Source organism: Corylus avellana, chromosome 7 (genome assembly GCF_965113065.1).
Source record: "Corylus avellana chromosome 7, dhCorAvel1.hap1.2, whole genome shotgun sequence".
In the NCBI taxonomy this organism is placed as follows: Eukaryota; Viridiplantae; Streptophyta; class Magnoliopsida; order Fagales; family Betulaceae; genus Corylus; species Corylus avellana.
In genome coordinates this window covers 22,996,946-23,273,806 of record NC_142496.1, presented here as the reverse complement: position 1 = coordinate 23,273,806, position 276,861 = coordinate 22,996,946, and the positions used below count along the sequence as shown (strand labels likewise).

General features: G+C 36.5%; 29 protein-coding genes, 2 long non-coding RNA genes, 4 other non-coding genes and 1 pseudogene across 59 annotated transcripts; 23 read left to right on the top strand and 13 right to left on the bottom strand.

The window, feature by feature from the left end:
• The first annotated feature begins 7,124 nt into the window (after positions 1 to 7,124).
• Positions 7,125 to 13,395, top strand: LOC132183774 (putative LRR receptor-like serine/threonine-protein kinase At2g16250). The gene is made up of 4 exons (XM_059597188.2): positions 7,125 to 9,756; positions 11,183 to 11,311; positions 11,882 to 11,904; positions 12,394 to 13,395. Exons 1-4 carry the CDS (start codon positions 7,841 to 7,843, stop codon positions 12,981 to 12,983), a joined length of 2,658 nt encoding a protein of 885 aa, XP_059453171.2. The 5' UTR covers positions 7,125 to 7,840; the 3' UTR covers positions 12,984 to 13,395.
• A 5,890-nt stretch (positions 13,396 to 19,285) lies between these two features.
• Positions 19,286 to 21,522, top strand: LOC132184368 (rRNA processing protein-like protein). Its single transcript, XM_059597982.2, has 2 exons — positions 19,286 to 19,387; positions 20,438 to 21,522. Exon 2 carries the CDS (start codon positions 20,448 to 20,450, stop codon positions 21,336 to 21,338), a length of 891 nt encoding a protein of 296 aa, XP_059453965.2. The 5' UTR covers positions 19,286 to 19,387; positions 20,438 to 20,447; the 3' UTR covers positions 21,339 to 21,522.
• Positions 21,523 to 23,948: 2,426 nt separating this feature from the next.
• LOC132184860 (uncharacterized) lies at positions 23,949 to 24,955 on the top strand. Its single transcript, XM_059598640.2, has one exon. The coding sequence runs from the start codon at positions 24,157 to 24,159 to the stop codon at positions 24,559 to 24,561; it is 405 nt and encodes a 134-aa protein (XP_059454623.1). The 5' UTR covers positions 23,949 to 24,156; the 3' UTR covers positions 24,562 to 24,955.
• A 316-nt stretch (positions 24,956 to 25,271) lies between these two features.
• On the bottom strand, positions 25,272 to 32,323 carry LOC132184042 (HAD-superfamily hydrolase, subfamily IG, 5'-nucleotidase). Of its 2 annotated transcripts, none has more exons than XM_059597520.2 (17): positions 31,931 to 32,323; positions 30,316 to 30,635; positions 29,981 to 30,058; positions 29,673 to 29,884; positions 29,327 to 29,419; positions 29,115 to 29,198; positions 28,660 to 28,776; positions 27,546 to 27,651; positions 27,379 to 27,441; positions 27,175 to 27,228; positions 26,869 to 26,926; positions 26,584 to 26,660; positions 26,302 to 26,372; positions 26,165 to 26,225; positions 26,003 to 26,062; positions 25,817 to 25,879; positions 25,272 to 25,692 (listed from the first exon to the last, which is right to left on the bottom strand). In XM_059597520.2, exons 1-17 carry the CDS (start codon positions 32,079 to 32,081, stop codon positions 25,570 to 25,572), a joined length of 1,791 nt encoding a protein of 596 aa, XP_059453503.2. In that variant the 5' UTR covers positions 32,082 to 32,323; the 3' UTR covers positions 25,272 to 25,569. The 2 variants fall into 2 exon arrangements, with proteins under 2 accessions (XP_059453503.2, XP_059453504.2); XM_059597521.2 differs by lacking the exon at positions 31,931 to 32,323 and adding an exon at positions 31,356 to 31,438.
• A 3,597-nt stretch (positions 32,324 to 35,920) lies between these two features.
• On the top strand, positions 35,921 to 40,215 carry LOC132184472 (plasma membrane fusion protein). 2 transcript variants are annotated; one of them, XR_015912832.1, is made up of 7 exons: positions 35,921 to 36,174; positions 36,258 to 36,365; positions 36,468 to 36,598; positions 36,989 to 37,089; positions 37,211 to 37,297; positions 37,516 to 37,575; positions 39,836 to 39,863. XR_015912832.1 is itself a non-coding variant. In XM_059598116.2 (6 exons), the coding sequence occupies exons 1-6, from the start codon at positions 35,955 to 35,957 to the stop codon at positions 39,918 to 39,920; spliced, it is 705 nt and encodes a 234-aa protein (XP_059454099.2). In that variant the 5' UTR covers positions 35,921 to 35,954; the 3' UTR covers positions 39,921 to 40,215. The 2 variants fall into 2 exon arrangements, 1 of the variants encoding a protein (XP_059454099.2); XM_059598116.2 differs by lacking the exon at positions 37,211 to 37,297 and having other exon boundaries at positions 39,836 to 40,215.
• A 207-nt stretch (positions 40,216 to 40,422) lies between these two features.
• On the bottom strand, positions 40,423 to 44,820 carry LOC132184470 (Leucine carboxyl methyltransferase). 2 transcript variants are annotated; one of them, XM_059598111.2, is made up of 3 exons: positions 43,467 to 44,820; positions 42,976 to 43,368; positions 40,423 to 41,715 (listed from the first exon to the last, which is right to left on the bottom strand). In XM_059598111.2, the coding sequence occupies exons 2-3, from the start codon at positions 43,364 to 43,366 to the stop codon at positions 41,087 to 41,089; spliced, it is 1,020 nt and encodes a 339-aa protein (XP_059454094.1). In that variant the 5' UTR covers positions 43,367 to 43,368; positions 43,467 to 44,820; the 3' UTR covers positions 40,423 to 41,086. The 2 variants fall into 2 exon arrangements, with proteins under 2 accessions (XP_059454094.1, XP_059454093.2); XM_059598110.2 differs by having other exon boundaries at positions 42,976 to 44,820.
• A 7,136-nt stretch (positions 44,821 to 51,956) lies between these two features.
• Positions 51,957 to 65,702, top strand: LOC132183808 (methyltransferase, putative (DUF21)). The gene is made up of 12 exons (XM_059597240.2): positions 51,957 to 52,188; positions 52,691 to 52,767; positions 52,875 to 52,958; positions 53,056 to 53,169; positions 53,348 to 53,434; positions 53,611 to 53,750; positions 53,841 to 53,928; positions 55,555 to 55,628; positions 55,816 to 56,003; positions 56,636 to 56,898; positions 57,279 to 57,325; positions 65,340 to 65,702. Exons 1-12 carry the CDS (start codon positions 52,011 to 52,013, stop codon positions 65,491 to 65,493), a joined length of 1,494 nt encoding a protein of 497 aa, XP_059453223.2. The 5' UTR covers positions 51,957 to 52,010; the 3' UTR covers positions 65,494 to 65,702.
• Positions 65,703 to 66,425: 723 nt separating this feature from the next.
• Positions 66,426 to 73,626, top strand: LOC132184061 (S-adenosyl-L-methionine-dependent methyltransferases superfamily protein). The gene is made up of 8 exons (XM_059597544.2): positions 66,426 to 68,124; positions 68,235 to 68,384; positions 68,957 to 69,227; positions 69,365 to 69,457; positions 70,585 to 70,759; positions 71,571 to 71,813; positions 72,015 to 72,209; positions 73,053 to 73,626. The coding sequence occupies exons 1-8, from the start codon at positions 67,258 to 67,260 to the stop codon at positions 73,249 to 73,251; spliced, it is 2,193 nt and encodes a 730-aa protein (XP_059453527.2). The 5' UTR covers positions 66,426 to 67,257; the 3' UTR covers positions 73,252 to 73,626.
• Positions 73,627 to 74,205: 579 nt separating this feature from the next.
• LOC132184913 (flavodoxin family protein / radical SAM domain-containing protein) lies at positions 74,206 to 80,379 on the top strand. The gene is made up of 9 exons (XM_088518388.1): positions 74,206 to 75,211; positions 76,722 to 76,837; positions 77,155 to 77,330; positions 77,955 to 78,145; positions 78,256 to 78,342; positions 78,824 to 78,981; positions 79,072 to 79,282; positions 79,369 to 79,517; positions 79,911 to 80,379. The coding sequence occupies exons 1-8, from the start codon at positions 74,360 to 74,362 to the stop codon at positions 79,507 to 79,509; spliced, it is 1,932 nt and encodes a 643-aa protein (XP_088374514.1). The 5' UTR covers positions 74,206 to 74,359; the 3' UTR covers positions 79,510 to 79,517; positions 79,911 to 80,379.
• A 2,975-nt stretch (positions 80,380 to 83,354) lies between these two features.
• LOC132184625 (uncharacterized) lies at positions 83,355 to 84,523 on the bottom strand. Of its 2 annotated transcripts, none has more exons than XM_059598325.2 (2): positions 83,988 to 84,523; positions 83,355 to 83,911 (listed from the first exon to the last, which is right to left on the bottom strand). In XM_059598325.2, exon 2 carries the CDS (start codon positions 83,899 to 83,901, stop codon positions 83,545 to 83,547), a length of 357 nt encoding a protein of 118 aa, XP_059454308.2. In that variant the 5' UTR covers positions 83,902 to 83,911; positions 83,988 to 84,523; the 3' UTR covers positions 83,355 to 83,544. The 2 variants fall into 2 exon arrangements, with proteins under 2 accessions (XP_059454308.2, XP_059454309.2); XM_059598326.2 differs by having other exon boundaries at positions 84,032 to 84,523.
• A 5,971-nt stretch (positions 84,524 to 90,494) lies between these two features.
• LOC132184471 (Erythronate-4-phosphate dehydrogenase family protein) lies at positions 90,495 to 95,541 on the top strand. Of its 3 annotated transcripts, XM_059598113.2 has the most exons (4): positions 90,495 to 90,730; positions 90,878 to 90,998; positions 91,555 to 92,319; positions 94,917 to 95,541. In XM_059598113.2, the coding sequence occupies exons 3-4, from the start codon at positions 91,618 to 91,620 to the stop codon at positions 95,163 to 95,165; spliced, it is 951 nt and encodes a 316-aa protein (XP_059454096.2). In that variant the 5' UTR covers positions 90,495 to 90,730; positions 90,878 to 90,998; positions 91,555 to 91,617; the 3' UTR covers positions 95,166 to 95,541. The 3 variants fall into 3 exon arrangements, with proteins under 3 accessions (XP_059454096.2, XP_059454095.2, XP_059454098.2); XM_059598112.2 differs by having other exon boundaries at positions 90,495 to 90,998; positions 91,551 to 92,319; XM_059598115.2 differs by having other exon boundaries at positions 90,497 to 90,998; positions 94,932 to 95,541.
• A 718-nt stretch (positions 95,542 to 96,259) lies between these two features.
• On the bottom strand, positions 96,260 to 99,615 carry LOC132184109 (Sec14p-like phosphatidylinositol transfer family protein). Of its 4 annotated transcripts, none has more exons than XM_059597609.2 (7): positions 99,510 to 99,615; positions 98,860 to 98,905; positions 98,631 to 98,740; positions 97,797 to 97,973; positions 97,614 to 97,712; positions 97,283 to 97,528; positions 96,260 to 96,799 (listed from the first exon to the last, which is right to left on the bottom strand). In XM_059597609.2, the coding sequence occupies exons 3-7, from the start codon at positions 98,694 to 98,696 to the stop codon at positions 96,521 to 96,523; spliced, it is 867 nt and encodes a 288-aa protein (XP_059453592.1). In that variant the 5' UTR covers positions 98,697 to 98,740; positions 98,860 to 98,905; positions 99,510 to 99,615; the 3' UTR covers positions 96,260 to 96,520. The 4 variants fall into 4 exon arrangements, with proteins under 4 accessions (XP_059453592.1, XP_059453594.1, XP_059453593.1 ...); XM_059597611.2 differs by having other exon boundaries at positions 98,860 to 98,929; positions 99,488 to 99,600; XM_059597610.2 differs by having other exon boundaries at positions 99,488 to 99,600.
• A 5,594-nt stretch (positions 99,616 to 105,209) lies between these two features.
• On the bottom strand, positions 105,210 to 108,714 carry LOC132183827 (uncharacterized). 2 transcript variants are annotated; one of them, XR_015912837.1, is made up of 5 exons: positions 108,315 to 108,714; positions 108,018 to 108,232; positions 106,205 to 107,755; positions 105,963 to 106,099; positions 105,210 to 105,432 (listed from the first exon to the last, which is right to left on the bottom strand). It is a non-coding gene; the product is annotated as an uncharacterized LOC132183827 (long non-coding RNA). The 2 variants fall into 2 exon arrangements; XR_009440519.2 differs by having other exon boundaries at positions 106,205 to 108,232.
• Positions 108,715 to 114,047: 5,333 nt separating this feature from the next.
• Positions 114,048 to 114,999, top strand: LOC148584685 (uncharacterized). Its single transcript, XR_015912823.1, has 2 exons — positions 114,048 to 114,243; positions 114,760 to 114,999. It is a non-coding gene; the product is annotated as an uncharacterized LOC148584685 (long non-coding RNA).
• Positions 115,000 to 122,768: 7,769 nt separating this feature from the next.
• LOC132185062 (aspartic proteinase CDR1-like) lies at positions 122,769 to 129,773 on the bottom strand (annotated as a pseudogene).
• A 2,611-nt stretch (positions 129,774 to 132,384) lies between these two features.
• Positions 132,385 to 137,024, top strand: LOC132184663 (uncharacterized). Its single transcript, XM_059598380.2, has 5 exons — positions 132,385 to 132,544; positions 133,497 to 133,558; positions 133,656 to 135,869; positions 136,132 to 136,225; positions 136,400 to 137,024. Exons 1-5 carry the CDS (start codon positions 132,436 to 132,438, stop codon positions 137,002 to 137,004), a joined length of 3,084 nt encoding a protein of 1,027 aa, XP_059454363.2. The 5' UTR covers positions 132,385 to 132,435; the 3' UTR covers positions 137,005 to 137,024.
• A 5,019-nt stretch (positions 137,025 to 142,043) lies between these two features.
• On the top strand, positions 142,044 to 145,561 carry LOC132184378 (Glycosyl hydrolase family 17 protein). Its single transcript, XM_059597997.2, has 4 exons — positions 142,044 to 142,370; positions 142,709 to 143,697; positions 143,782 to 144,124; positions 145,265 to 145,561. Exons 1-4 carry the CDS (start codon positions 142,277 to 142,279, stop codon positions 145,300 to 145,302), a joined length of 1,464 nt encoding a protein of 487 aa, XP_059453980.2. The 5' UTR covers positions 142,044 to 142,276; the 3' UTR covers positions 145,303 to 145,561.
• Positions 145,562 to 146,014: 453 nt separating this feature from the next.
• Positions 146,015 to 148,990, top strand: LOC132184379 (protein LIKE COV 1). The gene is made up of 7 exons (XM_088518569.1): positions 146,015 to 146,221; positions 146,560 to 146,612; positions 147,396 to 147,505; positions 147,822 to 147,989; positions 148,073 to 148,297; positions 148,403 to 148,525; positions 148,624 to 148,990. Exons 1-6 carry the CDS (start codon positions 146,015 to 146,017, stop codon positions 148,507 to 148,509), a joined length of 870 nt encoding a protein of 289 aa, XP_088374695.1. The 3' UTR covers positions 148,510 to 148,525; positions 148,624 to 148,990.
• A 1,608-nt stretch (positions 148,991 to 150,598) lies between these two features.
• TRNAE-UUC (transfer RNA glutamic acid (anticodon UUC)) lies at positions 150,599 to 150,670 on the top strand. The gene has a single exon. It is a non-coding gene; the product is annotated as a tRNA-Glu (tRNA).
• Positions 150,646 to 159,594, top strand: LOC132184377 (Sugar isomerase (SIS) family protein). Of its 2 annotated transcripts, none has more exons than XM_059597995.2 (24): positions 150,646 to 150,859; positions 151,497 to 151,584; positions 151,692 to 151,768; positions 151,935 to 152,016; positions 152,095 to 152,142; positions 152,252 to 152,407; positions 152,486 to 152,582; positions 152,735 to 152,771; positions 153,186 to 153,253; positions 153,400 to 153,484; positions 153,671 to 153,719; positions 154,695 to 154,767; positions 154,843 to 154,903; positions 155,361 to 155,427; positions 155,644 to 155,700; positions 155,813 to 155,866; positions 155,955 to 156,083; positions 156,913 to 156,976; positions 157,282 to 157,355; positions 157,872 to 157,925; positions 158,008 to 158,076; positions 158,894 to 158,983; positions 159,165 to 159,272; positions 159,356 to 159,594. In XM_059597995.2, the coding sequence occupies exons 2-24, from the start codon at positions 151,534 to 151,536 to the stop codon at positions 159,404 to 159,406; spliced, it is 1,701 nt and encodes a 566-aa protein (XP_059453978.1). In that variant the 5' UTR covers positions 150,646 to 150,859; positions 151,497 to 151,533; the 3' UTR covers positions 159,407 to 159,594. The 2 variants fall into 2 exon arrangements, with proteins under 2 accessions (XP_059453978.1, XP_059453979.1); XM_059597996.1 differs by lacking the exon at positions 150,646 to 150,859 and adding an exon at positions 150,888 to 150,971.
• Positions 159,595 to 160,479: 885 nt separating this feature from the next.
• Positions 160,480 to 163,119, bottom strand: DUT1 (DUTP-PYROPHOSPHATASE-LIKE 1). 3 transcript variants are annotated; one of them, XM_059597637.2, is made up of 4 exons: positions 162,826 to 163,119; positions 161,194 to 161,429; positions 161,015 to 161,106; positions 160,480 to 160,910 (listed from the first exon to the last, which is right to left on the bottom strand). In XM_059597637.2, exons 2-4 carry the CDS (start codon positions 161,382 to 161,384, stop codon positions 160,666 to 160,668), a joined length of 528 nt encoding a protein of 175 aa, XP_059453620.1. In that variant the 5' UTR covers positions 161,385 to 161,429; positions 162,826 to 163,119; the 3' UTR covers positions 160,480 to 160,665. The 3 variants fall into 3 exon arrangements, with proteins under 3 accessions (XP_059453620.1, XP_059453619.1, XP_059453618.1); XM_059597636.2 differs by having other exon boundaries at positions 162,838 to 163,119; XM_059597635.2 differs by lacking the exon at positions 162,826 to 163,119 and having other exon boundaries at positions 161,194 to 161,714.
• A 3,291-nt stretch (positions 163,120 to 166,410) lies between these two features.
• LOC132183577 (GYF domain-containing protein) lies at positions 166,411 to 177,989 on the top strand. The gene is made up of 10 exons (XM_059596904.2): positions 166,411 to 166,613; positions 169,723 to 169,811; positions 170,005 to 170,913; positions 170,993 to 171,104; positions 171,196 to 171,387; positions 171,707 to 172,489; positions 172,647 to 175,398; positions 176,706 to 176,899; positions 176,984 to 177,043; positions 177,401 to 177,989. The coding sequence occupies exons 1-10, from the start codon at positions 166,541 to 166,543 to the stop codon at positions 177,775 to 177,777; spliced, it is 5,541 nt and encodes a 1,846-aa protein (XP_059452887.2). The 5' UTR covers positions 166,411 to 166,540; the 3' UTR covers positions 177,778 to 177,989.
• A 767-nt stretch (positions 177,990 to 178,756) lies between these two features.
• On the bottom strand, positions 178,757 to 182,756 carry LOC132184184 (uncharacterized). Its single transcript, XR_015912836.1, has 3 exons — positions 182,372 to 182,756; positions 182,068 to 182,283; positions 178,757 to 179,268 (listed from the first exon to the last, which is right to left on the bottom strand). It is a non-coding gene; the product is annotated as an uncharacterized LOC132184184 (transcript).
• A 1,775-nt stretch (positions 182,757 to 184,531) lies between these two features.
• LOC132185978 (small nucleolar RNA R16) lies at positions 184,532 to 184,612 on the bottom strand. Its single transcript, XR_009440664.1, has one exon. It is a non-coding gene; the product is annotated as a small nucleolar RNA R16 (small nucleolar RNA).
• Positions 184,613 to 185,614: 1,002 nt separating this feature from the next.
• LOC132185977 (small nucleolar RNA R16) lies at positions 185,615 to 185,695 on the bottom strand. The gene has a single exon (XR_009440663.2). It is a non-coding gene; the product is annotated as a small nucleolar RNA R16 (small nucleolar RNA).
• Positions 185,696 to 187,910: 2,215 nt separating this feature from the next.
• LOC132185063 (DUF620 family protein (DUF620)) lies at positions 187,911 to 190,333 on the bottom strand. The gene is made up of 3 exons (XM_059598892.2): positions 190,049 to 190,333; positions 189,452 to 189,790; positions 187,911 to 188,420 (listed from the first exon to the last, which is right to left on the bottom strand). Exons 1-3 carry the CDS (start codon positions 190,331 to 190,333, stop codon positions 187,911 to 187,913), a joined length of 1,134 nt encoding a protein of 377 aa, XP_059454875.1.
• A 3,062-nt stretch (positions 190,334 to 193,395) lies between these two features.
• On the top strand, positions 193,396 to 194,427 carry LOC148584684 (uncharacterized). Its single transcript, XM_088518620.1, has one exon. It carries the CDS (start codon positions 193,548 to 193,550, stop codon positions 194,412 to 194,414), a length of 867 nt encoding a protein of 288 aa, XP_088374746.1. The 5' UTR covers positions 193,396 to 193,547; the 3' UTR covers positions 194,415 to 194,427.
• Positions 194,428 to 195,737: 1,310 nt separating this feature from the next.
• Positions 195,738 to 201,959, bottom strand: LOC132185732 (uncharacterized). 6 transcript variants are annotated; one of them, XM_059599503.2, is made up of 7 exons: positions 201,726 to 201,959; positions 200,335 to 200,469; positions 198,659 to 200,219; positions 198,501 to 198,576; positions 197,398 to 197,768; positions 196,438 to 196,536; positions 195,738 to 196,294 (listed from the first exon to the last, which is right to left on the bottom strand). In XM_059599503.2, exons 3-7 carry the CDS (start codon positions 200,144 to 200,146, stop codon positions 196,010 to 196,012), a joined length of 2,319 nt encoding a protein of 772 aa, XP_059455486.2. In that variant the 5' UTR covers positions 200,147 to 200,219; positions 200,335 to 200,469; positions 201,726 to 201,959; the 3' UTR covers positions 195,738 to 196,009. The 6 variants fall into 6 exon arrangements, with proteins under 6 accessions (XP_059455486.2, XP_059455489.2, XP_059455487.2 ...); XM_059599506.2 differs by having other exon boundaries at positions 198,659 to 200,214; XM_059599504.2 differs by having other exon boundaries at positions 201,736 to 201,959.
• A 4,910-nt stretch (positions 201,960 to 206,869) lies between these two features.
• On the top strand, positions 206,870 to 210,273 carry LOC132185828 (outer envelope pore protein 24, chloroplastic). Its single transcript, XM_059599624.2, has 3 exons — positions 206,870 to 207,172; positions 207,532 to 207,891; positions 209,898 to 210,273. The coding sequence occupies exons 1-3, from the start codon at positions 206,966 to 206,968 to the stop codon at positions 209,976 to 209,978; spliced, it is 648 nt and encodes a 215-aa protein (XP_059455607.2). The 5' UTR covers positions 206,870 to 206,965; the 3' UTR covers positions 209,979 to 210,273.
• Positions 210,274 to 212,545: 2,272 nt separating this feature from the next.
• Positions 212,546 to 217,635, top strand: LOC132184587 (DNA ligase-like protein). Of its 2 annotated transcripts, none has more exons than XM_059598276.2 (11): positions 212,546 to 213,447; positions 213,540 to 213,594; positions 213,708 to 213,807; positions 213,903 to 214,158; positions 214,914 to 214,967; positions 215,073 to 215,212; positions 215,541 to 216,108; positions 216,297 to 216,408; positions 216,542 to 216,591; positions 216,957 to 217,100; positions 217,217 to 217,635. In XM_059598276.2, exons 1-11 carry the CDS (start codon positions 212,653 to 212,655, stop codon positions 217,463 to 217,465), a joined length of 2,523 nt encoding a protein of 840 aa, XP_059454259.2. In that variant the 5' UTR covers positions 212,546 to 212,652; the 3' UTR covers positions 217,466 to 217,635. The 2 variants fall into 2 exon arrangements, with proteins under 2 accessions (XP_059454259.2, XP_059454258.2); XM_059598275.2 differs by having other exon boundaries at positions 217,208 to 217,635.
• Positions 217,636 to 218,707: 1,072 nt separating this feature from the next.
• Positions 218,708 to 221,151, top strand: LOC132185060 (putative membrane protein At1g75140). Its single transcript, XM_059598890.2, has one exon. The coding sequence runs from the start codon at positions 218,998 to 219,000 to the stop codon at positions 220,987 to 220,989; it is 1,992 nt and encodes a 663-aa protein (XP_059454873.2). The 5' UTR covers positions 218,708 to 218,997; the 3' UTR covers positions 220,990 to 221,151.
• A 2,133-nt stretch (positions 221,152 to 223,284) lies between these two features.
• On the top strand, positions 223,285 to 239,289 carry LOC132183667 (Protein kinase superfamily protein). Of its 4 annotated transcripts, none has more exons than XM_059597032.2 (18): positions 223,287 to 224,031; positions 225,303 to 225,397; positions 225,529 to 225,598; positions 225,686 to 225,744; positions 226,784 to 228,031; positions 229,958 to 230,130; positions 230,221 to 230,473; positions 230,887 to 230,979; positions 231,082 to 231,222; positions 231,385 to 231,477; positions 232,229 to 232,421; positions 232,495 to 232,580; positions 235,299 to 235,387; positions 236,265 to 236,316; positions 236,452 to 236,508; positions 237,024 to 237,173; positions 238,073 to 238,147; positions 238,667 to 239,289. In XM_059597032.2, exons 1-18 carry the CDS (start codon positions 223,812 to 223,814, stop codon positions 238,760 to 238,762), a joined length of 3,243 nt encoding a protein of 1,080 aa, XP_059453015.2. In that variant the 5' UTR covers positions 223,287 to 223,811; the 3' UTR covers positions 238,763 to 239,289. The 4 variants fall into 4 exon arrangements, with proteins under 4 accessions (XP_088374529.1, XP_059453015.2, XP_059453014.2 ...); XM_059597033.2 differs by having other exon boundaries at positions 223,941 to 224,031; positions 226,810 to 228,031; XM_059597031.2 differs by having other exon boundaries at positions 225,529 to 225,744.
• A 2,333-nt stretch (positions 239,290 to 241,622) lies between these two features.
• Positions 241,623 to 244,869, top strand: LOC132185618 (GDSL esterase/lipase EXL3). Of its 2 annotated transcripts, none has more exons than XM_059599377.2 (5): positions 241,623 to 241,955; positions 243,240 to 243,277; positions 243,581 to 243,814; positions 244,140 to 244,395; positions 244,522 to 244,869. In XM_059599377.2, the coding sequence occupies exons 1-5, from the start codon at positions 241,691 to 241,693 to the stop codon at positions 244,713 to 244,715; spliced, it is 987 nt and encodes a 328-aa protein (XP_059455360.2). In that variant the 5' UTR covers positions 241,623 to 241,690; the 3' UTR covers positions 244,716 to 244,869. The 2 variants fall into 2 exon arrangements, with proteins under 2 accessions (XP_059455360.2, XP_059455359.2); XM_059599376.2 differs by having other exon boundaries at positions 243,147 to 243,277.
• Positions 244,870 to 245,258: 389 nt separating this feature from the next.
• On the bottom strand, positions 245,259 to 250,246 carry COP8 (Proteasome component (PCI) domain protein). Its single transcript, XM_059599519.2, has 14 exons — positions 250,012 to 250,246; positions 249,767 to 249,918; positions 249,495 to 249,598; positions 249,306 to 249,366; positions 248,476 to 248,568; positions 248,281 to 248,381; positions 247,792 to 247,900; positions 247,663 to 247,707; positions 247,488 to 247,556; positions 247,289 to 247,380; positions 247,144 to 247,186; positions 246,340 to 246,399; positions 245,782 to 245,841; positions 245,259 to 245,511 (listed from the first exon to the last, which is right to left on the bottom strand). The coding sequence occupies exons 1-14, from the start codon at positions 250,139 to 250,141 to the stop codon at positions 245,437 to 245,439; spliced, it is 1,194 nt and encodes a 397-aa protein (XP_059455502.1). The 5' UTR covers positions 250,142 to 250,246; the 3' UTR covers positions 245,259 to 245,436.
• Positions 250,247 to 252,926: 2,680 nt separating this feature from the next.
• LOC132185733 (alpha-1,6-mannosyl-glycoprotein 2-beta-N-acetylglucosaminyltransferase) lies at positions 252,927 to 265,404 on the top strand. Of its 2 annotated transcripts, XM_059599508.1 has the most exons (16): positions 252,927 to 253,049; positions 253,784 to 253,995; positions 256,400 to 256,536; positions 256,624 to 256,734; positions 256,846 to 256,947; positions 257,096 to 257,204; positions 257,287 to 257,487; positions 258,061 to 258,229; positions 258,373 to 258,454; positions 258,540 to 258,633; positions 258,960 to 259,056; positions 261,162 to 261,255; positions 262,207 to 262,279; positions 264,015 to 264,188; positions 264,295 to 264,417; positions 264,701 to 265,404. In XM_059599508.1, exons 1-16 carry the CDS (start codon positions 253,037 to 253,039, stop codon positions 264,860 to 264,862), a joined length of 1,953 nt encoding a protein of 650 aa, XP_059455491.1. In that variant the 5' UTR covers positions 252,927 to 253,036; the 3' UTR covers positions 264,863 to 265,404. The 2 variants fall into 2 exon arrangements, with proteins under 2 accessions (XP_059455491.1, XP_059455492.1); XM_059599509.1 differs by lacking the exon at positions 264,701 to 265,404 and having other exon boundaries at positions 262,207 to 262,274; positions 264,295 to 264,382.
• A 7,514-nt stretch (positions 265,405 to 272,918) lies between these two features.
• LOC132185734 (zinc finger protein GAI-ASSOCIATED FACTOR 1) lies at positions 272,919 to 275,855 on the top strand. The gene is made up of 4 exons (XM_059599510.2): positions 272,919 to 273,545; positions 273,658 to 274,054; positions 274,151 to 274,341; positions 274,887 to 275,855. Exons 1-4 carry the CDS (start codon positions 273,407 to 273,409, stop codon positions 275,588 to 275,590), a joined length of 1,431 nt encoding a protein of 476 aa, XP_059455493.1. The 5' UTR covers positions 272,919 to 273,406; the 3' UTR covers positions 275,591 to 275,855.
• The last annotated feature ends 1,006 nt before the right edge of the window (positions 275,856 to 276,861 follow it).

Sequence of the window (276,861 nt, the reverse complement as noted above, 5' to 3'; positions counted from 1 at the left end):
CCAACGGGATCCTGATCCCCTGAAATCCTCAGGGGATTCCAAATTCTGAAATTAGGGGATCATGGCCGTCCATTTTAATCCAAAGGCCAGGATTCCGCCACGTGTTTCACTAAATTAAAAAACCTTTAAAATAATAAAATAATAATTAAATGTTAAAAAGTAATTATAAAAGAAAATAATATAATAATGAAATTTAAAAACAAAAAATAATAATAAACTTGGGGTGGCTATAAAAGAAAATAATATAATAATGAAATTTAAAAACAAAAAATAATAATAAACTTGGGGTGGCCGGCCACCCCAAGTTTATTATTATTTTTTGTTTTTAAATTTCATTATTATATTATTTTCTTTTATAATTATTTTTTAAATTTTAAATGTTATTTTATTATTTTAAAGGTTTTTTAATTTAGTGAGACACGTGGCGGGATACTGGCCTTTGGATTAAAATGGACAGCCAAGATCCCCTAATTCCAGAATCTGGAATCCACCGAGGATTTCAGGGGATCCGGATCCCCTCCAACGTTCTTGAAGGGACCTTATTACAATCAATTTTCTTTGAGATCTTCATCACACATATCCCGATTCAAATCCTCTCCAGAATATGGATAGCATGGTATTCAGTTTATAGTTGTGATTTTTTTAAAGAAATCTTAGTGTCACAAATGTGCCACGTATCTTCGCAATAAAAAATATTAATTAATATTTAAAAAATAAATAAAAACAAAAAAAAAAAAAACGATGGGTGGCCGGCCACCCCTAAGGGCCAAACTAAAAAAGAAAATAAAAGAAAAAATTAATGGGTTGTCACATGGGGATGGTCCGGCCACCCTTGACCAGCCATTGGGAGTGGCTCTCAAGCGACCATTAGCTAAAATGGGGAGGTCTGGCCACCCCCTATGGCCAAGATGGGGTGGCCAGCCACTCCTTATTTTTGTATTATTATTTTTTAATCGTAAATAATATTTTATTCTTTTTTTTTTTGGTTAGTGAGACGTGTCTCATTTGTAGTTCTAAAATTTTTGAGAAAAAATTCTAACTATGAACTGAATGTTTTCCCATCTACTTTGAACCGGAGATGATAAATTCCCCCGTATCCTCACTAGTCTACCGCCATTAATTGTGGGTTTCTATCATCTAGAAGGGAGGAGAAGAAAGAGTGCAGAAAACAAAGAAATGTGGAGGAAAGTAACAAAAGTCTCTTGGGTTTGTGGAATAAGTTATAACGGGGCTGTTGAGGAAACAGGTCTGAGTTGGGCTTCCAGCTATATAACGCTGTTGCAAGAATAACAAACTAGGCCTATTGACTATTTCTACGCAATGAGGCTGCATGGCCTTAATTTTTTGATCCATGCAGAGTCTGGTGGGAAATTATTGTACTGAGATGCAGGGACGAGTCAGCCCCGGTCGGAAAACTCGTACATACTTTTGGGCCTTCTGACAATTTGTCCACCAGCAGTGGCTACTGCATACTGTCGATGTGTTCTCTAGATCTATTGGTAGTGAGTTTTGGACTGAAATCTCTTGCAGTATTTGTTTTTAAGATATTGCACATTATGTATTATGTAATTAGTTTAATTTGGACTGTTCATTTTAGATGAATAGTTCAAATTCTATCATGTTCTTTTTTTCTTTTGTCTTTTTCAGCTGCTAGCTTCTTAGTTTGTTGTGACTGGCTAACAGGGACGGAGCCAGCTTTTAATTTGAGAAATGCTCAATTGACAAAAAGTACCTTTATTTAAAATTTTTTTTTCTTGTAATTTTGGGGGTACTAGGGCCCTCCAAATCCCTCCCTAAATCCGTCCCTGCTGGCCAACCTCTTCATCACTCTTACCACTATGCGTCGCTGAGGGGTTGGCGATTACTAAAAAGAGAGAAAGTTCTAGATTTTGAACAAAAATTTCCTTCAAATTGAAATCTCTTCAACCCAATTTTTTAGCGCGCATATATATATATATTAATAATATGAATAAAAAAGAAGAAGGTGTTTTTCATATGCTTTATGATTTTCACCGGCCCAAAGTGTAATCCAATCCTAATGCACATCTTTTTTTTTTCTTTTTCCTTTTTTGACAAGAGCGTTCGATGCTTCGTCTCAACTACAGTTTACAAGAATAAACCATTAGATGTAGGCTCCTTATTTGGGTATTGACCTTTTCAACTCTCAGACATAATGATCACATCTCACTACTTTTGAAAGAAAGTTGGTAAACATAAAGAGGGGAGAGGTTCCAAGATACTTCCACTTTGTTTCCAGAATTTGGATGATAAAAAAGTAGGATGGATAATGGATTAATAAAAGGCATTGAATCTAACCTTCTTTTTTTTTTTTTTCTCTTTTTTTCTTTGACAATGATTTTTTACACTGCCCAACCTTTTATTTTCTTTGGGCATTGTCTAACTTTAAGCTGCATTTGTTTCGACGTAAAATATTGCTCAAAAAATGCTTTCGTGCATAAGGATAACATATTGTTCAACAACAATTCATAGAGGAAAAATATGGTTTACATTTTTACACCTGTTAAGAGGCGTAAGCCATTTTTCGGAGCTTGTCTCCCTTGATTTCCCAAAACCGCAACACCATTTACTTCCATAGAAGAACTCAGCTTTTACCCGTTAGAGCACTAGCAGCAAATGATATGTCATTCATTTTTGTATGTTTAATTAGAAAAAGAATTTAAACAAAATAACTACAAAAATCCACTTACATTAGATTCCCTACATTTAACTAACCATCAATGGGTGTTACAGCTTTTCCCAATGTGTAGGGAATCAAAAATGATTCTTTATACATTATTTTAATATAAACATTTTATTTTTTATTTTTACTCTTTCATCTTTTTGTCTTTAATTGGAGATTGTGTTGGAATTTTGTGAAAAAAAGTTAAGATAGGTAAAAAACTTGTATTTTATAAATAAATAATATTTTAATGGTATAGAAAAAAGGTAAAGAAAAATATTATGAAATATATTTTTATAGAAAAACAAAAAATAGTTTTATACCTTAAACTTAAGGAAAATAAAAAAGAAGTTACCGCTAGTGCTCTTTTACACATCTCGCTCGTCACCCCCCTATGTCATCTCGACCCCACTTACGGTAACTCTCAACTGTATGGAGGAACCCGGCCACTCCTCTACCCAACACCACATTCCTCTGCCTGCCGCTCGCCATTTCCTTGCGGCATTGTAACCTCTCAGCCTCCTCCCATCCAAACAATTGACCCATTCCTTGCATTGCAGCTTCTCGACAACTTCCTCCTCCCTCCAAAGAAAAAAAAAATGGTCTCTTCGCGTTGTCAGTTTTCTGGAGCCTTTTTATCTTAATTGTGGGGTCTCTTTTTTGAATTGTTAGCGACTGCATGTGACTGACATTGTCAATATATATATATATATATAATTTTTTTTTTAGCAAATAATCACCGAAAACATTTTTTTCCCCAAAAAATTAATTTATTGAGACAAGAGTTATAATAACTGTTCTTAAAAAGTAACTCAATCGGTTGGGACCATAATTAATAAAGTGGAGGTCACTAGTTCGAATCTTTCTCTTTCCTCTTCTGTGGACATATAAAAAAATAAAAAATAAAAAATTACAATAACTCAAAGACAAAGAATTTTCTTGTATCAATCTGCTGGAATTACACCTAATGAAGTGAAAATTATTAGTTTAAATCTCCTATTTCTCTTATGTAGACATGCTAAAAAAAAAAAAAAATTATAACTCTTAACTCTTAAGTTCATTATCTCTTAATTTATTGTAACTTTTAACTATTAAATTCTTTATTTTTTGAATTATTGTAAACCTTATCTCAATACACTTTACCAAATCCAAATTATGATGATATGGACGCAAGATAATTGGATGATATAACTTTATAAGACCCCCTCAGAAAGGAAAAGAAAAGAAAAGAAAAGAAAAAAAGATAAGATCCGAATCCGAGATTCCCCACCGATAATTGAAGAAGCCTACGATGCTTTAGACCGAGTCAATTGGCGTTCCACGTCGTGGCTGCTACAAAAAGCCACGGTTCAAACGTTTCAATCAAGCTTGGCTGGCGACAAATTCCCGACGAAGCAGCCGACATGACAAGTAGAGAGAGACCAAGTTGGACACGTATTTAAGCTGTGTTTGTTTAATCGGAAAAGTAATAATCATCTTCAGCTTTGTTCCGAGCTGTTTCCTTCAACTCTTGCTTCTCCAATAAAAACTCCGATTTGTGGTTTGCTTTTGGTTTTTGTCACTTGTCTGCATCAAAATAATTTCTTTTTTTTTTTTTTTGGTGTGAATTAAAAAAAAATCATTATTTTTATTCTCATTTCAATCAACTAATAGTATTAGAATTTTAATATGACTATATAACTATTCTTCTCTATCACCCATAATACATTAACCAATTAAGTTCAAATCATTTTTTTTATATAATATAATGTGTAGACCATATTAAATCCAGTAATAAAACTTATTTCACACTAGATATTTAAGAAAATTTCTTTTACTTGATTTATTAAAACACGAACCCATTTGATATTATATGTCCAAGTGCACGAATCTCTTATTAATTTGAGATTTGTGCACTTATTGTTGGCATATTGTGATCAAATCTATTAGAGAAAACAAGTATAAATATGATAAAAAGTATATTTGCTACAGGGGTGAAGCTAAACACAACCATGCACGTCGGCAAATTTTTTTTTTTTTTTTTTTTTTCTAATATTAAAAAATTAAAAAATATATATATATAGCCTGACTGCTGTGAATCACGGCCTTTGTACAAAGCACCAAGATGAACAAACCCATCAAAGCTACAGATTTTTGAATTTTCCTTGCATCTCTTATGGTGAATAAGAGGCGAGAAATGAAAGATGAGACAGATAGAGTCACCATTATACCGACCCGAAGGTTGTCGGGTCCACGTCGGACTCCGCGTTGGAAAAAGCCACGTCAGTCGCAATCCCCAGTACGTCCGGTCACTGTTTTGGGCTGCCCGCACTTTTGATATTTAGTGTAAAGGTTTGACCGGAGTTTAATGCTTCAAACAGAGTGGTCGTCTTCCGCCACAATACGACGGGATGCTTTTCTGTTTTACGTTTTGGCGCGTACATGATCCACGTACCGCAATTTCATACGAAAAGATTTGGCTCCTCAAGAAAGAAAAATACAAGAGGAAAAGCTCAACCACGCTTTTACATGGTTCAATTTCAAAAGGACCATTAAGTGAAAAGTCAAAACTAAATATAGATAAAACTTTGATTAGTCCATGTTTTCCCTCAAGTTGGTGTCTCGAGAAAATTTTGAGTACAAAATTGTGTTCCAGTATTGTTGGTACAGTGGCAGCACGCACAAGGTTTTCAGTGCACTTGATTATTTTTTTTGTTTTTTTGGACATGTTCCTACAAAATTGAAAGATAAATTCAAACTAGTGACATTCACTTTATTAGGTGTGGTTCTAGTCAATTAAGTTACCTCTTGAGGACGGTGCGCCTAGTATTTGAAGAAAATTAAAGGTCAAAATAGTACACCGATCGCAGCATAACCATTTTCAATGCTTAAGATAGTGAGACGTGAGAAAGGGAATAAAAAGAATTTGAATATGAGCAAAATAACTACTTTCCTTTGGGGAAGGATGGCCAATGGTTACTTTTATTTTTGGTTTTTGGTTTTTGTTTTTAATTATTATTATTATTATTGTATTATTCACTTATTTTCTTTTTTAGTTTATTTTTCGTTTGGAAACTAAGCCAAGGGAGATTTTCCTATGTGCATAATTCTATGTGAGCTCGGGCACGGAGTTGGGGTCGAGCATGCCTTGTAAGTTGTTGGGCCTTTGGTCAGGCCCATTAAGTTTTGTTACATCTTGGGCACTCTAAGTAGGTGTTGCAATTCGTGTTCGCATGTCGGGTTTAAGTCGTTTTGAAGAATTTGTATATGACTTTATAAGTTAACCCTAACTCGACTAATTTAATTTAATTAAATAGGTCAAACCTCTCAACTATAACTCTTTAATTTTGTATTAAGTTCGTGTCGGGTTCATGGGTTATATTAAAAATTGCCGTCCAGTATGTCACGTGTTGGATTCGGGTTGCGTTGAAGTATAGATATAAGACTATATAAATCAACCATAACCCAACCCATTAAATGAAACAGGTCAGACTTCTCAACCCTAACCCTTTAATTTTATATCGGGTTCACAAGTCGTGTAAAAAATTGTCAGTTCTAACTCTAAATATACACGTGTAATTAAACGGTTAAGACTTTCAACCCTAACCAGTTAATTTCGTGTATAGATTTTCAACCCTTTAGTAAGGGTGTCAACCCAGTCCCGGTTACCGGCCGGTTCCAGTTTGTACCGAGTAACCAATTTTTTAAGAAAATTGTTTTTTTTTTTTTATTGTTTTTTTTAACCGGTTTAATCTATATATATATATATATATATACACACCCGGTTCCAGGTGCCAAAAACCGGGACTGGAACTGGGGTTTCCAGTTTTTTGTTTTTTGCCACTGGAAGCGGCTCCCTGGTTTCCCGGTTTTTCAGTTTCAGTTCTAGTTCTTCAATAATTTTTGACACCCCTACATGTAAGTGTAAAATGAATAAGCCACGTATTAAAAAAAATTACAAGTGTGATTGATTAATACAACGTATGTAGACTCAAATTCAATAGAAGCTCTTTGATTAAATGGTATTCCAACCTATTATATTCCGGTCAAACTGAAAAATTTGCCAAAATATCAAATTATTCACATAGCACTGTAAAAATCAGTGTATTTCTATTGTATAAAGGGAAGAGTATAAATGTGGGATATCATTTGGGCATCTTTGGCTTGTGCAACTTTTCCATACCTCCTTTTTGGGCGATGGAAAATGATCATTTTTAGGAATTATCTAGATTAAATGCCCTAGCATTTGTATGCCACACAACAATTCTCAAAAGGTGATATATATAAGCAAATTAAAAAAGAAGAAGAAGAAGACAATTTATCATTAATTAATAGTTAGATATGATTGGAATCCACATATAAAAGTTAAGAGTAGCGTTATCATGATAGAATGAACACCAATTATACACCTCTTTTTTTAAAAGAAGAAAAGCAAGGCTTAACTAGAAATTGAGGCGAACGACTAAAACCCAAGCACAGTCAAGCCAATCATTCACCTCTTCATATCACTTTCATCAACCCCTTGGGAAAACACTACCATCCTTCCTTTCCAATCAAAGGAAAAGAAAAATCAAAGCACCATACTCTAAGAGAAACCCCTTTGAATCGTCTAATATCAACGACACTTCTGTCACCATCACATGCTGCTGCTTCTTCCAATCCTCAATAATATAACCTACACCCAGTGTGACCCTCCAGGCTTCATTCATATTTGAAGACCTTTCCCCTGCCCCTGACCAATGCCTTAGCCGGAACTCCCAGATTCCATTGTTTTGCTCCGGTGAGTCTGAAAGTTGCACAGTATTTGTCTTGTGTTGGGTTTGTTGCAGTGCCAGAGCCAGAGCCAGGGCCAGAGCCAGAGTCCTGGCGGTTGGGGCACTGTGCTTTTCTCATTAATGTATTGTGTCTTTTTTACTCTTCAACGCCTGTGCGCCATTTATGGTGTAGTTAGAGTCCTGTAAATCAACGTAGAATTAGGACTAGCTTTAGCTTGATTCGGACACACTCACAAAAGAACAAAAGAAAAATCAAAACAGAGAGAGAGAGAGAGAAAGAGAGAGTGTTGGTCATTAATTTTACGTGGGATAGTTAAGATTTCTGTTGGGTGGTTTGGACAGAGGAACAGCATAGAATGCGAAATCAAAGCTCGTGATAAGAGGTTAGAGAATTTTGCAGAGCGCAATGAATAAACGCTCTTCTATTATTGTTCACAAGAGAGTCCAGGATGAAACTCCATGGACCCTGATGAACATTAACTTCCCATTATCGCAAACGGCCATGGGACGAGCTCGGGGAGGTCTGCTTAAGGTAGCGATATTCATGTTCGTGTTGATTCAGTGTGGCGTAGCTCAGCAACAACCGCCGCTGAACTCGAGCAATGACCGGTCAGCGTTACTCGACCTCCGGTCGTCGCTGGGGCTCAGAGGCAAAGACTGGCCGATAAAGTTCGACCCGTGCACGAACTGGACCGGTGTCTATTGCCAGAACGGGCGGGTCATTGGGATCAATGTGTCCGGGCTGAGACGAACCCGGGTAGGGCGGGAAAACCCGGAGTTCGCCGTGGATTCGCTGGCCAATTTGACCCTCTTGCAATTTTTCAACGCTTCTGGGTTTTATCTTCCCGGGTCTACACCCGGCTTGTTCGGCCAAAGCCTTAATGCACTCCAAATGCTCGATCTCCGGTCTTGCTCGGTGAACGGTCCGATTCCTTCGTCGCTTGGTAATTTGAGTACACTTAGTCGTTTGTATCTGTCTAATAATAGTCTTACTGGTATTATATCTCCTGCATTGGGACTGTTATCGGAACTGTCAGTTCTTGATCTTTCGCAGAACACACTTACTGGGTCAATTTCTTCTGGTTTTGAGTCTCTTGCCAATCTTACCAGGCTTGACCTTTCTTCTAATTTCTTATCTGGGCCGATTCCACCCGGTCTGGGTAACCTTTCTAGGCTCGAGTACTTGAATCTTTCTGATAATAGTTTCACTTCTTCAATACCTAGTCAATTGGGTGGCCTTTCTCTATTGAAAGAACTCGATCTCAGCAAGAATTCTTTATCCGGGTCATTGCCTGTGGAGTTGAGTGGGTTGAAGAGTTTGCGGGGGATGAATATTGGAGTGAATGTTCTGGAGGGTCCATTTCCTGATGGTTTGTTTATGAGTCTTAGTTCAAATGGTAATGCCACTGTTGTTGTGTTCAATCTCTCAAACAATCGGTTATATGGAGCTCTGAATTTGTCGTCTCTTGGGAAGTTTAGTTTACTTGATTTGTCCAATAACTATTTCCAAGGCAAGATACTTGATGCTAGTCAAAGCAATGTTACTGTTTATAAAAATTGTCTACAGATGGAGCCGGAGCAGAGGAGTTTGGAGGATTGTAGAAAGTTTTATGCCGAGGAGGGCTTGACTTTTGATAATTTTGGAGCCCCAGAGCCTACTCAGCCACCATCGCCAGTACCTGATTCAAAGACCAACAGAAGATTGATATACATAATGGCCGGTCTATTTGGTGGGATTGGTTTCATTGTGCTTTTAGTGTTTGTCATTCTACTGCTCCTGAGAATGTGTAACAAGGGCATTGCAGATCAAACAGGGACTGCAAATGTGGGGTCTGTGCCAGAAGGAGACAGTCCGTTACCCAAGGATCCTGTTTATATGACAGGTCTGGGAGAAACATATGCCTATGAGCAGATGCTTCACTTCACTGGTGATTTCAGCGAAGCAAATCTTATCAAACATGGCCACTCTGGAGACCTTTTCCGGGGATTTTTGGAGGGTGGGGTCCCTGTAGTAATCAAAAAGATAGATTTGCGTTCCTTCAAGAAAGAATCATACATGATGGAGTTGGAATTTTTTGGCAAAGTTTCACATACCAGGTTGGTTCCACTATTGGGGCACTGCTTGGAGCATGAGAACGAGAAGTTTTTGGTTTACAAAGATTTGCCAAACAGAGACTTGGCTAATTCCTTGCACAGAGTTACCAATTCCGAGGATGGCAATTTACAGTCTCTGGATTGGATTACAAGGTTGAAAATTGCAACAGGAGCTGCCGAAGGCCTAGCTTACCTACATCATGAGTGCACCCCTCCCCTTGTTCACAGGTATTATTGAACGGGATTATGTCTAAGATGTTTTCTCTTCATTCATACAAGTTAAATTGCTGGTTTCTTGAATTCCCACTTTTGATAGCAATATATGTGGTTTGCCTGTTGCCCGCTTAGAGTGCAATTCTTTGTTCTGAACAAGAATTTGCTTGTCCAGTAATGTTTGGTCTCTGATATGATATCCCTATTTAACTTGCTTTGACTGCTAGCGAAATAGGTGTTTAACTGGCTATTAAATTATTCCTAGGGAAAGGGCATTATGGCTGGTGCCTTCTTGGGCAGTTTAAGATTGCTTGATTTTTGTTTGGTATCATTGTTTTCAATAGACAGCAACCATTAAACTACAATTAGAGTTTCTGGGTTAAAGTATGTACTTAGGACTCTTGAGTCTTGACTTTTGATTTCAGACTTTAGTTTCCATCCTTTCTGGAGTTTTGCTTCAGATTTAACTCAGTTTTGACTGCAAATTTAGAGTTGATTTGTTTAAATGATGAAAGAAGGCAAAGAAAACCTAAATCTGTATTTGGAATTTTTTACTCGTTGAACTCTATTGCTGAATACTTTTTCAGGACCTAAAAGCTTTGTGACTTCCTATGATGAGGATCATACTCCAAGCATTGGATGTGGATGTTTTGATTGTAGTAGATTTATTTGATGTGGAATTTTGACCCTAAGCATCTAAGACATTAGACATACCTTAATGTTAAGAAGTGCTGTTGCAACCTAGTCTCTGATATAAGGTCCTGGGGAGTAATTAAACTGAAAGAACCTTTATTTCATGAAAAAACCCATGAGCGTTGCACGAATGCTGAAATCAAGAACCTGACAGTAAATACCGTCTTCTTCTTCTGGAGATTATCATGCCAAGATCATCTTATGGGGAAAGTTTTGAAAATTTTGAGCTATTTTCTGCAAATTTAGTAGGGACATTATCATCTAAATGATCTACTCAAATCAAAGATTTGGTTCATTAATTACTGTTTTCCAATTTTTTATTTTTTTTATTTTTTTAGCGTTAAGGAATTGGTACGTGTTTCCTACAACTGGGGATGACCCCTCATGAGACTTATTGTATGTAACTGCTGTTTTTCCACATGTAGTCATAGAACAAGGTTTCAACTTGGACCTTCAGTTCCTTTTAATGGAAAGAATCAGCAATATATGCTGTTGAAAAGAGATGTCTCTACTCCATGAGTTTGCTAACAAGATTATATGGTGATCCTTTCGCTTTCATTTAAGTCAATTTCAATTAGCAGTATTATATAATATGACTTTTCACATGCTTTTATTTCGGTTAATTCCATTTTTAGTTAAATATCAATTCCTTTGTAAACAGACTGCATAATCTTTTACTAGCTATATTTAGAAGTATTATGTCCAGTGGTGCAAATATTAAATGCATTCATATTTTTCGTGTTTGAAGAGATGTTCAAGCGAGCAGTATCCTTCTTGATGATAAGTTTGAAGTGCGACTTGGAAGCTTGAGCGAGGTTCATGCCCAGGAAGGGGATTCTCACCAAAATGCGCTCACAAGGTTTTTGCGGAAGCCACAGTAAGTACTTTATCAATTATACAATTTGCTTTGCATTTTGCATTCCCCAACCCCACAAAAAAATAAATAAATAAAAGCAAAAAAAGAATTTTCTTTTGCTTCAACATTTGTTGAGCTTTAACCTAGTATATATGTGCTCTTGGAGAGCATCATTGACAGCACAAGTTGGCATGTCTTGAGAGTTGGTTGATAAAAAAAAAAAGTAGTCTTAAAACAGATCATAATATAATAGAAATATTTGATAAAATATTGGGGGCCATAAAATGGGTCAAATTTTCAGATTACTGTGACCGAGTCTGTTCATCTTCTCACTTTGTTATAGGGAGTTTGACAGCTGCATGAATTGTAACTCCATATCAATGTAAATACTAGACGCATGTATGGTTTTCATCGTTTGGTCCCATGAAATCAATTACTTAAAAAGAATGTTTAATTCAATTGACTTACAAATTAATATGGAATCAAATTAAATGTCTTTTTCCTTGCCTATTCATTTTTTTTCCATGGTTAGATATGTTTATTGTGTTCTGTTTTCAAGTGTGACATTATTTTCCTATTGTTCTTGTGCAGAATCTCTGAACAAGGCCCTTCTGGTACGTATATTCACGTACATTTTCTGAATATTCTTTATTTCATTTATCTATTTGTCAACATACCAAGACAATTTAGATATGCATCCTCTTCATTTGATCATCCTTGACCTTCTTCTACTCCTTAGTGTGGGAATGGACTATATAATCCTGTGTGTATCAGTTTAATGCCCAAATTATTCTACACGTCCAGGAGAATAAGTGGATAATCTTGTGTAGGATTGATATGCTGAAGTTTAGACATAGATGAATATATATGCTACTATCTTCACAGATAATGCGTATTACTTCCCCTACAACTTGAAATTTTAGGTTGGTTCATACTTTGCTGAAGCAAGTCTGTTATTCAAAGAAAGTTGTTCAGCTTGGTAGAGTGGTGAGGAGAGTGGGCTATGTAGAATTTTTTTTAATGTATTTGGCATTTCAGAGATTCTATTCTCTTTGGAGAAGAAACTTAATAGCGCTTTGTTTAATTTCTTTGGTAATGGACAGGCTTATCATCAGCAACTTGCGCTTACGATGTATACTGTTTTGGGAAGGTCTTGCTTGAGCTTGTAACGGGCAAGCTTGGCATCAGCCAGTTAGATGATGCTAGTACAAGAGACTGGTTGGAACAAACGCTGCCTTGCATCAGCATATACGACAAGGAATTGGTAACTAAAATTGTTGACCCATCTCTAATAGTAGATGAGGATCTATTGGAAGAGGTATGGGCCATGGCAATCGTGGCCAGGTCGTGCCTTAACCCGAAGTCTTCCAGACGTCCCCCGATGAAATATATCCTCAAAGCTTTGGAAAACCCTTTAAAGGTAGTTAGGGAGGAGAGTTCCAGCTCTGCAAGGTTGCGAACAACGTCATCTAGGAGATCTTGGAGTGCTGCATACTTTGGTAGCTGGCGGCAAAGCTCCTCAGAAGGTGCCACCATTCCAGGCCATAGTGTCAGTGGCTTAAAACAGTCAGGGAGAGTAAACTCTCATGGAAGTGGTGGAAATGAATATTCATCTTCAAATAAAAGGTTATCCAGTGAAATTTTCCCTGAACCGGTTGAAATCCAAGACCTGGAGAGGCAAGATGAGCATTAGTTGTGAGGGTATTTGTTCTTCTTTATTGATGATATTGTGAGCTGCCTAGTCAGAGTCTTTCTGGAAAGGAACCTTTTTCCAATAGCCTCTCATGAGGGTCCAAAGCCATTTGATCGATGAAGATATTGTGGTACGTTGACCCATCTGATGAAGATTATCCGGTGGGGCAAGCATTGTTGAGGCCAATGAAATGGCTAAAGAAGTGTGTGTAAATTGAGCCAGATTCTTATAGGTTTTGAAAGCTTGTTTTTTGTCACAAGCTGCAATTTTTTCTCAGTAATGGATGCTTTCTCATAGATCCCATACGGGGGGGAATATAAGTTTGTAATAGGTTAGAAATATCTTCATGCAGGATTGTTGAATTTTAGTCGCCCTTAAAAAAAATTACTTGCCCAAAAAAGGCATTGTTGTACTTCCAATTTGTGTTAAGTATGACTTGAATTAAAAGTCATGGTGGGACCCAATGTTTTGTCTCCTTCTTCAAGTAGGAGAGGTTTTTTGGTTCAACCGGTTTACTCCTTTTGGGTTTAGGAGACTTTTGTTCAAGTTTGATTTGGAGTCCTTCTCCTATGTGTAATTGGACTCCTTGTTTGATTTATAGTAGGAGTCCTAGACCAACATGTAAAAGGAGAGTTAAAGCTTCTATATAAGGAACAAAGCACAAGGTGAATTTGTGTGTGCCAAAAACGTGAAGCACCAAAGAGAGGAGAAAAAAGAGAGAATTTGAGAGAAGGAGGTACAAGGGCAGCAAGGGTGTTTTCTTCTTGGTGGTTTTTGGAGGAGCCAAAAACAAGTGATTAGAAGAAAAAGGGTGTTGCAGAGTGAGAGAAGAAAATAGAGATCAGCCGACATCCGTTCCAGCAAAAGAAGAGTTTGTACATCTGTCTTTTGTATTCTATTTTGGGAATAATCTTTCTTGTGTGATAGTGAGATTTTGAGTGTATTGGGGCTTTGGGATCTAAGTGATTTTCTCTCTACTACTTTTGTACTCCATCTTTTGATAGTGGATTTTCTCCGGGTCGTCTTCGCCAGTGGATGTAGGCTTGTTAAGCCGAACCACTTAAATCTTTGTGTCGTGTGTGATTTGATTGCCTAATCTTTGTTATTCCGCATTCTTCTTATTTTTTCGCATCTCACGGGTCTTGGGAAATAGGATTAATTTCCTAACAACTGGTATCAGAGCTGTTGGTTCGAGTGGGAGCGATGGCAAGTGAAGAAGGAAAGATGGGAATCGAGAAGTTCGACGGCAAAGATTTTGGGTTTTGGAAGGTACAGATTGAAGATATTCTTTATGGGAAGGATCTTCATCAACCTCTTTTGGAAGAACAACCCGACGACATGGATGATAGCGAGTGGGCTCTTCTTGATCGTAAAGCCCTGGCAGTTATCAGGTTATCATTGTCAAAATCAGTTGCGCAAAACGTTGTAAAGGAGAAGACCACAGCAGGTCTAATGGCGGCCTTGTCAAGCATGTATGAGAAGCCGTCGGCTAACAACAAGGTGCATCTGATGAAGAAATTGTTCAACCTAAAGATGGCGGAAGGAGCTTCGGTGGCACATCATCTCAATGAGTTCAACACCATCACAAATCAATTGTCCTCGGTGGAAATTAATTTTGATGATGAGGTTCGCGTGTTGATCGTCTTGGCATCTTTGCCCAATAGCTGGGAAGCAGTGAGGATGGCTGTGAGTAACTCTGTAGGAAAGAGTAAACTAAGCTATGAAGACGTCAGGGATTTGATTCTCAGTGAAGAGGTTCGCAGAAGAGATGCGGGTGAAGCCTTTTGTTTTGGTGCTGCTTTAAACCTCGAGACTCGGGGCAGAGGACAAGACAGAAACTCTGGTCAAGGCAGATCAAATTCCAGAAAAGGGAGAAGCAAATCTAGATTCAGACAACAACCTGAGTGTTGGAACTGTGGCAAGACTGGCCACTACAAGAAGAATTGCAGGGAACTGCGGAAGGAGGCTGAGAACGATTATGCAAATGTAGTGACAGAAGAAGTATATGATGCCCTACTTCTTTCTGTTGACAGTCCCCTTGATTCTTGGGTCTTAGACTCAGGAGTATCTTGTCATACGACAGCGATCCGTGAAATTCTCGAGAACTATGTTGCTGGAGATTTCGGGAAGGTGTATTTGGCTGACGGAACGGCACTGGATGTTGTGGGCCTAGGCGATGTTCGCATTAGAGTTCACAGTGACTCGGTATGGAAGCTGCAAAAGGTCAGGCATGTTCCGGAGCTGAAAAAGAATCTGATTTCAGTGGGACAGCTTGATGAGGAAGGGCATTCTATTTATTTCCACGGTGGAAAGTGGAAGGTCAGCAAGGGAGCCATGATTTTGGCTACTGGTCATAAAACAAATACTCTCTATATGACCACGAACAGCAAGGATACAGATGCTGTTGTAGATACGACTGCTGACTCAAAACTATGGCACCTAAGGCTTGGGCACATGAGCGGGAAAGAGATGAAGGTACTTATGTCAAAAGGGAAACTACCGGGGTTAAAGTCAGTTGAGTCTGATTTGTGTGAAGGCTGCATCATAGGGAAGCAGAAGAAGGTGAGTTTCGTGGAAGTTGGCAAAGCACCTAAGCTTGGAAAGCTGGAGCTGGTACACACGGATTTGTGGGGTCCAGCACCAGTGGCATCTCTTGGAGGCTCGCGGTATTACATCACATTTATTGATGACTCAAGCAGGAAGGTATGGGTTTATTTCTTGAAAAGTAAATCTGATGTATTTGAGACTTTTAAGAAATGGAAGGCCATGGTTGAGACTGAAACGGGCCTGAAGCTCAAGCATTTAAGATCAAACAATGGAGGAGAATACGAAGACAGAGGGTTTAAACAGTTTTGTGCAGTGAATGGGATTAGAATGGAGAAAGCTATCCCGGGAATGCCGCAGCAGAATGGCGTGGCTGAGTGCATGAACAAGACTCTCAATGAGCGTGCCAGGAGTATGAGATTGCATGCTGGGTTACCAAAGACTTTTTGGGCTGATGCAGTAAGCACTGCTGCATACCTGATAAATAGGGGGTCTTCCGTTCCCCTGAGCTATAGACTACCGGAAGAAGTCTGGAATGGAAAAGAGGTAAATCTTTCACATCTGAAAGTTTTTGGTTGTGCTTCGTATGTCTATGTTGAGTCTGATGCTATGAGTAAACTAGATGGTAAATCTAGTAAGTGTTTCTTCATTGGATATGGAGATAAGGCCTTCGGTTCTCGATTTTGGGATGATCAAAATCGGAAGATCATTAGAAGTCGGAATGTGACTTTTAATGAGTGTGCTATGTACAAGGATGGGTCAAGTGCAGAACCTGAAGTTACAGAACAGGAACCGAAGAAGTCTGAGTTTGTTAACTTAGATGATATTTCTGAAAGTACAGTACAGAAAGAGAAACAATTCGTGGAGGTGGAGCTTAATGAACAGTGTTCACTCACGGATGAATGTGATGACAGAAAATCTTCAAGAAACTTACAGCACCGGGAAGAGTCTTATTCTTTAGCAAGAGGCAAAGAGAAATGTGATCGAAAAGCAACAAAGAGGTATGGCTTTGAAGATATGGTTTCTTTTGCTCTGACAACTAGTAGTGGAGATTCATCGTCTGTTCAGGATGGTATGCTGAAAGAGGTGGAGTTACTACGGAAAGGTAAAGCTTGGGAATCAGCAGGATTACCCAAGGGAAAGAAGGCTAAAGGGTGCAGATGGGTCTACAGGAAAAAAGAGTCATCGGATAAAGCTGTATGGTCGACGGGGCTGATAGGGAGGCATGGTGTTATGTCTAAACCAAGTCCTATGCTCAAGTTCAAGAGGCACTTGGACTTGAGTGACACTTGTGGAGTGTGATTGCCCTTAGGGGTTGAGGCGGAGACAATCGGACGAGACACGTTTTGGTAGACTTGATGGGATTCAAGTCAAGGTGGAGATTGTTAAGTATGACTTGAATTAAAAGTCATGGTGGGACCCAATGTTTTGTCTCCTTCTTCAAGTAGGAGAGGTTTTTTGGTTCAACCGGTTTACTCCTTTTGGGTTTAGGAGACTTTTGTTCAAGTTTGATTTGGAGTCCTTCTCCTATGTGTAATTGGACTCCTTGTTTGATTTATAGTAGGAGTCCTAGACCAACATGTAAAAGGAGAGTTAAAGCTTCTATATAAGGAACAAAGCACAAGGTGAATTTGTGTGTGCCAAAAACGTGAAGCACCAAAGAGAGGAGAAAAAAGAGAGAATTTGAGAGAAGGAGGTACAAGGGCAGCAAGGGTGTTTTCTTCTTGGTGGTTTTTGGAGGAGCCAAAAACAAGTGATTAGAAGAAAAAGGGTGTTGCAGAGTGAGAGAAGAAAATAGAGATCAGCCGACATCCGTTCCAGCAAAAGAAGAGTTTGTACATCTGTCTTTTGTATTCTATTTTGGGAATAATCTTTCTTGTGTGATAGTGAGATTTTGAGTGTATTGGGGCTTTGGGATCTAAGTGATTTTCTCTCTACTACTTTTGTACTCCATCTTTTGATAGTGGATTTTCTCCGGGTCGTCTTCGCCAGTGGATGTAGGCTTGTTAAGCCGAACCACTTAAATCTTTGTGTCGTGTGTGATTTGATTGCCTAATCTTTGTTATTCCGCATTCTTCTTATTTTTTCGCATCTCACGGGTCTTGGGAAATAGGATTAATTTCCTAACAATTTGCTCCTACATATTGATGTTATCGAGGGAGAAATAAAAACTTCCTGTGTAAAACAAGACATACTTTTTTCCATTGTACATACAGAGGGCTTATTAGAGATTGCGTTTGAGAAATAGAGTTTTTAAGTCAAAAAGTGTTGACAAAAATTTCATTTTTAAACTTTTACTAAAAGTGTGTTTTGACAATTTTTAGGCTTTTTAGACTCTTAAAAGCGCTTTTAATTTTTTTACCAAACGACTACTTTTTTCTTCAAACGAAATTTTTAAGTGTTAAGTGCACTTTTGAATTCTTCAAACACAATCCCAAATAAACCCTAAGGAAGACAACAAATAGGCTAAAACAAAATTTACAAAAGAAGAAGAAGAAGAAGTAGTAGGTGCAAAAATACGTTTCACCTAGACTTGTTCAAAATAAACCATCAAATATTTTAAGGAAAAAAGAAACAATTAGGTAACTCCTGTGGACGACACCGGGCTAACTACTACAAAGACACATCGGTGCTTGTCCTCCTAAATTGGGAATGTCTTTTGGAGGAACCTCTGATTCTAGTTCCATAGGAGTTGCCGGTTAGAAATAATCGGTAATTTGCATTTTAAAATACTCGATTATAACCTGTAACTGGGTATATATATATACAATGTTTTTTAAAATACTTGTTTTTACTTTTTATTATTTTCTTTGGGTTTAGAGTTGTCGTACGAGGTATCTCTTTTGGTGGTTGGTTTGTTTAAATAATTGTTTTCTTTGGGTTTATAGTTGTTGTAAGGAGGTATCTATTTTGGTTGTTGGTTTGTTCACATACTTGTTTTTATTGTTTACTTTGGATTTGTAGTAGTAAATATTTAGTGTTTAATCTCATAAGAATGAGATTTGTAGTTGATATATGTAGAAGTATTTGTTTAATTTCATGTATTATGAAAAGTTTTAAAATGAATTTTTAGGGCATTTTTAAACATTGGATTTTCAGGCCCAAAAAGACCAAACCACTTATAAACTGATATAGCTTTTTTCTTAGGTTTTTATTTTTTTTAACAACCACAACGAAGCCTAGCTTTTTAGGCCAAAAAAGTCATAATTATTTTTTTAAAAGGGCCAAAAAAGCTAAATTGAGCCCCAAAGGTAGGCCAATACTAAAAAATGCTCAAAATATTCAATTGTTTAAAAACTCAATTATTGGTCTGGATAACCGACTACGACAGTTATTACATAATCAAGTAACCAGTAGTTGGTTACTGGTTTCGGTTTTCTAAATTGACTAACCAGCTACCCGGTTCAGGTTAGCGGTTTTAACCAATAACCGCTAACGGGAACCAAGTTGAAATCCCTAATAAAAATACAGAAAAATGTTCACGTACCCTTTAAATTATAATTTAATTGACAATGTCTCTTCAAACTTTTAATTGCGACAATATTTCAGGCCAGCAAAAAAACAAAAATGACCATAAATTTTTTTTTTCAGTAACACAAAAATAGTCCAAAATTCTTTAAGAAAAAAAAAAAGTAATAATTTCTCAATTTTCTCTTTAATTATTATTCTCTTGGGCCCATTGGTGACAATATGAACCATCCCACTAAAAAAGCCCAAAGTTTACATTGGAACTCATACGCAGGACATTGAAGACAAGCCCTTCAAACAGGAATATAATCAAAACCCTAAACCTTAAACCTCTTTCTGTGCTGTGCCTCTTTCCACGGTTACACGAAGAGAGGTTGCCATAGTCACTTAAGGTACTCTCTCTAATTAGTTTTCCTTTGTGATTTCTCTGGGAGTACGTTAATAACCTTAATTCTGTCTTCCCTTTTCCTCCGTTTGTTTTCTCAGAAATTTCTTAAGAAAAGGTATGTTTTTAAGTGTTAAGGTTTGGTCTGTCATGAATCTATTCAGGTTCCCCTTTTTTTCATGTATAAATGTTTCTGGGTTTTCCTGTTTTTCATTTGGGATGTATGTTTCGGTCGTTGTTGGTGCCAAATATGCTCAGGAAAATAATTCTTTTCAAACGCATCCGGGAAATATTTTCATTTTTCCCGCGAAGCAAACAAAGCGTATGGGAATGTGATGGGTTGATTGGAATTTTCAGTTCAATACGATAGATATTAACTCGACATGATTTGTGCGATGTCTTTTTCTTTCATAGTTAGTAATTTCGTGGTGTTAGTGAATTTTTTTTTTTTTTTTTGGAACAGTAATTATTCGATTTTTTTTTAGAAGGAACTATATGATTTTGCAAAATTATATTTCATTGTGAGGTTAATAACATTGAGATACTTGCACTCGCTTTAACAATAATATCAGTATTTTTCTCATTTGTTTACTCTGAATTCTCAGAATTGTCGTTATTTTTCAGCTCCTACTTTATTTGGTTGCTGAGTAAATATGGGAAAAGAAGAAAAGAAAATGAGGCAATTGTGTATAAGCTTAATTGTGAAATTGGAACCCACATGAAAAAGGGGGTTTGTCTTAATTGCTGGTTCTTTTTTTTTTAAGCAGGCAAAACATAGAGAAATTTAGGTTAATTTGATAACTTTTGAGATTTTGAGCTGTGAGATTTTCTCAGCAAGCAACTAGAGGAACAAGCTCAAAATTGGGTACAAAGTACTGTGAAAATTTATGGAGGATTTGTAGAGAGTTTCTGCATAACTTAATTCTTTTTTAATGCTTTTGTAGAATCTTGTTTAAATATGGATTTACTGTGGATCTGCAAGCTATCTGATGAGTTTATTCAGTTTCTGTTATGGTCTAATGGTACAAAATATTTTTTTATCTTTAATTTATGATAGGTTTTGTTGAATGGGGGTGCCCGATAAAGAACTGGTTTTGTCTGATGAGGGTAGGATGGAAGACGAGGAAATAGAAGATTTCAATGGGGATGCTTCTGAATCTGAATCAGATTCAGATGAAGCTGGAGATGTGAAATCGAGTGAACCATCGAAGAATTCAATATTCAACCGTAATGGTCTCCTTGATAAACTAGGAGATATTAGCTGGCCTGAAAATGTGGGATGGATACATAAGCTCACTGTTGATATTAAACAAGAGCAAGAGGTGGATGTGAATGATGACCTGGCACGAGAGGTTGCTTTCTATACACAAGCATTGGAGGGAACTAGGCAAGCCTTTGAGAAGCTTCAGTCGATGGGGCTTCCTTTTCTCAGGCCTTCTGACTATTATGCAGAGATGGTGAAGACAGATTCCCACATGGGGAAAGTGAAAGGCCGGCTTTTGGCAGAGAAGAAGAAGATTGAGGAGGCTGAGGAGAGGAGGAAGGCTAGGGAGTCCAAGAGACTGTCTAAAGAGATTCAGGCCCAGAAGCTGAAAGAGAGAGCTAAGCAGAAAAAGGAGGATATAGAGTCTGTTAAGAAGTGGAGGAAGCAGAGGCAGCAGAGCGGGTTTGCAGGGGGCGAAAAAGACACTGAGATGAGTTTGCCCTTTGAAGATGGGAAAGTATTTGAGAGGTCAAATAAGAAGAGACCAGGCGTGTCTCCAGGAGATCGTTCTGGAGGGAAGGCAAGACAAGGTGTTGGAAACAAGATGAAACAGAAGAAAAGGGAATCTAGAAATTCAAAGTTTGGTGCTGGAGGGAGGAAAGGTTTGAAGAAGCAGAACACGGCGGAGACCACTAATGATTTTAGAGCATATAACAAAGGCGGTGATACTGGAAATAAGAAGAGGAAGAGGTAATAGACATCCTTGACTCTTGTCTTTTTTGTACGAAAGGACTGTTTGCTGTGCTAACCGTGGTATAAGGATTTCTTCTGTAATTTCAATTTTATTTTATTTTTCAGAGGGGCTTGTTGTAGCCTATTGAGCTTTATCGATTCTAATATATATGTAAAAACTTTAAGTTTGCGACCCTTTGTTCTCATGGTGTTTCTTCTTCAAGTAGCAGTTTCCTTCCTGTTGTTCTAGTTATCATAGTTTGAAATCATTTTGGTCAATCTTGGTGTTGCATCACAGACATCTAGTTCCTTTTTTTTGGTGAAGCCTGACAATCTGACCTATCATTTAGCATTCTTCGTTCAGAATCTATTATTATGGATGCATAGTGATTGTATATTCATGTCAACAGACAAATGAGATTCTTTCTATGGAGCAATATGGGTGTTGGGATATGTTATGATTGGCCTTTTTTCTTCAATCTATAATTTTCTGATCTGTCTAGCTGGATGTGCATGGCTTCTTCACCAATTCTAAGGTGTGTGGAATACTCTGCTCCATCACTTAGATTATCAACAACCAAAGTCAACTATAATGTAGATGGGCAATCATTGCTGAATTTGCTTCAATCATTATCATTATATAAAGGGCATGATTCTATATCATTAGCAGATACATAGTTCATTGTTGTGCTGGCTAGGCGCCACTCCAGGTGGTCCTTGATAGGGATTGAGATCCCCTAAAATTTCATTTAAATTTGATATTCTCAAATTTATAAATCTCAATCGTTCGTCTCATCTAAGCGTTTAAAATAAGTCATGTTTCATCATTTAATGAGGAAATTTAATAAGGAAGCTACCCTCAAAGAAGAGAATTGGAAAATGATCCTCTCCATTTCAAATTTCTTTCGTTTCTTCCATTTAGTGCATTTTGAAGGGTAGTGTTATCCAAAACCCAAAGAATTATTAATTTAATAAGGAAGCTACCCTCAAAGAAGAGAATTGGAAAATGATCCTCTCCATTTCAAATTTCCTTCGTTTCTTCCATTTAGTGCTTTTTGAAGGGTAGTGTTATCCAAAACCCAAAGAATTTAATAAGCCATATTTCCTCATTAAATCTTGAAACATGGCTTATTGTAGACGCTTAGATGAAATGAACGATTGATATTTATGAATTTGAAAATCTCAAATTTAGAGAGAATTTTAGGAGATCTCAATCTGACGTCGATGGCAAAAGGGATCTCAATCCGACGACCTCCAGCATTGGTAACCCAGCCACTAATTTGTGTTCAATTTTATGCCATCCATTCTCAGCTTTGATGTCTATGTAAGGACCCGACCTTATATGGAGTCACATAGCCTTTAATGCTTATGTTGGTTGTGAGTTTGCCATGGATCATTGTCCTCCGGAGCTGCTTGGCTGTCCCTATGAATCTTCCTAACTTGGGCTACCAGTTTGGAAAACCACCGGCCTCTATGGCTCTAGGTTTGAAGTTTGCGAAGTTGGAAATCTAATGATCTCCCACACCTAAATCTACCCTCATTGAGCCTTTTTCTAAGAGATTTTTAAATTTAATATGGTATTAGAGTAAAGTTTCAAATGTTCGAACCTTGATTTCATAATTTATTTTCATTTAAATTAAAAATTTCATGTGTTGGCCTTACTTGTTGAGGTGAAATTTGGGCTCACATGCTAATGAATAAATGAAGATTCAGTGTATCATTAATTTTTTTAACAAGACAATATTATTGATAATATGTGAGGAAAAGAAAAGAATTCATGGAACATATTTTAAGGTTGGATGATCTATTTCAGTTTTTTACTTTTTTCGAAGAAAAAAAAAAAGAAAAAGAAAAGGTATTAATGAACAATTTAAAACACAAAACACTTACAAAAGACTTACGTTCCGTTTGACAAACGGTTCATGGCAAACAGTGTTGGCTTATTACTGTTTAGGCGATAGACGTGTCTGCTAAACGTATACCGAATATCAATGATTGTTCAGTAATCTTCATTTGAAACTATTTTCACCTTTATATTAAAGCAAAACACTTTTTAAACAAAAAAACAAAAAGTATCATCTAAAAAGTTTTTCCAAACCAACTCTTTTAGTTTTTTTTTTTTTTTTTTCTTTTAAAAAAAGACTTTTCAAATGGATATTCGTTATCCTTTTAAGAAAAGAAAATTAGGAGGTGTTTGGCAAATGGGATGGCCTAAACACTGTAGTTGATGTAGATTGATGTGAAAAAAAGTAAGAATGTTTGGTATAAAAAAAATGAAAAAATGGTATGGAAAAGTGAAGAAGTTTTGTTTTGTAGTGATTTTTTTATTTGAATAATAATAAAAAGTGAATGATTTGATATTAAAAGTGAAAAAGTTAGAATGTTTTTATGTTGATTTTTTTGAGAAATGGTGATGAACAGTATTTGGGCCAACCCCATCCCCATTACCAAACAAAGCCTATATAAAGATGGGATTGGGTTGGTGATGTCAACCTGATAAGGGGTATGACTCACGACTCATGCTCAAGAAAGTTCCATGTGAGTTCTTAGGTGGGTACCATGAACTTTTTCTAGTAAATTTAATAGAATAGAAGCCCCACAATGCATTGGGTAAAGTCAGAAGCTTCCTAATTCCATTGACTCATCAATAATTAAAAGCAAAGCTTTCACACTACACCTCACCATCTACTCATCTCCTCAACCTCTGCTTGACAAAAATTTCCTCCCAACACTTCTCTTCTATTCTATTAAGTAGGCTCCAAGCTTGCAAATACAGTGACCTCTCTCTCTCTCTCTCTCTCTCTCTCTCTCAGCTTTTGTTTGAATAAATTTTCACAAACATGTTGGATTACATGTTCGAGTTGATCACCCAGGCTGCTTCCAACCACCTCTTCATCTTCTGTTTCTGTAATCTGATCATTGCCATTGTTCTTGTGGGCTCAAAACCCACCTCCAAAATTGGCCATGCAGCTGAAATCCCTCTTTCTCTGGTCATCAACACACGCACAAATCGCAATCCAGGAGCAGACAGTAAGCAGCTTTTTTATGACACAGAAACGTTGAGAAATGTCAATCAAGTGTCGTGCTCCCAGGAAGCACCTGTTGATGATGGCAGGGAGGAAAATGGCAACGGCAGTAACAAGAAAGAAGACGAGGATGAGGATCGTGATGATGATCTGAGGAAAAAAGTAGAAGAATTTATAGAAAAGGTTAACAAGGGATGGAAGGCTGAAATTTTGAGGTGAATTTGTACAAGTTACTTTGTGTAATAATGCTGAAACCTTTTGTATATTTGTTACTCTGATGAGACTGTACTGAGGAAATTTTGATTGTACTCTCAAGAGCAATGTGCTTAGGATTGGTGCTCTTGGGTATAAAGAATTTCCTCGGGCCTGTCCAAACTTCGAAACTTTGGTTTGTATCATGTACCTACATGCGTGCATACCGAAGATAGAGATGTTACACATCTCAATTTATTGATGTAACATATTTACCCAAGATAGAGATGTTACACATCTCAATTTATTGATGTAACATATTCACCTTGCGTCCTTTGCACACCGAACACCAGACGCAAACTTTGTCCAAATACTACTTTAGGGCATGGAGAAAGTATAAAATGTGATTAAAGTTCTTAGAGATGGATGGCTTTAATTTTCTAATTAGAGTTTGATTATCCCCCACATGGAAGTGGGGTAAAGCAAGATAAAGGTGATAAAATTAGTTTTTCCCATCTGATTTTTTCTTTTCTTTCCCTAATTTGTTTCTTTTTATATATACTTTGTATCAATATAAGGACATGAGGATCAGGAAATGGTTTTTCAGGATATCCGTCATTTTTTTACCAGAAAGGAGTAAGAACAAAAGAAAGAATATTAAACATGCTTTAAAACTTCTTGCATCATACGCCATCCATTAACATCTATAGAGAACCCAGCAAGTTGTACAATTACAGTTCTGCCAACGACTAAATCTGTACAAATTACAATGATTCACAACAACATATTTTCGTACTGAGTAATGTTTGCACTATAACGGGAAAGATTTTGCTTGGAGCTAAATCACAACATAATTTATTAGTGAAAGATGTTGACTTAAGTCACCGGATTGTAATGGCCAATGCATTTACAGTTTAACATGGAAGTGAATCATCAAAGGGAAACAAGGGCGGAAAAAGAGGATACTAAAAGGATCTATGTTGAGGCACCTACATGAAAACGCTACACAACCAAATGTAAGGGTCCGAACATGCTTCAAAAGGGAATAATATGAAACTCATGGGGCATGAAATCTTCACTTGGTCTGTAGTATTTGTCTGGGGAGTACAGGCTTAAGTTTGACACTTGGCTAGTGTAAAGGCAGGCAAATCTCTCAACCTGCACCGTGAAAAACGCAGGAGATTACACGTCCCGTCAGCTTTAAGTCACGGCCCAGCAAGTATTAAGAAAGGTTTTGCAAAATAATTGTCCATACACCTGCCAAAAAATGGTATAAACTTACCTGATGCGCAAAGCGTGAATTCTGATAACCGGTCTTCATGAGTTGTCCCCAGACTTTATGAAACTGTAATTTTGGCAAACAAAAGATGTCACCATCATTGATACAAAACATAATTAAAATACTCCATACCATCATACTAAAACATTAAGTAATTGAAAATACTATAACATGATAAAAGTTCTCCACCTTTTGGTGGCATTCCCGTTGGGCCTGTTGATGTGTTGATCGGACATGCTCCCTTTGAGACTATCAAACGATACCATTATAGAAAAGAACTATATCAATAAAGTTTACACAATGGTATTCAGACTGGCTATGACACTTAGCATTATAGATAAATGGCCTAACCTCCAACTCATCTAATGCAGAAAATATTTTCTGTTTTACATCAACTTTGACATCTTCAAACCTGAAAAGGAAAGCCACTACTTTGTCAAACTGCTATAAAATTAGTATGCATGAGATATGGCTATGCAGATAGTTACTTGAGAGACCACTTCAGACGATGAATTTTGTCTTCAATGAGGTCTCGTTGTTCCCGCAACAATCGTAGTTCCTGCACAAAAATAACATCAATTACAACATAATTCCGATAATACTAGCATGCTAAGCAGTTTATATGACAGAACCTTCAGTCCCCAACCCTGTAAGAATCATTTTGGAAGCTTACTCAATTAACCATTTTACTTGACCAGTTAAAGTTTGTTAAAGAATTAGACTTCCATTAAACCACTGAAGAGAAAGATATAATTAAGTTGTATAAATACCTTGCGGGTATCCCTTAATTCCCAGAGAAGTTCAACCTCCCTCTCAAGCTCTGGAACAACAAGCATTGTTCTCCACCCTGCTCACAAGGACATAAATCAAGAACCAAACCATTATACATGATATTCTAAATATTGTACTTTTCATTACAAAAACTTCACACATATTCTATGAAGACCTTGATATAGTAGTTAGTGTAAGTTATGAGGTGATGATACAAATAAGAGGAAACTTTAAAAAAAAAAAAGTAAAAAAAAAAATGAGAAGGAAATGACAACATATTATACCAAGAACCTTTTTGCTGCGTAAAATATCTCCATAGATATGATCCCCAACATATAGAACCTGCAAAAAGTAAAACATAATCAAACTAAGCACCTAAACTTGCAAGAATCAAAAGTTAGTAGGAACCAACAGTTCGGCAACTGCCCATGAGGATCATAACTCTTTGGAATGAAATCTATTAAAAGTTCAAAGCTAACCAAGGATCGCAATGATTAAATTTGAAAATTTCAAAAAACAGGAACCAGTTTACTATGTAAGTTTAGCATAATTTCTTCTTGCTGCCTACATACAACATGAGGACAGTTCACCTGTTGACTTGACTCAATTGAGAGTAGTTTATGAAGATGACCAACACTGCCTCCCTGAAAAATTATCAGCTATTATTCAATCTCTATTCAAATTGAAAGTATACCACCAATTACAAAAATAAAGCTGGTTGTAAAGTCACATTATTATATCATAAATAGTTGTCAAAGTATATTGTATTATGTACAACATCTCCATAAAAATACCTGGAAAACTCTGCACATCTTATTCAAGCCATTAACTGATAATCTTGGTGAAGTACTTCCCACCTTATTAATAAATATAAACTGAATTAATATGAGGACAAAAAAACACAGACCATATAGTGGTAGATATGCTAGACAAGAAATGATAACATTATTATTATATTGACCTGAGGCATAGGAGAGCCATTATCAGTATTAAGTAGCATCCCAGACTTAGGTTCAACTTCAAATAAATTTGCTCGATTGTCCTCATGGAAGAAGCCTGGCTTCGCACTATATGGATAACCACCTCTTGAAGGTTAGAAGTGAAAATACTAAGCAATAAACAAAGCTTTATATGCTAATGTAAAATTTTAACAAATCAAAACCAACCTTGATTAACTCTCCTCAAATGAGCAACTTCTATTATGTTAATATATGTTCTTTCACCTACGCATATTGGCTTGACGAACAGTAATTGTCCAAGTACTAATGTTGATGTAGGACGATATTTATCTTTATTTTCGGTAAAAACGAAAATAAAGAAAATATCAAAAATAATATTGGAGCAGCGCCGCTTGATCAGAATTTTAGCTATTCTCAAACAATGGAAGTACAAAAGGAAAGATTGCCACGATTCCCGCTGATTGTCAATTTTATATTAGGATTTTATTTTATTTTATTAGGACTTTATTTCCTTTCCTTATTAGGATTAGGTTTACTACTACTATAGGATTATGTTTACTTTCCTACTAGGATTAGATTTACTTTCTCTACTAGGATTAGATTTACTTTCTCTACTAGAAGTAGGTTTACTTTCTCTACAAGTATTTCTCTTCTATAAATAGGCTTGCCTATTATGTAAAACTCAATCAATTGAATTATAATCAAATCAGAGAATTCTCTCTCAAATACTCTGTGGAGTTTTATTTTTTCTTAGCCTGCGGGCTTGTTTTATCTTTTGGGTAGAAGACGAAGACGCTTCTCCTTGCAGAATCAAAGACGCTGCTCTTTGATTAGTTACCTTAGTCTTCCGCTACATCAAATGTCTCTTTACATCTCACTATATGGCTGTAAACACTAAATTCTAATTCAAGGGCTGGTGGGACCTTAATCAGCCTCAATCTTATAACTTAAATTAACAACCTTAAGATCAATTCCAAACTAACCACAACTCCTTTGGTGATTCCTCAACATCAGTTGGTTAGACATGTTTAAGGAATGCAGAAAAGAAATTTAATGAAGAGATCTTGAGGCCTCTCAAAAGAAAAGGTGCACAATATATCACAGTTTATAATATACCTGCCAGTGATTACAACATCAAAGAATCGAAGCCAGTCAAAATTGCATTTGTTACTACCATTCACTGTACGGGATTCACAGAGGAAATTCATCACAATGTTTGTATAGTCCCATAAACTGCAAGAGATATCATAGAGGTTCCTCATCATGTCAGTTAATACAATAAATGAAAACTCCTATTCTTCATATATATTTCGTAATTTATACACGAGGAAGAAAGGATAAAGCATACAAATAGATAGCACTGTAAAAGCAAATTCTACGTGTATTTTAATGTCACTATAGTCTAATAAATTCTTTTTTCTTGTTTCCATTTCTAAATTCTAGTGCTTTTTTGCTTCGTTAAGTTCAAGCATACTTCCATTAAAAATGTTAAAATTACAAATACATCTTGATTGATAAGTTTTAAATGTAACCATGTTATTTGACAAAAGAATTAAGAGAAGCAGTAATACCTATTTGTCACCAAGAATGTAGACCGACCAGAATCTCTGAGCATTTTGAGCATGGGCACAATTGCAGTATCTTCATTAATATATCTAGTCGGGAATCAACAAATGAATGAGATTATATTCATTAACAATAAGCATTAGCTTACTATAATTAAACTAACCGAGAACTCATGAACAACCATTACCATGATATTTACTATAGTTTACATCCCTACCTTTTAGGATCTTTTGCAACCATTTGCTTTAAAGTTCCATCACGGTGGCACAAATCAACTGCAGCTCGAACATCTTTGTACATACGGGAGTAACTGGAAAAACAGTTTATAGATCATTAATATAGCCATATAAATATAAATACATGATAGTGAACGTAACTAACTAAGCAGTATTCTAAGGAGTGTCCGTTCATATTAGCGACCACCATATATTTTTGGGAATTCAACAAGCTACTCTATTCCGCCTACGCAACTAGTTGCTTGCTGGGTCATCTTCCTTTTATCACTTACAGCATTAAGAATCCAAAAGAAAAACAGGACAAAAAAAAAGCAGCAATATTCTTACTCTGGAACTTTTCCCAGATTTCTGTCATGGAAGTCAACCAGTTGAGCAAACAAATAGGCTTCAGCTAGTGAAAAAAGGGTGTCAATGAGAGCATAGTCAGGCTCATCAAAAGCATCCCGTACCAAAGTATTCCCATAGGTCCCAACTTTTTCTTCCTTTGACAACTCCTTGAATCCATGGTAGGCTACTTTCACATACTTATGCCGATCCATCTGTATAATGCACACGACAAATAATTCAAGTAGGTTATCCATGAGATTCAAGCAAGAAAGAGTGCAAAAGCAAAAAAACAAATGAACAGAATTAACCTTCAAGATATTGCCCCTCTTTTTATCAAGTACCAAGCCTCTGACCATGTACTTCCAATCAAATGACCAATTCAGCAACTGCATAGGATCATTTTTCTTAATAAACCAACCATATAGTGCAATTTAAGAATAAGAATAAATATAAACTAATAAAATACGTAGACCGAGATCACAGGGTGTGAGAGTAAAGAAGAGACAAATAACATATCAACCTAAGAAAGATATGCTAGATCAATTGAAACACGTATTACAAAGGTATCATTAAGTTATTATAATGCAAAACAATATCACGTTTCTTCTTGGAACCATAAGCACAGATGAGAAATTAGACAAACCTCATGAGGGTAACCCAAATCGAACACCAATTTCCTAATTGTGCCTTCATAAGCAAGAGATTCGAAAGTCTCAGGCTTGTATTGTGCCAAAGTGTAATCCATATCAAACCCGACAGCAACAATGCTTTTCATGTTCAATGATCTGTTGCAAAATATACGCTTTCCTATATCAATCCTACGTCCTCCCTCTGGAGATGACCATATACATGGTTTATGACCACCATCACTGCTTGCCATATGAAGAAAATTTGATGATTTGCCACCTACAACAGTCCCATGACTCTCGTCCATTGGATAACTGGCACAAAATTGACTTGCTCCTGATAGTTTTTAGCCAAGGGAGGGGAGGAGGCAAAACATTAGCTTCTGATAGTGATTCAGAATGATAGTACACTATACAACACAAGTCAAGGCTGCATAATGCATTAATATATTTTATTACTTATTTTGCTTGTGTACATAAATTTACGAATTCTATGCCTCAAAATTCCTAAAATGTGTTTAGAAATGAAAATGTTTCCCCACAACATTTGTCCGAAAGTACACATCTACTTTACAGTATCACACTCTTAATCAGCATGGTTCTAAATTTGATATTGACTCCATTCCACGTGATAATTTCTCACATCAAGGGTTATAAAGACATAGTTCAGTGATTTCAATTGAATCAAATGCCCTAAACACTTAGGAACCAATAGACACTTAAACTTTTTATTCTTATTAATTAATGCATAGTGCATGCTTTATTTGGATACAGCCATAGACAAACAAATCCGATCACATTTGTTTAATTCCATTATACATCATACAACAGAACACATTAATTTAGTTCACACTTACTCTTCAAGCAAGTGGGCAGGTTTACCTAACTCAATCTAAAGGCTTGAAATGAACAACTCTAATTCCTCATTTCCCATCACTCCTCGTCCAACCCGTATGACAAAACCCACAAAACATTTTCTTTCTTATATGAAAATGATGAACAACAAACCAAAAAAATAAGATCTTTTATCCCACAAAATAAAACCTTAACATCTTACCTGATTTGTCCAATCAAAAGAGCACAAAGTGCACCAAGCTAAGTTCCAACTCTAGGAATCATCCAAGCTACGCTCCAAGAAACACCTAGAAATCCAATTTCTCAATTAAAAAACAGACAATCTTTTGCTCCCAAAACAACCAACTAACTAATATAATACTACTACCAGTTCCAATCTTAAACCCTACCCAACGGCGTCTTCTAAACCATCCCACCACATAACTTCAAAACTTTCACCAAATTGCCGACAAAACATTAATTTTACCAAAGAAACACTTGCAAAATAATAAAAAATTTACTAACACACATTCTTAGAACCATAAACCTATCAAAATTTCGGATTAAGATTAATTCTGCAGTGAACTATCAAAATTCTAACCATTTATTTTTAAAATAAATGCGTCATGCAATAAGACGCAATGAAATTAAGAAAAAAAAAATGAGAATCTTGTGAAGGTGGGACATGTCGAAGTGGAAAAATCTTAACCTCTTGATTTAAATAAAAAATAAAAAGGTTGAAAAAATAGAAGCAAAATTTACAATCCAGTGGAGCAAAAGACAAGTACGGAAACGAACCTGCGGCGTGAATTCGTTTTCGTTTACCGGGAGAGTGATGGGGTTTGCAGAGAATTCCGAAGCTAAGCTGAATCCGGGAAGAGAAAGTGAAGGAGAATTCGGGAGAGAAATGGGAGAGGCAAAAGGAAACGGGCTTTCTGGGAATTCGCATGGTGGAATTAAATAGGCATTTCGGGAATGATATGGAAGATGAATCGGATACTGGAAGCTAGTGCGATTAGGGGTGCGATTACAAGTTGGCCGTGAACGAATCTAATCGCAGCAGGCAATGGGATTATGAATTGGATAATCAATGTTGCGGGGGAAGGAATTAATTCCCGGACAAAATGCGAATGTGCGATTCCTTTTCGTTTCTCTCAGCGGGAACGTTTGCAGAGAACGTGCGAAATTCCCGTTGGGATTCCAACTCTTAACTTGTAATTTTTGGTAATCACTCATATTCACTACTATCCCAATCCACTGACGTGGCACTGATGCTACTCCAGTAAATTTTTTGCAGAAATGGTTTGACAGTAAAAGTTAATCATTAAATTAACACTCATTAAATGGTTTATTTTTAACTTACCGAAAATGCTAAATGTTTTTTTGGTGTCCTTCTAATATTTCTGGTGTCTTCTAATACTAAGCGGATATTATTTTTTAAAGATTAAGTGAGTAAAATAAGGGCCACTTATTTATTTTTTACTTTTTAAAAAATTAATATTCACTTAAGACTAAAAAGATTAGGGGTGTACAAACGGAATGGTCTGCAACTACTAACTGTTTATAACTGCTAACCGTATAATTGCTAGCCGCCTAGGGTAGGGCGGTTAGTGGTATTAGAGGTAGGGAAGTTAATAACCACTAAACGCCTACCCTTATATATAATAATATAAATATACATTATATATTTTGTATTAAAAATATAAATTAAAACGACATGGTTTTGGTGTTAAAAAATACGAATTAGGGAGAGTTTCATCATATTCATCATTTTTTGAAACACTTTGACCCCAAACTATTTAAAATAAGTCCAAAAAATATGTAAAAATACATCAAAAAGCCTAAAAGCTCATATAAAAAAACGGTTATAAAACAGTCGGTTATTGGTTTTAATAACTACTAACCACCTAAGCGGAGTGGTTGCAGTTATTAAAATTAAATAATCGCCTTAAGCGGTTGCGGTTAGCGATTTTAACCACTTGTACACCTCATAAAAAAAGACACCGGGATAACACCTAGCATTCTTCCAACAAATAGTATGATTTATTTTTTAAACCAATTTGAAGGCTACTACGTCATGCTATGTCTGAATAATAAAATAAATAAAAAAAGTAATGTTATTTAGTGAATTGCTATATACTATCATATAATTAGAACCAGCATTTTAATCAATTATATAGTAATATAGTATTTTACTCTGAAATAAACTTGTGGTGTATAACATTTCTTAATAAAAAAAACACACATGTGAACTGTGCTCATAATTTATTAAAAAAGAAAAGAAGAAGCTGTTTATACGTTCTTAAAATGCACATCGGGTCGCGATTGTACAGCTAGAATGCAATTTTATAATAAGTTTAAATTTCTAATTGCATTTTTAAAAATTATAATGCTATTATTTTTCGAAATTCACGCTTTAAAAAATATGCCATGTGATGCGTCGCATATGCAGCACGTTGATTCTGTATATTTAAATCAAGACAACAAGAGAGAAAGCAAAAGAAGTGTAGGATAAAACGTGCACACTTCCTTTTAAGAAGCATTCTATTGGTGGTGGGTCATGCATGTTGTCGAATCTCAAGCAACTTATCCTATCACTTTCCAAGCCACTCGTTGGATGAGGTTTACATGATTCATATTTTCTAGAAAAGGTTCGTGTTAAATTGTTTTACTAGATAATAAATAATTGGTTTAATTATTTAATTAAATTTTTAATAGTTTAAAGAAAGGTACGATGCTTCGTTGCTAGAACATAATTAATGAAAAAAAAAATTGTAAGATAAGCTTTGCAGCGATGAAGTAGAGGTATTTGGATTTTCTCATACAAGAGCCAAGATATTTTATAAATATAAGAATGGCATAAATCTAGGTATGATGCTTATAGAAAAATGTAGGATGCTTCGTTGCTAGAACATGATTAATGAAAAAAAGAAATGTAAAAAAAGCTTTGCAGCTGTGAATTAGAGGTATTTGGATTCTCTTAGAGAAGAGCCGCCAAGCCGGTCCCTTTTATATGGAAGGTAAAATTGGCCAAAAAAAAAAGGAGTAGAATAATAATTTTACCCTCCACTTAAAGAGGACCAGCTCTCCTCCCGTTGAAATTAACTTGAGAGGATCAGTTTCCAAACTAGAACACCCTAAAGTCTCAATGCATTATGGAAACAATATTACCTGAGGAATTATTCTGATCTATTGGTGTCTGAAGGGTCCATTGAACGATAATTTGCAATACCTAAGGAAAGTTATGACCTTATCCGGACCAAAAGGAAAGGAAAGTCCCTTTCCTCGTCATAAACCACACAAAATAAAAATTAAAAAAAAAAAAAAAAAGATGGATAGGAAATAGTGGCCTGCTGAGTCCAATTAGCCATGTTGTTGGGTTACTTTCTCATGCATCGCGAACCTGAGTCCCAGGTGTGCAAGCCCAAATTGCATAATTGGTTTGGGGCTCCCGGCCCAACCTCAGTATAAGCGGAATCACGTTAAAATGGATATAAGTTATTTTATGGTTTGAATTAAATTTTACGGATATAGTATATGTTTTTATATGGTGATTATGTTGTTATATTGTTTAAATTGTTAAATGATCTAGCATTATATATATTATTAGATGCAATAAAACAAAATCTAAATGGTTGATGGATCTTCTCCACTTCACTTAAAATTAATAAGATAATATAATTGCTTAGGGAAATGTTTCTAATAAAAATTGTTTGTTCTTGCGTATCTCTGCTGTTTTTCCAAATTAATCCCGTGGATACGTATAATTTAACTTATTGGTCTTATGGTATATCTTATTAGTATAGAGGATGATATCAAAGATTTGTATTTGATTATAAACTTGCCCGGAGGGTGGGTAATACCCGAAGTAGCTATTTATGGGGCAAGCAGCCTTTATTTATATTTTTAATATAATGGTAGGACTTGTTTTAGGTCATAAAGGGAATAGTACTTTTAACTCGTTCATCTAATTTTGCTGGTCTAGGAGTGGCTCCATGCTTTGGGAGTCGCTTACCCAAAATACGACGACATGATCAAGAGAACCAGAAGTTGGGGCGCCCATGATTGATGTGAAGAAGTGACGATGATGATGCGAAGTAAATTCCTAATAGGGCTCCCAACAAGCGAATTAAAACAAAATGTGGGCTGTCACTAAATTAATTATACGGCCTCTTAAAAATTTACTCATTGTAATGTGTGTAGCATTACTTCGATAAGAAATCCTAGCTTTGTTTAGGCCATGGCCCATGGGGTGTTAATGCAAAGCTTATGATTTCATTTAGTAACACAGTGAAGTAAAGGTCACTTACTTTTTGAAATTTAAATATTTTTTTTATTTTAACTAGTGACCTCCATTTTATAAGGCGTAGTTTTCAGCCGATTGAGTTACCTCTTCAGGACTATTTTTGATAAATTTAAGATTTTAGGATAACTGAAAATTGAATATAATATTAAAACAAATGTATTAAGTTTGATACTTCCAAAAAAAAAAAAAAAGTATTAAGTTTGGACTTTTTCTCTATAACTCTCTTTTATTTTAATTAATTATTTAATGTATTAGATCTCACATAAAAATGGAATATTAATTAAGTAATTAAATTCGTTTCTAAAATTATATAATAAAGCATATAAGAAGGGATCAAAATGGAAAACTATTTTATGGTGAGATTAAAAGTTTAAAAATAATATATATGTTAATAGATAATAAGATATGACAAAAGAAAATCTAGAAATGGTAAGTGAAATGGAGAGGAGACGTGACACCAGCCGTTAAATCATCCCGTAAACGTGGTTACGCGTAACACGAGAGCATCAACCAACCATGACGCCACTGCCTCAAAGCCACTCCACCACTCTCAACGGCCTCCTATCCTTCCCTCCAAATCCACCAAAATCCAAACAAAATCTCATTCCTCCCAAACACCAAGTTCTTCAACACCGAATCACGGTTTCTCGCAGAGATTTCGCATCGCTCTCGTTCCTCGCTCTCCTGCCCTCCCTCTCTCCGGTCGCCCCTGCCTCTGCTTTCTCCATCGGCATTTGTACGCATCGCTCTTTCGCACTCACCAATTTCGGTTTTCTTCTACTTCTTAACGAAATTCTGATTTCTTGATTGATTACACAGCAGGACCGAAGGATTGGTTGAAAGGGCAAAAGAAGAATGCCTCCAAGTTCGTTTTAGCCCCAATCGACGCCTCGCGAGAAATCCTTCGCTCTGCCTATGTCTTACTCAGTACGACTCTCTCTCTCTCTCTCTCTCTCTCTCTCTCTCTTAAATTCAATGGTTTCGAGTTTTTTTTGAATTTGTTGTTCAATTTGGTTTGGTTTTGAACAGCGGCTAGGGATTCTGAATATTCGGCTAAGGACTTGGAGGAAGTGCAAGGGCTATTGAGGTCGGCCGCTAGGGACTGCGTTCCCGAGGATAGGAATTCTTTTGTTAGCTTTCAAGCCAGCACGGGAGTTGAGGTTCGATCTCTTCATCTTCGGTCTCGTTTTTTAGTGCGTATTCTCCTTTTTTTCTTTTCAATGTTGAGGTTTAGATCGCACTAGTTTAGACAATGCGTATTTTTATAATCGTTTTCCTCATTTTTAATTAGGGTGTAAACATATTTTGATTAATTCTTAGGGACTAAGAAGTTTTGAGCATCTAATTACATTAGCTTCATTCAAATAACTTTCAGGTGCGTTTTGAAACGTGAAGTTTTTAAGATCTTGATGAATTTTAATGTCCTTTTTGAAAAAGGTTGAACAGTGATCGAGTAAGTTCTCTGGTTATAAACCAAAGAATGGGGAAGGTATAAGAATATGCCACCTTAAACGAATTAAACTTATAGTTAAGATTTGTATGATGAGCAGGTTTGCACCTTCCGATTGGTTGTGAAGAATGCGTCCTCATTGCTTGATAACAAGGATCCTGTGAAGTTGGAAGCCGAAGCTATGTTGAATGATCTTATAAGGTAGGCACTATTCTATTGCTTTGTGCTTATGCTGCGAGCTAGTACACCGATAAATCTGTATCTTGTTGTCCTGAAAATGATTACTGAAAACATTTGGAAACATCTCTATGTACTTTTGAAGTTCTCAAGCCTGCTGCTACGACTATGTAAGGTCTAGCAAATCAGATTGTTCAATCTAGTAGCCTTCATCTACACCTAGAAAAGGAGGGTAGGTCAACAATAACGACCAAATTGTTTGATGAAAGAATCTAGCTTTAAGCATTGTAAAACATGTCTCTCTCCTTTTCATCAATCTCCTCAATATGCAAGGGAAGTGTAATAGCTGAAATTATCACACAAATCAGTGTCTTGACACTGAATCGTTTGTACATTTGCTAAAAGAATATATTGTTTATTTCCTTAGTTTCTTATGATTTTGTATTGCAGATCTTTCACTTCTCTTAATGGTCTAGCCAGCGAAACTGACATTCAACTTGCTTCCAGTAGGTATGACTTTCATGTCAAGCTTACAAGAAACATGGAGATTAGATAACTTTTTGCCTAAATTATTTGATATCTTCTTGAACATATGGTATAAGATGCGTTGGCATAAAATCTATTCATTAGGATGTTAAATTATGTTCCTCTAAATGACTGTTGTGACAGAAGGTGCTGAGTTGCTATTGACGAGAGGAAGTTACATGCCCAGATCAGTTAACTGTTTAAGCATGTGACTTGAGATGCCTTCATCATGGACCCACATTGGTAAAGGTGTCTAGTGTTGCACAGGCATCTAAATGCCATGTGGAGACCATCCTAGATGGACATGCCTTTGGAACACCAGGGTAAGCTGCCATGGCATGAGTTATTTGTGTCTGTCTGGCTGAAGGCAGAGCTCAAGATGCCCATTGGGAATTTGGGGTGTGGCAGTCACGAACCTCTTGGGGAAAGCTTTGAGGGTCGTGGCTTGGATGGATTAAACAAGGGAAACGATGCAAAGATAGCGTTTAGGGCTAATGCGTTGGTTGTGACCTTTCCTACTCTTTTGAATTAGTATGTTCTCACTTTGAGTAACATGTGACCTCATCCACTAAAGATGTTAGATTGTGACATTTTTCACAATCACTCAAAACACTTGTCACATAAGGAAAAAAGGGCTCCCCCTAGGAAGTCATAATCCTTCTATTCAAGGGAAGCAGAAGAACAAGGTGAACCAGTTGGTTGAACAAGTTTATTTGAAAGCTCATTACAATTAAAGGTCACATACCGTACTGAAAGGTTCCAAGATCCTTTTCTAAGAGTCTTTAGACTCTTTACAATGCCTTGTCACATATCCCTAGACAATCTCGAAAACCTTACCTTCACTGGTCCACAAAAACCTTACCTTCTTCAGAGACAATCTCGAACCCAACTACAGTTGTTTCATATCCCTAGGTGTGATTGCATTGCTTCTTCCCTCCTTGCCACAATCCTCACAGTTGTTCATCTTTGCAGTTCATGCCCCTCTCCTGACTATTAAGTCTGATTTCACTGAGGTTAATCATAATCCCCGAACGAATTGCCAAGCTGGCAAGTTTCTTTTCAACCCAAGTCTCTTACAAAACATTAAACTTGGTGATGCATATGGTGAAAGGACTCCGTTCAATTCCTAACTTTCTCCTTAGTGCCTTGTTTAAAATTATCCAATATCATCATGTCTGGCACTATGTTTTAGATTTTAAGCTGGTGATACTGATTTATATCACTCTCTACTGATGCTCATAAGATGATATGTTACTATATTCCATATTTCTACTCTTCTTTTATTCATTGTGATGGTGCCTCTTTACTTTCAACTTTCAAGCATTGTCCACAAAGCCCGCTAGTCCAAGAAAAAAATGAGTGGTGAGTCTGTTTGGGTTAATCTGGTGCCAGATTTATTTTTGAGCAAATTCATGAAGGGAATAAATATTAGTTAAATACATATTATTTGGCAATGAAATTGTGGAGAAATATCTAATTTTTTGTACAAAATCCCATATAGGTTCTTTACTAGGTAAGGCATGGCTTTATAAGCGACTTTAGAGAATTCCAAGTGTAATATTTAACTAATCCATTTGGGGTATAGTGTAAATGTGGCTAGCACTTCTCTAGGTCGTAACAAATGGTATCAGAACAACCTAATAATACCATGTGACACTGAGGCATTGTAGCGTGGCATGTTCCCTAACGAGGATGCCAAGAATTTGAGTGAGGGAGATTGTAACACCCCGGAAAGGTAAGTCCCACATTGGGTGTACAAATTGTGAAGGTGTTGCATGAATACTAAGTACCACATAGGTTCCTTTGTAGGTGAAATGGGCTTTATAAGTGACTTTAGAGAATTCCAATTGTAATATTGATTAGTCATTTTGGGATATAATACGCATGTGGTTAGCGCTTCTCTGGGCTGTGCGAGTAAACGTGTAATCGTCTTTTATATTCATGAAGAAAGTGTCACAAGGGGGAGTGGCCCATAAAGGTCCCATAAAGCAGTTGAGACTGTTGATTCTATAATGCAACTGTGGAATGTACGTGTTCATTTGGTGATTTTGTGTCAATAATCAATTCCACTTTTATTGTTATATATTGTTGTTAACTGATCTAAGGTTGAACTCTTTTTAACTTTATTTTGTTTGTCAAACCCTGTTAAATTGTTGCCATACCCATCTGACTGTTGCCTAATTTACCTTTTTTTTTTTCTCTTTTTCTTTTTTCAATTTAAAAAAAAAAAAAAAAAAAACTGCAGACAGAAGGTAGCAGTTGCACTCATGGATACCATATCTTTCCTTGACAAGTTTGAGCAGGGAATTAAAGAATGCCTTGAAGCTTGACCATTATGATATGACTAAAATATTCTGGTGTATATTGTACTCAAAGGTTTTGCAGCTTGTCTGTTGAACTTGGAAGATAGTGGACGTATGTCCATATTGACTTGATCTTTGCTGTCCTGTTGTTTTTCACCTTCCTATGTCTTCTTTCCCCTTGATCTCATTATTTGTTTTCCCACGACTCCATTTTTCTGTAGAGGCAAGATACTTGTAATGAAGTATTATTATTGGAAGGAAGTTGGTGTTAGTTTCCCTTGCTTCACCTGTTGAAGTAAATTTCTCTGGAATGATTATTGTGGATGCACTCACTAATCCCCCACCCCTGCGTTCTGACCAAAGAAAAAGAAATATTGATGCTTCTTTCTGTTGGAGTTGGGACTTAGAAAATAGTGAAATTCTGGAAGTTTGTCGATTTTGACATGTTCTTTGCTGTACTTTAATGCTTTCTCTTCCATCACTTCTCCTTTTCCCTTGAGCTTGTTTTTTGTTCTTTAGTAGTGCCTAGATATCTGTAACCTGTTATTATTATCTAAAGGATTTTGATGTTGGTCATTGTTGGTATCTCTGGCCTGGTTTGCCTGTTGCACTTAATATCTCTGGAATGACTTTGTTGAGAAAACATTTTGTTTTTTTCTCCTGGCGGGTTATACATTATATTGGCTTGACATTATATACGAAAATGCCTGTCATGGTTGATATATGTTGCATGTGTAGAACTGAAGTATAGCTGAAACTATAAATTAAAGGGACTTCTTAGAATCTTTGTGCTTGAACACTTTTCTCTTGGAGAAAAAGAGTAATGTTATTTAGTTGATTGCTATATAGCTGTTACATAATTGAAATGACATGATAGTAAAAACAGCATTTGGATCAGTAAGGGCTTGTAAAAAAAAGTCAAAGGTTGATTTTTACTGTAATATCATCTCAATTGTATGAAAGTCATATAGTAGTCTACTAAATAACATTTCTTGAAGAAAAAATTAGAACTAGTGATGTATGGTAGTTCATATACCTGTGATTGCAAGAAAACCAACTTAATGGCTATCATATTTTTCTTCTGATTATCTGTCAAAAATCAGTACATACATTTAGGTAATACTACAAACAATGATGCCTACATTTATGCTATAATTGCTAGCTGTCTATATTAACTCTGATCTGTTGGCTTTCTATGGAATGGTTTGGTTGGGTGAACCAGAAGCCTGCACCAAATATAAGCGACAGCATGGCGTTCCATCATCTGGATGCTGTTGTACGGATCTAGGCAAGCTGCGAAGCTTGTTAAACAGATTTAGTGGATCGTGCATTAGCCCGAAATGAGCGTCGGGATCACCAATTTGAGAAAGCTTAACATGAGGAAACCCCAGAGATGGCAGGAGATGATCAGGCCAATCACTGTAGAAGTGGAAGATGGACTCTGAAAGCGTGGTTGATGGTTTGTTCATGAAATCAGCTAATAGGACTGTATGGGTTAGGGCACACTTCTCAGCTATGATCTTCAGCACCTGCGTGGCATGGGAGTGGGACAGGTAATAAAGGATTCCTTCAAGAACCCATATTGTGTTCTTCTCTGGCACAAACCCTGATGTTTGAAGCTTTTCAAGCCAGTCATTATCTCTAATATCTGCTGCCACTCTGGTCAGGGATTTTGCCGTCTCCTTTAGATGCTGGTGTTCATCTTTGGATTCCATTGCTGTCTGTAGAAGAGATGCTTTCACTTGCAAGACTTTGGGAAAATCGACTTCAAAAACATCGCTATCCTTCAAGCAGTTTAAACGGTATGCCCTTGCATCCATCCCTGAAAGAAAACAGACAGAAGAAAAAAAAATTATATATATATATATTTTGTTTCATTTCATGCCAACCTGGGAAAAATAAAAATAAAACATTTAATGTTTATAGTAAGTACTTTCTAGATAGGCCATAGTCCGCTTTCTATGGTGTGCGTAAGCGTCTGCTATTTGTCATTAAAGATATGTAAAACATGGCTCTGCACTAAAGTTTGGTACTCAAACAATTTGCCATAACAGAGTGTTCCAACCCATTATTTTCATGAGAGCAGGGGAGCGTTTTTAATCACCTGGTTTGCTTCAGACTTAGCAGGATTGATTGAGCAACAAGGCGGTAAAAATAAATCACTCGTGTGAAGTAATGCATTGTTAAAAATAAGGGGAAAATACATTTACTCATAAACAAATGGACATCTCATTTGCACTCATCTCTCAAATTACCATTTGTGACACATAGTCCCTGTCAACTATAAATCGGTTTCAAAAAGACCCTCCCATTAGCTGATCGCATTAAAATGGATGGAATTTGTAGCACGTGCCATACAAGTGCATATTAGGGCTTGAAATGCTCAGATTGCCCTAAACCATCATTTGCAAAAACACCCTTAAACTGTCATTTGTATGCTTTAAGTGATGTACATGACTTATATGTACATATTTTAGACTCAAAGCCCAAATTATCTTGATTTTGGAGAAATAAATGCAAAATATTACGAGTTGAGAGGTAGTCGACTACCCTTTGAAGGCTTTTGGGGTGTCCAAAATGCGCACGTAAGTCATGTATGTCACTTTCTGGCCATTTTAATGTCAATATCTGCATGAGCCAAATTATAAAGAAATAGTCGTTCGAGGGGGTTAAGTGTCACAAAATTGTAGTTTGATGTTGTTTTTGCAAATTATAGTTTAGGGTAATCTGGGTATTTCAAGTCCAAAATATACAGGGGCAAGTGTTACAAATTCCATCTATTTTAACTTCAACAACTAACAGAGGAGCTATTTTGTAACGAAATAGTAGTTTAAAGGGTCCAATATTATAAATGGTAGTTCGAGAGTAAGTGCGAATGAGGTGGGTGTTGATGGGATTGAGTATAATTTTTTTGTCTTCCTAAAAATAACTCGAGGGCCCGTTAGTCACCCGAACAAACTCCTCACATTACAAAATCATGATTTTTGGATTTCTTTGATTTCTCCTGTATTCATTGATGTATAATGCAATAAAACATGCTGGTCAACCAAATGCAACAATTGTGGAAAGGCAAATTACCAACCTGCTCCGAGGAAAACAACTTGGGCCTCCTTCATGGTGAATGAATTAAGAAGGGCTTCAATTTTGGAATCAAACCAAAGGGTTCGAACAGCGAGAATCACGCCGGAGACTTCTCGTGCATTGCTGATGCGGTCTTTCTTTATCTTCTCATACAGGCTTGTAAGGTACGTCTCGCCTGCAAGCAAATCTGCAAGTGGGTCGTGGATCAAATGCTTCCACAGGGCTCTTCCCGCCGCCGTTTGACACGCCGACCGTTGCAGAGGATCCCATTCGTTCTCAATCGTAGCATGGACTTCCCTAACGGCGTTAGTAAACAGCAAGCCTGGAAGCTTCAGCTCGGGCGGCCACGTCGGGTCTTCAGGTAAGGCATTTTCATGATCTTGATCTGACATGCCTGCAAATTGGAAATTATTACAAGGGAGTGAAGGACATAATGCATGCATATATAAGAAAAATGAGAAGAATGGTAGGGATAAGAAAAGAGAGCCACACACAAAACCAACGCTTGAGAAAAATAGCTCTATCGTATCCAGCCTCTTTGCCTTTCTGAAAGGGAAGGTGTCAGCGTAGTCCACGACTACCACAATTTTGTAGTGTCTTTCTTTCCTAAATAAGTAAACCAGAGTAGCTCCACCAAAAACGACATGTTATTAGATGTGTGGCTCCCAACTTGAACAACACACAAAATAGTTCTATGTTTGTTGATATTTTTATTTTTGCTTTTGTTTTATGTTTTCGAAACACAAAATACTCAAAATTGTTTCTACATTTATGTTATATCTGAATATAAACTTTTTCAAACAAAAAGCAAAGAGTAACACTAGAAGAGAAATGCTATTTAGTATTCTCTTAGCATTTTCAACTAACATGACATGTTCAATCTATCCTTTATGCTTTTTAGAGAATGCTAAATAGCATATCTATGCTAGAAACTATATTTGTATTTCACCAATATCTCGTAATGGTGACGTACCAATTTCAACTAATCTTTGAATTAATTATTGTTATAAATAAAATAGGGGTAGCTTTATTGAAGATTCCTGAACTTTCACCTGATTTGATAAACCTTTTTTCAAACTTCAAAATCTCTCAATTTAGTCCCCTAAACTTTCAATTGCAATCAATTTGGATCCCTCCGTCAGATTTTAAACGTCACATGACTTTTATACCCCTGATTTTTTTTATAAAATTCTAACTTTATCCCTAATTCCAAAACGTTTTTTTATTAAAAAAAAAGAAAAAAAGAAAATTAGGGATATTTTGGTCTTTTTCAGTATTTTTAAACCCTAAATTTGACAGATATGTTTAAATTGAGAGCAATTGAAAGTTCAGTGAACCAAATTGAGAGATTTTAAAAATTGAAGGGTTTTGCCAAATTTGATGAAAGTTATGAAGTTTTTTGTAAAATTACCCCAATAAAATATCTAAAAAAAACTGTCGGTATTGTAAAATAAAAAAAAGTAGTATTTACACGCAAAACACGTTAATAAAGATACCAGGTGATTACTTGGTTGCCAGTGACAGGCGTGTCTCTATCTCCCATGCTTAGAGCTCCACATGTCATCCATCTGGACAACTGGTGGGAGAGGTTTTCATGGGGGGTGGTTGGTTGTCTTAAATGTGGTGCTTAGTGGCGGTATGTATAGGAGCAATAAAAGGGGAGGATGTTGGAATGTTTACAACTTACATGGAATTTAGCTCTTTTTTTTAAAAAAAAAAATTTTATGGGCTTTGGAATTTTAGCTCCTCTTCTTGTGTGGTACTGGACCACTGGTGCATCAACTGTTGGTCACTTGGTCCTGCTTGTAAGTGAGTTGTACTCCGAAATGCTTGATGGAGTTTTATTTTTTTCCAGCCTAAAGATGCGGTCGAGGACAACTCTTCTAATCACGTTGAAATCATTTTTGTTTTGTAGTTTTTTGGTCCCCATTTCTTCCTACTCTCTTGTCTTGTACTTCTGATCACTCAGAAGTTTGAAATTTCTATATTTTCCCCACACCCTTTCTTTCTTCCCCCGCCCCCCCTTTTTTTTTGTATTTTTTAAACAATAATTCAAACACGTGACTGAGGGTCACTTGTTTGAATTGCAAGTAACTCAAAACCTGGGACTGATGATGAAGAATTGAAGATGCAGAGGAGTTTATTCAAAGCAGTAATTGCATTGATTAGAACATGGACAGAGACAGTTGCCTTCAAATTTAATCAAGACTGGTTTTTTCCCCTTCTTAACGATGCATATAAGAATACAACCCACTTGGTGACCCAATGGACGAAGGCAACCCTTTTCTGCGCCATTTACATGAGTTTTGGTTGCGTTTAGTAACACTTTCCTCCTTACTATAGTTTTCACAATAGCATTTTGTAATAAAGCGACATTTTATGTTACATTGTTATATCATTTACAATTAAATTTTATCGTTTAATATAAACTGACGTGGCTATTCACACCGCACTACCACTTTAACAAAAATCAAATTTAAAATATTTAGTTGTTCAAGTGATAAATGTCATGTGAAAAACTATTTTGGTTTGTAAGAAATGTATAGTGAAATTTATAGAATAATGTTAAGAACCACACTTTTGTCTCACAAATATCACACAATATTAACATGGCAGAGCAATGAATGATCAGAACTGTGATAATTATGAGATAAAATGTGGTTTATAGCATTCATGAAAATTATAACACAATAATACTAGAATTGGCATAGTCCAACCAATACATGTCAATTCTAACTAACCCTTGAATTCAATAGTTAATTGAGATTGATTTCCAAGGGGTAGCTCAATCTACTGTAAGACTATATCTCATAAAACGAAGGTCATTAGATCGAATCCTCCTCTTTTTTTCTCTCCTCTTGTACGGACATATAAAAAATAAAATAAAAAAGAAACTCTTACATTAACATTGTGAGACAAATTTAAAATAAAAATTGTGTTCTTTCTTATTTCTTGAATGGATTATTTATCTACAGTGGCCATAACACCATGACATATATCTCTCATGATAGAATTCATAATGAAATAGAAATAGAAATAAATTGCGGAAGTAAAATAAATGAGAGACAAAGATTTTAACGTAGTTCGGTCAACGACCTACATTCACATATAAAGCCCAAAGGGCTACGATTAGTGCTAAGCCTTGTGAAACCCTAAGCCCCCCTCCAGAGTGCCGCCGCCTCAGGGGAGGAGGGATGCTCGTTGCCTACATCCCTCCTCCCTTCCTTGCTTCCCGATTTTTGTTTTAGGTTTGTTTCTGTCTTTGGTGTTTTCTGTTTTGTTGTGTTTGTGTTCTCTCTAGGTGGGTACTGCTTTTGGGGGTTTTCACTCAAACTCTCCCCCTCCCTGTTTGTTTGTGTGTGCCGCCGATCTCCTCCGCGCTCGCTTCGCTGCTCACCGCTCACTGTCGGGTCTTTTTCACGCGCCCCTCCAGCGCCAAGCTTTTTGTGCCACCTTCCGCGGCGGTTTCCGGCCAGCTCGCGATCGGCCTCCTCCGGCTGCTGTGACCCGCTTTGAGTGTTTTTCGCATTTATTTTCCTGTTTTGTTATTTTTCTGTTTTGTATTTCCTTTGAGTTCCCATGTATTTGGTTTTATTTGCTGTAATTTCTTTTTTCTGCATTAGTTTTATTGTTCCCTTTATTTCCCTGTATGGTTTTATTTATGCTTGTAATAAGGCTTTCTTCTTCTGTTTTGTTGCGCCCGGTTGCTGCCCGATATTACTGGTCCAAACCTTTGGGTTGTGGATGTGAAATTTATCTTGGCTTTCGAGTCGAGGAGGATGAGTATCGGCTTGTGGGTTTTGCTCTCAAGGCCAAGGAATAAGTATTGGCTTGGGGTTTTGCTCTCAAGGCCGAGGAATAAGTATCGGCTTGGGAGTTTTGCTCTCAAGGCCGAGGAATAAGTGCTACATATGCATTAGATGGTGTCTGTTTGATGCAGATCTGAGTTTTCAACCTGATTTTTAGTCATAGGTTAGCGGATGCTCTGTTTTGGTTGATTTGGTCTGTTATTGATGACTGTATCTTTAGCTTCGGCTATGATTTACTTCAGAGCTTTTTGCTCTGTTTGTAAGAGCTTTAGGCTCGCAACTTTTATCAATGAATGAGTATGATATGTTTCAAAAAAAAAAACCCAAAGGGCTACATTAAGCTCTTGATTTGTTTACAATACATAATATTCTATTTATAGAACTTACACATAAATGTAATCTTAATCAAATTCCATAATTTAGGGTGACCAAATCATAATCAAATTCCTAAATTAGGCTAATCTAATCTTCATCAATCATAATCAAATCTCTAACTTTAGGGTCATTCAAATATACTCTAACATCCTCCCTCGAACTCAAGGTAGAAGATCCTGAAACCTTGAGTTTGACTCTTTTTTTTTTTTTTTATTATTTTGAGATAGCAAAACAATACAAAAGAATGCCATCTATGGGCCAAAAAAGAGAGCTAACTTTGGGTTAAAATGAGAGCCAACTGTGGGTTAAAGTGAGCTTGGGTTTTAAACAATATCACATAGCCAAATAAAAAGAGAGCCAACTTTGGGTTGAAGTTAGAGCTAACTATGGGCTGCAATGACCTGGGTTTTAAATAATACCACAGAGCCGAGCAAAAATTAGGCCAACTATGGGCCAATGGATGGGCAACTTGGCCTATTTTGAATTTTTTTTTTTTTTTTTTTTTTATTGGCAACTTGGCCTCTTTTGAATTTTGATGGGCAACTTGGCCTCTTTTGATTTTTTTTTTTTTTTTTTTTTTTTTTTTCATGAAAATCCTGTTATAAATTACATTAAACTGGGATAAGGATTACTTAATCCCATAACCAAGCAGAACCAGGTACAACACATTCCTAAACTAGAATAGGAACATCTACGAGATTAAATCAAACCTCTAACTAAACTCACTTCATCTTCTCAATGAACCGCAAAAGAAAGCTTGTTGTTTTTTTTACTGTTGTGAGATGAAATGTCTGCGACTAGGAACCTGGGAGAGGCAAAGATCGGGGCGGATGAGCAGCGCGGTTTGGACGGTGGCTGTAAGGAGCAAACCGGAGTTGGTATTGGGATGCTGACAGAGAGCGGCGGCTAAGGGCCGTAGATTTGCAGTGAAGGACTTGGAAACAGCCATGGAAGACGACGGGGAAGCTTCAGTGAAAGGTTAGAGGAGGTGCGGCGGCGCTAGACTGGGCTGGAAGGCCAGAAGAGGCATGCCGGGCCTGGGCCGTGAGCGGGAACGGAAGTTGGTGGCTGACGGCATTCTCTGGGAAGCAGCCATGTGCGCTGCAAAGCTGTTTTTTTTTTTTTTTTTTTTTAACAAAAAAAACAATTCTCTTCTTTTAAACCAACCATGAAGAAATGCAGAGATGTCTTCTTTCATAAGAATGAATCTTCACATCTCACAGTAAAGGAAACAACGGCGGATGCACTGAGACTGGCGTGCGATGAAGGTGGCGAACAACTGGTACTTGCGTGAGATGAAGGCGGCACAAACTGGGGTTTGGAGAGAGACCCATTGGGCAGAGGTGCTAGAGGAGACGCCGGAGATCGTGCTTAAGGCACAACCATGTGCATGACCAAGGCTGTGAAAACACACGGAGGAAACCTCATGTATTTTTTTTTTTCGTCAAATATAATGCAAGATCTATGGCGAAGAGATTTGCAAAATATTGACCGTCAAGAACAAGACAATATAATAAACCAAAATAAAATCCACAGGACCATTTGGATCAACATTGGTGTAAGCCGGGTGGCTCTGATACAATGATAGAATTCATAATGAAATAGAAATAGAAATAAATTGCGGAAATAAAATAAATGAGAGACAAAGATTTTAACGTGGTTCGATCAACAACCTACATCCACATATAAAGCACAAAGGGCTACATTAAGCTCTTATTGAATGATTTGTTTACAATACAGAATGCTCTATTTATAGAGCTCACAAATAAATGTAATTTTAATCAAATCCCCTAATTTAGGGTGATCAAATCATAATCAAATTCCTAAATTAGAGGAATGCCCATCAGCCATGGAGGTGGAGATGAGTTTACATATTTTGTGGCAATGTCCATCAGCCATGGATGTATGGTCTATGGGCAATGCAAAATTTCAAAAATGTTCCTTCTCTGGATTTAATTTTTTGCAGCTACTGGAGTATATATTTGAAAGGTGCGGCCAGGACGATCTGCGGCAATTTTCTGGTATGGCCCGACGGCTTTGGCTGAGAAGAAATGATTTGCTGCATGGTGGTACCTTCCCTCATCCGAAGATAATTCTTGCCCAGACAAATCAGGCTATAGTAGACTTTGACTTGGCCCATGAGCGTGAGGCAACAACCATGCTTCCTTGTGCAGCGCAAACCAGGCCTAGTCCCAGAATTTGCTGGAAAGTTTCGATGATTGGGTGGGCTAAAGCGAACTGCGATGCGGCCATTGCAAGACAACATGAGTGTATAGGGCTCGGGGTGGTTGTAAGGGATTCTTGGGGGAACATGCTGGCAGCAAAATGTGTGACTCAAGATGGATGCTTGGCTCCGGTAGCAGTAGAGGCGTTGGCGTTTCTTGTAACCATACAATTATGTCATGACTTATGTCTCCCCCAAGTGCACTTTGAAGGGGATGCAAATGCCGTGATCGATTCTGTAAACTCGGGAGAGAAGGATAGCAGCTAGATGGGGCATATTATTGAGGGTATAAAATTGGAACTCCGGGTGTTTCAACGGTGGCAGCTTACTTTTACTAGGAGAGAAGGAAATCATGTGGCCCATTTATTAGCAAAATATGCGGTGGAACATGCCCATGAATCTTGTTGGAAATATATACCCCTGACTGTATTCGTGATGTTGTGTTACTAGAGCAAGCTTCTCTAGTTTCTTGAATTATAATGAGAAGTCCGTTTGTTATAAAAAAAAAAAAAAAAAAAAAAATCATAAATTAAGCTAATCTAATCTTCATCAATCATAATCAAATTCTTAACTTTAGAGTTATTCAAATATGCTCTAACGAAGCCTTGGAGAAAAAAACAAAAAAAGCCCAAAAAAAATTAAAAGCAAAGAGCCATGGGCGGAGGGAGGGGGGGTCGAGGGGGGCACACCCTCAACTCCTAAAAATCTTCCTACTTATGGTGGAATTTCTTTCTTATGACATGGTTATGCGACTTATGCCCCCCTCGAGTAGCTCAAGTCAAGCCATTTAGGACGGTACGGTTTGCTAATGCTTTAACTATCCAATAGTTGGAAACTCTCACTTTTCTAAAAAAGATTAATATATCTTGTCGTTGCTTTAAAGGTAAATATAAATGTTTACACCTTTAATACCACACAAGTCAAGCCATATTTAATGTTTTACACCATAAGTCCTGTAACTTTTTCACCTTTAACGTGAAACACCAATTTTAGAGACATCGAGCATTCTTTGTATCCTTACCAAACTATATATATTTTTTTTAGTTATTTTGGTATGCTAAATCATTAAAAATCACAAAAAATAATCCCCAACAGCCTCACCAAAACAACGATTTTGGTTTGATGAATGAATAGTTCTCACTAAAGATAGTGAGTACTATTCATTCACTAAATAAATAAGAAATAATATAAATTTTCTCTCGTTCCATATTTCTTTGAAAAAGAATATTTAAATAAAATAGTAAAAGTTGATAATTAAAATAATAAGGTTGTTGGAGTACTTTAAAAAAGTAGGTAATTAAAATAGATAAAAATGTACTTTTAATTATTTTGATGAGTAGAATTTGGCGAAGCCAAAAACTCCCCCCCCAAAAAAAAAAAAGAAAAAAAAAAAAAAAAGGAAAGAGCCATGGTCAGGGGGGGCGGGGGGTCGAGGGGGGCCCACCCTCAACTCCTAAAAAGAAGAAAAGAAAAGGAGAAGGAAAGAGCATTGGGCAGGGGGGGGGGTGTCGAGGGGGGCCCACCCTCAACTCCTAAAAATCTTCTTACCTATGGGGTAGAATTTTTACTTGTGTCATGGTTATGCGACTTATCCCCTCTTAGTAACTCAAGTCAAGCCGCTGTACATGGTTTTGCAGATTTTGAAGTCCAAAAAATTGTTGAAGAGGGTGATAGGTTTTATTCATACATTGAATTTAACAGAGGAGAAATTCCTGGCGAAGTTCATATTGACGTATGTAATTAATTTTTTTATATTTAGATTTAGATTGTTCTTTTAAATTTAATATTTATATTGCTATTCTTGATAATTATTTTTATATTTAATTATTTATGAATATATATAATTGTGGTTATCTAAGATTAAGGATAAAAATAACAATTTTATTGAGCTTCAATCAAATTATAAACGAATTTGTGTTGAAGTAGATTTAGCAAACTATGAAGAGATCCTTGCTTAAGAAAAAAAAATTGCGATTATCATTTTAGTGATAGAGACCAAATCACTTATTATGTTAATTATATATTTTTTTAATATTTTTAATTAATTTTTGTTTAACCTTTTTTTTTTATTCATAGAAAAAGTTGGGCCGTACACAGGGCATGTATATATTTCCATATTCGAATCTAAATATATTCCCATCCCCCAAACAATAATAACATTAACACAAGCAAAAACGATGACGTAGAACACTAAAACTACTACATAAAAATATGGGATAAAAGCAAAAACGATGACGTAGAACACTAAAACTACTACATAAAAATATGGGATAAAAGCAAAAACGACTAAAACTACTACATAAAAATATGGGATAAAAGCAAAAACGATGACGTAGAACACTAAAACTACTACATAAAAATATGGGATAAAGTGGGTCCAGGACACTCTTGCTGTAGGCTTGTGATTGGACCTGAGAAAAGAGCATTATGTTCGGTTGGTGTTACGGAATACACACAAGAAAAGAAAAAAACGCTTGGGCGCAGAACCGTTGGATTATTTTGATGATCAAACCGAGGATTGGGGAGTGGGAAAAGTGGAACATATAAAAATGACGAACCCGCACGTTTTGCAGATCCTCCTCTACAGCTCTACTGGCAGACAGAGAGACAAAAGAGAGAGAGAGAGAGATGGCAGCCGACTTGGTGTGCTGTGGGACGCAATTCTTCCTATACGTGCTGGTGATCATAGGGCTGGTGTGCTTTGCCGGGCTCATGGCTGGGCTCACCCTGGGGCTCATGTCTCTGGGACTCGTCGACCTGGAGGTCCTCATAAAATCCGGCCGGCCTAAGGATCGCTTGTACGCCGGTACTTCTCTCTCACACACTTCTTCCTCTTTTCTTTCCTTTCCTTTATTCGTTTTCTTTTGGTGGGTGAATTTTCGAGGTCAAAATGAAGAAACTTTTATGAAAGTTGTTGAAAAGAAAACTATGAATTTCTATATTAATCCCACAACCCAGTTGGCTCCTGATTTAATTAATCTCTATTTGCCTTTTCGGGCTTCTGAATTTTTAAGGATTAAGAGGGGTTATTTGTGGAGGTTTTAGTAGGATTAACTATGCTAGCAATGGGAGAACTTGGTGCTTTTCCATTGCTTTGAACGGCTTGTGTTATAATTTTATGTAATTCTTCATGTTTAGAATTAGGCAACTAGTGAATGGTAGTTTTTTCGGTAGGAAATGCCTTCCCAAAGAAAAGGTATAAGCTTAAGTTGCACATCTGAGCTAATCCTGTTGGTAGGAAAATCTCACATGGATTCGGCTGAAGAGATCTAAGTTTGAAGTGATGTGCTGTGATTTTTTTCTTTCAGCTAAAATATTTCCAGTGGTAAAGAATCAGCATCTTCTACTTTGTACACTATTGATTGGCAACGCTTTAGCGATGGAGGTAACTACATGGTTCTTGTGGAACCTAAAATATATCGTGTAAAGATTGGTTGATCTTACCAATTGTTTTCAAATGATCTTTCTCTCTCTCTCTCTCTCTCTGTGCAGACTCTTCCCATATTCTTGGACAAGCTTGTGCCTCCATGGGCAGCAATTCTGATATCAGTGACTCTCATCCTCATGTTTGGTGAGGTAGTTTATCATCAAATCCAAATGGGAATAGTTTGATTTGTAATGTCGTCTGCTCCCCAAAATTTTTCTAGTTTTATATGCGTATGTTTCATTACAGATAATGCCACAAGCGGTCTGTACTCGCTATGGCTTGAAAGTTGGAGCAACAATGGCCCCTCTAGTTCGTGTTCTTCTTTGGCTGTTTTTCCCTATTTCTTACCCAATTAGTAAGGTAGAATGAATGTAGAGATTATATGAAATTACATATTTTTATCCTGTGTTTTGTGCAAGTTGGGCTGCTTATTTTATTTACTTGTGTGGAGAATAACATCTACTATTCTTTTCTTATAACCAAGGTTTTCATGTTATTTTCTTTCCTTTCAATTAATGCGCTACAATATTAAGTGCAGGTGTTGGATTGGATGTTGGGTAAGGGACATGCTGTCCTTTTACGGAGAGCAGAGCTCCAAACTTTTGTGACTTTTCATGGAAATGAGGTATGGTAATGGAGCGCAGAGCATCAGGAATGTTGAAACTGTCTCCTTGGAATTTTGTGCAAGATGTTTATTCCCAGGGAGATGACAACCTAGTGGCTTATGTTTCAATGCTCTGGACTGTCTCCCATTCCCCTGGTTCTCTGATGTAAAATGGTATGCATATTTTTGTTGTTTAGGCCGGGAAAGGCGGGGATTTAACACATGATGAGACTACTATCATCACTGGGGCACTTGAATTGACAGCAAAGACTGCAAAAGATGCCATGACTCCCATATCAAATGCATTTTCCCTAGATCTGGATTCAAATCTTGATTTGTGGGTTTCTGGATTCATTTTTTGTTTTCTTCATCATGTTATTCTGTGTTCTAACCCCTCCTTCTCTCTTTCTCTCTTTCTGCTATACAGGGAGACATTGAATGAAATAATGACAAAGGGTCATAGTAGAGTTCCGGTTTATGCTGGAAACTCGAAGAACGTAGTTGGACTTATTCTGGTAATTTCATTTCTTTCTGTCAGTGTGATACAATTTATTTATTTATTTATTTTTTTTTTGGGTAAGTTGAATGGATTATTGTTTTCGATGATCTACATATATCTTACTTATCAAAAAAAAAAAAAAAAAAAAAAGTTTTTCATCTGCTTATATAATATACCTTGTTCACATGATCATATCTCCCATTTGTCTAAGGAAGTGACAAGAGGGTAGCCTTAGGTAAACAGCTGATGAGATAAACCGGTCTCTTTTGTCTAACTTAAAGGTAGATGTTGCTGTGTGATTATCCAAGTTGTGTATGTAGTGTGCTAAGCTAAGTGTGAGTTTTATTGTAGAATGCCTAGATCATTTTAATACCTTGTCATTTATGCAACCGCTGCTAAGCCTGGATCAAGGAGGACAGTTTTGAGGGTGGGATGCCAGCTTAAATCATTTGGTTGAACCCTTGGGACCATGTCCTGGAATCTTTTTCTTATTGAGGTTGTTGATTGACCAAAACGTGGTGGTTGGGATGGTGTAGTAGTATCTGCACCAGAATCCAAACTGTGATAAATTAACTTTAGTTGATTTGTTGCATGATGGTATGTCATGAAAAATTCCCCAAAAAAAAAAATCCATAAGATGGCTTGGTCCCCTAAAAGGAAAAAAAAAAGTTATATAGAATGGTCTCTCAAAACATGTCACGTTTTCACACTTTTTTCACCTACCCATTTCCGTTCTTCAAAGCTTTCTTCCCTCTTCAGCAGTTTGGCTCTTCCCATTCTTTTCAGTTTTCTCTCCTCGTGCCCCCATTTTCTTCCCTTTCTTTCTCTCTTCTCTGCAAGCAGAAAATCCAAAGCCCAAAAGATACAGATTTTAGAAGACTAAAGCTTGGTAGAGACTCGGTTTCTAGTCCTAATATTCTTCTCCTAGCTAATCTCATTGTGTTATTTTGGCCAAGTTATATATAGAAGTAACTGCTTTAGTTGTTAGTTTCTGGCTGTCAAGCTCCTATGCAGGCCACATCCACATTGATAGACAAAGCAAAATTTGCTAAATTATGATTTTACCAAGGCGTTTTATTGTTTGATTGTAAGCAGGCAATTAGGTGAAGCAAATACCAAGCTCCATTCAAGAAGTTGATTTTTTTTTTTTTTTTTCCCTAAGCACATTATCTGTCGATGCAATGGTTTTGCTGTGTCTCCTTTTGTTTCTCCAGTCACTTGTTTAGTTTTTTTTTTTTGGCAAAACAAAACAGAGAATCGGTTACTTATTCAATTCATTGTTAAAGAAAATAATCTGACGTCTAAGTAAGTTCGTATTTTTTTTCGCTTAATTTGTGCACATAATTCTGTCAACGTATAGGAAGAATAGAGTATCAGTTGCATAAGATAAAACAATTTAATTGACTAAAATATTATTTTATGAGTCCGGCCCCCCTTGAAATAAAATCCTTACTCCGCCACTGTTTGTAGTTAGAGTCATTATAATGTAAACCTCTTTTGCCCCAAACTTAATGACCTATAATTCTTTCGTAGTACTGTAGACTTAGTTCCTTTAAAGGATGCAAAAATCTGTAGTAATTCTTGTTTGATGCTTTCTCTTTCTTATGGTATCCACTTGAATATCCCATTCTATCATGTACAGGTTAAAAATCTCTTGGCAGTTGATCCAGATGATGTGGTTCCTGTGAGAAAAATGATCATAAGGAAAATTCCTCGGTAGGATGATACTTTCATTTTTTAATTTCTGTATAGAGGGGAGAAGACATGTATGCCTGGGATAAAGAAGGGGATATGACCCTGAAAGTATAATTTCATTAGTAGCTGTCTTGCATTTGTTAATTGGGTTATTTATCTTTTATATCTTCTTTTCTGATATCTTGTCTTGCATTACTACCTCATTTAGGGTTTCAGAAGACTTGCCTCTGTATGATATTCTAAATGAATTCCAGAAGGGTCACAGCCACATTGCTGTTGTCTATAAGGATAATGAGAAAAAAGAGGTCTCAAAGAAAGGTAAAGGGGGTGAACAGCTCGAGTTTAAGGACAGCTGTAAGAAGCATAGGGGCAAATCTGAGGCATCACCAAATAATGGTGAGAATGTAGGAAACACGAACAGAAGGACCCTGTTGATATTTTATCCTATTGCTGTATTAGCAACTAGCTTGCCTTGCAGGCTCGTAGTTTTGACTTCTGAGGTTGAATTTTTACACTTAATTTAATTTAGATCTTATCCTGCCAATGGTTGTGTAAGACCCGTATTTGTTAATGGGAGCGTGTCCCACCTATCACATGTGATTACACAATTCAAGAACGTTTTCTCCCTAAATTGTTCCTAATTTTTCATGCCCCAACATATTGCTTAACTTTTCTATGATCAGTGATGTCTCCACCTTATTTACAATTTCGATACCTGATTGGTTCCCAACATATTTGAATCCTCATTGGAAGTATGAGTGAATTTGTATTTCCTCTTATCTGTTTTGTCTTTTCTGAATATTTCCATTTCCATTCCAGAAGTCATTGTGTCCTTCTATGTGGTTAGTAAATATGTTTCTATTGATTTTGATTATGGCTGATTATGCCTCAACTAATGCTGCTTTAATCATTTTTAAAAATTATATTTTGATTGATATTTCATTATGGGTTTGTCATACCTCATATTTTAGGTTTAGCCATCTGTTTCTTTTGCAAAGTTTACAATTAATTTGCTCTATGTAAACCAGATAATCTTGATGTTGGCCCCACTTCTGGTACCAAAAATGTGGGGACTGAATCAAAATCAGATGATGGTCTGACAGCTATGGCTAAGATTGATGGGGGTCAACAAATGAAGAAGAATCCACAGGCTGCTGCCTATAAAAAACGACATAGAGGTTGTTCATTTTGCATTCTGGACATTGAAAGTGCAGCAATTCCAGAGTTCCCATCCAATGAAGAGGTTGTTGGTGTAATTACCATGGAGGATGTCATTGAAGAACTTCTTCAGGTAATGTTTTCTTCAGTATACATTACTTATCAAAAAGAAAAAAAAAGAAGGTTTTCTTCAGTATAAAATCATGGCCAGGCATACACAAGGAATGGATACACGGGCTTGGGAAACCATGTTGTGGTCCTGTTTACTCTTAGACACCTTTCCTGGATACACGGGATTGTGGTACAATTTACTCTACTAAAAAGTGAATAGGGGTACATGTTTGAGCTCAATTCTCGAGGCTGGTTTTAGTTAGTTACAATATTAATATTAGGTATGAGTAACTGAAACTGCTTCTATAGAACTGCCCCTCTTTTAAGTGTTTGAGCTTTCTATTTGAATTTTGTTTTATACGGTGATCTCGTGATCTCAGTTCAAATGTTTGCTTTTGTCAGGAGGAAATATTGGATGAAACCGATGAGTATGTCAACATCCATAACAGGTAAAAAGTTATCGTTTGGCGTTTGCTATGTTATTTAGCTCTGTTGCTTGTGTGCTCATGCTCGCACAGAATAATATATACATGCACCAACTACTTAATTTATCTTTTCACCAAGAAATACTGGAGGGCAAAGCCCTCTGACGAACCTGCCCCGAAAGTATGGATGTTGTGCTTTTAAAAATTGGAAACGGAATATGTTTTAAAAATTCCGACTGGGCTGGGTCGGAAATTAGTAACATGTTTTAATAATATCGGAAATCCCAATTCCGATGGCCACAGGACTAGGAACTACTTTGTCCCTTGCTTCTCGGCAAATCAAAGAATACCTTGGTTCCTTGATTAGCCATTTTTGTGGTTGTAACAATCACTTCAAGCGGTGGAAAGAACAAAAGATGTGCTCCAAGTCCTTGGGCTGTTGAATAGAATCCAACCACACAGGTGATCAATTGACAAGTGAGCAAAGGGAGTGTCACAAGCAACACACTAAAGCTCAATCCTTTGCTTGTTGGGGTCAGAAAATGACTAGACCTAGGTTGTCATATGGCGAGAAACCAATCATTGAATTTGTGGTGATTAGAGAGGGATTTTGAGTGAAACATGATGTATGTTTGTGAAGTGCTGTTTGCTGCCATGATGAGTTGAGCAGTGTTTGAACCAAATATATACAAAATTGTTAAGAGCATTTCCAACAGCGATCGCTGTTTTAGCCACTCAAAATCAACTTTTTCTAGTTTAGCTACTACATTTTCACAATGAACTCCAGTAGACTATCTATTTTACTATCTACTTTATTTAAATATTGTTTTTTAATCTATTTTTTATTATATTTTCCCACTTCTCTCTCTCTCTCTCACTCTCCCTCACCATGCACAACAAACCCTCCCACTGACCCATTTTCCAGCCCAAATCCCCTTCCCCTCTCTCACTCTCGCTCACCACCATAGAACCAAGATTGCAAAGATTATCCATTTACAACAAATCCATTTATGCTTTCAAACATCTCTCACTGGGGACGATTTGGTTTGATGGGTGTCAATTTTGGGTGTGATTTTTTGATGGGTGTCGATTTGGTTGGATGGGCAAGGATTTTGAGGTGTGCTTTTCAGATGGTTGGATGGGTGTCGATTTGGTTTGATGGGTAAGGATTTTGGGGTGTGATTTTCGGATTTAATTGAAGGAGAGTGAACCAGTGATTTCATGTGTGGTGGAGGAAGATGAGTGGGAGAGAAAGAGAAGGGAGAAGAATCCGTGATAAGAGAGAAGAAGAGAAAGTGGGAGAGAAAGAGAAGAAGAGGAAAAAAAAATGTTGGGTGCCGAGAATGTGTTTCGGGGAAGATGAACCAGAGAAAGAAAAAGAGGGAGAGAGAAAGAAGAATAAACTAAGAAAATGAGACCTTGGAAATCATATTATATTACTTAGAGCATTTACAGCAGAAAATGTAAACTAGTTTTTTTAGCTAAATGTAGCTATTATGCCTTATTTCTTTTTTTTTTGATAAGTAAAAGGCATTATAAAAAAAGCGCAAGGGGCGCAACCCATGTACACAGGAAGTATACAAAAGAGCCCACTACACGAGCTTCAAACTGAAAAAGACGCACATAGATCGATAAACTCCGTAAGCGTTGTAGCTTGCGAAGAAAACCCCATGACCCTCCAAGAGTAGAGTGTTTGGATCACCCTTTTCTTCAATTCTATAATTCCCATTTCACGATCCTCAAAGCTCCGCGCATTCCTTTCTCTCCATAATGACCACATTACACACAAAGGAGCCATCCTCCAAATGTACATGACTGTCCGCTTTCCCCTTTGCCCTCCCCAACTCCCCAAGCATTCCTTCAAACTCCCAGGCATCACCCACGTTATACCAAAGAGTTGGAGAATCATGTTCCATACCTCAACAGCAGTTTCGCAATGCACTAAAAGGTGATCAATAGATTCGCCACTCTTCTTGCACATACAACACCATTCCGTCACAATGATGTTCTTCTTCCGTAGGTTGTCCAATGTTAGAATTTTCCCCATAACTGCCGTCCATACGAAAAAAGCCACCCTCGGTGGAGCTTTACTCTTCCAAATAAGTTTCCATGGACCATCCACCGGGGCTGAATTTATTTTCACCTTGTAGAAAGACTTCACCTCAAAAATTTTCCTCTTTGAAGGCATCCAACAAATTTTATCTACCCCACCTTGCCTTACTTGTTGGGAATACAGCAATTCGAAGAATCTCGAAACCTCTTCCAATTCCCAATCATGGACATGTCGAATAAATCGAACATTCCAATAGATAGCTCCATTTACCCTCTCCATATTCTCCTCTACCCATGCCTCCTTTTCACATGCAATATTGAATAAAGCAGGAAACAAATTCTGTAGTGATGCCTCCCCACACCACACATCCTTCCAAAACAACACACGAGACCCGTTTCCTACCTCAAATCGCACATGTTGCTGAAACTCATCCCATCCCTTTCGGATACTTTTCCACAATCCCACCCCATATGACCCTCTTACCTCCTTGGTACACCAATCACCCCTCATCACCTCATATTTTGTCTCCACTAATTTCCTCCACCATGCATCTCTTTCAACTGCAAATCTCCACAACCATTTACCCAATAAGGCTCGATTAAATTGTGTCAAATTCTTTACCCCTAATCCCCCCGCCTCCACAGGCATACAAATGTTGGACCATCGGACCAAATGGAATTTGAACTCATCTCCGACACCTCCCCATAGAAAATCTCTTTGCATTTTTTCGAGCCGTTTCGCCACATTCACTGGGATTTGAAACAACGATAAATAGTATGTGGGTATACTAGATAGCGTACTTTTGATCAACGTTATTCGCCCCCCCTTGGATAAATACATTCGCTTCCACCCCGCCAATTTCGTCTCCATCTTCTCTATAACCTTATTCCATATAGCAGGGTCCTTACTATGAGCCCCCAAAGGCAATCCCAAATAGATAAATGGTATAGAATCCACACCACAACCAAGTATATTTGCCAATCCTTCTACATCTTCCACCATACCAATAGGCGCAATTACAGACTTGGATAAATTTATTTTCAACCCTGCAACCGCTTCAAAACACAACAACAAACATCGCAAATTCCGAAGTTGTTCCATCTTTGGCTCACAAAAAATAATAGTATCATCAGCAAAGAGTAAATGCGACACTTCCATTACCTCATTAAGCTGCGAACCCACTGAGAAGCCAGCCATAAGCTCTCTCTCCGCCATTGCCTTCATCATCCTACTGAACGCCTCCATCACCAACACAAATAACAAAGGGGACAAAGGATCCCCTTGTCTCACTCCCCGAGAACTACCAAAAAAATCTGTCGGTGTTCCATTAATGAGCACTGAAAATCTTACAGTAGAGACACAATGCCGGATCCACGCTCTCCACCGTTCCCCGAAACCACATTTCTCCAACATATACAATAAAAAATCCCAATTGACATGGTCATATGCCTTCTCCAAATCTAACTTGCAAATAATACCTGGTTCCCCAGATCGAATCCGACTATCCACACATTCATTTGCCATTAAAACAGAGTCTAAAATTTGCCTGCCAGGTATAAAAGCATTTTGGGTATGTGACACGAGCTTCCCCATGACAGAATTCAACCGACTAACCAACACCTTTGAGATTATCTTATACACCCCGCTTACCAGGCTAATAGGTCGAAAATCCCTTATGTCCACCGCTCCAGCTTTTTTTGGAATAAGTGCTACAAAAGTAGCATTAATGCTCTTTTCGAATTTACCACTTTCATGGAATTCCTTGAACACCGCCATCAAGTCCTCCTTAATAACCTCCCAACATTTCTGATAAAACGCCATGGTAAAGCCATCCGGTCCAGGTGCCTTATCACCCTGCAAATTCCTCACCACCGCCCAAATCTCCTCTTCCTCAAAATCTCTCTCCATCCACAACCGCTCCCCTTCCTCAATAGAGTTGATATGTTCTATCAGAGGATCTAATAATGTGGTTGGTCTCTCCTGGCACTGCTCAGAATACAACATTTTATAAAACTGCACAATATGATCTTGTATAGCTGCCGGATCCTCTGTCCTTCTCCCACCCACCATCATTGCTGCAACTGTGTTGTTTCTTTTGTGTGAGTTTGCCAACCTATGAAAGAACTTCGTATTCCGATCGCCCTCTTTTAGCCACAAAGCTCTAGATTTCTGCCTCCAACTCATTTCTTCTTGTAAGAGTGTCTTCTCTAAGTTTTGAGAGCATTCATCTCGCCGAAGTATCTCCTCCTCCGTCAATTCTCTGCTTTCTATTATTCTGTCCAGCCCACCCAAAACCTCCTCCAACTCCTTTTTACGTTTGCCTATGTCTCCAAAAACCTCCACATTCCACTTTTTGAGGTCCCCTTTCAAGGCTTTCAACTTTCGGGCCAGCACATAGCTAGGGTTACCATCAAAAAAATAGGAATTCCACCAATTCTTGACCTGCTCCACAAACCCCTCCGCTTGTAGCCACATGTTTTCGAACCTAAAAGGTAGACGACCCCTTCTTCCAATTCCACACTCCAACAACACTGGAAAATGATCGGATAAGACTCTAGGCAATCTTTTTTGACATACATCTGGATAGTGTTCCTCCCATTCTGTGGAGACCAGAAATCTGTCAAGTCTGGACCCTGCACGCCTATTAGACCATGTAATCCGCCCTCCTACCATTGGAAGATCAATAAGCCCATGCTCGAGGATAAAATCAGCAAATTCGGTCATTGCTTGGGTTTGTCTTGTAGCCCGCAATCGTTCCCCAATACTGCGCACGACATTAAAATCCCCTCCCACACACCAAGGTCGATCCCACACATTAATTACACCTCCCAGTTCATCCCAAAAGTTGCTTCGGATACTAGCGTCCGTTGGCCCATACACGCCCGCAAAAGCCCATTCATAATTTTCCGTGACACTTCGGAAAACACATGCTACTATAAACTGCCCTACACATTCCTCAACTTTCTCCACCACTCGTCTATCCCACATTAACAAAATACCTCCCGATGCACCGGTAGCTCTCAAATACAACCAACCAACATGACTACACCCCCATACACTCCGAATCACCTCAATATTAATGATCTCCATTTTTGTCTCCTGCAAGCACACAATATCCGCTTTCCACTCTCGTAGTCTCCGCCTAATCTTCACTCTTTTCTCCGGCTCATTCATGCCTCGTACATTCCAAGTAATTATTTTTGGCTTCATTGACAAGATTTTCCAGCCCTCCCTTTACCATTCTCTTTCCGCGATCCTTTCACATCATAGTTCACTGTGCTTTCCAATCGCTTTAATTCCCGACTACCTCGATTCCCCACTTTAGCAATCCCCGGGTGTCCACTGCCCTTTCGCCCATTTGCTCTATTGTTTTCAATGATAGTAAACAGAGCCAGCAGCTCCTCCTCATGCCCATTGCAATTGAGACCCAAATCTTGGCAAAATTTCAACACTCGTTCTAGGACCCAATTTGGGGACACAGATATGTTGTCTCCCACCCCCAATATGTTTAAGGGTGTAATATCCAATATCTCCTCCCCCCCCATTTCTTCCATTAAGCTGATCCTCTCTATTTCTGCTCCAGCCCCCTCATCCACTAACAAACCCTGCCCGGCGAGTTCCCCTCCTTCAGGCTGCTCCATAAATAGCTCCACGGCCAATCCTATCTCCCCAGGTATTTTCGCACCTTCAACTTCCTCATCTGTCTCCGGTATGTCTCCGGCAGGCTTCCCGGCGCTGTCAGAGAAATTCAGGCACTGAGCCACAGACTGACACAAGCCTTCAACATCTCCCAAAGAGTCTGTTTTCCCCTCTTCGGCCCTATCTGTGACGGTCTTCCCCTTTTCCGCCACCCCCGACGCCGCCATACCTCCCATCGCCGTCGCTGGCGCCATGACAGCGATGCCGGCAACGTCTGAGCCAGCTCTAGTCCCTTCTTCGTCCATCTCTGTCTTGTTTTCAGCCTGCCCAAGTGGTCCCTCCGTCTCGCCGGCGTGATCTGTGCCAATGGACTCCGTAGTTTGCTTCGGCGTTCCACTCCGATCAGACTCCAGCGCACCTGTACTGGCCAGTTGCTGGAAGTGGTCACTCGCGTCGGTGTGTTCTGTGGCACTATCCTTCACTTCTTGCTCCGACGTCCCGGTCTGGTCTTTCACCGGCGATATTGCAATCACCGGTTTTGGACGCCATAATCTGTTTCTGATGGGATGCCGGCGAACGTATATTTTCCGATATCTATTGATAATCTGTAACCTTGTGGGCTGATCCTTAAGCCTATTCTCATTCCCCCTATTTGAGGCCCATTCCTTCAGCCCATTTCCCATTTTACTCTGGCCCATCTGGATTTCCTTCCCCGTATTCCCCCAGCCCATCGCCATCTCCTTATTCCCCCAGCCCATCTCCAGCCCCTTCTTCCCACCTCCCTGCTCCAGCTTTTCTAGACAGCTGGATATCTGTTTTTGTAAGGAAAGTAAAATTTCCTTAATGCTCGTGAGATTCTCCAAATTGTGTGTCGCCAGACTTTCCTTTTGTTGCATGGCGTGATCTCCGTTCGTCAACTCCCGGATTTGCGCGCCTTCCTTACAAAGATTCAACCCCCCCTCGCCGGCTGGCTGTGTACCGGAGGTGCCGGTCGTGCTTTTTTCCCCAACCACCGCCTCGGCATACGAACGCCGGTTCTGAAACTCCTTCTGCTGGTTTTGTGGCCCTGCCGGTGGCATCACAATGGTCCCTCCGCTCGTCGGTTGCAGCTCTTTTGTCTCATTTGGAGCCCTACTGGGTTGTCTCTTTCCCTCCGCCTCCTCCCCATTGATCACCCCTTTGCTATTCTTCTCAAAATGCAACTTTAGTCTCTGCAGTTGCGACCGGCAATCTGTCCATCCCTTCCCTTCATGCCCCTCCGGTATGATCACAAAGCTCCTCCGTCCCTTCCCACCATATTCTGATAACTCCAAATAGTTACCATGAGAGTTCTTTTTTCGCTGCATCACGTATGAAAAGCTGCCAAAGCGAAAAGTCCTCCAATTGTCACGAACGATCTCGATATTCGTCAAATAGTCCCATGCACTCGCTAACCAGAAAATGGTTGGCCATGCCATAATCACGTCTCGTGTTTTCCCCCGACTCTTCTCCGCCAACTGGACTCCGCCTTGCACGTTCGATCTAATCTCAAAAGTTTTAGTTTCTACGTAAAAAAACCCCAGATAACCCATATCTCTAATCAAAATTCGATGATTCTCAACCTATACTACCGGAATACCGATCAAAATTCCCCCACGCTCCGTCCCTACGCCTCACCCGCCGCTGGGGCGAGAGAGAAAATCATGCTGACGTGTCGAGTGAAATTTAGAATATCTAATTATATGAAATAGCACATCGTCAGAAAGTAGAAGATAACTGATCAGAAGAATAAAACCCATACATTATTATGCCTTATTTCTTTGCTCCAGCAGGCAGCTTCTTGTAAAATAGAAGTTTTCCTTACAATCGCTACAGTAAACTTTCATATCATAAATAATATGAAAGTTTACTATAACAACTTATAAGTAATATTTTATAATATTTTATCTTTCTTTCTATTTTTTTAATTCTCTCCCCTTCTCTCTCTCTCTCTCTCTCTCTCTTTGGGGAAGACAAAGGAAATGATAAAAAATAATAAAATAATACTAAAAAACAATATTTAATTAGAGTAGATAGTTAAAATAGATGTTCTGTTAGAGTGTGTAGTGAAAAACTAGTAGTTAAAATAAAAAAAAGTTACATTTTGAGTAGTTAAAATGAAAACCCTTGTTAGAGATGCTCTTAGAATTGCTACTGTAAACTTTCATATTACCCTAGCAATTGTAGGGAAAACTTTCATTTTACAATGTTTGCTGGAGCAAGAAAATGGAACATAATAGCTAGATTTAGCTAAAAAGCTAATTTACAAACCTTGCCGGAGTGCTCTTATATGAACCCCTGAACTGACATTATTGCTTATGAATGCAGGATAAAGATCAACATGAATGCTTCTCAGGAAATGGCTCCCGACTCAAATTCACCACAACAGCCCTCCCCTGGCGCATCTATCACTCGCCCTCTAATCTCTGGACTCTCTCCTTCCATTGTATCTCCAGCTCCCACGCCATCACCATCTTATTAATAAGTCTTGTAAGCAGACTTATTAAGAGATTGGCTCATCATATGGCTATTAAAATTAGATTCAGTTACAACACAGAAGCTCTGTATAGTTAGTTACTTGGCAAGAACAGTGGCTTACACAACTTGGAAACTTGGGGTGACTGCCTGGAATCATGTTGTGTAATTTTATAGAAAGAGCCAAAGAGCTGCTCTCTCTTTGATTTGCTCTAATGTGTCAGTTAAACATACCGTTCAAGTTGTTGGTGGCTTTTTGTATGTAAAATCAAACTGAAGGTACAGGTTAATTTTCTTGAAATAAAAACAATAATTTTGACTGTCAAGAATTAGGTGTACACAAGAAAAATCTCATGCTATCTTTGATAGGATTAACAAGGCATGTCAATGTTCACAATTTTAAGCGATTAAAAGTTTGAAATAGGGATAATAGGAACACAAAGGATAACAATAATAATATGATAATAGTAATAATAGAATTAAAATAGTGAGAGTTAAGAAGAATTAAAGTAATAAATATTAAAAAATATTAAAAAAAAAAGAAAAAAAAAAAGAGGAGATTTGAGCAAAAAGGGTAGGTCGGAGAGACTAATTGTGGCTATTTTACTTGGACGTGATTATAGTAGCATTTACTTATTGAGAGCCGCACAGAATATAGAGTAGTCTATTACTCCTATGTGTGAGCCATTAATTGGCATGCGAACTGGGAGGAGAAATTCTAGTTAGCATTCTTCAATCATTTTGAGCTAAATTGGCATGCTTTATTCACTCTTAATTAAAATGAAAAAAAATAAATAATAGTGGATGAAGCATGTCTCTTAACTGTAAATATATTTCTTTAAAAACACATTTCAGTTTATTAAAGTGATTTGTATCGCATGTTACCGTATAAAATTAACTACAACCCTCCAGGCCACTGTGTTGGGTACAAGTCACGATTCGCATGCCAAAAAAAGTCTCATTTTTCGAAGGGAAAAGGAAAGCAGTTGGACTGAGATACCGGTGGTCCTTTTCCGTTAATAGCGGCCTCAAGTCCCGTGCCCGGTACTCCGAAGTGACACTGTCTCTGCCCAGACAATGTAATTCCAACCGTTCCTCAGCTCAATACGAAACATTTTCTTTGTTGTTTTCAGATTTGTATTCTCCCTCCCATTTTATATTCTTCAATCTCCATCACTTTCCCGTTTTGAAAAAGAGACTTCTCCAAACTTTGAGGGCTGAGTTCGGTTGGTGACGACACTAGAAGAAGAATACAGGTGACCTCATGATCTATAACCCGTGCCGATCTGGGGTAATTCTAATCTACTCATTCTTTCTCGGGAAAATCGTGATTGAGTTTTTTTGCTTTGATTCGGCCAATGGGCACCCTCAGCTACTCTTGCTCTAGTTGAAACCCAAGTGGAAGCTATCTCCCCACCTGTGATTTCTTGATTTCTCACAGGTTGTTTTACTAAAGAAATGGAATCTTGTACGTCTTTAGTATATATATATGTTGCACATGTATATTTTGGTGGGTGTTTTTTATTTGGAAGTTTCTTGGTTGATGCGGGACTAATCCATTTGAGCACTTAGTTTTTCTTGTTTTGGTTGAAAATCCCTGTAGAACTTGTCTCCTATATGTGATTCTTGAATCTGTTGCTTGTAATCGTACTTTTAGAATAGAATATTTCAATCTTTGCTCTCTTTTTTCGGAAGCTTTTTGATATTTGAGTGTAGATTTCCTCGTTTGATTTACTTACTTCAAAGTAGTATTTCTTGGGGGTAGAGAGAGATGGCAATATCTCGGTTGGGTCGCCAAGCAAAACGCCCATATGGGTTCTGCATAAAGATGGCTGCAGTGGCCATCTTGGGTCTCTGCTTCATCTTTGTGTGGTCTATGTTTTCTTCTTCCTCCTCTTCTGTAGTCACTCAAAGGGAAAGTTTTGATGACATTGCCGAACCCGTGTCAACAAATGCAAGGACAAGCAGTTCTGGTACTCAGTCCAACAAGAAGGGAGTGCAGAAGCATGGATTGAACAAAGAGGATAAGAAGGAGAAAGTTGAGTCTGATTTGGGTAGGAAGGATGAGAAAAAGGTTAATGGGTCTGCGGCTTTAGTTGTTAAGGAGCACAAGCCTACAAAAAAGGGTGGGAAAGAAGTAGCTAAGGAGAAAAAAGGGAAACATATAAAGGAAGTTGCTGAAGAGAATGATGGGTCAGAGGATTCTGAGGGTGAAAATTCACGTAAAGAAAAGGAGGAGCAAGACGAAGAGGAAGTAGTAGATGGTAAGGAAGAAGGGTTGGATATTGAAGGTGAAGAAAATGGGGAAAAAGAAGGAGACAACGACTTAGTAGAACCAGTGGATCAGGAATTTGAGGAGAAGTTGGAAGATGGAAGTGGTGAGTCAAGGAAGAGGGGAATGGAGAGAAAGATAAAAGGTCCTTTGTTTGATCCTAAATCGCATTATACATGGAAATTATGTAGCACAAGGAGCAAGCACAATTACATTCCTTGTATTGATATTGAAAGTGGCACGGGAAAGCTGCAGAGCTATCGGCATACAGAGAGGAGTTGCCCAAAAACACCTCTGATGTGTCTTGTTCCTCTAATCCATGGTGGTTATGCATCGCCAGTGCGCTGGCCTGAGAGCAAATTGAAGGTGTATCATATATGTGGGGTTTTAGTCTTTTATATTTTATGAATCTCATATATAGAGAGATAAGAGTTTGCTTGACGTTTTCTCATGGTAATGTTCTTCTGTTAGTGCAGATACTGTATAAGAATGTCGCACATCCAAAACTTGCTGCATTTGTTAAGAAACATAGTTGGATGGTTGAGTCTGGAGAATATCTTACTTTTCCTGAAGACCAGTCTGAGTTCAAGGGTGGAGTTGTTCATTACCTCGAGTCCATTGAAGAGGTGAGTTTTTCCTGTTCTAAAGGTCTTGAATATTTTGAATTAATTCTTAAGGATATTGATACGTTTTTTGATATATAAAACACAAGCAATAGATATCATCCCAACTACCCAATACCCACCACTGCTACCACTACTGTAATATACGATAACCCATGATCGTAGCTTATTCTTGCTCTTGCTGCCGCCATGCTCAAGCCCACCCCCATTACCCAACCACAGACCCCCACCGCCAGATATATGTAAGAACTATGATGTATTGCTTGAACAAATTGTGTGTGCCTAGTTTGTGAATAACTGAGAAAGGAAAGAATAATGTAAATTTCCCAAATTACGATCTTTCCTTGATAAAAACTTCAGTGTTTGTGAATTGTAATGGGCAAACTAAGAAATACTTTGCTGTTTGTTGCAATTATCTACTTATAGATGACATTATATTTGTGTCATCTGGCTGGAATCTGCAAGTCATGATTATTTGTCTTATCCATTGTTCTCTGCTCTTTATAAATAAATGGTAGAACCTTAATTTCATCATTAGCGTATTTAGCCCTTTGAAATTTGATTGGATATGATAGATGGTGCCAGACATTGAATGGGGAAAGAATATCCGTGTGGTGCTGGACATTGGATGTACAGATTCAAGCCTTTCGGCTTCTCTTCTTGATAAGGAGGTACTAACATTGTCACTAGGCTTGAAGGATGACCTGGTGGACCTAGCCCAGGTTGCCCTTGAGCGTGGTTTTCCTGCAGTAGTTAGCCCTTTAGGAACTAGAAGGCTTCCTTTTCCTAGTGATGTATTCGATGCTATTCATTGTGGTGGGTGTGGCTTGTCTTGGCATTCCAATGGTTTGTCTTATCCTTAACTTTTTCTCTTTCTTTTCTATTTTTTTCTTTCTTTATTTCCTACTGTTTCTATTAACTTTCATTACTTCTTAAATTACTAGATGAACATATTATTTGTTTTTATGTTTTTTCACTATCAGGGGGTAAGCTTCTTCTAGAGATGAATCGGATTTTAAGGCCCAGTGGATACTTTATTTTGTCAACTAAACATGAGAACATTGAAGAAGAAGAAGGTTGGCCTGTAAGATCTAAGAGTGGTTTCCTTGGTTGCTGAAACTCGTTTGTTTCCATGATATTGTGTTGTTGCTATGCAAATATGGTGAAATCAAAAAAAGAAAGAAAAACTGCACACACAAATTTATGTGGTTCAGTGTTATGCTTACGTTCGTTGGAGAGAGCGTTTTCACTATATTCAGAAAACAAAATAGGGTTACAACATATATTTCTAGCCACTAGTTACAACCTTAGCTCAATACATGGAAAATCTGCATTATACCCTTATCGTAATGTCACTAACGTGGGGGGTGAAACCCCCTGCATTCCCCGACCTATGGTTCGACCTGGCATAAAAAGTTCTTTGCCCAGAAGGGTCGTGAGGGGGGCCTCAAGGGCTCCGCTTCATTCCACCCCTAGCCCTCAGGTCCCTCTCCCTTTAGAGCTAGAGTATAGTGTAAATTATTCATTATAAATATGAGCCACTATCACTAACAAAGTCTTTCTTGAACATTTTAGTTCCATTTGTATAGACTTTATAGTTGATTTTAATCTTATGCTGTCACCCATTTGAGAGTATTAGTTGGATGACTGAATTTATAGGCAGTTGACGTGCTGGGTTTAAATGTAAGCTCAGAAAACTTTATCCTTCCTCACGAATTTATGGAGTACCTACGTCTATTGAGTTAAATCAGGACTAGTCTCATTTGAAATGATGCTGTCAACTAAGTCTGCCCGTGCCTTGAATTTTCCAAAATTTTACCATCCTCCTTTTCTGGTGGCAATTAAGTTTGCCATCTACAGCAGTGCATATCATTCACCACCTTAGCCTCTATCTTGCAGTAGGTTTTATATGCTAGTCAAGGAGGTTTGCTTCACAGGCTATGTGCTTAAAAGAACTGGCCAGATGCATGTACTTAAAAGAACTGGTTTTAACTTGTTAAGTGGGATATAGGATTGTGAACTTCTTGGAAGTCTTATCTGTTCTAGGGTCACCTAATGGATCCTATGCCACATCAATGCATACCAATCTGCAATGTGGTTTCTTCTTACCACATATGCAGAAGAACTGGTTTTGTTTATTTTGTCTGCATTATCTATTGAAGAAAACCCTTATTATATTTACTAACACTACTTGTATTTCCAGCCATGTCCAGATTAACAGCATCCATCTGTTGGAATATTCTGGCTCATAAAACTGATGAAGTCAGTGACGTTGGTGTTAAAATATATCAGAAGCCTGAATCGAATGATATTTATGAATTGAGAAGGAAGAAAAATCCACCTTTATGCAAGGAAAATGAAAATCCAGATGCAGCCTGGTATGCTAAGATGAGATTGCTTTTTTAAATTCATCTTCCTGTTTGGTTTTGTTAATTTGAATTTGAACCTAAAATAAGTGACATCGATTATCAGTGTGGAAAGCCTACTTTTCCATTCTAGACATAAAAAACTGAATTAACGTTCTGATTTGAACAAAGGATGGATGCAAAGTGACCGAGTCGATGATATTTGGGATTGGTCAGAGTTGGATGTCATTGTCGTCAAGTTACTGACTTAATCCAATAATAGAGCTGATCAGTTGTTTCTTCTTTTGAAGATCCTCAATGACGTAGCCATGCCCAATGACCTCTAACCTAGGGCTTTATACATACACTCTCAAATTCTCCAAATTAAATATTAACAAAGCAATTTTCTCCTAGTTCAACATTATTACCCAATTACTTACTAAAAAAAAAACATTATGATCCAACATACAAAATTTTCAAGTAACAAAAAACTGACTGTTTTTATTTATTTATTTATTTCTCATAAGTACTCCTACAGCTAACTGTCATTCACAGTCATGATTATCCATCCGCCATCTTCATTATCTATTGGTGTCATTGTCTAATGTTAGTTGAAACTGAAGAAATATTTATTGAGTAATGATAGTCCAAATCAAGTAGACATTTGTGTATGACTATAACCCTCACTAGCTTTGGTAATTCTAGCTTTTTTCTTTTCTTTTCTTCTTGCTTCTTTCCATTTTTTTCTCTTTTTTTTTTTTTTTTTTGCTCTTTTTCCTTTTTGTCTTCTCTATTTTAGTTTTATGCCCATTTACATGGTAGTTGAACCATTTTCTTTGAACAGGTATACTCATATAAGGACATGCCTGCACAGCATTCCATCTGCAATTGAACAACATGGGACAGAGTGGCCTGAGGAATGGCCCAAGAGGCTCGAAACTTATCCAGACTGGATGAATGATAAAGAAAAATTGATTGCAGACACCAACCACTGGAAAGCTATAGTTGACAAGTCCTATCTTACTGGAATTGGTATTGACTGGTCAAATATACGGAATGTGATGGACATGAAAGCCATCTATGGAGGGTATGCAACCAAAAGAACTGAAGAATCAATTTTCCTTTAATTGTTTTTTATATTTAATAAGGTGCTAGTGCCAAAATGTAAACATTTTCTCTTTGCTTAAACGCTAGTTCTGTCCCCTTCTGGTTCCATGGGCTTTTCTGATTACTTAAACTCCATAAAAATATGCTGGGAAGTAGAGTAATTGTGCACGTGGAAATACAGATTTGCAGCAGCTCTCTCTCAACAGAAGGTTTGGGTGATGAGTGTGGTCCCCGTCCATGCACCGGACACTCTTCCTTTCATTTATGAACGTGGGCTTGTGGGCGTCTACCATGATTGGTGTGAGTCTTTTGGTACTTACCCAAGATCGTATGATCTTTTGCATGCTGATCATCTCTTCTCACGGCTCAAGAACAGGTTAACATGAACTTTCTAGTTAGTGCCTTGTTAGTTAATTTATGTGACTAAATCTGTGGATTGCAACTTAATTTTGATTTATGTGTTTATTTTTTTGCTGGGCGAGGTTAGATTTTAGTGGGTTTTCATGAAGACAGGTTTTGCAACTTGATTTATTTTTTCCCATTAGGTTTACTGCAGTCTTAGTTACCTGTTAAAACCCGTGGTCAGTTATTTCCTTTATCAGAGATTACCATTTCCTCTGGTTAAGATCTGGGCAAAAAATGGAGCTGTTGAAGTATTCTCTATGGATAATGGGTTCTGTTATTTTCCAATTGCCCTATTTACAGAGACTGTTAAGAGGCTCGGCCACGGTATATCATGGACAGGTTCTGAATCTTGCGTTTATGGGAGCTGAGAATGAGATTTTAGAATTTTGCTTTTAGCAGGGTGCCTATTTGGCTGTCCAAACTACCCTATCCTAACAATGGCTCATCCCTTGGGTCATTGCTTGGATGTACAGATAATATTCATTTTGTGGGTTCAATTGATCAATCAAATTGATTGTTTCTTTTAGTGTCTTAGATCATGTTGGCAACTATTTTCTTGGTTTGTTACTTCCGTACTGGAATATCATTATTTGGTCTAATGGATTGAATTTTATTCTAGTAATCATCTAGCAAATAATAGATTTTATTTCACTTAAGTGTGATAGTCTTTTTGGTTCTATGGATGTCATAATTTTCCTTTGTACCCCTTTTCTTGTGGCTGCTTTTGCTGTTATTACAGATTCTCTATAAAACACAATGTGATAGACTATTTCAATTATACAAGCTAGCGTTTGATGGATAGATAACTTTCCAGGTGTAAGCAGCCGGTATCGATCGTGGTCGAGATGGATCGTATTCTACGGCCTGGAGGTTGGGCTATTATACGTGATAAGGTTGAGATATTGGATCCATTGGAGGGCATATTGAGAAGTCTACACTGGGAAATCCGAATGACTTATGCTCAGGATAAGGAGGGTATCATATGCGCAAAAAAGACCATGTGGAGGCCTTAAAATCTCTATTTATGCAGCAGCTTGTGACTGCATGATCTCAAATTCAAGTAGACATGGCTCCTCCTTTTACGAAAGTACAAGGTGAAAAGGTCTTCTCGGCTCCCTTTGTAGCAAAACAACAGATACTGATTCTTCATGTTTGTGTGAAGTGAAGAAGAGCTATACAGATTCTTGAATTTTTTTTTTTTTTTTTCTTTTTCTTATTATGGACACAATGAATGTTACCATGTTAGATTTTCCTGGCTGTTTCTATTTTTGGCCCTGCATGTAAAGAGGAACAATAGGAGGGGTTTTCAACCCATGGGTTATATTTTTGGATAGATCTCATGTATTAGAATATTAACTACGTGATAAAATTTGTCATTTTCTATTTGAGTTACTTGAATTCCAAAGCATTATATGCCGGACAAAGTGTTTCTTCAAACTAAATTGGAGAAAATTCCTCAAATCCAATCAATTAAATTGATATATGTTCTTAGAGCATGTGATTGTGTTCTGTTAATTTTTTTTTTAATAAAAAAAAAAAAAGGAGGCATGTGAAAATCACATATATTTTAAGGACAAGTGTCAATTTAATAGACTTAATTTAACGAATTTAGCCTTATTTACCCTATTACTGAACAATGACAAATTGACAAACTAGAAAGAAAAAAAAAGGTTTGAGCCAATATCTTTGTACCGAGATTTTCAATAATTTTGTTATTCGAATCGATAGCACGTGGCAATTTATACAGTATATTTTACCAACATAACCTAATGGGCTAAAGATACCTTAAAATAATATCAAAGGGCCATACCCCAGGAAGTTTGGAAGTCCAAATCCATATCTTTGGTGGCAAAATTGATTGGTTATCATGGGCCCGTAAATCACTCAGTCCAATTGAAAAATCAATCAAACACGGCCTCGGCCAAGCCTACCATCTTTGCGTACAAAAACGCCGTCGTCTCCTTCTACTTCTCAAATCTCAATTCTAAAACCTTCGCTACTGTAAGTCCCGCTTCTCAGTGATCACGAACATGAGCTTAGCGCTACTTCCCTTCCATTCCACAAGCAGACGATCTAGCAATTTTCCCTAGAAGGACAAGGCCGGAGAAAGAAATCTCCACCATGTCCTTTTCCTCCGTACCCGCTCGACTCACCCTTCTCGCCCTCCTCTCAGCCTCCACATTCTATTGCTTCTACAAGTCTCGCCGCCTCAGACACCTCAAGCTCTCCCTAAACCCTAACCCTAATCCCTCTATTTCCAAACCCAAGCTCTTCTTCGTTTCCCAAACAGGTACCTCCAGAGCCCTAGCTGACCGTCTCTTCGATCTTTTAGCGTCGAACGATCTCCCATTCGACCTGGTCGATCTCAAAGACTACGAGCCCGAGGACCTACCGAAAGAAACCCTAGTTTTGATTATCGCCTCGACCTGGGAAGATGGCAAGCCCCCGCAGAACGCTAAGTTTTTCTCGAATTGGCTTTCCGAGAGCGCCGAGGACTTCCGGGTGGGGTCTCTTTTGCTTTCGCGGTGTAAATTCGCGGTTTTCGGCGTCGGAAGCCAAGCTTACGGCGCGGCATTCAATGCGGTCGCGAGGGATTTCTCGAGGCGACTGAGAGCGTTGGGTGCCAAGGAGTTTTTGCCTGTTTGGGAGGGGGATGTGGATAGTGGTGATATTGATGAGGTCTTTGGTGCTTGGAGTGCTAAGGTGGTTGGGGTTTTGAAGGGTGGCGTGGTAGAAAATGGTGGGGCTTTGTGTTCAGAGGTTGGTGGTGAGAGTGATGCTGAGAGTGTTGGTGTATCGGATGAGGATGAGGGTAGCGAAGACGGAGGCACGGGATCAGAGATTGTCGATGTTGAGGATATTGCAGGGAAAGTGCCATCGAGGAAGACGGTCACAGTGGCTGAAACTAATGGGAGACTGAATGGGAAAAAAGAGATGGTGACTCCGGTAATTAGAGCTAGCTTAGAGAAGCAGGTGTGTTTGGTTGTCCTTGTGGCTTGAATGGTTTCATATTCAATTTGTATGGCATCTAATGCATATATCCATGACTGTAAATGTGGCATTTCGAAGTCCCGTAATAGTTCAAGTAGAGCATGCAGTTGTCATGGGACCTTTAAAAGCCACACCACTTACTTTGATACTTGACTTAGAGCTACTAGATTTGTCTAATTAATACTTCTTATAGAATTCCTAGACATTTTATGAATGTTTCCTCTGCACAAAGTATTGAAGATGTTTATTAGATACTTAGTTGTCTTCTATAGGTTGAACTGTAGCACCATTCACCATATTATATATGGCTATTTATAAAGTGTAGTTTTTGGTCCACTGAATTACAACGCTTTGTAATAGACAAACAAAAGTATTATAAGCTCTTACGTAGTAAATTCAACAATGAAGTTATTTTGCTTTCCATGTAGTTTCTGTACAACTCAGCCAGGCTATTGGTGTAAGTTCAAACATGTACCACTGTTAACACGATAGGTTAGCTCATACATTGAAGCTTGTGGAGGTTGTTAGTACATAGGTCAAAATTTCTGGTACTACTACAAGCCAAATTTTGTAAGTATGCTTTAAGCAAAGCTGCAAATTGTATGGAATTGTGAATCAACTTTTGAACTGCAACTACCTGCAATTAGAAGTTACATGGATGTTATGTGTCAAAATTGTATAATCTAGGGAAGCGCTAGTTTCATCTATGCTATACCTCAAAAGCACTAGTCAAAGCTTACTCACTTCTATAGCTAGTTTCGCCTAGTGTACAACCAATGTGAGACGTGGAAAATACAACCTTCATAATTTACCTGCCGTATGTGAGACTAGTGACTTGGGTGGGCCTCAACTTTTTTAATAATGCAACTTTGCAATATCTTCCACTCAAATTTCAGATGTTCTCTTTAGTGTCCATGTCGCGTTTTAGTGTCCAAACACCATGTGCTGTCAATTTGTTTGTCTCAAAAGTAGTAGTCAAATTACAATCAAATTCAGTAGAGTCACTTATATAAACTAGTCTCATCTAGCACACAAACAATGTAAAAGACTTGGTGCAGAAGCCTTCATAATCTATCCACCCAATATGAGACTTAGGTGATACTTTAACTTTTTCCACAATCCGGAGTATCACAAAAATTATGTTATTTTTTAATGCACTGAGGATTTGAAACTTAAAAATAAAAAATAAAAAATAAAAAAATTTAATGCACCGAGGATTTTAAACTTAAAAAAAAAAAAAACTTTGTATGGGTCTCAAGGTAGAGTGCAATTAAATACTTGATGATTATTTTACGGCATGACATTTTTTGTTTAATGATATAATTGCCAGCAGCAGTGTGCCGGTGTCCCTCTTTCAATCATAAGAACAAACTTAGTAGCCTCCCATCTTTTCCAATGTGGCATTCTATATGCTGCACTCTTTTAATTATTTTCTACATAGGATATACTTTCTTGTTCTACTAGATCTCCTAAAATGCCATTACATTTGCAGGGATATAAAATTATTGGTTCGCATAGTGGTGTGAAAATTTGTAGATGGACCAAGTCACAGCTTAGAGGCCGGGGAGGTTGCTACAAGCACTCATTTTATGGAATTGAGAGTCATAGGTAATTGGATTTTTATTATCAATTTTGGGCCTTCATATTAAGTTTTCAAGATTACTATCCCTTAATTTAATTGAATTATCAAATGATATGGTTGATTTCAAGGAAACTTTTGTCAGATCATTGAATTTGAACAAAAACTAATGGAAACTTCTATCTGATGACTAAGGATTCTGTAGTTTTCTGTGTTTGTATAGATGAAGTTCTCTGTTTCTACATGCATCTCTTTTCTTTAACTTATTGTTTTTCAATAAAAAGCCATACTCATCATAGTGTGTGAGCTAGCAATTTAAATTTGTCAAAACTTTGGTATGACACAGGTGCATGGAGGCAACCCCTAGTTTGGCATGTGCCAATAAATGCGTTTTCTGTTGGAGACATCACACAAATCCTGTTGGAAAGAGTTGGCAGTGGAAGATGGATGATCCATTACAGATTGTGAATTCTGCCATAGATCTGCATACAAATATGATTAAGCAAATGAAAGGAGTTCCGGGTAACTTATTTGTTTTTGAATTAGTTGGATAATCCTCTGGGGTAGTAATCCTGTCTACAAAAGATTTAAGTGAATGGAAGAAGTTCTGGGTATGGGGTCCTTTCTTCCTACAAATCACTAAGTTGCTCACAGCCAGGTGGTACAAGCTACCTAACTAACTATTTGTTAAAGTGGAACAATATATCTGATTGTATGTATAGATGTGAATTAAGCAAATCAGATGTTCTCATGTGATTCTGACCTTAAATTTTTTTTCGGAGGCTCGGGTCTTTGTCCGTGTTGGGATATTTATTTTAAGACAAAATATGTATTGTAAAAATTAGTGCATGTAGCTGTTATATGATTTAGTCGAATCATTGATTACTGATTCCTAGAGCTGAGTATTCAAGTCATATTTACAGAACTTTATTTTATTTTTTTGAAACTTCAAGTTCATTAACCATGGAATTTCTCCCATTAATGATGATATTTGATATCTTTATTGTGTGTGACAAGTCTGCAACTTTAATCAATGGTTTTGAATATTGTGGCTTATTGTAATTTGCGCATAGAATTAATTGGTAGTTCTTTGGTTATGTTACAAATAGTCTCATCTACCAATGATCCAAGAATCTGTTCATGCAGGCGTTACACTTGAGCGATTAATGGAAGGTCTCTCACCCAAGCATTGTGCTTTGTCCCTTGTTGGTGAACCCATTATGTACCCAGAGATCAATACACTTGTGGATGAGTTGCACCGCCGACGGATTTCTACTTTTCTTGTAACAAATGCACAGTTTCCTGAAAAGATTAAAACACTAAAGCCTGTCACCCAGGTTTGCATGGCTACTGTAATTCTTTGTTGAAAGAAGCTTGTATAGAAGATCCTAGGAGGCTTGGTATTTAATTGCAAACATATTTGACTTGACTTCTTTAACATGTACAGTTATATGTGAGTGTGGATGCTGCAACAAAGGAGAGCTTGAAGGCAATTGACAGGCCACTCTTTGGGGATTTTTGGGAGCGATTCATTGTATGTTAATTTTTACAGAATCTAGGATTATTGAGCTAAAACTATTTGGCACTAATTCTTTTCAAAACTAGTATTGATAATAAAGCACATCAAGGAGAAAGGAGAGTGAAGAAAAGAAGTTACTAGGGTGCAATGTTTGGCTTACTTCTTTACTGCCTTTTGTCTCTACCCTGAATAGATGTAGGTTATAATTTAGATTGCAGCACAGTAGTTGGTTCAAAATACTGAATAACATAAGTCTTGTATTTAGTAGTTTGTTCAAATAACTGAGCATCATACAGCTCTTATTTAAAGATGTTAATATCGCTGGGACCCATCTGATAATTTGTCCCACTTTTCCATGATGTAATGAAGGAAGAAACACGATTTGTAGTAGTTGTCACATTGCCACTCTATTTTCCTTTTCTCTGATCTTTTAACTTGATATAACTTAAGAGACGTTGGCATTACTTATTTGTGTACTGTGAAATATATATGGCAGGATTCTTTAAAAGCTCTCAGGGAGAAACAGCAACGAACTGTCTACCGCTTAACTCTGGTGAAAGGCTGGAATACAGAGGAAATAGATGCTTATTCTAATCTCTTTAGTCTTGGAAAACCTGATTTTGTTGAAATCAAAGGCGTTACATATTGTGGATCGTGAGTTCCCTCCTCACCCCCAACCCTCCTCCTTTTCCCTGGTCCTAGAAAGTCTTCTTGTGCTGGATAATCATTGTGATATGTTTACAGGTCTGCTACATCAAAATTGACAATGGAAAATGTGCCCTGGCATGCTGATGTGAAAGCTTTTTCTGAGGCCTTAGCTCTAAGAAGCCAAGGGGAATATGAGGTTGCATGTGAACATGTCCACTCCTGCTGTGTCCTCCTGGCAAACACTGAGAAGTTTAAGGTCAATGGCAAGTGGTTTACATGGATAGACTATGAAAAGTTCCATGACTTGGTTCGTAGCAGCTCTGTTTTTGTTCTTCTGGAATTCCTTTACATTGATGTTTTTTAGTTATTATTTTTTTGTCATTGATAATGCAGGTGGCTTCTGAAAAACCTTTTAACAGCATGGATTACATGGCTGCCTCACCATCCTGGGCTGTCTATGGAGCAGAGGAAGGTGGATTTGATCCGGGTCAGTCTCGGTATAGGAAGGAGCGACATCACAAATCAAGCCGCTGAATGATCAGGTTAGAAATTTGAATTAGATTGAGTTGACAGATTTTTTTTTTTTTTTCTTTTTCAATGATCAATCATTAGGTCATACTTTACTGCACACCATGGCCGATTGGTTATATGAGTCCAAATATACTGGTTGATGCGATAGCAAGTTGCCCTTGTATAATTTTTTTTTTCAGTTTGTCTTGAAGAAAAAGGTAATCTTATAGTGCTAGTGTTTCACCGAGGTCATATTTTGTAATTTCAGAGTTGGAGAGGTCGATCACCTCTGTGCTCCATATGTATCTGAATTTAATTCGAATAAATTCAGGGGGAAATATTCTTGGTGGTTTTATGTGATTGTATGATTTTTTTTTTCTTCTACATTGATTCCAATATTGTTGCCTGTTATGCATGTTATGCAGTTCCTCTCGAGTGTTAATGATTGGCTTGATAGTTTTGCTCTAAGAAAACTGGTTGATCCGAGAAAATTACTTCTGAAGGGTATTTGTCCTTCGTGGACATGGTTGATAAATTGCATAACTTCTACAGTAGGGCCAGGGGCCATTACTACCAAAGTCAACAAAGTGGACCCCTTTGCTGCGCATCGCTCTTTCGACCAGTTTTCTGTTTGCGGGTTGCAGCTTCTTAAGAGGTTAGAATGCTGAAACCAGATATTGGCTGTTATTATCCTAGTCTTGCAGTACAGATGAGTTTGTAACCTTCTACCGCTCATCAACTTTTTGTGGCCATTCAATAATTTATTTACTTATGATTTTACAACAGAAACATAGATTTAATACCTCAAGGAAATAGGTCCATAACAGACAACGAGCATGATGTGCCCTTTCTTGGACTCCACCTCTGTAGTTTATTCAGCATCTATCTTAATTTTCTCACTGTCATAATGATGATGATGGACTACTCAGCGCAATGTTATTTTAGGCAGTAGCCCATGTATCTCTTGACCTGTGAAAGCCCCTACCATATTTTAGGAAAGTCCCTCATAATTCGGCCACTATCTTTTGGCATTATTGTTTGCCTTTCTCATCCTATTATTCCTATCTGCAATCCGGTTGGTTGCCATGAAAGTTGTTAGGTGAAGAAAATTTGGATCACAATATATTCTTCCTGTCCAACCTATACTATTCCATTTCCCAACTTTCTATGTCGGATATTAACGGGATACTTTGATGTTGATTGGGATACCTAGCAAGTTTCTTCTTGTGCATGAATTATCATCGTAATAATTCTTTTGAAAAGGCGTCAACTAGTGAGTTGTGTAAGAATCAAATTATGATAAATGCCCTATCAATATTTCAGTAATGCTAGAAACTACATTTTTATTTATCAACTATTCTATTTTGCTAATGTAGTAGTTTCAGCCAAACGTTGTATTAATTATTATTATAAAAAAGAAAAATCCAAAGAATGGTTAGGATTACCACGTCAACATCGTTAAATAGTTGAATAAAAATGTGGTTTCTAGATTTACTCAAAATATTATCATGTCAATCACTAAATTATAGATTGCTAGCTATGTGGCACATGAGTTTTTAAGGAGGTTGTAAAAACTGTTTGTACCCCAAGCTTCCTTTCTCTATGAGATCTTTAAGGTAAAAGATCCTGCGTGAAATGAGATCTTTCATATGGGGTGGACTGGTAAAAATTGAATTTTGAAAACGAACTGAGCCAAATCTCTCTACTTGAGCTATAAAAGATGCAGCGAATGGCAGTACACTGTAAAAATGGTTTCAGGAAAATAATTGGTAGGGGGAGAATGGATTCGAACGGCTGTTTCCTCAGTTTTTAACTTTTTATGTTCTTCTCGTGCTGGGTATCCTCAGAATTTTAATGGGAAGCGTAGTCATAGTCAAATTAAACTAACTCTATTCACGTTTGTTGAAAAAAGAGTGCTTCTGCTGCTGCGTTCGATGAGGAAAACTTTTCCACGTTACTTCTGTAGAAAGTGTGACACATCCACATAACTCGCAATCATCCTCTCTCTCTCTCTCTCTCTCACTCGCTCTCTCTGTGTCAACAACTTGTTAATACAAATTAGGTCATTTGCCCCTATTGATTTGGTAGTCAATTAAAATCCATCATTTATAATACCCAAGGCTGCCAAAGCCCCAATTTAAGTTGTCCCAAAGATTCTTACCAAAAAAAAAAATGTTGTCCCAAAGATTAAAATAATAAAATTCCATCCTCATCTTTCACTTCTTTTCTTTTGGGGTCCCTTTTGTTCATTATTGCGGTTGAGATCGAACAAGACTACATGTGTCTCGTCACCGGTGGTTTGTTTTATTTGGGCTTCAATAAAGCAGCTGTAAGTTTTTATTATGACAATCTAATAAAAACATTAGTTATATCTACCCTATCAAAGGTCAAATTAATTAGTCAATTTACAAATTGAGCTCTTTATAATCACTTAAAAGTCCAATCTCATCTAATACAAAATCACTGTGAAACTTAACATTTATAAGCACCTATAAAATCTACTTACTCAATGTGAACAACCACTCACCCATATAGATTAACGGTTTCGAGACGTAAGATTTAAAAAATAACTTTCAAAACACGGTTAATAAAAACCCAATTTTTAAAAATACAATTAAATATTTGACATAAGCACAATTAGTTTTCTAATTTGTAGTTTGGTCCTTCAAATTGTGCATTTTAAAAAAGGAAATAATAAAAACTATTATTTTAAATATCTTTATCTTGTGAACCAATTGACCCATCATTCGTGTCCACAAATTCAATAATATATATATATATATATAAAAAGATGATCGAGAGAATTATATGTATCATGCATTTTTTTCAAAATTATTATCCTTTATGTACAATTTGAAAATGTGAATTCATTTTTCAAAGAAAACGCATTTCCAAAGGAGATATTTTTCACAATTTTATTTAAAAACGCACTTCTAACATGCAAAACGACGAACTTTTTAAGTGTCATGCTGACGTCGTACTTGTTAATGGAAAATCTTTTCAGTCAGCATGAAATGAATCACTATGCAATAAAGTTTGTACCAAACGGCTGGTCTGAGTTGAGTTCTGAGACTGTGAGTGGCTGCTGCTCAACTCCGTTACTTTTTGACTTCGTCCTCTCCCTCACTCGCACTATAAAGCCCCACCACCCCCATTTCGTACGAAACGTCCTCGTAGAGCTGTCTTTCTTCTGTGAGTCACTATAAAACACAGTCAGCGGTGGCCCCTGCTCCACGCGCCAGCGAGTGCGTCCAACAAAGAGCCTCTCATGCCCCTCGACCGTCCCCGCCGCTCATTGATTGATTGACGCGGCTACGCAGGACTTATATTATGGATAATTGCGATGTGACTCTCACGTGCGGTGCCACTGAGTTGGTATCAATTACCGTCTCTTCTTCCTTCGTTAAATATAATACAACACAAAGCCTGACACTGCCAGCAAGTAAAACCCATTTCTCAGAGTTTCCACGCCAGAAAGCAATGAAATGAAACCATTTTCTTCCCACTCCTTCGTTGCATATTTATTTTTTGTTTTTTTTGTTTTTTTTTTTTTTGGGTGTCAGTGAACAGAAGAAGCTCATTCATTCAATATCTTACAGCCCTGACAATTCACCAAACGAAATGGTCCTACTCTCAAAGGCTGCCATGTAAACGATAAGCCAGAACTTTATTCACCAGAAGAAATGATGGCGAGGCTAAGAATCTGATCACTCGATACAGAGAGCAATTGTGGAAAACAATATCTGATCACTCCATCATACTGTGATAAATTTCTTAAGCTTCTTTGTTACAAAGAAAATGATTTTTTTTTTTTTTTTTTTAAATTCAGACCAAAAGAAAAAAAAAAAAAAAAAAAAATACAGAGAGAATGATCATGATGATTGATAAGCAATATTAGCATCAGAGATTAATACAAAAGCTATCCCCTTTCTCTCTTAGTGATTGATACAAACAAGAGAGAAGCATATAAATTAACCAATGAATCCGGAAGCTGCAGCATGAAGATGAAGGAACAAAATTAAAGGAAGAATCTTTTTGATTGATATTATTACCTAAAGCTCAGCTGCTCTTTCTGGGTTTGCTTTTTCGCCTGGCTCGGCTTCTTGGAGGCACCTCCCTCTTCTCGGGCTGACCCTCTTCCTTTGAACCCTCTCCCTTCAGCTGCTGCTGCTGCTGCTGCTGTTGTTGTTCTTGTTGTTCTTCCTCCTCGCCCGTTTTAAGTTGCTTGGGTTGACTCTCTTCTGGCTCTTCTTCTTTGCCAGATTGGGTTTCGGGTTTCTCAATGATCTTGCGAGGTCTACCTCTCTTTCTGGGGGTCTGAGTCTGTGACTCTTGCTGGGTTTCATCTCCTGTCGATGATGCTTCTGCTATTGCTACTGAAAGCTCCTTCGTTTTTTGATGCTTCTTCTTGCCCATATCGATCTCTCTAGATCAATAATAAAAAAAAATAAAAAAAAATAAACTCTGATATTATATCCCCCCAAAACAAATCTTATTTATACCTGATAATATTACATATACTCTCAGAGACAAGAAAGCAGACCACCTAAATGAAGCTTGATGTTCAAATCCTTTTTGCCGCTGTATTGAATCCCAGAAACCATTCCAAAAGACACCCCCCTTCCCTTTTTAAATCACAACTCTCTCTCTCTAAACCAACTGGAATCATATCTTTGACCAACATCCTGATTCTGGAAACCCCATTAAAACCATCCCTTTCTGCCTTTCTCCCTCTCCCTCTCTCTCTCATCCAAAACCCAATAAAATTAGACATACTATTGACTATAATAAACAAAACCTTAAAAGCTCATCAGCCACTACTAACACCATCTTTCCCTTTTCCCCTTTTTTTTTTTTTTCTTTTTTTTCTTTTTGTTTTTGTCTATGTATCCAATCCATCCCTATATATAATATATATATATATCTCATTATTATTCTTTCGTTGCAGAAGAAAAAGACAAGGAGGAAATGTGGTCGTAAGGCTGCAGTAGTGAGAGGAGAGGAAAAATAAGGGAGGCGTTGGCTAAAGCCCTTAACCATGGTTAGGTTTGTTGTGAAAAAGGGCCTGTGGGGGTTTTTACGTGGGTAAGGTTAGGGTGCTGTACGACTCGGGACTCAGTAGTGTCTCAGTCTGACCACTTATGTCGCTTCCTGGGTTTTTCGCGTATTCTAGTTTTGATGGGGTACTCAGGAGGTGTACCTGTACCTGCTTTGTTCATGCTGCATCGAATCGTTGATGACCAATGAAAAACCCGCACTATTTTGAAGTGACTCGTAGCATCATGATTGATGTGGTGGAGCAAAGGTTCACAGAGAGATGCAATATAACGATACAACTACTACATGAATAACACCATAAACAAACCAAACCAAGAGCTGAGTTTGGCCTCCATGGTTTTCGCCAGTGGAATTAAAATACAAAACTCTCAGTTTTGGCTTGTCCATCTTACATTCTTTTGGGATTTATAGTACAATTCGTAACATACATAGGCTACAGTTATATATCTGCATTTGGCTTTGAATTCAGTCCAAGTTGGACCGAATTGGATGAGATTAATACATATGTGTTGAAGCATTGGCGATGGAGCTCTTGCAAAACAAGGGAGTAATCATCAGGAAAACCGTCGGTTCCGAAACGCCGGAGACATTCTGATGCACAAGTTAATGAAGGTTCTTTGAAAGAGGAAAACTAGTTTGAGTTTATAAGTATATTTTGTATGTTTAGTAAAGAGACTTAATTCCCTCCTTTTTGTAGATTTGTCGCTCTTGTTATTGCTCTTTAGAATTTTAGAGATTCTCGCTAGTAATTTGTTATTGACGTGGAGATCCCTTCTAGATAATATAGTGGATGACTGCTTGATGTGAGTCAGTGGTTGAATGAGCTGGCAATGAATGAATCGACTACATGCGGTACGTTTCACCTGAGCGGGGTATGCTCCAGTCCAAGACCGTCGATCTAGGCCGTCGGGTTTAGTTATGGCTTTGTTGGTATGAGCATCTTTTGAGAGCTTCCTAGTTGAACATACTTTGGGGGCTCCTATCGCCAATATGATCCTCTAACATGTATTTCTCATGTTCTAGTATATAACATGTCACAATCTCAACAGATCCAATTCTAAAGGAAACTAAACTGACATCATGAATTGCAAGCATCATTGGTAGATCCCAAATCATATGTTGATCAACTTAGTTTCTCAAAAACTGCAATCCTTACAAGCATAATATTGTGATCGAATGGTGCGCCTTGAATCATCAAATTTTGGGAACGCTCTCCAGCTAGCTTTGTTATTGAAATTAAATATTCTCCAAATCACACTAAGAGTGTATTTGGTATTGTAATTTTATAGATAAAAAATGCGATTTTAAATCAAATCGCAGAAAAATTGATTGTTTGGCATTGCATTTTTATCAGTGATAAGAACGTGCTTTTTAGAAACGCACACTTTTAAAAACTAAATTGCGATTTTAAAGGTCAAATTGTGATTTTGTCAAATGCTTTAACTGTATTTTTAAATCGTACATTTTAAAATCGCTATTTTTAATCGCACTTTTTAAAATCACAAACCCAAATAGATCTTAATTATTTATCCATGCACATATAGTTGGGTCTAATAGTCACGTGCCTTCAAACATCTTAGATCACCAAGTACTAATCAACTAAGGTCTGCTACCACCAAAGCATGCATGTTTGGATAATATTTTTGAGTGAGAAGTACAATTGATGGGATAGGGTTGGCTTGCATCGATGAAAATTCTCCTCAGAAAAAATAAACGGTGGAGATGGTCTCTAATAAAAAATAATAATTTGAGTTCTGTCTTAATTATTATCTTTTTACTGTTTAGTCATTCCAATTTTTAAGTCAAATTTGTCGTGGAAAATGAATAGAGCTAAAAGAAAATAAAATAAGGAGGGTGTTCTGCTAGAATTGAATATAACATTATAGTTATTCATTTTTTGACGCCTTATTGACTTAAGGGAGGGAGTTCACGTACTAAGAGCACTAGCAGCAGATACCTTATATATAGCTCATTATCTTTTTTATATTTAGAAAAAAAATTCAAAAAAATCACAAAAACTTACCTACATCAGTTTCTCTAAATTTAACCAATACCATTGGGTAAAAAAGTAGTTCCCTATATATTATTTTAATATAAACATTTATATTTTCTCTCTCCTCTTTCATATTTTTGTCTTTTATTAAGGATTGTGTCGAGATTTTGTAAAAAAAAGTGAAAGTAAATAGAAAACTTATATTTTGTAAATAAATAATATTTTAATGGTATCTAGAAAGGTAATGAAAGCTAATAGATTTGATTAGGGGACTCTCACTCTATTAGACACATTCTTTAAGCCTCCGAGAATAATGGGATGTCATAGTTCAAGTGATAATGGCTAAGATGTACAGTAGACACAACCTCTTTTTAATGCATGTACACCCACGCTTCTTGTTTAAGCTGGATCTGATCGGCCTTGCTTGGGCTAGCTGATAAGGCTCACTTCCTAGGAGCTTATTATATGGCAGACCAAGGGTTCTATGGTAGACCAACGGTTTGTTTGATAAACGATTTCGTTTTGGTTTTAGTTCGATATAAAATTGATTAATGTGAAGAAAAAAAAAAGGGGGGGTTAAGAATGTTTAGTTTGAAAAAATGAAAAAAATTTGTTTTGTAGTTATTTTTTTATTTGAATAGTAATAAAAAATAATTTATGTGATGTAAAAAGTAAGAAAATGTTGAAAAAATGAAAAATTGTGATGAATAGTATTGTGCCGAAATCATGTCAAAACCGTTTATCAAACGGAAATTGCTTATATGTGTGTTTCAATTTGAAACTATTATGCTAAAATTTGACCATTTAAAAAAATGTTGTGTCTAACATCATTGATTTTAAAACACGAGTTCTTAAAAATGATTAGGCCATTCATACTGATAGTAAGAGTACCTTGATTTTATATCCATTATTATTATTATTATTATTTTAAGACATTATTATTATTTATATAAGAGAAATGATAGAATTTACTCTTTTTCATTTTTTCATTTTTTAACCATTTCTATAGTGAAAAGAAGAATTCACCATTGAATTATAATTAGAAAAATGTTGGTATTTAATAATCAACACATGAATATTTTAATTGAAATAGGGTTCACAAGATCTTTTCATACCATATATGTTATATAATCTATTTTTCCTAAAACTTAATCTTATAAAAAATAATAAATTTAATTAATGCTCTAACAAATAAATATTAAATTTGAATATCTAATGATCCATAATCCAAATATCATTTAAGCTTAAGAATTTAAATCTTCAAACAATATAAGAAATATACCTAGCTGAAACAATAAACATCTCACAAGAGCATCTCATATCCACTAACAAAGTGAAAAACAAAGTCGAATCTTATGATGAACAGAATTTTTTTTTTTTAAAAAAAAGAATTTTTCCTACCTTTAATGACTAAACAACGTCAAAGAGTTGTTGTAGTAGTAGCAGTATAGGGCTTGGACAACATGCACGCGTACCGTGAAAAGTCGTGAAGACGTACGCGTCGGCATCACGGACGCCCGTCTCGTATTGAACTGACCGGCGACAAAAAAATCGTGGGCCCTCTGGAAGCGCAGTATAACATCATCGTCGAGTCGTGGGCCCGCTTCATCATGACCATTCAAATCCGAATCACAGAAAATCTTTCCTCCTCATTGTGGGTCCGAGGCACGTGCAGCTGAGAAGTCCCTTCGATCGATTTCTAAAGAGCCGCCACGGGCAAAGAAAAATAGGTTGGACTAGTTGATTTCTTACGGAGCCGCCACATGGTAGCATTCACGGGTTTCATTTTGTGGTTCGTCCTACCTTCGGTGACGCTCTCCCAAGCTACGTAACGTCAAATTGTGGTCAAGGTAGGGGTGAAGTCCCTACCACGTCAACGTCAGAGGTGGGACCCATGATCTATCTGAGTCATCTGACCGAAGCTCCATCGTAAAACGACGCCGTGCTGAAGACTGAAGACTGAAGACGCAAGTTTGTTGCTTTTGGAAATGCAATGGCTTTCGAATGATGAAAAAGGAGGAGATCAGAATCTAACAGATCATGATGTGTAGTTCTCAACGGCCTCAATTGGTTCTTTTGATTTTCTGTATCTTGGCTATCATTATGGATGGATTGTTTTCATAGTTTGGCATGTAGTGCTTTTATCATGGATGGTTTTAGAATATTTTCATATGCTACGAGCTTTTCAGTACCATCTTTGATTATTCATAATCTATTACAAACTTGTCTTTGGTTATGGTGCGGATGGGGTGACATGTAAAGGAATAGTCTTTGGATTGGTACTCTTTGGTACGTAGATATATGTTATTTAGTTTTTTTTTTTTTCCTTTCATTATTTCGCAAACACTTTTACTGAGGTGACATGTCCAGTCAGTCATTTTTTTTTTCTTTTCAATTAAGATTGATTTAAGAGTTGAATTGAGCATGACAAGTCGGCTAAAAATGCTGAGAAAATGATAAATAGTATGTCTTTTTTGGTATTAGTTTGTTTGAGAAATTTAGGTTGTCTAGGAGAGAGGATGCAAGATCCACCTACCCTAAGTAGCATATCTCTTCTTGAGTATTAGTTTGTTTGAGAAATTTAGACAACCTAAGAAAGAAGATGCAAGATTCACCTACCCTGAGTTTCGCATCTTAGACTATTTGGATCAAATGAGTCTCGCAACCCTCCTCTCTTGAACTGTCCGAATTTATATGAAATTCAAATAGCTTAATAATAATAGGGATCCTTATTCACAATGTTGCTTACTTGACCATCAATTTGTTACTCAAACAATAAAATGTCAAAAAATGCCTATAGTTCAAGAGTATTGTTAGGGTTATATATAGCATTACTCATTGTTAAAGACTCTAATACGACTGCTATACAATTATGCTGATGTGATAATTTAAATTAACATTTAATAATAAAAATTAGTAACAAATATTTACGGTCACATCATCATAATTGTATGACAGTTATATAAGAGTCTACTAATTATTATTTCTCACATGCGAGAGAGACGGTTACAAAATTTAATAAATAAGTATATTTTGGTAAGTAGTAATTTAATAAGAAGTGGAAGAGGTGTTCATGGTTCGGAAGGAATCAACTCCATGAAGGTGGTTTCTCGTCGCCCATGGTCTCGTTGATTATTTTATTATATACATTCATGCATGCGTATCCCAACCCAATGGGCTCGTATCGGCCCACTAATGATCAAAACAATAAACAACCTGCTGTTAGAGCCGTTACGTGCTCTATCAGCCTTCACAATCATATCCCTTTCAAAACGCACCGCCCTCGACCCTCGTGAATGCAAATTCTCACCCTACAATGGGATAAGATGGAAAATATTCGGGTCAGTGGAGCCCCACTGGCCCATTTCCTTCCAAGATAATAATATAACTATACCTCACGCAATTTCATACATACATTGGGTGACCAAAGTATCTTTTTATTTTTATTAAGAGAAATTTTATAAAGGACTCTTGAACTATAATAAATTGGAAAAAGACCTTTTAAATTTTAAAAACTTTCAATTTCACCTCTTAAGTCTTTATTTTGATGCAATTTTCTTTTCGTCAATTTTTTGCTATTAAACCCTAATAAAAATTTCTAAAAAGATCAAATTATCTTTAAGTTTTTTTTTTCTAAAAAAAAATAAATAAATAAAATGAAGAAAAAAAAATCTTTTTTATATAATAACTTTATTTTTTTAAATTTTTAATTTGAAAATAAGGATAAATTTAAAATTTTATAAAAAGTCAGGAATATAATAATCATTTTATCACTTTTAATATTAAAAAACTGACGTAAAAGTATATTGCATCAAATTATAAGTTCTGAAATAAAATTGATAGTTTTTAAAATTTGAAAAGGTTTTCTTAAAACACTTAAAATGATTTTTTTTTTCTCTTTTAGTGGAGATTATTGAGATTACTATTCACCTCTATAATTTCCTCGAAGTATCATCGGACCCAGAAAAATCAAAACACCACCGCACAAAACAAAAACACAGCTGGTCGATTTATTGAGGAGCCGGGTCGTCCTAAGAATGCCTGGTGGCCTCTAATTGCGGCTTGGTGGGAATGGAAAGCTCGAAGCTTGGCGGCTCGAAAGTGATTTGCGAAGTCGAATGCTGTAAGGATTGGATTACATGGGTGTCCATATGGTAGCACGAAATTGATCTTGTGGCTGAAACATTTTCCTGGGTAATTAGTTTATTCAACTATATAATTGTCTGTGGTTCTGTATCATTCTATATAGAGAGAGAGAAAAAACAGGAGCGAGATATTTGGCGGGGTGTGTGAGGTGTCACGCGTCTGCTATTTTGATAATTAGTCGGCGTTTCTGTTCAGATATTGGGTAATTTCTTTTCGTCGTAGAGATTTGAAAGGTTCTTCAATCTTTTGATCAATGGAAATGAAGACAGAGAAGTGAAATCTCTTCTGGGTTGGCTGTAGATCCCTGTGGTTGCTGGTGGGTTCTTTTTCTTTTTCCTTTTCCTTAATCCAAGTTATTTAATTTCCTGTTCTGTGATATATTCCTGCTATGCTAAATTCTGAATTTGTATATACTTTTTTTTTTTGGTCATCAGACATTTTTTGAGCTTCTTCCTTCGTCAATTTCGGCTGATACTAGTTAGATCAGTTACGAATCGTAATTGGATCTTGCTCTCTACTTCTCTGTTATAATTGTTTGAAACTGAACTATGTATTTGTCACGCATATATTAGACAATTCACGTGTTTATTTTTTTTCTTTGGGTTTTGTTGGGGTTGCTTCCTGGTCAGCCTGCATTTTGCAGGTGTGATTTGGTCTTCATTTCTTCTCCCCCCCCCCCCTTGCAAAGTAAATTAAAGGCAACCTTTATTTAGCTTTGTTCTATTTTTGTTATAGAATTGACTCCTGAGTTTTCTCTCTCTTTTCCCCGCCCTATTTTTATCTTTCTAACCTGACTCAAAAGGAGATGGAGGAAAAAAAACTGAATTCTTATGTTAGCCGACTAACAAATTTTCTGTTGATTTTTAAGGCAGTTTTTTCCAACTTGCATGGCTATTGGCATTGTTGGAGGGCTTTGAAGATTAAGCTTGAGAACTATGGAAGGTCTTTGTGAAACAAGGCTGAGCAATGGTGGAGCGGCCAATCACAACCTTCAGATTATTAGGTACCAACCCTACATGAAACTATCATCACCTTGGTTTGATTTGAGAGTCTTCTACGTGAGGATCAGCAATTTCCTTGTGGATGAATCAACCCCTGAGTTCTTCACTCTAAACCATATCCCTCTAAGCCCTGACACCCTTTTGGAAGTCAATGGTGCTAGAAGTGGTAGTTACTCTGATGGGGTCACTTCCCTTCTTAGAAGGGATCGTGCAGATAAGAAATCTGAAGAAGCCACGTTTGTCGGCACAGACAGTATAAGGTTGACAGGGAGTGTAAAGTTTGAGGTTTTGGACAAAGAAGATCTCATTCTCTCTGGGGTTTTGGAGATGCCTAAAAGCAATGGTTTCATTGGGGAATCAAAAAACAATAACACCAAACGGTGGAACATGAATTGTGAATCAGCGATCACCGCTGGCACTGGATTCTTAAAGGGAAAACATCTTGGTGGCCCCGAATTTCCGACACCAACAATTGAGGTTTATGTCGCAGGTTCTTTCTCTGGAACACCGATCATCTTAACCAAGACTTTACAGCTTGGTTTTCGGAAGAAGCACAACCGGAAGGGCATGTTGGATGCAATTCCGGAGTATGAGACAACTGAATCCCAGAAAGATGTGTGTCCTGAAGACCTACAGGTAATTAGACTGGAAAATTGTTTAGTTTGGAATTCAAATATTGTTATGTTCTCATTGTTTCTCTGGTTTTAATATTTTTGGCGTTCACTTTACTGTTCTGCATGTTTAAGGGGAGCGAACTCTTTTTTTATTTAGGTTCTCTAAAGTCTTGGCAATGTCCAATCAATGGAGTGACTGAGCAACCCATCCATTATGAGAGAAGGGTTGCTCTGGTCCAAAAACTACAGTGCGGTTGAGGAATCATATTTGCCTACCTTTCTGTTATGGCTACCTATATGCTTCCTGTGTTGAAGCATATTTAATTTCTTGTTACAAAAAGTTCAATTTTTGTTACACATTGATGTCTGGGATGGCGAAGAGAATCTTATCCTCATGTTGTCATTGGGGTATGGGCAGGGAACAAGGTTTTAAATCCAAGGGTACTGGATAGTACTCTGTCACCAAGTAATCCTAGAAACTAAACTATTATTTTATACATCAAATGCTGTCATAGCAGATTATTAAAAAAAGAAAATCAATTGTTATTTGGACTACCACGCCACTGACGCCAGTACTGTGGGATATAAATATAATATATAACATTAGGATCACCCCCTTTTTTTTGTTTCTTTTCTGTTGCATTGTTTTAAAATATCCCTTTTCTGGCAGTATCTGGCTTGCATGGGCCTCATCCCAAACTCAAGTGGAGGATGGTCTGCACTTGCGGGCCCACTCCACTTTTTGGGTTGTTTTTCTGAGGATATATTGACAACTGCATCATATGTGCTTGAGTTTTAAGGGGTTGTTTATAATTTCTCTGCTTTGTTTCATAAGCATCTCAGGCTGAGTCAGTAAATATTGACAGCCAAGATTATCTTGCTCGTTGATGTTCTGTTGTTTATGCACATTGAATCAGTGGACCCTTGTGATTTGTACTTGGACTTGTCATAGAGACTATATCTGCCAGAAATGAGCATGGCATATTTTTGGCTGTCAGATATATTGAATGTTTCTCGAAATTAATAAACTGGATGAAGAGTTAAGAATATATTATTTGTTATTGAGATAATTATGTTTCTCTGTTTTTTTTTTTTTTTCCAAGTTAGTTCTGTTTCTCTGCTTGCTGTCCTTGCATGCATAATATCATTAAGTTAATTCCTTAACCTCATTGTCTTTCACTAACTTTATAGTTTATAGAATGCATCTCTGTTGAGAACTGATATGATATTAATATCTGTTACTTCTTTCCTAAAATGAAAGAAGTAAATCTTTTAAGTTTCTTTCATGGATTCATTTGTACTTTCAAATTTTCTTAAGCATTCTGCTGAGAATTTCCAAACTATGCGCTCGAGTGGGGCTATTCATTTGGGGATGAGAGGGCGAAGTTTGTGTTAAATTGAGAGGAATCTTACTTCAGTCTTTGGGGTTTATGTAATTTTGGAAACACCGAGATTTGGTTCCATACTTCCATTATTCTGGAAATCTTTTCTTTGCCTGTTTTGGTGATTATAGCTTTGCAAGCTGCAGAGTTGGGAGTTTTTTAATCAATCATATCCCGTAAATTCATATATTCTTCCTTTATTATTGACATCTAGATCCAAGTTTTGAGAGGTAGCCCTTTTATTCTCCTGCATTTCATCATTTCCTTGTGATCATACAATTTCCTCTTCCATAGTTAGGATGGTTTTAGCTTTGATGAAAACTGGTGCAAGCCTTTGAATGTCTTAGATACTTTTCTGAGGTTTCTATTCAGATTATTATATATCTTAAAGAATAATTGTCTGCTTTTGAATATTATTATAGAGTGCTTGTAATGAATCTTGAGCATTATTATCGAGTGCTTGTAAATCATATTCCTGTAGTGGTATTCTTACATGATGATATGGAGAAAGTTCAAAGGACATGATGGGTTCAGTAGTATGGATACTTGCCACTTGTATTTTCTGTAATTGTTCTATGATCGCTCCACCGCTTGATTTACTGGATTCTCTTTCATCATGGGACATTAGTTAGGCCAATTACACAAAGGATTGTATATGAACTATTGGTAACAGTCAAATGTGTGTGTGATGTGTTAGATATTGTTCCTATTACATGGGGTGTTTCTTCCCCATTTGTCATTTCTTTAGCTAAGTTGTAATATCAACGACCCTGCTTGTATACTCCCGGTGTACTTTGGGGCGCCTTTACGCTTTCAATAAAACTGGCTTTTACTTATCAAAAAAAAAAAAAAAAAATTCACGGCTGGTGACAAGTAGCTGTCCTTATCCAAAAAAAAGAAAAAAGAAAGAAAAAGTAGCTGTCGGATTAGAATATGCTAGTTTGGTGTAGTTCCACGATTTTTCTTCTATCTAGTGTTGCTTATATGAAATTTTTTAATAGGAAAAAAGCTAATGAATGGATGTAAACCAGCAATTAGGTTTTTGCCATTTTTAGTTCATCAAGCATTTTAGCACTTCTTGGTGCATTGGTTAATCCTGAACTGTTCACAGTAAATATTTCTAGCTTTCTAGGCCTTTTTAGTGAAGTGAAAAGCTTCTAATTTTGTCTGCTTTTATATTTTATGTTATATGTATGCTTTTAGCCTTTACCTTGACTGCCATAATCCCAATAGTTAGTCTTTTGAATTGCAGGTGCCAGAATACAGAACCTACAAACCAGAAAATGAAGACGAGTACAATGACATGTACATGAGGAGGATGGAATACATAGATGGTGAAGATGGTGAATTGTCCTGGTTCAATGCTGGTGTGAGGGTTGGTGTTGGGATCGGGCTAGGCATTTGCCTTGGAGTCGGTATAGGAGTCGGGTTGCTAGTCCGCACTTACCAATCGACTACGCGTAGCTTCAAAAGGCGGCTCATCTGATTGCCTTCTTTAGAACTTCGAAGCAATAAGTTCCCTCAAATCCAAAGGCTAACTTAATCATTTTTCTCCAACGTTCATGCTTGTTTGCCATGCATCTTTCATTGCAGGTTTTGAGTTCTCTATGTAGCTAAGGCATCTTTGTTCACTGTGCGTGATTTTGCCCCCATAAAATTCTATGAAATGTTTGTTTATAAGCGTATGAATAGATAACTAGTTCCTGAAAAGGGGAAGGGATGAAAGTTGTTATATAGTTCATGAAGCTGTACATGTAACGTGTTGAAGCTTGTGGGACTAGTGTTTTTCTGTAAATAAATTTGTCTTTGGGAAGTGAAGCATCCTCTTTCAAAAATGTTAATGATACTGGCATGGACATGGATATGGATTCTCTTCATATTCTTAAAATAGAAATCCTAGTGCTAATGCCTCCAAAAATGTTAATGATACTGGCATGGACATGGATATGGATTATCTTCATGTTAAATTTTTGTTTTTTTGTCTTTTATTTTCTGTTTAGAAGATAAATACGTTAACAAACAATTCAAAACACAAAACAATTTTTTTAAAAAAAAAACCCAAAAAGTTTTTAATTTTATGTCATTTCAAAACACTTTTTCAAACTAAAATTAAACATAAAATAAAATAAAATAAAATAAAAAACCCTATGAAACACATTAATAAACAGTTCAGTTGTGAAGATTGAATATGCAGCCGTTCATCGAAAATGAATGGCATATGAAAGCTTGTGACCATATATTTCAATACTTTCATATTAGCTTTTCACCCGTTGGTTGCTTGTTAAACAACCTTTTTCGAACTATTCATCTTTTTTTTTTTCAAAAAAATCAGCGTAAAAACATTCTTATTTTTTATATCACATTATTTACATTTTATTATTATTTTTAAAAAAAATCACTACAAAATAAAACTTTTTTACTTCTCAATACCACTTGGGGTATCATACAAAGACAATTTGGTCGTTACGATTCTAATGATTTAAGGGTTTAAGCAAATCAGTGTCCAATAGTTTGAAGATTGTGCAGTATCAGACATAAGCCACAGAGAGAGACCCATCATGTGCCTGTATTGATCCCATCTTTACTTAAAGGACGCTGGCATATGCCTATTTCATTTCTTATAGTTTCTGCAGGGACAAGTGGGAAGGAGATGAAGTATACATGAAGATAGATAATTTTCCCTGCTAAATAGTAAGGAGTTCAAATTGAATGTGTTCATGATATCCTAAGCCGGAACATGGCTTACGGCCGCTCTAAGTTATCATCTCTTTTAGTCAGTGGACAAGCATGGAGGCTTGGAGAGAATTTTACGACTTTATTATGCCAAATATGTGGGGAGCGTCAGCTCACCGGCTCTGGAGCCACCTCAGATGCTGAATATCCATTGCCAACGTGCTTGGGCTTGTCAAATCCCCAAAAGGCAGCAGTTTTTGCATCATCTTGAGTCATTAGTCTGGTGAACTCCTCGTGGTCATAGTTCAGTATGGCCTTCCCTCCAAACTCTGTAGGAAGATTTTCCTCGTCGAAATATGAACTCATGAGCTCCACACTCTCTTTGTTTTTAGGGTACACAAACTTCACCTTCTGGAATGTCTTGGCATCCAAGAAGTATTTGACGATCTGTATGTATGGAAGCAGAGCAAGTCATATATCCTAAAAGCAGAATCTTACATAATGAAAAAAGGAAAGAGAAAAGAAGGTAACCAGACTTTGGAGAAACTTCGGTTAAGTTATAAGTAAGGCTAACAATTTTTGGCACGACTCGTGAACCCAACATGAAATTAGTGGATTTGGGTTGAGGAGTCTAATCCGTTTAATTAAATGGGTTTGGGTTAGAATCGACCTATATAATCTTATATACCCATGTCTCAACAAACCGAGCTCAACACGTAAACACAAATTGCCACTCCTACCTATAAAGTGATTTAAACTAATTCTATTAGCGACATCACCTTCACGGGACTCGCCGCCATCTGTTAGGGGCACACGAAAAAACTGCCCATATTTGTTTGGTTACCACACATTCATTAAATTTAAATACTAGTCATCATTCTGCTATTCACTAATGAAGTGGAATACAAGTAGGGAGAACAAAACTCAAACCTTCCAAAATGCTTCAAAAATCCGTGGGGGATTGTAGAGAAATGCCACGCCTAGCCTCTCAGGATAGTGGTTCTGCAAAATATTGATAGTATCTCGAGCAGATTTGATGGGCACACTGGTGCTTAAGGACCACCCAGTGAAATCTATCAACCATGACATCTGTTCTTGACCCTCTGGAAGGTTAAGAACAGCATTCTCTATGAGATACACTAGATGCCGCATCTGACTATCTAAACATTTCGTGTTCTGCAACATTTATTTTAGCATTAATTTTCAAAACCTGTAAGCACAAGGAAAATAGGGCATATTAAATAAATAAATAATACTGTACCTGCATTCCTGGTCTAAGTATAAGAACAGTCCTGCCATGCCGGTCATGAAAATTTGCCCTGTATACTTTTCCAGTCTCCCCTTCAATTGCAACTTCATTCTGGCAACAAAATCATTATATAGAGTAGTGTGAATTTCTGGCTCTTGCAAGCATTACCATGCAGGAAAATTAAACCCAACATACCCATTGGATTTCCTCAGGCTTATAGGTTGATCTCCAATTGAGAGTCTCTTCCAACATTTTCTTTGATTTCTCTAAATTCCAATTCCGAGCTTCCAAATATCTCCTCAAGCATGCATCACTGCAATACTGTAGACTACGACCAGATTGGGGTCCGATTGCAGCCTTAAGCTCATTGGTCTGCATGTAAAATAATGCCATCAACAATTTATCTTACTTTGTTAAATTAAAAGTATAAAGCAAGTATGACAAAGTACAAATGAGCTTTCTTATCACAAAAACCTTTTCTATACATATTAATCGGGGCTTATTGTTAGGTTCCCCAACCCTTTTTATTTGGTTGTTTATCTACTCTTAGTCCCCTCCCCCTGTCCCTGTTGTAATCTTGAGAAGAAGAAAAAAAATCGAAAACCAAACAAAACTATGGCTATGGATAAAGTTAAATCATGAAGAAAAACCTGTCTAGTACCTACACCAAGTGTTTCTAATTGGTTCAATTGAGTTGATAGGTGACTTAATCATTTAAATTATATTCGACCACTCTCCTTCAAGTTAGAATTTTTAACTGAAATAGGAGTTGAATTGTGGAGTCAAAGTTCAAATTCTTAACAGCTAACAGTGATATCATATTAAATCACCACTTACCCAAAAGCTTAAGCTAATAGGAAAGGAAATACTTAATCATTTAAATTATATTCTAACATGTTGTTTGATAGATTTTATCAACAAAATGATCAGTAGGGGGTGCAAAAGCCATTCTAAATTAGAAATTGAAGAAACTTAACATAGTCAAGCGAAATCCATGCCCTAATCTCCGAAATTTAAATTTATAATTACCTTTAACTCGGCCGGTAATGGATCATCCTCCTGACCATGATGAGAATTACTCCAAAAACCAAACATCGTGACTGGCAGCCTGATTCCACAATTTGGCAACCAACTTTAACCTACAACATTAAACACCACATAAGAGCACACGAAAACATTCTAAGTCAGCTTTAAAGGAAAAATCCCCCACTCAACAATCTGTCCCAACAGAACAAGTAGAAGATGTCAACAAGCTTACCCGATCAAGTTCTTCTTAGCATTGTGCTGGAGATCTTGATCGAATTCTGTCAACACAAGTGATAATCATGCTATAATAATATCAATAACAATTATAATTGTTGATAACAATAATATTAATGACAGTTAAAACCTACCACGCAATTTGTATGCTATTTCAACAGATAAAGCATGAGTTTTCTATTATTATAATAGTTATTCCTATTATTTTATTATTATTAAAAAAAATAAAAAAAAAAAGGAAATTCAACTGGATCCAACCATATAAATAAAATCAACGAGCTCAAGATATTCTGCACCTAGGCAGCTCAAAACGCAACGTACGAACACCATTTTTAGTTCAGGGTCAAATTTCTTGATATTTTCTTTGATTTCTCAGCAAACAAAGAGAAATTTGGGGGAGAATATTCAACATCTAGTCAGATACTTCAATGGTATAGTTAATGATCTCCAAGAAGCTCAAAGAACTCTATTCTCAGTCGCAAACAGAAATTAGTAGAGAAAAAATAGCATGAAATATCCATCCATTCATACAGAAAGATTCTCATGCAACAAAAAAAACCACATTTCGAAGAAATTCAAATTAACAAAGAAAGAAAGAAAAGAAGACGCATATTAAGCGCACTCACGGGGTTGAGAAACTGGGAGTACCTGCAGCTGCTCCTCCAATCTATTGTTGTCTCTTGAAGGAGAAGCTAAAGTCAGAGAAACAGAGCACCAGGGAGAAGCGAAAGTCAGAGAGAGAGAGAGAGAGAGAGAGAGAATTGGAGTTACCTTTGTCTTTTTGTGGTTCGCTCTAGATATTTTCTCGGAAGTTTCCCTACAATTACCAGGATTTACCACGCCTTCTAAAATTACCATGTGTCATGCATGACCTGAATTCAATCATATTCTTTACAGTATTTACATTTGTCATACTAAATATCCAGCTACAAAAATTACATTTATTTATTTTAATTACCCTTTATATATATATATATATATATATATATATATATATATTCTACTCAATATTTTAACTGTTAACTTTCATTTTTTCATTTAAAATATTTTTTTTCTTTATCTAGTTTCACTATTCTCAAATAAGATATTTTTTTTTATAATATAAAAGATAATGCTAAATGTTCTCATCCTGTTCTCCTGATCTTAAGTAAATATTTTTTTAAAAAAAGTAAATAAAAAAACTTACACTTATTTTTCTTATCTAATTTTTAGAAAATAATAGACACGTAAGACAAAAAAAACACCTAACATTTTCTTGATATAAATTATGCATTGTGCTTATCATAACAGCTCAGGAAATCTATAACTATCTTGACTAGTCACATGCAAGATTTCTTTGAGAACTTTTTTATTATAGTGCCAGCTAAAATAATCTATTAACTATTTTGAGTAACCCAACCCAATGTGATTACTCTTAATAAAAGGAACACAAGTTGTTTAAAAAACAAAAAGACAAACACAAAGCAACGGTCGTTGCTCCTTGGGTCATCATCCCTTTTTTAATTTTAATTTTAATTTTTATAAATTTTATAAAAGTATAAGAGAAATTGTTTGAATTAATGAAATACAAATATTTTTGGGTAATTTGAGATGAATTGAAAAGGGCTTGTTAGGTGAAGTTTCCAAATTTGTAAAAGCGACCCCCGTGTGGAAGAAGAAGGGAGCATCATAAATAATTCATAAATAGGTATGCTTTTGCTTTTTCATCCACCTCAACTAAACGCGTGTCTGGTCAGTTGACTTACACGCGTGCTCTCCGTGGACGAGGATTAAATTAATCCTTCTCCAATTTTTTATGACATCGATTTGTTCCGAAAATTTCGGACAACCTTAATTTAATTTATTTTTAGAAAATCTGCTTTAGAGAATTAACGAGACCTCTAGCGACTTCTTAAATATAACATATCATTTAAAATTATTAATAAATTAAAATTTAATAATAATCATCTTAAATTCAATAATAATTTTAAAAGTCACGTTACATTTAAAATTCTCCGTATCCATTTCATAACCGCGGAGTTTTGTTGGACCAATGAGTCGTTGATATTTCGGAAATGCCATCCACTACAAGTAATTATGTGTTCAAAGTGATTGGAGAAGGATTTCAATTAATGCAAATTTGTAAGGTAAAATTATATATATATATATATATATATATATATATATATATATAAAAGAGAATTTTACCATTTAAATTTACACTGACTGAATTCAATTGAAATAAAGAGAATCCGATCCGTTCAAACTCCTGACACAATAAGGTCGAAAAAACACTAAACAATAAAATTTGATAGGTATTTTAATTGTTTGTGAATTGTCACATTAATTTATAAAAAAAAATTATAGTAAAAAAAATGAAAGAAAGAAAATGAGAAAATAAATAGACCTTTTTGTCATTGTTCTCGTGAATAGATGAGGCCCATTTTTTTTTTTCTATATTATTTTTTTTGGTTTGATGAAAAAGAAAATATCATTGTCAAAGTCAATAATTTTGTTGACTTCAAATGTGAATGGAATGGCCTCTTTTTAAATTGATTATATGTTTGAACATTGATTCCTTCTAGAATAAGGCCCACAAAGAATAGTCATGCCGACCACAGCCACTTGGCTTGAAGAAAAGTATAATTAGGCTATACCAAATAAAATTATTTTGGGCTTTTTTGAAAAATGTAAAAATTAAAAATTGATTTGGTGAAGTTTACTTTCTGAGAAAAAGTGTTATAACAGAATATATATATATATATATATATATTGGTTGGTCATTACTTTTTTTAATTTAAAATCAGTTATATTAACAAATGGTTGAGCGTTGGCGTGGGGGGTGGAGAGAGAGAGAGAGAGAGAGAGGGACAGCTGCAGATAATGGGAAGGCAGTGGAGAACCTGGCCAATCAATTGAAAATAAGAGTAAAAGAAAAACAACAAAAATAGACAAAAGGAGCAGAAAGAAAAAGAGAGCAAGAGCAAGAGCAAGATGACAAGTCAAAAGAAAAAAAAAGGTGACACAAGTCTACTAGGAAATGCAACCAATTGCCACCCACCACTAGAAACGTTAAGTAAAGTCCAGGGGAGTCCCATCAAAACGTTAAAGGCTAAAGATCCTATGGATGGTGGGCATCTGATTCCATTAGATGCCCAATCGAATCTTTGAGATTATCTATATATTTATTTATATGTATATATATATTTATATATTTTCACTTAAGGAAGATTAGCCATAGTTCTAGAACACACTTCCCAAATGATAGACTTCAAAAGCTGCTCCTCTGATCTAGGCTGCCAGAGGTTGTAAACAATAGCTTCCTCTTCCAGGCTTAATCGACACAGCAACATTTTCAAACCACTTCCTCTAAGCTCTTTTATCACATCCTCCCACTTGGTAGTCATCTGATCCATCCTGCTTTTTCCACTAAAGCTACAAGAAAATAACAAACGATTGTAACTAAAAATTTTCCTAATTTTAGCACCGTAATTACCCTCATTCAGACCATTCATTCGATATAAATCGCCTCAATTGAATCATGTTAAGAAGTGGTCAACTTCATAAGGAGTTGGCTGACCACCACCCTTAAAAGGAGAATTAAGATTTTTTTTTTTTTTTCAGTTCATTTGGGCATCGAATTAGCTATATTAAAAAGGTGTTTTTGTCTCTTAAAAGAACAGAATAGTCGAATCATGCTAACAACTCTTTAAAGTAGTTGACCATCCTAAAGGAGTGAATAGAGCCACCTTTTACTTTTTATTTATTTTTAGTTCTTATGGAAGTCATTCATTATGGAGATGCAAATCTTGCTATTTCAGACCAACACACATTAAAATTCATGAAAACATATCCACTAACTACAGAACCTACTTCATTTTATACAATATAAAATACAAGAATTCCAACATCTTCTCCAAACAACATCGGACCGCACGTTCACCACCCTACCCCCAGTGGACGCTTCCCTTCCTCTTTAACTTGTTGACAATGATAAGGCAATGTGTCGCCAGTGTCGTAACTCGTAACAGCTAGACGACACCCTAAATATTCCACAGCTGCCTTCCTTGGACTCCCTTGGGCCGATCGTTCCGAAACCAGTGCTTCAAAGTACAGATTGCACGACAAGCCCAAACAAACCTAAGAATCATTCCCTTCAATCAAGTAGAATATATAATTTTACATTTATATTTTTAAAAATCCTATTTTATAATATTTATATTGACAAATGTACAAATTTCTTTCGCAACACAAAAATCATTCCCTCTCCCCACTTTTATTTTCATTATTAACCATTACCAATTTCATTTTTCAATGTAAGATAAATAAATTGCATCTCCACCGATTCGACGCTGTTTCAATATAAAAGTTCCCAAGCAGATATTTCTAATAATATTTATTACAACAGTAAAAATCTTAAGCATCATATTCTAAATAGAAAAAATTCCATAAAATTTTTCAATAAAAGCAAGAATCCAGGTGGAGTCGAACCACCAACCTCCCAAACCTCGCGGTTTGAGCGCTCTTCCCATTTTGAGCTTATGGATCCACATCATGTTCTTCGCAATTACCGTTCACAAGTATACCTTTCGTCTAACAGTGTTTTGGTCTTCTAGAGAACGAGAGTCGAGGGAAGCGGATCTTTTTTAACCAAAAAAATTGAAAAACAATAAACCTACCAACTCCTTTATAATTAATTGTCTTTAAAATTTCTATAACTGATTTTACACTACAAAAACTAATTGAGACTTGTCAAAATGTGATCAGAAGGAATTAAAACGGTCAGGACGTGTTTAGCAAGTTGGTAAAATATATTGCAAGTAGAATATGATTCAAAACAGTAGGTCTGAATAAAATAACTTAAAAGACAATAGCCAGCAAAAATAACAAAATAACACGAATGATCGAATCAAAAACATCCCAGATCGGATTAGCCATCTACAATGGCATTCCAACTGTGATCACTACTCGAAAAACTTTCACTCATTCTTCCTGAATAAATTTTCTTCTTCCTTGAATTAAAAAAGAGATAAAATAATAAAAAAATATTTAAATGTTAAAGAAAATGATAATAAGATATGCATAAATTTAAAAAAATAATTTTGCTAATCAATTTTAGATAGAAATTTAGTTAAGCAAATGCAAAAGTGCATTAAGAGAAAAAATGTTGACAACTATTCAATAAATCTAATTAAAAGAGGGTTAAAAAGAGAGGATCAAAAAACCTAATTACATGGCATAGAAACTACAAATGGGGGCTATGGCATGAATTGCTTTTTACCTTTACCAGCCTTTCATCATCCTAGTAAGTCGAATAGCCCAGAAATATATCAAGTGCTGCACAACTAAAGCTGATAAAACTTCAGTAAAATCAAATCCACAAGCATGAAGAGTCTTCAGCCAAAATAGTTTTCTTCTGATCCCAGTGAAGAAGATTTGAATCTGGGGTTGAAGATTTAAGTGAGACGAATAGCCCACAAATACATCAAGCGGATCAAAGTTGAGTAAAATCATAATTCCAAGCATGTCTTGGATCCACAAGCATGAAGAGCCTTCAGCTAAAATAGTCTTCTGGTCCCAAAGATGAAGATGAATTATGATAATGATTCCTGTGGTTGAAATTAGTGTCATGCCACAAAAAACCCGCTGTCCTAAAGTAGTTCTACTACAAAACAATAATTGTTTCAGCAATTACCAGCAAGGGATGGAATAAAATATTAAACACCTAGAAAAACACTGCTGGCATCTAGGTCAACATAATAATTTCGGCTGCCTAATCTCTTTGAGCAAGTAAAACACATCAACTATCCACAATAAGGAGTTGAGAGTTAATGAATTAATGCAGCAGGATACAACACAATTGACAGAATCCCAAAAATGTGAGGTAGCCACAACAAATAAATTTACTTCATCCAAATCTACTCCAGAGGGCGAAATAACTTGCAAATATAAATACACATAACTAAGCAAAATCTCGAAAACCCAGGAAATGCGTGGTGTTGAGAACTGGGTGACATCAATAATACAATTAGGGATCGAAGTCCTGGTTCACAAAATGCATTTACCTTCTAAGGTCATCAAAAACACCAAAATACAAGAAAATTCCAGATTCACGGCAAACAAGCATGTGTTTCGAGCCCATCGGTCAAGTTAGAGAAAAAACAAATTCAATCATATCTCCAACTTCGAGTGAAAAAAGGATCATTCTCCATCAACAAAGTCTCCTGCTCCAACAGTGAGCAAAAAGAACAGCAGCAATGACACTGTTGAAGAACATGTAGAAGAACTACACAAAAAACAGTAGACTGCAGAAATACAAGAAAATTCCAGATTCACGGCAAACAAGCATGTGTTTCGAGCCCATCGGTCAAGTTAGAGAAAAAACAAATTCAATCATATCTCCAACTTCGAGTGAAAAAAGGATCATTCTCCATCAACAAAGTCTCCTGCTCCAACAGTGAGCAAAAAGAACAGCAGCAATGACACTGTTGAAGAACATGTAGAAGAACTACACAAAAAACAGTAGACTGCAGGAACTCTACCGCATAACACTATGTATCACGAGCTCTAGAACAAAACAATAGAATGTCTCCTGCGTTAGAACCAGAGATCTATCAGATTCAATCAACAGAAGCAGCTTATCCTATGGACGAAAACATCCTAATGTCAAAAACAAACACGAAAAAAAACAGGCATCATAAACATCATAGGCAAAATACACTAAAAATTGGCATCATATTGAAAGAAAGAAAAATATTTACAGCTTTAAGACGGTTTTAATGAAAAGCAAAAAGGAAAAATATGCCATAGTCCCCAAAGCTCCAATATTGCTAATATGCTAATCACATCAGCAACTAACAAGCAGAAAAGGGATAAAAAAAAAAGGGGGGGGGGGAACAAATAATGCAATTATACAAAATCTGAAGTTCGCTAAATGTGAGCAACCAATAGTCCAAATACACAGAAAGTAAACAACCCATCATGACAGCAAAAATAATTTTCAGCACACCTAAACACAAGATGATAACTCACGCAAGGAGAATAGTGAAAACTAGACAATTATAATAATATTGCTGAAAAACTATAGTCAAACACAACACCTGTCCTAGTATAGACATTTACCTTGATACCCAGAAGATCACTTCCTCGACTTGGATTGGCAGGTTCAAAGTGATAACAGATCTTTGCAAACCACTACATCACTCGTAAGCATTCGTGAACTCCATAGTTGATGCTTCGGAACTTTGACAGCAGTGATTCTGGTGTGTCAAAGAATGAGAGAACCCAATTCCAGCAATTGGAAGTGTAATCAGGTTGCATCACATCAAAAAAAAAAAAAAAACAATTTCTCCGCAATCTTTTACCTTAAAACCCATACAGAACACTAAGGCAACTTGGATAGACAAGTTAAGAGTCAAAACACTTGCAGGCCATAGCATCAATGAGGTAAGCATGCCCAACTCCATCCACGATGCTCCAAAAGAAGAGAAACCAAAACCAGCAACTCGAAGCACATTGCTCTACTCTACAGAAGCTACTCATCATCATCTAAAAGAAATTACAATGCAAGACATAAAGCCTCTGCAACAGGACACGGGGTCACCAACCCAAATATTGACTAATATATCCACCGATTGAAACGAAATACAACAAATAACACCCATGCCTTAAACTAGGAGGAGTACAATGATAAATACCACCCAAAACTCACTAAGAGTACATGCTCATGGCAAATGGAGTTATACAAGTATAATGAAGTGGACAAAAACAAAGAAGCATTTCAACTGAAATACACATCCTTACTCTTGTACCATTTCAAATCATGAATTGTAATTGTATAGCCTATAAAAAAATATCAATACTATCAACTTCATGAACTGCCAGCTTTAAACGAAGAGTGGCAACTTGCATGTGCAATGGAAACCAAAGAAATGAGTGCAGGTAGCAACTTAAAAGAATGATTGCTAATATCAACCGTGTAAATATTTTCAGTATATTTCTAACCGCATCTTGATATGGCAGCACTAATAGGCTCATTATTAGATCATGTTTATAACCTTGGCAAAAACAAATTAATGGCATGTAAAGACCAATGGACACTAAGGATTGCATCTTCGGGTTAGTAAATAGCTGAGTGGGATAACCTTCATAGAACCTAAAGGATTCCTTTAATGCTTATAGCTTCGTTTTGATAAGACAGACTATTGAATCTTCAGGGTCGTATAGAAATTTTACCTTGGTAGAACTAGAGGATTATTTAATAAGAAATGATAAAATTCATTCTCTCAACCATCTTTCAACAAATGGGTGAATCACACCAGTTGGATCCATTAAATTATTGGAAAAAAGAGAAAGTTAAAAGACAGTCGACTGAATGATGTACAACATGCATCTCCCTTTAATGCTTTGTTTTAATAGTATATGCTAAAAATCATTTGGCTAAGTAAACGGATAATGAATAGATAGCATATAAAAAACCACGCTTATAGAATAAAATGTTTTCAGATTCGAATAGCAGATACTAACTTCTGGGGAACCTATTTGATATAGAAGAATGATGAACCTTTTGTTGAGTTCGAATGGCAAATAATTCCTTGTTGGATTAAAAACTTGATATGGCAGACCCATTATTATTGAATAACAGACTTCACTTTCAGATTCAAATAGTAGATAATACCTTCTGAGAAACTTCATATAGAAGATTGACGCACCTTTCGTTCAAGTTCAAATGGCAGGTATTACCTGGTTGGATTAAAAACTTGATATGGCAGACCGCTGTACCTTTAGAGTGGAAATCAGGAAGATATCCCATCATGCATATACCCAAATAGGGCGAGTGAACAGATCCGCAGTACCTTTCTTTGTTTCATCCGTAGTCTGTTTGTGTCAATGTTATAGCCACAACCAGTAAAGCACTTGGTGGACATATAACAAAAAAAAAGAGCGCGATCGAGCCATTTAGATAGAGGGGGAGAGAGAGAGAGGAGCGAGAGAGAGAACACGCGCACACACACATGGGAGGAGACGGCCCAAAATGGAAAAGAAAGCCAGGGCCGTCTCTCCCCCCCCAAAAAAGCAAAATTTTATTAAGCGTATTTGACCTGCCATGCAAGCGCACCCGTCATGGCAAAGGTCGATACATGGCTACAACCATATTATCATAACCTACGATAATACCTGCAGGTGTCACAAATAGCCACCACCCTCGCCTTGGTATAATAACAAACAGGCAAGGAAAGGTATGTTACACTTCATATAAGATCAAACCGATTGTAATTCTCAAGATTATCCACGGGCCCAGGTGTCTACCGCGCTCGACGACTCCACCACAGCACGCATGTCCATCACCAAGATCCCATCATCCCAAGGCTGATCACAAGTCGTACAAGTCTCTGAAAGTTGATAAAAGAAATCAATAAACTGATGAACAAAGCCACGAACGAAAAGAAATTACAAAAGGCTTCGATTTGTTACCTTTTCGACACCTCAAAACGAAAGGAAACCATTGAAATAGAGACGGAGCAGATCCCAAATTGTTTGTGGTTGCTTGAATGAAACAACAAAAATCGCCTCTAATTCAGAGGCCAAAGAAGCCAAGAACCAAAGCAGATCTACCAAAGATACCTTCTGAAGCGTTCGACGACCAAAACTCCGCAAGATCTAAAGCGAAAACGAACCGGAGTCTAAAAAAGGATGATAGCTACCATAAGCGAGATATAGAACGAAACGACAAAATTCCATAATCGAAACGAGGGCTGAGAAACGATCTAACCGAATCTGGGGCAAGAATTGAAAGAAACCAGAAGGTCAGTACCAGATCTAGGAGAAAAGAGAGGAGAAACGTTTTTTGAGAGAGCAAGAGCGGCAGCCAGAATGAAATATGAGAATGAGAGAGAAGAAAGAATTCTATTTATAGAGGAATCTTAGATTTATCTGATGGTTGTGATTGATTGACCTAAAAATATAGACGGTTGGATTTGCGCGAAGACGGAGTCGGTGTCATTAGGGCGCAAGATTGGGGTAAGGCATCGAACGTTCTGGAATGCGTATCGTTGATTTGTTGGATGAGATATTTCTATCTGTCACACGCGTTTTACATGCTGGCGGTCATGGCCACCGACTAAATTAAGATGTACAGACTAATGAAAATGTAACACGTAGATAAACGTCAGCCTGCCCCATAATTAAGAGAGATGTTAAGTCTTCTTAGAGTTCTTTGGAAGTTATCTAAAATGTGATGTGACTTTTAAAATTACTAATAAATCAAAAGTCAATAAATCACATCTCAAATTCAACGGTAATTTTAAAAGTCACATCACATCACATTTAAGATTACTCTAGAAAGACTTGTAACATTACTTGAAGATTGGCTCATATTCTCCTACAAATTTAATAGATGAACGATTAATTTGTGGGGTGTACTATTGACTTATGTAAAATTTACATAAGTTTACAAATATAATGGTTTATTTGTAAAATAAGATTGGCCAAATATTAAAAAATATATATATTGACCTACCATTTTGTCCAAAATTAATTACGGTAATTTAAAAAGAAAAATTATTAGTGTTAATATATTTCTTATATATCATCTTACAAATCAATTATTATATTTGTTGACTTATGTAGACCCCACATAAGTCAATGGTGGACTCCACAAATCTAATGATTGATATATTGAATTTGTAGAAGAAAATGTAAAAAATACTTTATCTTCACTTTTGTAGAGATAGTTCTTGTTCATAAAATCAATGCATGAGGGTGAAATATTTTTTTGTTAAACGCTCCAAGATGAATTAGAAAACAATTATTTGTTTAAAGCTTTTTTACAAAATAAAGAGCAAGAACTTGATGAAAATATACTTAATTCTAAATTGTAACATACCAAGTTTTTAATATAAGACATTTTCCAAACCTTTCGATACTTAAAAATGACTAAATTTGCGTAATTTGAAAATCTACTATTTATCAAATTAGGATCCTCAATACTTTTAAAGAAATGATAGATTTTCAAATTATGCAATTTTAGTCGTTTTTAAGCATTGAAACGTTTGGAAAATGCCATATGTTAAAAAGGACAAAGGGGGTGGCTTGGGTCGGGTAGCCAACCACCCCCAAGGGGCCAAATGGGGGTGGCCGAAACCACCCCCAAACCCTTTGGGGGTGGTCGAGCCACCCCCAAATAGCCGGATTGAGGTGGGCTACTATTTATTTTTTTTGTTTGTTTGTTTGTTTTTTTTTTTTTTTTTTTTAAAAAAATGTTTATTGAATTTGGGGCATTTTTGGAATCTCTGAAAACACATGGGGGTAATTTTGGAGTTTTTAGACAAAAAATGCATGTGCCTCACACGTGAGCAATTTTTGTCAAATTTGATGAAAATAGTTAATGGAGTGGTTACATTGCAAATTTTTGATATTTTGTTATCATACATTACAAATTTTTAAACATTGAATGTCAATTTACAAAATCTGATAAAACTTTCGTGGATAAGCGTAATTTTTTCTTTATTTTATAATCATCTACCTGTCTTTTGTGTTTGAGTTGTTAAACAAGCAACCTATTTCTCCATGCATATGAACTTCATGCTTGACTTATTAAACAAGCAACCTATTTCTTCACCTAATTACATCCATTTTAGCTATATCTAATTCAATGTGACTTATTAAACTTATCTTCTTCAATGTGCAACTTAATTAATGAAGGAGATAAGTTTGAAACAATAATGGTACGTTTTCCATCACCCAAAACCAAATACACCTTGTTACAAAAAAAAAAAACCAAATACACCTCACAATCTCTCTCTTTTAACATCCTTTTTAGGAATTATTCTCATAAAACAAAACTAAATAATGTCAGGAGAGTAGGTGAGATCGTTTAATTGAGAAACCTTAATTGCCAAGTCACGCCTGCCGGTCCTGATCTTCACTTGGTAAGTTCTCCGGTGCTCCCTAGAAAATTTCTGTCCCCGGTTCTCCCTCTCCCTCCCTCTCTTTCTCTCTCACATACAGAAATTTTCTCTGTCATCGGCACAAGTACCCGGCACCTCTGTTTTTTCTCTCACACCGGGTGAAAGCTTAAGCAATCCCGTGCCCAATGCCGCTTCTTTCATCTCTGATTCACCCGGCACCTCTGATTCACCTTTCATCTCTGACTCATTTTGCTTTCATCGCAGCATCCTATGGCTAGACTCACGCTTATTTTGGGTTTGCTCTTCTTCTTCTTCATTTCAGGTATGTTTTTCCTTAATTTCCACGTGTTACACATCTCTTGCAATTCTTCTTTTATTTTCACACTTTTTTTTAGAACAGTATTAATACGAATCGTTGTTATTAGTTGCAGGGGGTACTTTTGCAATTGAACAGGTAATGACCTTCAGAAATAAGAATACTTGATGGACAACAGTTGTTGGTTGAGTGAAGTTTGTTGTTGTTATTACTGCTAGGCTTTGGCTACTGTTATTGGCAGCTCTATGACATACATTCTTTTCTTTTCTTTTTTTAATTTTATTCAAACATAAATTAAAATTAATTATTATTGTTGTTATTATTTTCTGAGTAGTGTCAGTAATAAAAATTACTGAGCAATCTGAATGTAAATTGTATGTAATGTGGATTCTAATATTAGTAATGCTTATTACTCGATGTAAATTTTTCTTGGAATTTCATTTTCTTTTGATAAATTTTGTTTTACAGTTCATCATCGAGTAGCTTAAAAATAATAATAACAGAAAAACTAAAGAGCTTGAGCTTCGCTATCAAAGGTGTGGTAGGGTTTTGTTTATTAATAAGAAATTGTGAGTTACCTTAACCTTCCTCCTTTTAGTTGATGTTGAGGAAAAGAAAAAACATAATTATTTGCTTACTTTTGTTGTTGTTTAATTAGAATTGAAGCCTCTACTCAATTGCTTGAAATTGTAGTTAGTAACATTGAGCCCTCCCCAATTTATGGATTATGTATTTTAAGTTAAGCTAGTAAAGTCAAGCTTTATTATTTAGAGAAATTATAAGTTCTTAAAAATTTTAGAAAAACTTAGAATTTCAATGGAACTGGAGAATACTTACATCAAGTATGTTTGAGGTTAATAATTGTAGTGTCATAACCTCATTTTCATTGACTGATTGCTTCATATCTGCTTTCATAAAGATCTTGCATTTCCTTTTGCCTTTGGAGCTACTAAATTAATTGGTTTGGGTGGGCAGGGAGCAGGCACCTCTGGGAGTGCGCTCAATTTCAACCCAAATTGGTAAGAAATTATTGTCATCACGTTGTAGCTGTCTTCTCTTCTGCCATAGACTTGCATTCTGCTGCCTTATGATCACATTTATTCAGATAGAAACTGTTGATAATGTTGGTGCTTTTTATGTGCAGTCAGAAACCAGATGAAGAGTGTGAAGAATATCCAGAAAATTACGAAAGCATTGAAAATGGTTGCAGCCTCAAAGCTGAGAGCGATTCAAGTTAGAGCTGAAAACTCGCGTGGCCTGTGGCAGCCATTTACCGCTCTTCTTGGAGACACTCCCAGTATGTTTATCAAAATAACTTTATTTTTGATCTGTACTGCTCAAGTACCAGTTATTTTCTTTCTCATTGAATGTTACTTGAGTTTGTAATAACATAAAGCCTTTCCTTATATACTTCTACAAGCTTGACTTCTACCATCTGCTTGTTCTGGCTTATCTGCACTGCATACACACCCACACTATTTATTAAAATCTAATAGGGCAACAAACACATATGCACGCATAAATAAATTCCTCAAATAAACAAAATCCTCAAATAAATGAAAATCAGAACCTAGATAGTCAACAGTTGGTTCATAGTAAGAAACAGTTGGAGCTTGGATAAAAGGATGCTGACCTGGTGTCTTGCTATTATATACCTTACAAACAGTATCCCTTTTGATTATATAAATAACTTATCCACATACATTCAAACTAGGACAGATTTGTGACTCTGTTAGCAAGTTCTGAAATTTTTTTATTATTCTGAGATTGGGTTTGTTATAATGCTAGATTTTGAAGAAGTCGAATAAAGTTTATATTTTTAAAGCGTTGGTTTAATTTGTAATATGATTGCTGATTGATTTGTATCTTAATATTTTTTAATAAGTAATATGTTGAAGATCATTTTAGAATAAGATTTACACTTTATGTGTGTTTCTTTTCCTTGGTTCTATTGGTTAACAAACAGATTCTTAGGTGCAATGTTGTCACTTACGGTGGCCCATTCAAACTTTTGGACCATGATGTTTAGCCATTGGGTGGCTGTGTTTATTAACAGTTTGGTTAACTTTGTCAGCCATATTGGTGGAGTGTGTGTGTGTGTGTGTATCCCCCCGGCTGGAAGAAAAAAATGGAGTCAATTTGACTTTTATTAATTGATCGGGGCATTGGCTCTTTCATATTCTTTGGTAGCATATAATGAACTTTTCCGCTGTTCCTGAAGGTTTAGGTTTGTATTATTATAAATGTCTTGTGGCTACCATAGCTTGCCACAGTCCTTTTTAACCATATAGAATATAAATTGAGAAGTTGAAGAGCATGAGTTGCATTATGATGTAGGTTGTACGAATGTATCTGATAATTCATGTATTGTGGGTTAGATAAGGCTATCTCTTTTCTGAGTATATTCTTTTTTATGTTACACATGTTCATGACCTTTTAATTTTCTTTTAATGTTTTGCATTGCAAGCAGGCACTTCACAGCAGTGCTGCAACTGTTGGATATGATATGAAACCTTCTCGTGAAGAAGATTTTGCTAAGGTGAGCCCTCTATGAAGAAATGAAGGAAATCGTAGTTGTTAGAAAAAAGTTAAAAGATAATAAAAGAAGTGCAACTGGTGAAGTTGGCACAAAAGCAGGTTACTCCCAGATTTATTTGTCACGTTAAGGTGATATTGGAACTAACTGAATTTGGTGTTTAGAATTTTATACTTCGAAGCGGCTTTGACTTCAGGACATTGCTTTTTTCTTGAAATAAAAGTAGTAGACTCGATGGTTATATGAAATGTGATGGATCCGAATACTGTAATTATCTGATTGAGTGGTTTTTGGCCCAAGAGATCTTGTTTGATTTGATTTTGCTAGCACTCTGCATGTTCATGTCTGGAGTTATGCTCATGATAAATTCTAGTCTTTTATGTGTACTATTTGGATTCATGCAATTTGAAGCTTATGAGTTCTCCTGATCTTTGCAGAGGGGTGCGCATTCCCTTTGTATCCTACTCAACATGGATTGATGTTCTTGCCCCTCACCTTTGAGCTTCCTTTAGCACCTCAGTTGCAAGAAGTTGACATAGTTCTCCACAAAGCAACTGATGAAATTGTATCCATTGAATTGAGCAGTTCTACAAACTTCTCTGAAATAATATCTTACACCAGGGGCATGCAGGAATTGCAAAGGTGACTTTTCAAGTCCATAGAACTGCCATTGCACCATCTAACATGAACAGGGTAATTTTGGGGGGAGGGGTGGAACCAACATGCCAATGCCAGCTATTGATGATTTATCACATGAAGCTCCATTAAATTATTTTCTTGTAGGAGTTTTTTTTTGTGATTATGTCACCATTAATCTTGTTATGTTTTCTTCTTGGCCAAAGTTAAATGTTTGCCTTGTTAGAGAGAGAGAAAAAAGGGTTCTGCCTTGTTTGAGTTGTCTGATACTAAAATGCCTTAAATGGAGTTGACAACTTGTGCAACGAAATAGCGTAATTAGCTGAGTATTAGCCAAGCAGCAATCATATTGAATTTTCTTATGAGCTTGTAAGCGGAGGGTTCCCAAAAGAATATATCTATAGGGAACTTCGAGGTATCTTTGCAGACTGTTGCATATCTGTTTATTTTGGTATCAAAGGGAAGGGGCATTATGTGATACAGTTTCTAAGGTTTTTTCTTTAAACATTTGTTCTCACACAGATATATGGAGCATCAACCGGATTGCTGTGTGATTGACCCATTTAATAACATTTACCCTGTAGTGGATTGGCTGAAAATTCAAGAGATTCTCCTTGGGCTGGAGGCTCTTAATACTGAAGGCCACTGTACCATCAGGGGCCCCCATTTTCTCAAGGTCTTATGTCTTGATGGTATTTTTGTTATGCTTGCAACAATTGCTACTGCAAATTAATAACAAATAGCCTGGATGATTTACTTGTTTATACTATGCAAACTTTTTTGTAATTGGCAACTTTTAGGTGTAGATGTCTTCCATAATTTTATGTTACTACTTAAGTGTTTCTTTTATTTATTTTAATGACAAGATAGCTCCTAAATCCACAAGTATGGTATCCATGATAAGTTGCATCATATACCTGCGTTTTAGAGTGGATATCTATCACTGGGCTACAATGCTATTAGTTGTTATATGCTCTGTAATATAATGGATCTTGCATTGCTCATAAGTAAAACTGTTAGTTCTAGTTTGCTATTTCTAAGATACGCAAAGAAACACAATACTACTCTTTTGTGGTTACAATATGTGTTTGCCCTTTATAGGAGTTTTTTTTTTTTTTTTTGTACATCATATCTACTCACTTTTGTAATGTTATTCATGTGTAAGAATTTAAATGTGCACTTGTTTAAGGACTAAATATTAAATTTATGTTATTAATACTTTTTATAGATAGTATTTAGATTTTAATGTTAAATATCATATAATGAATTACATATATTATTGTTGAAGTAACAACAACAACAATAATATTTAATATTTATTTCTCTCTTTTCTACTCCCGGTGTATTTTGGGGAGCCTTTACGCTTTCAATAAAACTGGCTATTACTTATCAAAAAAAATATATTATTGATGAACACAGGGAATCAAGCACGTGCCATCCCACTAGTATATATATATATATATATATATATATATATATATATATATATATATATATATGCTTTTTTTAAAAAAAATCATTAGCAACGACTATAGGGTCGCCACTATTGAGTTTCTATTTTTTTTTTTTTTAATTTTCACATATCATTAGTGGCAACCTATAAGTTGCCGCTAATGAGATAAATAGCGGCAACTCTATGTGGCCGCTAATGACAGAAGAATAGCGGCAACAATAGGTTGCCGGTAATGATGGAGAAATAGTGGCAACTCCTTGTGGCCGCTATTGAGTCTTTTTTTTTTTTTTTTTTTTTTTACAATTAGCAGCAACTCTGTGGTCGCCACTAATGATATACCAATAGTGGCGACCCTAGAACCATTTTGAACCTTTTTTCCGGCAAAAAAAAAAATATTAGCGGCGATCTAGAGTGGCCGCTGATGAGTTGTCATTAGCGGCAACCTTGAAAGTTGCCGGTATTTAGGATTACTGTCGGCTTACTACCAACCACCAAATAGCGGTCGCGTGTTGCCGGTATTGGTAAATAGCGGCAACTTTTTGCTCATTAGTGGCGACTTTGGGTTGCCGCTAATGACCATAATTTTTGTAGTGAGAGAAATTATATATATATATTAACCGGTCCACATATGGGCACTGGCACTATCAATCAGAATGGTGATGGCTTTTCTTTCAAGTATATATATATATATATATTTTTGGTTGAAATTTATACATTGGAATTTATATATTTTATTTTTTGGTTGAAATCTATACATTGGTTTATATATATATATAATTTTTATTTTTTATTTTTTGGCTGAAATTTATACATTGGAATTGCAGAAAACGTGGTGCGTCGCCAACCCTGGTGCCGACAATACTACCCTTGTGTCGAACATAGAATACTCGTGCTTTATGGTCGACTGTGAGGACTTGCTAATTCATTGCCCCTGCTTCTGCGAGAACCTCATAAACAAGCGTCGTTGATTATGAACTTGTATTATCAGGCCAAGGGAAGGAATAGCTGGAACTGTGATTTCAGGGGCTCCGGTCTCATTGTTATTACAGATCCAAGTAAGAAACATAAATTTCTCTTTTACTATTTTTATTATGTGTCTGTGCTAGTTACTATACTGACTACTGAGAGATCATCGCTTCGCAAGTGGTGCTGATTGCATGTATGCAAGTGGATAAGGGCGGGATGTGTTGTGTGTGCAGTGCAGTAGTCATCACTATTGCTATTTGATGGGTTTGTCACGTAGCATGCTTTGTTGAGTTATTTTTATTGCTTTAGGAGTGGGTCTATTGACTTTAAGTCAAACTATCTTTATTTCTTTAAGAGTCTTAGGTAGTGTGAAGTCCTTTTATGTATTTGGACTATATTTTCTACTCCAATTTTAGTTTTGGACTATATTTTCTATTGTAATTTTAGTCTTTAAATACTGCATTGCTATGAAATAAAATATTGTCAAAAACCATTAAGGGTGTAGATTCGAATCTTTGCAATGGATAATTCTCATGCCTGATTAGTATAAACCACCTTGGTTTCCATTGATGCCTTGGTGGGGCGAGGCAGTTAAGTTATGACTCGACTGGTCTTGAGGGTGTGCTTGCGGTTTTCGTTGTCTAAGTCCCTCCTAAGCAGTCTCCCGTGGGTTGATGACACTATGATCATGCCCAGGTAGAATAGTATATATATACCTGGGCATGACCATAGTACTATCAACTCACGGGAGACTGCTTAGGAGGGACCTAGATGGTGGAAACCGCAAGCGCACCCTCAAGACTAGCCGAGTCATAGCTTAACTGCCCTGCCCCACCAAGGCATCAATGGAAACCAAGGTGATTTATACTAATCAAGCATGAGAATTATCCATTGTGAAGATTCGAACCCACACCCTTGATGGTTTTTGACAATCTTTTATTTCATAGCAATGCAGTATTTAAAGACTAAAATTACAATAGAAAATATAGTCCAAAACTAAAATTGGAGTAGAAAATATAGTCCAAATACATTAAAGGACTTCACACTACCTAAGACTCACTTTAAGTCAAACTATCGACTTAAAGTCAATAGAGCCACTCCTAAAGCAATAAAAATAACTCAATAAAGCATGCTACGTGATAAACCCATCAAATAGCAATAGTGATGACTACTACACACACAACACATCCCGCCCTTATCCACTTGCATACATGCAGTCAGCACCACCTGCGAAGCGATGATCTCTCAGTAGTCAGTATAGTAGCCAGCATAGACACATAATAAAAATAGTAAAAGAGAAATTTATGTATCTTACTTGGATCTATAATAACAATGAAACCGGAGCCCCTGAAATCACAGTTCCAGCTATTCCTTCCCTTGGCCTGATAATACAGGTTCATAGTCAATGACGCTTGTTTTATGAGGTTCTCGCAGAAGCAGGGGCAATGATTTAGCAAGTCCTCACAGTCAACCATAGAGCACAAGTATTCTATGTTCGACACAAGAGTAGTATTGTCGGCACCAGGGTTGGCGACGCACCACGTTTTCTGCAATTCCAATGTATAAATTTCAGCCAAAAAATAAAAATTATATATATATATATATATATTTGCTTTGCGTTTCCTAGTTGTCTTGCTACAAGCTAAAAGCCAGAAATGTATGTTGTAATTTCTGCGTTTTAAGGATTCGTTTTGTTCTTTATGATATGGAGAAATGTAATAATTTAGATTTTTTAAAAAGGGATTAGTATCTGTCTTAAGTTGCTAAAATTAAACCACTTGCCATATTTCTAACTGCTTCATATTTTACATATAGATGTATAACAATTGTTACTTATGCAACTATGTTTAAAATTTATTTTTGGATTTTTTTGTTTAAGAACTACTTCTGGGTGCATCTTTAGTCTGGTTTCATTTTGAAGAACAGCCGTTATATTGTGTATCTGCATGATATCTCCTATAAACAATTTAGTGAAGTTTCTCTTCAAAGGCCAACTTATTGGCATTGATTATCATTAGCTAATAAATTTCAGGGTGAGAATTGAAGGCTGTAGAGAAAAATCAAACCTTTTTTCTAGAACCATTTCAAGTTCTTGCCAAATTCATTATCTGGCTCGTGGGTGGATTTTCATGCCAGGCAAGGAGTCTCAGAAAACATTTTAAAGCATTGAGCGGTTATTCTATCCTTCCTTTGAATCCTGCTTTTACTCATTTGCAATCCTTCTTCTAATATTACTACATATCTACTCTAAAAAAAGAGAGCCAATGCTCCAGCCTGAATGTTGCTTCCTTCGCCTGTAACACTAAGAAGTATTAATATTACCTATATGTGTTGATCTCACAGTTTTGTCACTATCTTCTTCTTCTTCTTGGCTCATGTGGTTTCATGAATGTTGTTCTATGATAGATTTATCTAATTATTTAGTTATAAGAATTTCTTTTTCTTTAACTCTGATTCTTACATTATCTTTTTAAAATGCAGCCTTTACAAGCCCCGTAACTGCATTTCAGGAGGAGACATAGCGTTTAATTCTATAGCATTCACTTAGAAATCTTAAAAAGGATTGGAAGAGATATCTTTAGCTGAGAGCTCTTCTAATTAAGGTGCTTAAGTGCTTAAATCACTTATTGATTTGTGATTAATATCCCAGAAGAGTTTTGGTTCCCAGAAGAGCTTTGCTTTGAGTATGGATTCTGTGTTATTCATTAATTTATTAATATTCAAGTATTTTGGGTTTACAAATTTCTTTGTTTTGAACATTGCCAAACTTATTTCTTCGTTTACAAGTCGACAGTTGTGCACTTCTCCTTCTGATAAACTAGGCTTTTTTATTGTTAATTTAGTATTTTGTGTTTGCAAATTTATTTGTTTTGAACATTGCCATAACTTATTTCTTTGTTTACAAGTCTAGTGTTGTGCACTTCTCCTTGTGATAAATTAGGATTATACACCTTTTTAGTTATTTTTCTTTGAGTTCTAAGAGGGGGAAAGAGTAGAGAAAAGAGAGAAGAAAATCACATAATATCTTTGTTTACAACTCTTCAATCACATAATGTATGATGGACATAAGGTGTTCATGGTGGAGTCACCGTTAAATCATTTTTTGTTTGAAGTGTGTGATTGAAGGGTTGAAATTGATGCAATGTGATTTGTTTGAGCTTTTTGTTTGATAACAAAATATCTATCTTAATTGAGTTTAGATTCAGATGAATAATCTCTCTTCAATTCCACCCGCAAATTTTAGAAAGATAAGTCCTTTTAATTGCTGCTATTTCCTGGGGTTGGGTAGGAGACCATTGTATTGTGATCAAACTGCGATATGCACACAGCATTTATTACAGACAATCTAATAAGTTAAAGTGTTTATACGATTCATGCTATTTTTGGTTGAGAGATTAAGAGAAATCAAGCTTGAGAGATTTCCAAGCTGCGATGGAATGGTTCCAGAAATATAGCTGTTGAAAAGATTGAGATATTGCGATTTAGTGAGTGAACCAATGAACTCTGGGAGGATGGACAACTCATTGAAACTTGGGTCCAGGTAAGTCAAATGTTGCAATCCAAGTAATGAAGAGCTTATCTCACCTGATAAAAATTTACCTCTTAGATCAAGCGCGACAACATGACCTATTTGGTTGCTGCATTCAATTCCTGCAATTAAATGCATTCAATCATCTTTTAAAATGAAACTACCTGCAATTACAAGTTACATGGATGTTATGTGTCAAAATTGTATAATCTATGGAAGCGCTAGTTTCATCTATGCTATACCTCAAAAGCACTAGTCAAAGCTACAATTGAAGTTCTCGAGAGTCACTTCTATAGCCTAGTTTTGCCTAGTATACAACCAATATGAGACTTGGAAAATACATCCTTCATAATTCACCTACCGTATGTGGGACTAGTGACTTGGGTGGGCCTTAACTTTTTTAATAATGCAACTTTGCAATCTCTTCCACCCAAATTTTGGATGTTCTATTTAGTGCCCAAACACCATGTGCTGTTTTAATTTGTTTGCCTCAAAAGTACTAGCCAAATTCAGTAGAGTCACTTATATAGATAGACTAGTCTCACCTAGCACACAACCAATGTAAGACTTGGTACATTTAAGCCTTCATAATCTATCCATCCAATATGAGACTTAGGTGATACTTTTTCCACAATCCGGAGTATCACAAAAATTATGTTATTTGTTATTGCATAGAGGATTTGGAATTTTTTTTGTTTTTTTGTTTTGTTTTTTGTTTAACTATGTATGGGTCTCAAGATAGGGTACAATTAAATGTTTTATGATTATTTTATGGCATGACATTTTTTGGTTAATGATATAATTGCCAGCAGCGGTGTCCCTCTTTCAATCATAATAACAAACTTAGTAGCCTCCCATCTTTTCCAATGTGGCATTCTATATGCTGCACTCTTTTAATTATTTTCCACATAGGATATACTTTCTTGTTTTACTGGATCTCCTAAAATGCCATTACATTTGCAGGGATATAAAATTATTGGTTCGCATAGTGGTGTGAAAATTTGTAGATGGACCAAGTCACAGCTTAGAGGCCGGGGAGCTAATTGGAATTTTATTATCAATTTTGGGCCTTCATATTAAGTTTTCATGATTACTATCCCTTAATTTCATTTAATTATCAAACGATATGGTCGATTTCAAGGAAACTTTTTCAGATCATTGAATCTAATGAAAACTTCTATCTGATGACTTAGGATTCTGTAGTTTTCTGTGTCTGTATAGATGAAGTTCTCTGTTTCTTCATGCATCTCTTTTCTTTAACTTAAGTATATAATGTCAATATTAATATATATTGTATCTTGTATGTCAACATTTATATACTTATATGATTGTATCATTATATGGGTCGTGAATGTTAATTGTTATATACTTATATTATATGATCTCATGTTCACGATTCACGACATATGATTTAAATTAAAATTTTAAGTTTTACTTACCACAAATTGTGATTGTAATGTATAAATTATAAGAAACACATTAGTTACTTAATTATTAATCATTTAATCGTTTAATCTAATTGTAATGCTCAAACTCCAAGTCCTAAATTCCTCATGATCTAATGGTCATACACACATACTTAAATTATATGATCATATTATCTCACAATTCATATATATATATATATATATATTTCTTATATGTGTTTGTATAATATATACACACACATATGCATAAATAACAAAAAAAAAAAAAAGGTATATAATATATTTGTTATTAATGAGTAATGTTGACTATATATATATATAGTTATTTGTTACTTATTAAAAAATATACAAGCCGAGCCTTATACGAGCTTGCTCACGAACTGTTCGCGAGTTTAGCCGAATCGAGCCAAGTTTGCTCAATTTAATATTCGAGTTAGGATTCGTGTTCACGAAACACTTCATTTAATATTCGAGTCGAGCACGAGCCGAGTTCGAGCTCGCTCGCAAACGGTTTGCTCTCTTAACACCCAGCTATAGTAACTTCTTTGTAATTAATGTAGCACTTCACATGACAACTACAATTGATGCACGTTTTGACGTAAAATGTTTTTGTCGAAAAATGCTTTTAGCATAAAGCATTTTCACTAAAAGTGACTTTCTACTATTAGGGCAAGTTTGTGATTGTGTTTGAGGGCTTTAAAAATGCATTTAACACCCTAAAAGCTCTTTTGAAAAAAAAAAAAAAAAAATTGTTTGGTAAAAAAATTTGAAAGCACTTTTGAGGGTCAAAAAACATTAAAAAAAAAAAAAAAGCCAAAACGTACCACAAAAACTTAAAAAATGAAACTTTTGCCAAAAAAAAGAAAAAAAAAGAAAAAAAAAAGAAGGTTTTTAACAATTATCTCCTTTCATTTATCCTCTTGTAACAATTATCTCTTTTGCAATTATCGTTTAAAGAATTGTAATCTGCAATTATGAAGCAAATTTTTTTGATCTCCTTGAACTTAATATTGTTTTCTTTCCAGCTTTATAATTTCGAATTTATTTTGGAAGAAATCAATAATTTCATGTATACTGACTTGATATCTTGTGTTATATGAAATGATATGGCTTCAGCCGCTTATTTGATAAAGGTAAACAAACAATAGAATGATTACAACTCAAACACAAAAGACAAGTAGAATTTATCTCCTTGGAAACTCACACGAAAAGTTGATCCACATGCAAAATGGACTGTGTCAACAAAAAACTTACCAACTTTAGTATTTGGTGCAATCAGTCGGCTTGAAAGAGACTGTCCTTTTTTCCATATCATACCCGATCAAAAAATTTGATTCAACAAAGCTTCCATATACTCCTGAATCGGTTTCACAAGTTAACAATGAAAAGCAGAAAATCCCACCTCTATACTGTGGGAAGGCTTGTATCGACGTTAGAATCACGTCTGCACCTTCAAAATGGACAGTCAATATTGGTCCGTGGAAATTATTTTGATCACTTCTATAGCAAAGCTGCGTCCCTACATTTATGTCACCCACAATGGGATCCAACGGAATCTGTTGCTTCACTTGTGCTTGTTGAAAAATTGGCTCATAGTAGACAAAAAGGAAAGACTTTGTCTCTTGGTCAAACTTGTCATGCTCTTCTTCTCCAATTACACCGTATGAAGCCTTCTCCAACAATGAAGTCAAATTGTTGAAAAGTTTGCATTAACTCTTTAGAATTCCTTTTGTCAACAAAAGAAGCAACTACATTATCTCCTTCATCATTTCTTCATTTGTCAACAAAAGGAGCAAGCCATTATTTTTGACTTCTTGTACAATATGGTTATAGATATTCATTGGTTTTTCTGCAAGGGAGGAGTCGAGAGAGGAGTCGAGAGAGTGTGCTGGTCTTTCCTGTAAGAGATTGAAAAATTTGTATTGCTCTACAGAAATTAGGAAGAACCAGTATTGTTTTGAGTGTGAGGAAGAAATTGGGTGTATTTGGGGATTTGGGTTTGTGAGTGTTTTAATACTCTTTGGTGTCTCCCCTTTTGAAATAGAAATCTCTCTACTGTTGCACCGTGGATGTAGGCAAGTTGCCGAACCACGTAAATCTTGTGTTCTTGTTGTTATTGTTGTTTATTTTTCTTTAAACATTATATCACGTTTGTTCCGCTTGATTGATTGTGTGAGAGATTCGCGACCTTTTGCACAACAAATTGGTATCAGAGCTTTGGGTTTCAACCTAGGCAATTGTTTGGGTGATTTAGTGTTTTATTGAAAAATTTGGAATACCACGATGACGGAGGAATTAACTTCGAAATCTGGTGGACCTGCACCTGTGGTGAGATCTGTTGTCTCGAATGCAAAATTCGATGTTGAAAAGTTTGATGGACGAAATAACTTCGGCATGTGGCAATGCGAAGTTATGGATGTTTTGGCGCAACAAGAACTTGATGTGACTCTGGAGGACAAGCCAGAGGAGATGTCAGAAGCAGATTGGAAAAAGCTTAATCGTCAAGCTTGTGGAACAATCAGGCTCTGTCTTGCAAAGGATCAGAAGTATTTTGTTATGAAGGAATCTATGGCAAAGGAGTTGTGGAACAAGCTGGAGGACAAGTATATGACCAAGGGCATCGAAAATAAGCTCTATTTGAAGAGGAAGTTTTTCGGCTTCAGGTATGTTGAAGGTACTTCTATGCCAGAGCATTTGAATAATCTCAATAAAATACTTGCTGATTTGCAAAATTTAGATGTTAAAATTGATGATGAAGATAAAGCTGTGGTGTTGATTAATTCGCTTCCGGATACATATGAACATCTTGCTACTACTTTAATGTATGGTAAAGATACGCTTAAATTTGATGATGTATCTAATGCACTAACGAACGATGAGTATCGAAGGAAGGATAAGCAGGCACACAGTGGAACGTCAGGGGCCTTGACAGTAAGAGGCAGATCTGAAAGTAAGAAACCCTTGGGTAGGAACCGTTCTGCTTCAAGGAAAAGAGGCACTTCATCAGACAGGAAATTTCTTGCGAAGGATGAATGTGCGTTTTGTCATCAGAAAGGTCACTGGAAGAAGGATTGTCCTAGAATACAAGCTAAGGGCAAGGAGCATAAAGCTAATGTGGTGAGCACGAAAATTGAAGATTCAGATTCAGATGTTGCTTTGGCTGGAGCATCTTTTGATTGCCATTCAGAAGGGTGGATAATGGATTCAGCTTGTACCTTTCATATTTGTCCAAACAAGGAATGGTTTTCTAGTTTGGATTTGATTGATGGTGGAGTAGTTCTTATGGGAAATGACGTCGCCTGTAAGACGAAAGGGATAGGAAGAATCCGGTTGAAGTTGCATGATGGAACAGCTAGAGTTTTGAAAGAAGTTCGGTATGTACCGGACATGAAGAAAAATCTGATTTCTTTGGGTGCTCTTGATTCGAGAGGCTACAAAATCACTATGGAGAATGGAATCATGAAAGTGATTTCTGGTGCACTAGTGGTGATGAAAGCTGCTCGACAAAATAATTTGTATCATCTGCAAGGGACTACCATTATAGGAGCAGCTGCCACAATTTCTGACAACTTTAAAAAGGTAATCCCTGATAGAAATAAATTATGGCATATGAAATTGGGTCATGCAGGTGAGAAGGCTTTGCAAGGGTTAGCAAAGCAAGGTCTGTTGGATGGTGCCACAACAGGCAAATTTGGATTCTGTGAACATTGCATTCTGGGCAAGCAGACAAGAGTCAAGTTTGGCACAGCAATTCACAACACAAAAGGGACTCTTGATTATGTTCACACAGATGTATGGGGACCTACGAAGGTTCCATCATTGGGAGGTAAACATTATTTTGTTACCTTTGTTGATGATTTTTCTAGGAAAATTTGGGTGTATAGCATGAAGCATAAAGATGAAGTCTTGGGAATTTTCTTGACATGGAAGAAAATGATCGAAACTCAAACTGGCAGAAAAATTAAAAGACTGAGGTCAGATAATGGCGGTGAGTACACATCGGATCCTTTTTTGAAGATATGCCAGGATGAAGGGATTGTCAGACACTTCACGGTCAGTAGGACTCCGCAACAGAATGGGGTGGCAGAACGCATGAACCGTACTATTCTGGAGAAGGTACGATGTATGTTGTCCAATGCCGGATTGGGCAAGAGTTTTTGGGCTGAGGCTGTGAATTATGCATGTCACCTTATAAATAGGTTGCCAGCTGCTGCAATTGATGGAAAAACTCCTACTGAAGTGTGGTCAGGTAAACCGGCTAATGATTATAATAAATTGCATGTTTTTGGTTGCCCAGCATATTTCCATGTCAAAGATAGCAAGTTGGATCCGCGAGCCAAGAAAGCTGTATTCTTGGGATTTAGCACAGGTGTGAAGGGATACAGACTCTGGTGTCCCGAGTTAAAGAAAGTTATTCTTAGCCGAGATGTAACTTTCAATGAAGATGAAATGGTCAGAAAATGCAAGGTGGAGAATTCTCAAATTGAAGAATCTGATCATTCTACAGGAAACAGTACGCAGCAGGTGGAGCTTGAGGTTCCAAAAGTATCTGTGCAACCTGAACAGATAAACTTCCCACTTGAGACCGAAGAGGAGATTTCAAATGAATTTGAAGAAGAGATCCCAACCCAAAGGTCTCTAGAGCAACCGGACTCTATTGCAGTCAGTAGACCAAGGCGAGAAATAAGGAAGCCAGCTCGGTATACTGACACAGTAGCTTATGCACTACCAATTACCGAAGATGATATTCCTTTAACCTACAAAGAGGCAATTGGCAACTCAGAGAAAGCTAGGTGGAAGGAAGCCATGAGTGAGGAGATGCAGTCTCTTTACAAGAATCAAACTTGGGAGGTGGTTCAACTACCAAAAGGAAAGAAGGCAATTGGGTGCAAGTGGGTATACACCAAGAAGGAGGGTTCTACAGAGCAAGATGGCATTCGTTTCAAAGCCAGATTGGTAGCCAAGGGTTACGCTCAGAAGGAAGGTATTGACTATAACGAGGTGTTTTCTCCAGTTGTTAAACACTCTTCCATACGTGTTTTATTGGCTTTGGTTGCTCAGTTTGATCTTGAGCTAGTGCAGCTAGATGTGAAAACTGCTTTCTTGCATGGGGACCTAGAAGAAGATATTTATATGACTCAGCCAGATGGGTTCAAAGATGCTGGTAAAGAAAATTTGGTCTGCAAACTGAACAGATCGCTGTATGGTTTGAAGCAATCTCCTAGACAGTGGTATAAGCGATTTGATCAGTTTATGATGGGTCAAAAGTACATAAGAAGCCAATTTGATCACTGTGTGTATTTTCGCAAGCTACAAGACGGTACTTTCATTTATTTACTTTTATATGTTGATGATATGTTAATTGCATGTAAAAGTATTGTGGAGATTGATAGGTTGAAGGCTCAGTTGAAAAATGAGTTTGAAATGAAAGACCTTGGAGAAGCCAAGAAGATTCTTGGTATGGAGATTACTCGAGAGAGGTTGAAAGGTATTGTTTGCCTAACTCAAAAACAATACTTGAAGAAGGTTTTGAAGCGTTTTGGTATGGATGATAATACCAAACCTACAACTACTCCATTAGCGCCGCACTTCAAGCTTAGCGCCGCTATGTCTCCGAGTACAGATGAGGAACATGATCACATGACTCATGTTCCATATGCAAATTTGGTGGGTAGCTTGATGTATGCTATGGTGTGTACGAGGCCTGACATTTCGCAAGCAGTCAGTATGGTGAGCAGATATATGCATGATCCAGGAAAAGGGCACTGGCAAGCAGCAAAGTGGATTCTACGGTATATTCTGGGTACTATAGATGTTGGTTTGAAGTTTGAACGAGTTCAGAATGGACTTGATAAAATTTTAGTTGGTTATGTGGATTCGGACTATGCTGGTGATTTGGATAAAAGACGATCTACAACAGGTTATGTCTTTACACTAGCAGGAGGACCAGTTAGCTGGAGGTCAACTTTGCAAACTACAGTTGCTTTGTCGACTACTGAAGCTGAATATATGGCAGTTGCTGATGCCATAAAGGAGGCAATTTGGTTACATGGTTTGATTGAGGACTTGGGTATTCTTCAGAAGCATGTGAAAGTTTTGTGTGATAGTCAGAGTGCTATTCATTTGGCGAAGAACCAAGTTCATCATGCTCGAACAAAACACATCGATGTCCGTTTCCATTTTGTTCGTGAAATTATGGAAGAAGGAGACATTCTTCTTCAAAAGATTGGAACTGCAGATAATCCTGCAGATATGCTAACCAAAGTGGTTACTGGAGCTAAGTTCAAACATTGTTTGAGCTTAGCCAATATCGTGAAGATTTGAAGCAAATTGGGAGTGCAACAGTGAAGTAGAGAATATTCGCCAAGGTGGAGAATTGTTGAAAAATTGGCTCATAGTAGACAAAAAGGAAAGACTTTGTCTCTTGGTCAAACTTGTCATGCTCTTCTTCTCCAATTACACCGTATGAAGCCTTCTCCAACAATGAAGTCAAATTGTTGAAAAGTTTGCATTAACTCTTTAGAATTCCTTTTGTCAACAAAAGAAGCAACTACATTATCTCCTTCATCATTTCTTCATTTGTCAACAAAAGGAGCAAGCCATTATTTTTGACTTCTTGTACAATATGGTTATAGATATTCATTGGTTTTTCTGCAAGGGAGGAGTCGAGAGAGGAGTCGAGAGAGTGTGCTGGTCTTTCCTGTAAGAGATTGAAAAATTTGTATTGCTCTACAGAAATTAGGAAGAACCAGTATTGTTTTGAGTGTGAGGAAGAAATTGGGTGTATTTGGGGATTTGGGTTTGTGAGTGTTTTAATACTCTTTGGTGTCTCCCCTTTTGAAATAGAAATCTCTCTACTGTTGCACCGTGGATGTAGGCAAGTTGCCGAACCACGTAAATCTTGTGTTCTTGTTGTTATTGTTGTTTATTTTTCTTTAAACATTATATCAAGTTTGTTCCGCTTGATTGATTGTGTGAGAGATTCGCGACCTTTTGCACAACAGTGCTATCAACCGATCGTAAAAATCTTGTGGCATATACATCGGCGAAGCTCCTGAATCGAGATTCACATTTCCCAAAGAAACCTTACCTGAAGAGTCATATGGCACATATTTATCTCCAACACTAATTCCTTTTAGTGTGACAAATTAAATACAAACTAGGATAGGTTTCTGTGGATATTAAAGGTGTTGAAACAACACCATCACCCAAAACTTCATTGCCATTACCAAAACTCATCTTGCTTGAAATGCTAGGATCAGTACCCAATGGGGTGAGGCAATAGGAGAAGCTCTTGCTGCCAGAAATGGAAGCTATTTGAGAAACAAGTGACATAGCCCCTCCTCCTAACCCAATCACTCCCATCTCATGGCTATAGAAAATCCCCGTATCATTGTGACCACAACCAAAAGCTACGCGCGTCTACGGATATTTTTTCCCCTGAGGTGGAAGTCATGCATGGTGACAGTTTCTTTGGCTATAACACCTTGGCTTAAGGAGCCGTCCACATAACCTTGAGAATACTTGCAAAGATTTTCAGGAGAACACGTGCCACTACATTGTTCGGATTTACAAGAAATGTCTCTATATGTTGAGGATTTTGAAGGATCGAATAGGGGATAAATTAATCTGCTTGTACGTAGCACCCATCACAAGGTACACATTGTGTCCAAATAAGGTCACTACCTGCAAACACGAGAGATTACATGAATGAATATATATATATATATATATATATATATATATATATATATTAAAATCTATGATTATATTAATATATAAATAGTAAAACCAATATCAATTTAGTGTTAACAAAACATAAATAAAAATAAATGACATAAAATAAAAATGTACGTTTACCTGTATCTGCAACGCCATAAATGTCTACTGGTGGTGTTCCCATGGAGAGCTTCAGGAGATGATCAACTTGGTACTCACTTACTTCTGATTGGAGGGTATTTGGATAGACTTTCCTCATTCGATGCGAAGAAAAAGCATCCAAGCGCTCTTTAGAAGTTTGATTAACGTTGTAGAAGGGAGATTTAGGAGAGCCTCGTCGGATTAACTCAACGGTAAACCCACCATTGCTAGCTGCTGTAACCAAAAGTTCTATAAGATAATTGGAGAGAATAAATGCAATGACAAAGCGTGAATGAAACATGATTTTGATATGACTGCCTAGCTCCCATGTGTTAAAATAATCTAGGACTAGAAGATTTGGAACTCGTAAATTAACATAAGCCAAGCCGGCCTATTTATAGTTGAATAAGGTGTGGCCTCATGATAGGAAATGCAATCAAACAATTAACGTACATTTTTACCGAATCAAATCAAACCTTACAAGAAATTAAATAAATTAGTATCTGATTTGTTTTATGAATGTCAATTAAGTGACCACAATAAAATCAAATTACGATATCAAACAAACATGGAAATAGTTCTGGAATTCAATAAATCTACTATATTGATGCATGATCCTTTGCAAATCACAATCATAGTTAATTAGGCTAGTTGCTAATGGTCCTGTTGCATGTGGCACTCACGTGCCATCAATCATAGTAGCTAGGCTAGCTAGTCGCTCTTCACTTGGTACGTAAAGGAGTAGGTGGAGATTGGATCCTCCAATCCAGTGAAAGCCTTGTGGCCGGTTAAAGAGTGGGAGATAGATTGTTGTAAGAACTAGCTAGTTAATGTTCCTTTTGTTTAGAAATAAAATGTTTTTTATTGAAAAATATTTTCAGTGAAAAACATTTTCTTAAAAAATATTTTTTGGTACTTGGCGTGTACGGAAAATCAATTATATATATTCAAATCATATTAAACCTTAAATTACGAAAATGTCTCGATTAGCTCAGCGATGACCTGGTCGAATCCCGCGAGTCTCGACCAAGTCCCGACAGATCCTGATCGAGTCCTGGCGGTGTCCTAACTAGGTTCTGGGCGGGTTCTGGCGGTGTCTCGTGCGAGTCTAATGGTGTCCCAACCAGGTTTCGGCTAGGTCTATCGATTTGAGAATGAGATACTCAAATTCGAAAAATTGTTTACGATTCTCAAAAATAAAAACTATTTTTTGAAAATTAAAGAGTAATTTCAATCAAACGGAAATATATTTTCCGTTGACTATTATTTTACGTTGCACCAAACATCGAAAAATAAGGAAAACATTTTTCAAAAATCATTTTACGTCGAAACAAACGGAGCCTAAGATTCAAATTCCCCAAAAAAAAAAAAAAAAATAAAGAAAATAAAGAAAGAGAGGTTGAACTAAAGGAAAAGAGAGAAGAGGAACCAAAAGAAGGCATGTAAAAGTTTACAAGAGCGGGGTGGTGCGGAGAAGCTCTCCTCGGTGGTCAAGAATGGGAAGGATTTTGCAGGAGAAAAAAATTATATATATTTAGGTTGACATTTTGTGTTTTGAATTGTTTATTAATATTTTTATTTTGAGAAAAAAAAAAAAAAAAACAAAACAAAATACAAAAACAATATTTTCTACCAAACTAGGGGTGTAAACGAGTCGAGCTTGAGCGAACTTTTCTTGTTTGGGCTCGGCTTGTTTAAATTTTACTCGAGCTCGAATTTGAGCCGAGCTTAAGGACAAGCCAAAAAAATCGAGTTCGAGCTCAAAATAAATCGAGCCGAGCCGAGCTAGTGCACGAGCTGGCTCTTATATTTAATTTAATTTATTTTTTTATTATAAATTTAAACTTCAAGTACTCTTAAACAGCTCAAGAAGCCAGTTTGCATATGAGCATTTGCTTAGTCTGGCTAGCGAAGTATAGAGCTCGAGTCAATACAACAAGGCACTTGGTTTCGAAGAGAAAGGATATGCATAATTTTATAATAAAATGATGCTATTAGAAAAAAAAAAAAAAAAAAAAAAAATCATCAATTTTTAATATTAATATGAGGAATTATGTGAATAACTACCAATTCGAGCCTTATACGAGCTGCTCACGAGCTTAGCCGAGTCGAGCCGAGCTAGCTTCATTTAATATTCGAGCTATGATTTATGTTCACGAAACGCTCCATTTAATATTCGAGTCGACCTTATGCGAGCCGATCCTGAACTTGCTCGCGAGACACTTCGCTCACTAAAAGCCATATACCCAACACAAGCAATTGTAAATTAGATGTAGACAGTTAAGTTCATAGGATTTGTACAAATTGATTCATTCACGCAAAGAAACTGTCCTATCTCTTTCCCCCTCTCTCTCTCTCTCCACTCCATATGATGCCTTTTCTTGACAGGAAAAGACAGTCCACCGACTCAAAATAGTAGATTCCAAAATTCCAACTTAATATCATCAATGTGTACATTTACAACGACTTAGATTTCTCTCCACAAACCAACTTCACTAATTGTCTCTCCAGCACACCAAACCATTTACCCACTCCTCCACAGCTCCACTCTCCTTCTTGAATCATCATGGAATCTTGCTCAAAATGTGATGATTCTTCTCAGGGGAGTGACATAAAATATAGAAAAAGATTAAGAAGAAAGCTGCTCATAAAGAGGCTTGGAATAGAAGCCCCTTGAGACCTCTTCCATTGCTTGCATTAGAATAAAAGCTAGGACAACAAGAGAGAGAGACAGAGAGAGCTAACGTTCACGTCAATCTTTGAGGATAGATTTTCAAAACTCAACTAGATAGCTTGGGACAGGACTTCCACCCCCCACCCAACTCTGAAAGAATCCCTCCATCTACAAAGCAATCCCAACATTCCTCCTCTCTCTCTCTTGTCTGTAAAACAAATGTAAACACATTCTGCCATTTTTGCTGCTGAAAGGGTGCTAGATTGGGAGATTCCTCTGCAACCCCAACATGGCGAAAAGATCAGATTTTGCCCAGAAGCTGTTGGATGATCTCCGGTCACGAAAGGAACGAATAGCTGCGTCTCAAAGCTCAAACCGTTCAAACTCAATGGCTGTAGGTAGGTATCCAAGCATTTATATTGTACCACACAAGCAAATTAAGAGCATGAAATAATGTTAATATTCAGAGAAAGAACTTTCTGAAGTGTCTTTCATATGTTACTTCACTTGTTTCCTAGAGAACTTAAGAAATGGGCCATGAATGATTATTTTACTTCCAGATGATTCTGATTTTAAAAAAATTTAAAGATAAAATTTTAAAAATTCTTAAGTATACAGATCAATCATATATTTGCAGGGACGGAACCACGGGCCGGCCTGGTTTTGAAATTTTCTCCTAGGCCAATATGTACATATGGGCCTAAAAATTAGACTTAACTCCTCGTTCATGCTTTTAACCGAGAAATTTTGATTCGGTTCCGGATCTATCGGGTATCATCAAGTTAACCATGTACACAAAATTAATCAATCTTTAGTGATTTTACAGTGTCTACAAGGGGTTTCTGAAAAAAGTGACACACACTGACATCACTGACTGTCTTGCTAACTAGGACATTGATGGGAGTTTACTCTGTCTACTCTTTCTTTTTTTCTTCTGTGGGGAAGGGGGACAAAAAAGCAGGTATTTCAACTTACTGAATTCAAGATGGTGGGAAAAGGCCATGATTGTCTATTCAATGTCCACAGCTCACTTTCCATAAGATGGAAACTTCTCCAACTCATTGTATAACCAGAACAATAAATATATATAAGTTAGGGAAACTATAAAATTCAACCAAAAAAAAAAAGAAAAAAAGAAGAAGACAGGAGATATATTTGCCAAGGAAGAGAGATAGAGAGAGATTTCTTCTCACTTTGAACAGAAGTAGGTGTAGTATTATATTGCATGCACGTGCACTACATACATGTTAATGTTTCAATACAATGCTGTTTTGAGTTCAGACATTGTGTGGTTAATTAGGACTGGATATATAGTTATATCCTGTATTGTTGTGTCTTTTGTATGTGCAGGTGCTTATACATACTCCAAGCAAACTCATAAAGGATCCAGAAGCATAAAAGCACATGAAAATGTAAGTTAAAATACCCAACTTCGGTGCAATCTATTTTGTAATATAGTTTAAGCAGATGGCAGGAACTTCCTTTAATCAATTGTTTGATTTTATGCAGATGGGTTCCAGAACAACAAACATGCACAACAATAGGTCTACTGGAAGCAATAGATCATCCATCATTGAAGAAGGTTCAAAACAGATTGTTCCTTACGCCAGAGGTCGCAGCTCAGAACAAGTAGGAGATCTGTCAATGGCTCTGGCTTTTGCCATTGAAAATGGAGGAATGCTACGCAGAACAGATTCCTCTGGCAATAACTCAGTGTTGGGTTTCCTAAACCAAATTGGTAGGAGATCCATGGAGAGAAGCAGTGCAGGCAGGCACAGGTCTTCAAGTAGTGGCTTCCCCAATCTCTCTCACCTCCACATTAAAGAAATATCAAAAGGGGCAGAAAAGCTAAACCAGATTCTAAGAGCCTGCTCTAGTGGCCTTAACTTTGATAGATATTCAATAGAAATTGGGAAGGAACTTTTGAAAGGAGCCATGGATTTGGAAGAGTCTCTCAGGATGCTTGTAAACTTGCAAGATGCTTCGGATTACATGGTAAGCCCACAGAGGAAAAATCGGATCATATTGCTGGAGGATGATGAAGACAACGAAGACAACACTGTCAGAGAACCCGAGCAGAAGCAACTTGGCCGGCCAAGATTCTCCTTTGACAAATCCTCAAGCCATTTTCATAACTTCCTGACTTACCCTACTGAAGCTGCTAACTACAACCATGGAAATCAAGCTCTAGTAACTTCAAGATCTGCTTCTCACATTGCTGCATTCCCAGAACAGAGGAATCACTCAAGTTCATCTCGATCCAACGCAGAAAAGGGGAGGATTCCAAATGTTATTGCAAAACTAATGGGGCTGGATGAAATTCCACAACACTTGGATAGAAAGCAAGCCAGACAGAAAGATTCGACACAAAAGCAAAAAATAGAAGGGGTGGCCTTACAGGGAAGTACCAAGAATGCTGTACTGAAAACTAAAGACACCAAAGATCTTGAACCCTCCAAAAGACAAAAAGTGGTGGAAGCTAAAAGGAAACCGCCCCAGAAAGATTTGGAAGGAATTCAACCAGGGACAAGCTCGGAGAAGGCCTTCAGCAAAAATGAAAAGCAGCAAAGCAGCATGCCAAATCAGAATAATGGAAGTAGAAAGAATATTCAGGAGAGGAGACAGGATGATATAAAGCACAGAGAGCAGAAGGGCACAGGAATGGGCAACACCAAGGAACCAATTGCAAGGGAGCATCGGCAGCAGATGGAAGCACAGGCATCTAAAAGATCAGAAGCTGCAGTGACATTGCAAGGAAAAGCAGGGTACAAAGAAAGCATGCTTCAAACAGAAAAGAGATATACAAATACAAGCAAGCTTCTGCCAAACAACAATCAGCAAAGGTATAGTTTCCAGAAACCTGAGCAACAAGAAGAAAAGAATCATGGAGAAGAGAGGGAGCAGCAGAGTGCAAAACAAAAGTTGCAGGGGAGTAAACAAAGAGGAAGTGAAATAAATTTGCAAAAGAAGCATCAACATATGAGCCAAGCCACACACACTAAGAGAGCTTCTAAAGAAGCTGTTCGTGCAACTCAATCAGAAGGGTTTCCAACTGGCAGACACCATGAAGATCTGGTCAACGAGGAAAATTCTAGAGACTTAAACTTCCACATGAAGTCTTTAATGAATAGGAACTCAGATCAAAATTACTCTCCAAGAGACATGCAGCCTGAATCAGGAATAGGAAAAGCTCGAATTCTGCCAGTTATGGAGGAGAAGCCTCTTTACATACCAGCCATGCCGCAGAAGGCGAAAAGCACGAAAGCACATAAAAGCGAGACGCCTCGAAAGATTGATGAAGTAGCAACCAGAAGAAATGGAACACTGCACAATTTTGCAAGGCCACTAAAACATCAGAGCTCCATTTTGCAAGAAGCGAAACCAAGAATGTATGACAAACTCAGTGGTTACAAAGGATCAGCAGAACAAGTCAGAATCAGCAGGCCTAAAGAAGCAGAATCACATATCATCAAATCCAACAAATCAGCATCAATTATCCAACAATTGAATGTGGCAGAACTAGCTGAAGAAGCTGAGCATGCTTCCCATTTGTACAGTCCTCCAGGAGCACATATCATCAAATCCAACAAATCAGCATCAATTATCCAACAATTGAATGTGGCAGAACTAGCTGAAGAAGCTGAGCATGCTTCCCATTTGTACAGTCCTCCAGGAGGTGGATACCAAAGACTAAAAGAACCAACTCTGCCTTCAAATGCCAGCGTAAGTGTAATTAAGATCTTAAAGCTTCATTACCTATAAACCTCATCTAGCTATTATGAGTAATACTATTTAGTAGTTTGCTATACGACTGCCATGCAACCGAGACGCCGTGCAGGAAAAATTGGCCTTTGATTTTTTGTTTACAAGTGCTAATTTAAGTTGTATGACAATCGTATAGCTATTATTTCTTCATCGTCTACAAAGCATGTTACCTTTGCAATTCAATAGGAAGCTCACAAGAGTTTCATTGAGTGTTATGCAGAGTCAAAGAACGGTCCCAACAATCAGTAGAGATCAGCAAGATCAAGTACCTGTTTTTGGTGGAGATGAATTCAAGGCAAAATTTACATCAAGGGGTAAGAAAAGCCTTATGCTTTCAATATAAGTATCCAACTTCCAGAAATAGATATGTTTACTTTTCTTTTCCACCAAAAAGCAGAGCAGAGAATTAGCAGAAAGTTTCAATATTTGTAGGCATACTTGTTCAGTCAATAAATATGTGAACAAATGATGAACATTGTTGTATGTAGACATCTCTTACCCCTCACAACCGGAACACCAGAAAATGGTCAAATCAGGAATGCAAGAGCCGCCATTGACAGAGAGTGAAAACTGCCTGAAGAAGATACTGATAACAAGTGAACTATTCCTCAACACAGCAGAGGCACTTTTCATGCTAAACATTCCTTTCGAGATTCTGAATGCCGGCGGCGGCCATGACTGTACTCGAGACGAAGAAAGCAAGCTCATATTGGACTGCGGCTATGAAGTGATGAAACGAAAAGGAAGAAGGCAAGAGCTCATTGCTCATCCCTGCGTGAAGATATCAATCGGACCCATAAAGGTAAGCTCCTTGGACGACTTGGTCAAGCAGTTATACAAAGACTTCGACACGTTGAAACTCTACGGCAGAAATGGGAATCCTGCGTGCGATGTTGAAGATTATCTTCCGGAAATGCTGGAGATCGATGTCCACAACAGGGATACCGACGTGAATTGCATGTGGGATTTGGGTTGGAACGACATCGTGTTTGCATTGCTTGAAAAGGACGATGTTGTAAGGGACGTGGAAAAGCACGTGTTCCATGGACTCATCGAGGAGATCACCAGGGACCTTCTGCATGTCTGTGTTTGATCGAAAACAATATTGTCTTTTGGTTTTCTGATTATTAACGGAATTTCTTCATGTCGATTGCGTTGTTTTGTAAACGATGAATTTTACAATGTAATGCTCACTTGCAGGTTTGCAATTCATAAGGTAATTAAAGTATATGCAATTCTCAATTCAAAATTCAATATTCATGTTCTTGACAACTCCAATCTCCAATTTGGAAATTGGATTAATGCCAATATTTATTTATGTCCTGTTATAATAAGGAAAGATAAGATATTCGTTCATTTTTTTGTAGCTATTTCGGGCTTGAAACAAAGGTTACTCTAACTTTTATTACAAATTTTTTACTATCAGTCGATCACTAAACAACTTTTTTTTTTAAAAAAAATGTTTGAAATACTATAATTTTTATTACAAACTAATATATCAATTTATAATTAATTGAAATAATTTAGAGTATATGATTGACAACACAATAAATATTTAATTAAGCTAAAAAAATCAATATTTTTTGCTTAATAATTTCAACAATCGGTTATCAACTTCCATTTGTAACAAAGAAACGAAAAATTGTGAACTCGAGGAGCAATTCAGTTGGCTAAAGACTCGTTTTTAAGGGATAGTTTAATTGACTGGAGATCACGCCTTATAAAATAGAGGTCATTAGTTCAAATTCCTCTCCCCTTGTGCGAACATATCAAAAAAATAAAAAATAAATTGCCTAGAGACTCCTCACTGCTTTGAATCTCCCTTTCCCCTCTACTTTTTCCTGTAAGCTGCCTGACTTTGAACCTGTTTGGGATTGAGTTTGAGAAATAAAGCTTTTAAATCAAAATGAGTTTTTGAGCAAAAGTTTCATTTTTAAACTTTTGCTAAAAGTACGTCTTGACCATTTTTAGGCTTTTTGGACCCTTAAAAGTGCTTTTAATTTTTTTTTATCAAACGAGTACTTTTTTTTTTTTTTCTTCAAACGGACTTTTTGAGTATTAAAAGAACTTTTAAGCCCCTCAAACGCAATTACAAACAGCTTCTTTGTCTCTTATCTTCTAAACCTTATGATGGGCTATGCATGTCCTATAGATTACACAAAATCCATGAGGCCCATTTACCTCACACGTGTTTGGTATATATGTGTAGTTGTGGGTTTCTTTGACTATTGAGGCCCAAAACATCGTAAAAGGGTGGGGTAATATATATATATATATACTTTTTGTGGTATATATATATATAACAGATCGACGAATCTGATTGCGAGCAATCATCATGAAGAGATTCTGCTTTTTTAGTTTGTGGTTTTTAAATTTGCTCTTGGGCCGTGAGGAACATTGCAATGTGTTAAAGATGCTTTGTGGATCAAATGGCTTTGGCAGGTCCCATGTGTTAAAGATACTTTGGCAACTTTTCAAAGGCAACGTTCATAACAAGGTGGTGAGGACAATATATAATCATCTCCCCTACTTTCTTTTAGCTTGATCGATTATATACAAAGTGTGAACAATTAAAAAGTAATACTTGCTCCTAATCAGGACGCAACCAAAAATAAATAAAAAATGATCTATGCTTTTATCCTTTAATTATATAAAACTAGAAAGTTTTAGAGTTCTATTCTTAGTTACCGTTAGGGTTAGGGTCGAAATATAAGTGTGAGTGATCAATACAATATAATTTAGACTAAATCTATAAATTTAAGTTTTCAGGTCAAGACCATGTTTAAATAATTTGATATCAAGGTCGAGGATAATAGACTTATCTTCTTAACAATTAATATAGAGATATGCTATAGTGCAATAAAAAGATTATTTTTAACCTATAAAAGTCTTAGGTGGCAAGAGGCTATATGCTCATTGGTGGGTGGGGCCACAGCAACTACGGATGGAGCCTATGACCTGCCACCTAGGACTTTTATGGGCTAAAAATGATATTTTTATTGCACTAAAGCATTTCTCTTATAAAAGTTTTAGGTGGTAAGAGGCCACAGGCCCATTAGTGGGTGAGATCACAACAACTACAGATGGAGCATATGACCTCGTATCACTTAGGACTTTTATGGGCCAAAAATTATATTTTTATTACACTAAAGCATTTTTCCCGTAAAAGTCTTAGATGGCAAGATGCCATAGGCCCATTAGTGGGTGGGGTCACAACAACTACGAATGAAACCTATAACCTCTTATCATCTATGACTTTTATAAGAAGAAAAGATCTTTTTATTGCATTAAAGCATTTTTCATAAATATAATATTGCTGCCTTGATTTTTCTATTGCGTGTTGCTTCCAGCTGGGCAATTGAATGGATCATTACAAAAAGGAGCGACCCCAACCAACAACACGTTGTCGGAGAAATCTCCCTATAAAATACACCTTGGTCCAAAAGGGCAAAGGCATTCTCACTCATCTTTGCTTCGTGTTGTAAACTTCCTTTATTTAAATTAAATAATATAAAAGAAATCCACAGAGAAATGCAACAACAAATGTTGGTTTTGGTATAGGTAATGGTTTTGGCATAATGGCATTGCTGCCTTCTTTATGTTGTTTTAAGCACGAGTGGGTATGTTATACCAAAAAGTGGTATATGATTGGAAAGGGGTTCTGGTTGTTCACATTGTTTTCACATGGTGGTGTTGTTAGCATTCATTAGGTCGTTTTTTTTTTTTCTTTTTTTTTTTTTTAAATTTAATATTTTTGGCCGCTAGAATTTATTTCAATCTAGTCTATAAAATCTGCATGTATTCGTTAAGCATGTGAGAAATACATATTTCTTTTAATAACATTAACAAAGTCGGAGATAATTCTATTAAAAAAACATGTGATTCTCACGTGTTAATTTTATAGACTCAATAGAAGGAATTTCCTCTAACCAAGTTTCGAGAAAAACTCAGTCCAATATTGATTATGTTATTATAAACAAATTTTTAATTTTTAATTTTTTTTTTTTATAAAGTATGAGTATTAATCCGAATTTCTAACCATACTCAACTCTAAGTCAACTACTATGAATTACAATCCAAACACCCATGCTTTCACACTGAAATTTGTCAACAAGAACACAAAACTTAATAAGATTAGAGACCCAAACTATAGATTATAGTTTAGTTATTGTGCTATATGAATAATGCTATTTAGATACGACTGTTGTATAATTGGAATGACGTGACAATGATATAGTTTTTTTTTTCTTTTTTTACAAGTGACGATCAAATGACTATTTTTACTAACATATTATCAACATCTTACCAAATAATAAATAGCACTAATATATATATGGTTAGGTCCTCAAGAGGTAGTTTAATCGGCTATGAATCACGCCTCATGAAGCGAAGATCACTAGTTCGAATCCCCCATTCTCCTTCCCTTGTGTAAACATGTATTGTATATATATATATATATAGAGAGAGAGAGAGAGAGAGGATGTAATTTCCATAACAGTTGAAATCGGTCTAGATATAGTAAGAACAATAATTAAAGACAATAAATTATAAATGATGAGAGGGATTCTCTGTTAAAAGTATTACTTCAATTTCAAAACATTCTTGTGAGGCATCTATCCTTGGAGTACTACTAGTCGTCCAGTACTGGAAAGCTTGAAATTGTCTGAAATCTTGCTTTTACTTGTGCATGAATTATACCATCCTTCCTAAAGTTTGCTAACCTTTGTGGGTTCCTCCTTAAAGTAACATGTTTTCTCCAATTATATGAGAAGCCTTTTGCAGCGTGCTTCATTCAATTGGAAATTCTTTCTTTGCTTTTCATATTGCTCAAATCTCTTCTGTATGTTGGAAACTTTGTCACGTTCCAGAAAGACAGACCTTGCTATTTCTTAGCACATAAGTAAAAACCCACGTAGCTTTGCCTTTCTGCCAATGGAGTTGTTTCTCTCTTTTTGCTTATGGAGTTGTCTCTCCTTTTGCGTGTGGGAGTTGTTTATTAATTTCTTATCACATAAGTAAAAATGTATATAAAAATTATATAATTCAATAACAAATGTTTAATCGATTGAATTTGAGGAAATTTTTTCAACATAGTTCAAAGAAAAATTTGTTCTTAAAAAAAAAATTAAGAATAAATTTTTTTGTTAGTTAAAAAAAAAAACACATTGATGTGAAATGGTAACATGAGAATCCATTTAAAACAAGTTACGCTTAAAGCGAAACAAAGTCCTCCAAATTAACCTCAAAATGTTTCTCAATTTTTCAAAAAAAAAAAATCCCTACAATTATTATTATTATTATTATTATTATTATTTTCAAATGAGGGAAATGGGAAAGGAAAATATCATTATAATTCTTTAAAATAAAATTTTTACCCCCATAATTTTTTATTTTTTTAATTTCCTTCCCTACATCTAAAATCTTAATTCTGGCCTTATTGCCTTAAGCATTAACATAAGTTCTTACCTACCCGTCCCCAAGAGGTAGCTCAATTGGCTGGGACCACGCCTAATGAAGCGGAAGTCACTAGTTCGAATCCCCCCTCCCCCTTCCCTTGTGTGGACATGTCAAAAAAGTTCTTACCTACCCTAATGAGTAAGATCTTGACAATTTGAACTTGTCTGCAATTTTGTAAGGGTTCGTTTGGGATTGTGGTTTCAATAAGTGCGATTTTAAAAATTGAGTTTTTTAAATCGTTACTTTTTGAAAGCATAAAGGCATTTGATAAAATATGTTAAAAAATATATATTTTTTTTTATCAAATTTTGTGATGCGAAAGCGTGATTTTGATTTAAATTCACGCTTTTTTAAATAAGCACTTAGCCTATTTATAAAAATCGCATATTTTCTTTTATATTTTAAATTAAGTACTTTTTAAATTGCAATATAAAACGCCTTATATTTTACAATATATTTTAAAAACATAAATTATTATTACAAAATTACAATTTCAAACACACCATAAAACTTACGAGTTGCCCCGAATAGAATCCCACAAACCGATACACCGGATCCAAATCACATGCCCATTTTTCATCCGAAAGGGGCATTCCAACGGTCGCAATTCATGGGCATTCACGTCATTTGCGGAACTACCTCAGAGATAAAAAGCGACTTTCAGCTCACAATAATTCTCAAAAACGCCAATTCGACTCCGTTCCCTTCCAAAGCCACGCGTTCAAATCACGCAAGAACTTTCAGCTCGCACTTACTCCATCTTGATGCGCAGAGGTGCATAGCGTACACTTTACAGAAGTTCTTGCCACCACCGAAAGCTCTTTTTACGGTCTTGCCCTTCTCCTTTTCGCGTCTCCATCTATTTCTTTCCTGGCCACTAGCTTCCAGCTTCCCGAACACTCTGAAACATGCGAAACAGAGAGTCATCTTCACCTATGGCGGTGCTTCGTTACGTTGCCGTTTTCGTCTTTCTTGGCCTTTTCCATGCTGTACACGTCGCCAGTAAGTCTATAGTTTATCTTCAGTTTAATGTCTCTGTCTGAATTCTTGATTTTCTTCGTTTAAGGAGACCGGCTGATCATTGTCTTTCACCTGCTGTGCTCCTAAGCAGTCACTTAATTTCTTCAATTTAAGCTTTTTAAACGTAACGGCTTCTTTGAACATTGACCTCCCAGGACCAAAGGAGAAAAACAAAGAAGTAACGCTCTGTTTGGTAGCTAAGAAATCACAGGAAATAAAAAAAAAATGAAAAAGAGAAAGAAAGTATAATATTGAGAACAATCAAAAACCCATTTCTGTTTTTTTTTTTTTGGCCGTAACGGTGTGATCTCTTTGTGCAGACTCGCAATCATTCATCGGTGTGAACTATGGGCAAGTTGCCGACAACCTCCCGCCACCTGCAGCCACCGCTAAGCTTCTCCAATCCACCTCAATACAAAAGGTCAGACTGTACGGATCCGACCCAGCCATAATCAAAGCCCTGGCGAACACAGGGATCGGAATCGTCATCGGCGCCTCCAACGGCGACATCTCGGCGCTAGCCTCCGACCCGAACTTCGCCAAGAACTGGATCAACTCCAACGTGATGCCCTTCTACCCTGCGAGCAAGATCATCCTCATCACTGTCGGCAACGAGGTCATGACCTTCGGCGACCGGGGTCTCATGGAACAGCTCCTGCCGGCGATGCAGAACCTACAGAACGCCCTCAACGGCGCGTCCTTGGGCGGGAAGATCAAGGTCTCGACGGTCCACTCCATGGCGGTGCTCAAGCAGTCGGAGCCTCCGTCTTCCGGAAGCTTCGACCCAAGTTTAGGCGACCTGATGAAGGGGCTCTTGGCGTTCAACAATGCCACCGGGTCGCCTTTCACGATCAATCCGTACCCGTACTTCGCATACAGGGGCGACACGAGGCCGGAGACTTTGGCCTTTTGTCTTTTCCAGCCAAACTCGGGGCGGTTCGACTCAAACACAAAGATCAAATACACAAACATGTTTGACGCCCAGGTCGATGCGGTTCGATCCGCGTTGAATTCCATGGGCTTCAAGGGCGTCGAGATTGTAGTGGCGGAGACTGGTTGGCCGTACAAAGGAGACACTAACGAGGCGGGGGCGAGCGTTGAGAATGCTAAGGCTTATAACGGTAACTTGATTGCGCATCTGAGGTCGAAGGTTGGGACCCCATTGATGCCGGGAACGTCGGTGGACACGTATCTGTTTGCCCTGTACGATGAGGACTTGAAACCTGGACTTGCTTCTGAGCGAGCCTTCGGGCTCTTCAAGCCTGATCTAACCATGACCTATGATGTTGGGCTCTCCAAGAATAGCCAGGTGAGAGAATGCAATGCATAAATTCTTAACATTTTGAAATTAGGCTGCCGAATTTTTGAAATCCTTTTCTTTTGCTTGTTGAAGACTCCATCTACGCCAAAATCAACTCCAGTTACTCCTTCACCAACTCCGGTTACTCCGTCACCTACTCCGGTTACTCCTTCTTCACCAAAGCCGAAAAAAGGAGGAGCATGGTGCGTGCCAAAGGCGGGCGTATCAGATGCCCAATTGCAGACGAACTTGGATTATGCTTGCGGACAGCCCGGAATCGACTGTAGTCCAATCCAACCAGGCGGGGCTTGCTTTGAACCTAACACGATACCATCTCATGCTACTTATGCCATGAATCTCCTCTACCAAACTGCCGGCCGGAATCCATGGAACTGTGATTTCTCACAAACGGCCACACTCTCATCCAACAACCCCAGTATGTTCTCTAATCTTTTTATTCTAGTTTTGTTTGAGCTTGATAATTTGCCCATGTCAAAACAAAAGATAAACGGATTTTTCTTGATTGCCTCAATATCTATTGTATTAATTTGGCACAGAATATTAGGTGACATTAATTCTATAATGTTTTTAAGCTGCTAGTTCATGCATACAAGTGTTTTATATTGATTTTCTGTACTTCCCATCTGCCACTTTCCTCCTATCGTCATCATACTCGATGTTCAAAATTTGTAAATTTTATTTTATTATGGTAGCTATTTCTCTAGAAGAATGTGACCGTTATGAGCAAACTTCTATTGTCTCTCGAGCATTTTCAGCATATCTTTTGTTATTTTTCTTATATTTAAAGATTTAAACTATTCTTTACTTCTCTATGTCAAAATATACTTCAATAGTTTCGCTTAATCATTCCTTATATTATTAAAAGAAAAATGTTAGGTATGTTTCTAGTGTTCTCCTAGTATCCTCCCAATTGTGATGTAATTTTTAAAATCACTAATAAATTAAAAGTCAATAATAATAATCTTAAATTCAATGATAATTTTAAAAGTCACATCACAGTGGAAAAACACCAGGAGAACACTAGAAGAACACCTAGCATTTTCCTTATTAAAATATTTATTTTTTTTAATTATATTATATATATGAGAAGAGAGATGAAAGAGAATTGTGAGACATGACTAATGAGAGAAGTGAGGAGAGAATTATTTTTTATTTATTTTAATAATTATAAAGATTGCAATAGTGGAACCCAATGTTTTGAGTTTCATTGTAGCAATCTTAATGTTTAGAATTCATTTAAGGGGTCTGTTGTAAGACGTTTTTTACGATTTTTTGGACATATTCTCTAAACTTAGAATAAGGGAGTTTGTTATGAATGCTCTAGAATGGGGTTGGCCTGCTATTTGGAATTTTTTTAAATAAAATTGCAAAAAATCTTTCACCTAAGAGTGCATTTAGAAAAAAAATGAATAATTAAAAATGTGTAAACTATTTTGTTTTACCATGTGTTTTACAGAATGCACCATTCGTAATTTTACATAACGTTTAACTACGTTTTGAAATTATTATTTTTTATTTTATTTTTGTATACTTATGATTAATATCTCTTTTGCAGGCTATAACAACTGCGTTTATCCGGGTGAGAGTACCTGAGAAATGAGACTTTTTATGTTATCAAACGAATAAAGGATTCTCACTTAAAATAAAGAGGGAATTTGTATGAGTATTAATGCTTGTGAAGGAATGTTTATATATTTAAACTAGGAAACGATCTCTAAATGTAAATGTTTAATAGTGCTCGTGTTTGGTAATAGGCTTGTATTTCCTTGAATTCTTCTTTGTGAATTAAAGATTTTACTATAAATCCTTTATAAATTAGTGCGAATGGATCACATTATATTTATTATTTTTAGTTACTAAATATGGACCGTTACATAGCAATTTACATGACGAATAATTAACAAGTTAAAAAGAATTGCAAATTAACAACATTTTCTTGCCATCCTTTCATTTTCTTTCTTACTCACGTGATGATTATGTATTTAAGAGTGACAAATAATTGTCGTCACGACTTTCATTTTACTGGTACGTCGTCGTTTGATGATGATTATAAATTTATAGCTATAATTTAGTAATTTTTTCCCCCCGAAATAAAATCCTCGCCAAGCTCTTTTCTTTTTCTTTTCTTTTTTTTTTTTTTTGTAAGTGCCAAGCTCTTTTCTAATTGGCTAGATTGAGTTTCCGTTACGAGCTTCCGAGTATCCTGACCCAACTTGATCACACGGTTCTTCCATATTCTTGCGTGCGCGCGAAAGAGAGAAGGCGAAAAGCCCAGAAAACGAATCTACGAAGAGAAAGAAGGAAAATGGCGACGACGACGACGAGAGAGAGAGAGAAGGAGAGGGAGTGGGAGAGGGAGAGGGAAAGAGAGAGGGAGAGGGAGAGGGAGAGGGTGAGAGATCTGGAGCTCCTGATTCCCGTAGCGGGAATTATCGAAAATGGAGGCTCCAAATCTTCGTCCCCTTCGTCCTCTCCGGCGGTTGCCTCCTCGCATCATCACTCCGGCAGAGAGGTCTCGTTTCAATCTCTCTTTTATTAGCTTCTGTTCTGTGAAAAAACTAGTAATTCCTCCGCAATTTCAGTTTCTTTTGTCTCAATTTTGTATTATCACGTATGGATCTACTGATTGAAAGAGGTACATGTATATCGTATAGAGTTTTGGGCCTTTTGGATTATTGTTCGTGTGGAATTTACATTTGATCAACAATATGTGACAATCGTTACGATAACCCAACGATATGTTATATGTGAGATTCTATCATGCGTGAAACTCCAATATATGGAGCATGTGCCATTGCTGACGACTCCTTGACAATTATATAAACAAATTATTGTTTGTTTGCTGTGTAGGCATTTTCTAAAGTCATCCGCAGCTGGGCCTCCAAGAAGTTTATGAGCGGATGGTAAGCTCCTTATGTTAATTCTTTTGGATGATCTTTGCATCAAGTTTTGGGGGTTTGGCCTTTCGGGGCATTTGGTGTAGTATTTATTGGATAGGTCCACAAGTTTTAATAATACTTCCCCAGTTGCATGTACTTTGTAACTAAATGGTGGTACTATTTTGTCAAATTCCTAAGCCAATATGGCACTTCTGCCAATGAATGGTTATTGAAACGAAACACACTTCCACCATACGGCAGTAGATCTGCACTTTCCTGTTGAGGAAAGCACAAGTATAAGAGTGTGATTGGTCCCGTGATTTCTCATGTCAAAATGCGTTTTTAAACAAAATTACTGAAAGTGTTATGTTTAAGAGTGTTTTTGAAAAAACGGAAATCAACATTTTCAAATTGTAAATAAGAGGTGGTTTTTAAAATCGCAAAAGCAACACTCTTTTACAGGTTTTTTGGACATTTAACTGCATTTCTATAAATCGTGTTTTCATTTAGTGCGTTTTAAATCACAATTTTTTCAAACCGGTAGACCAAGTGTGCACTAAGAAACCCATCTTTGCTGTTCTTGGTATATAATAGACCCGTTGCAAAACAAAGGTATTATAACCAAAAACGAAATGAGCTTTTGTCACCATGATTATAGAGTCATTGCTTTCTCAATACTTAAGTTTGGAGGTCATTGTTTAATTGCTATGATATTATCTAAATTGAGCTTGAACATAAATAAACAATGAAGTATGTAACATGAAAATCTTTTGGATATGTTCCATGAAAATCTTATATTGTTTGCAGTGTCATTCTTCTTCCGATAGCCATTACATTCTACATCACTTGGGGTTTCGTTCATTTTGTGGATGGTTTCTTCTCCCCGATCTATAATCATCTAGGGATCAATATTTTTGGTGAGTAAATTTACTTATTCTGTGTTTTAGCAGTTTTTTGAGGATTGGGACGACTTGAACTTTTTATGGTTATAACTTGTTAAGATCAATTTGATTGGGTTCTATTACATCAAATAGTCAAAATACAACTTTAAAGGCAATGCTAATTCATCTGAGGAAGGCAAATATACTTCATTCTTTACCGAGATGGAGGGAAACATAGTTTTAACTCTTGTTACAGGGAGTGCTTGCTTAACCAAGTCAATTGAGTTGAATATTTCATGCCATGTGCTATTATTTTAGTTTTCAACATGTGCATAATTTAGATAACCTGCAGGTCTTGGATTCGTGACCTCCATCACTTTCATATTCTTAATTGGTATTTTCATGTCATCGTGGTTGGGTGCTTCTGTTCTTACTCTTGGGGAATGGTTCATTAAGAAAATGCCACTTGTAAGCTACATCTATGCTGCCTCTAAGCAAATAAGTGCTGCAATATCGCCTGGTAAATATACATATCAATATATTTACGCTCTTGGCATTTGGGTTTTGAAGCTCATACTCACTCATCTGGGCATTACCTTACAGATCAGACTTCTAATGCCTTCAAGGAAGTAGCTATCATAAGGCACCCTCGTGTTGGAGAATATGCGTTTGGATTCATCACGTCTACAGTTGTTCTTCAGAGAAGCATGGGCGATGAAGAACTCTGCTGTGTTTATGTGCCCACCAACCACCTTTATCTAGGAGATATTTTTCTCATTAATTCCAATGACATAATTAGGCCCAGTCTGTCAGTTCGAGAAGGAATTGGTATGATTTTAAACATAGAAATCGACCCCCTTTTTTTTTTGTTTTTTTTTTTTTTCTGATATGAATGTTTAACTAAAACGGGTTTGATTGTCATGGGAGGTGCAGAAATTGTCATCTCCGGAGGCATGTCAGTACCTCAAATACTGAGTACAGCTGATGCCCGGCCCAGTCCAGCAGCAAGGATTGGCGACTATGGACCAGTGAAAGTATAACAATGGACTATGAATGGTGGGAATAGATTTCAATTTTCATATTCCTTTTTCTTCTTTTTTTCTTTTTAACTTTGTTCTTTTTCTGAGTAATCAGAATTATGATTCTGTCCTTAGACTAATTGATGAGAGCTGGAACACAACAGCGCTAGCCAAACAAGTTTTTTCCGAGAAAGTGTTGAGGCTTGAAAGTTGCTAGACACTTGTTCAGAGAATGTGATGGCAGTTCATGCACTGAGGTGACCAGTGGAGAAATCCCAAGTGAAGTGAAGAATCAAGAACCTCTAGAATGACACATGTACAGGCACAACTATGGCCGTTCTTTTTTCTATTTGTTTATGGTGGGAATTATCTCAGTTTAAAGCGTCCCCTTCTGTCTTCTTTATGAAAGAGAGTGTATTTCTCCAAGCAGCTTATTTGTGGTATTTAATGCAAAGATTGGGTGAACGGCCCATGTCAATGTATTTTTATAATTATAAGCACCTTAAAGGCACGTAACCGTTTACATTTGAAAAAAAAATTATTCTCCTACACGATTGAAAATTGCAGTATAAGCCCGTTGTCTTTGAATGACTGTCATTGAACCTGAACTTCACTTTAGGACTCAATGAATTAAGAGGAATGATAGAAACACAATTTCAGCTCAACTTTTTTTTTTTTAATTTTTTTTTTATGTGGTCATTTTAAAAAAAAAAAAACAAACAAAAAAATTCTGAAGTAATAATATCATATGTGGTCATTTTTTATTTGGTATTTTTTTTTAAAAAAAAAAAGATATTTTTCTTCTGAATAATGACCATTTAAAAAAAAAAAAAAAAAAAAAACCCACATAGGATGTTATTACTTCATAATTTTATTTATTTTTAAATGACCACATAAGATAAAAATTGGGCTAAAGTTATATCTCTATCATTTCTCATGAATTGATACTTCATTTAGGATTTAGTTCGACGTAATCTAAACCCGACACACAAACACAAATTAACATTCATAACTTCATTTTACCAATGAGGTTTGATACGAACACGACACAAATCCAACTCATGGCCAACTTCTCTCCTATGTGTAAAAGAAAATTGAATTTTAAACCAAACAAATTGTCTTTTTTCCCAAAATTCTCTCTATCAATTTTTTTTTTTTTTTTTTAAATGACATGTAGGAGAGAAATTGGTCATAAATTAAATTTATGTTGTGACCTTAACATTTTCCTTTACCAATACCACAGTACCATCCACCTCATCAAGAACGTATTTTGTTGATTGGCAAACAAGATATTCCGGAATGTCCTTTTTTTTCTTTAAAAAAATGATGTTGTTCTGCAAATATCTAATGTGACAAAAAAAATAACGAAAATTCCAGGAAGCATGACACTGTTAACAGCCACATCATCAACCTCCAACACTATCTCAACAACCAAGTTTATTTGATACACTGCAGTTGCTAGATATTGTTTGCTTGAATGTTTGAATTTAAACTATAGTTAGATAGGTTACATGATCTATTGTAATTAAGTGTATAAATATACTCTTTTGATAATAATCACGGGGACCCATGCTTCACTCCCTTCCCTAGTCCCTACAAATCAAATCATTGGATAACAGGAAATTATTATTATTATTATTATTTTTCCTTGAGGGAAAAAAAATGACATTCTACCATGCATTGTGTCAATGCATCCGCCACTTTGAATCATTGGAGAAGGGGATTTTTATTATTATTTTTTTTTTTGGGGGAGGGGGAGGGGGGGTTGTTTTTAAATACAAAAAGGAAATTCCAGCATATGGCTAAGAAAATGTTTGTATTATTACTAATCATGTCATGCTTTGGATTAGAGTTATGTTTCATGCTTATTTGGAAGCACGTAACAGGATTATTCATTTGGGGTAAGTTCAACTCGAGCCTCACAACAAAAAATTTGTTGATTATAATTTTTCAGCATGCTTTATTGATTCATACTTGTGCAAACACCTCATAACATACCAACAAGTCCAACACCTTCACTTGACTTCTGTGACACAATGTCAGAAACTATGATTTATCTCTTTAATTTGATATTATAAATTTTATTTTTTAGTCACAATTGAACAAGAATTCCGTTGTCGTCCAGCGGTTAGGATATCTGGCTTTCACCCAGGAGACCCGGGTTCGATTCCCGGCAACGGAATGTCCTTTTCCATTTTTGAAAAGCAAACGGGAAAAGTGTTTTGAATGGCGACGTTCGATTAGATACAACCTCGAGCCTGAGCATCTCATCAGGATCACAAGGATATACCCTACCATACCCCACATCCTCTCCTATTCTCGCTACGAGTGTCAACTTCCACCGTATAAACTAAGCGCAACTCTCCCTCAGGTAACGCTCTCTCTCTCACTTCCCAATTCCAATTCTTTTTCAGCTTTTCTTGTCGTTGCTCCGATTCGATTTATTGCTTCTTGCTTTTATTCGTTCTCCACCATCAAAATCGGTAATCAGTTTTTCTTTGAACCAAGTTTAATTATTGTATAATTGTCTTGTACTTGTAATCATCAGCTGCAATGATTTTTATTGAATTGATTTTATTTTTTGCTGAGTTCATATCGTTGATTTCAACGATTTTGTTTATCGGAGTTTGACTAAATCAGATTTGCCGCCCTACTGAACAGTATACCTCACTGTGTCATAAAGGAGTTCTTTTTTTTTTTTTTCTAAACGAAATAGATTGCTATTGGCAGCCTTTGCAACAATCAAAAGGAGGTAATGAGATTTGGTCCACCTATAAGGGATGATCTTGTGACAAGTATATGATGAATATACAAAATTTGATTCAAGAAATAACTGTGGAATTGCCTTGAGATTGTTTTGGACAAAGAAAAACGATGAATTATGAAGATAAGGACTCCTTTAATCCTTGTGGGATTGCATGGTCTATATAACTCCTTTTCTTCCACAGCTTTCTTTGTCACCGATCTGTTCCTAATGTACTCAATTATAATAACACTGTTTGGAACAGGTTTTGGTTGTGGAGTGCTTTTACATAGTAATTTCAAATGGCTTCACCCACTCTAATCTCTGACACCGAGGCTTGGAAGGACTTGAAGGTAGCTGGAATGATACTTGGGCTTTTTTTTTTGGACAAGCCGATACTAAGGCAAAGTGTATTCTGAATGTATCATAAAATCTGTGTATGATATGTTTTATTATGTAGGCTCATGTTGAGGAGATTAAGAAGACTCATTTACGTGATTTGATGAGCGATGCAGACCGATGCAAGTCAATGACAGTGTATGATTCTCCATTGGACTTTTAGATGCTATGATTATGTTAATATCGTTATCTCATTGTTAAGAGCAATGGGTGAAACATGGAGTAAAGAGATGAATATTGGATTATTGTAATTAAGTTAATTGCAATTCTGTCAATAACAATTTACTGTGTATATCCTCTATAGAGAGTTCGATAAGGTGTTATTGGACTACTCACGGCAGCGCGTCACTCTTAAAACCATGGATAAGCTCTTCAAGTTGGCAGAGGTGTGTATCTGAGCCATTAAGTTTCTGGGATATTGATTATATGGTCTTTTAATCATTGTTATCCTTGTCTTAATGTAGGCCGCACATCTCAAAGAAAAGATCGAACGCATGTACAGTGGGGAGCATGTGAGTTGTATTATCTTTCTTGGTCAAGTTTGCCTTCTTCCCCCTCAAATCCCCCCAAAGCCTAAAGAAAAATTGTTTACTTTTGCATCTTTTTTTGGTGGCACTCCAGATAAACAGCACAGAGAATAGGTCAGTACTTCATGTAGCTCTTCGTGGTTCAAGAGATTATGTTATGCTGAGTGATGGGAAGAATGTGATCCCGGAGGTCTGGAAAGTTTTGGACAAGATCCAGGAGTTTTCTGAGAGGGTCCGCAATGGTTCTTGGGTAATCTACTGCTGTTATTTAGTATCTAATTTGGACATGAAATGTGTGAATTGTTGAGTAAGAGGGAAATTGTGGTAGGTCGGAGCAACAGGAAAAGCACTTAAGGATGTCGTTGCTATTGGTATTGGTGGCAGCTTCTTAGGTCCTCTATTTGTGCACACTGCTCTTCAAACAGGTTGGACGTCGTATTCCTTTATAAATCTGCACCACCATTATGCAGTCTTATCTTTTTGAAGATAGTTTTGTTCTTTTCCTTGTGAAATCTTTAAAAAGCTTGTTGTACAGTCAACATGTTCATGGTTTAGTGTTTGCATCTTACGGATCCAGGGGCTATCGAATCTGCAAGGGGACGCCAGCTTCGTTTGTAAGTATTCATGTTTCACTATAATATCATGAGTAATGAAGAACAAAAATTCTGGTCGTATGAATCTTCTTTTAAAGGCCTTAGTTTTGTGTGTGTGTGTGTGTGTGTGTGAGAGAGAGAGAGAGAGTGATATTTCTAGTGTTGTCTGAGAAGGCTGATTATAGTGAAATTGTGCATGTGCTTGCTAGGGATTTTAAAAGTATTTCATAGGACTTAGGAATGAAAATGGTGAATTTTGTTCTTCCACTTAAGCAAAACGTGACGTGTGTCTGTGTGTTTGTTGTGATGGTAGGTTTGAGGGGTGTTTTGCTTTGGTTTATGATTATGAATTCAATGTAGAATAGTTAAATGCTATAATGTTGAACTATTTTATTTCTATTATAAAGCTAACCTTCTATTTTCATCTGCCTACAGTCTTGCAAATGTTGATCCTATTGATGTTGCTAGAAATATCACGGGATTAAACCCTGAAACTACCCTTGGTAAATGAAAATATTTGGTTTATTTATCTACCTAAGTAATTCTATTTAAGAGTAACCTAAGCTCTATTTGGGTTCTCATTAACATCACTATGTTTCACTATTTATGTGTAACCTAGGCTCTTTTATTTTTCTTTTGATATATGCAGTTGTGGTGGTTTCAAAGACTTTTACAACAGCTGAAACTATGTTGAATGCTCGAACTCTTAGGGAATGGATTTCAGCTGCTCTTGGGTTAGTGATCTATGATAGTAGTACTTCAAGGATATGGGTGTAGTGGTTGTTTTGGGATTCTGAAGTTCCAGATTTGATAATATATGTGAATTAGTATGGAACTTGGAAGATACTGGAAATAATTCAAAAAGAAAGCTTAAGAATGAATTTGAGACTGGTACATGATTGAAAATGTTTTCTTTTCAGGCCTTCTGCAGTTGCAAAGCATATGGTGGCAGTTAGTACTAACCTTACGGTATTATCATATCCTTGCATCTCTTGTTTGAGTGATTAAGCATCTGCTTCACCACAATCTTTATATATTTGTTACTGTCTGTTTTCCATTGGTCATGCTAAACATATATTCTGCAAAAGAACCCCCTTTATGAAGTCCCCTATTTTACAGCTTTACTTCACTTGTATGTGTGTGTGTGAAGTCCCTTATTTTACAGCTTTACCTTACTTGTATATTTATGTGTGCGCGCGTGTGTGGGCGGGCGGTGCATGTGTGTGGGTGGGTGGGCGTGTTGTGGGGCCTGTCCGAGCCATCCTCAATAAAGGTATGTGAATGTCCACCATTTACTGACCCATGAATCTATACATATACTTATAGGCACACACGTACACTCACACGCACCCACACATGTACGCACACCCACACACACTTGTAAAATAAAGCTGTAAAATAGGGGACTTCACAAAGGGGGTTCTTTTGCAAAATGTATGTTTAGCATGATCTGTTTTCCGTTGGTCATGCTAAACATATATTCTGCAAAAGAACCCCCTTTGTGAAGTCCCCTATTTTACAGCTTTTCTTTACTTGTGTGTGCGCGCGAGCGTGTGCGCGTGTGTTGTGTGTGTGTGCGCGCGCACAGTGTGTGTGTGTGCATGTGCATGCGTGTGCGTGTGCCTATAAGTATATGTATAGATTCATGGGTTAGTAAATGGTGGACATTCACATACCTTTATTGAGGATGGCTCAGACAGGCCCTACAACAATTAGAAAACCAATTCAGTCTGAAAATTTACAATTTTTTAAAGATCTGCCATGATAACTGAATGAAATCAAATGTTTAGCAAACGTATTGAGATTGGCCAATGTATTTTCCTCCCTTTTAGCATTTCTTATGGATGTGGCTAAAATTTTCTTTTGTTCTCCCTAGGCATGTGATTTTGTAAAATCCATAAATATAGCTGACCTCATCTTAATTTTTGTTTGATTCTCATGCAGCTTGTGGAGAAGTTTGGCATTGATCCTAATAATGCGTTTGCATTCTGGGACTGGGTTGGTGGCCGCTATAGTGGTAAGTTATTTGCCTTTCCTTGGAGGCATTTATGGCTAATCTATTGGTCAATTGGTAATTTAATTGCTGCTGCAGTTTGCAGTGCTGTTGGAGTGTTGCCATTATCTCTCCAATACGGGTTCTCAGTTGTTGAGCAGTACGTAACTTATAATTTCTTTAAATTTTTTGCAAGCACTTCATCAATAGGAAGCACTTCTTAATTTTGTGACATAAAGAAATATATGTCACAAAGAAGCAAAATCTTATCCTACATTCTTTTTGTAACATTTGAAGTGGCATGTATTTTCCTCAAACAAAAGAACCTATTAAAGAGTACTAACTAATGTGAAATGCCTACTGCTGTTTTATAAAATATTTGATAAGATTTTGTTTCTTTGTTCATGCATTTTATTTATCATGAATTGGAACTTCTTGTGCTTTCTATAGACTATACAAGTTAATTTATTACTTTTTTCACATTTTAGTTGCTAAAATTTGCTGCTTGCTTTGATTCCCAATGATTTATACCTTTGAAATGCTCTGACATTTATCTTAGAAAGATTTGACATAATTTTGTCATTTACTTGATTTAAATTATATTTTCTTAATTAAAGGTTCTTAATGGGAGCCTCATATATTGATCAACATTTCTTCAACGCACCATATGAGGAAAATATACCTGTAAGTGCCCTAATATTGCAGATTTTAAGTACTGTTATACTCCTGTCTCACCCACTGGATATAGCGTAGGATAGATCTATTGGGGTGCACTGCATTTACGAATTTTTCTCTTTTTGAGGGGAGTAGATTATCCTGATGACCTTCCAAAAGCTATATTCAATATTGCACTATTGGATTAGTGATGACATGTTCAATAACATTGTGTTGGTGCTTCAGGTGCTTTTAGGTTTGCTGAGCATTTGGAATGTTTCATTTCTTGGACATCCTGCAAGAGTAAGTACTAACCATCTGCCCTAGACTTTATTTTCAACTCCCACTTATAAGCATTTTCTATGTTCTCTTTCTTAGCTGTTGGGTAACATTGAGAATTTTGGTATTCCTCCAGGCCATTTTACCTTATTCCCAAGCCCTTGAGAAGTTTGCCCCACACATTCAACAGGCAGGTATTTGACAGGATTCTGCTTGCATATTATTTGTGGGAGCTGCTCTTCAAATGTTCTTATACATTTCTAGTTTAAGCAATTCAGGTTAGCATGGAAAGTAATGGCAAGGGTGTATCAATTGATGGTGTGCCACTACCTTTTGAGGCTGGTGAAATTGACTTTGGTGAGCCAGGAACAAATGGTCAGCACAGCTTTTACCAGCTAATTCACCAGGTGATCTAGGCATTTCTTTTTAAAATGATGGTAAAATCATGTTATTATCATTTACATCAAATCCTTGAATACTTATAAAAATAAATTAATTAATTAATTAATTAAATCCTTGAATTTTTTATATTCTATTCCTCTTATGAAATTATTTTTAAGTATAGAGGGATTACACGTTGAAGGCCAATGCAAAGTGGTTAAATTCCAAGTGATCTAAGCTTATCATTTTATCTACTTCATTCCTACACAAATAACTTTTTTGTGACTGAGATGATTATGATGATGTCCTGTGGATTCTTGGTTGATTTGTGGGAAATACTAGATCTGATAGGAAACATGTTTTTTAATATGCATAAATTGATAAATAAATATGAGGAAAAAACAAGCGCAGTTTTAATTATTTGATATTGTTCCCTGCCGAAGTTGCCAATTTCTGTTCAAATATGGCACTGATGGATTAGGAAGGCACAAAAAGGCCCCCCTATGTAAATGTGACGATAACTTGATATTGTGCAAAAAAGAGGGGAAAAAAAAGATGCGTTGGACAGCCTTAGTTATGGCTGTCTAGATTAGATTTCAATATCCTTGCCTATTTTTATGATTTATTTTTTAAAGATGTGAGTACTACCTGTATTAATCTAACTGCACACTTGTTTTCACACAATGTCACACAATGAACCAGAATGTATTAGAGATTTGAATTTAACTTTTCTCATATGTGAGTGATATTGGACTCTATTTTTTATTTCCTGAGTCTCACATAACTGAGCTTTACTACAAATTACGTTGTCTTTAGCCTACAAAATTTGTTAAATGATTTTTTTGGAACTTCCAGGGACGTGTTATTCCTTGTGATTTTATTGGTATTGTGAGGAGCCAGCAACCTGTTTACCTTAAAGGTATCTAACACCAATCTTGTTGGATCATTTTTTTTTTTTTTTTTTATGGCTTGTTTGAGAGTAGTGCTACACACCACACCGGTGTGAGTGAGCAGTACTCACTATGGGTGGTGTGTCACCTAGGATTTCAAAAAAAAAAAAAGAAAAAAAAATTAAAAACATTAAAAAAGTTTAAATCCTAGGTGCCACACCACCCAGTGTGAGTACTGTTCACTCATACCGATGTGATGTTTAGCACTACTCCTTGAATTCATATTGTCATGCATTGATTTTCGGTATGTGATATTGGATTCATTTTATTTTAGGCGAGGTGGTGAGTAACCACGACGAGCTCATGTCAAACTTTTTTGCACAGCCTGATGCCCTTGCGTATGGGAAGGTAAGTTTTATGCGCTCTCCTGTCAGGGATGTTCTTTTAATGTATCATTTAAAAGTATTCCAGAGAATGAAGTGTTCTTAACTATTGTCTACCACCCCATCCCCCAATCAACCAAAAGGAAATAGGAGAAAAAATGTTGTTTTGTTTTTTCTGTAAATTAAGTTTGCAAGCTTGTACAGCCGTCTTTTTTATGATCTATAAATTATAAATTTGCATTATCAGGTTTAAAATGTTTTTTGTATATATTTTTGAAATTATATATTTGCATTATCAGGTTTAAAATGTTTTTGTATATATTTTTGAATTTGTTATGTCTTATCCTCTCTCTCTCTCTCTCTCTCTCTCTCTCTCTCTCATGTATGTCCGTCCTTTGTCCAAAAATATATAATAATAAAAATGAATAGCAAATAAATCATGGCAATTTCTCATACTGCTGGGACATGCAATTCCATCCGACTTATGATGAAGCATCTGCTTATAAATACAACTATCTAATTAAATAATGTTTCCATGTAGACCCCAGAGCAGTTGCATAAAGAGAATGTTCCGCCGCATCTTATTCCTCATAAAGTGAGTTTCTTTCTGCTTCTGTACTAATCTTCATGACTAACTGATAAATGAATACTCCTAACTATTGGTTCATATTTCACAGACCTTCTCTGGCAATAGACCTTCTCTCAGCCTTCTGCTTCCATCATTAAATGCTTACAATATTGGACAGGTTTGAGATTTTTTACTTTTTCTTAATTCTTCAATGAACATTTCATGCGTGATTGTTCAAATTACTGAAGGAGATAGGAAACTTCTGATGCTTTCTCTGCATCGGAGTGTCACATGTGAAGTTAGATGGTCAAATGAGATTTTGTGCATAATTAAATGCTTGAATTTCTACAAATGGAAATTTGCGTATGAATGAACTTCTTTGATCATAGTGGATATGCAACCGTCATACCAAGCATAGAAACTGTCTACTTATATCTCTCACTGTGGTTGTAGAACATTTCATGGATTGGTTTTTTGTTGAGCCTATAGAAACTCATTTGCATAATTGGATCACAGCCCCCTTGATAACTGCTTTTGCATCCAAAATATTACTACTAACCTCTATTTGTTGGAAAACGAATTTGCATTTTCATATATGAGTGCATTGCCTACATGCTATTATTTTAGTTACAATTCATTGTTTTACAGTATTTGGTTGAACATTGTGCTACGTCTGTTCCACGGTGAGTAGAGATGCCCCAGTGTAAATAGAGTATGCACATGTTTTATGGCATTATTAATTTCTTAGAGAATGGATTGGTTATATCCTGAAAATTCTGTGCATGGTCTCATATACTTATGTACATGTCTTGCATGCAAAAAGTGATTGGAGATGTAATCATATAATTCATAACTTAAAGCATTTTTTAATTAAATGTATTAATTAATTTAATTTTGTTAGATGGATGAAATAGTACTTTTTGTTTTCTTGCGAGGTGGTAAATGTAAACTGCTTCTTTGGGCTAATACTACAATTTCTTGCCTGTGTTCTGCAGTTGTTGGCCATCTATGAACACAGAATTGCTGTGGAAGGTTTTGTATGGGGTATCAATTCTTTCGACCAGTGGGGAGTGGAGTTAGGGAAGGTACGTATTACCTAAGAAACCTTATCATATTGTTCCCTTACCACACAAGCTTGCTGTTGTAAGATAAAATAATTTGTTCTTTGTTTCTGATAGTAGCCTTTACTGCCATTTTTTTAGCAATACAAATTTTACCAAATTTTCCACATTCCTTATCATATCCGGGCCATATTCGTGAATGCAGTCACTGGCTACTCAAGTCAGAAAGCAACTACATGCGTCTCGCACAAAAGGGGAACCAGTGGAGGGCTTTAACTTTAGTACTACAACATTGTTAACTAGATATTTAAAGGTATAGAAAATCATCATCCTACAGTTTTTAGACGGGTTTTGTTGTATATCTGGCACTGTAACTAAAGTCTTTCCTATTTGCAGGCTACTGCAGATATCCCTTCTGATCCTCCTACCCTTCTACCAAGGATATAATTGCTTAACATTTGGCTTTTCAAGTGAGGAGACCTCATGGTATCAACCTCATACTTGTGGATATTCACTTTTTAACTTATTGTCAACTTCAAAGTAAGATGAGCTGATGATATCAGCATAATAATTGGTACCAATCCATGCAATTTTGTTAATGTTTTCATGCGAGTTTGCTAATGTTATGCACATGTTTTTTACAACGTCTTTGCTCTGTTTAAACTGCTCCTTGGTGTCTCAAGTTCGAAAAATGGGTTAATATCCACTTTTAATTATGAAGATGAGGCTTTTTCTGAGTGGTTATTAAGATGAGACTACTTGAAAGATGGGATTGCCCTTAAAGGCCCCAATAAACCTTATATTTGGATTTCAATGTTCTGGTAGATGAGTTGTGTGATGAATATGGTCAATTCAGATTGAGAAGCTTTTCAGTATCTTCATGCTCCTAATTCGCCCTTCTTGGCGTGTGCAAATTTTTCATATTGTGCACCCTGCACGCACACAAATGCATGGATGGATGGATATGGATTCTGGATGGCAATTTCTCATTGCCATACAAATGATGCAAATGACAATAATTTAAAGAGTACAGTTGAGAATGCAACACTTTCCAAAAATTCTCCAAAATTTACTCTCTAAATTGTGTCACAATCTCCAAAATTTTCAAAATAATAAATAAATTTCATAGAATTGTGACATGTCATTTAGAGAACAAATTTTAAGAAATTTTTTGGCAAGTCTCAACATTTCTCTACGTTTAAAAACCCAATTCTCTGGCCGGGTCATTTGTATGAGACTCTGATGAACACTTACACTTGGGAAACCATAATCATGTTAAAAGAAACAAAGAAAAGACAATAGAAACTCTAATTGCTCAGAAAGAAAAACACCCACTTCTGTGGATCAATAGTTGATCAGAAAGGGAGAAAAAAAAAAAAAAAAAAAACCTACATCTGGGAGATTCAGTCTAGCTATACAAAAGCTTAATTTGCAGGATAAAGATTTGAGAGTACTTTGAGTTAGGCCAATCAGTGTCAGTTAGTTGTGATGTCGTAAATGTTTAAGCATTGAAAACAATATTGTACAAATGAAACCTGTTAATTTCCATTAAGGATGCTAGCAAGCAATACCACAGCACTTGCTCACTATCTGTTCGACGAAATTACACATAATAAAATCCGACGAGTCCCTGATCCTTGTCACTAAGAAACAAAAAAACCAGAACATGGCTGAAGCAAAGTAACTAATAGGACTGGAAGAACTACTCATACGCCAGTAGATCCGAACCCACCCTCGCCTCTCACGGTCGAGTCCAAATCCTCAACCGCCATCACATCGGGCGTCATGATCTTCTCAATAATCAACTGCGCGATCCTGTCGCCTGCTTTCACCTCGAAATCGACATCGGAATGGTTGAACAGTATAACCCCAACTGGACCCCTGTAGTCAGCATCGATCACACCCGCACCCACATCGATCGAGTGCTTCCACGCCAAGCCCGATCTCGGCGCTACAGATCCACACAAACTCTTTTCATTAAACAACAGAAAAAGAAAACCCAACAAAAAGAAAATGAGAGAGAGAGAGAGAGAGAGAGAGAGAGAGAGGATTCACCAATGCGAGCGTATGTTCCTTCAGGAATTGCAATGCTCAAGTCAGTTGGAACCAGGGCTTTTCCTCTCGCCGGTACCTTTGTCTCTGTTGCACTGCACAAATATGAATACCCATCAACAATCAGATTCAACCACATGTTTTCATTCATGAAACAGCAGAAAATCGTGGATTATTTCAACCTGGACAGATCGTAGCCTGCGGAGAGAGGAGAGGCTCTCGAAGGCAAAACCGCTTTCTCGGAGAGCTTTTTCACTCTCAGGAGCAACGAGGGGTCAGCGGCGGAGACGCCGTTTTGGTCCAACTTGGGGATCTTCAGCAAAGGCTCTTTGATTTCGGGAGGGCTGTTGCTTTCGAGATCTGAGTGCGCCATTGTAGCCAAATTTAAAGCACGGTGACGAGATGGGTATGGTAGTATCTGCCAAAAACTGGGTTTTAGAGGGTGAAAAGTATAATATGGGATGCGTTTAAATAGACCAAGAGCCACTGAAAAATCGGTGTTTTGCAGGGTTTTGGCGCCAATCTTTCCCGCCATTTTTTCCTGCAGTGTAAGCGCGGCGCCGTGGACGAGTGTTTGTGAGTCGTGGGTTGTATTCCAAAACAAACACTCTTTTCGTGCGTCGCATTGTGAGTCTTTAAAAATTCTTTTTTAATGTATTTCTATTTTAAGAACAAAAAATACAAATACAAACAAACATATGATTTTTCTTTTTTTTTGTCCCACAAAGGCGTGGGCACGGGTTGGCTTTCGGCCTTTTCTGAAACCCAACCCGACTCCAAAGATTTTAAGAAATCTACCTGAAACCCGAATATAATGAACCCTATCCGTCGGGTTTCGGGTTGGGTGAGTCGGGTTGAATGCCTCCATCTCCCTTAGGGGTGTAAACGAGCCGAGCTTGGGCTGTCTAGGCTCGGCTCGTTTATTTTTGGGCTAGGCTCAAGCTCGAGTCGAGCCCGACTTTGCTGCTCGAGCTCGGCTCGACAGGGTTGGAACCCTGTTCGAGCTCGAGCTCAAGCTCGTCTATTTTGCTCGAGCTCGAGCTCGATTTTCTGTTTTTTCTTTTTCTTTTTTTTTTTAATTTAAGTGTATTAAATTATAAAAATCATCCATACAGAATATTTTGCACCTTAAAATACTAAAGATTGAAAAGGAAAATGAAAAGCTCACCTTAACCCATCTCTTATAACATCTTTTTTTTCGTTTAATCAATCTCTTATAACATCTTTTTTTTGTTTAATCAATCTCTTATAACATCATCAGCATCCATTAATGTTTAATTAAAACTTTAACAATAAAGAAGGGAAACTGCAAATAAAACTCAAAACTGCTGAATTAACACAGCTTATGCAGCTGTAATACAACAAAACTTCATGAACTGTGCCAATTTTGAATATGGACATCTTTGTTCAGCAATCACAACCTAAACCATCAATAAACAACAAGGTCTTCATATTACAACTAAGAATACCAGAAAGTTGGCAAGCAGAAAAGCCATTCATCTAGTCATCCAAAAAAGAAAAATCATTGTTCATCTAAAACTACTAAACTAGCCAGGGCCCAGGATGTCGTCCATTTTTGACAAATAATTATTCCTTTGGGAGGTACTTTCATTCTCCTTGGAATGTCAAAAACATTCTTAAAATCATACCATTATCATGCTCCCTTTAATGATAAAAAATCACACCTGAACTTCCATTGTGGTTTTTATTTTTTATTTAAAAAAAAAAACCACCCGTGTAACAAAACCCCAAACCACCCACCACCCAAGAAGAAACGGAGAAAAAAAAAACTCAAAAAGAAAAGAAAAACCCACAAATCTTATCACCTCCTCCGCCTCCGATCCACGGCGTACTGCGAGTCTGCGAGAGTGAAACGACCTCCGAGGGCGGCGTGGACAGCGGGGTTGGCAGTGGTAAGTTCCTGGAAAGCGGACACGAGCCGTTCAGCTTCAGCCAGGCGTCAAGGTGTGTGGTTGCTGCGGTGGTGGTGGTGGTCGTGGTTGCTGTTGGGGGCACTGGGGGAGTCGTAGGAGCGGGCCGAGCGGCAACAGAGATAGGAGGCGTGGAGTATGATGGAGACAGTGAGAGGAGAGTCGAGAGAATGGAGAAAAAAGAGATCAGAGAAGATAGATTTAGGTTAAATTTGGGTTCTCTAATTTGCAACCGTTGGATTTGGAAAAATAATTAAATTTTAAATATCAACGATTGGATTCGTTTTACCAAAAGCTTATTATCCCATGTAGCTGTCTCTACTTAGATCTGGTGTGCTTGTTCAATATGATCCATCGATTATATATTCGTTTTCAACATTTAATATTACTCGTCAGATTAGATCAAACAAGGCAAGCTTACGATGGCTCTATTACACCATATACATTCTTCTTAGTAAATGCTTGATAGCTGTCATCCATTAATATCATCCAACGGCTATTAGATCATCAAAACATTTTGGACGGCTACGATTACACTTATATACCATAGATCAAATTCAAATTCAATTAAATTATTAAATTCAATCAAAATTCAAAATTTAGGAATTATGAATAAAAATTGTGTTATGTAGTATTATTTAGGGTCAGTTTGTTATTTCAATTTTAATAATTACAATTTTAAAAATTGTGTTTTTTTTCAATCGCGTATTTTTTTTTTTCTTATTTTAAATTAAGTATTTTTTAAATCACTACGTAAAACGCTTTATGTCACACACTCACACACACTAATCACTATTATCAAATTACATATAGTATTATTTAGTTAATATGTTAAAATGTTAATGCTTAACTCGGGTCAAGTATATAATGTCAATATTAATATATATTGAATCTTATATGTAAACATTTATATACTTATATGGTTACATGATTGTATCATTATCTAATTTATATGAGTAATGGGTCAATGTTAATTGTTATAACTTATATACTTATATTATATGTTCTCATTATCATGATTCATGATATATGATTTAAATTCAAATTGTTAAGTTTTTACTTACCGCAAATTGTGATTATAAATTTATAATGTATAAATTATAAGAAACACATAAGTTACTTAATTATTAATCATTAAATCTAATAGTAATACTCAAACTCTAAGTAATAAATTCATATGATCTAATGGTCGTACACTCATATTTAAATTTTATGATCATATTATCTCACAATTAATATTAATATTATCTTAGATCTAAGATCATGTGATACGTCATATATGTTTTATAAGAATAAAGTATATAATTATAATGTATTGATTAAATAACACAATAACTTATACATATATACTATATAATTATATAATGATTAATGATTATGTGATATATATGATTTCAATTTCCAAAGTATAAACTATCTAATTATAATATTTGTATTAAATGACACAATAACTTGCGTGGTTGTACTATATGATTATATCACATGATAAAATGATTAATGATAATATCATATATTTCTTATATGTTTTTATATTATATATATATAATATATATATATAATATAAAAACATATAATATATATACACACATATACATAAATAACAAAAAAAAAAAAAACAAAGGTATATAATATATTTGTTATTATTGAATAAATGAGTAATGTTGATTATATATTGTTATTTGTTACTTAATAAAAAATATACGAGCCGAGCCTAATAAGCGAGATGAGCCTTATACGAGCCGAGCTTGCTTTGTTTAATATTCGAGCCAGGATTTGTGTTCAAGAAGTGCTTCATTTAATATTCGAGCCGAGCCCGAGCTTGCTCGCAAGACACTTCGCTCACTTAACAGCCCTAATCTCCCTCATTTCTCTCAAACTCTCTGTGTGGCTTTGGCATATAACAATCGTTTGGTTTGTGGAAGTGATTATGAAGATTTCAACGAGACTGAAAAGAACTTATGATTGGAGAGTAGAAGAGAGATAATGAAAGAGAGAGAGCGAAAGAGAGAAATAAACAAACATTGTGATCGGAGCTCCGGTGGACGCTAAGCGGGAGTGGTGTAGAGTGAGGTTGAGGGAGAGGGAGGCGTGACTCGTGAGATAAATGAGGGAGATGGAAGCACGAGTTTAGGGTTTAGGCGTCTCCTAAATTGTGTAAGGGATCTCATTGTGTTATTAGATATGATATATTAACTTATCTAATTAAGTTACCCGCAATCTCTTCATTTTGTTGTTTTTTTTTTTTAAATAACATTCATATTTGGAACACACCACGTTCACATTGGTTTATGTATATTTTTATATAAAATTGCTAATAAAAAACCACTTTATATAATTTAGCTAATGAGTTTTAAAAAACACCATACAACCGATTATTATAATTATTTTTTATCTATATAATTTAAATATTGATTTCTTTATTTATTTTTTATAAGGATTGTATTTTTCCTACTTTTCAACATTTGGGAAGATAGAGATGTAGAGAGAGAAATAGTAGGAGAAAATTTTGGAAAAATAGAGATATGGAGAGAGAAATAAATTATTAATGAGATGAAAATGCAACAATAATATATTTTACATTTTAGATGCATAATTTAATACAAATGATTTTTTAGTATTTTGTTTATTTATTCTAGATAAAAGTAAGAAATAGCAAAAGGTGAGTGCTCTAATAGATTCATGAATAAAAAAGTTATCCCTATAAAATTGTATTTCATTATATTATTTGGTTGCCCTATCATTACTGATAATAACAATTTTCATGAAATAACAATTTATCTAAAATGGGGAATAGTTAATTCCAATAAAAAGTTAATATGCCCAAAAAAGAAAAATTTTAATTTTTTTTTATAGGAAAAACGAAGAATGGATAATAACTTAATTATAAAGATATTTAAGAAATTTGGGTGAAACATGATTTAATTTCAGGTAGAATATGGAATAATCATTCCTTTTCAGTTTATTGTATTTTTAATAATACTTATTATCATGATAAATGCGACCTAAATTAAAGAAATCAAGTTAATAATTAATTAAAACCGCATGACACCCAAGTTTATATACGTGCGCACAGAAATAGCACACGTGCCAAGGCCGATAAAGTAAATCAACAAGGGCACCTATAATCACGCAATGCAATGATGTCGTTTCGACATCATAAGCCCGCGGGTTTGTGGCGCAGTGCGCACCACCGTTCATAAAACGCAAAATCCCATAATATCCACTTAAATATCAAAATTCTATCCACCACCAAGTCGCGTATAAAACACGAAAGCAATCTTCTTATAAATTTCACAGGGGCGTCCCGTGCAATCCTCAGTACGGCGCGTGTGGATATAAAACATTTCCGGAGGAGGAGAAGAGCACGTCGAAGAGTAACTAGGGTCAGACAACAAAACGTCGACTCTGACTAACGTGCGCCTCTCAGTGATATCCTCTTAACCTACACCACGAACCTCATTTATCTTCCATCGCGCTTAACCTATATTCTCCCCCTCTCTCCAGCTTTCGCTCTCTGTAAGGTGCAATCAAAAGCAAGAAAGGGTTTCTTTGGCTCTCACTCTTTCTTATCTCTCTTGTCCCCTCTCGCCGATCATCCATGGCCGACCGCAACGACTCCGATTCTCGCCACCACCTCTCCGTCACGCCTCCCCCTCAGCAGATCTCCAAAGGTATTTTGGTCTCCCAAATCCCCGAAGCTCTGTTTTCTTCTTCGATTATCCGTGCTGGTCCGTAAACCCTAGCTTATCTGAGAGGGTCGAGCTCTTCGTGTTAATTTATCGCACCGTTGTTGATATCAAAAATTTCGTGCACTGAGTTTAGGTTTTGTGTGATTTTTGTACCTAGGGTTTTGGTTATAGTCAGTAATGCATTTCTTTGTTCCCGTTTTTGCATTTACGTAACTCTTAGTTTGGTTCCTGGAAGGAGGGAAATGCTCATGCTTCGAAATGGTTACTGATACATGCATTAGTTAAAACACTCTAGGGTTTTCTTTTTTTACCATTTTTAGTTAACTTTTGAAAAGGTTAAAAGGTTGTTTTGTTTATTTCACATTTTTGTGTATGAAATGTTATGCTACATTTCGTCACTGATCTTGCACGTTTGGTTAGTTATACTCACTCGCTGCACGCTCCATTCCTCTTGTAAGTTGCGGGATATTAGTGACCCAGCATTTGCACGGTAAAGATCAGATTTTTATTGGCATTTTTGTCGCTAGGGCTTTTTCTTAGCTAATCGTCTTGGTTGGTTTATTATCAGTAGTCGCATCATCATTACCGTGAAAACTTTGGGTGCAATATGCTGCTGAAGACGTTCTTGGTAGAGGAAAGTACTCTTGATTCACGGACTTCAAATGATTGGTTTTAAGCCGCTGTGTGGGCTAAAATGTCTTACGGCATTTGAACACAAACCTGGCTTTGTGACTCAATTTTTCTCCGAACTTGGTCTAGTGTATATGATGAGATTTTTTGTTGCTTGTGGGCTTGGTGCAGCAAGATATGAAAGAGATATATAACCTCGTCTAGGTCAACTTAAGTTGAATTGGTAATGTAACAACTTGCTTGGGACTTGGGAGCTAGAAGTTGGTTGACCAATTCCTTGCTACCTATACACGTGGGTTGTGGCTGATATTATTACAACTATCAAAATGAAGGCCTTACTGTTAAAGCTTATGCTTTTCACATTAGAAGTTGGGAATTGATATAGCTTCTCAATAAGAAAATAGTGTATCTTTTGTCCATAAAGTTTTCTACAGTTGCATACTTATAAAAAAAAAGTTTTCTACAGTTTCACACATTTCAAAACCATTGAGGGTATGAATTAAGATTTCCATCTCTTAAGGTGATAAGATTCGTAATATTCCTCTTAAGTTGTTTGAAGTAATTTAGTAAAACTTTGGTGTAAGTGCCAAAACATGTGAAGGAAATGGGTATGAAATAGCAATTATTATGATATTATTTTACTTGTACATCTATTATTTTCTTGTCTTCAACCTCGTTTTTTGCAAGCTTTCCTACATTAAGGAAATGTCGGGAATGGGTGTCTGGTGACTTGGACTGTTGTGTTAACTTGTTATAAAGATTATAATTCAGACAATGAGGGCTTTTCTGTAACCTTTTTTGTTTGGTGTAGATTGGGAGGAGTAGGAAGCATAATTTTCATCCAATTTGTGCTAGAAAATATGTGTTGAATCAAAAGCAAAAGTATTGTTTTCTTAATTCCTGGTGGAAGTGTCATAAAAACTCCTGTTAATTAATTTTTTGTTACCTAAATTGGCTCTGACGTAGTGAATTGGCTAATTTATTATTTGGTGTTTCTGTGAGAATATTTGTAATTTGGTTCCAGTCTCTTTTGTATGCTGTGATTGTAAAGTAACTAGCTTACTAGCTGCTACAGATGGACTTATTTGGTGCAAAGATTTTGAAGCCACTAAGAACAATATGTGTAGTTTGATTGGAACCAGGCTAGTGATGCACAATCGTTCATTTAAGTAGTTTACTGTCAATGAAGTGCGTAAGGTAGCAAATAGGAAGAGTAAGCCGGTGAAAAAGAAGAGGAAATACAGTTAGTTGGTGTATTTATGCTATAATCATCCCTCAAGTCTTTTATGTTGTTAATTATATTTAGTTCATTTTGCTATGGTCTATGTGGATCCAAAAGATTGTTTTGGCTGAGTTCAACATGTATTGGATGTGATATTTAGTATCCTGTACATGTTTTGAGTTAGTGTTGCTCATCATCGGATTATTTAGCACATTGTATGGCTTATAGTCTTATTCGGAATGACCATACTAGCCTTGTGGTTTATAGCGTGAAACCAACCAAATTCAAGATGTCTCGTTGGTAGAAGAGCTTTTGGACATTGGAGTAAATTGCCGAATACCTAACTTGTCTGTGGTCCAGACCCAAAAAACACAATTTGTCGAGTTACTGATTGAACTACTGCATTCTTCCACTATTTATTTGAATAAAATCTTGTCAGATGGCTTCTCTTGTATACTTGCTGTGTACCTGAGATGTCTTACACTTTTAATGATATTTGATTACTTATTAAAAAAAAAAACTCTCTTTAGTATGTGGATGTTGTGAGAAGCCTTTTCTGCAATGGTGTACATTGATGATTATTACTTAAAAGGACTAAAAATATGTAAATTGATGATTATTAAGGACTTTGAAGTATTTGTATGTATTGAGAGAGTATATTCTACAACCTTTAGGAATTGCGGTGTTTACAGTTGTAGTTGAGGCTAAATGACAGAATGATATGGCCAGATTTTATACTAGGCCACATAACTTTTGCGGATAAACATATATCATTATTTCTTTCATATATATATATGTGTGTGTGTCTATGTATTATTCATCAAGATAATTTCCTCTTCATAATCCCCCCCCCACACACCCAAAGAAATTAAAAAAAATAAAAATAAAAATTCCTTGCTAAATCCCTTCTGCCATTTTAGTCTTTTCTGGTGCTTTATCTCATGTGTCACTTCTAATTCATGCTTTACTAGGGTTCAACACACACACATGAAAAAAGAAGGAGCAATACTTAATCTTGTTTTATATGAAAATGTTAGCGGCACTTTTTCTGGTTCTGATCAAAATATGAGAAGTTGGAGGATTGTGTGGACAGTGTGATATGTACTTGTGGTGTCAGTCACTTAACATCATTCATGAGCTAAGCCTAATGATTCCAAATCCTGCTTTGGATAATATTTAATTCTTCTTTTCATTTTTTAATTTACTATTATTATTGATTCTTCTCTTTGATTTATCCAGATATTCAAGGGTTTGAAAATACCATTCCACTCTCACCACAGTGGCTTCTGCCAAAGCCAGGGGAGAGTAAGCCTGGAATAGCAGCTGTGGTATGTTTTCATTACATTTTGACCAAATATTTATGTAGACTAGCTGAGCATGCATATTTACAGAGGAAAAGTGAATGTGTTATATTTTCAGTTACTGGGATGTCTTTGTTATCAGCATGTGTCCTGTCCTTTTTTTCTTTGTTCTTTATTGGTGATTTATTATTGCTTCAGATCTTTTTTGTTTTTTATTCAGGAAAACCATTTCAGCCTGCATCCAGCTTATGGCAATCGCTCGGATGTCTTGAAGTCTCCTGGAAATGGTGAGGAGATGCTCGAAAGCCATAAGAAAAAGGATGTCTTCAGGCCATCCTTGCTTGATATGGAACCAGGTCGCCGTGACCGCTGGCGTGATGAAGAAAGGGACACTAATTCCTCCATGCGCAAAGATCGTTGGAGGGATGGAGAGAAAGACCTTGGTGACAATCGTAGGACGGATCGTTGGATGGAAAATTCATCCATTAGACAACTTGGAGAAGTGCGTCGTGCTCCATCTGAGCGGTGGTCTGACTCAAGTAACCGGGATAGTAACTATGAACAACGGCGTGAGAGCAAATGGAACACACGCTGGGGGCCTGATGATAAGGAGACTGAAGGTTTGCGTGAGAAGTGGATCGATTCTGGCAGAGATGGTGATGTACATCTTGATAAGGGGATGTCTCATGTTGCCAATTATGGAAAGGATGAGAAGGAGGGGGATCATTATCGTCCATGGAGATCTAGTACCTTACAAAGCCGAGGACGGGGAGAACCTCCTCACCACCAAAGCTTAACACCAAACAAACAAGTTTCTACATTTTCTTATGGCCGTGGACGTGGGGAAAATACACCTCCAACCTTTTCTCTAGGACGTGGACGGGGAAACTATGGTGGCAGCTCTACTACTAACACACATTCTCTTGGAACAGGGGCAGACAAAGTTGAGAGTGGCCAAGGGGAGCCTTACCGTTTAAGATATAGTAGAACAAAGTTGCTTGATGTATACAGAACGACCGATATGAGTTCACATCGAAGATTGGTTGATGGGTTTGTAAAAGTGCCAAACCTGACACAAGATGAATCAGTAGAGCCCTTGGCACTATGTGTACCAAATTCTGAGGAAATGGTAATTTTATTTATGAATTGATTTTGAGAATGTTATTTATACTTTCAGCAGTTGATTTGATTTATATCTGCTTGAGTAGGCTGTTATGAAGGGAATTGACAAAGGGGATATAGTAAGTAGTGGTGCTCCACAGGTAGCTAAAGATGGAAGGACCTCAACAGATTTTACACAAACAAGACGAGCCAAGCTTGGTAGTACTCATTACCAAATGTCTTAAAATATTCACTTACACATACTCTTGTGTAAGAATTAACATCTATGGGAATTGTATTATCTGCGTAGGCTCTAAGGAAGATTTACTGCATGCTGTGGATGATTATAAAGATGAAAGCGCTGAAAATTTAAGAGGTAGCTCTGCAAATATTTCAGAAGGCTCTTCCTATGAAAGGCAGACACCCTATCATGGGTCCAACTTGAAAATGGAAATTCCACGAGATCATAAGCCTTGCTCAGATAACAAGTTTAAAGCCGAAGGTATGTATTTTAGAAAGTTGTTCTCAGTGATTATGCAAAAGAAAAGAAAAGGGAAAGCCACTTTCCCATTTGGTCTGATTTTATAAGTGAGTCTTGCATGCCATTTGATGAGTGTAAACAGTAATTTACTTGACCAGAATTTTATGTAATCTTAGGATCTTACCTACTAAATGCATCTTGAACTTTGTTTCAACTTTTACATGTGACTGGGGGGAGCTGGGATCCTTGTAGATGGTACACCCAGTTTTTGTGTCTCATAAGCATGAATCAATTTTGCCATTTATTGTGAAATGTGTTTCTTTGTACTTTCTACCTGCAGCTTTCAGAGAAGATGGTGATCATTATAGAAAGGCTGACGAGGTGCCCATTAATAAGGAATCAAGTCTCCCAGGAAATACTTCTGTTCCTGCCACTACATGGCGATCCCCTTCACTGGGAGAACGTTCACATAATGCCTTGCATGATTGGAGAGATAATACAAGTGATAGCAGGTCCAGGTCCTCTGCTCTGGGCTGGTCAGAACCACCCAAGGAACTACATAATGAATGGGAAAGTAAATTGGCTAACCTATCAGAAACCAAAGATGAAACCAAGTGGCGAACCAGTGAGGATCCCATTCTTAAGAGGCAGCCATCTGGAATTATGGACAGGGAACAGGAAGCTAGGAAGGCTCTGCAGCCTTCTCCAGAGGAGTTAATACTTTATTATAAAGATCCCCAAGGGAGAATTCAAGGCCCTTTCAATGGGGTTGATATTATTTCATGGTTTGAGAGTGGGTATTTTGGCTTAGAATTGCCAGTCTGCCTAAGTCCAAATGGCTTGCCATGGTTACCACTTGGTGATGTTATGCCCCATTTACGAGCTAAAGCTGGGCCACCACCTGGATTTAATATGCCAAAACAGAATGAATATGCTGATGCATCTAGCAAGCCAAACTTCGGCAGCTTCGGGAAGCTCCACGCTACTGTAAACGAGATTGATGTTCAGAGGGACGAACCTAGGCATAGACATGGTTCCATGACAGAAGCTGAGAACAGATTTTTGGAGTCACTGATGTCTGGTAATATGAGCAGTTCATCACTGGAGAAGTTTGCTTCTGAAGGTTAGTTTTGTTAATGATTTTTGTTTTTTAATATATTTGATTATAAATTGTGACGGCATATTGTGCTTTAGCCAAGCCCTGTTCTCTTCCTTTTATTGTATTGATTATTACCAGACAGCTGCCTAATTTCACTTGGATGATTAAAATTAATTTGTAGGTATGCAAGGATATATTGGAAATAATTCAGGTAGTATGCCGCCGTCAGGAGTAGATAGTGGAAACAACCTTTACCTGTTGGCGAAGAGAATGGCTCTTGAACGGCAGAGGTCCGTGCCCAATTCTTATCCCTATTGGCCAGGAAGAGACGCCTCATCCTTGGTTTCGAAGTCTGATGTTGTCCCGGACTCTCCAACGCCACAGTCAAAGATTCTATCTTCTATAAATGACAATCCTCGTCAACCTCTTCCTTCAAATAATGCTGACTTGTTGTCCCTTCTCCAAGGCTCATCTGACCGGTCATCCTCTGGTGTAAATAATGGTCCTGCTGGTTGGTCGAATTTTCCTGTCCAAGGTGGAACAGATCCACTTCCAAATAAGATCGACTTCCATCATGATCAGAGTTTCCCTCCCCAAGCCCCATTTGGAATCCAACAACAGAGGCTGCAATCACAAAACCAACCGTCTTTAACCAATCCAGTTGCTCAAGCTATAGATAATCCATCTAGTATTTTTACACCAGAAAAGTTACTTTCATCTGGCTTAGTACAAGATCCACAATTGTTAAATATGCTGCAACAACAGTACTTGTTGCAGTTACATTCGCAGGCACCAGTTCAAACACAGCAGATGTCATTGTTAGATAAGCTTCTGTTGCTTAAACAGCAACAGAAGCAGCAGGAGGAGCAGCAACAGTTGTTACGACAACAACAGTTGCTTTCTCAGGTTCTGCTAGAGCATCAACCTCACCAGTTATTTGGTGACCCATCTTTTGGACAGTTACAGGCAGCTGCAATACCATCGGGGAATGCATCTGTAGATCCTCCTCGGCTTCAGCCACCACAAGAGATGTTTCAGATTGGTTCACAGACGCCAATTTCCATTATTCAAGATCAACATAATTCTAACTTTGTGAAATTGCCTCCACAAGTTAATCATGATGTTAATTATAATGTAAGTTCTGAAGCCTCTTCCTTGCTTCCACCTCATCAATTATTCGGGAATATCGCCCGTCAAAAAACATGGGACGGTACTGTTCCAGAAGAAACTGCTGATACCCATAAAAAAGAATCATTACCGACATCATCTTTTGTTGAAAGCTCCCGTTTATTTGAGATGATGAACAGATCTGTGGAGGAGCCTCAGCTTGTGAAGAAATCTGTTCCTGATTCTGAATTCCATGATACCAGAACTCTGGAGCAGCCATCAGACAACACTTTGAGGGCCAATGAAACTGTCTTGGTTGAGACCTCGGAAGTTACTGCAGAATCAGTACCTGTTTCTGTGTCATCAGCAGGAACTCGTAAGGGTGAAATGCCTGCGCTAGAGCAAAGTGATTTAATGATTCAACCTTGTGTTTTACATGAAGAACTGCAAGCTGAAAGGGAAAGGTGCACTGTTGAGCCCCCTATGGTGACAGAAGTTAAGAGTGTTGAAGTGCGTGAGCAAAGAAAAGGCTCTGAGAAGAAGCCTAAGAAGCAAAAATCTTCCAAGTCACAGTCTTCTGACCAGGTGAAAGAAGTGCCGAAGACTTCGTCTTCGCTGCAATCAAGGCAATCTGATGTTCAAAAGCAGAGCGTTGAGACAGATGTTGGTGCTGGAGATGCACTATATGGAACATCTCCGCAAAAGGCAAGAGATAACAGAAGCAGTAAATCTGGGATCGCAACTATGGAACATGTGGCTTCACAACAAGTTCAAAGCTTTGTACCTGCCAGAGTTTCGGCGGATGACATTGGAGCTGTTGATGTCAAGAGCAACTCAGGAGTACTTGGTTCTACCTCAGTGCAGGATACCCAAACACATACTGGACATCGAACTTGGAAACCTGCTTCTGGTTTCAAGCCTAAGTCATTATTGGAAATTCAACAGGAAGAACAGAGGAAAGCACAGATAGAAACAGTAGTATCTGAGATCACCACTTCTGTCAACTCCATGAGTTTGTCAACTCCTTGGGCGGGAGTTTTAGCTAATCCCGATGCAAAAGTATCTAGGGAAACTCGCAGAGATGCAGGGAGTGCTGAGTTAAGTCTAGGGAAACCTGAAGGTTCTGTGAATCCAAAAAACAAGAAGAGCCATTTGCATGACCTATTGGCAGAAGAAGTTTTGGCAAAGTCTAGTGAAAGAGATGTTGAAGTTCCTGACAGTATATCTACTCTGGCTACTCCACAAGTTATGACCACCCATTCGGAATCCATAGATGATGATAACTTTATTGAGGCTAAAGATACTAAAAAGAGTCGCAAAAAGTCAGCAAAGGCTAAGGGTGCTGGAGCTAAGGTCTCTGTATCCCTTGCTTCTGATGTTTCTATTGGTTCAAGTCCCATTGAGAAAGGGAAAAGCTCTCGTCCTATACCGCAGGAGAAGGAAGTATTGCCTGCAATCCCATCAGGGCCTTCTCTAGGAGACTTTGTTCTTTGGAAGGGAGAGCCAGCTAACTCTTCCCCTTCTCCAGCATGGTTTACTGACTCTGGGAAGCTTGCTAAACCTACATCTCTAAGGGACATCCAAAAGGAACAGGAGAAAAGGGTCTCTTCGGCCCACAATCCAAACCAGATTCCAACTCCCCAGAAATCCCAGCCAACTCAGGTCACCCGCACTAGTGGTCCTTTGTGGTCGCTTTCTGCATCTTCTCCAGCTAAGAGTGCATCTCCAAGCCTGAACAATTCCCATGCTGCTTCTCAGTCAAAATTTAAAGGAGAAGATGACCTATTCTGGGGCCCAATCGATCAATCAAAGCAAGAAACTAAGCAGTATGGTTTTTATCTCTCTTCTTGTGTTAGTTTTTGGTCATGTCTATTGCATGCTGCTTTCGGTTGAAAAAACTGGCATTTTCTTATCTATAATGGGGTAGTTGCACCATGTGATATGCTGGTATTTCATCCATAACTTTTATTTTGCATTCTGACAATATGCTGCAAGTTCGTTATGAGTTGTAGCATATATTTAACAGTTATGCTTTATACATTTATAGAGATGCTTTTGACCCCCAAAAAATGGTGGTATTGCATATGGTTTTGGTTATTTCTGTAATGTTTTATTTGTTACTATCTAGTTTGCATGTTTGCAATATTTTAGATAATCTGACTTATTTGTAATGTGAAAGATGCTCTGTGTGACGTAGTTTGGTAGTGAATTAAAACAGTATAGAAACTTTTGCTGGGTAAGTTGTGGAGTTGTGATGGCATTCCCCTGGGTCAAAAGTTTCTCAAGTTAGCAGTCTTATTCTGAACCATTTGACATGTGGAAACTCTTGCCTTTGCACTCTGTGGCCATACTTTCGTTTTATTATGAAAAAGTACAATTTTTTTTTACCGGACTCATGTTTATGAGGATCATGCTTGGGAATTTGAGTTGGCAGCTAGTTACCTGACAGAATTCCCTCCCTCCGGCTTGTAATCAGTTGTGTAAAGAGTGCCTTTTTCGCATCAGCATGTTATTAAGTGATCTTGATGCATCAGCATGTATATGTCTGAGCTTGTTGCATGGATACTCTAAATTAATGTCAATGTTCTTTTTGGGAAATGAATGGAACTTGTCATCCTCCCTGATTCTTTTACATTTTAGTTTCAGTTGTTTTCTTTTTTTTTTCCTTGGAACACCCTGACTGGAACAATAAGTCGGTGAATTTTAACACTGTTTTTGTGAGTCTGGGTATGTGCTCATTTACGTTCTGGAAAGTGTTGTAGTTTTCTGTGTGGTAGGTGAAATGGTCCAAAATTTTCTGCAATTATTGTGTTTATTTTCAGATAATCAATGTGTGAAGCCATCATTATCAGTATCTTTTTTCTTCTTTTTTTCTTGGGGGGGGGGGGGGGGGGGGGGGGGAAGAGAGAGAGAGAGAGCTTAGTGGTAATTTGGTTAGAATTATTAATCTGGGCTGCATGTGAAGATCATCCTTGTCCTAATTTAATGCTTACATGTTCTGCATTTTGACTACAGTTTGCATGTGTCATAATTGTCACCATTATTTCCATTACCATGTACTCATTTCTCTTTCACATTAGCAATATACCAGTCTAATGAGATGTATTTGTAATTGTTATTTTCCCATAAGCAGGGCGGATTTCCCTCATCTTGCAAGCCAGGGCAGTAGGGTGATGAAAAGCACTCCTGTCAAAGGAACATCAGCTGCATCATTAAGCCGACAAAAATCATTTGCTGGCAAACCTGCTGAACGATCTCTTTCATCCTCGCCTGCCTCGTCTCAGGCTTCCCTGAAAGGGAAAAGAGATGCCATGAACAATCATTCTGGTAAGGCATGCTGGATTTTTTGCCCTTTCGTCACATATATTGTCAATTGACCTTTCTTTTCTCATGTCTTTTCTCACCTTGCAGAGGCCACAGATTTTAGAGATTGGTGCCAGGGTGAGTGTCTCAGGCTTGTTGGTACAAAAGGTGAGTTTAATTTCACTCAGACTTGGCTGAAATTTTATTTCTAGATATTTCAAATAGATGAAATTTGGGTGTTGGCTACAGGAAACAAGGTTACCTAGGAAATTATGCTCTGTATTTTTGGTTGGCCAAGAAAGTAAAACAAAAGTTACAGAAATAGAAGATAGTGGTCATGGCTTGTGAGACCAAAAGTCCAATGCCCTACTTATTGATGGAAAATATGATTAGCCTAGTCTTGTTCCTTGCCATGTCTCAATGGTCCTGAAAGGCTGGTCGAGTGAGTAATCTTAAGATGTGCTATCATCATTCAAGCTCTTTTAGCTAACACAATGCTGTTCTGTTTTCTCTCATCTTTGCTAGATACGAGTTTCCTTGAATTTTGCTTGAAGCAGTCCAGATCTGAGGCCGAGGTGCTTTTGATAGAGAACCTTGGATCATTTGATCCCGATCACGAGTTCATTGACAAATTCCTCAACTACAAGGAGCTGTTACCAGCGGATGTCCTTGAAATTGCCTTTCAAAGTCAGAACGATACAAAGGTCACTGGTTTCAGTACTGGAAGTGGGAATTCTGGCAATGCTGGTGTCGGGGACGTTGATAATGACCCTGATGGCTTCTCGAAAGGGGGGGGCAAGAAGAAGGGGAAGAAAGGGAAGAAGGTTAGCCCCTCGGTTCTGGGGTTTAATGTCGTCAGTAACCGGATCATGATGGGTGAGATCCAGAGTGTCGAAGATTAGGAGAAGATCTCGAGCCAGTTGTAAATACATTTTGGCATGTTAACTGTTTGTAAATGCTCCTCACTTTAGGATTTTTGTTTCCCTTTATAGAGCGACAGCAGCAGTACTATTTTAATCTGCTCAAGCGGTTTTGTCACGTCTGCAGTAGGGTTCTTGTTTTGGTCACACAACCTTAGCGAGGTATAATTTTAAAATTAAGGTAACCTTATTCATTTGCTTTTTCTTTTTTTCTTCAGTTTGTCCTTTCTTCTTTTTGCTACACTCCATTAATGAAGAATGAATTCCGGTCCCCATTTAATTCCCCACCAAGTTTCAAAATCACCCGTAATTTTCAACGTTGGGCACGAAATCACCTCTTCTAAAATAAAATATGGTGATATTGACGTCTATCTATAATGATATTTTGCTTGCACATAGGGAGGTTCCCTATGTTAACGGGCTGCCAGAAGTAGGAATCCCTTGATCCGACTCATAAGTTGGGGGGACGAGGAGTTACATCAGGACACGCATGACTCACTGAGAGTTATCTATAAAAATCTTATAGCCTGTTAAGTGTGTAAAGAGTCGAAGCTAGTTGTATATTTAAGAGATAATCATGGACCACTAGAGCATCTTTCTCTTTTACTTTTTAGGTTGTGTACTTGGCTGTCTTTTTATCTGTCGCATTAAAAAGTGCTCTTAGGTGAGGTTGACAATTTATAAGTTTCATAGGTTTATCTTTTTCAGTGTAAAAATGAAAAACAAGTGTTATTACAAATTGATGTAGCAATTAATAATTGATAAAATTAGATGGTCTGAATTTCAATGAAATTTAGGGAGCCCAAGATAAGAGCGTTGTGGGGCAAGTGAGCTCCACGGCCACACCCTAGCCAGGTGGCCCTTACAATCACATCTTAAGCTGCCCACATTTCCCGCACCCCTTGAACACTACTGAAAAACACCAACCACACCAGTCTTATCCACTTTTGTCAAACCGCCAAGACACATTCCTCTCGTTCTTTCAGTGATGAGAAAAGGTGAAGTCCGTGAATCGAAGTGATAGAAAAGGAAAAGGTAGCATAACTGCATGAGCAAAATTACATTCCCTGCACTACGAGCAGTAAGAACTTTTTATGATCTCTTTATCTTATGCTTTATTTATAGTATCATGGGATTTTACAAACCATCATATATAGAAAGTCATCTAATATCCTTCAATAATACAAGAAATTACAACCCACAATTTCATGGGCTTATTTGAAATGGCGACCTATACAAACAGTTTTGACTTTTGCAAGGTCCTTTAGCTAAAGCATGTAAACTGATTTGTTTGTTGTAATATAATAGATTGTGTATTACTCCAGCTCATCACCATCTTCTGCTCACTTCAAGCAGGAAATGGCATAAACAAATACAAGGAAGATTTTCAGTTATCAGCTACTCCCAACTGTAGTTACTACCTCCTTTCCTTTTTTTTGCTTGCTTTAGACTCTTTCTTGATCCTTTAGAACCCTGGACAGCATAATAACACAAAAACACAATAACATTTTCTCAGCTCATAACAGAAAGAAAGAAAGAAAGAAAGAAAAAAATACTACCTTTCTAGTATTCAATTCTCTTTATACTAAACAGTCAAAACTGCTTTGTAAGCTGTGAGAGATGACTAAGAGCATTTACAATGGACTCCTCAAATAAAAGCTAAATTTGAGGAGAAAAATTCAATTTATCAAATTTTGAGAGCCACTTTTAAAATGAGTCAAACATCAAACTCTATACATGCGGTACTTTAGAAGTACTGCAATCTGCGGTAATATGGGTTGGAAGGCTGAGATCTTCCAAGGAGATTTTAACCCCAAACGGCAGTAGGAAAGGCTTTTTTTTAAAAAAAAAAATTGACGGAAGGGATGCCCGTTAACTCTCCCATCCAAAACGTCCTCTCTCTCAGATCTCTTTTTCAACTTTGTTCTCTCTTCCCCTCTGGTGCGCTGTGGGTAGAAAAACCCAAAATTGACAAAATCTCAAACTCTCGGTGCTTGTCGACGCCGGCAGTCATAAAACGACGGTGACCTCAGATCTCATCTAAAAGCCATTGAAAAAAAAAAAAAATCTATTTTGCTTTCCAGCTTTTCCTATTTCCCTCTGGGAATATCCAACGACACCCACCACCAGCCCCGCCAAAGAGGCATCGGCATAGGCACCGGTTTGGCCAGAACAGAATTATAGAAACAGAAAACTATCACGCCAGTCGATTACAAAATCTGCAAGCAACAACAATGGTTTGTGGAGGAGAGAGAAAGCGGAGGAGAGAGAAGGAGGTGGGGTTGAGGCGGGGAGGATGGAGGAGAGTGATTGAATGGCTGATTGGGGCTTTGGAGAGGGAATTAGATGGTGGAGATGTGGAGGGTGTGGGTTCTGAAGTGTCGGTGCCTGTGCCGATGGAATCAGGAGAGGTAGGCGCCAGCGATGATGGGGAGGAAGCGGAGAGCGACGAGCTGGAGGAATTAGTTGATTGGAAGGTGCCGTAGAACCAGCGGCAGAGGTTGTTGACGCCGGCGCTGGAGTTGGGTGGCAGACGAGGGAGGACATTTGGACAGCGGAGGAGAGAAAATGAGGTGGACGGAGATGTGAAAGGAAAAGATTCTACCCATAAAACAGAGTTGAAAAAGAGTTAACAGGCATCCCAATTTTTTTTTTTTAAAAAAGCCTTTCCTACTGTCGTTTTGGGGTTAAAATCCCCTTGGAAGATCTTAGCCTTCCAGCCCATATTACCGCAGATTGCAGTACTTCTATAGTACCGCATGTAAGCCTCGCCCTTCGTTAAATACTATTATTTTATTAGTTTTAAACCAATCAAGAGAGAGGAAGGTAAAAAATAAGCTTTAAAAAATATATATAACTTTACCTTTTTGGCTCTTAGAATGTAGGGAGCATTTATGACAAGAGTTAAAGATAAAGTGGAGAAGGGAGCATATTAAATGAGTGTTTTCATGAGTTTTGTTAAATTTTTTGAAAAAAACTAAATATAAGGTGCTTATTATGGATGCTCTAAAGATCTACCATCTTTAGAGTTCGCCTATGAGAAAACACTCATAAGGAACAAGTCTAAGATGATATTCATATTAAATAACAAAAATAGAAGTTGTTAATTGTTTTTCAATCGGTTGAACTGACATTAGAATTCTAAATCCATAATTTACCCTATCCTCTCCGAGAGTCGAGTGAGCATCCCAATGAGACATGAATTCAAAATATGGGATGGGACTACAGCAGTTCATCCATTGGAAGAATATTAAAGTAGGAAGCACCCATGTGGATCTGCATGCCTCTCATCACCAGTGGGGATGCTGAATTTCAAGCCCAACCCCCCAACTAATTTTACTAAAGGGTTTCTATATTGAAGGTGGATCTCATTTTCACTCTCAAACGTAATTGGGGGTCTAGGAATTTCAAAATCTACTTCCATTTCCATAAAACTACTAAAAACTAATAACTCATCAAATTTATTTCTTTATACATTTTAAATAAAAGACTTGCATTCCAGAAGAACAAATCAAGAGCAATAAGGAGGGGTTGCAAATTTACCTTTTGCAAAGATAAACTCCATTTAAAACAGTGAATAACATTAGCAGAAATGAAAAGAAGAAGGGGAAAAAAGAAAGAAAAGAAAATGTAATCAAAAGAAAGACTTTACTACGCTTATTTTAGAATGAGAATTGGAATGGCGTGCTGGCCCCAAAGAAAGAATTGTTTGGGGATTCGAACATTAAACTTGATGGAAATGCCACTAAGACAAGGCCCTTACCACTTGAGCCAACCCTTTGGGGTTGAGAATTGGCATTTACATACAAACAAATTGCATTTGAAAAATGACTGACTGCAAAATGAATATGACAAGATTTGTATAACGTTGGATGAAACATGACAGAGTATAATAAAGATTTTAGAAGCAAATGAAATTTAGCCAAACTATACCCACAATCACATGGGTGATCCCATTTCCACTCTGAAACTCTTCAATATGCCTTTTTTTCCCTACATATTATGTTCTGATTAAAGAAAGCAGTAAACAAATTGTGGAGCTCTTAAACAAGCCATCAAAGAAAAGAAAAAAATTCTATAATTTGTTTTTATTTAATAGGAATCTAAATTAGTGAGTTTTGGCAAAATTCGATCAGCAGACACTAAATTTTGCTCGGTCTCTCTCCCTCCCTCAAAGGTGAAAAATAAAACCAGAAGCAAAAAGCCCAATTGCGAGAGTAAAAGTGAAAATTGTAAAAGAAAGTGAAAACCCTTAAAAGAAGAAGAGGTAACCTTAGAGTGAGTAGGAAGCGGGTCGAGACGGAGGGAGCGCATGGACATCTTTGCGATTTCCGAAACAGCGGCGTCTCGGACGCCCTGAACATCACTAGCCAAATGCTCGTAAGCAGCTTCAAAGGCCTCCAGCCAAAACCTAGGCAATCTCGTACTCTTGCTCTGCGTGTACACGCCCCACATGTGCCTCACCACCTTCTCTCTCTCCTCCACTTCCTATCCAAAACAGTAAATCAACAAAAAAAAAATTCAGTACCACCAGAATATGATAAAAGTAGAGAGAAAGGGAGGTATTATTAGGCACCAGAATATCAAGATCGTCGAGGACGAGAGAGTCGGCGCCGTCGGAGAAGTGCGTGAGGTTACCGGCGGACCATTTGAGAGTGAGGGAGCCGGTGAACATGGACCAGACAGCGAGGAGAGTAATTGCCGCCAGGGCCCAGAACTTGTAGGAGCGGCTCCGACCGAAGAGGCCAGCCTCTGAGCTATCTTTCTTCACCGTTGCTGCTGACGAAGGTACTGGTAATGCTGTCGGTGGAACGTCGCCGTTCAGTCTCATCGCGTTATGGAATTAATGGATGAAATGGTACTGCAGTACTAGCTACTCCCACTACTGGTTTCAGACTATAGAGCAATAGAGAGAGAGAGGGGGAATAATTTGTTTTGTTAGGTTGGGTCCGACATGGGACTAATGGGAACTGGTAGGTCGCGTGTCAAAGACATTAATGACAGGACAATGAGGGATGCGAAACTACCCACCTGGTGGGGCCAGGAATCCAGCTGGCCGCAGGATTATACGACCATACGTCTGTCTCAGTCTGACCGCGTAGCTCGTGGTGTCCTTCGCCGTTTTGCGTTTTGGAGATACATGCCGGTGCCGGTCGACTGAGGAATAAAATTTTTATCCTAATAAGACGGTATTTCAATTCAGATGGGTCAAGACAGTAATGTTATTTACAACGCTTTAGTCTACGACTATTTTTGGATGGTTAAAAGAAAGAAACAAAAAAAATTGGTTGAAAATTGGAACAACTTCCTCTAAACGTCTCCAAAATTGCCTCGACAATAAAAAGTATTAACATTTTTTTTAATTACATACTTTTTAAAAATAATTTTTTCCAACCCTATTAATGCTACTAAAAATGTATATATTTTTTCTCCTCCAAATTAAATCCTATTAATGCTATTTAAAAAATAGCATTAAACCAAATTTGGAGAAAAATCTTTCCAACGTTCCGTAAAATTTATCACATGATTGTTCATTTATTACATTTTACCAATTGTTTGCATCATAAAAGGCGATAAATAATATTTAAAATGGGAGGGACAATCCAGTGATAGAAATAACAAGATGGAAGTTGGAAATGAGGTTAAAATTATGAAATATGATCATTTTTTCTTATTTATAGTTTTAATCTTGAGCTCTTTCAAGATATCTTAAGTATCAAGAGTACCTTAACTCATTTATAGTTCTAATTATAACTTCATTTATATGCCCATAATTAATACAACCTTCCTGTCATATCCTGTTCCTCTAAGATGGATCAAGTCTTCCGTTTTTTATCTTAAATTTTTGTTGGTAGATCATGTACAAGAATATCGACTGATTTGAAAAACAACAATACCATATGGTAAAAGAAATAATTGCTATAAATAATCACTGGTAAAAATACAACGCAAGACAACATGCCCAGCCCGGTGCATGTGAAGACATCAAATGCCCGGGGAACACAATCCAAAGAGCAATGTAAAGCAAAGTATGGAGAAGGCGAAGGTTACAGCAAGATGGGCCCATTGCCAACAAAATTGCGCGTTCAGATGCAGCACTAGTTCATTCCAAGATAGCATCATTGCCTAAAAGACCAAGCCCTTTTTATATTACTTTACAGTCAGATATACAAGCCAAAGAAAAGGATACAAAAATAGGGAGCAACAACAGTTGAATACATTCAAAACAATTGACAACAACCAAAACCAAATCCGCTCTTTATGAACTTCGCGGAAGCCTGACTCTAATACAATGAGCTTCCCTCTATATAAGTAAATACACACAAATACCAACTGTATACTGGTCCAATTGGGTAGGATCCAAATCCCCTCCTATTAGGAAAAAATTGAAGATTCTCCGATTATTAATCGTGACCTTTTATTTTAAATCTAATAGTCTATAAAATCATTTAAACTTTGGTAAAACAAAAGCCAGCATTTAATGCCTCAGTTATACAAAAGCAGCTGATATTTTATAGACTATTGCATTTAAAATGAAAAGCTATGATTAACAATTGGAGAATCTCTAATTTCTTCTCAATTGGAGGAGATCTCAATTCAACCGGTTAACGGATACACCTTGCAAAAGAAAACAGTTGGGAGTTTATACGACCAAGAAACAGCCATGATGTTAAGTTTCAAATAAAACAAAAATATTAAAAAGAGTAAAAAAATAATTAACACTGATCAAGACATGGAAGGCATCAGATAATAAGCGGAGTTGTAGTCTACATTTAGTTCAGTTTGTAGGATAAGAATTTTGACATCATTTGCCTTCCAATGGCTGCGAACCAATAAAATCAGACCTTCGACAAATTGACAACAAGGTATAGGATAACAATATTTCAGAAACTTAAATTGAAAACAAGGAGTAGGGAATAAATATAGAACCATCAATAGAACAATCCCAACAACAAATGATTTAGATTTATTTTTTTTTGTTTTTTGTTGTCGATACATTTTCATGAGCCAAACGAAGAACAAAGTAAAGCCAAACATCTAATATGGTGTGTTTACAAAGAATGATGGAATGTATCAAAAAAGGGGATCCAGATATGCAATTACATTTATATCTGGACATAATTTAACCCCCAGACTTTGACGAAATTCAATCTATGCCTCAAGAACAAAGCCAATCAAGAAACCGATCCTAAGATCTCAGACCTTGAAGCCGAAAGGAGAGGCACAACACAGACAGAATACAATGGGTGTTTATCTTCTCAAGAAAAAGATACATGTCTAATAACTTAGAGAATTGACAGATTAAAACAATATCCTAAACTTCATTACTCATGCACACACAATAAAGAAAATAAATAAGCAATCACAATTCTGCTCAGAAGGTGCATATAAAATCACAGACAAATTTCATATGTCCAGACATAATTAAGCGACATCATCATAGCAGTCAGAATTTGGTTATACGACTGAAAAACCACCACAATTTAAGCATATGGCAACCAACGACACGATTATATAAACTATACATATTAAGCAGCAAAAACTACAAATTTATCAACGAGAACCTCAGATAATATTCCACAAAGTGGAAAGTTGCAGACACTCAACACGGCATCAGGTTCTGACCGCCCGTCCGCTTTTTCTCATCATTGGGTACATATTAAGTGGTCTAACAATCAGCAAATCGTATCACACACAACGAATCATAAAAAACATACAAGCTAGTAATGCAAAAGTGACCAAAAAAAAAAATAGAATAACAAAATGAAAACGTTAAAAGTAAAGAAAAAGGAAAGAAAATAACGATGATAAAGACAAGGAAGGCATCAGATAATAAGCGGAGTTGTAGTCTACATTTAGTTCAGTGTGTAGGATAAGAATTTTTTCATCATTTGCCTTCAAAAGGAATTTAGCCTATGAAATCGACCATTAACAATAAAACTTTGAAAAAATTAAATAGAACACATCATACATTAATAACAATTTAGTAGGCATGAGAATACACAAAATGGCATCAGAAATGAGTTGTTGTCAGCACAAATTATCAGTATATCAATAAGCGGTTTAGTTAAATTCCTCATCTGCCATTTCCAACTATGATTCAGCTCACAGATCTTAAAAATTACACAGCAAAATACGGAAATTTAAAGGATGGAAATGAGATATGAGAGTTTTGGAAGGTCTATTTGACACCAAGGCAAGAACACTGAGTGTATGCAATGGGCTGGTAAGCCTCCAATTCACTCTCCGCATCAGTTATATCTCCTCGAGCACTCAAATTGCCACACAAGGAGAGGGTAAAACAGATGCACTACATTTATGCAAATAAAATGAAACTTTCAGACTCGAATAACAGTTTCGATTCGACGAAAAAGTTACAGATACCGAAGAAACAGCGGATCATTTTTCTATTCAAATAGACGGGGAATAAGGTGAGGAAACTTTAGGGTTTACAGAAACTAGGGTTTTGAACGGTGAACAGAATAGTGGGAAGAGACGGCGAGGGTTGAGAGGCTTGTAAGGATACGGGCGTTTAAATAGGGGTTTACATGAATCGGGGTTTTTAAAACCCTAGACTACTTGAAGGAGCCGCGGTTTATTTGTTATTAAGTGGCGTCGTTTAATGGAGATATTGTAGAAACCTTTTTGGGCCTGAAACTACAGTGTTTCCTTAGTGTCCTCTGCTGGGCCTAGCCTACACTAAAATAATGAGCCTATCAAGAGCACTCCAACAATTTTCACTAAAGTCACCATTCTTGCATTTAGCTAATATGGGCCCAAAAAACCCCCACCTCTTCCTCACTCTCCCTCACACCCTCACTTCAACAAAAACTGAGGGCAAAAATAAATAAATAAAACCCTCTCTCAAGACCAATCTTTCTTTGGGAGAGACCAAAAAAAAAAATTTTTGAATAATGCTACACGCACCTTTAGGTCTTACTTATATACACCTATTTTCACATTTATTTAGGTAATTTTTAAAATTATTATTAAATTTATTTATTATTATTTTTTTTTTTGTAACGTAGGAGAACTTTACTCAGATTAATTGCACGTCGCAAACGCATACTGTACAATAATCCTCACCGTTAATCAAACTTAAATTTATTCTAAATTCAATAATAATGTTAAAAACCAAAATGTGTAACATTACTCCAAAAAAATTTCCTCCCATTTTCTAAGAACAAATCCTCACTCTTGGCTCTCTCACCCACTCTCCTTTTAACTCTCCTTAACCTGCATCACAAACAATCCCAAACACCTTAATATCCGAGTAATGCTACTCACACATACAATCCACCAAAAAAAAACTATTCAAACAATGGGATTATTGGGGAGAAAATATCTCACTGTGGGCTCCACTTATTGACATTTATTTACATTATGCCATCACTCACTCACTTTATGATACGTGTACATACTATTTTTTGTACTTAGAAATAAAAGGAGAAGGGGGACCTTTTCTTGGGGCTCTCTTCCTCTCCTATGGATCTTTCTCCAAGGGACTCCAGAAAGTTTCTCTCTCTCTCTCTCTCTCGAACCTTCTCTCTCCTTATAAATCTCACATACATCTCTTACTATTTATAGATGAATAAAGATAAATTTTCATTATATTTGTTATCCATAAATGAAGAAGCTAACTTAAGCATCCTATAACCTTGTCATTGTTTTGGAAGAACACCATTGCAGAAGTCCTCTCAACCATAAAGAAAAATCATTGGGTAGCAAATTCTATGACGAGAAAACGCACCAACAGGGATCAACACCACAAACGCCTTCATATCCAAATCCAAATCAGTCGAGAATCATAGAAATTCAACTCAAAATACCAGAAGCCATAGAAAACCCAAATCATCTTCTCAGCCAAACCAACCAAAAAAAAAAAAAAACTTATTTATTTAAGGAGAGAGAGAGGGTTAATATATAGGTTAATTAATATCCTTAAATTATTTGATGGTTATGAAAATTTACAAAGCGTCACCATCCTCAATCACTAACATGCAGGGTTTAATAGATCGACCATAACATTCAAAGAAAAAAAGGATTTCCGATGATCTCCTATATGTACACGCATTTTCCTTTTAGCCTTGTTGTTTTTGCAAGACATGCAAAAATTACACTGCTCCTTGCTCTCCATCTTGTTGTTCCGGCCTCTTGAGCTCAGCAGGAGGCAGAAAGCAATCCATGGACAAGCCACAGATGTTGAAATCAACCTCTTCAATCTTCCAGCTCTCCTCAATCTTCCGCTTGTGATTATACGACTCTCCATACCTGTACAGCGTCGTGGCAGTTTTACCGCCGTGCGCTATGTTAATCCCGTCAACGTATTTGTAATCCTCTATCACGGATTCCATGCTTGTTTCCCAGAAGACGCTGTCGTTCCCTTTGATGGGCTTCATCCGCACCAGCTTTGTGTCCTCAAATTGGACGAGGAGCCCTGTGCGTTGGCTGAAATATCCCCACACTGTGTGGTGGACGATTTCGGTGTTGGGCGTGCTTTGTGCTTTCAGGATGTGGGAGGCCGTCTCAAGCTTGAGTATGAAGCAATCTTCGTCGTTGAGGGTTTTCTCTCCAATGCAGACCGCATCTAGGAACAGGTTTGCCGTGCACCTGGGATCCAATCCCTGTACGTTGAGATCACACATATCTATGTTAAATGCAAAGGATCCACAACATACATTTTGTTACCATGACATATATACGAGGAGAATTGATACACGTACATTCTAAATTTTTCTTTCAAAAGTTGATTCTTAAATAATGTATTACCAACATTTCCCATATACGAGGTATGTCAAGTAAGTGAATAAGCGATTGAAAGCTGTGAGAGTAATGTGAAAAACTTGTGTTTATCCTACTACTATTTTATTTCCTTAAAACTACACTTTTATCTCATTATTATTTCATTCTATTGGCATGACAATGCCAATAAAGTGAATAAACTCTTGATCCAAAGACAAATTGGATCAAAAGTTGATTGGTACTGTCAATTTAGGGACAGAGCCAATCTTTGAATCTGGGGGACTTAGGGCTAAAAAAATTTTGAGGAGGGACCAATTGGCAAAAAATACTTTAAATTGTTATTTTTTTAATCTTTAAATTTTTTTTTTCCTTTTAATTTGGAGGGGATCAAGGCCACTATCAGTCCCCCCTAAATCCGTCTCTCACTATCATATCAGCAAAGTGAGATAATAATAAGATAAAAGTGTAAATTCTAGTATTACAGTTATGAGATATATATGGGTTTAGAGTAATACTATGTTAACGTGACATTGCCAATCCACCCTTAATTAGATCGGTCATTGTTAAACGCAAAACAAAATTCAATGATAAATTGGCAATATCATGTCAATATAGTGACATAGTGGTGTACTCAAGGGTTTAAAGTGATATGACTTTTTTTCTTCTCACCTTTTGGGCTATTGTCAATTTGTCATGTGAGACTCGAGTTTGACTTACCTTTATTAAAAAAAATTACCGAAAATCGTCTTGTGTAAAAACTATGGGCGAAGATTACTGAGAAAAAGAAAATGTTTTCTACCAATCTTACAATCATCTTTTGTGTATAAAAGAAAGTATATATGAAGCAACATTGTCTTGTGTGTATAAAGATCATCTATGAAAGCAAATTCTGGTTCAAACGTTTAATTTATACCTGGAAGAAGCGGCGCAGGGGCCTGGGAGGGCCTTTATTAGCATGACAAGGCTGAGAGGAAGACTGGTTCCAGGCCATCTTGCCGTTGCTGCCTGCACTCACCTTGAAACCAGAAACAACCAACTCCAAGAACCACATATCCGGATTCATTTGCCACAGCACGAATCCACCAATCTCACGGTTGCCTTTGGCGTGGACACTATCATCCCCTTGGCACATTTCCGACCCCACCATATTCACCTGTCCCACTGCATACATGCTGTTCACTGAGTTTAATGCTGCTTGTCCTCCGGTGGCGGCTACATACTGTTGCACTATATATTTGGCCGTAGAAGCTTCCTGTTCGTCCAACAATAATGTTGTTCATTAAGTAGTTTTCAATGAAGATATATTGTTGGTAATTAATGGTAAAAGAGAAATGTCTTTTACCACATCGTACAGGATATATATGGTATAACATTTTTCATCGAAAGTTAATTAATTAGTCTCTGTTATTAAATTGATCCTTTTGTCTAATTCCATAAAAGATTTCAGAATTGATATAATAAAAAAAAAAAAGAAAAATCAAATGATATCTTTTGTTTATAATATGCTTACAATAGAACAATCTTTGATGGGGCGGGTTAAAGGTTGGTCCGGCTGGACCTGAAAAGGGATAAGAGGAGAACCAACAAGCTTTAGCAAAGCCATAAACTCATTGTTTGATGCAGCTGCGAGATGTGATGACTTATCTACACCTTGAGCTTTCATCAGAGCACGCAAATTCTGCCAACGCACGGTGGCATTGTTGCCCATGTTGGTGAACATCTCCTCAGGAATGGGCACCTCCAGGACCGTCTCCAGCCCATCTTCCTTATCAAAATTAGGACACAGCTTCCTCATCGAAAGGGACAACCTCATAATGGCACTGAGAGAAAGATACAAGAGGGAAGAGGAAAGGTAATCCTGTGAGGAAACAAAAGCAAAAAAAAAAAAAAAAAAGAAAAAAAAAAATGGAAAACCTTCCTCTTTCACCCCTTAAACTGGACGGAGCTAGGTGATTGCTTTTTGTGTGAAGATGATGCAAATGAGAAGGAGAGGGGGAGGGAGGGCTTTGTTGCCTAAGGCGCTCCTTGCGCGTAGGTGTCGTGTAGGCGCGGTTTTAGCGCACATATATGTATTTATAGTTTCCTTTGTTTAGGGAAATTAACTTCCACCACCTAATTCAGAACGGACCATAGATTAATAGGATATGTTACTTGTGCATGTAACCAACTGGGTAGAGTAGAGCCATATCATCATGTTGATAATTAAAAAGGTACAATATTTGTTGATCTCATATCCCGGAGACGAAACCAGGGTTCGATCTGGGGAGGCCTCCTTCTCTCGATTTGAAATTTGTGTATAGTTTGAGATGGAAAATAAAATCTGTTAGCATCTCAAATTATGCACAAATTTTAAAATCGAGCAACCTAGTCTCCTCTGGTTCTGTCTCCGGTAGAAATAAAGGTATGTACGAGAAATGATGAAACATCCTCCTACATGGTGGGAGATGTGCTCTATTTGGATTTGCTTAGACATCTTGAAAGACATTTCTGATTGATCTTTCATCTTTTACAACAAGCTGCAATGCTATTAGTCTATTACCGATCGACCGACCATAACCGAATGTCAATAATCCGCTCTATGGATCCTAAAAGTTATGAAAAAATGTTACAGTTACAAAAATATTGTGTCCAATTTTAATTGCACATTAGAAAGTCTAGCTCATAAGATCTTCATTATGGATCGAGATCTCTTACAACTAACTACCCGAATTGTACCCAATTCAAAAAGTCCCACAAAAATAGGACTTCAAGGTTTACCCTACTCGGGAAGGCTAAGGTGCGAGGTAGGCACAACCAATTACAAGGAATCTTTCTTTTTTTCATCACAGGTAAATAGATATAGGCTATAATAGAATTGAGAGTTGTCACAACAATTTCTTCTATATTTCTAAATTTATGTGTAAAATAATAATTGTTGTTAATTTAAGAAAAAAAGCTCACATACTTCTTTAAGCTACCACCTAATTGACCATATCTCTTCCAAATTTTAGATTTAGACATTAATGTTCCCCTCAAACTATGAAATAATTGTCAATGTCCCTCCCCCGAGGTCAACAAAAATATAGAAATGACCCTAAAAATTTTACAATAAGACAAAAATATCTATAATAAATTCAAAAATTAAAAAAATATATCACAACTTATCTCAAAAGCTTAAGCTAATAAAAATGGGCAAATTTAATAATTTAATCAATATTAGAACAGACAGATAGAGTGGGTTGATGTAGACGTCGATTGTGGAGTGTCTGACATGGCTTAAGTACAATTTTAACCATGTATATATAAGCTCTTTGAACATCATCGATCTTTTTGCAAACCGATTTTTAAGGATGAATTATACCCACGTAACTTTAGGAGCATATTGTCTAGAAGCTTGATAATCTCAGTAGTTATCCTCCGAGCAGCCGTGCATGGTGATCAACCTTGAAGAAGAGGCCCAAACCCAACCCGGCAACAAACCCAAATTCCGAACCGACCCAATATTTTCGTAAAATTTGTTTGTAAATCTAACATTTTTCTTTTCGATTATACCCGAAAGTTGATACAATTTGGGTCGGCTCGACATCCTTTTCACACCACCAAATTCCAAACCGAAGGGGATAACCAGCCGTGCTACTGTGAGTCGACTAGGTCAAAGCGCGTGTGCAATATCGTAGGCTTGTAGCAAGATCGTATGTTCTGCCTGTGTAGTGTTTGTTAATTTGTCCAGGTGGGCATGCAATTAGACGTACCTGGCTGACAGGTCCTGGCGATAATTTGTCCTCTAATGCGTCTCAGTGGCTCCAGTGAAAACTAGAGACAAAATCGATTGTGTAATGGTTTGATTAATCGCGTCGAATCTGTCAAAAGTTGGGCTGTATACACCTTGTTTTCTTTCCCCTGGAACGGGATTGAGGTCTTCTTCAAATGTTCTTGCTTAAGCTTTTTTTTCCTTTTCTTTTCTTCTATTTTTATTTTATTGAAGAAATGAAATTTTAGTATCCTATTAAAAGATGATTTTCATCAATTGAGGCCAAAGGTTAAGGCGTCATTGTACTTCCCATTACAGCTTGAGAGCAATTCGTTTTGTAGCTTGAGAGCAATGTGGCAGACAATAAGACACATTTTCAAAAAAACTAATCATAATATTATATGGAAAGAGGTTTTTTTTTTTTTTTTTTAAATTGGGTTGGAAGAATTTTCTCTAACTTAGTTTAGAGAAAAACTCTATCCATATTATACTGAGTTTCTTGATTTGATTTGTTTTGATTTGAATATATACTGGGTCAAGCTCTAATTAAAGAACCTAGCTATCTAGAAAATCAACCCTGTGAATTTTAAATATTGCATTCATTATCCTTAAATTCACATTTTATTAATAGTTTCAACTTTTCATGCATTTTAAGATTGATTTGAAAGTTTAATAGAAAAATTTAACTGAAGGGATACATTCAACCCAAGAATCCAAATGTTAGTTTAAGGAAGACAATGCAGCAACCGAAATTTCCTCTATCTAATTAAAGAACCTAGTTTAGAGGAAAACTCTGTCCATATTATACTGGGTTAAACTCTAATTGACAATTTTTTTGCTTTGTGGATCCTTAAAATCGCTTTCAATTTTTTTTATTAAACAAATACTTTTTTTTTTCCAACAAATTTGTTGAGTGTTAATGCACTTTTAGATCCCTTAAACACACGTCCAAATATGCCCTAAGTAAGGGCTTATTTCCAACAAACGACCCTTATTAATTACCCTATACTTAGTTTTCAAGTGGGGATTTATTTTTATAAATAAACCCAACCACCCAGTTTGACAGGCATCAAGGCATTTTCGAACACAACAGTCACAAAGGAAATTCCATGTACCTTTCGGGGAAGAGCCATATAATAGCTATAGCTAATTCTCCAGTCAGATTTTCTATCAGGCTTGGTCATGATGATACTAATTTTTTCATGGCCGGCCGCTATGGCCTATATATATTCAGCCCTTATAAGCCCACTCACTCTCTCAAACCAATACCATTTCAGTCATGGCATTGGCTAAACGTTTCAAGCATAAATTTTCATTCCAATTCTGTCGTTTCAACCACCCTTCCACTCTCCCGGTAAATCCATCACCGGCAATTTACCGGTTGCCTCCCGTCAACATCAGGGCACTGGACATCGCGAACCCAAACGTCCCGGCACCACCGTCGACCCCAGAACAACATCCCTACAAACGCCACGTGTCTACGAAGACCGTATCAGTCGGCTGCGGAAGCCGATCGAGATCGCCTACGACTACACGGTACTTGAACAGCACCGTATCATCACCTGCGTACACGTGGAAGAAGGAAGCTCAAGGGCCAAACCAGAGTAGGTTTTGCGACGAAGGCGAAAGAAAGCGAAGCAAGGAGGTCCGTACAAGTGTGTTTTGCAACGACGGCGAGGAAGATGAAGAGAGCGAAACCCTGATTCATTCCTCGACGAGCTTCTCGAATGATTGGTCTCACGACTTCATCAACTCGGTGGACACTGTGAGCGGAAAATCAACAGAGAAGGAAATGGACAACGTGAAGAAGGCCAGCAGGGGGCTGAGAAGATGCGAATCCATTTCGGCGAGAGCGTCGGCGTTGCGGCGGATGATAGCGCGTACGGTGCATGGGACGAAGGTGAGGGAGAGCTTCGCGGTGGTGAAGAGGACGGAGGATCCGTACGAGGACTTCAAGAGGTCGATGCTGGAGATGATATTGGAGAAGCAGATTTTTGAGACCAAGGACTTGGAGGAGCTATTGCAGTGCTTTTTGTCTCTCAATTCGCGGTTGTATCACGGGGTTATCGTGGAGGCCTTCTCTGAAATTTGGGAGCTCTTGTTCTGTGATTCACCGGAGGACCACCGAGCTTCGCTGGGACTTTGAATTGCTCGAGCAAAATGAAATTTCATTTTTTTCTATAGAAGTACTTTTTCTTTAACATTTTATTTTTTTATTTTTTTATTTTTTATTTTGGGCTAAGTTTGTCATTTGTGTAATAGACGTAAGCTGTGTCTTTAAGGGGTTTGTTGCGATAAAATTTTACTATTTGACGTTATTAGAGCATTTATAACGGAGAGTCAAATTTTTACTCAAAATGGCTTCTCAAAATTTATTTTATCTAGTTTAGCTAATGAATTTTTAAATGCTCCATATATCTGATTAACTATGTTTTATTTATATAATTTAAATATTATTTTTTTACTCTTTATTGGGGAAAAGTTTTGGAAAAAGTTATTGGGAAAAAGTGAGAAAAGTTTTGAGAAAATGAGAAAACAGATGAGAAAAACAATAAAAAATAAAATGGCTCCCTTAAAAAGTGTTGCTACATTTAGCTTTTTTTTTTTTTTTTTTTTTTTTTGGCTAATCCAATGTAAGGATTTTTTACAAATCTAATTAATCATTTTAGATAAAAGTAATATTTGGCTCTTCCATTATGAATGCTCTTAGCAGAAAGTGTCATGCATTTGTGTAATAGACGTAGCTTGTATTTTTGTTGTGATAAAATTTACTATTTGAAGTTTGTTACTGTATTTGGGTAAGTGTTTTGTGATTTTGGTTTTTAAAAGGTATTTTGATATGACATAAAAGGGATAAATATTTTTACAAATGCATTGTGATGGGGTTTACATTTAAGAAAATGTTTTTTATAGGGTAAACTTGATTATTTTGAAAAAGAAAAAAAAAAAAAAAAATTCGAACAAATGCCTCACTTATAAAAAATTAAAAAGAAAGAGAATGATAGTGTAGTTACGCAGCCACCCATGCCTTGTTGTAGTGGGTGCGTGGCCATTCCAAGCATATGATGGTCATACCGTCATTTCATGCCAATTTTGATGGCCACACAACCATATAAAATTTATGTTGTCACCCTGATCAGATTAAGATAGCTGCACAACCACCCCTACATTTTTTTGGTGGGCGCGCAATCATGCCTGCACTTAGGGTTGCCACTTGCCACACAACCACCCTAATTATTTTAAATTTTTTTAATTTTTTAAGTAATAAGTAAGCTCCCAAGATGCCAGTGGTTTTAGTGTAGAATTTTGAGTCACTGGTGAGGAATATAAAGGGTCAAGTGAAATATAGGGATTTCCATAAGGTATAGGCAGATACTTTCTATTCTCTTTGTATGAATTAATAATTTGCAAAGGTTGATAAAAGACCACGGAGATCGATACTAAAACAACGATAGACGGAAAACAAATCTTCAACTAATGATTATATTTTTCTAAAAATCAACAATCCCTTCATGCCCAATGTTTAGTTTCCCTTCACACAGATACAGTACAGTGCATATCAATGGAAATATGAACAAGAATAAGACTATTAACGGAACAGCAGATCGACATTGCTGCTTCAGGCCTGCCTGAAATTTTTTATGCAGCAAACGTATAGTATCCGCCCTAACAAGCAATTTCCCTTTGGCTCTATCTATGAGACCAAAAAATGTAATTGTACAACACTCAAATATCTCTAAGTTAATCAACCATCAGAACCTGCTTTTCAGTATTAGATTCTAACAAAGATGCCGTGTCATCATCCTCAAAAAGCCTGACATGGCAGAGCTTTCCACCAGCTTCATCGGCAAAACTAATTTTCTTCCTCTCCTTGTGGACTGCGTTTCCTGAAGAAGTAGAACCTGTCTCAGTCAATCCCTGAAATTGATCGACCGAAATTCCACCAGCTTCATCAGCAAAGGTAGATTTTTTCGTTTCCTTTTGGACTATATTTCCGGAAGAACCAGAACCTTTCTCAGTCATTCTCTGCAATTAACCAAAGGAAATACATCTTAAAAAATACCACAAAGTCATAACCAAGTAATTAATCATTTTGTTTCCAAAATCAAGACCCAAATAAGACGTTTCTGCTTCTTTCTCTATTCAATAGTATGAGAAAAGGAACAAACCATGATTCTACAAAAGCGGTTGCAGTCCCTTGTCATCATGGAAATCCATCTTCTTGTGCCTTCTTCAACTTTTGTCGCACTGTCAATGGCCATTCTTGCCTGCCAATATACGGGATGTTTTTAAGGGGAGGATGATTTCTATATGCATGTTTTTCTTTTTTAATAATACTCTTCATCGAAAAAGATTTCTATATTCACAAATGCAGTTGTGTACACTTGTAGAATTATTTAAAAATTTCTATACGAGTAACTATAAACCATATAAGACAACAGTAGTTTTACCTAAACAAAGTTTCAAGAGAAGTTTTAAATTTCAGTTTATAGTACGCAGAACAAAGAATCTATATTACATGTTGATCAAGACATTCAAGGATATTAGCAAGGAGACAAAGGCATCATGCAAGCTTTATAGGAGCATTAAAGCTAAGAAAGGTCAAATACAAGGGTAAGTACCCAGCAGCTTTGTAAAAGTTTGACGTGATTCATCAACAATGAGTCCAGTTTTAACTTGTATGCAAGTCATACAAGCCAAAGCTATCCCAGCACCGCTGTTAAATCAACCATTACACGAGGGGTAGATGAAGCAAGCCAATGTTAAGACAGTTTGATAAGCACCACTACCTCTAAAGACCAATATGAGACATCAAAGCAGGTAACAAGATTGATTAACTGGGATAGAGGGACGCATGAGTATACATACATCTTATTGATTCAACCATCAAACTGTCAAGGATAGATAGCAAATGGGAATCCAGTGACACTTTTACGGTACAGCATGCGATAATACTAGAACCGTAAAACATTACTTTGATTTATATTTACTGAAATTATGGCATCTTAACAAATTTGAAAGACAAAACAGCACAGAAGATTTTTCAGCTACAAAACCCTGGTCAACACATAATACTTCTTTACCTCCTAAAAAGTAAACATGTATTTTCAGTTTGCATAATAACTCACCCTATCCACATTATATTTCAAGGATGAAGCTGGACAGGCTTGAGGGATCAACCGCTCTTCCAAAATGTCCTTCATGGTCTTCAACTCCTTTGTAAGTTTCATGGCAAGACATTCAAAGTCTTTCATCTGCTGCTGTGAGAATTCTATGGCACTCTGTGAACAACTTTGGATGGAGGTGCACCCCGTGCTGAAACGCGGTGCAGCACAAGAAAGAGGAACCTTGGGAACACCTGAGGGATGGAAGCCTCTCTTATAATTCTTTGGTTTCCTAATAACTTTTTGGGGGTTAATATTGAATTCAGCTCCCCTGATCCAATCAGGTCCTTCGACTCTACCAAACTTATTCTTCCCAAAGTATTCCCTCCTACATTCTTAAATCATCACAGCCCAAAGTAAATAAATCAGATAGTGAATGGGTACAGAGAATCTCAAAGTGCTTTGATCATAACAATAATAAAATAAATAATAACATAAAATGAAATGATGACAAAATCACTAAAATGAAGTTTGAACAGAACCAAAGTCATTTCTTAGCATCCAGTCATGATCTTATTTTTGAGAAGTTGTAAAAAGAAAGCTTCCCTTATTTTGTGAGTTGGTGATACTAAAAACATCTTTTAAAATTAATTTAAAACACATGGAAAATGCATAGTCAACACAGTTCCAAGAAAGCCCTCTGCTTCTCTTTAGCAGCACAAGAATGGTTTGTTGTTCCATGAATTAACAGTTGTTACAACTCTGAAATAGGGAACCTGAAATGATACGCAAGAATTCTCACTGACCATTCAACTGGATTTGCTCTTAAACAGTATGATGAAGTCCATGTTAGTCTTTCCTTGTTATTTTCCTTCACTCTTTTGGATCAATTTTGTAAGAGGATATTTCAAAAGGTCTTAAAAAGATTTTGATATATCGCTGCTGCTATATAATTGCTTGATTTACCCACATATTTTAATCTTTGTACATTTAATACGGCTTTTAAATACTAAGGACACCCTGGCTGACACAGTATCTTTATCATCCAAACACCTCATAGGAACAAAATGCATTTGGCATAAACATGAAGGTTTCATAGATATAACTATTATATTTCATACACTTACTGTTATATTCGTCGTCAGGTAAGTCAAAGGAATCCCTAGCCTTAAGGAGTTTTTCCCGAGAAGTTGGAGAAATGGCCTGAAGGTGAAAACATGTTATGAAAAACAATATCCAAATTTGTAAATCAAGCCAAATAAATATACCATTGAAATTCACACACCTTTCTGGTTGCAAACAGCCTCTCAGGAGGATGCTGTAATTTTGAACGACAATATCCAAATCCAACTGTTTTTATAAGCTCATCCGTAGCATCAGAGGGATGGATCCCTCCAGAGACATTTATCTCTACATTAGCACAGGCAGACTCTGGGGGTTCATTCTCTCCAGTTGTAGGTGAATCATCCTCAATAGAACCCAAACAGCTATCAGGACTCAAGCTAGTAGAGCTGGCAATAACACTGACTTCAGGATTAGAAGGTAAATCAGCTGTTATGCTATCCTCAAATACGCATGCATCACCTCCACCACATACTTCCATGCCTTGAGGGCTCTTATGAATAGTCATAAGAGGCACTTGAACCTTGATATCATTTCCATTATGCAATACCCCATTCATATAAGGGCTACTTTGAGAGATATCAGAAATATAAGAACTATGATCTGTTGTTGAAGAAATGATTTCTGCAGAGGTGTCATTAGGAACTGGATCGATTTCTATCTCAGATTCTGGTACAGGCAAATCTGAGCACCCATGACTGGTTGTTTCTGTACTATCTGGCTTCACAGAATCCTCGCATGGGGACCTTACATTCTGAAAGGACTTGGAATCTGCAGGTTCCATATATTCATAACACACTTCATTAGTAACACAATATTTTGGTTCTTTTGTCAATAAAATTGACACCTGATTCTCCGAAACATATTCATTAGCTGTCTCACACAGTTCACTAGACACCATTCCAGATGAACCCCCTGGCTCATCACAAAGCAAGGAAGGATCATCACCAATATTTTGGCAGTCTGAGCAATCAGGTTCAGGAACATCAACTTTAATATTTATAGCTGGCCACAAATCCCCACCAGATTGCGGCAATACTTCATCACTTAGGACCTGTTCAGATTTAACAATTGATATGGCTGTTTGAGGTGAAGTTGAGACATGGCTTTTCATGTGCTTTTTCTTCGCCTTCTTATTCTTTGAAAGTTTAGATTTCAAACTACTGAGAGGCTCCTTGAGATCAAAATCTTCTTCCTCTGTTTTGACTTGTTCTAAACTGGAGGAAGTTTTACTCGGTTCAACATATTTTGAACGTTTCCTTTTCTTCGCTTTGCATCTCTCCTTTATTTGTTTCAATGTCATATTGCCAAATCCTGAATTATCTGAGTCACTGTTAATTCTCTTGTCACCACCATTGCAAAGTAAGTCAGAAGTTTCAGGCTCCCTTTTGATTGTTCTTCTGTCCACCATATGCAGACGTGGGCTTTTGGCCTCAATCCTGCCACCGTCAAACGAAAAACTCTCAAACTCAATCTTTGGACGAAGTGTTGGAAGCATATCGTGATTTTTGGCATCTACAGCTTCATATATTTCTTGGAGCATCTTGATCTTGAGCTCAGGCCTTCCACGAGTAATGTTGGCGATTTTTGTCACCAAACCACCTTGAACAGCTTGGATAAAGTGCAAATGATTGCAACTCCTTAACTCCATTAGATGATGACGAAACTTATATTCTTTGCTTTAGTTCAGGTACACGTTCATTACAGTAGCTAAAATGCCTGTCCTGAAGCAAACAAAAACTTTACTCATAAACAGGCCAAATTTAATAACACAGTATCAATGAGATCATAAATGGTACAGTGTGCCCAATGATGGTAAAAGTGATAACTATAACATACCCTTTATCTTAGGAACTGCCTCACAAATAACCAAAAAGTCCCAATAAAAGACAACAACTTTACATTCACAAGATTGCTGGCTCAGACAAGGACATGAGAGAACTCTTGGAAATTATCCTTCTCACAAGAAGTCCACTGCACATCAATTTTTTTTGATAAGTAATCGATTAATATCATTAAAAGCGTAAGGCATCCCTAAGTACACAATAAGTATACAAAATGAAACACCTAACTAGAAGAAGCAAAAAGAACAAAGAAATCACTATAACTAATTGACAAAGGAGACACAAAAATAGCTGCCCACATATACAAAGTTTTGAAGAATAAAGATAAAATCTCCTCTATCATACTTTTCTGGTCCTCAAAACTTCTATCATTCATTTCCCTTCATAAACACCATAAAAAGCATGTAGGCACTATTTTCCACACTGCAGCACTCCATGGACTGCCAGGGGTCCACCAAGAGGCATACAGATCGACTACACGTCTAGACATTACAATTAAAGCATGATATGAATTATAATTATATTTATTTATTTTTCACAGAGTTCACATGCTATACAACATAATTAGAATCACCAACTTTGGAGAAAGTAATTTATCTTTATTTATAACCAAGTTCGGAGAACATGAGGTTTGAAAGAAGACAAAAAACTGGGCCATGAAACTTTATATGTTATAGCTATATATCACTCTTGATGGAGCAACAATAGCGGATGCATGAGCAATGCAAAAACATGGGAAATCACAAAAACAATAAATTATTGACTTAAAATGCATATTTCTCAACAACAAATAAAAAATAAATTAAAAAATGCCTTTATTTAAAAGATTACAACTATAAATATCCAATTTTGACTCTAGGTAACCAAGTAATTTTGCGCATAAATAGTTCAGAAGAAAAAAAAAAAAAAAAAAAAAAAAAAAGGATTTGGTGGAGCTCAGCTAAGGGTTGTGCGGATTCGGAATTGAATTTTACCTCCTTAGGCCTCAAATTCTCAAATATATGTTCCACAGTAAATGCAGAAACTATACTGTGGAAGGGGAATTGAGACCTCTAAATCCAAAATTCCCAATTCCTTACAGCCAAACACGGCCTTAAACTCCAAATTTCTCAAAATGTTCATGTGGAAAACGCATCAACGTGGAAACGTACAGAATCAACAAAATTGCATTTTCGTCCACAGAAACCCTAGGTTCAAATATAATTAAAGCAATCCATAAACCTAATATCCAAAACTCATACAAACAAAACCCCCAAAAAAGTTCGATAATCTGAGAAAAATATCGAAAACGAAACGGCGCCGATGACGCGCAGATCTGACTCTTTGGCGAAACACTAACCCCTCAAGATGCAGATCTAAAAAAGAACAAAGAAAAATGGAGCTTACATGGGCTTACCAGAGAGTAAACGCTCCGTTTCACCAGGAGAGGCAGAGAGGAGCTGGGACTAGATCGTGAAATGGGAGTTCCGGCCGAGAGATGGAGATTAGAGACGAGTGGTCTGGGGCTAAAAGAGGAAATAGATTTCAGAGTTGTCGCGCCAGACTTGTTTGGCGGGAAGGGGTGCTTTTTCTCGAGTTAAATACTGTACATAAGACATTTTTGAATGGACAAAGCTTCGATATCCCTACTACTTTATAATAATTTTTGAATGGACAAAGCTTCGATATCCCTACTACTTTTTTATATGTGTTTATAAAAAATCCACGTGAGAATTACATTACCTAAGAAATTTTATTTTGAGAATAATGAGAATTCTTGGTATTTTATGAAAATAATATTAACCTTCCTTAAGTTATTGAATTGTGTTCGGTAAATCTAGAAAATTTATTTACTATTGGAATAGTTTATGAAGGATTTATTTCGGGCTTTAATTTACAAAGAAGGATCAAAGAATGTCGAAAAGTTTTGCCGGGGGCTGATAATAGTTCCAGGTCATTGTTTTAGGTGTTAAACGGTTAAAATATGAAAGTTGGGTATTCAAGTTGTCACGTTTCGTTCAAACGAACTCAATTAAATATGCAGCAAGAGGTTTAAAAGTAGGAAATATTGAAGCCTTGAAGGGGAAAATTTATTTTCCCCCCTTTGGCCAAACTAGAGTAGTAGAATGAAGAAGAATATGGGAAGCTAGAGAAGAGGATAATATAAGCAAAATACTAGAAAAGTGCAACATCTTTAGACTTTATTTTAGTTTTGTTTTCATAACCTTTGATTTTCTTGGGTTGTTCAGAGGAGGGTGGCTTTCATTATGATGACAATGTAGTTGTTATTGTATTTGAGATAATAGATAAATGGGGAGAGAAAATAGTTGTTGAGATTGTAAGAATAATGATTTTTGATGTGTAAATGATGATTTATGGTTGTTTTGGGGTCGTCATGAAGTAGGATTCAGTATGGAGAGAAGAAAAGTAGGGGAAAATAGGGTTTTGTATGTGTTTCGTGCATGAAAAATGTGAATTAGTGAGTTCATTTGAATGAGCTTGAATTTTGTTAAAGCAATTGTTCGTTCAAAAGATCGATCGTAGCTCATTCAAACAAACTAACCATAGTGATGAAGTATGTCACGCATGTCAGCATGTGAATGAAACAATACGTTTTGGGTTCATTCGAACGAACTAGGGACAAAATGTTTGACCAATATGTTGATCGTAGCTTGTTCGTTTGAACTAAAACATAAATGTTAAATAGCTTTTTAATTAATCTTGGTTATGAGGAAATAGTAATTAAGGAGTTTAATGCAATTAGTTGCGTTGTGAAAGGGGATTAGTATTTGGGGACTCGATGAATTAAGTTTAAACCAAATAAGGCATGATTTATTTGAAGGTCAATGGGAGTAAGTGGAGTAATTGGGGTTTAGTTAAGAGTCTGACCCATAGTTTTAGAATATGTGAGAAATGCTATATGAGTCTATGACGATGAAAACGAGGAAGATTGACTGAGAGATCTAGTTAAATAGGGTTTTGGATCATCTTCTGTCTATTGGTTATCTAGTTTATGACTGGAATTTTTTAAAATAAATTCTAGTGTCACAAATGTGCCACGTGTCATTTCAATAAAAAAATAAAAAAAAATATTAAACTAGAATAATAAAAAAAAGGGTTAAATACTAAATTAGTCCCTGGGGTTTCACAACTTTATTTTTTCTCCCCTAGGGTTTCATTTTTATCACAGGAGGTCCTGTGGTTTTGATAAGTGACCAAATTAGTCCATCCGTTAGTTGACTGTACGGACTGACACGTGGACCAATCAGACGTCGACACGTGGCACATATATTAATTTTTTTTTAAAAAAATTAATATATGTGCCACGTGTCGACGTCTGATTGGTCCACGTGTCAGTTTAACGGTCAACTAACGGATGGACTAATTTGGTCACTTATCAAAACCACAGGGACCTCCTGTGATAAAAATGAAACCCCGGGGGAAAAAATAAAGTTGTGAAACCCCAGGGGGTTTTGGAGTATTTAACCCTAAAAAAAATGATAGGTGGCCACCTTGAGGCCCCATGGGGGTGGCCCAAGAGTCAAACTAAAAATAAAAAAATAAATAATGGGTTGGCCCTTGGGCTCATTGGGCTTGGGGTGGCTTTGGCCACCCCAGACCAGCCGGCCACCCCATGGCCTTTGAGGGTGGCTCCAGCTAAAATGGGATTGGTCCAGCCACCCCCTATGGCCAAAATGGGGTGGCTAGCCAGTAGCCACCCCTTTTTCTTTTATTATTTTATTTTTTACTTTTTTTTAATCTTAAATAATATTTTTTTGTTATTTTTTGTTAATGGGATATGTGTTTCATTTGTAGCTGTAAGATTTATGAGAATAAATCATAGCCATGAACTGGATATTATCTAGTCAATTTTGGACTGGAGAGGATCCTATTCCATTAAATAGAGTAAGGAATTAGGGTATACTTAATACTTGAAAGTCAATGTATTAAATGGTGCCTTTCTAATTAACAAAATTTATGTTGTGTAATTGTAGGTTTGGAAATAAGCTCTCCAAGTGGGCATTAAGTAAAGGGATTACAAAAACTAATAGTTGAATTCAATTAAGACTACGTGGTAGTGATGCGTGAATTGTCACGTCATTCTTTTTATATATATATATATATATATATATAAAAGTCACTAACAATAAAATTTAATTATGAGTGAGATAATAATGTCAATTGACACATGAACTATTACGTCAATATGTAAAGAGTTATATTTTCCTTCCAATTAATAGCCAATAAGCTATTATTTGGCACAACAACAACCCACCTTCTATAAGATATTCTAAACAATAATATATATATATATATATATATATATATATATATACACTAGTGTGCACATTGTTCATGCACGCGAGTGTTTACTAAATCACTACTCCCAACCAATATGGCAGTATGTAGCAAAAAAAGGTCTTCTCATTCTACTGGCCACTTTGACTAAGAAATTGGTTAGCTCCTAAGCATTATAGCTTAACAATGCGCACAAAAAATTAATCACAAAATTATTTATATATATTCTCTCTCCTTTATTTTTTTATAATGCACATATTTTTTGAGTGAATAATGCACATGGGATTATTCTTTCATAACATCTCTCATAAAAAATTAATTAGTTTATTAAGCTTTTTTGTGAGACTTTTTTGTAACGATTTCATCATTATGTTTTAAACAATTTCAATATTTATTATTTTATTTTATTTTTAACAGTCGAGAGTGTCAAATTTTTTTTAATAAAAAATGGGAAATTCATGACTCTTTTTTTTTTTTTATTCCCTCTTGGCCAAACAACTCAATGGATGAATATTTGTATTTATTTATTTTTGTTGTGAACTTCATGAATTACTAAAAGAAAAATGCTGCAAATCTTTGTGCTGTCCATCCACTCTCCATCTCCTTATAGTTTTTTTTTTTTTTTTTTTTCAAAATATAATGGCTGATTTGTAAAAGAGATGGACAACATAATGATGTGGAACATCTCTTACTTAAATTCACTATATTTCATATTTTGGTGGAAAAATATGAAAAATATGACTGTTACCCAAAAAAGGATTTTTAAAAAATATGATTGTTAAAAAAAGAAAAAGTTTGAAAAATATGACCGTTATGAAATGACAAACTTTCAAAAATATATTTGTTGGAGAAATAATAAATAAATAATATTTAAATATAATAGTGAAAGTAGATAACTAAAATACTGAGTTAGATATAGGTGTTTTGAAAAAATTGGTACCTAAAATATAGAAAGACAATTCTTTAGCAAAACATTATGGGGGCCTAATTGTTTGCTTCGAGCATATATCGACTAAAAGTGTTTTAATAAATTAAATGATTAAATTTATTAATTCATATTAGCATAATTTTTATTTTTTATTTTTTTATAGGTAGCGATTTAACGTGGTATGAAAGCAAATGTTTAAAGTTCGAATCACGTTTCCTTCATTCACCTCAAATTTCAATTAAATATATAACATGTTGGGCCTTATATATTAAATGGTGTATTATAATATAAATTAAATGATTAAATTCATCTATTCATATTAGTTTAAGTTTTTGAGATTTCAAATGAAATGGATAGTCTATTCAATGACCAATATTTAAAGTCGATGTATCTAACAATACATGATTTCATATTATTTAAATTTTTTAAAAGACGTGCAAAAATTTTATTTCATATACAACATTAGATGGTCCTCAAGAGATAATTCAATAGGCTCGGACCACGCATAATGAAACGGAGTTCGCTTTTTCGAATCCCCCTCCCCCCTCTTATGTAAACATGTAAAAAAAAAAAAATGATGCAAAACTTTAAGCTATGACCATGAAATGGATAGTTGAAAACTTGAAATGGAAAATATCATATTACCCCCTATTAAAAAAAGGGTGTTAGAATATGAATTAAATGATTAAATTTTGAAAAATAACTTGCAAAAATTGATGAACCACTATTACCATGCCCTATATTCTTGGCACATTGTCTTTTTTACACTTAAGTTTATGAAAAATTGAATTAATTAATACCGAAAATACCATACATTATATTCGGAAGGTAAGTATTTGGAGTATATAAATGTCTTTTTTACCCATTCTACCGTCCGATTTAACCCAAATCTCTAACGTAGGGAGATAATTGGAAAAAAATCAAAAGATCGATACATTTTAAACTTTAGGAGGATGTTTGTAAAAAAAACGTAACATTTAAGGGGTAAGGAAAGTTACTCTTCTATTTTTTTTAATTACCGTAGCATATTTTTTAAAATAAAACGAATAATGAGAAGAAAAAAAAAATCGGATGAATGGTGATTTTAAGTTCAAGATTTGAAGAAAATAAGATCAAATGTGAATGATACAAATATTTATTAAATTTAAAATATAAAAAAACATAATAGATATTGAAACGATAAATATTGTACACAGATACACACTAGAATAGACCACCAGGGACCAACCGCAATTACATTTGCACCTCGAAATTCAAAGGCCAAAATAAACCCCTGACCAACCACATTAGGAAAAAGAAAAATAAAAAGAAAAAAACCCTGACCCATCAACCGCCAGGCATTTGTATTCACAAAGCCAAAAATCAAATAAATAAGCCGCTATCGACATCTCCGTTTGTTCCTCTCGCTGTCTTTCCCAAAATGAAGGCATCTTTGAAGGGCAGATACGAAACGGAGAAAAACAACGGCCCTGCCGCCGCTGCTTCTTTCGTCTTTAACGCCGGAGATTTCAAGCTGCGAGCTTCCTTGACCGACGCTACTGTCGTCAACGGCCCCAGCTTAAACGGCTTGGCTTTAGCCGTAGAGAAACCCGGCTACTTCATCGCCGACTACAACGTTCCCAAAAAGGTACTCACTCCCCTAGTCCCCTGTTTGTCCCAATAATTCCGAGTAAAGCCATGTTTGGTTACTCATAAGTCTTTATTATTGTGTTAAAATTCAGCGATTTTTTTTTTTTTTCGTTCAGTGTCACGGTGAGTTAGGGTTTAGTCGTAAGATATTGAATCATGTAATAAGAGTAGAGGTTGAAATGGTTGTTGTAAGATTCCAAAATTTGTACTAATTTCCTTGAATTTCTCAGTTACCAAACAGAGTATAATTTAGGTTTCTTATTTTTTAGTACACGCGCATATAGTAGTTAGGTATGACAGATGTGTGTATGACCAGAGCTGTTATTATCCTTGTCAATATTGCGGTGTGTGGAGCAGGATTTTCGGTTTCAGTTCATGAACACGGTTAGGGTTGCGGAGAAACCATTGAATCTGACTTACATTCACAGCAGAGGAGACAACAGGACCATTTTGGATGGAACCCTGGTGGTTGATTCGGCTAACAAGCTGTCGGTGAATCACGCGCTTGGCTCGGGAAATTTCAAGTTTAAGTACGCTTATGTGCATGGAGGAGTGACAACGTTTGAACCGAGCTACGATTGGGCAAAGAATACCTGGGACTTTGCGGTGGCGCGGAAGGTTTATGGTGATGATGTGTTGAGGGCTTCGTACCAGACATCGAGCCAAGTTTTGGGACTGGAGTGGTTTAGGAACTCGAAGCAGAACGGCGCATTCAAGGTATACAGAAATTCTTGTTCTTGTATTATGGGTGTTTTCCGAGACTTGCTTTTACTATTTGTGCTGATAGTGGGATGTTTAAATTAGCATGTGTATTGATCATAGGTCCACATTTCAATTGCTATTGGGTGGTTTAAAGTTAAAATAGGGCAGTTGGCGTTGCATTTTTGCCATTTATGCATAAAATATAAGAACTTTGATAACTGTCCTGTTTGGGAAAATCAAAATGTGATTGGAATTAGAATGTGCCAATTGATTGCTGGGAGAGGATCTAATCATGATTTTGTATATTTTAGAATCTCGTTGGGTTACGTTACGTATGTATTCCTGAACCTATCTAATGATTGAACTAAAGAAATCTGTCATAGCCCAGCATTAGTCTGAATTGGTTCTCTAATAACTAGCTAACATTAGCTTGCTACATACGTTGACACATATGGGCACTTATATTTGGAAATTATCATTTTCATCCACTCTAGGATTTGGTGAAGAGCCAATGGTAAGAGTTATCATATTTTGCATATACATATGTATGTACTTGTATAAGTACATAGGGTTGGTTCAAGTTACAGCTGGTGTAACTTTTTGTAATGTTACACCACTTTAAAACTTTTCATTAGGCCAATATTTTGCCAGAGCTACTGCTGAACTATACATCCTTCACACGCATGTCATGTATATCTAATTTCATATCAATTGTCTTTTAGTTTCAATCAATAACTCATGCATTTACTAGATTTTTGGAAGATAAGAAAGCCTCGTTTTTGAACATTTGTAAATGAGATACATAGTAAGCACGTCTGTTGTAATACTATACTGAAAGTTTTGAAATTGGTGTTTGTCATTGTGGTGCTGTACGTCTGATTGCCAGTGACATTGTTCAGGGGCTTGATTATGAAAAGACATCTTAAAATCTTATGATTTTATGATCTAAAAAACCCAAAACAATCCAGATCCCTACTGAAATGTAAAAATTAATGGAAAGAGGTAGATTAACTATATTGATCAACATCAGTGGGAAGTGTAAAATCCCCAATCTTTAAGCTACACACCCAAAATTTATAGCTGAAACATATTGTTATGTGCAAACTACTAGTTTTAAACATAATATAGACCTTTAATTGCAACAATTTTTTATTATCATATATCTACATTATTAGTTGTTATTTTCAAAGTTTATAAAATCTTATGATCTGCGGTTTGCCCTATGATCCCTAGAGACCCTCCCACTGATCTTAGATAGAAATCTTGGTTTAACAACCTTGGTCATTGGCGGTGTTTGAAGTGGGTGGTTGGGGTATGTTAAAGATGGTGGCACTGATAGTTGGGGTTGTGGCCATGGCAATGGTTGTGGTAGTGGTTTTGGTGCTGGTAATGCTGTTGGAGTGAATGTAGTGGTGCTGCGTCGAAGGTATAGGTTACATGTCTGTAGCAGCATTAACATTGGTAGTGTGGCGGAGAGGGTAATTTTTTTTTTGGTGGAGAGGATAGTGATGGTAGCAATATCGTTGGTGTAGCCATGGGTGCCAAAGGAGAAACTATATATATTGATAGTTGCATTATAATGGTACTGAAAAACTGTAGTCAATGTATTTCAAGTTTAAAACATTGTTTTCCTGTAATCTAATTAAGTGGTAAATAATATTCCATGTAATCTAAAGAGACCGTAGAAATGTTTAGGATTTGTATATGTACTGTAATACTAGTAGTTATGATTGAGAAACTCTTGGAAATGTTGAGAAATTCTTCTTGGGAAAGTTCTTTCCTTATGATAGGACTCTTTTTCTCTTAAATAATGCAAGATAAAGGTTTGTACTTAACTTTCAACCATTTGAATGTCTAGTTGAGAGTTTATGAGATTTCTAATGTCTGCACTGAACTTTAACTTAATGTGATATCTGTCAGAGAATAAAAGAGCTGTTTAGATTCCTAGTTGACAATTGGTTAGGTTCACACTTTTTCATTGTTGACAATGTTTTCTAACTTTAGTACTCTGTTTCTCCCAGATTTCAGCATCAGTCAATTTGGCCGAGGAAAAGAAGGTGCCAAAATTAATTGCTGAGAGTACATGGAATCTGGAGATTTGATTATCTTAGAATATACATTTTTTTTTTCATTTGCTTATTGAAATTTCTTAAGATCGGAGATACAGCTTCCTATTGGCTGCTAGGGACTTTGAGCCTTTTCTTTTGGCCTTGAACATTGTATATTTATAAGTGAGCTGATCTCGTGCTAAAGGCCAGCTCAGTAGCATTGATTGTCGAATGCTAGTTCCTCTTTTGAAATACGAACTTCTGGTCTCTATTGTCGGGGACAAGGTGTTTGTCCACACTTTCTTTCACCGAGTAATGTGCAAGAGTAATACTGTTTAGTATTTTGTTATATGATTGTTATATAATTGAAAGGAAAACTTCATGTTAAACCTTTGAATTATTGCATATTTTGAGAAGACTCTTAAATTTCAAAAACTCTCAATTTTAACCCGTTGAACTTTCAATTGAATCCCCTCCGCCAAGTTTAAAACATTAAAAGTGATAAAATGACTTTTATACTTATGATTTTTTTTTTAAAAATTTCAATTTTATACTTAATTTCAAATTAAAAATAAATAATAATAATAACAAAGTTATTAAAAAAGGACCCATTTTTCCTTTTATTTTTTAAACGAAAAATTGAAGGCTATTTTGATTTTTTAGGTATTTTCATTAGGGGTTAACGGTTGAATCTGACGGAAATGGGTCAATTGAATTAAACTAATTGTTCAGGCGGTTAAATTGAGTTTTTTAAAAAATTGAGAGGGTTTTTTCAAAACGTGCGGTAGTTCAAAGTCTAAAATGAAGTTTCTCCTAATTGAAATGGCAAGATAGTAAAAATCAGTCTTTAATTTTATTTTTTTTTAACGAATATTAATCAAAAAGACTAATTTTGATTGTTACATTATCAAGTTGTATAATATTTGTATTACTCAAAATTTTGATCCAAACGCGTACGCCTGCAAGAGTGCAAATCATGTTTGGAAAATCGGTGCTTGTTCTGAAAGTATATCCGAGCTCTTCTGTTTCGCCTTTCTCATTTACTACTTCCTTTTATGGTATAACATGGCTATATGTAGTACGCCTGTATAGTTGGGAGAAAATGGTTCAGCAAAGAGAAGATGGTTATATTGACTGTGACTCTGTGCAATCTAGGCGATACTGGACAAATAAACTCTATTTGTAATGATATAGCAGGCGTTATCAAAACTTCTAAGATGGTGAGAAATAAACGCAACAAGCCAACAATATGCCCACTTGAGTAATTTGTGTGACGAAAACATCCGATGGCAGCACCTATTTGAATTATAAATATGAAATAATACGCCGCCTTAACAAATCACTCCATTGATCAAATCATGAATCTCTCTCTCTCTCTCTCTCTCTCTATATGTATATATACCAAATTTGTCACAATTATGTTTTATGATGGATCAAGATCCATGCAATACCTAGGGTATTGTATGAACTCTAATAATTCTAATTTACTTCCTTCATTTAAAATGAAGGGTTCAAATCATGACAACACATAGGAGAGAAAGAGGCTTGTTATCGTATGCAAACTTCACATGTGTAGGGGCGGTACCCTTGAGGGGTGAGTGCGCTACAAAATTTCAAAAATGTCTTTAAATTTATAAAATTTCCTATAAATTTTATACGTTTTTATGAAATTGACCAATTTTTAAATTTTTTTTGTTTTTTGTTCTGTTCCCACTGTTCTAAAAATTATACTTTTGCACGAGTGGCAGATGGGGTTTAGAGATAATTTGGCTACTCCCAATGGCTAAATTAGTGGTGATTGAATCATTTTAGCAGTCAAAGAGGTGGTTCAATCATTCCTATAACAATCTATCCTTTTTCTCATTCAATTTCATCTGCCGCTCAATAGCCCCGAACTATATATATATATATATATATATATATATATATATATATATATATATATATATCATTGCTCTTCTTTGGAAGTTGTTAAAGCTTCAAGACAAGCCAATCTTAGAGTTCATTTTGCTGCAAAATGGGCAGCAGCCCATAACTCCTTTGGGTTATATCCATCTAATTCTCCTTTGTATTCTGCTCTCGACATGTTTGTAGCCCTCCCCTTCTCTTGTCTTTGCTTACAGCGAGCAACTCTGTTCCCATCTCTATTAGAAAAAAAAACTCTGTTCCCATCTAGGGTTTGTTTGGTAATGGGGATGGGGATGGGCCAAACACTGTTCATCACAATTTCCCAAAAAAATCAACATCAAAACATTCTAACTTTTTTACTTTTAATATCAAATCATTCACTTTTTATTATTATTCAAATAAAAAAATTACTACAAAACAAAACTTTTTCACTTTTCCATACCACTTTTTCATTTTTTTTATACCAAACATTCTTATTTTTTTTCACATCAATCTACATCAACTACAGACTACAGTGTTTAGGCCATTCCATTTGCCAAACACCCCCTAGGCCCATGTTTTAATCACAGTCGTTAGCCCATTAGCGGGAGGCCCGGCCCGGCCCGAACCTCCAAAGAAGCCGGTAAATTTGGCGGTTCAATGCCAATCCAAAAACAAAGACAACGCGCCGTCCTACAAAATTTTAAAACTTTTGCCGCCAAAGCTCTTTCATTTCTCATAGATTAATTGGATTCGATCAGTCTTCAATGTTTCAGTCCCTGAAAAAACCCTAACGACAAGTCGTTCTCCGTCGATTTCAGTGAGATTGCCACGGCCAGAGATGGAGAGCGACGACGAGCTTCAGCTATTCTCACCCACGGAGGAACCCTCTCCTGCAGTCCCTGAAACAAAGCTGAAGCGCTTGAAGAAAGCAGTTAGGGTTTCCAGCGGTCCTACCCTTAATCCATCGCCGCCGCCTCCGGAGGATTTCTCCAAATCCGAGGCCCTAGACTTTGATGAATCGAACGGCCGAGATTCCCCGGAATTGAACGAGGAGTCGCCGCCTAGGCAAGTATCGGAGGGTTTTGACGGTGAAGATGAATTGGATTCTGGTGGTTTTGATGGTTTGGGAAATGAAGAAGACGGTTCTGGGGCCAAGAGGGCCTTGGAGTTTGATTCTGTGGCTGACGAATTTGACGGAGAAGGCGAAGATGGGAGGGCTGAGATGGGGGAAGGGATTGGGGATCTGAGGGTAGAGGAACCAGAGAAGAAAGGACGTAGCCCGGCTGAGATTGATGAGAAGAGAGAAAAGAAGATGATGAAGATGATGAGAGTTGAGAGTGTTAATCGCCAAGATTCTGGTGGCTTTGATGGTTTGGGCGGTGATGAAGACGGTTCTGGGGCCAAGAGGGCCTTGGAGTTTGAATCTGTGACTGAAGATTTAGACGGAGAAGGCGAAGATCTGAGAGCTGAGATGGGGGAGGCAATTGGGGGTCTGAGGGTGGAGGAACCAGAGAAGAAACGACGTAGTCCGGTTGAGATTGACGAGAAGAGAGACAAGAAGAGGAAGAGGAACAAGAGGGTTGAGAGTGTTAATGCCCACGAGACTGCCACCGCTAAGAGAATCACTCAGAAGGTAATCTAGTCTCTAAGTACTCTACTAGTGGATCTCTTTTCTTCTTCTTCTTCTTCTTCTTCTTCTAATTCATTGCTGTTACTATTTTATAGGAAAGAAGAGATCATCTTCAGCAACTCCGTGCTGAATCTCAGAGACTCTTGCGAGGTATAATTTGTATTAATAACTTAATTCCAGGACCCTTTATTTTATTGAACTCGTTTGTGTAGTGCAAATTAATGTTTTTAATTAGTCTTTGATTGCGTGTTTGTTGTTCCTAGAAACTAGAGACGTGTCGTTTAAACCTGTACCGCTTGTTCAAAAGCCGATATCTTCAGTTTTGGAGAAGATTCGTAAAAGAAAGCTTGAGCTTTCAAAAAAGTGAGTGGTTTTAATTTTGGTTATATATTTGCGTGGAATCAGTCTTGGTATATATAAATTGGTTAATGTATTTACGCATTCTTTGCGGGTTGCAGATCTTTTGCTATAAACAGTATGTCTTTAGTTGATGATGATGACGACGACGATGGTTTTGCAATGGAGGCTGTAGTGGATTGTAATGCAGGTGGCCCTACTGGTGATGAGAGGGGAAATAATGGGATTGCGAAAATGGCGAGTGAAGAGGCAATTGAAATTCCTGATAACAAGAAGAGTAATTCAGATGATTCGTGTAAGGATGAATCTAATCACATTAAAGATCACTCCAGTTGTGAAAGTATACCATCCCAGATGGTGAGTTAAACGACTGGACAAATTCTTGATGAATTTGATTGTCGTGGAATGAAGAGGGCAATGGTGCACTAGTTTATAAATAATATGAACTTGCATGCATATATGGTTTTTGTAAATGTCATAAATTTTAGCTTACCTCAACAAATAGAACATTTGATGCATCCATGAATCTGGTTTGTGAGGGTGTTGTTGGATATTTGGAGTGCAGTTTTGGCAAAAAATCACTTATAAATGAACTTTGTTATTTGTACATAGATGGAAAATTGTCGGAAGTTTGTAAATTGGTACTTGTCTGTATTAATATAGAGCAATATACATGTTGATGTGATCGTGTGAGAAAGCAAGTAATGCCTGCTTGTTGTGTGAAGCTCAATGGGAATAATCAGACGCTGGAAATAAAACCTTGTGTTTATAATCGCACAACATTTTGGTTATCACTTTCAACCCTCTTAGTGTGATATCTGAACTAGGTTTTTTGTTATTTTAATTGCCATCAATGCCAGTTCTTCAAAGAAGTTAGAATTTCCTCATAATTTTTAGAATGCCAGTTTGCTGGCGCCCAAGACCTAAAGAAAAAAAAAATTTGCTCGGGTGAATGGTGAAAAGGGATTCATATTGCCAAATGCAGACCCCAATTAGTTGGGACAAATACTTTGTTGAGTTTTATTATCATTGTCTACTGATTTTGTACAAGATGGGTGCTTGCATCATGTTGAGATGGACTTACCATATGATGTATTGCCTCAACTTTGCAGGATGTGGACGAGAAGTCCAGGCAAGCATTTCGAATACCTATTGATGATACTCAGGTGCTTTTCTTTTTTGGTGTTTCACGTCTTCTGTTTGAAAGGCATTATTACTCTATTGGTGGATTGCATATAATGAAAAAATTACTTGTCTATTGTATGTTGTAGGAGCTGTTACCTGATTCCCCAACAAGTGACTCTACGGATGAGCTACCTAGTGAGACACCCAACAGTCCCTTGGAAGAAGTTCTGGCTCCATCCATACTTGCAATGAATTTAAAGCTTGATTCTGCTCCTCTTGATGATGTGTAAGTGTTGAATATTTTTCTTCTTTTGTGGTGTCATGTGGGCAATATCATTAACCATTGTGACCTGATAAATTATGCATTCATTACACCTCATGACTCACTAGGATATCTGTCTTTGCAAACTAGGCTTTTACTCTGATTATCTACATCTATCTCAATTAATTCCCGTTCTCATCATCTTCACAAATCATAAAAGAGTTTTTATTTTCATGTGCTTTCCATACTATTGTTGGCTCTTAAATTTGAGACATACCATACCCCGTTCTAAACTATCTTCACTATACATGTGTTCGAAAATGTAATGTTGACTACTGTTTGTCTTTTGTAGTTCTTCTGATGAAGAGGACAATAGCAAAGAGAACAATGATCCCCATCCACATGGATTGTCTGAATCTCCAGATGGCGATCCAGTTAAAGCTTTTGTTGATGATGAAGCTGAGGAAGAAGATGATAGTGATAATGACATGCATCGTTTCCAAGATAATGAAGAAGAGGACGAAAATGAAGATTTTGAGGAACTTAAAGATATGATAGCAACTGAATATGAAGAAAAGACAATTGATAATGAGAAGCGTAATGAACTCCATCAGAAGTGGCTTGAGCAACAGGATGCGGTTGGAACAGAAAATCTTTTGCAGAAATTGAAGTGTGGTTCAAAATTGAATGACACAACTTTGCTTGAAGACGAAGAAGATGAGGAAGGTGAAGAAGAAGGAGAAGATTTTGGTGATGAAGCTGCAGAAGATTTAATCCCAACAAATGTTGCACGAATGAATTTAAGAAAAGTAAAGCAAATGATTCCTCAAATGTTTACGGATAAGGATGATGTATACTTATCATCTGATGATGAGGAAACAGAAAAGAGGCTATCTAAGCAGTGCATGGTTGAGAAATCTGTGAGTTTGTAGCAGCTTATGATTTCCAGATTTATGATTTATTTTCTGATGCTTTGTCGGAATGTTATGCTAACTCATCTAAAAATGGTTTCAGTTCATAGGTTTTGTTTAACTTAATATGTATGCTATTTGTTCTGAGTAATAATTTAGTTCACAAGATGGTAGCTGAAGGTTATGATATGAAACAGGAGGAGCAAGCTACGCTCTTGTCACCAGCAGAGGATGAGAGTTCCAGAGAAGTTTTTGGTCTTATAAAGAAGCTGAATATTGTCCCCGACACTAAGAAAGGCAAAACACCTTGTAAGATCTGCTGTATATTTCACTCAATTTGTAGGGTTGTAAAAGTATGCAGCAAATGTCTCCAGTCTTCTGAATCTTTTTTTGTTAAGCTTACCATCTTATTATTGTTATTGCTATTTTTTCTTTTTTGCAGCCGTTTTTGATATGCCATTCACTGGAGGAAAGAGGAACACATTGTCCAAGGTAAACTAGTTTGCAGTTAGGATGTTAAATGCAGATTGCAAAACTGTTTAGACAGCTATTTTACTTCAATTGATTATTCAGGTTACGCGACAAAGAGTATCCAAAACTAAAACTCAGTGTGTTGAAGTGAAATATCAAATAACACAATCTTGTGCGTGACTGATTCCTGTCTCCCTTCCCTGTTTTAACATGCACCTTTACTTAAAATAATTCTTGAACACCTTTAGCAGACAGGAAATCCAGTCCTCATTTTCGCATTTTCTTATCAATCTTATTATACACATGCACGTACACAAACCAATGGTAGATCAGTGATATGGAACTAAGTAAACTAACTACAACTATTACATTGGTTAATGTTGCAGTCTTCTTTCCTTGGTTGGGGGTCAACTCATTCTCTACCATCATCCAAAAGGCATGCATCAAGCACAGGTCGTTCTTTTATCTTTGCTCGAGATGACAGCAATAGCAGGAGTGCAATCTCAATATCAGAGGATTCTTCAGATACGGTAAGCTCTAACAAGGAGCACAACAAGGCTGAAGTATATCCAATATGTGTTCTCTTCATATTATGAGTTTTATTTCTTTTTACCAATGATAATTTGGTTTGAATCAGAATGCACAGATTCAGAGAGAAAATCGACCAACAAGGCCTGCTTCAGCCAAGTTCAGTAACTCACAAATTAAAGCTAGTACCCAGAGCACACAATCCGTGGCTGCAATGAAGTCAGGCACTTCACTGTTTGAGATATTAAGGCAATCTTCCCTGCAATCTAAGCATCGCACTGGGGATAATGTGGTTCTGGAAACTGAATCTGTATTTGCTGCATTCAAATTGGCAAAGAAGCCGATGAAGACAGAAGGAAGAGCCTAATGTATATATAATAATGTATTATTGTTGTTTGACTTCAGTTCATTTGTCTATCATATATTCTGTACATCTGTTTGATGTTTGCTTGATTTATATGAAAGGATGGGAGTGATGTATAGCATTACTCATGTTAATGAACAAGTCCCATTAAAAGCTGATGGTTTAATAATCAAATTTAGGGTTAAATACTTTCTGATTCTTGTACTCTAAATTTATATCAAATGGTTCCGTGAGTTTTTAAAAGTGAAAAAAAAAGAAAAAAGATTTATGTCTTTACCATTTATCTTATTATTTCTTGTCCACATTTTATTAAAAAAGTTAGCAGATTTATGTTGTAACATATTCAAGTTGTCACGTAAAATCAATAAAATATTGTTACATATCTATTCTTGTCACTTCAGTATATCATTTCAAAAAAAAAAATAGAAAGAAGAAAGTGATTACCGAATAGGTCGAAGGGGTGGGGTATCCAACAACTTGCACTTGGAAGAGCGGTTGTTGGGATGGGGCCTCCCTCAAGACGGACCCAATAACCACTTTTTTTAAAAAAATAATATGTTGATTTATCAAGAATCGACATGTGCCAATGTCTTATTGGTATTATGTGATGGCTTGAAACGTGGCATAGTTAATGGAATATGGACACAAATAAAACAATAAACGGTAAAAGTACAATAAACGTCATCACTTTTGATAACAATTTGATAAAAACACAAGTAAATGGACTAAAAATGTATTTAACCTCGCCGTTTATTCTTCATATGGTTTGATAGATTGAAGATCGTTGCTAGTTTCGGTCTTATTGGCATTGACAATGAATAGGAGATTTATATGCCTTATATATATATATATATATACTGCCACATAAAATAAGTAATTTGACGGTGCCGAACCATACTTATTGCCAAGGTCACCAAGCAGCCACCTCCAAAAAAAAAAAAAAAGTAATGCAGCCATACAATACCCAAAGATATTGCATCAAATGAATCAATTACTCACAAAAAAAATAAAAAAATAAAAAAATCTCAATTAAAAAATAAAAATAATTGACCAAACAGCGAGGGGGCAAAAAGTGACGATGGCTTTCTTTCTCCGGAAGAGGAGAAATACCATGTCCGAACCATCTTGTGAACTAAACAACTGTCTTCTAACACGCCTTTAGGTGTCATACGTGTCACACTATTATAGGTCTCTAAGTAAATCAGGGATAAGCCCGACCTGACTAAAACGTTTCCTTCAATTTCTCTGCTTCGTACCTTAAGAAGTGTTTTTATTTTCGGCTGAAAAATCGAAATTCCTTGCCCTAAGCTCAGACCGTTCAGACCAAGGACCAAGGTCAATACCTCACACCACAACAGCTTCCTCTCCAAAACCCAATAATATTCCAGCCGCAGATTCCTCAAATCTAACATCTGGATTTCAGTTCATTTCTTTTGATTTCCAGATCCACCCCCATAAGGACCCGCAATTCACGCGTGCGCTACAATGAGTCAATGACGAAACACTGAATCACAACCCCCTCCAAGCTCCTTCCAATGGCGAATAATCCCAACAAAGGCAAGTTGTTTTACACACTCTTTTTGCTTTTCACTTTCGCTTCTGTTTCTAGGTTATTGGTAAGCTCTAACTCTGTCCCAGTCCAACACGAGCACGATCGCGATCACGACCACGACCACGACCACGACCGCGATCTATACAGTGAACCCGAAACAGAAGTTACTCATAAACTCAATGAAGAACAAGTTTTGTTGCATAAACTCGAAGATTTAGTGAGAAGCCTTAGTGAGATAGTTACTAGGTTAGAGTCAAAGTTATCGGAGTCTCCGAAGGTGCCAATGACTACGAAGGAGAAGTACCATAAAGAAAAGGATAAGATTCTTCGAGGAGATCGCGATGGTGAAAGATTAGCCGAAGATTATGAGGAAGAGGGTTTTGTGGGTAAGACCCCAGAGGGAGACAAAGGGGGGGCGGTTTCGGTAACGAAGTATAGTCCGTTTTGGTCGGAGAGGTTTCAGTTTGTGTCGGCTGTGAAGTTGGATTCGGAGGCAACGTGTTGTAATGTGTTGCCGTTTCGGGATTATGAGGGGCTTAGTAAGTACGTCACGGTCGGGGATGAGAGAGGGAGGATTTATGTGTTTTTGAGAAATGGGGATGTTTTGGTTGAGTTCTATACAATGTCCGAGTCGCCAATTACGGCTATGCTTTCATACATGTCGATTTATAAGAATGAGAGTGTTCTGGTGACGGGGCATCGCAATGGTGCGGTCTTGATGCATCGGGTTTGGGAGGGGTCGTCGAATGGAGAGGAGTGGAGTTCTTTGCTTTTTATGGAAAATGTAGGTAAGTTTGTGCCTGCTGACAGCAGGGAAGATGTTTCGTTGCCAATAAGTATCTTGGAAGTGCATCATGTTGGGAGGATGAGGTACATTTTGTCTGTTGATGGTAGTGGAAAGATTAGGGTATTAACAGAAAATGGGACTCTCTATGGCTCAGCCATGCCAACGAGCAGGCCGCTTGTGTTCTTTAAGCAACGGCTTTTGTTTCTGACGGAGGCTGGTGCAGGGTCATTGGATTTGAGGAGCATGAAAGTTAAGGAGTCTGAGTGTGAAGGGCTGAACCGTTCTCTTGCTCGAAATTATGTTTTTGATGCCACGGAGCGGTCCAAAGCATATGGATTTACGGCGGAGGGTGATTTAATTCACGTATTGCTCTTGGGGGATATAATGAACTTCAAATGCCGGGTTAGATCAAAGAGGAAGTTTGACATGGATGAGCCTCTTGCTTTTCAGTCAATTAAGGGGTATTTGCTTATTGTTAGCGGGGAGAAGGTCTTTGTGTTCAACGTTTCATCTCAGCATTATGTTAGGATTGGTGCACCTCGGCTTGTTTTCTCTGCTGGTCTGGATGATATCAGATCATCTTTCCTAATTTATCAGACAATGGATGTGGATGCCGAGCAGAGAAGGGCGATACCCTTAGTAGCCAGTGACCGTGAAAAGCTTATTGTTGTTGGCCTTGGAAGTGGGTATGTGGGAATGTATCGCTCTAACCTTCCAGTATTTAAAGGGGAATCTAATGCAATGCTATGGACCAGCCCCGTGTTGTTCTTTATACTTTTTCTATTCGTCGCTTGGCAATTTTTCGCCAAGAAGAAGGAAGCACTTACTTCATGGGGGCCGGATGATCCTTTTAGCTCCGCGTCGGCTATGGCTGGAGCTCCGTTAGGAACCGGTTCCGGGGACAGATCTTTTGCAGACTCTTCTAGAGGTGGTGATATGATGGATCTTAGAGGTGGCACTCTCAGAGCTCCAAGAAGGTATGTCTCTCCCCAGCGTTATCCTGGTGGAGCAGCCGGTTCCTTTAGGCAGGGTTCTGCAGATCATAACCCTAGACCAGCTTCTGTTGATCCAAATTTCAGACCATCTTCAGAGTTAAAATTTAGGGGTTCAACTTTAGAATCTTCCGGTTTTCCAAAAAGAAGAGAGAGTCTATATGCAGGCAATCAGGTTGTAGAGGATAGCAATTGACTTGTTGAATCAATTGCATGAACTTTTACTTCAGAGTTCTTTCGGATTTTATCCTTTATACAGTTCATTTGGGAATATGGGCTATTTGAACTGCCAATGTCTGTAACTTGTAACTTTGTAACTTCTAGTTGCATGAGGAAATAATGAGGAAAGCTTAAGCATTTTTTTTTTAAGTCCCCCAATTTTCTGTATTGTAGAAAGATTTGTAGGAGGGGGGAGTTTGAGAGGGAGAATTGAGAATGGAGGCTAGTGCTTCTTGTTCATTTAACCTTTAAAACCCTAATACAAACATTACAATATATAGACTAAACCTAAAGACACAAAGACCAAACTACCCCTAAACCCTAATGACAATAACACTTCTAACACTCACCCACAACACTTCTAACAGGTACAAAACAGAAGGACCAGATTTTCCTTTTTTTTTTTTTTTTTTTTGAAATAATAAGCAAATGGAAATGGTTGCCTCCATCTCACATGTGATTTGATGATGTTTTTTCAAGACTCGTGTGTTTGTAATTTTTATTGAGCACGGATTCTTGTCGTTCTGCATTTTTTTTAGGAAAAATTATTAAATTAGTCCATGCAATTTGAGGCTTGGACAAATAACTCTATTAGGTTTAAAATTCCTATTGTATACTTGTGTAACAAATAACTTGCTATGTATAAATTTAGGCTATTTTTTTGTTGACGACAATATGAAATTACACATTCACCATCAAAATAATTTTAAAAAATAAAAATAAATAAAAGAAAGAAAAAGAAAAACAAGCACCGCCAAGTTGCCAAACCAACCCCAAGGCCCGTGTAAAGTTCGACCACTCCTTTTGACCGGCCATGGGGTCGTTCGGCCATTGTCCCCCCCCCTCCCCACTTTTTTTTTTTTTTTTTTTTTTTTAAATAAGTTTTTAGTGTAAATGTATAATATAATAATGATTTCAAAAAAAAAATTGTTCAAAATAGTATGGAGGGAGTTATTTGTTAGATAACCATATCACATGGAGTTATTTGTTACAACTTCCAACTCCAGGGATTGATTTGCAATTCTCTTTTTTTAAGACCAAAAAAAAAAAAAGAAGAAAGAATTGCCTTTTCACGTGGAGTTTGGCTTGCATCTAGTGAAAAAAAATATAACAATAAGTTTGGCTTACTACTGGCTTCGAGCATAGACCTTTTATTATTATTATTATTATTATTATTTAATAAAAAAAAATGCAATAAAATGGGTCCTTAATTACTTTGGCCTTTGCGCAACCCATTACCAGTGGACTAGGATCCTCTCCAGCCCAAAATCTCATTTTGGGCTGGAGAGGATCCTAGTCCACTGGTAATGGGTTGTGCAAAGGCCGAAGTATGGATTGGATAATATTCAGTTTATGGTTATGATTTTTTATTAGAAATCCTAAAGCCACAAATATGACACATGTTCATTAACAAAAAATAATAATAAAATATTATTTTAGATTTAAATAAAAATAAAAAACAAAATTATAAAATATTAAGGGGTGGTTAGCTACCCCATTGGGGGTAGTCGGACCACCCCAGTTGGGGGCTAGGGTGGCATCGGCCACCCCAGACCAGCCATTTAGGGTGGCCGAAGCCACCCCATGGCCCTTGGGGGTGGTCCGGCCACCCCCAAGGGCCAAATCTAAAAAAAAAAAAAAAATTCGTTTGGCCCTTGGGGGTGACCGGAACACCCCCAACCATGGGGTGGCTTTGGTTACCCTAGACTAGCCACCCCTTAATATTTTATAATTTTATTTTTTATTTTTTATTTTTTATTTAAAGATAAAATAATATTTTATTATTATCTTTAGTTAATAAATATATGTCATATTTGTGGCTTTAAAATTTTTAAGAAAAAATTTTAATTATAAACGGAATATTTTCTAGTCCAAAATGGATTTGAGATATCCTATTCCATTACCAACACAGTAAGTCAGTAACCATGGTAAAAAAAAAAAAAAATTATAATCATTTTAGAAAGTGATTTTATTTTTTAAAATTTTTGACAAACACACCCTTAGACCACGTCATAGATATCCTCCTAGTTTTTCCTCTGGAAGCTGCCCCTTCCGCCGTTCCGCGGGGCAGAAGAAGAGATGTATGCTATCTTTATTTAAAAACTCAATTGTCAAAGCGTTATCTTACTTGAAAAGGTCTAACCGTCACAGGCCACAAGTCAACTTATTCTCTAGGGAAGCGCATGCTGACGCCCCACCTTATCTGATGATGCGACTCGCATGCGTGTGGCGAATTATATTTTGATTCTCATTTTTATTTTTAAAACTATATATAACAAGCACCTGCTTTATTACAAAAATGCGTAAGAATTATTATTTATTGAGGAATCATATTGTATTACGAAACTCATGAGATATTTTAAAGGAAGCAACGGGGATAAAAAAGAGAAGAAAAAAAAAAAAAGTCAAGGGATTCCAATTTTGGATCTCTCTCTCTGTCTGTCTTTATTTGTCTAATTAGTTAATTACTGCGATGATTTGATGTTGAAACATCAGAACGAAAATTACGAAAAAGAAAAAGAAAAATCTGGACGCGAAAGTGACAACCACAATCAAGAGGAAAGGCTCTCATCCTAGGCCTTACGATTACTCTCACTTTGGAACTCGGAGCTGCGATTGCTCTCCATTTTGATCCCTAATCTTAACTTTGTAATCTTCTCGTTCCATTAGCGCATGTTCCATAGCTTTTCGTCGCTCTAATGGAGAACAGCGATTCTAGTCGGTGTAATAATCAAGGGGAAATCAGAGAGCTAGGGTTTTAGTTTTGGTTATCCAAAACGTGTACGGAGCTTATCTACAATGGACGGAACGAGTCGAGACGAGTCTTCGTCAGAAGCTGGTATTCCCTCCGGGTTGAATCGGATCAAGACTCGGCGAGCTCCTTTCAAGGACCAACAGAGTTTGAGGCTCGACGAGTCGACCGAGTCTCCGAGTTTTGGGGCCTCAAGGCCTTCCCTGAAGCAAAAGCAAAGGACTATGGCTCCCGGACGTGAAAAGACCAGTGGTTTTTCCAGAAAAGGTTTGCGTCCTCTTATTTATTTATCTATTTTTTTATATAAGTAGTTGCGTCTTCTTATTGATCGTGGTTCAATAGGTTTTTGTTTTTCCGTTTAGCTCTGTTTGGCTGCGCTGAAAATGTTAGAAAAGAAAAAAAAAAAAAAATTGTTTGAATATCAACGGCTCGGTTTCCTTTATTTCTTTCTCTTTTTTTGCGCTTGAAGAATATTAACGGCTCGCTATTGGAATTTACAGAGTATGGTAAAAACAACAACAACAAAAAAAAAAAAAAAAAAAAAAAAGAAAAGAAAGAAAGAAAGAAAGAAACCCAAGGCACAGACTTTTAGTCCAGAGATTAAGCAGAGAAATAAGTTCAGAATCAGCAGAATGTTGCTTATTTATCCTTTCTAGTCACTTTTGGCATCATATATATATGTTTCTTTTAAGTGGTTCTAAACTGCACGGCTTTTGGTGTAAAACTTTTACTGTGCTTTTTCTAAATTTTAATGGAATATCATATGGCCTCAATAATTTGGTGTTGATGCCATGGGATTGATTTGGATTGCTTAAAAACTCATTTGACTCTTAAGGATACTGAGATGAAAATAGATAAGCTTTTGAAATTAATTGCCAAAGCCGACCTTGAATTCTATGGAGAACCCTTGAATTCTATGGAGAACCTTCAGCAAAATTGTTAAGATGAAGGCTGGTCAAGTGAATGATAATACTTTTGTCTAACAAGGCTTGTTATGTGAAGCTTTTGTTACTAGATATGAGCAGGACCATCTATTCTTCCTTTAGAGATGGCACTTCAAAGTGGTGTTTGTTGAAGCCCAAGCAATGTGTAATGCTTTTTCTTTGGTTGTTGCAAGTTCATAGGGTACACACTATTGTCACTGCTATTTAAATGATTTGGAATATCCCGTGTGTTGGCACATTGAATCTGCCACTACTGATTCGAAGCCAGACCTGTTTAGCTATTGACACCACATATGTAGTTGGGCCTCCTTGTTAAGTTTTTGGGTAGTTTAAGATCCTTCTGACCTGCCTGAGTTGGTAGAAAGAGTGTTCTCGAAAAGCCGCTCTATTGGGTGATGGGATCTGTTGAAGTTTTATTTTATTTTTTATTTACTGTTCTCTTATTAGGAATCTTTTCTAGTAAAAGAATATAACAGATGTGCTTGAAATGGTCATGTTAAAAACATTGTCTTCCTTTTTCCTCATTTTTGAATACAGCATTCCTGGTTACTTATAGAAACATAATGACTACATATTAATCCTTTCTGGCATTAGAACTCTACAAAGGAAAGAAGATAGCTCGTTGGTTCAAGTCATATCTTTCCAAGGATTCAACTCAACCTTTTAATAATGTTCCTTCAAACATTGAGGTAGGGTTAATGCTTCTGATATTTGGTTATGAGTTACTTCTATATATATATATAAGATGCATATGATGATTGCTTGTGCTTTGTCCTTTCCAAGACTAAGTACTGAAAAAAGCATGCTACTTATTTGACAGGGCTACGACTCAAGATTCAAGACACTTGATGAGGAGGGTGCTACACAAGCTAGAGTACACAATAAGAGAAGTAATTTAAATGAAAAATATTCTTCACTGGAGAGTGCAAGCTTCTGTAAAGTGCCAAAAGGTCTAAAAAGTTTTTCACATGAATTAGGACCAAAGGGTGGCATTCCACCTGCCCAGCCTCGGGCCCACAGCTACAGCAATCTGGAGGTATTACTCAATAGCTGAGAAGGAAATCCATTTCCTTGTTAGAAATGTTCGGTTAGCATCCTTAGATTGTGACAAGTGCGCTTAAGAGTGAGATGTTTAATAAACAGACAGTTTTTGCTCTTATTGGATTGTTTGTTGAATATTATATGTTTGCATCACATTAGTTAGCTTTTATATTGTTATTATTGTATATTATATAAAAGAGAAATGCTATTTCATATATGTGGTACATCTCCCATTCATCTTTTGTTCAAATCAACCATTGGATCTGTAGGACTCACAATGGTTGACTTGAAAAAAAAAAAAAAAAAAAAAAAGATGGACTGAATGGATGGGAGATGTATTGCAAAATATGAAATAGCATTTCTCTATATAAAAATAGGTTGAAAAGATTAATTAGTGCACTGCAATTATAATATTGCTTCTGGATAAGGTTTCACAGAGACAATTCTCATTTTTCTCGTGTTTGATCAAATTACATGTTTGTATATCAGTTTGGTTCTTTTATTCAAAATTCACTTGTAAATATCACAATTATATAGAGTTATTTATGTTGGAATAAAATATGCAATATCAAAAGAATTATTTGAGCAAGGTTAGCAAAATGTCTTACAAGACCTGTGACATGTAAACATCATCAAATGGTTTCACATTTACATTGAATATTGTTTTTTTCTTTTGTGGTGAGATTAGATTATTGGTCCTAAATCCTGATAGCTATAAACTGTTGCTACTCTCCTTTTCAAGGCTCGCAATTATGCAAGATTATTGAATTTTGGCATATTCTTCACATCTAGCAGTAGCTGACTCTACCAATATGCCATAAAAAAAGAAGAACCAATTTTGGTTTGACTATCAGAAGCACAATATTCTTAGGATAGGGTTGTATTAGATCAGAACAAAATGATGCTCCTCTTGGTATTTTTTATAAAAATATTGGACACTGCTGACTTTTTTTATTTAGGGCTGATTTGCTTCTTTTCTCTTTTCCCTTCCTCCCATCCCTCCCTTTTTTGGTCTTTAATGAGCTGATATTCAGGAGCTTTTGGGTTCTTTGCATTCAAGATTTGATGCTGCCAAAGAAGTGGTGAATGTGGAGCTGGCTAGTTTTGCGGTGGATGTTATGGATGTTGTTGAGAAGATTGACTCATCACCAGAGGGGCAGACAGTGGCAGAGGATCTTCTGATTCTTGCTAAAAACTGTATGGAAATGACCTCTTCTGAGTTCCGTGCCAAGTGTGAAACAATTGTCCAAGAATTGACTGCAAAAAGGTATCAGTGTCAAACAGGAATGCTAAAGTGGCTGTTCACTCGCATGCTGTTCATATTAACACGCTGCACTAGACTGTTGCAGTTCCAGAAAGATAGGGAACCAATAGATGAGAAATCTCTTCATAAACTAAAGAAGTGTTTAGAAAGTATTCCTGCTGTTGAAACAAGCTGGGTGCCCAATACACAGATTGCTGATTCTGGTTTAGATTATGATTTGAGGCAGAAGGATGATGTCAAACATGAATTGCAGCTAGAAAATAAGCTATATTCTGTCCCTGAGGTAAGTTGTTGCAGTTCTGTAGAGCCAGATGATGAGAGTGACTCAATTTCTAGAAAAGATTCCATGGTTTTGGAACAAAAATTGCCAATTCAGAATTCACACACTGATTTCCTTTCACAAGTCCAACAGTTTCATCTATTTGATGGCAGTATTGGAAAGTCAGCAAATAATTCCAGTCCTGGTTCATTTCATGAACAAGAACGAAGTCCAGGTGGATCTGTTTCAGTACTCTGTCGGATATGTGAGGAAATTGTTCCTACTTCTCACCTGGAATTCCATTCTTATATATGTGCATATGCTGATAAGTGTGACTTAAGTTATCTAGATGTAGATGAGCGCCTTATAAAACTTGCAGAGATATTGGAACAGATTATAGAGTCGCGCAATATGAGTTTTCATGCATCTTATGACAGTCCTGAAAACTCAGGAACACAAACTATAAACTTTGGAATTGCATCTGAAGGTTGTTCTCCCAAGATAAGTGAGTGGCGAAATAAAGGTGTTGAAGGAATGTTTGAGGATATACATGAGATGGACACAGCCTGCATAGATGATTCTCATTCTGCATCTATGAATCTGAAGGGCCATTTGGGTTTAAAGCTTGGCTACCATCGCACATCCTCCTCAGTTGGGAGCATGACATCAGTATCATCCACAAATACCCCTAGAGCTGGTCATTTTGACTCCTGGTGGTTGGAGCACAACAATCCTTCTGCACTGGAGGATTTGCAACAGGTCTGTAAGTTTTTTGTGATGGATTTTTTTCCTTAGAGATCATCTCAACTTATAAATGCAATCCACTTCTGTGATAGTGTAGTTGATATGATTATTATGGTAAGCAAAACTAGGGTCGCGCCCCTTTGTGCTTTTCAATGAATCACTTATTTATACAAAAAAAAAAAAAAAAAATTATGGTAAGCAAAAAAAAGTTTCTGAAAACAGCCATTTCATTTGAGAATCAGCTTCACTTGGCATTGGGAAGATTTTGGTGCCTCTTGACCTTTGATTCTGCTGAAAAACCTAGTTGTGCTTTGCATTTGGAAGATGCTTTGAAACTACTTGATTGTTAAATTACTTATGCACGCAGATGAATTTACGAAAATGGGAGATGAATTGTGGAACCAGGGTTCGAATACAGGACATTTGTTCATATGCAATGTTAAATCATCAATTATCCCAAAAGTTTGAGCTAATAGGAAATAGTGAATTTAATTATTTAATTGATACATTAACAATATCAATATGAAAAATTAGTTCGCACTAGTAAATCAACAAAAATCCTTAGTCTGTTGGTCAGCCAAAGCATTTGCATTGGAGATAGAAGCTAATGTTAATCAACTAGTGATTTTGACCCAAAAAAAAAAAGAAAAAAAGAAAACTCAAGATAAAATTTAAGAGGAAATTTACCTGTAAATCATAAATTTTCTCAAAATGAAGGGAATGAGTACAAATAATTTCATATCACAAGTATGTATAAATTGGGAAGTGTATATATGATATTTCAAAGTTCAGTCCTTGAGAACTCGATTAAGAAATATTTCATGTGAGAATCTTATAAACCCTTGGACTCAAACAACAGTAATGGCAAAACATTTTGATGGATTAGTTGACTCTCTCTCTCTCTCATTATTTTTCCATATAGGGTACTTGTTAGCATGGTTTGATATACTGATTGACATTGCTTACAATAAGTACAATCTGGGCCAGCCAAATTACTATGAGTACTACCTATCTTGAATGGGCCACTACTTCTATTACTTTTTAACTTGCGCGGACAGGATTAGAAGGCATTTTGTTGAGTGGCAAAGAAAGAAATAAAGGACTTCTGTACCTAGCAATCGATAAATAAATAAGGACATGTCATATTTCAAATCAGTGTTCTGGAAGAATTTGTGTCTATTGGAGAAGAACAGTGGTTCTGGTAATTAATGAAGACATTTTATATGAGGTCACAAATGACTTGAGATAGTATATATAAATAGGGCTATGGTTTTCCTATTGGAAGCAGTTGGCTATTTGTTGTTCTGAGATATTGTTCTTATTCACAAAGGTTTTCTGTTCCCCAAGAGTTAAAGAAGCCTTTACAGGCTCCATGATATTTATAGCAATGACCCTTATTGTCAACCTCATTTCTTGAGTAAACCATGCAGGATAACTTGTCCTATGAGCATGAACAACTCGCATTGTTTTGCACAATAAAATAAACACGGGAATTATCTGTTAAGACCATAAGTCCTGTTGATCATTATCAAACGGGAGCTGGTTGCTTATGTATATATGTTGGTGTAGTCTAATCAGTCGGTTTTAGATGGACTCCTGTGGGAAACTTGGACTCTTATGAGGCACACCATCAATCATTTGGGTCCACTTTGCTTACCTCTTTGGGTTTGCTGCTCATTCAGGTTCTTCTAAACTAGGCCATTCAAGTTGCCAACTTTATGTAACTGGTGGTATTTGAATACCAAGCTCTGCTCTCCTCCTAATCTTGCGAGATTGTGTCTTATCAGGCGTTTATTTCAAAATTTTAATTTTTTGTTCATTTTTAGTTGGCGAGCTTCGTTATTTTTCTTATATATTCATTCTGTTCTTGAGTATATTATTGATTAGCTTATAGCTATGTTATAATGCCATTATACAAATTCACAACCCTTTTCTTGGCAGATGATTGACCTTGTGGACATAGCACGCTGTGTGGCAGGAACAGATCTTTCAGAAGAAGGGTCCTATGATTTTTTGCTTGCCTGCATACAAGACTTGCAAGATGTTCTATGCAACAGCAAGCTGAAAGCTCTTATAATAGACACCTTTGGAGGCCGTATGGAGAAACTTTTGCGGTAATTTTAGTATTAGAAGAGACTACCTATTATATTGAATTTAAGTATCATCTCACTGAGTTATTCCTGACACTTTAACTACATATACAGGGACAAATATATACTTTCTTGTGAACTTATGGATATGAGAAGTCCAAAGAGTAATAACAAGAATAAGGAAAGCTCAAGACCTCTGTTGGATAATGCATCTCAGAGTATCACAATGTCATCTCCTTTACATTTAGTGCACAAAGAGCGGACTAGCATTGATCACTTTGAGATCATTAAACCAATTAGCAGGGGTGCTTTTGGTAAAGTCTTTCTTGCTCGCAAGCGGACAACAGGAGATTTTTTTGCAATAAAGGTGCTTCTTTTGCAATAATCTCTTTCTTATCCTCTTTGGCCCTCTTCTCATTGCATGTGACCATGATCAGCCCTTTCACCCAGACTGTTCGCACAGAGGAGTTTTCACACATTTTCATGCATGGTCGTAGCATTTTGGCTCTTATTAGGTCACTGTATTGGTCAGTGGCATCTATGTTCTTATCATATGGTTCCAAGAACCTTAATGTCACTCTAGTTGCTCCTACTCAAATTTTCTTTTGCAATGATGCTTCTTTATGGGAAATGTACTAGCAATTCATTCTTGTTTTAACTTTCTTGCTTCCAATTCTTTTTTATTTATCCAGTCATTTGATAAGTAATTATTGTTGTTGGACTGTTAAATGGTGATTTTGGTCTAGATTCTTGATATTGTGCAACATGTTGCTCATGCAGGTGCTGAAGAAATTGGATATAATAAGAAAAAATGATATTGAGCGTATATTAGCAGAGCGTAACATACTAATTACTGTCCGAAACCCTTTTGTGGTAATATCCAATTCTATATTTCTTTCAAATATCACAGCTGCTACTCTTGAATAGCTAGCTTAAAATGTACTTTCTGATGCATCTATGCTGTTGTTACTGCAGGTTCGGTTTTTTTATTCATTCACCTGTAGAGATAACATTTACTTGGTCATGGAATATCTCAATGGAGGTGATCTTTACTCACTGCTCAGAAATATTGGTTGCCTTGAGGAAGATGTAGCTCGTTTATATATTGCGGAATTGGTTAGTGAAAAAATACCAACTGCATATCCTTTTTTTTTTCTTTTTTACTTTTCTTTTTTTATTTTTTATTTTTTATTTTTTTATTTTTTATGGTTTTGGAGTAATTATGTGTTTTTGCAGTACTTTCCTGAACTTATTTAATTAGGTTATTTTATTTTTCAGGTTCTTGCTTTGGAGTACCTCCATTCTCTTGGAATTGTGCATCGTGATTTGAAACCTGACAACATTTTGATTGCACATGATGGGCACATCAAGGTCTGCTGTATATACTCGATGATCAACTTGTTTCCATGTGTTAGAGCATTAATTAAATAACTAAATTTACCATTTCTTATCAACTTAAACTTTGGGATAAGTGATGATTTAACATGGTATAAGAGAAGTAATCTTGAGTTCGAACTCTGACTTTGTAATTTACCTCTCATTTTAGTTAAATATTTCACATGTTGGATTCCACTTATTGAGAAAAAGTTTGGGCTTGCATGTGAAGAGGAGTGTTAGAACATTAATTAAATAATTAAATTCACAATTTTTTATCAGTTACACTTTTGAGATAAGTGGTGATTTAATACTTTGCATAGAAATGCTATAAATAATAGATTAAGAATGTGTGAACCAATTAATACTGCATTTGTTACTTGTTCATAGTGCTTTTTTATTGAGGTATTAAGAATATTTCTTGTGCAGTATTGTATCTTAACCCCCTTACTTGATGCTTGTTTATATCCTTTCTTTTTGTACGAGATCAAAGGTGCTGATACATTATCTATTGATTGTGCATCACACGTACTTGTATATGTCTAACTCTGTTGAGATCCAAGGAGCTAAGTTTATTACACAATTAGCTACAAAACCTTCTGCTCATTAGATCTTCAATGGAGGGCTCTAATTCGTTATGCATCAAACTAAATGTCCTTGTCTATGTTTGACTTTGTAGGTGTGATTTCTTATCTGCTTCATCGTTTGATGCTAATGATAATTTGCTAATTGTTTCTTATATTACCAGCTTACAGACTTTGGGCTATCAAAGATTGGCCTTATAAATAGCACCATAGATTTATCAGGACCTCAGACAAATGGAACTACTTCTCCAGATGTGCATAACCCACATGCTCGACAAACGGAGGAAAGAAGTCGGCACTCGGCCGTTGGGACACCTGACTACTTGGCCCCAGAAATCCTTCTTGGAACTGAGCACGGTCTGTATTCAACTAGAGTTTGGGCTTACTTTAAGCATAATGGGCAGTTCAAATTACCTGCTCTTTCATGCAGGTTATGCTGCTGATTGGTGGTCAGTGGGAATCATCCTATTTGAATTAATAACTGGAATTCCACCTTTCACCGCCGAACGTCCAGAGGTATTCTTTGTATTCAACTTCACTACATATTTTTCAATCCTAGTGCTCCTTGAGAAATTATAGATCCATTGTGATTCAGGTATTAAATCAAGCACTATCTACAGTTTCTGGTTATATGAAATATTTTTTTCTTAGTATGCAGTATTTGTAGCTAGTAACATTTGATAGAAAACTTTTACTTCTATTTGTCTTGAATTTTACTTATCAAAAAAAAAACATTTGATAGAAAACTTTGAGCCAATGTTCTCCCATTCATATAAGAGGAGGGTGAGGTCATGGGTTCAAGGCCCATTGCTTATGTGTGTAAATTACCAATTAATAGAATCTTTAACTATGATGCGTATGATTAAGTGATTTCATTTTGTAACGTACTATTTTTTTATTATATGTTATGCAGTGTCTGCTATGCCAGTAGTATGTACTGTTCCCAGTAGACTTTGATGTTAGTATTGAGTTCTCTTCCATCGGATTTTGTACTACATATGATCTTCCTTATATAATGATCTTACAGCCATAGTAAGATCAGTATACTTATCAAAAAAATGATCTTCATTTTTTTTTTACTTATCAAAAAAATGATCTTCATTTTTTTTTTTACTTATCAAAAAAATGATCTTACAGCCATAGTGCCAGGAAATGCTGCAGATATCCATGCATTATGTATTAATTATGTTGTTTAGTGATCAGTGTTATTAGAATCCTTTGGAGTTCCTATGATTTTCTACCATGTAAAGTTTTTAAAACCCTATTAACAGTAGGAGAAAGCATTCTACTTAAAGCCTCCATCACAATAACGAAGTGAAAAGGTGACAAAGATCACCTTGTTTCAATCCACATGAGCTACTAAAGAAACCGGACGGATTGCCATTCACCAAGACAGAAAAAACGCCATTCACCCCTAGCAGCCCTCCCCTTAACTCTACCACAGCTAGCACTGCCACTGTTCACATCATAGTTCATGGAGCAAACTGGCCTTAATTTTTTGTTGCTTTTTTTTTCCAAAACTGGAACATGAGGTGACGCTTGCTCCAAATGGCCAACTTCAATGGCCGCAAATAAGGCCATCAGCTCCTCTTCAAAACTCTCACACGAAAGCCCCACAATATGACGACTTTTCTTCACGGTCTACAGCACGCAGGCTGAAGGCAAAGACCCTGCTGCTCTCTGATTAGAAACTGCTGGACAGAATCTCAACGGAGTAGGCTCCTCAAAGAACAAATCCACATCCAGACAAGGCCTGGATACAAGTGCATCACTTCTTCCCCCATCTCCACTTCACCCCCAGCCAGTTTAGCAAAAGCAGAGCCTTCATCCTTAACTACACATGCACTGCTTCCGCAAGACATCTTTGTAAAGAGGAGAAGGATGGAAAACGAACTGACACTGCCCCCCAATAAATTCAAGCCTACCCAGGCGAGGCAAACTCACAGGCTTGCAAATCAAGTCACCAGATTTCACAATGGGAATGGGTACCAGCTTAGCCACATCATTGATGAATTCTTGAGGGGAAAGGAGCGTGGGTGATGTTACTTGACCGAAACACCGATGGATCCTCCATGGGATACCGGCAAGCTTAGACACAGTGACGGCATCGCTTGGAGAAGGCTGCGCACCACTCACAACAACCTCGACGACTACCCATGAGTCCACTGATGAGCAAATAGCTTGGAAAGCCACTTTGCCGGGTAGACCACAATCCATCGTAAGCGGCGAGCTAACAGCTTGCAAAGCCAAGTCGCAGGCATTCTGCTCGACTTGCGCACCAGCAACAATATCGGCAAGAGCTTGCGGCGGATCCACTGGTGCTCCATCTGGTGCTCCATTAGATTGGGCGGAGCTGATATGACCTGTTTCTGAGCTGGTATGACCCATATCCACAACCGGGTCAAAACCTGTAAGAGGGGACTACCAACACATGCTCTTCTGACCCACTTAGGAGTAGGCTTCACATGTAACGCGCGTTTCACAGAAAGGGGGCCCTTATTTCTTTGTTTTTAGAAGAAGGGCCTTCAAGAGGAATTAAAGGTGTAGATAGGCCCTTCTCATCGGCCTACTTCTCAACCTTCAGCCCAATTGAACCCAAGCACTCATCCACTAAAACAAGCGCCTGATCCAATTCCCTTTTAAAAAACTCCAGCTGACTTCTCAGAGATTTTAGTTTCCCACTAACACACACTACTTCATCCTTGCATACATCCTCATTGCCTGCTGCAACGTGAAAACAGGGACAAGATGAATCCTCAGCACCTCAAGCAGAGCATACTTCTGTTTCCATTCTTTCATATGAATTTGATGGAGCTTTGAAATTTTCTGTTTCCATTCTTTTAGATGAATTTAATGGACCTTCTAATGTTATCAGTGGATTTACACTTCTAAATTGAATGTTTAGTAATTTTAATTTTTTATTTATAAAATAAAAGGAATTTTAATATTTTGACAAAATGTCCAAAATGCTGAAAGTTGATCTGCTTTGTGCAAAATAGTTGCTTTATAGTAATTTGTGCCCATGATCTTATCTACCTGCTGCCCAGTAACTGTCGAAGATGAAAATTATTTTATTCTTCAAGTTCGTTCTGTGAGTAATTTGTGTATATCATCTTAATTACTGATGACCCGTCCTTTTGTGAGCTGATTTCTTATCAGCACTGATGTCTAAACAAAATTCTCCAATTTGGAAGTGATTTTATTATGGTTAACACTGATTTTCATGGTGTGCAGATAATTTTTGACAACATTCTTAACAGAAAAATCCCCTGGCCACCTGTTCCTAGTGACATGTCCTATGAGGCCCAAGACTTAATTTATAGGTTGGTTGTTGGCTTTGCACCTTTGATGTGTTGGTAATGGCTTCTAATTGCTTGAATTTTCAACGTTATGTGTTATTTATTCTCCTTTTGAAGTGGTTTAACTGTCATGTCCGAGGGATATGTATACTATATATATTCTTGACCTTTTTCATTCACTGTATGTGATTAAGCACAGACAGAATGTCTGAAACAGAAGTTTCGTGAAAAAAAAACTTGAAATGACAAAAAAAATTTATATTATTTTCTACATCTGTAGAAAAAAGTGTATATTTTTTACATGTCTAATCTCCAGAGCTGCAAAGATAGTGTTATGTATAATTTAATATTTCTAACTTGAAATTTGTCCACACATTTCAGATACTGCAAAGAATACTAATAGATTTGTTTCAGATCGATAATCATCTCTTCTTTCTGGCCTAAGAAATTGACACGTGAATGCTTATCTGTAGATTGGCTTATACATTTGTCCGCACAGCGCAGGATGGATGTATGATACGGTAGTAATAAACCTTGTAAAATATCTCATTTTAACATGGTGTATACATATGTGTTCCAATGTATAGCTCTCACATTAGGTTCTTAGCATATTGTTCCATCTTATTTCCTACAGTTTATTGTTTTAGCGACATGTGTAATTTTCTTATTCAAACGGCATGTGTTCATTGCAAAATCAGTATCGTTATTGCCATTTCATTCACATTGCTTCAAACCTACTACTTGGATCAGTTAAATAACTTCTTGTACTATTTCGCGTAATAAACTATATCTTACCATTCACACAAGCCATGCACTCAGTCGATTTATCTGTCGGTTTGTGTAACATGGTATGCAAGTTTCTGGTGAAATGGTTATTAAACCCCAATCCTATTCTTTATAGGTTTCTTATACATGATCCAGAGCAGCGATTAGGAGCAAATGGATCAGTAGAGGTAGTATTCCACATCTAAACTTTGATCCTCAACCAATCAATAAGCATTTTCTCTGCACCATGAAGAGTTGGTAAAGACTCATACTAATTGGTCTTAGATTTGTCTGTTTTGACTACATTGAAAGTTTTCTTACAGGTAAAAGCACATCCTTTTTTCAGAGGGGTTAACTGGGACAACCTAGCGATGCAAAAGGTAGAAATGCTGCTTGTCTTGGTAGTTCTGAGAGACTTATATTCTTAATATTAAAATTTCTTTGCTTTGATAAACTATGAGAGAAAATATGTTGTTTTCTATGTTGCATTACAATGTCTTACCATGCAATAAGCATTGAGATAATTGATTGAAGTAATTCATGCGAAGAATTTCATGGTTACAAGCGAGAAGAATCGAAAAACTGGTAACAGTTTATTTTCTTTTATGTATGTTGATACTCCAGTTTGCTTTTTCTGAGGCTAACTTAGAAAAGACAAACATGTGAACATTGATTTTACCATTCAGAAGACTTTCTTGGTGGGTTTAGTTTTTATAAGAACTTAGCTTACAACTATTTTATCTCATTGTATGTGCATGCTTGTGTTTATCTATGCATTATAAATGCAAAGGAATTGAACTATTCTGATGCATATATCTTAAAATAGCGAAGTCTTTCTTTTTGTCATGGAGATTGCCTGAATTGTTAACTTTGTCCCACTCAACTTTCTTCTTAGGCTGCATTTGTGCCACAGCCTGACAGTGCAGATGACACGAGCTATTTTATATCACGGTTTACTCAAATTTCTGGTGGAATGCTGGATGATCGGAAATGCAGTAATTCTGATTCTGACACTCAGGAATCATCGTCAAATTCTGGAGCTGAGGTAAACATCCTCTTATTCATCTTCATATTTCATGTTTATGCTTCCAATTAAAATGCGAGTTTTATAAACTTTATTAATAATTCATATTGGAGGATTTTTCTGGAATGATTACTCAAAATAGCTAGTTTTGCATTTTTAATACCATGTAGAATATAAAAGGAAACTAAAAGGCCTACCAAACGAGGTGGCTTGCACTTTAAAATCTTCATGTTTTTAGTTTCCTTGAAGTAATGTAACACCTGGGCAATTCCGTTTTCTCCAGCTAAGAGCATCTCCAACAATGTTATGCATTTTAGCTAAGCACAATTTTTTACTTTACCTACTACTTTTCCAATACACACTTTAACAGATTTTCTATTCCGTTCTCTATTTTCTTTTAAACATTATTTTCCAATTATTTTTTTATTTCAAGAGAGGAGAGGGAGAAATGACTGTAGCAAAAAAGAGAAAGAAGAGAGATAAATGATTGAAAAAGGAATACATAAGCTAGAGTGCTTGCCCAAAAGTAGCTAGTCAAAAAGAAAAATTTGTGTTTTAGATAAGGAAACGACAAGTTGTTGAACTTGAATTTTTCCTCATATGGCTCAACATACAAAATATAAAGTTTTTAGAGCATCTGCTGGAGATACTCTAAGTCATAATAATGACTGTGTACCACCTGTGTGCTTCAAACTAGAAGCAATTTTTTTAGTCCACTACAGGGTTCTCCAAAACAATAATTTCTCTCTTTATGTTACTATAGGGAAATTTGTACTTGGTAGATTGAGAAGAATGTCCCATGGGGTTAAAAGTGAATTGTGCTAGCTTATGTTCGTTCATTACGAGTTTGGTAGTTCAGTTAATTGTATTCTATAGATCTTATGAAATCTTATTCTATACGTTTCTTTCCTCCTACTCAGACGGATGAATGTGGTGACCTAGCCGAGTTTGATGCTTCTCCATTAAATCTCTCATTGATAAATTTCTCTTTCAAGGTAAGCAAGCTTGTCCTTAAAAAGGAAACAAGGTAGCCATTAATAATAGATGTATTCAATACTGCACCAGCTGCCTCTTTTCTTATTTAGTATTCCCGGTGGACTTAGAATTATTACCTGCTAAAGGATCCCTTATTAAAGTAGATGTCTCAGGCTGGCACTTGCACCATTTCCCCAATCGATGATATAGAAAATGAATCGCAGATGTTCTGGTATTTGCATGTTGCTGACTACCATAGTTTGTTGCAACCTAGGTCCCCAACCACCTTTATTCTACTTTGCAAAATCCCCACCCCCGAAAAGAAAAGAAAAAAGAAAGAAAACCACCACCTCACTGGTGCCTCCAACATGGTGTTATATGTAGGCAATGGATGTGCAATGTCCCTCGTGCTTGTGAAATGCAATAGCGATTTTTCCCTTAGGCATTGTGACATCCCTCTCATATATTGCATGTTGGAAGTTGTAAAAAAATTATGAATATGTTCAAACTTGTTTACTTAAAGGAAGTTTTCTTTGCAGAATTTGTCACAGTTGGCATCTATTAACCATGAGGTGGTCATACAGACTGGAAAGGATTCAGCCAAGTCCTCCCCATCCTGCGGTCCAGGTTCATAGTTCATGAAGTTCTTACACTGAATGCATTGTACAGCTAACCCTGTAATCTGTATATAGTGATTTTAGGATAGAAAGATAAAAGTATATATATATATATATATAGTGATTTTAGGATATATATATACCAAAAAGGAAAAGAAAATCAAAGGGGTTAAAAATGAAAATATAGCTTCAGCAACAACAATACCATCTAGTGGTATTCATTTCTCCTTCCGGAGCTCATGTATCTTTCATGGAAAGAAAATGAGAACATGTTATTGTTTATTAATTTAAAATCAGCAACAACAATACCATCTAGTGGTTGTTGGGCCTGTTGCCCTTCAAACCAAGAGGACAGGTGCTATAGGATTGTGGTGAGGATAACTGGGATTTCCTGCCTTAACATATCTTTCCTGTAATTACTTGACAGACACTACTAGAAAAGGACTACATTCATGTCGTTTATAAAACGAAGTTACAATAATTCTAGGTGGAGTTGCTTGTTTAAAATGAACGATTCAGATTATGACACACCAAAAAAAAAAGAAGACTTGGCTTAGACCTTGTACATACCACAGGGTGGTCGAACCATCCCCTTTGATCACTTGGGTGGTTCGGCCACCACTAATGTGGTCATTGGGGTAGCTGAACCAACTCTTTATAGTTTTAAGATAATGCAAGTCTCACTTTCTCTCTTTTCTATGTACTATTATAATTTGAGTCCTTTTTTTTAAAAAAAAAAAAAAAAAAAAAGTTAACGGACAAGATAAAAATTATTGCACCCCGTGCAATATCATGACATTTTAATCCATCCCATTAATTGTTTCTTAAAACCAATTTATGTTCGGGTTCATAGTTGAACATCCCCGTCACAAAGTTGATATTTGAAGACCATACATAATGAGCGTATAATGTAGTACCCATCCATATTATCGTCGACGTTAGGCCTATTGCATGTGAAATTTTAGCAAATTGACAAAAGAGTTTTTTTTCCCATCCCCTCCTAATAGTTTGATTGAGAATCTATCAAAAATGCTGACTTTAGGCATTTGGACGAACATAAAGAAGAGATTTGAAATGAGAAGGGAGTAATTTCATGATGATTTGCGGCCACAAAGCTCACAATTGGTAGCTGAAATGAATTAAATGACACCGCTAAATTATTCCTTCCTTGATAGATAAGATTAAACGTTCAAGCTGAATTCAATAACATTATCTTCGCGTGGGGTTGGCTTAAGCCTTTCTTGAGGAGTCTTGCGCTCGTTATCACCGACACCAATATATATATATATTGAAAAGACCGACACCAATATTTAACTTTAATAAAAGCATTTATTTATTTTTAATAAAAAACAATAATTGGTTGATTAATAAAAGTTGTTCAAATAAATCACAACAGAGAGAGAGAGAGAGAGAGAGAGAGAGGGCTTTGGTGAATATGGCCATATGGGTTGAGATATTGTTGTTGAAGTCGTGTAGATTTTTTTTTTATCTTTCCAAATCAGGGAAGGGGAAAGGGAAAGGGAAAGGGAAAAGGAAAGGAAAAGGAAAAGGAAAAGGGAGAAACAACTTAAAACACAAAACACTCTTCGAACACACATTTATTTAATCTTAGGTGCTACCATGTGCCATGTCTTTAGAGCGGAGGGTGGCACCTCAACAATTATGGCTTCTTTGTTAATGCTTTTTAAAGTGAGTTTTTGTTTTTGTTTGAAAAAAAATGTTTTAATGTGAAAGTAATTTTGAGTATTTTGTATTTTGATTGTTTGTTAAAATTATTGTTTTAAAAAGATAAAACAAAAAGAAAAAGAAAAAAGTGTTATCAAACAAAGTCATAAGTACTCTTAACCCAACATGACCTAGCATATTTGCCTGTTTCAGAGTTACGCCATTTGAAGTATTAATCGCATAGGGCAACCGCACCAAGCCGAGTCAGAAAGCTTTTGATGACTCAACATTCATATTAGGTAAAGGAGAGTGAGGCGAAGAGGGGGCAAACCTCATTATTGAGAATTTTTCCGTAAAAATATAAATGGTGAAATGGCTTCAAGTGAAAAAAAATTAATTTTAATTCTCAACCAATTATTTCAACAATCTAACATCCGGTTGGCTAATTCATCATATATAACCTTTTTAACGTACTCGGTGGGCATAAGGAAATTTATATATGTGGGCCATGTGTAGTGTTGAATTTAATACAAGTAGGATTGGGCATGTGAGTTCAGCCAAATTGGGAAGAAGAAATGTCTTCTAGTTTATTTTTAAAAATGATTAATTATATTAAAAATCACTTGCTTTTCACATATTAATTTAAAAAATTATATATTTTTCACATGCTAAGGGACATTTAGCAAATTTATAAATTGGGTTGAGGGAAATCTGTATCCCTTTGTTAAAGCTTTTTTCTTCTCACTTTTATTTTCCATTTTCAAAAAATAATAATAATAATAATAATAATAATTAAAATTGTTTTTATCTTTATGTCATATTAGAATATATTTTTCAAAAAAAAAAAAACCCTCCAAAATATATTATCGAACCAACAAATAGTTTTCAATTTATCCACCATCCTGGTCTTTGGAAAATCTGTTTTAGGTCATGCTGAGAATATTTGGGCAAGTGAACACCATCTATCATTTTCATCATCCTATTCCAAGTCCCTTTACAATATCCCTATTCATCCGACACTGACTACTTGAAGAGATACCATACCTACTCTTTTGACATATCAGGCTTATCAGCTAGATATATACATTTTTTTATTTTTTTTATTTCAAGCAATAAATGATATTAACAGTTGGCTTTGTAATCTTGTGTGCTATAAAATGCCCGTGACTCGTGAGGAAACATTGAAGGCATGAAGTAGTATCATTTCCTCCTCTTCTTTTACTTGGATTCAAACTTGGAAGAATCCTAGAATAATCCAGTGCAATATATATTTACTTGAACATGAAAGGAGTATCTTTATCAACCAAATTCTTCTTTCTTTCTTCTGCTTTTGCTATTTTCTTCACCACCGAAGCTGTTATCAAGATACCGGACAACGAAACAGTATCGGCTGTACTAATGTTTGGCGATTCTATTGTTGATACGGGCAACAACAACGATCTCAATACAATTGCAAAGTGCAATTTTCTTCCGTATGGGAGAGAGTTTAAGGGAGGAATGCCAACAGGAAGATTTTCTAATGGAAAAGTTCCCTCGGACTTCTTAGGTTTGTAGGAAAACTCTCTCTCTCTCTCTCTCTCTCTCTCTCTCTCTCTCTCTCTATATATATATATATATATATATATATATATATCTTTTAGATATTGAACCTTGCCGCCTCTTCTTTGTTTTTTTTTTTTTTTTGGCACCGAGTTTGACACGATTTTTATCCTTTTTTTTTTTTTTTTAATAATTATAAGAGAATATTGTGCCACAACCCTATAAAAGTTATTATCTAACCATAAGGGCTATAGTCATTTCAAACAATACGTTTACTGCTTGTCATAGATGAATATCCACATTTTTTATTTGTTTTGCTCTTTTTTTTTAGTGGCTCTAAGTCATTTTTGACTCATTGCCTGCTTTTTTGTTGTATTTCTTGCACTATAATTTTTATGTTGGGTTTGTTATTGAAGAGCCACCCCTTTTTCGGTGTTTTGATTCCCGTATCCATTCCAAATTTGCTTAGAAAAAGAAAAAAAAAAATAGTAGCGGTTTGTAAGGAATTTATAATATTACTTTAGCAATTCTTTAAAATGCTTAATTGGTGGAAGGCCCAAAATTATCATCAGCCATGATGTCAGGATTCTGGATTTTGAATTCGTTATTTGTGCAGAAAAACAAAAATACCATTCCTTCTTATAGTACGTAGGTTCTTTCATTCTTTGAGCCATTACAAACATGAATTTGTCGAATATAAAAATTCATATTGGGTCCAAAAACAGATGAAGAAAAACAAAAAAGGAAAACAATTAGAGCAAATTCGATACTTCCATTGCTAATCAAATTTATAATTCCCAAATTGGCCACTTTGGTCCTTAAGACCTTTTTCTTTTTTCTTTTTTCTTTTTTCTTTTTTCTTTTTTTCATCTAGTTAAAATGACAAAGTTTTCCTCTAACGCTAGATTGAAGATTCTTTTTTTTTTTTTTTTTGCCCTATCTAGTCTTTTAAATTGATACTTGTCGCACATATTCTTATATGAATATTAAAAAATACAAATGAGAATCAAATAAAATGTATGTGATAATCACATGCTCTTGCACAATTAATCGTATTAAAAATGTATACAAGAATCACATATCAGTTAATAATTGGCTTGGAGGAATTCATTCAATAAAATTTAGAGGAAAAGATTGTTCTAGTTAAAATAGTTCAGTATATATTAATCTTCTTTCTTTTTCTTTTTTCTTTTTTCAGTGGAAGATTTAGGAGTTAAGGAGTTCCTACCAGCATATAGGGATCCAACTTTGCAGCCTAAAGATTTCCTAACAGGTGTAAGCTTTGCTTCAGGTGGTGCAGGATATGATCATTTGACATCAACAACAGCGGTATGTGCATCTTAGGCTCCATTTGTTTCAACGTAAAATGTTTCGTTGAAAAATGTTTTCAGGAAAATTATTTTTCAATAAAATATTTTCCGCTAAATACATTTTCCGTTGCACCAAACAACGGAAAATATAAAAATCATTTTCAAGAAATCATTTTATGCCGAAACAAATAGAGCCTTAGACTTTTTTATCATTCATAATTTATTTCTTTGGTCATTTTTGTATGATTTCTTTTTTATTAATATTGTCATTTTCAATTTTTTTTTTTTTTTTTTTTTTTTTTTTTTTTTTTTTTTCTTTCAGTCAGCCATATCACTATCAGAGCAAATACAAGACTTTAAGAAATACATAGGAAAGCTAAAAGGAATGGTTGGAGAAGAGAGAACAAACTTCATTTTAGCCAAATGTGTAACTTTTTCGGTAGCGAGCAGCAATGACATTACCAATACCTATTTCATTAGTGGAATTAGGAAATTGAACTATGATTTTCCTTCTTACACTGATTATTTGGTCGAATCAGCTTCTAATTTCGTCAAGGTAACTTCTTTTGCCTAATCATTGGTGAGTTACTACTGGATAGCAACCTCCACCAAAGCTTCAAATGTGCCCAAGTAATTTGAGTGGTTGCAACCAACAGATCTGCTTGGGGACTCGATCTATAATCCATTGGTCGAGTGACCACCAGATCTAGTTATTTTGTGAAAAAAAAAATTTATATTAATTGACATAGTAGTGCCTCACTGCCATGCATATTACACATGTATAATTACATAATTATTTGATTTGGTTGTATTATATACAATATATTGGTGGGTAATGGGTATATCTAGTGGCTTATGATTTTGCTCATCAATATGTGAAGGAATTATATGGACTGGGAATACGAAGGATTGGTGTTTTCAGTGCACCACCACTTGGATGTTTGCCATCGCAGAAAACTTTGAATGGGTATTCAGGAAAAGGGTGTGTAAATTACCTCAATGAAGCATCAAAATTGTTCAATGCTAAACTATCAGCAGAGATGTGTTACCTTAACAACAATCTGCCTCACGCAAGGGTGGTTTATATTGATGTTTACAACCCTCTACTTAATATTGTCCAAGATCCTAAGAAATATGGTAATATATCTTTCTTCTTTATATTTTCAAAAGGTTTATTATATTCAAATTTAACCTTTTTAAAGATTTCTAATTAATTTTTTCTATATATTTAGGATTTCTAATAATTTCTATATTGCACTTCAGGCCTTGAGATTGCAAATAAAGGGTGCTGTGGGACAGGGATTTTTGAGGTATCTATGCTATGTAACCAACTAGACCCGGGCACCTGCGCAGATGACTCTAAGTATGTTTTTTTTGACAGCTATCATCCTACAGAAACAACATACAGGATGATTGTCAGTCAGCTCCTCCAAAAATATATCAAGAGCTTCCTTTAAGATTGTTGGTTTTCCATGAGTCAATAGTATTATCAACCAGATATTTCGAATTTGTTAATTTTTCCTTTTTATATCACAAATATTTATTATTTTTGCTGATGCCATAAGAGCTTGAATCAAATAAATGGGATCAGGGTTGAGTTGGGAGTGTCAATTACTTGAAGGTTGAAGCAGATTTCACCTGTCTTAATTCTTATGCATCGCATCCAATAACAATTTCTGAAATTGGGGAGGAGTACTACTACTGCAAAAAAGTGGACAATGAGTAATAATCCAAATAATTCATGTTTGGGAAACGAGGTGAGTTGGATCTTACCTGTTTGAATCATACATGAAAATTAGACCTAGAGAGGTACTTTGACTTGGCTGGAGTAACCATCTTCCAATCAGCCTAGCAAACTTAACGCTATGTCAATTAACTTAAAAAGATCTTTTCATTTGTTGAGAGAGAAACAAAAAAAAAAAAATAGAATCAAAGTCATGCAAATAGCCAGAAGCAAGTTGATTGGAAGGATGGTCATAGGGAGACAGACAACCATCACGGATAAAAACTTGTGATAAAAAGATGCTCTATATTTAGATAACAATTAACAAGCTAAAAGATATTACATAGTGACGTAATCAAATTGAACAGCTAATTAACAGCAATATTTTAAAGCAGAATACATTGGTTTAAATAAAAAAAAAAATTCATCTTCTAAGCGGTCATCGAAAATATCAATCAGACAGGAATTGACAAGCCCTTCTTTGCCATGCTATCCAAGACATCATTGAGAGCCTGACACAGGCCAACAATCTGCAACAAACCGCAAGAATGAAATTAAGGGTCGCTGAATAAGAAACTCACTTATCAGAGCTATTTATCAGCCGATATTATAGTGCAGGACCAATAGCCAGTTTAGGATGACACACAATCAGAGAACTTTTAACTTTATTTTTTTGGAGGGGCAGGGGGGTTAGTTAAATGCTTCAATAATTTGTGCAGGCAGTAGTTTCTTTGAAGTCATGTGCATGTTTGTTCTACAACATAGGTCGTTGATAGATTGCTAGCAAAGCAGAAAATCACCTGATGATCCCATCGTTGCAGCTCTTCAGTGTCATCTTCAAAATGTATGACAGCTTCGACCTGATATAAAATACGTCAGATGGATAAAGAAAAATATGCAGCCGTTCTTTTTCTTCTTTATTCCTTTTCACCTCCTTCAGTCACTAAAAGAAGCTAAGGTTCAGTAAACATAAGATCAAGTGAACTAATCTCAAATTAGCCCAAAAGGATATTCTCAAAACTGAATTGACCCTACTAATTCATATTTGATGACTCAATTGCAGTAAAAATCATTCTAGTCCAAATCCAGAGGGATTCATCTAAAATGACCTTTTTTTTATGAATAAAATGACTTTTTTGTTTTTTGTGACAACATGGAAAAGGGCCAAAAATGATAGCAATTCAAAGTCTTTTCATTTCTTGGCAGGAGTTGAAAACAGGTAAATATTTTTTCAATCAAACACACCCATGATTACAATATTTGTCAGTTTGTTATGACATAATCAACGGAAGCACTTAAAGCTGGGAAGAGAAATTTATTTTATTTCTCTCTGAGCAATAAGAAGTAGTTATTCATACCTGATCAATTGATCCCCGCATTCTATCTTCATAAATCATTCTCGACGCTATCTTCTCAGCCTGCAAGTCAAATATTTAGGCCCTTTAAGAAAAATTGACCACAATGCACTATTCTAGGTGTATGGTACTGAGAGATGAATTCCACTTTATGAAACGGAAAAGATCCGAATGAATGGAAAGCAGAGAAAAAAAAAAGAGGGGGGATGAATTCCACTTTATAGAGACACGCTATAAAAATATACTCATTTATAACTTCTTATCTAGTCGGGAATCAAGAAAATTCAAAGTTATAAATATTTAAAGATAACAAGGATAAAGAGATATTCGCCTTCAAAAAACCTCTTGTTACTATTCTTTTCAACTACAAATGACAATAATAATAATATATATATCAAAACATTTATTTTTATAATATAACTTATAAATTTATAAGTTATAAAATTATAAAAGAATATGTACGGTTACTGTGAATAGCACTATAAAAATTATCACTATTTTGTCACCAATTAAGTTTATGTGATTTTATCACCAATTGTGCCCTAAATATTTTGTTGTGTGGGTTATCAATTTGCAGCCCCTATAATATTCTTTAATAACTTGGATAATATTATAGCGGCCGCAAATTGATAACCCACACAATAAAATATTTAGGGCACAATTGGTGAAAAAAATCACATAAACTTAATTGGTGACAAAATAGTGATAATTTTTATAGTGCTATTCATAGTAACCGTACATACTTCTATACAAACATAGAATTAAGTGTAGTAACAAACTAAATTGACACAGGATACATGAACGTACCTTCTGCGGATCAATGCCCAGCAAGGTGCCCAATTCATCAAAGCTATGCCAGGATTCGTTAAAAAAAAAAAAGAAAAAATTATTCAGTTGCCCACAATAACATAAGAGGAAAAAATAAGAAAAAAAACAGCAGCACTTTCTAAACCTTATATTTGTGTAAAGCTTGCTTGCACTCAAAAGGTTATGCTCAATCATAGCACGATCCAGTACAGTAAAATTGTCTGGCAGAAGTGCTTTCTGTGGAAAAAGTAACAGTTGAGACAAAAGTACTATGGCTTCCGACAATTAGTAAGTTCTGTAAGTGAAATCAAAATAAAAAGATGGAAAAAAAATTTGTTTACAACCTGATGTGCTTTTAATTCTTCAGCAAATGCATCAATTTCAGGTTTTCTCAAAATTCTCTCCAAATACACCTGGGATACACAGCCTCTGAATTAAATTACTATCAAAAGTATAAATAAATATGGACGTGAGAAACAAAGCATAAATCATGCAATATTCTTCAAGCGGAGGGAATACCTTCTGCAAAATAGGATAAATTTTCAACTTTGAGCACCGTTCATCCTGAACCAAATCCCAATATATCAGTTAAATGGTGCAAAGGATTTCTGAAAATACAAATGCTATTCATCAATGGAGGGTGTTTACTTTGTACAAAGTTGCAAGAACACGAGAACGTTGAGGACCCGCAGCTGCCAAAATCGTACATGTCACAGCAGCAGAAAGAGCTTGTTCCAATGCTTCCTCATCAATCTCCCTGCAATAAAAATAATTAGCTTTTGTGAGCTTAATTAAAGTGCCAAAAAGCAAACAGGAGAGGGAGAGAGTGAGAAGGCACTCCATGGTTCACAAGACAATCATAAATGAGATATTATATAATTATTTATTCCAGACTATAATCTGTTGATGAAATAATCCATATCTAGTATCAAGAAATGCAGCCAACAATGCCATGGTTTGGAAACATGAAAAGCTGACGTGTTGCTCTACTGGAAAACAATCCATAGAGCCAAGCCACATTCAACAAATAACTATTTGTAACGAACAGAGACCAAAGACAACACAACAATCACACTTTTTAAAAATAAACCTCATGAAAAGGTTGGATAAACATCGATAAAATGCAAAAATACATACTCATCTCCTATCTGCCGCTTTTCAATTTGGGATATGTCATAATAACGTAATGCTGCTTCCAAGAACTTCCTCTTTAAATCTAAAATCCTTGCGTAACAAACCTAACAATGAGGAAACAAGCGGGAAACAATTAATGAAGTATTACAACATGCAGCCTTTTACACAATTATCTTCAAAGACAAAATAATGTCAAACCTTATACTGTAAATTCAAGACTTCATGTTGACTACTGCTAACCAAAAATGAAGCCTTATTTATAAAAGCTTCCGCATTAACAGCATCATCATCCTGCAAAATAAGCAAGCAACATAGTCCATAACTGCAGTGACATGTGGCCATATTCCAAGACGAAAATTCCTGATTCAAGCATTGTGCTCGTCTAAATAATGCATCACTGGAATGTAGATGCTGCATAAGGAATAAAAGTCCTCAATTGAACACCACCATCAAGTCCTAGACAAGACTAACCAACCTGAACAATAAATAGCATCTAGTATTGACATAACTGCACAGGGATTTTCATTCATCCGAATGAAAGCAAGGAGTCCAAATGCTATCCACACAGAAATCACAGATCACCTTAATTATCACATCCTGTAAACGGGCCATGTCTACCACTTGTTAGAATGACACATATCCCATTTCTTTCTACACCTATACTGGGTGTCCACATCAGTTTACTTCCGAATATGAATAGAAGAACAAGCACCTATGAACTAAAAAATTTTACATTTGAATAGTTATGGTACTCTAGAATCTTCTAACAATTTCTTATTCACAGTATGGCAACTGTCCTCTGAGATGAATACCAAAATAACAGTTGCCAATGCAATTCCACCTGAACCCAATATCCCATATTTGAGCTCTCTCGTTGGAGCCTCCAAGACACAAACACACACACACCCTATAATCCACTCGAGCGTTGCCATTTCCGATAAATAGCGTGTCCAGTAATGCCCAAGTGCACCAATGTTAAGTAAAATAATCTCAATCAAAAGATTATACTCGCAAAATAAAGCCAATACCTCAAGATAAAGGCGAGCAATTTGGACACATTTTGACAACCTGAATGTATCATCAATCACTCTGATAGAGGCATCCAAATAAAAAATAATTAAAAAATAACATAATATTCATAACTATAACTTCCTTAAATGAGTAAAAATAATAATTAATAATAACAACAACAACAACAAATGATCTTACTCTCAGACCTCATTCCAGAATCTAGATCAATACCACTGAGCATCTGAGCTGCTTTAGACCACTCCTGCTCAGACTCATATAATTCAGCAAGTTTCTCCCTGATAATTAACACCTGCACCTCATACAGACAGATAACAAAGTTTGTTAAACAAAATTAACTGAATCCACATATATCCTGGGAAAATACAGCTTGTAGATGACCAGGAAAGACAATCATACTTTCAAACTAATACAGTTTACAACTAAACAGCCGAGAACCGATGGCTTTGCCGAAACAAACCTGCTCTTCGAACGAAACGACGCGAGGCTGAATCTGAGCAAGAGCATAATGCGCAATCTCTTTTTGGGCCTCGGGCTCCAATTTCCCTAATTCTTGCGCGAAGCTCTGCAAGAGCTGCCGCGACACCACCAATGGAACGTCGTCGGATAACACTGTGATACAAGAGGGAAATTCTAGAACGATTAGTACTTTGGCGCTTGAAATCCAAGCAAATGAAAGGAGAGTGAGTGAGAAAGAAAGTTCACCGTGGTCGATGAATTTCTTGGCCTGAACGACGTCGTTGGAGGAAATAACGGTGGCGAGGATGTGCCTGTACTGTTCGATCCTCTGCCTCTGGTCTGTGATCGCAGAGGCGCTCGCGAAGGCACTCTCCATGGAAGTTCGAGTTCTTTCCTCGGTGGACGAAAACCTAAACCCTTAAATTTTCTTGAGAGGGTACTTAGCTCCGCTGCCGGAGTCAGAAAGTTCCCAATTGATCGACTATCCGGATCCCTCCGATTACTTAAAAAATATGAATTTCGCATATTTCAAATCACAGCCATAAGTTGCATCCAAGGGTCTAAATTACGCCACGTGTCCAATTGTATTAAAACAAAACACTAACACAAACACAAACCCACTTAATTATATCAAATCTTAATTAAAAAACTAATAAATTAAAAATAAAAATAAAAAGGGAGGAACCACCCAAAGGGCGGTGCCTGTAGTGGCCGCGCACCACCCCGGGTCTTGTAGGAGTAGCGCACGGGCACCCCTAGGCCATGGGTGGCCACGTCGCGTGGGGGTGGCCGCCCCAGCCACTTTCCTTGGGTGGTTTTTCCATCCAAATTTTTATTTTTTTTAAATAATAATAATTCAGATTTGATATAATTAAGTGTGTTTGTTTTTGCGTAATTGTCCATGTTTTTGCATACTTGTCTGCAACTCTAATTCTTAAGTTGGTGTTGGAACTGGGCGTTTTTGAAAAAGTGGTAATACTCTTTATTCATATTTGAACAAGAATACAAGAGCCTTAACTCTACGAAAAAATAGCATTAAGCTCTAAAAGGACGGTTGGAACTGGGCGTTGTTTGTCCACAATGAATTATTGGCAACTTCAGGTGGGTTTTCCTTCTAACCTATATGTTAAATATTTTTTGCTTCATATGGTTGGGAAGCTGACATTATAATATAATTAAATGGTTAAATTTATTATTTTATATCAACTTAAATATTTGAAATAAGTGGCGTTTTAATATTGATTGTGTTAGAGAGCTCAAACTGTGAGTCTACAATTCTACATCTATTTTTATTGATTGTAAAATAGTTGGAAGTATAGCAATATTTTAGTATTTTATTTAAAAAATCAACTTCTTTTTTTTTTTTGTAACTTTACCCCATGAAATGTCATGCATTTTGCAAACGCCTATCAAAAGTTTAAAAATTCTCACTTTGGTGTATGAATCTTTTGATTTTTTCCAATTACCCTATTCCGTTAGAGATTAGAGTTAAATCAAACAGTAGAAGAGGTAAAAAGACCTTTATACCCTTGAAAATTTTGAAAATATTAAAATTACCCTTATTTACAAAAAATAAATTTATTATTATTATTAAATAATAATAATAATAATAATAATAATAATAAAAAGTGACCTTGGTGACCCACGATGGTCACTTTTTTTTTTCCTTATTTTTAATAATAATAATAACAATAATAAATTAATAATAATATGACCCGGGGTCACAAGGTGGGTAGGTTAGATCTATCCGTGAACCCATGTGTCGGGATTTTTTTTATTATTATTATTTAATTAAAAATAGGGTTTTTTTTTTGTTGGGTTCTTTATCATCCTCATATTTTGAAAATCAATCATTTGATTTGGAGGACTCACATTAATGAAGGTGTACATCCTACAGATTTAATTGTTAATTTTCAAAATATGAAGAATAGAAAAATAAAATTAGAATACTAAATAACATTTATTTCTAAAAAAGGGAAACTTTAGAAAAAATTTCAACTCATTTTGACACTATCTCCAAAGTTTAAAAACTATCAATTAAAGGTATTGAACTTTCAATTTATTTCAATTACCAAATTCTGTAAGGATTTTCCATTAATTTTTGTCAAAATACATTTTTTTTATATATATATAAAAAAATAAAAATTGCAAAGATGTTGCAAAGATTTTTTTTATTTTTTAAATAAAATAATAAAGGTCTAAATCTTTGCAATTTTTTATGTTATTTTATATGATATGAAAATATGGATATTTTGAAAATTTTGACAAGGCTTAACAAAAAAATTATAATAAAACGGGGGTAATTGAGAGAAATTGAAAATTTAATACGAGTTATTTACCTTTGATGAAACTTTTAAAATGCATGAAAGTTGATGAATTTTGTGAAGTTTGTTCATTTAAAAAAAAATAAAAATAGATATACTGTCGAACATGCTAAAATTGGAAATTACATCCACGCATAGGGTGTAAACAAGTTGAGCTTGAACGAGCTTTCCTAATTTGGGCTTTGCTTGTTTAAATTTTACTCGAGCTCGAGCTCGAGCCGAACTTAAGGGCGAGCAAAAAAATCGAGCCCAAGCTTAAATTCATAATAAGTCGAGCTCTTATATTTAATTTATTATAAATTTAAACTTCAAGTACTCTTAAACGGTTCAAGAACCCAACTTGCATATGCGCATTTACTTAGCTTGGCTAGCTGAGTATGAAACCCGAGTTAAAATAGCAAGACACTTGGTTTCGAAGATAGAAGATATACATTATTTTATAATAAAATGATGCTATTAGGAAAAAAAAAAAATCATCAATTTTTAATATTAATATAAGTAACTATGTGAACAACTACCAATTCGAGCCTTAGCTTAACCGAGTTGAGCCGAACTTGCTTCATTTAATATTCGAATTAGTATTTGTATTCACGAAATGCCTCATTTAATAATTGAATTGAGCACAAGCCGATCCTGAGCGAACTCACGAACGGGTTGCTCGTTTAACACCCCTACACGCACTCCAGCATTTGCTGTGTCCAGTACGAGCGAAATGTTCACTTGTTCAGTGTCAAAATGAGTTCTTTACTCTATTCAAGGGAAAGCAAAGCAAACGGAGTGGTCATAGCAAAATTAGGAGTACTTACATCACTTTCCATCCCATAACATTCTCGCACCTCTTAAAAAACGCGATCATCTCTCTCAGGCGATTCTTTCCGTAACCGAACTCGAAAGCAATTATCAGTCTCTGTAATCACAGGCACCGCACCATCATTAACCGCACCGAAATGGATAGCACCGGTTAGTCTCCGCACTTGTTTCCTTACTTCTCTTCGCATTTGAATTCGATTATAATCGTTGCGTATTGTGGCGGTTCTGTTCTTATTGCGTCGTTATCTGAACATTTTGCTCCCGTTTGGTTGCCGAGAAAATCACTAGAAAAATAAAATAAAAGAACGGAAACGAAAAGAGGGATTGGAATCGTATTGCAAACATTCGAATACTATCATGTGAAGAGATTCTTGTTTCTGTCACAGAAATATTTGTTTCTTTTTCTTTTCATTTTGTTTTTCTTCCATTTTTTCATCTTTTCATCTCAGTTACAGTTAATTCGTTATTTGTAATTATCACGCTTGGATTTTGAATGATATGTAGTGTGATTTAGTTGAAAAGATGTTCAAATTTAGTGTTATTGGATTTTTGAATTGCTTTTGTGTCGGGCCAGAGAACAAAAAAATGCTTTCGAATGCTAAGTTTTAGGGAAGGTCATGCGTTCTATTATGTGCAAAGTATCATTGATGTGTTTTAAATATTATCGATTTGCTTTCAAATTTCGTAAAGAACTCTGGATTTTGTTGAATTTGCTATATGAGACTTTGTGGATGTTCAGTAGCAAACGAATCTCAGGACCTAATTAGACTTTGTGAGGGTTCACTGGCGTAGATGCCAATTGAAATTTAAATTACTTGAAGATTTTTTTTTTTTTTTTTTTCTTGTTACTTTTTTGTTCTGACGAATTTTGAGGCACTTGACAGGGAATTCTCAGGATATTGTGGTGCCACCAGTTGAAGGTGTTGCTGGTGGAGGGACTGCTTATGGATGGAGTGACGATAGTATTCACGGTACAAATGCAATCAAGGGATCAATTGACCCAACCGTGGCCCCGTCAGCAGATTTAGTGCATGTATGGTGCATGCCAAGCACAGCGAATGTTGGTCCACAAGAAATGCCGAGAGACTTGGAGCCTGTAAGTATGATTAGACCCTTTTTTCTATGCTTGCAATTATGTTTTCATTATGTAGGTACATTTCACAGTATGAGTCCTGACTTCTAATATTTATGTTCATGCATGTGAGTCTTGTTCATATTCTGCGTACCAGCGTTCCTGTATCCTTGCATAAGAATCACATGCATGCGTCAGTTACCCCCTTCACACTCTAAGATGCACACACCGGTATAGGACTTGGCTTCTATGCGGTCTGCGGTACTAAATTTGAATGGCCCAGATTTTATAAGGGATTTTCAACCCAAGAACTAACGGGTTTTACCAAACAACAAGGCCTAACATTTTTTTTTTCCGTCTATTTTCTGTTGTGAAACCATCCAAAACAGACCTATTGGCAACGCGGGAAACGAGGTCTATCCTCTCTTCGCGAGGTGGATCTTCGAGAAATGAGGTCTGTCCTAAATTGCTAGATTTTATTCCCAAAGAGGGAGAGTGGATTGCGAACAGAGATGGAGAAAGAAGGCATGACTTGAAGTTGCCTATGCTCCACTTGGAGAAGACTAGTCTATGACAGACAACACAAAAACAAACCAAAGCAACAGAGATGAGTCCTTGCTCTCCTTTGCCTACTTCTCTCGTATGGCATCCGTGGACCATAACACTAGCATCAACTATAACAGCAATGGAAGCGAAACCCAGATGTAATTCCTTCATCTCGGTGGTCATCTTCAATTTACCAGGGAAAGACCCAACACAGTTAACAGCAGACAAAAGCTCCATCATTTCTTCAGCTCCCTTCAACTCCTCAAACCTTGCCTCTCATGGCACAGGAAGCATCACAGCTCTGTTGCAAGTGGTACAGAGTGAAGAGAAAAAGGAGATGTTTGTTTTGAAAAGTTTTCACGAAAGAAAATAGACGGAAAAAACATTTAGTTTTACCGTTTGGTAAAACACCGTTAGTTTTTGGGTTGAAAATCCCTTATAAAATCGGGGCCATTCAAATCTAGTCCCGCAGATATGCGGTAGTTTACACTACCGCATAGATGCCAAGTCCTACTGGTATAATATAATGATTATTTGCTCAGGTAATGCACACTAGTTAATGTGTTTATTCATGCACTTTTATCAATTTTTTTGGAATCATGCATATATGGGCTATTGTCCATTGTTGTAGAATAAGTGGATCCCAAATGATGCAGGCCCATTATAGTCCTAGATGCACGTGTGTAATGACTAATTGATCATATAATGTACCTTTATCAATATGTTCATGCGTACGCATGTATTCTGGTCAGTTTCACTCCAAATAATCCCAATAAGTACTTAAGGATCTATGAACACATTTACGCATGCATGGTCCTAGTTGTTTATATTTAGTCTCTTCTATATGATATGATTTTCAAGTACTTTCAGCAGTCGTGGAGACTGGTAAGTGTAGATTAAATAGCCCAAATATGCATGTATGGCTTATTGTTTTATATCAAGTAGAAACATGCATGTGGTTGTAAGTACTTAAAAGAGTATGACATGCATTCTTGCATGCTTTGCTAATCTAACCTAATATGATACAAGTACACCACATTCATAGTGGATGTTACGTCTAGCATGTGGCAAGTTTCCTTATGAATGGTCAGCATACTTGTTTTCAGCAGACATTGCATACATTTTGTTTTTTAGCTTGAACCTATGTTTTTATATACAACATTTTCCTTTTGATATGATGTGATATTAGAACAAAAAATCTCTGGAAGTATTAGCCAAAAAAAAAGAGAGGAGAGGTTTTTGCTTTGATTCTACTCCTGGTCAGAGGATAGTCGGCTGTCCAATTTTCTGATCTTAAAAGGGAGAAAAAGAAAATAGAGACTTCAGATAGGCTGCAAAGCCTGGCGTCAGGCAGATAGATGCCAGACAGGTCTTAAAAAAAACTTTAAGAGTATAAATTTGGTTCTATTGTTTGGACAGCTTGAGATTTTGTTAATCAATGTGTATATGAAAATTTGTAGTAGACCTTTTTATGGTGTTAACCGATAAGGTTTCTGTGATTCTAGGAAGTTTAAGCTTTCTTCATGCATAGAAATGTAAAATATAAATATATATATAATTAAATTCCCTTTCTTATTTTGCAAGCTTAAGTCAAACACTTTCTCATCTTGACATGGTTTCATATGTCAACTGTTTTCTTATAAACAATAAACAAAGAAATGAATACTTTCCATTTGGCGGTATTACCTTTATTTTTTTTTTTTCATCTGTAATTATTTTAAGAGTATGTAAAAAATGTAATAACTTAGAAATATGAGCATATTGTTTGCTTCTTGATTCTGTAGAACCATATAAACTTTCTAGATGTTCTATAGTCAGCATGTACTCTAATGTTTGTGAGTGGCCATAGTGATCTAACTTCCAAATTTTGTTTATCTTGAAGATAAATCTTCTGGCAGCTAGGAATGAAAGAGAAAGCGTTCAAATTGCAATACATCCAAAAGTTTCTTGGGGAGGTTCTTGTGTTGCAGGGGTTGTGCAGGTTCAGTGTAATGACTTATGCTCCACGAGTGGTGATCGGTTAGTTTCTTGAAGACAGATTCTTCTGGGTATAGCTATATGATTTACGATTCCTGTTTATAATCTGCTGATATTGGATATGGGCAGGTTGGTTGTTGGACAATCATTAATGATGCGGCGTGTAGTACCCATTTTAGGTGTTCCAGATGCTCTTGTGCCCCTTGATCTTCCAGTTAGTCAAATAAGCCTAAGTCCAGGGTACTAACCACATTAATTTGATAGTGCTTCTTTTACTGTGGTTTGACTAAATGGATGAATTCTGATTGATTGCCTGACACTGAGATGGTTTTCTTTTTCTCGAAATTGCAGAGAGACCACCGCAGTTTGGGTTTCCATTGATGTTCCAGGCATGCAGCCCCCAGGTCAATATGAGGGGGAGGTCATCATTACTGCTATAAAAACAGATGGAGGGTGAGTCCATTTTTCTATTAACTTAAATCACTTTTAACTGTATTATCAACTTTTGTGGTCATTCAGTATGGCTGATTAGGATTCCTGTTATAAAATACTTGCAATATGGATATGGAGTTCTCTGAATTTTCCATTTCGACTTTTGCAGGTCTCCAGCACAATGCTTGGGCAAAGCTGAGAGGCATCAACTTTACACAGAACTTAGGAGCTGTCTGGACATTGTGGAGCCCATTGATGGAAAACCTTTGGGAGAAGTGGTTGGGTTCTGAATATTCTTTGTGTATAATTTGAATATTCTTGTCAACCTTGGCAATGTTCATGTGAGCATCTGTTTTTTAGGTAGAAAGAGTGAAATCCGCAAGTACATCTTTAAGAAGAGTTCTTCTATCTCCATCATTTTCTGAGTTCTTTTCAGATAATGGGCCAGTTGATATAATGGATGAAGATGCTATTTCAAACCTGTCAATACGTGTGAAGTTACATTTGACAGTTTGGGACTTCATTCTTCCTGCAACTCCTTCTCTTCCTGCTGTGTTTGGTGTATCCTCTCTCTGTTTCAAATTGAATTTTTGGGAAGTTAAACTTGGGGTTTTCTTTGAAATATACATCGCAAGTTTTCTTTTAATAAAATAGTTGTATTTAAGTCCCATACAAGTGCAGTCAATATATAGCTCAAAGCAAATCAAGGAGTAAAGTTATATAGAATGAAGTTTAAGCCAATTAAGATGTAAGTGCATAGAAACTTGTTAATTTAAAGGTCAAATACATTTTGCAAGAATGAAGAATATTTACTTTCTTATATTTATGCCATCAAGTACATTGCAAATATATCAATGGGTATAGAGTACGGAAACAAGCATGGCCAACTAAAATACTATACTCATGCAAATGGAATATGGAGAGATGCTGCATTGCGCAGGTCTGCCACCAATGAATATGTGCATTGCTAATACCATGATCCATCCTTTCTTCAATGTGAACCCTGGCTATTCTTAGATTTAAATTATTATTTGGGGGCATTGGGTTGTAAGCTAACACTTAATCGAAATCTTTATGAAGAAAATAGATTTTATCAGAGGGGTTTGCTTGTTTGTTTCTTTAACTTAATTTCAGATATCTGATACTGTAATTGAGGACCGTTTTGGTGTTAAACATGGGACTGATGAGTGGTATGAAGCATTGGACCGGCATTTCAAGTGGCTTCTTCAATATAGAATCAGCCCATATTTCTGCAGATGGGGTGATAGTATGCGTGTGTTGACATACACCTGCCCGTGGCCAGGTAAGTTTACTGAAGCGAGGCAAATAATTTCATTAGTATCTACTAATTAATTCTTAGACAACACCTTCCCTTGTTTTTTTGTGATAAGAATTTTTCAGATTATACAGATGCTGATTTATTTTTTATTTTTTTGGCTATTCTAGCCAATCATCCAAAATCAGATGAATATTTTTCAGACCCGCGACTAGCAGCATATGCTGTACCATATAGTCGAGCAGTCTCCAGGTATACAGTCAGTTGTCCACATTTGCTTCTGTCAGGTATATTTACAGTGAAAACTGATGAGCTCCACCCACTTGTGATGTAACAGTAGTGATGCTGCGAAGGATTACTTGCAGAAAGAAATTGAGATATTGAGGACAAAGACTCACTGGAAGAAAGCTTATTTTTACTTGTGGGATGAGGTATGACCGGAAAAGGGACCTTTTGTTTATCATGTTACTAAGAAATAATGCCTCAGGATGATAAAATAATGTAAATAGCTGGTTATTTGTCTTATATGTACGGCTGTCTAATTAAGAAAATGGATTAACAAAGAGGTAGTGTTTCGGGATAAATTTTAAATTATATTTGCACTTCTGCAGAATACACTATAAAATATCATCTTTTCCCTTTCTATTTGCTTCAATTTATACAGTTGCTTGGTATCAATTCTTCAAATGGTTCTTAAAGCAATGCCATTCGTTATAATTTCCTGATGAGATGATGTGCATGCCCTAATATTTGTCAGCCTCTAAACTTGGAACAATATGATTCCATTCGCACCATGGCCAGTGAGATCCACGCTCATGCTCCTGACGCACGTGTCTTAACTAGTTACTACAGCGGTATGAGTTATCTACCTTCTCTTTTAACTTCACAGTTTATGTATAATTACTTCCTTCTGTTTTCCCCCTTTTTAATTAGTAAATACTTTATGAGAAAGACAAACACCGAAGTACATAGGATGCGTGTGGGAGAGCCCCTAAATTACAATCTGAAATTTAACAATAAAAAGAAAAAGGAAAAAAGAACGGAAAAGAAAAGAGGAAGGTTGGATACTGCGTACAGCCAACATCCCAGTCATACAATAACCGCAAGAATGAAGACTTAAGGGATATGAAAATGTTCTACACAGTGAATGTTGGACTATTCCCCATCCTCTGCGAATGGACCACATAAGACAATGTGGAATAGGTTCTCGGGTTGCACCCCTCGTTTACTCATCAAAAGAAAAAAAAAAATTACTGTGGAATAGCATGCTGTATTTTACTGCTTCTGTGATGGCCAAACTTTCTTTTTCAAGAAGCATGCAGATCAACAATTCTCTTTGGCATCACTAATTGGACCACAAAAAGAGAAAACACTAGCGACCACATTTGTGTTGCCATCATTCTATTTGTATGATCTTTAAAATTTCCATGATCTTGTGGCTTTCTGGTATCGTTTAAAGGGCTCTAAACTTTTGACTATCTAGTCGATGGATTTTTTCTTGAAATGGTCATAAATGTAAATTGATGTGTTTCTTGGTTTTGGTCTGGCCACGTGGATCAATTTATGGTCTGAATCTGATCTATTAGTCTGCTTGCAGGTTTTGATATGTTATAGTTCAATAACCCAAATCATTGGATTCGATAACTAATGAATCAATATCAAATACAAGTTGATATGATCTATGAGTTAGTGTTAAATCACCACTTTGATACCATATTAAATCACCACTCTATCATTCACCTCCCATTTAATTAAGATATTCTACGTGTTGGACCACTCTATCATTCACCCCCCATTTAATTAAGATATTCTATGTGTTGGACATCACCTATAAGAAGGAAGTTTGAGCCCACATCTGAGGGGGTGTGATAAAGTATAGATTAAATGATTAAATTTACTTTTTCCTATCAGCTTAAGCTTTTGGGTTTAGTGGTGATTTAACAATTAGGGGTTGACAATATTACTAGCATTAGAAATTATAGGTGAAAGAATTGGGATTTCTAGCATAGAGAAGTGGTGGGAAAGATGAAAATAGGAAAAATTCAAGGTGTGATATTCTTAAGGCTTGGGATCCTATTGGTGATGATGGTCTTTTATGAGACTATATTGTTCTACAGGATTGTCTATGAAAAATTGTCTTGACAAGATTGTTATATTTAAGATAATACCAATGAAAGAAGGAAAACTATTTTGGCACCCTATATATCAGAGTTTATGAATTACGAATTGAGCAGAAGCTAAAGATGAAGATGCTTTCTTTTGGTGGGAAATTAGAATTGAACTTTTGAGTTTGTTCTTTGCTTTGTCGTTCCATTGACAAGGGCGAGCTTTCAATCTTCTGTGTAAATTCATGTGAAACGATGCAAGTATCTTATATTCTAAATTCTTTATGCTAGTTATGTAGTCAAGAAAATCATGTTTCTGTAGATGTTGAATCAGATTTGTTTGGTGTTGAAAAGATAGAATCTATAACCTAGTTTGGTCAAAATGCAATATAATAGCATATGGTTTGCTCAAGAACTTAATTCAGAATGGGATTTATCACTGGAATCTAAATTTATTGGTTTATTATATTGCTTTTGAATACTTTTTAATGATTCAAAATGGATGCATAATTTTTTTTTCTTTGAGAAACACACAGCATTTCATTTGTTCTACTGGTGTTGTACATTGTTAAAATCATCACAGTACAGGAATTAATACTCCTTTAAAAAAATCAAAGTTTAAGCATTAACACTAAAATGTCAGACTATTGGCTCTTTTTGTAACCTATAGAATTGGATTTGTTTGTAATTATCACATCAACATTCATTGGTGCTAGTCACAATTTTCTTTGATTGGATTTGTTGCTTTATTCTCCCTCTGTGTGTCTGTTTGCACATCTGTGCATGTTCTCAATTACTGCAAAACCTTGGTTTACATTTTACTATGTTCTTGCCTTGATTTATCTGTTGTGTAGGACCAAGTGATGCACCTCTTGCACCTACTGCTTTTGAGGCTTTTGTGAAAGTTCCAAATTTTCTGCGGCCTCATACTCAAATTTATTGTACAAGGTATCTTTGTCAATTGGGTTTTCTAAATGCCACTAAAAATATTTCTGATTTGTTTTATTATATAAAACTATACTTGTACTTGAATTTGTGTATTAATCTCGCTTGTTTGAACTAGAAGATAACTGACAAAGGATTATGTATAATTCACAACCAACTCACCAAAGGGTTCTAGTTCATACGAACTCTGGCTGCCAGTTATTGTACCAAGCTGAGTGTTTCTAGAACAGTGGTTTTATTTTAAGTTAATTCATTATCAATAGGGGTTAATTTCTTTGAAGAGGTGGTTTGGGCTCATCATGTCACCATGCAGCAGAAAGCTTGTGTCAGAATAGGAAAATATTTTATATGCATGAGCAGCATATATCTGTTTCTTCTGTCACAAAATTGTTTAGGTGAATGGTTGTGTTTTGAGCGCAAGATTCATGTTGCAGTCACAATTGGGGTCAATCTTGTCTACTATGGGAGATGGCCATGGGTTATGACATTAGAAGTCCAAAAAATGTCATGCTCATTATTGTTGGAATTTCGGGTTGAGATTGGTCTTGGGCTATCTCAGTGACTTGTTTTATCCATTGTGTCTTAACTGACTGTACTCAGCATGACAGGCACCTCTTACAGGAGATCTTTCTTAAACTTTGACACCAATATATCTTCAGAACTCATCAATATTCTCACTTTTATCGTATACATGGTTACCAAACTAGATCTTAGGTTTGATTGTGCACTTAAAGATTTGAAGGTGAATACTCACTGGCCATGACATGAATGTTTGCAGGACTGCAAGGTTGAACTTATTTTGTTCATGACTTATATTTTATATGTAGTATTAAAGAGGCTTCTGCCTTAGTCTCCTTAGAGTATATTAGCTCATGTTGTAGAAATCATATGATGCATCTCGCAATTAGTCCAGTGTCTTCTACTGCCTAAAAGTTTAGGACTTTATTATTGCAGTGAGTGGGTGCTTGGCAATCGAGAGGATTTGGTCAAGGATATTATTGCTGAATTACAACCTGAGAATGGTGAGGTAATATTCAAGTGGAGCCGCTGCCCGTGGCTTATAATCTTCTTTATCTTGTGAATATTTCTTTAATCTAATTTGTTATACAGTGTGTTTCCTATATTCTCTCTTTCATTAAATTTTTTTCTTTTATACAAGTAACTTTTTATCCCAAGGGGGAAGGGAATGGGAGATTCAAACTAGTGACATCTGCTTCATGAGGCATGGTCCCTAATTGATTAAGTTACCTTTGGGGTCTCTCATTCATTGAAAAAATTTCAGAAAGATTTGTCCATATGTATCATAAACAATCTTCTAGGCAGAAATTATTGTGTTGAATAGAATGCTGAATCTTTTTGTTTTTTTTTTTGGGTTGGGTTGGGTTGTGGGTGGGGGGGGACAGTCTGTTACTTGGATATGCCTTTTTTTTAGGTAGTGTATAACATTGGAATGAGTAGACTGCTGGAGATATCAGCTGCTTAGTTGGTAAAGTCCCGTACAGGGGCAAACTACAGACCTGGGTTAAAACTCTTCTGTGCTTAAATTCCGTTTTCTTTAATGGATAGATGATATTAGAACTATTGATTTGATTTCATGCGTTTAGATGTGGTATTTGTGGACACACACACATATATAAAGGATGGTTGACCACCCTTAACTGGTGGGGGGATGATGAGTGGACACTGCCCTCACAGGATAGGGCTGCCACCCCTCATGTGGTGAGGGGCGGCCCTCTCACTAGTTAAGGGTGGCTCTCTTCTTTTATTATTATTATTTATTTAAAGTAAATGTGTCACTAGGTATGTATAGTTGGCTTATGACGTGTCAAACGAAAGCTATGTGGCATCAATTGATTGGTTTGATGCAGCACACCATTAATTAATTAGATCGTAAATTGATGGAGGGACTTATTTGAAATTAGAGGAAAATCAAAGGACTCAATTGTTGAAATCGGAAATTCATTGACTAAATTGAAATCGCATGAAAGCCTTGAAACTAAATTTTATTTTTCCCTTAATATATTAACATTCCTATTCATGAGTAGGCCCAAACTATCCTTTAATAAATGAGGCTTAACACATAAAATATTTATTTTTACATGGGAGGTATAATATAGAGTCAAGATTCAAACTAACCCCTACTCTGATACTATGTTAAATTACTAGTTATTCTAAAAGTAAACCGACAAAAAGAAATATCAATTTAATCATTTAATTAGTATTCTAGTAGTTGCAATGTTATAATGAAGGATGTACATGATATTTAGGCAGCGTATCTTACTTAAAGGTAGCTATTGTTTATATTGAACGGTATTAGCACTTCTGTAATATAACCTAGCAAGATTTGGGCATTCTTTGGGTAATTCCTTATTGAGTGTGAAGTTTAACTATGAGCTTTCCAATCTCAATGGCATTGCAATTTTTTATTTTTTATATTTAAAAAAAAAAAATTATGCATGGAAAAAATGTTTTATCTCATTTGACGATTTATTCTAATCGTTGGATATACTTTAACTCAAATGTTTCAATCATTGTTATTGTTTTTTCTTTGAAATGCAGTGAGGGCTGCATGGGATATATGGTTAACATTTTTGGTCAAACGTATCTATAATATGACAAGACAGTTTGTGTTTTTCAGAGGGATTTCCCCTTGATTCCTATTGCACCGAATGCTTGATAACCCTGTTGATTTCTAAACAATACCTGTTTGGACTGCATCTGTTTTTTACTTGCTGAAAGGATTTAGCCTGTTTTTCGTGTAGGAGTGGTGGACATATGTGTGCATGGGACCATCCGATCCCCATCCCAATTGGCACCTTGGCATGCGAGGTACACAACACCGTGCTGTTTTTTGGCGTGTATGGAAAGAAGGTGGTACTGGATTCTTATATTGGGGTGCCAACTGCTATGAGAAGGCTTCGGTTCCCAGTGCTGAGGTAGCCTGGCCTCATGGTCCTTTATCATTTATAAACTCGAATGGTACCTTTTCGAATCTCCATATGTGTACGTGTGTTTGCTGAAATGTTGTGTCTGCCTAATCAGATAAGATTTAGGCGCGGCCTTCCCCCTGGAGACGGGGTTTTGTTTTACCCTGGTGAGGTGTTCTCATCTTCACATCAACCAGTTGCTTCAGTTAGACTAGAACGCATTCTCAGTGGCTTGCAGGTGAAATGATCTTTGAATTCATGCACATTCCTTTTTTTCATGGGGCTACGAATAGTTTGGTTTAATAAGTTGCCAGTTAATTACTAGAGGTGGAAGTAATATTTAACAAGTAAGATTCGACTGTTATCTTCGGTAATTTTCAGAATCACAACACCTGCACTTACATTGCATAATATTCATTTTTCTATCCAGTATTCTTCATTATCTTCCTCATGTGATTTCATAATATGCGAAGTCTACATTGCATGTTTTGATAAAATATATGTTTGGGGTGCCTTAATAGGACATCGAGTACCTGAAGCTCTATGCTTCAAGATATGGTAGGAATGAAAGTGTTGCTCTTTTGGAGAAGACAGGTGTGTACCTTGGTCCTGAGCGCTACACGGTTGAGCACATGCCAGTTGACATAATGCGCGGTGAGATCTTCAACACGTGCCGATCGTGAAAGAAAGCTTTTGCACACTTCAGAAAATACGACAGGAATGAAGAGGCGGTTCCTCTTCCAGTGAATGCGCACACGAATTTACAGAAAAGAGGGCATGCAGGGAGATATATTCAACAGTGGAGAGATACGTTGATTAACAGTTACTTTCTGCATTCATACAAGCTTGATATTTTGGCACGTACTTAGTATCGCATGCACATAGAGGCTAGGTTGCAGCTAATTTTCTTCTGCAGGAGAAAATGATGGCACATTCTGGGTTTCACAGCATGCTACACTCTCTTGTTTGGCATGACACATTCTGGTTCCCTTCAAAGCTCACGTGTTTTGCTCCTTGTTGTTCAATGGTGGTTACTGCGTTGGCACTCGTTCAATTTGCTTTAATTATGTGTTTATAGTGGAATTTCAGACCTCTTTTTTTCCTATTTGTGAATAATAGGCAGTTTGTTTTTTATGCCCAAGTCCGGACTTGCCTATTTTGTTGGACCATAGGTAATTTTCATTGTAAATTCAGGCTATGTTCTATTGAATTGGTGGGTAATAGATGCCTTGATGTTCACTAAATCAAATATAGTTTCTTTTTTTGGTAAAAAATGCTGGACGTTTTGACAATTTGAAAAAGGTACCGAAATTCATTTAGGTTTGGAGAAACAATTTTTACCAAAAAAGACGTCATTCCCTATGTGCGCCTGATTGCAATATTGCTGCCAAATTTATACGAGTGAAGTTAAATCTACAATTGGTATATAACTTTTTTACAATTATGACACGTGTTAGCATGTGATCGGAGCTATATCAACCATCAAAAAAAAAATGTTGTACATGAGTTGTAGGTGAGCATTTATTTATTTTGACATGTCCGCACAAGAGAGGAGAGGAAAATTCAAACTAATGACCTTCGCTTCATTAGGCGTGGTTTTAACGGATTGAGTTACCTTTTGGAGACTATTTTTTTAATTTATGGAATAGTAAATCCAAGCGGATGAGTACAAGAAACTCATTAATGGGCGTTTTTTGTGTCTTGACTTTTAGGGACGTCAAATTGTGTTGAATTTTGTTGCAACTTGCAAGTTAAGAAATGTATACCAAACTGGTTGGCCTCAATTCCTACCTGTAAAGCCTAGATATTATACGGAAAGACCTTTCACACCAGTTGAGATTACGACTATAGTTCATGTTTTTAGTAATATTATAATTTTACATCCGAGTAATATGACAATTGACAAGCACGACTGACCTTTCATGTGCTGCTTCATTCTTTTTCCGCCCTTGGTGTACTGTCTTTGACTGGCCAGGATGCCTTACAATTGCTCATAATAATTACATACAATTTGGGTATTCTCAAAGAGAGACAAGGGTTGTAGGGTTTATTTGTTCCTGATAAGTAGGCTCTGCATTTCAAACCGTTTAGCCTAGGTTTCTCCCACTACTCATTTTTCGGTGAAATTGTTTGAATTACATGCAATTTGAACAATTTAATTATAGAAAAACCTGGATCGTATTTGACAAAGACAAGATTTCATGTCTTTTCAAAACGGGATTCAAAGTTGGAAAATTACATTTTATCCCCCAAAGTTTGAGGTGATTTGCAATTCGACCTCCAAAGTTTCAATTTTGGCAATCTACCCCCCTAAAGTTTCAAATTTTTGCAATTTGACCAATATTATTCCAAAATTTTCATATTACCCATAATTTTTATTTTTTATAAAAACAAAAAATAAAAAAATAAATTTGAGGGTGCAAAAATGGTCAGATGGCCAAATGGGTGGCTATAGCCACCTCAATTTTTTTTTTTTTTTTTGAAAAAAAAAAATTAGGGGCAATGTAGAAAGTTTTGAATACAATTGGTCAAATTGCAAAAATTTGAAACTTTGGGAGAGTAAATTGCCAAAATTAAAACTTTGGAGGTCAAATTACAAATCGCTCCAAACTTTAAGAAGGTAAAATATAATTTTCTCAAAGTTATAACTCCTCTCTCTCTCTCTCTCTGAATAAATATTAATTGACCCTGTATTCACAAGGTAGGTAGCATAGACCCAAAATATTCGTTATATCATCATATCGACAATGGCTTTCATAAAAAAAGAGAAAAAAAAAAAAAGAAAAAAAAAAGACTTGAATAAATAAAAGAAATAAAAAATAAAAAATAAAAAAGGAGAATGGCTTTCAACGGCACCCTTTTTTTGTAAAGGAAAAAAGGGAGGGAGTGGGTCTGCAACTATCAAGATTCAAGGTGGACTTTTGGGAGCAACTCAAAAGATAATCAACTTGGTGATCATTACTCCTTGGCCTTTCCCTCATTTCCCCCTTTTCACATTCTCCATCTCCCATTCTCGTCCACCTCTTTTTTCTTTGGTACAATTTTACGTGTTAGATGTGATAAATGAATACAGAATGTCAATGCTCTTCCTACAGTTTCTCTTTTTCCTTCTTTTTATCAGCTTTGAGCTAATCAATACATTGCTTTAAGTTTTAACAAATTTGACGACTCATCTTTTTTCTGCTTTGAACCAATCAATTTTCTAGCAACTAGCAAACCATAATGGCATTTTGAACTTCCAATTTGTTTTTGACAGCTAACAAATTCTGGTCTAGCAAGTGTGTAGTCACTAGTCACCATTCTCCTTTAAAGCAATTTTTTTTTTTTTTTTTATATATATAAATAATTTATTAAATTGATATATATTTTTAGACCACGTGATTCTCGTGCTCATTTTAAAAAATTACATACTTTATATATATTATAACCCTCTTTTTTTTTTTTTTTTGGCATGTCCGTACAAGAGAAAGAGAGAGATTCGAACTAGTGACCTCCGCTTCATTAGACATAGCCCCAGCTGATTGAGGACAATTATAACCCATTTTAAAAAGGAAACTTTGTACATAAGTCCATCCACTAATTATTTGCAAAAACAAGGGGGAGCAAAACAAAGATTTTATCCTATCCCTACAATTGTTTATTGGCGAAAGCCTTGAGGAATCAAATCCCCTCAGCACACTAGAAGTGATATTTTAATGATGCATAATTGCATATGACATTAAAAGTGCTTTTAATAATGTTTTTTTTTAATAATGTTAGCCACACTTGTTTAGCCTTTATTTACCTTTTCTATTCACACATCTTGTGTCCGGTCAATTCTCCAAACAATGCATATAAAATGGATCAGGTCCATTGTACATTTTAAAGTTATATGAATAGATAGAACTGATAAAAAAAAATATATAATTTATTCGCAAAAAGTTTTTGCCCTTTTGAAGATACCCTTTTTCTTTATAAAATCAAAGTACATTTTTTTAGCTAAAAACTTTTATATAATATAAAGCTTAAAAACCCGATGAAAGTTATATGAATATACTCAATTCTCATTAGTAATATGCTATTTTTTTAATAAGTAGCGTTTTCCAAATTCGATGAAAGAATAAAAAAAAATTAGGGATATAAAATGGTAATGGAGTCGTCCATTATTTCAAAAGCCAACACTTAGCTTAATCAGTATCCAACAGGCTCGTGTAAAATCTCTCGTTTTCTCTATGGTGGTTTTCCTCCATGGGCGGCCACCTAAGTTTTTACGTCAATGACAGGCAGAGTCTTTGAGCTTTCAAAGTCCATCACAGGCTGCACTGCCATGATAGCAATTGAATAATCAAAATCACGTGGAAAATGATGGTGTCTTTTTTATACTTTTAAAATTATTATTTAATTAAAATTTAATAGTAATTTATAAAAAGAAAATATATAGAACAAGTTTGAGATTGAATTTGAGAAATTAAATTTTTAAGTCAAAAAATACTTTTTGACAAAAGCTTCATTTTTAAGCGTACAAGAAGTGCGTTTTAGTCATTTTTTGACCATTTGAGTGTCAAACAATAGGCCTCTCAAACGCACACCCAAACAGACCCTTAACATTTTTTTATACAAGTAACATACCCTTAGCATATGGGGAAGCTTTGGCAGCTTCTCTTGCAATTTCTCTGGCTACATCTTTGAAGCTCTCAGTGTTCTCTTTGGAAGGTGACTCGTAGTTGGTTATTACAACTCTTCTCCACCCTTCCATAGTCTCAGATTGGAAAATTGAGAATGTCATCTTAGACTCCATTTCCTTCATTCCTTCCTCCTTTTCCTGGAATGCAAGAAAAATTAACAGAAGTGTAAATTTCTGCGTCCACCATGTGGCTTATTGGGTTAAGGCAAGAGTTTTCTCCGGCTGCATTCCCACTTACCTACCGCATCTTCCATCTTTTCCCATTTGTAGTGGAAAAGATCTACCCTCTCTTGTTTCTTTGTTACTTGTAGTTTTCTTGCGAAAAGAAAAAAACAAAAAAAAAAAAAAAAAACCCTTAGCATTACTCGTTTATAAATTACATAGTCATAAATTAATGTGATAAACATCTTGTAAGATATTTTTAATAAAAATATAATACCTTAAACAACACTCAAATCAAGTTGGGTGAACCTATTCTCACCACCTTTTTTTTTTTTTTTGGTTCACATTACTTAATTGTGTCTATTTATCCTAACATCCTCTCTCTCTCTCTCCTATAGTGGGTTTCACCCTATGAGTGGGATAGTGTCAAAGAAGGCAATTATCATCCCAATAATAAAAGCAGGATATATTTGACTATATATTAAGATTGACGCTAACTTGGCTTTGCATAAAAGTCCATACAAGCTTACCATTTGGAGGTACATAAATAATGAGGACATAGTTGGGGGCCCAATAAATAGTCAAAATAAATTAAATAAATTCAATATTGTGAGATAAAATAAGGTACGTATATATAGCTCTACTAATCAGCCGACCATGAAAGGAATCTGCTTACCTATCCCCACAAAGGACATGCAGCTCTCTAATTATTTAATTACTTCTAATAATTTATTGATTATGAGCTACACCCAATAAAAAACGATATAAAAAAGATCACCTAAACCAACTCTTCACAATAAAATATTCCTAAGTAGTGAGGCCAAACAAAAATGCTTAAAATAGTTTGAGAAAACTTGAGAGAATTCCTAACTCGACTTGATATTATTCCATTCAGTTAGGATTTTTTATTATTATTTTTTTTCAAAATATCATACGTACTCATTTTTTATAAGAAAAATTACAAAGATATTGCAAAGATTTTTTTATATAAAAAAAAAACGCCTGAATCTTTACAATTATTTTATTTTTATTTTTTTATAATAATAAAAAAAAGAGTAATTTAAAAATTTTGACAAGATTTAACGAAAAATTATAACTGAAATAAGTAATTGAAAGAGATTGAAAGTCTCGTACTCTTAATTGAGAATTTTTTAACTTTGCGGAGAAAATTTGGAAAAAATTTTGTAAAGTCCAAATAGTTTGTACTATAATTTTTTTTAGAAACTCCTAAAAAAACTATATGAAAAAAAAATAATAATAATAAAATATAGTTTTTTTTGTGATTAATGAGGTAAGTGTGACGTGACGTACTTGATGAATCTGTAAAACAGTAAGAGTAGTGGTAAAAATAATATCGTGAGCACCGCTTGAGGCCAAATGAATCTGAAGCGTCCACGTCAGGCCAACTAGTTGATGGTCCCGTGGACTAGATTGGATTGTACTCTGAACTCCGGAGACCGAAAGGTGGCAGAGAGGTGGGGCATTGAAAATGAAAAGGTCGAAAATACCCCCAACCTTTTGTCATCGTCCTACACTTTGAAAAAGGAGGTGCCCTTTGTGTAGCTGTCTTTTACCCGAATATAGGGGCTCTGCACAAAAAGACAAAAGGCTCTTTACCTTTTTAAGTAAGAGCTCATTATATTGTACTCTACATCGAAATCAGCATGATAAGCATTAAAAACATTTATATATATATATATATATATATATATAAAAAGAGTCTTATGGGGGGCTGGAATTGTAAATTAACTAACCTTTTTATTATAGCTCGAAATTGAATAGTTGATTTGAATTTGATTAATTTAATAAATGAAATGAGTTTTGAATATAAATTTAAGCTCGACTATTTAACGAATTAAATTGGTACAAATTTGGTTTGACTCATATAAAATCATATTATTTTAATTTTATAACGAAAATATTTAAGTAATTAAAAAGATAAAGAATAATTTTTTTGTAATGTTATAACTGCATTTGTGATTGTAATTTTTTCTTAGGGTCTGTTTGAAATTGCGTTTGATAGACTTAAAAGTACTTTTAACACTCAAAAAGTACGTTTGAAAAAAAAAAGTACTCATTTAGTAAAAAAATTAAATGCACTTTTAAGAGTTCAAAAAACTTAAAAATTGTTAAAATACACTTTTGAAATTAAGCTTTTGCCAAAAGTTTATTTTTGACTATTTTTAGGCTTTTTGGACATGTAAAAGTGTTTTTAATTTTTTACCAAACGAGTACTTTTTTTATTCAAACGGACTTTTTAAGTGTTAAAAGCACTTTTAGACTTCTCAAACGCAATCTCAAATATACTCTTAATATATGTATGTACAATAAAACATATATATAAAGTTGAGACTTTATTGTTTAAAATTATAGATAAATAATAAGATATAATATAAATAGTCGATTTCATCATAAACAATTATATATGATTTTACTACAAGTATCAGGTTATTGATATTTTTTAAGTTTATAAATAAAAATCAATTTATCTAATTAACTCAAAGGATAAAATATTACCAATAATGAAGTAATTAATTATCAGAATTTCCAAAAAATTATAAACAATAATGATATTTAACATTACTCATAAGTTAATTGTGTAACTCATAAACAAGTTCAAGTTCCTTGAAAAATAAATTAATTAAATTTGAACAAATTATCTTACTCGCTGACAAATTTGATTTAAAAAATTAATTAATTACAAGAAGTGGGTTTTATATATAAAATTGGTTTTTTTTCAAGTACCAGGTTGCAGGGCCATGACCCTTCCTTAAACGACGTTGCTAACATTCAATATTTGACTTTACACGAGCTTAGTGCACGTGTACACTGTACAGTCTATAAGCAACTGATGAGGGCGTGGAGGACATTTGGCCTCCCATGGGACTGTATTTACAAGCTTGCCATGCTGGAGCTGAATTGGCGATTTAGCGTTAACTTATACAAACGGAAGGTATAATAATTAACGAAGAAAAAAAAAGAACAAGGTTTTGGAGAGATTCACGAGAAAGCCACTCGCATTTGGACAAATTTGGGGACAAACCGTAAAAATTGTCCGCATTGTCGTGCTTGCTCGTCCTTATCGGTTCCGTGGCATTACTGTCAATAATAATATTAAACAATAAATCGTCTCAAACCCAGCACATGGTCGCACAAGTATGTTCCCGACAAAAAAGAAAAATCGTAAAAACCAGCGCGCACACAAGTTAATTAGGACACTGACTCTTTTATTATTATTATTTTTTAAAATACAAATATTAAGAAGCAAATTATTATATAAAACACTTTTAAAGATATAAATAATTTTCACCTTTAATACTTATCAGATCACTTACTAAAAAAAAAAGGCCATTTAAACTCATTAACAAACACAATATTTTCTTAGAAATTAACATGATATTATATGACAATCATCATGAGGCTAATGATGTTTTCTAAGTGACGTAGAAATTCATGCATTGTTTATCAGATCATTTACATAGTAGTCTATATTATACTGTTTATTAAAGTTTTAAGAAGGGTTTTGAGTGTTAAAAAAAAAGATACGGGAAGAAATACTGGCCTAGTACGGGTATAATTGTCTTTCTGTATGGGTCATACAAATTGTTTTACGGGAAGAAAAGATTTAAGAATGTGAAAGAAAAAAACGTTTTCTCTGTTTTATCGAAGGTAATGAAAAAAATACCCTTTTCGCAAAACGACAATCACCGCCGAGTCCGACTTCTTCCGACAAAAGTCATCGAATCGCTTATTTCGACACGTGGACGGTCAATTGGACTAGCAGCCAGGGGTTGAGACTTGGGACCCGGGTTTTCTCGAACTCTGGTTAAAAAGTACAGGTTGAAAAACTAAACCATGGTTAACTGGCGCCGCTTTAATCATTTTCTACTATTACTTTGCTCACTTCGTTCAAATCTCTCCTCTCTTTTCTTTCTTCTCTCGCTAGCTAGCTCTCTCGCTCTCTCTCTCTCTCTCTCTTTCTGTGTATGTGAAGCCGCCGCCTTATGGGACCTCGGTACTCCGGCGAACCGAGTTGATCGAGTCGGTTTCTCGTTTCCTTTTATCGAAGAAGAAGAGCTGTAGTTTTTTGCCACCTTGAAAATTTTGTACGCGTTTTTGTTTTCTGTGTTTTGAAAATTTTCCTGGGAAACAATCATAAAGTTCGTCTTTTGGAGACTAGTTTTTTATGTAATCTGGGATAGGCTCTGAATCTCTTGGTGATTTTCTCGGATATTAAAACAGTTTGAGAGGGAAGGCTGTCCATTTCTGTTGAAGGATAGGACTTTGAGTTGAAGCGGTGACCATCTTTTTGAGCTTAGAAATTGAAAACCCTACAAGGAGATCAAGAAGAAGAAGAAGAAAAAAAATATAGATAGCTTTGTGTTTGATTGGGTTTTGAAGAATGGTGGAGTTGGACAAGTCGTCACCAATGACAGCTTCTACAGCTTCTGGAGAGGCTAGTATATCCTCCTCTGGTTATCAAACGACGCCGTTAGCTGCGCCACCACCGAAGAAAAAGCGGAACCTTCCTGGAATGCCTGGTGAGAGATTTCAAAACCCAAAAACTTTCAAAATGATTTTTTTTTTTTTTTTTTTTTTCAGTAAAAATTTTAAAAATTTCTCAATCCCCTGTGGTTATTTCAAATATTGCAGATCCGGATGCTGAGGTGATAGCTTTATCACCCAAGACTCTGATGGCGACGAACCGGTTTGTGTGTGAGATCTGCAACAAAGGGTTTCAGCGCGACCAGAACCTCCAGCTTCACCGGCGTGGCCACAACTTGCCGTGGAAGCTCAAGCAGAGAACGGGAAAGGAGATTCGCAAGCGAGTCTACGTGTGTCCAGAGCCGTCCTGCGTTCACCACAGCCCGGCGAGAGCGCTGGGAGACCTCACGGGGATCAAAAAGCACTTTTGCAGAAAGCACGGCGAGAAGAAGTGGAAGTGCGAGCGGTGCTCCAAGAAGTACGCCGTGCAGTCCGATTGGAAGGCGCACATGAAGACCTGCGGAACCAGAGAGTATAAATGCGACTGCGGCACCATGTTCTCAAGGTTCCCTCATCTTCTTATTCTCCGTTTGGTTGCCGAGAAAATATTTCGATTTTTCACTAAACACCGCGTTTGCTGATTTGGTTACGAATTAATCAGGAGGGATAGCTTTATCACGCATAGAGCTTTCTGCGACGCTCTGGCTGAGGAGAGTGCGAGGACACACGCCCTTGTGATCGCTGGCGCCGACGGAAATGCTAACGCTAATGCGGCTGTCGCTTCGCCCCCGCCGCCTCCTCTTACTCCGTCTACGACTGTGGTGTCTCCAGCCTTGTCCATTCAGAGTTCAGGTAGTAATAACCATACATATATCGTAGCCTAATATTTATATATTATACGATCATTTCGTAGGTCGATAGAGCTTGGACCGTACCTTTTGAAACGCCTGCGTTGGGATTCAACCACAAATATTTTATTTTGTTTGTTCAATTTATCCATATATTGAGGTTAAATGCAGTATCTTTGTATGGGTAATGGGTGTATGGGGTTTAAATTGAAGGGCAATAGTTGCACGGGTGATGAGGGAGCTCAAAGATCGATAAACGGAAAGAGAGGATTGTGAGAGAAAGGAAGCCATAATTGCTTTTCTCCCTTCCACTTGTTACTGCTTTCAAGTTGAAGCTGTTATACTTGTTGCCGGTTTGGATTAAAATAAAAAACTAGATTAAAAGTTGGACGAAAGTCATTTTCTTTTTACTCTCTTTTCTTCTGTCGTTTCTGGCTCACTGCATCATCATCTTTTTCTACTACTCTTTTTGTTTCTCTTTTCTTGTTTACACTATACAGCATGTGAATCATTTCCCTTTTCCTTATTACTTTCTTTTTTATCTGACAGAATTGCCGGAAAATCCAATCGGACTGTCGCCGGCAACGGCAGCCACGACCACCAGCTCCTCCACTTCCAGCACTAGCGTTTTTGCAAGCGTTTTTGCGCCTTCAACCGCGACAGCAGTTGCCGAACCATCCCCGTTCTCCAATGTGGTCTGCGCCACTACTCACCCGCCGCCCATATCACCCATTGAACCCCCCTCCCTTTCGCTCTCCACATCCCTCTACCTCTCCAACAATGGGCCCTCCCTCTTTCCAACACCAAACCACGACCACCTCCACTACGCACCTTCCCCGCAGCCTGTCATGTCCGCAACCGCATTGCTGCAGAAAGCTGCTCAAATGGGCTCCACCGCATCGAACGCATCGTTGCTTCGCGGACTGGGATTGGCGGCACCGTCGGCGTCATCGTCCTCCCCGGGTCAGGATAGCACTGCTATGCAATGGAATGGCCATGGGAGGGCGGCAGAGAGCACCTTGGTGACTGATGGGCTTGGGCTTGGACTTCCCTCTGGTGGGAGTTCTGGTTTGATGGGCCAGCCAATGACTCGCGATCTTCTCGGTCTCAGCATAGGCAGCGGCGGCGGGGCATCCACTAGAGGCCTCTCGGCTCTTCTCAATTCGTTTGGCGGTGGTGGCGGCTTCGATGTCGCATACGGCAGAGGAGGTGACAGCTCGGCTGGGGATGACAAGCGTAAAGTACTCCGATGATCCATCTCTTTTGCCCGGTTGTTATATTTATAAAAATTGAACAGTCTCCTTAGTGGGTTACTTCCATGAAAAGAATTAGTAATCATAGAGTTCTAAAAAGAGTTTTTGTTTAAGATGTTGTGTAATTTTGTGGTGATATCTTCGTTTTTAGTTCGATTATATTCTCGGAGATGTGAATGGGAGCAGGGTTTGTACAGGAACTCGCGTAGTCATTACTTGTTGAAAAAGGTAGCCCAAAAGGAAATGCAATTAGTTCTTAGTAGTTCGTGCATGCCTCAATTTTCTAGTTTTGTTGTTCTACTAACATTTCTACTTCCCCATGTGTGATTTTGTGTAGATATTCATTGCCCATGAAAGCTTTTGAGTTAAAAGCTAACTTGCTTTAATTCCCGATAAATGCATATGTGGGTTTGACAGATATCACTCTAAAACTTGCTCTCAAGACTTTTTTCTTTGTTAAAGTTAGGAAGGCTCAGGCTCTTGGTGTATGCAATGAATTATCATATGGTTTTCTTATCAAACAAACACTTTGAATCAAGTGAAAGATTATCAAAAGATTTCTATTCAAATAAACATGTGAATCATGCAAAAGTATAAAGTATCTATCTAATATGTAACCAAAAGCACTAGGACCATGGCCCCGTTATGTTGTTAATGTGTTTTTGAAGAAAACAAAAAATAATAGAGTAAAAGAAAAGAAAATTTGATGATCATCGAAGAAAATGAAAAGGAAGGGTCGAAAGTGGGTCAAATGCGATCCAGAAAATGAAATATAAATGGAGTCGTCAATAAGCCCATAACTGATTACACTGAAAGCATTAAATCCAAATAGAAGTCTCACGTTCACACACGCAATGCTGTCGTTGAAAATTTTGGCAGATCATCATTTAGGAAGGATAGAGAAGGAAAATAGGAAAAAACTACGAAAACTGTTGCCTGTTGGTATGATTGAAACTTGAAAATTTATGAATAAGAAAACGATCGCTGGGGTTGGGATTGATGCCGGTGTCTTTTTTTTGGGGGGTGATGGATATTCTCGGTGGTGTGGTCCTGTTGTGAAATTGAAACAGGGTTTGGACACCGGCTGTGGTGGGTCCCGATGAGTCTGCCCAAATGCATTCAATTGGGTGAGTTGGCTGATGCCCTCCCCCCCTCCCCTTTGTATAATGCCCTCTGAGCAGTGGGGTCCGACAGTTTAATGGTGGGTGGGTCTCTGGCCCGGTGGTTGCTGTCACCCTGCCACCCCTGCTGGGCCGTGGCTTCTTATATTG

Excerpts from the sequence above, each read along its gene's own strand:
- LOC132183774 (XM_059597188.2), top strand. The coding sequence starts at position 7,841 with ATGAATAAACGCTCTTCTATTATTGTTCACAAGAGAGTCCAGGATGAA. Across the intron at positions 11,312-11,881 it reads AGGTTTTTGCGGAAGCCACA|AATCTCTGAACAAGGCCCTT; the intron begins GTAAGTACTTTA and ends GTTCTTGTGCAG. Across the intron at positions 11,905-12,393 it reads CTCTGAACAAGGCCCTTCTG|GCTTATCATCAGCAACTTGC; the intron begins GTACGTATATTC and ends GGTAATGGACAG.
- LOC132184368 (XM_059597982.2), top strand. The coding sequence starts at position 20,448 with ATGGGGGTGCCCGATAAAGAACTGGTTTTGTCTGATGAGGGTAGGATG.
- LOC132184860 (XM_059598640.2), top strand. The coding sequence starts at position 24,157 with ATGTTGGATTACATGTTCGAGTTGATCACCCAGGCTGCTTCCAACCAC.
- LOC132184042 (XM_059597520.2), bottom strand. The coding sequence starts at position 32,081 with ATGCGAATTCCCAGAAAGCCCGTTTCCTTTTGCCTCTCCCATTTCTCT. Across the intron at positions 26,373-26,583 it reads AATTAAGGGATACCCGCAAG|GAACTACGATTGTTGCGGGA; the intron begins GTATTTATACAA and ends ATTTTTGTGCAG. Across the intron at positions 25,880-26,002 it reads AACGGGAATGCCACCAAAAG|TTTCATAAAGTCTGGGGACA; the intron begins GTGGAGAACTTT and ends CCAAAATTACAG.
- LOC132184472 (XM_059598116.2), top strand. The coding sequence starts at position 35,955 with ATGACGCCACTGCCTCAAAGCCACTCCACCACTCTCAACGGCCTCCTA. Across the intron at positions 36,366-36,467 it reads CTCTGCCTATGTCTTACTCA|CGGCTAGGGATTCTGAATAT; the intron begins GTACGACTCTCT and ends GGTTTTGAACAG. Across the intron at positions 36,599-36,988 it reads AAGCCAGCACGGGAGTTGAG|GTTTGCACCTTCCGATTGGT; the intron begins GTTCGATCTCTT and ends TATGATGAGCAG.
- LOC132184470 (XM_059598110.2), bottom strand. The coding sequence starts at position 43,417 with ATGCATGCATTATGTCCTTCACTCCCTTGTAATAATTTCCAATTTGCA. Across the intron at positions 41,716-42,975 it reads AGTTGTTTTCCTCGGAGCAG|GGATGGATGCAAGGGCATAC; the intron begins GTTGGTAATTTG and ends GTTTTCTTTCAG.
- LOC132183808 (XM_059597240.2), top strand. The coding sequence starts at position 52,011 with ATGGCAGCCGACTTGGTGTGCTGTGGGACGCAATTCTTCCTATACGTG. Across the intron at positions 53,170-53,347 it reads TTTCTTACCCAATTAGTAAG|GTGTTGGATTGGATGTTGGG; the intron begins GTAGAATGAATG and ends TATTAAGTGCAG. Across the intron at positions 53,929-55,554 it reads ACGTAGTTGGACTTATTCTG|GTTAAAAATCTCTTGGCAGT; the intron begins GTAATTTCATTT and ends TATCATGTACAG.
- LOC132184061 (XM_059597544.2), top strand. The coding sequence starts at position 67,258 with ATGGCAATATCTCGGTTGGGTCGCCAAGCAAAACGCCCATATGGGTTC. Across the intron at positions 68,385-68,956 it reads ACCTCGAGTCCATTGAAGAG|ATGGTGCCAGACATTGAATG; the intron begins GTGAGTTTTTCC and ends TGGATATGATAG. Across the intron at positions 70,760-71,570 it reads GAAAATCCAGATGCAGCCTG|GTATACTCATATAAGGACAT; the intron begins GTATGCTAAGAT and ends TTCTTTGAACAG.
- LOC132184913 (XM_088518388.1), top strand. The coding sequence starts at position 74,360 with ATGTCCTTTTCCTCCGTACCCGCTCGACTCACCCTTCTCGCCCTCCTC. Across the intron at positions 75,212-76,721 it reads GAGCTAGCTTAGAGAAGCAG|GGATATAAAATTATTGGTTC; the intron begins GTGTGTTTGGTT and ends TTACATTTGCAG. Across the intron at positions 78,982-79,071 it reads GGCGTTACATATTGTGGATC|GTCTGCTACATCAAAATTGA; the intron begins GTGAGTTCCCTC and ends ATATGTTTACAG.
- LOC132184625 (XM_059598325.2), bottom strand. The coding sequence starts at position 83,901 with ATGGGCAAGAAGAAGCATCAAAAAACGAAGGAGCTTTCAGTAGCAATA.
- LOC132184471 (XM_059598113.2), top strand. The coding sequence starts at position 91,618 with ATGGAAGGTCTTTGTGAAACAAGGCTGAGCAATGGTGGAGCGGCCAAT. Across the intron at positions 92,320-94,916 it reads TGTGTCCTGAAGACCTACAG|TCTTTTGAATTGCAGGTGCC; the intron begins GTAATTAGACTG and ends CCCAATAGTTAG.
- LOC132184109 (XM_059597609.2), bottom strand. The coding sequence starts at position 98,696 with ATGTTTGGTTTTTGGAGTAATTCTCATCATGGTCAGGAGGATGATCCA. Across the intron at positions 97,713-97,796 it reads AGCCTGAGGAAATCCAATGG|AATGAAGTTGCAATTGAAGG; the intron begins GTATGTTGGGTT and ends TTTTGTTGCCAG. Across the intron at positions 97,529-97,613 it reads TACTTAGACCAGGAATGCAG|AACACGAAATGTTTAGATAG; the intron begins GTACAGTATTAT and ends TAAATGTTGCAG.
- LOC132184663 (XM_059598380.2), top strand. The coding sequence starts at position 132,436 with ATGGCGAAAAGATCAGATTTTGCCCAGAAGCTGTTGGATGATCTCCGG. Across the intron at positions 133,559-133,655 it reads GCATAAAAGCACATGAAAAT|ATGGGTTCCAGAACAACAAA; the intron begins GTAAGTTAAAAT and ends GATTTTATGCAG. Across the intron at positions 136,226-136,399 it reads GGCAAAATTTACATCAAGGG|ACATCTCTTACCCCTCACAA; the intron begins GTAAGAAAAGCC and ends TGTTGTATGTAG.
- LOC132184378 (XM_059597997.2), top strand. The coding sequence starts at position 142,277 with ATGCGAAACAGAGAGTCATCTTCACCTATGGCGGTGCTTCGTTACGTT. Across the intron at positions 142,371-142,708 it reads CCATGCTGTACACGTCGCCA|ACTCGCAATCATTCATCGGT; the intron begins GTAAGTCTATAG and ends CTCTTTGTGCAG. Across the intron at positions 143,698-143,781 it reads GGCTCTCCAAGAATAGCCAG|ACTCCATCTACGCCAAAATC; the intron begins GTGAGAGAATGC and ends TGCTTGTTGAAG.
- LOC132184379 (XM_088518569.1), top strand. The coding sequence starts at position 146,015 with ATGGCGACGACGACGACGAGAGAGAGAGAGAAGGAGAGGGAGTGGGAG. Across the intron at positions 147,506-147,821 it reads TCTAGGGATCAATATTTTTG|GTCTTGGATTCGTGACCTCC; the intron begins GTGAGTAAATTT and ends GATAACCTGCAG. Across the intron at positions 147,990-148,072 it reads AAGTGCTGCAATATCGCCTG|ATCAGACTTCTAATGCCTTC; the intron begins GTAAATATACAT and ends ATTACCTTACAG.
- LOC132184377 (XM_059597995.2), top strand. The coding sequence starts at position 151,534 with ATGGCTTCACCCACTCTAATCTCTGACACCGAGGCTTGGAAGGACTTG. Across the intron at positions 155,428-155,643 it reads CATATGAGGAAAATATACCT|GTGCTTTTAGGTTTGCTGAG; the intron begins GTAAGTGCCCTA and ends TTGGTGCTTCAG. Across the intron at positions 158,984-159,164 it reads GGGGAGTGGAGTTAGGGAAG|TCACTGGCTACTCAAGTCAG; the intron begins GTACGTATTACC and ends TCGTGAATGCAG.
- DUT1 (XM_059597635.2), bottom strand. The coding sequence starts at position 161,546 with ATGGCGGGAAAGATTGGCGCCAAAACCCTGCAAAACACCGATTTTTCA. Across the intron at positions 161,107-161,193 it reads GCAGGCTACGATCTGTCCAG|TGCAACAGAGACAAAGGTAC; the intron begins GTTGAAATAATC and ends ATATTTGTGCAG. Across the intron at positions 160,911-161,014 it reads AGGAACATACGCTCGCATTG|CGCCGAGATCGGGCTTGGCG; the intron begins GTGAATCCTCTC and ends GTGGATCTGTAG.
- LOC132183577 (XM_059596904.2), top strand. The coding sequence starts at position 166,541 with ATGGCCGACCGCAACGACTCCGATTCTCGCCACCACCTCTCCGTCACG. Across the intron at positions 171,388-171,706 it reads TAACAAGTTTAAAGCCGAAG|CTTTCAGAGAAGATGGTGAT; the intron begins GTATGTATTTTA and ends TTCTACCTGCAG. Across the intron at positions 172,490-172,646 it reads GGAGAAGTTTGCTTCTGAAG|GTATGCAAGGATATATTGGA; the intron begins GTTAGTTTTGTT and ends ATTAATTTGTAG.
- LOC132185063 (XM_059598892.2), bottom strand. The coding sequence starts at position 190,333 with ATGAGGAAGCTGTGTCCTAATTTTGATAAGGAAGATGGGCTGGAGACG. Across the intron at positions 189,791-190,048 it reads CCATCAAAGATTGTTCTATT|GAAGCTTCTACGGCCAAATA; the intron begins GTAAGCATATTA and ends TTGGACGAACAG. Across the intron at positions 188,421-189,451 it reads CCCTGCGCCGCTTCTTCCAG|GGATTGGATCCCAGGTGCAC; the intron begins GTATAAATTAAA and ends CTCAACGTACAG.
- LOC148584684 (XM_088518620.1), top strand. The coding sequence starts at position 193,548 with ATGGCATTGGCTAAACGTTTCAAGCATAAATTTTCATTCCAATTCTGT.
- LOC132185732 (XM_059599503.2), bottom strand. The coding sequence starts at position 200,146 with ATGGAGTTAAGGAGTTGCAATCATTTGCACTTTATCCAAGCTGTTCAA. Across the intron at positions 198,577-198,658 it reads GGCTGTTTGCAACCAGAAAG|GCCATTTCTCCAACTTCTCG; the intron begins GTGTGTGAATTT and ends TTTCACCTTCAG. Across the intron at positions 196,537-197,397 it reads TGAAATATAATGTGGATAGG|GCAAGAATGGCCATTGACAG; the intron begins GTGAGTTATTAT and ends GTATATTGGCAG.
- LOC132185828 (XM_059599624.2), top strand. The coding sequence starts at position 206,966 with ATGAAGGCATCTTTGAAGGGCAGATACGAAACGGAGAAAAACAACGGC. Across the intron at positions 207,173-207,531 it reads ACTACAACGTTCCCAAAAAG|GATTTTCGGTTTCAGTTCAT; the intron begins GTACTCACTCCC and ends TGTGTGGAGCAG. Across the intron at positions 207,892-209,897 it reads AGCAGAACGGCGCATTCAAG|ATTTCAGCATCAGTCAATTT; the intron begins GTATACAGAAAT and ends TGTTTCTCCCAG.
- LOC132184587 (XM_059598275.2), top strand. The coding sequence starts at position 212,653 with ATGGAGAGCGACGACGAGCTTCAGCTATTCTCACCCACGGAGGAACCC. Across the intron at positions 214,159-214,913 it reads AAAGTATACCATCCCAGATG|GATGTGGACGAGAAGTCCAG; the intron begins GTGAGTTAAACG and ends TCAACTTTGCAG. Across the intron at positions 217,101-217,207 it reads CAGAGGATTCTTCAGATACG|AATGCACAGATTCAGAGAGA; the intron begins GTAAGCTCTAAC and ends GGTTTGAATCAG.
- LOC132185060 (XM_059598890.2), top strand. The coding sequence starts at position 218,998 with ATGGCGAATAATCCCAACAAAGGCAAGTTGTTTTACACACTCTTTTTG.
- LOC132183667 (XM_059597031.2), top strand. The coding sequence starts at position 223,812 with ATGGACGGAACGAGTCGAGACGAGTCTTCGTCAGAAGCTGGTATTCCC. Across the intron at positions 225,398-225,528 it reads ATGTTCCTTCAAACATTGAG|GGCTACGACTCAAGATTCAA; the intron begins GTAGGGTTAATG and ends CTTATTTGACAG. Across the intron at positions 236,509-237,023 it reads ACAACCTAGCGATGCAAAAG|GCTGCATTTGTGCCACAGCC; the intron begins GTAGAAATGCTG and ends CTTTCTTCTTAG.
- LOC132185618 (XM_059599376.2), top strand. The coding sequence starts at position 241,691 with ATGAAAGGAGTATCTTTATCAACCAAATTCTTCTTTCTTTCTTCTGCT. Across the intron at positions 241,956-243,146 it reads AGTTCCCTCGGACTTCTTAG|TGGAAGATTTAGGAGTTAAG; the intron begins GTTTGTAGGAAA and ends TTCTTTTTTCAG. Across the intron at positions 243,815-244,139 it reads CAGCTTCTAATTTCGTCAAG|GAATTATATGGACTGGGAAT; the intron begins GTAACTTCTTTT and ends CAATATGTGAAG.
- COP8 (XM_059599519.2), bottom strand. The coding sequence starts at position 250,141 with ATGGAGAGTGCCTTCGCGAGCGCCTCTGCGATCACAGACCAGAGGCAG. Across the intron at positions 249,919-250,011 it reads CAAGAAATTCATCGACCACG|TGTTATCCGACGACGTTCCA; the intron begins GTGAACTTTCTT and ends CTTGTATCACAG. Across the intron at positions 247,557-247,662 it reads TTTATCCTATTTTGCAGAAG|GTGTATTTGGAGAGAATTTT; the intron begins GTATTCCCTCCG and ends TGTGTATCCCAG.
- LOC132185733 (XM_059599508.1), top strand. Across the intron at positions 258,634-258,959 it reads ATTTTTACTTGTGGGATGAG|CCTCTAAACTTGGAACAATA; the intron begins GTATGACCGGAA and ends AATATTTGTCAG. Across the intron at positions 264,418-264,700 it reads GCATTCTCAGTGGCTTGCAG|GACATCGAGTACCTGAAGCT; the intron begins GTGAAATGATCT and ends GTGCCTTAATAG.
- LOC132185734 (XM_059599510.2), top strand. The coding sequence starts at position 273,407 with ATGGTGGAGTTGGACAAGTCGTCACCAATGACAGCTTCTACAGCTTCT. Across the intron at positions 274,055-274,150 it reads TGCGGCACCATGTTCTCAAG|GAGGGATAGCTTTATCACGC; the intron begins GTTCCCTCATCT and ends CGAATTAATCAG. Across the intron at positions 274,342-274,886 it reads CTTGTCCATTCAGAGTTCAG|AATTGCCGGAAAATCCAATC; the intron begins GTAGTAATAACC and ends TTTATCTGACAG.